General features: G+C 36.8%; 1 non-coding gene and 1 pseudogene across 1 annotated transcript; one reads left to right on the forward strand and one right to left on the reverse strand.

Annotated features, from left to right (window-relative positions):
- The first annotated feature begins 30,581 nt into the window (after positions 1-30,581).
- On the forward strand, positions 30,582-30,756 carry LOC114088727 (U2 spliceosomal RNA; annotated as a pseudogene).
- A 15,017-nt stretch (positions 30,757-45,773) lies between these two features.
- Trnam-cau (transfer RNA methionine (anticodon CAU)) lies at positions 45,774-45,847 on the reverse strand. Its single transcript has one exon. It is a non-coding gene; the product is annotated as a tRNA-Met (tRNA).
- Positions 45,848-288,358: the final 242,511 nt, after the last annotated feature.

Below are 288,358 nucleotides of genomic sequence, written 5' to 3' on the forward strand. Positions count from 1 at the left end.
GAAAAAAATTATTTAATCTTTTCCATGTGAATGTAGACAATTGATGCCAAAAGCAATAACCTACGCTTGGCACCACTGAGGTGAAGAATGTTTACCCCGACAATTATTAGCCAATGTATGCTATAGCTTTAGAGTAAAATCAATATGGAATTAAACCCAGCTGGTTTTGATATTTCAGAACTGCTTAACCCTGAGCTATTGACTTCATTTCTTTGAAGCTCAGTTTCCCACATCTGTAAAATGGGCACAGGATTACTGCAGACAAAATGGACAGAGTAATGGGATGATTAAGAGCAGGCATTTTAGAGTGATCATGGCCCTGCCGCTTACTGGATGTGGAACCTTTAGCAAAAATCTAACCCTATGTCTTAGAAGTGCCTAGTCATTAGTTTTAACTCCCAAGACACGTGGTAGGTGTACAGCCCTGACTTCACTGCAGGGAAACTGTCTCTCAAAAGTGTCATTGTTCAAGTCTACAAAGCCCATTCCTGGCTGACACAGACCTTTCACTCTCAGCTCATCTACAGATACAGACCCTCCATAACTGTGATCTCCCTTTCCTACAAAGTAAGGCTGGGCTAAGCTTTTGGCCACTTATTTTTGAGTTAAGTATTTTACTTGACTCTTAATCTGAATGCTGGTAGGTCATATGCTTCATAGGAAGATGACTTAGCTTTGCAGTTCTTTTCATTCTAGCTCAATAGCTATCAATAACACAATGCTTTCCAGACACTGCTTATTTGATAAATATTTGATGGATGAATGAATAAATAAATGGCTGGGGATTTTTAAATCTACTATTTCCTCTTATTCATTGTGAATATGGCTAAGAATGTACAGCAAGCCAGCAGTTCCAAATTTGCAAAGAACAGAACACATTCACAGATCAACATGAGAAGCATCCTTAACGTCCCAAGAAGCAACTGTGGGAGCATTACATGCAGTAGTTGGACTCTGAGTTCTCTACCTCAAAGCCTTCGGGATCACCTAGAGAGCTTGTTAAACACAAATTGCTGGGTTCCATCCCCAACTTTCTAATTCAGTAGATCTTGGTTAGTACCCAAGAATTGGCATTTCTATATGTTTTCAAATGATGCTAATGCTGCTGGTCCAGGAACCACATTTTGAGAAGCACTAATATAAAGGAGAGGCAGTATTGAGGCTGCATAGCATCATGGTCAACAGCACAACCTTTAGACCATCCTATATATTGGAATTATATTTCCTTCAACTGCACTAAATATGTGATACATTACTAATTTCCATTGTCCTTTGAATAACTTTTCTATATATTCAGGATCTCCCATGTAATTAGTCTCCAAAGATGAAGTCAAACTCACACTACAGCCAAATCACAGAACTGCGACCTGTGCTTCATTAATCAGATTCACCCACTGAGCCATCAATTCATAAGTGAGCAATGTGTGGAAACAGGCTCTGTGGGCAGCTTCCATTCTGCTGGCCATGGGAATGGCAGTTATCCAGTCTCCTGGGAACCCAGTGGTTACCAGTTCAAGTTCCTGATGTCCAAGAGGCACTGGTGCAGCAAGGTCAAGGTTCTGGCATTTTTTATTGGTTAGAGCAGGAGCTTCCCCAACAGGCCAGTTAAGCAGCCTGACTTCAGTCACTGTCCGGAGATATTCAGCTATAAATTCTGCCTAAAATCCCCTAATTTCTTCCTGACAGAAGGGATTCCAAGTTCACATGAAAAAACCTGCCTGATAACACCTACATTCTAGTACTGTCAATAAATATTAGAGCTTCAATTTCCTTCTTCATAAAACAAAAATGCTACAAAATGAAGAATGGTTTAAATTTTTTTATTTAGTAGGTATTAACACATGTATAGGTGTTGATTTTCTCAAAATATTTTTAACCTCAAACCCCAATTTCATAATACTTAACCTTAAAAATATAGGTAATTTTTCACAGATTATTTTATATATATATATATATATATATTTTTTTTTTTCTTTGAAATGACATGAACTAGCAAAAAGCAAAACAAACAAAATTATATTGGAGTACGTTATCCCTGTTCTCTCCTCTTCAAATTTTGGGCATTTTCAGATAAAATATTCACTATTTCAAAATGAAAAATGGCTATTAGTAAACTGCCTAGAAAAATCAGAACGCAGCATAGGAGGTGATGTTTCTAACAGAGGCTTCCCCCAGGCCATGCTGAGAGAAAGGGAGAGAAACCAAAATGTGTTTTTCCACTTCTACTTTCTTAACAGCCCCAAGACCACCTCCTGGCCAAGCTGTCACATCGAATCCTATCTTACATTCCTCGATGCAGTTTACTAACCTCTTATTTGTTTTGCAGCTGACAAGCTAAAGAACACACTGTGTTTTCCAGTTTTGATTGCAATTTTTTTTTAGCCTCCAGTCCTCAGTACATAGTCTATTGTCAGACAATCTCCCTACTTGAACTCATTTGCCTCCTGCAGAGAGCAAAGTAACAAGCTGGACTACACACTCACCATTTAACTCCAAACCCTTCTTCTCTCCTTTCATTAGCTTGCTAGGTTTCTGGAGGCCATTACAGTTTTAATCAAGAACCAGTGATGCAGTCACATTGTCATAGGCCTGAATTTTAAGAAAATTCAAGCAGGGAGACATATGTCCTTTTGCTCACAATCACACACCTAGCAATTATTGTAAAGGGAATTTGATCTCAGTTCTACCTGATTCCAACAGTCTCCACCTTAAGTGCTTTGTTGTACTGCCTCTATCTTTAAATATGTGTGGCACTGGAGTTAGATTTATTCTGTATACCTCTTGAGAGCCTGACTTCTTACTAATTAAAACTGCTTTTTAGAACAGAGTAGGTATTTGCTCAAGTGGAAGTCGCCTGAATCAACTATTAGAATTCCTATCTTGGTAAGAGAATGATATCTTAATCTTCATTTCTTAAGAATCTGAGTCTGAAGCAAATCTTACATGCTAAGACTTTAATGAGATGTGCAATTCCAAGGCAGTCACAGTGAAAAGGAAAAGGGGAATAGAAACAAAAGTGGGGAAATACAAAGTGGGAGCATTTTGAAGCTACCAAGAAAAAGCAGTGGCCCAGGTATTTGACATGTCTTCAGAGAGGGCCTTTGTGGAACCATGCAACCACAGAATAATCCAAGAGAGATTTATGACCAGGCATGATGGTGCATGCCTATAATCCCAGTGGCTCAGTATGCTGAGGCAAGAGGATCAAGAGTTCAAAGTCAGCCTCAGCATAAGTGAGGTGTTAAGCAACTCAGTGAGACCCTGTCTCTAAATAAAATACAAAAAAAAAAAAAAAAGGGCTAGGGATGTGGCTCAGTGGTCAAGTGCCCCTGAGTTCAATCCCCAGTATTCTGCCCCACAAAAAAAGAGATATTTATCTAACTACTTATTCCACTCTTCTCTCCCTCATTGGTCATGCCATGGCAAGGGTACTAACATTTCCTATTTGCATTACACTGTCCTTGGGGTAAGTGCTGGGTCAGAAGCCAAACCCTCCTTCCAAGCTAGGAGTAGTAAGATGACCCTCTGTGGGACTTGTCAGTTGGAACTAGTGGTTGGACGTGGGTATAAGAGCCATTGTGCAGAGGATGAATTAGGAGTTGAAGTGGTAGCAATGGTAGTGAAAACTTTCATTGTACAACCTGTTACAGAATGGAGGGGCACAGATCTGGATACAGCATAGGTACATATGGGATCTAGAGTTTCGTTAGGCGACATGGCTGGCAGAGTTGGGATGCATCCCATTGTGGGGAGTTGTGTAGTGCTGAGTAGAGCATGCTGGGGACAACATGCAGCTGTGTGCAGCTGGATGTAGGAGAAACATTCCTCTAGTTTTTATCCCAATATTAACAAACCTTAGCCTAAAGAGATTCTCCCATGCCTTCCAATTTTAATAGCCAATGCTTGAAAAGAATTCCAGTGGCTTAAAACCCTATTGAAGTTCAGACTGCAAGTAAGCAGCAAAGAACTCAAAACTCTGAGAATGTTTCTGATATTTTTCCTACTATTGCACAGCTTCCCTAAGATTGCCCCAAATCCTCATGTCAATAGAGTCCTTTAAGCCACAGGTAGTAAATACTCCAAGTCCAGATAAGTATCACAAGCTAGTAAATTGTGGGAACTAGTCACATATCAGACCACAACAAAATATCCTCCCAGTTTTCTTAAAACATATGCTCTTTTGCTTTATCTTCCATGTTTTGAATTTTAATAAAGATGAAATTTTAAATATTTCTTAATATCACAAAAAATTAGAATGACAGCTGTGACATGCTAGAACCAATTCATACCAGATTACTTGAATGCCTTCTCTTCTCCTTGTTCAATGATATCACCTTGGTAACTGTAATAGACCATGATGAGAAATCACCAGATTATGAATTAAAGTTTTTATTTTTTAGAGAGCCACGTAGGAAATATCAACCAGCACATCACTGTACATGGCCTCAGAAAATTATGAGGTGTACAGCAAACCAGAGAGGAAGTGCTCTCTTTAAACATGATACTAAGGTGGAGCTTTAGAAAAATATTTGCTATGTAAAAATACAGGCTCATCATAGCCAAGATTTCCAAGTCTTCCAGGGTGTCAGAAATGCAAGTATGTATATTAAAACCTCAAATTTTTAAGATCTATTTAATTTTTTTTCTAAACATTAGAAGACTTGGCCTCAAGTTTGCAAATATCAGTTTACACCAAGCATGATCCCAAAGGATGATATCCTACACATATTCAAATACAAATCAATATGAATGATATGAAGTGTTTTTTGTTTTGTCTTGAGGAATAGATAACAAAATATGCTCCTTGGACTTAATCCCATAAGAGATAGCTTTTAAAAAAATAACATAGTAACATCCTTCAGTATTCATCTAGCTATTAAAAATGCACTGACTCATCTGGGTGGCTTTGGGATATAAAGCTTTATATCTTGTATTCTCTCCAAATTCCTTTGTTGGACATATTCTATTCATATACTAGACAAAGATCTAAATGACTGTTTCAAGGCTGATGATTTTAACATTAACCTGTACCTGAGTGGGGTCTGAGTGGGTTAATTAGCATCACACAAAAATATTTTATCCTACTTGAGTAAATATATTCATTATTTAAAACTTACAATAGAAGGAAAATACAGGGGGGAAAAAGCCTCCATTCTGAGTTTTAAGCTATGTTCTATTGAAAATCATATTACTACTTGCAAGACTATAACTAAGTCCAGAAATCTCTTATGCTATCAACAGGTAATATCCACAAGACAGACGCTGGAGGACAGCCACTTGCCTGTGGCTAGAGCTATGATTTTTATAGCTTGCCATTATTTGCAACTTTGCTTCATTGATGCCTGGTGAACTTGAAGCTTTGACACACAAAAAGCCACACTATCCATTGAATCGATGTTTATTCATCCTGTTCCTTTAATTTCTGAGTATATTCTTTCTGACCTTGATGGCTATCTTGCTGTCAGGTTTCCAGGTACACAGGGGATCTCGAGTTTTGTTAGGAGGCATGGTTGGCAGAGTTCGTAAGCATCCCACTGTGGGGAGTTCTGTACAGCAGGCTGGGGACAACGTGCAGCTGTGTGCAGCTGGACGCAGGAGAAACATTCCTCTCATTTTTATCCCAAATTTAATCAAACCTGAGCCTAAATCTTACTCCCTTCCACACTCTATTCTCTCTGCCAGTCTAGATCATCTTTGGAGCCAATTTCTAAAATGTGAATTTTACCATTCACAAGTTGTTACCTAAATAGAACTTGGTAGGTTCTTTCAACATTGCAGTGTCAGCCAACATAGTTCTGTGTTCGTACAGTGTCTGAAGTCATGAAACACAGGTGACACTTATTTTTTAAAATTTTGTTGCATTTTTAAATACATGTACTCAATGCATTTTCCTTAACTCCCTAGAACCATTGTTACCTCTAAAGTTAAAGCAATGGGTACATCTGTTATAAAATCTGAAAGCAGAGGGAAATATGAATTTATTCTGTTTTCTGGCGAACAGTTGTTCAAACCTAACAACTGATCAGACCTTGAGTACAGTCTATGTGTATTTCTCTTTTTCAGTGGAACATTATACAAGTGATCACCCGCATTTTTTCTCAATTAGAAGAAAAATGGTGTTATCCAAATTCTAAATTGTCAGTCATTTCTCTGTTAGAGAGAAAAACAAAAAGGAAGAAAACAGCTGAAGTGTTCCAAAATGGACACAAACCAATTCACTTGAGCAGACTACATTCAAAGACCTTAACACTATTATTCCCCCCCCCCAAGCTTGTAAGTAACCAGACACAGCCAGGAAGAAATAGGAGTCAATAAATAAAACAAATGGGCTATTTCTCAAATGCAAATATTTTGGCTCAAGTTGAAAGATTATACTGTTTATAGACACACAATATTTCAAAACAGCAAAACCAATATTCTCTTAAAAGCTACCACATGCTCAGTAGAAAATGTGTAATCTATTGCAGTATTGAGCAGAAAACCTTTCCCCATAACACAGTCATGTGTATGAGGAAGATTAATAAATATTGCTTTGACAAGGTTACTGGAGAGACAAGTTTCAACTGATAAACTTGATTATCCAAAATAGGATACACTGATTATCAGCTTTCACTAATCTTATTTGTTAAGGATACTTTATATTCTACTCAGGTTCCATTTACCAAGTAAAAAGGAAGGGAAGGAATTCTTATGACATTGACTAATTCAGTATCTTAGACTTTAAGAAGAGCACATTTAAGTTTTGCATTTTAGAATTTAAATCCCCATTTAAAGAGCATGCATATTATCTGGAGAATCATATTTTGTTACCTGAAGGGATAAATATCTTTTTTGATGATAGGTCAGAGATAAGACATTTCTTTGTACCAAAAGCCACAAACTTTTTTTTTTCCTTTTGTTATTAACAGAAAGTTTGTTATAACATTTTTAAAATTTATAGACTTCATCTGGTCTGTTTCCTTTCTTGCAAGACCAGTTGGGAGCTAAAAATAAAACCCTGCTCTGTCTCTGTGTATATTCAGCCAAATATATGAGTGCAAATATATAAATCTCAGTGTTTGAACATGTGGGTAAGATAAAAGACAATATCCACATAATATTAAGTAATTCAACAAGCTTCCATCTTCTAAAATATGCTAAGAATCTACATCCCAGGAGATCTGAAGTTAGAATAAATATTACACAGCATTTACTGATATAATGCTATCAAATTCGATGGATACAAGTGTCTCTAGCCACTTCTGGATATGAAGAAGTTGGGACAATCATAGTAAAGAGACTTGTAGCAGATTATTCACATTTTCTGTCTCACACAATTCTACTATTGTGAGCTTCAGAAAAATTTCATAGTGGAGAGGGAGAAGTTAACCAAGGTTCTATTGAGACACTCAGAACAGAGCTGCAAAACAATCATTTACAACCCTGAGAGAGTCTTGCATTAACATGAAGCCACCTAGTGTTTGAGGGGTAAAGAAAAGACTGGCCCAAAGATGACAGAGTTATTGACAGCGGCTCTCCCTTCTGCCTGTGTGAAGCAGGAAGCACCAATTTCTGATTATTCCTGAAGGAATTACTTAAATTCAGACATCTCTGGCTGTAATTCTAATAGGTCAATATTTGCTTTTAAAAATATTAGTGTCTGAGCTATTAAATCCCTCCTAATAAATCAGTATGCCGGCAGACTGTCCATCTAAGTGGTGGCTTATTTCACAAGAAGCTCCACATTCTCCTTTACAAGCTCATTATTTACACACCCACACAGGAAGGGGCAGCCGGGGACACTGTAAGGGTGTCAATGATGTTTAAATGATCAACCAAACCCACCTTCTTGTTAATAATTATGACCATCTCAAAGCTCAATTCCTAGCCATAGTCCACATTCTATAAGCCACATGTTACAGGAAAGGCTCCTGGACTCTGTCACCCTCTCTCAGATGCAGTAGTGCTAAGGGGTCGTTCCTTTCAAATCCATTTAATCCCATAAAATCTCAGCGCTGTGCATGTAAGCATAAGTGTATCTACGTTTTTGACATGGTTTTCAAAGTGAACCTCTCAAGTAGAATAATACAGGATAAAAATTGCAAATACTTCCTCAAATCCATTTGTCATCTCAACTGTGACTTCGGTCTCTGTCCCTTAGAGAAAGTCTGAAGACACAAGCCACTTGAAGAGAGCTCCTTTGAAGGTTTGTGACAGAATTTTGCTTCAGGAAAGCCTTTGCCTGGCTGTGGTATTTCGGTCAGATTGCTGGAATTTTCTCTTGTTATTCTATGCAATGCCCCGCCTTCCTTCTATGGACAAGTGTCTTTATTCTAATCCTTTCTGAATCCTTTTGTATTAGACTTGACTTCTCACCAATACCACCCCATCCCATTTCCACTGACTGGGGTTGTGCTCTCCCCCGTCTCCTCTGTGACCTCTTCATACAACCTGGCCCTTTGTCTCCCAGCGCCACCCACCCCATGCTCATTTTACCAGACTTTTCTGCTTTGTTTTTGTCTCTTCCACATCGTATTATCTACTTTTGGTCTTTCTAAAACCTTTATAGTATTGTATTTTATAGAGAAAACATCACCTCTAGTCTTCTACTCAGCCCTTCACATAATTTACATTTTTCTCTCCTGATTAGTTTATGTTAATGTTGGGATTGATCACACTGATCTCCAGCCAAGTCCCTGGGGATTTTGTATAATATAATCAATTAATAATCAAGAATTGTTAAAAAATCTTTCATAGTCTCTGCAACTTAAACGCATTTATAAATGGAGACTAATTTAGAAAAGGGGAATAAGCCTTCAAATACCTCATATTTCTTGTACACTAAATAATAGAAAGTAGACTCATTACATCAAAATACATACAAGTGGGACAATATTGTGATTCTCATCTATTTAAACAGAGGAAAGATCTTTCTGAAAATAAAAACATGGATTGTGGATAGCACAGTTCTTGAACTAGAGCATCTCTTTCCCCCCTCCTCAGGGAAAATTAAATTGAAAAATACATAACGTACACTATGCCAGGAAGGAAGAATCCAATGTGAATTAATGAATTTTTAATCATAAATAATTTGTCTTGCAGGAAATGTCATTAAAAAGCAAAACTGGAGCTCCCAGACAATTCAGTTCTCAGTTTTTTTAAGTATCTCAAAAAAACATAGGATTAAACAATTATATTTCCATGACAAACACATCAAGTCCCATAATTTAGTTCATTTTGTGCAGACACACGCTCTTATATATTATCTATAACATATTTAGGTTATCATAAAAAGCTTTCTCGACAAATTAAACCACAATTCTGATTTTCATTTCACTAATTTTAATGTTTGGGATCTTTACATAAAGGGGAAAAAACATTGGTGAAAGTTTTCACCTTGTGAGAGGCAGGGAGAAGGAGATGATATTCTCCATAGAGTTTTTCACTTTCTTCTCAGAAAGCATGGAAGAACTTGTGTGTGTACATCATGCAAACGCCCAAACAGGATTTCACCTATGGTTTCAGAGACTTCCCAGATCTCCTAATTACTCAGGACTGAAGTTAGAACTCAAGAACTACAATGTGTCCTTAACAACACTGAGCCTACCTTATAGAAACTTCTAACCATCCTTGCTACAGTTAGAATCTTAAGTGTTCCCCTAAGGCTCCTGTGTTAAAGGCTCAGTCACTAGCCTATGACACTATTGGGACCTGGTGGAACCTTTAGGACATAGGGTCCATTGGAAGGATGTTAGGTCATTAGGCATGTCCTCCAAAGGGAATATTGGGACCTTAGGGCCTACCCTCTCTCTGCTTCCCACATGCCGTTAGGTTTCCTCTGCTAAGCTCCTGCCATAGTGTTCTGCCTCACAATAGGCCAAAAAGTAACAAAGCCACTGAACATTAGACTGAAACCTCTAAACCTATGAGCCAACATAAACATTTTCTACTTTTAAGTTTATTATCTCAGTTTTCTATCACTGTGAAAAAATACATATCATTTAACATTGTACATGAAGGACTCCTTGTAAGAATATGAAGAGCAACACACAAATATGAAAAACACTCAGAATTTGTGTGCACTCCATTTTTAGTAGAAAATAATATTTTTTTAAAAAAAATCGAATTGCACTGTCCAATATGGTTGCTATTATCTACATGGAGATATGTACTGAGTACTTCAAAGTTTACTATTTTTAATTCAGATACATATTGTTAACTGGATTTCTAAAACTTATTAAAAAACTACAAGTAGCCATGGTGACACATGCCTATAAACTAGGAGCTTGGGAAGCTGAGACCAGAGGATTGGGATATCAAAGCTAGCCTCAACAACTTAGTGAGGCCCTAAGCAACTTAGCAAGATCCTATCTCTAAATAAAATATAAAAAGGGATGGGGATGTGGCTCAGTGGTTAAATGCCCCTGGGTTCAAACTCCAGTACCAAAGAAAAAAAGGGGGGGGGGGGGGATGTACAAAGTATCTCATTAAAAATTTTAATCTCATTATATGTTGAAATATTTTGGAACTTTTGCATAAATCATATGACCAAAACTAATTTTGTGTTTCTTTGTCCTTTTTAGATGTAGCTATTAGAAAATTTAAAATTGCATGTGTAGCTTGTCATATTTCTATTTCATAGTGCAGACCTTAACAATGCAAATCAATAGTTATTTAATATATGGTTTCCAGAACCTGGGAGGGAAGGAGGAGAGATGGAGGGAAGGATTGGGGAAAGACCATTAATGGGTATAAGAATTTGGCTGGATAGAAGAATAACCTCTAACGGTCTATATATTACAGCAGAATAACTAAAGTTGACAAAAAATTACTGCTTCAAAATAGGTAGTAGAGAAGATTTTGAATGTTTCCAACACAAAGTGATATGTCTTCAAAAAAATCATTCACTATATAACTAATGCTGCAGTAGTGTTCGACGATCTCTCACCTAAAGAAATTTTATATGAAATTTGGAATGCATTTCTCATGTATGGACTTGAAAAGGTGCTACCATCTCTATTTTGTCTGACCCTCCTCCTCTATTACTACCATGAACAGAACCTTTCTGCTTCTCTTCTCTGTCACTGTTGTACCTTCCACCACTATCTGCCCCTAACCGTATTTCCCACATTCTTGGCCACTACTTTCTAGCACTCAAAGGCTGGAACATCCCTGACTTCAAGGCCACTTCACACAGGATATCCGGACATTGTTGGACTTAGTATTTGTCATAATTTGTATATGAATTGTCCCCCAAGACTCATGAGTTGAAATCTAGCTACCTAATATGACCAAGTTCAAAGGTGGGTCTTATGGGAAATGATTCAGTTGTGGGGTTCTGACCCCAACAGCGGACTAATCCACTGACAGCTGAATGGACAAGTGGGAGGTGGTAGAAACGGTAGGAAGTAGACTTGTGAAAATAAGTATGTCACTGGAGGAGTGCCCTGGACAGTTGTGTGTTTTCTGTCTTCCAACAAGAAGAATTAAAGGAAAAATGCTACCAAGTGTTTAATTGGGAGAAATGGACCATAAACAAGAGCTCATAAAGATTTTTTAAGGCCCAAGTTACTGCCTACCATGTTTTCTATCTTAAATGTCACGGAGACAGACTCTACATGTTTCCAAAGCAATTGACTGAAATATTGAAATTTGAGAAAATGTTGCTTTCTAAGAAAATCATTTCCGTTCAACATTTGGGTAACTGCAAGCAATGACTTCTAGGTCAAACTCATATACAAACTCAATTGTTTTTGTATTTCTTGTAAACAAATAGAGTGTTCACATATGAAGAATTCAGGTCCTTAAGAATAGAAAGAAAATTCTGAGGAAACCTCAAAGCAAGGAACTAGAGAAATTTAATCTGAAATTTAGAAGCATGTGAGCCGGAGTCACAACTGCTATTGATCTAGTGGGTGTCTTACTCGGTCAACATATATAGGTTCAAGGTATGTACTTGCCAATGATGTGTACTCATTACCAACTTTGTGAATTTTTGCATAATGAGTTTTCAGCCACCTTGTTTACATTTCAAAGGACATTATTAAACCAGAATGTATGTTTGCCTGTTAGAACACATTTTTAATCTTGGTCAGACAAATGTTTGTCACATAACAGGGCAAAGTTCAAAATATCCCCAAGTCATCAATTTCCACCCTTTCTGGAAAATCTATAGTATTCTGAATGCAATTCACCTTCCAGCTTAACCTTGGCCTTTGTTCATGATTATCAAAGGCCTGGATAACAACAGTAATCTGGTTTGCCTCTGTTCACAGGGCAGGCAATCGATACTGCAGCAGCATATTTCACATCATCTACTGTTCTCACTATATTCATTTTGAAGTGTTTCCAAGACTCTGCATAGTCTTTGTCTATGTGCTCAGTAGTTGTCGACAGATAAAGATGTCATACAAAAGGAATTATATGACAGAAAAATAAAGGTGCAAATTATTTCCACTTTTTGAAATCATTAAATCTTTTTTTATGCAGTCACAATTTCCTTTATGTACATACAAGAAAATTCTTCAACAAGAAAGTATACTATATAAATTAAAATACTTTCTTAATTTTCTATTTTTCTACATAAAAATGTGCCTGGATATATGTTTATTATATTGTATATAAATTCAATCTAGAATGGATATACTAAATGACTTTTGAGCAAACTGTTAAGTAGCCATAATGTGATTTTTACCATATGCGATGCCTGGACATTTGAGTACTTAAATAACTGTTTGTTGGATGAATGTACAAATGATGAATAAATATCAAAGTACAGAATTCTGGGGATTTTTCTCCAAATAGTGTTTATTAAAAACTAAGAATCAATTCAGGTACAAAGTAGATTCTCATGTATTCCTGTACCTCTAGAAAATGAGGTGCAAAAAATTTCCCAAGATATACTCTTTTTAAAATATATATATATATAGTTTTTTTTATATATATATATAGTTATAGATGGACACAGTATATTTATTTATTTTTATTTGGTGCTGAGGATTGAACCCAGGGACTCATACATGAAAGGCAAGCACTCTATCACTGAGCCTCAGCCCCAGCTTCCCAACACATACTCTTAATTGAAAATCAATAAATGTGAAGAGGGGTATAAGCCTGGAGAATAGAGGATTCATCAAGTAAATTTTATAACATCTATTCTCTGTAGCAATGATTAGCTAGCTAGCACATCAGCTTTAGGTCTTTTGTTTTATATTTTTAATGATTTGGAAGGGAAACAAATTTAGTTTATGACATTTTCTAGAAATACTAGAGCGATCACAAAAATGAACAGAGTCTAATATCACTGAATTGTGGTGAGGAGAGAAATCTAATCCAAGATGATGGTGATAAAACTAGAAATAAATATGGATACAGTCAGGTCATAAATCCTTTTTCTAACCATGGGTATTGATAATTGAGGTGTGCTCCACCATTTCTTTCAGTCCAGTGTGATATTGCAAGATTAAAGAAAACATATCTAGAACCAAAAAAAAAATCTGAGTTTATATATTTCATCAAGTTCAATTTTTAATTCTTCAGATGGCCAAAATAAACTCAGTTATTTCACAAAGTTTTGTAGCTCCTTTGAAACAGTGAAAAACTAGACTATTACTGCTTTTAACACAGTGACTTCAAACGGATTTTATTGCTTATCTATTCAAGAAAGATATTCTCATGACCCTTGCTTTAAAAACTAAAATGAACAAATGAAGGATTTATAATTGAAAATCTTAGCATACATGTTGGCAACTTAATGCCAGATAATTGCACTTTTTTCTATTCTCTCCTACTAAATTTTTTAATTAATTTTTATTTATATATGACAGCAGAATGCATTACAATTCTTATTACACATATAGAGCACAATTTTTCATATCTCTGGTTATATACAAAGTGTATTCATACCAATTCATACATGTATTTTGGATAATAACGTCCATCATGTTCCACCATCATTTCTAACCCAATGCCCCCAGATAATTATACTTTTCATTAACACCTCCCAAACTCTCTACTGAGCCATCAGATTAATCAAATAATAATGGTACAGGTTTCATAACATGTTCAATAGTGCCACTTATTACGGTTTGGATCTAGGATGTTGCCCACGGGCTCAAGTGTTGGGGCCTTGGTCCCCCATACAGCAATGTTCAGAGGTGGGACTTTGGGAAATGACTGGATCATGAGGGCTCTGACCTCATCAGCAGACTAATACATGACAGCAGAATGGACTACTGGGTGGAAACTGTAGGAGCCAGGACCTTGTTAGAGGAAATAGATCACTGAAGGTATATCCTGGAAGGATACTTTTGTTTTATTTTTATTAATTATATTGTATTATAATTATACACAATAGTACAATTCATTATGTCATATTCATACATGCACATAATTTGCTCAACCTATTATGTTCTCCCCCTCCCTTCCCAATCCACTTGCTCTACTCCACTAATCTCCCTTGTGTTAATATCAGTGCATCATTTACATATATGTGTATGTATGTGTGTATATATATGTATATATATATATATATATATATATATATACACACACACATACATACATACATATATATATGTATGCATGCACACACACATATATATGGGGATTCATTGTGCTATATTTGTATATGGATGGGTATTTCTTTCCATGACCTCTTCCCCTCTCTTTCTGCTTCCCAACTGCCATGAGTTGAGCAACTTTCTTCCTCCACACCCTTCCTCCATGATGTTCTGCCTCACCTAATATCCAGCAGACCATGGACTGAAACCTCTGCAACCATAAGTCAAAATAACTCTTCCCTTCCCTCAAGTTGTTTTTCTCACGTATTTATCACAATGGCAAGAATCTAACATGGTCACCAAGGAGTTACCAGCATAGGAAACAAAATTCACAAAGGAATGATTTGATTACAATGAATTAATGGCTGAATGTCTAGTTTTGCACCACCTGTTTTAGAAAATGTCACACAGAAATTCGGCTTTAATTTCTTCCCCTTTATTTAGTCATCAGCAGGTGAAATGGGCAAAAGAATGATGTGAAATTTTCTTTCCTGGGCAGTTTTGGTCCTTATTTTGCATTAGTCATGAGTAGGGTCCCTAAGAGTCTACTATTTCACTCTTTTTGTTATGGAACAAATAGATTTCTGGCAACTATGTATCACAACTTCATTTACAATTACTCTTAACATTGCTCTTGCTTCGGTAATTTCATATTGAAATATGTCCTTTTTGGAAGAAATTGAAGATTGAGTACTGATTCACCCAAACCAATGTTTATTCAGGAAAACTACTTGGAAAGATTAGCAAATTCATATTCATAATCAAGCAGAAATAAAAAGATTAAAATAGCTGGTAGTCACAGGGAGGTATCAGGCCAGGAGGAACAATTTGGTGACGTTGTGGCCCACAGGATTGGTGCAACACCCACTCAGTCTGGCTCTAGCCTAAATACATTTCCCACAGGTGTCTCTAATGCCTTTTTCACTAAATGCTAAAACCAGAAGTAGGGATATAACCTAAAGGCTTATCAGGACACTGCCAAGAATCTACTACAAAGGTATTTTCCAGTTGATAAGACAGAGACAACTTACTAGTATCAAACAACAGACCAGGTCATATTCATTGAATCAATAAATCCTAACTACAATCATATTACTTTTATCCTTTTCTTTTTTATAGATCGACTTGGGTTAAGTAATTCGATTAAAATGACCCAACTTGTATTATAAGCAACCAAGGAGATATATCACCTATTCTTTCAATACATGAACGACCATCAAAAACTAAAATCATACAGTAAAATCATAGCTGAGAAGATTTAGAAAGGCAGCCTTAGTTGTGAAAGTCTGTGACCAAATTATTCTTTCTACATACTTCTAATGCTTGTGGTAAGCATCAGCCCTAGAGGTAGATCTTGTTATTGCTCAGTCAAGGGCTGTCTTTTCATTCAACCAGTGAAGACAATGCATGCTCTGGCACTGTCCACATCCACCCTTAAGGATTTGGTGGAAAGCAGTTAGAAAGCCAAAATGAAATTTCCCAGGAATGAAAGAACGTGGGCACAGCATGGAATTTCAGCAGGAATGCACAAGAAAGGACAGAAATTCAGAGCACATGAATAACAACAGGAGCTGTGTCAGTAAGGACCCACAGCCTGCTTAGAAAAGGCCTTCTTGGAAACTGGATATCAAGATTTTGCAAGTATTGGGGCTGGGGTCATGGCTCAGTGGTAGAGCACTTGCCTAGCATGTGCAAGGCACTGGGTTCAATTCTCAGCACCACATAAAAATGAAATAAATAAAACAACGGTATAAAAACAAACAAAAAACAGTTCTATTAAAAAAGGGGGGGGGGGCTGGAGTTGTGGCTCAGCGGTAGAGTGCTTGCCTCGTACGTGTGAGGCACTGCGTTCAATTCCCAGCACCACATATAAACAAGCAAATAAAATAAAGGCCCAACAACAACTAAAAAAGTATTTTAAAAAAGACTTTGCAAGTAAAATCCATTATTAATGTTCATATGTACAAGGGGCTTACTATGTCCAAGTACTGATTGCTCCAAGAGATTCTAAATGATTCATCCTCCCAATGCTAGAGGTAGGTATTAATATTAGACCCATTTTTTAAATGGGAAAACCAAGACACAAAGTCATGTAGCCTGCCCATTGGGGAAGGAAGAACTAAAACTCGGCAGCCTGGTCTAAGTGTGTACTACAAATTCCACAGACATGCCCAGAGAATAGCTCCTTTAGTCAAATGAGATGTTTTTAGGCAAAGGGCAGAGGCCTAATCCTTAAGAGTCTATTCTTTTCATCAGTCACTGAAAGCTGTTTGGAGAATCCATACAAATCTTTCAGACTCTAGTTGGGAGAATTTCTATGTATTACTGAATATTATGATGATGGCCATTTGAGAATTATTAAGAAGTACAGCATACACAAGTGTACAAACCAAGAAGCAGGGGCATATTTCAAAAGGAAGGAGATACTAAAATTACTAATAACAGGCATCCTTTATGCCTTTGAAAGAAAGGGAAATTACTAATATTTCTACTGTTTGGCTTGTGTTTCAAGAAGCCCTTCCTGACAAGTAATTCTAAAAGCACATTTTTGTATATGAATTAATTTACATATTCAAAATTTTAAAACCAAAAATAAAAGTATACACTCGGCTACAAAATTAACCTTAAAGATATAGGAGCATTACAAATGTTTAATTTGAACCCAATTTTAGAGAACAGTAAATGGGTTGAATGCTGTTTGAATATTATGAACTGTGTCCATAACCCCATATTTTAAGTTTTTAGAAAACTAAAATGATAGCTACACATAAGATTCACTAACTCTAAGGAAAATAGGTGAAAACCACTAAAATCCGAAGGACAGAATTTAGAACTCTTATCACACAAAACCACCATCTGAAAAGCATTATGAAGCATTCACATTCTCCCAAAAAGATTTAATTGCTCCAACTTCATTATGTTTAACGTTTTTCTAACTCAGATCACAGCTATGAATCTCACCACTGATCCTGGCTCAATATCCTCACAGATCATTGCTAGTCAGGTTGCACCTGCTTTCTGATTGCCTGCACCCATTTCCAATTTGAAATCAATGAAACCTATTAGCATGTTCTCTACTCCACACTTTAATTTTGGACAGCAATGTATTATTAATGTAATCATCCTGTCAAGCCTGGTTCAGCATCAGAAGTAAAATTGAAGCTTCACGACAGAGAAGTTTAATAAGAATACCTATTAAATTGTATTGAAATCTAAATAATTGAGTGCATATTTGATATAAATTTTAAATTGAAATGGATTATATCCAAGTAGAGGGACATCAATGGAGAACAGACATCCTTTATACCTTTGAAAGACAAAACATGATTCTGCCCATGTATCACTGCATCTTGACATACAACCAAGATCATTTATTTCTACATATAAAGAGGATTCCTTTAAAAAAAAGTTTTATGCTATGCTAGGCTCCAATAAAGAAACAGCCTCCATTTCCAAATAAAATAAATATGATGTATTATCCTCAGTCTGTCCACCTTAAAGTTTGAATCTCTAGATGACAAGATACTGATTTTGATAAAATGTAGACCCTCAAGAGAAAAATTAATGAAGGTGTTGATGAACTCATGCATTACCAAAGAAGGAATTTTAATGTAGCAAAATTAACATTAATAGACAACATTTGGTTAATTTCTTATTTGTCCCAACAAGAATATTCAACTACTTCCAAGATAAATATTCACTTTCCTTAGTGCTTGCCCTAATATTAATGAGAAGATGATCATAATTAAAAATAAACTAATTTTCAACATACACTAGAATGTTTAAGCAAATTCACTTTCACTATGCCAGATACTAACAATCTAAAATAGTCACCCAAACAAATAACATCTGAGAGTGGCAACAAATGTTGTTTACTATACAGAAACAGCTGCCTATGGGAGCATGTTAAAGAGCAAAGAAAGTAGAAAACTAAAGCAAGGTGTAAGATTGTTGTGACTTCACCTAATTCTCAGACAGAATTTATAGTTGTTTTACTGGGCTATGGAATTTGAGTAACCCTGTTATCTTCTGATGGGGCTAGGAAATTTGTATTACAACACAGCAACTCACACCACATACACGAGACATTTGCTTTAGACTAGAATTGTGCACTTCTCCACTTAAGTTACAGCAACATCTCCAGATGAATCTTTTTGTTTTTGAAGAGTCTGCCTATATTTCCTATCCTATCTAAACCATCAGAGAATATATTTGAGGGACAGCAGATAGAAAAAAATACTTCAAAGTTTCTGACCATAGTTTAGGGGAAGAATTATGAGAACTCAAACCAGATGAGATGCAGGAAAGATACAAAGAGTATCAAGCAGCCCTCCCTTATCTGCAATGGATGCATTCTAAGATGGCCAGTGGATGTCTGAAACTATGGATACTACCAGATCTTATACATGATAGGTTTTTTTTCTATACATATATATCTATAATAAAGTTTAATCTATACATTAGGCACAGTAAGAGATTAATAATAAAAGAACAATTATAAAAGTTATGTGAAGTAGGCCCCCTATATCTAATTGTACACCATCTTTTCCCTTGAAGGAAGCATCTAAGGTGGCTCCTGATTGACACATCCAAGTGGCCAGCATCACCACTCTTTTACTTATCAATGGCTTCAAAGTACAAGTCACCTGAATACAAGCACTGTGGCACTGAAGCAGCTATTCTGAGGCAGCTACTCTAATAATCAGGGAGTGTATACAGTGCAACATACTGGACAAAGCATTCATGTCCCCAGCAGGTTGGAGTAGGATGACACAAGATTTTATCACACTACTCAGAAGGCAGGTCCATTGAAAACTTACAAATTCTTATTGGAATGATTGATTATTGAAATTTTGGCTTAATATTTATGGACCACAATTGACAGCAGATAACAAACTATGGAAAGTGAGAGAGCAGACCATGGAGTATTACTATTCTTGAAATATAATTACGAAGTCAAAATGACTAGGGTTTGTGATTGTTCAAATAAACAAGGGGACAGAATCAAGGATAATATGGAGGACTCGAGCCTGAGTGAATTACAAGTCAGTGGATTCCCCCAACTCAGATCAAGAAAGCAGGAGAAGTAATTGACTAACGAAGTGATGGATTCAGTCCAAGACCCTAAGAGATGCCCAGGTGGAGATATTCAACAAAATTTTCATGCTCAAATTTTCACTGAGGAGTCTGGACTGGAAACAAAGATGTGGCAGCTATTAGCATCTTTTAGTGCTGTAAAATGGAAATATAATGTAATTCACTTAAGAAATCTTACAGCTGATAGTAGCCATATTTTAAAAATAAGAAGGAACACATGGAGTTATATTTAATTTTGCTTAATGCATCCAAAATGTTTTTCAGCACATGACAATAGTCACATTTTAAGTACTAAGTAGCCATGTGCAGCTCATGGCCACCATATTGTACAATGCAGACCTGGGGGCAGTTGAAGGCTTGAGAATGAATATGTCATATAGAAATAATTATATTTCAACATCTTATTAATTATTTTTTAACTATTTATTGATTTTTATTTTATAAAAATAAATTTTTATTTTATAATTATTTAAACTATTTATTAATTATTTACTTTAATTAGTTTTAGCAGAATAAGGGAGGATTTAGTATGGAGACCTGTTTAATGCCAAGAGAAATTTAAGGGAAAACAGATTATAAATGAGATAAGGAAAAACTTTTCAAAGCAAGAAGCACAGAAGTGGGAAAAACAGATGAATCGAACCTTTCATGGAAAAGTGATTAACAATTAGTATCATGTATCGGGAAGGCCAATTGGGCAGAACTTAAGATTCTCCATGTACTATCAATAATTTTAACCTTAACAACATTTCAGTAGTGTATAGTAATACAAGTCGGGGCAGATAAAGATTTTGTGGAACCTAAAAATTAGCCAATTTTAGAATTTTCATTAAAAGAACAAAACTATGAATATGACATTGTATAAAATTGAGGGGCACTGAAATTTAAGGTTCAATAACTTCTTGAAAATCCTACATCCAAACTGGTTCAAGAATTCAATAGAAGATATGAATGGAAAATTTTTATGATAAGTTAAATGGGAAGGAAGAAAAGAATTCTAACATGTCCTCAGCCCCTCTTTCCAAGTAACTCAGATTCTGCAAAAAATATATTCAAGAGATGTTTTCAATCACACATTAAACCACAGGTACATAAGCTTTTATCAGCCTTTTCCCCATGTTCCTCCTCAACACATCTTGCCCATGTAACATTTTTTATTATCCTTTTCCTTTAATTTTCAGAATTCCTAAAAGTTTAAACTGGTGGGGGGAGACTTCAGTGCTCCCCAAATAGTAAATGCAGGCTGACATCATTGAACTCGTTTGTCATATTTCTTCTCAGAATGAAGTTGCATATTATAATTCTGTATAATTAAGAAATCCAGCCAAGCATAGGCTTCTACAAATTTTTGAGTAATGCTTTTGGGAACTCACATGAGAAAGTGAATGAAAGATGAAGATTCTTTACAGTTTTAAAAATACAGATTTCACTTAGAGTGGTCCTCTGCCATATGGGACCACCTGGCTGCTTAGAGCAAAATCCTATCACCATGACAACTGAGCTCAAACTTTCCATAATATCTTTAGGATTCTTATGATATATTCTTCCTTCAGCCTATTTTCTCTTCCCAAAGATAAATTGTTAGAGCTGCATTTCACAATAAGCTATTTTTAACAAAACAGAGCAATTTCAGACTGTCCTTTGATGAACTATGAGAGTAACCAATACCCAGGGAAAAAAAAAAAAGTCTACAAAACTCCCTCAGTGGGATCAGAATGCCTGTGAACTCTGGGAAATTGCAATCAAACTCAAACAATCCAAACGGCAAGGTATAATTCCAATATTTCAGAGCCCTTCATCATGTATACAATAATCTTTTATAAATCAACATATTTGGACCTACAACAATCACTTGGAGTTAGGAATTCTTTCGTGAATTTATAAATGAAGAAATGATAGTTCAGAGAAGAAAATGCCTTGCTCTAGTTTTAGAATAAGAAAAATTCAAAGATTTGTGATATCACAGTTCATGATCTTTCTTAAAATCATAGGTTTTAGTCAATCAAAATGTAAAACCAACAGAATGAAAAAGAACCTACTGGCTCATTCATTCATCTGCCAGCTACCATAAACCAAACCCTAATAAGCCTAGGTATGTTTTTACAGGAAAGCTTTGCGCACATGACTCATTAGCTACAAACATACAACATAATACAGATTCATAACAAGAGTATTCTTTATCCCCCAAAAGTGAGCAATTGCCTCGCTGGTGGAGGGGAAATCAAATGAACTGCATCTCATTTATTTTTCCCTATTATCCTTCATATTGCATTTTCAAATTTGCTGGGTTCTTCAGCTATCCCACTCCTTGTCTATACCCAAAAGACTTAAAATCAGCATACTGTAGTGACATATCTACATCGATGTTCATAGCAGCTCAATTCACAATAGCTAAACTGTGGAACCAACCTAGATGCCCTTCAACAGATGAATGGATAAAGAAACTGTGTTTGTATACACAATCGAATATTACTCAACATTAAAAGAGAATAAAATCATGGCATTTGCAGGTAAATGGATGGAACTGGAGAATATCATGCTAAGTGAAGTAAGCTAATCCCAAAAAACCAAAGGGTGAATGTTCTCTCTGATAAGTAGATGCTTGACCATAATGGGGGTAGGGGACATGGGGAGAATGGAGGAACTTTGGATAGGGCAAAGAGGAGGGAGGGAAGGGGAAGGGCCATGGGGGTAGGAAAGATGGTGGAATAAGATGAACAACATAACCCAAGTCCATGTATATGACTGTATATGTGGTACAACTCTAGATAATGCACAACCAGAGAAATGAAAAGTTGTGCTCCATTTGTATACAATGAATTGGAATACATTCTGCTATTATGTATAACTAATCAGAACAAATTTTAAAAGTTTGCTGGATTTCTTATTTTCCCTTTTAAAATATTTAGGCATTTGGTCTTCAGAATGTTTCAGATCATTACCACACAATTTCAGAAATTCCCACTGAATAATTAACCAGGATAGGATCCTTAACTATCTCATATACATTTTTAATTTGACATTCCGTGAACAGTAAAATTATTGTAGCCCCTCCAGTTTTGACAAGCAATACCTATGTAAGCTTAATCAAGAAAAACATATCAAAGTCAGTGTATTGGGTAAACTATAGTATTCAGTCATCAGAGAAGGCCCCAAATCAAAGCAAAATTAATTCCATTATCATGTGCTTTTCAAAGTGAAATTAGAAATAATGTTTAAATAACAGTTGATCCAAAGCAAAAGAACTGCCACAAGTGAACAATCTGAACACTACTTATTCTTATCCAAGTGCCAAACACATCTGAGAACATTCAGTGCCAACAAGAAGGGGGAAAGACATTTCTCCAATGAAGTGAGCAGGAACATGAAAAGAAAGCCTTCTTTCTGGTTTCACTTTACATTTGTCTATAGACAACTGGGGTTTGTGATATTACAGTGGTCAAATATCCATAAGCCTTGCCTTTTTTTTTTTTTTTTTTTTTTTTTTTTGTGGTGCTGCTGATTGAACCCAGGGCCTTGTGCATGTGTGGCAAGTACTCTACTAACTGAGCTATATTCCCAGCCCAAGTCTTGCCTTTTGATACTTCCTAGTAGAAGAAATTGCTCCTGGGAGACCAGAATGGGTGCTGTGGGGCTCTCTTCCTCCTACTCCACCAACTGTTTCATGTAGAGTGAGTGCCAGTACTGGTGAGGGATTCCTTAATTGTCTGCTTATTCAAGGAAAGGAAAATTGGCCATAATAGTTTGGGAGCCATGAAAAACTCCTTAGTAAATGCTCTTACTTTGGGGACTTTCTTTACTTACTTTTTAGTACTGCCTAATATTTTTTAAGTGTTCCCATGATGAGAACAGGACTTTGATGACATCAGCTTTCTTCAAGACTCTCTTAAACCCTTCTACCAATGACTTTGAACAAACATTTAGTAAAACCAACTTAGACATCACCTCAGTTCCCATCACCTGAGACACAGATTTATCTTCAAATGACTGTTTAGTTATATAAAATAAGTGGACATAAAAAGTTGCTACAAACAATCCTTTCCTATAAAGTATTCATTTTACAGGGACAGACTAATCTGTTGAAATATCCAATTGTTTATCTTCTTGTGTTCATTGTCGTGTCATTTCTTATTTTGGAGATTTGGCCTGTTGACAGTAATTTTGAAGAATCCAAAGGTGGGGAAGCAGTATTTTCTCATGAGGAAGGAGACAGGTCAGAGGACTGGTACCCTATTCTGAAGTAGAGGCAGGACCTAGTAGGGGAACTGCTTCATGAGACAAAGTGAGAGGTGGTCTAGCTACCATGGCTCCTAGAGCCTCCACTTTGCTTAGGATTCCTTTAACCCAAATTAAAGCCCAGAATTAATGAGGTCAGGAACCAAGAGAAACATTTGGTTCTGAAATGATGGTGCCTCTCAACAATGACCTCCAAATACTGATGACCAATGGGGGGAAAAAAAAAAGCCTGCACCATTATCTTACTGTGTATGCATAACCCTGAGACCTCTGCACAACTCTAGAGGAAAGAGGGCACTAAAAATTAGCTTAAATTTCCCACCAATTTGAAGATCTACTGGGATTAATTACAAAATATAATGAAGAAATGAAATATTTTCAGTGCACTTAAGTTTATGGATGATGGTTTAGACTAGTTACCTGTGATATTTTTCTACGAGTTTGTCAAAATCAAGTATTTCCCATGTTAAAGCGTCTCACCATTCCCGTTTCACAGAGGATTAGAGCATTAGATGATTTTGTGAGTCAGTGAAAGGTGTGCTTTCCAGTTTACATTTTTACTTGAGAATAATGTGACCACTTTAGGCCACTAATGCTTGCATCTTACACAAACATGGAAAATGTATCAACAAAGAGAGCTGAGGAAATTCCAACAGAACATATTATCTTTCATTTAGTTATATGCGTAAATCATGGGTAAACCCTTGGCTGAAACTGTTGATTGAACCACAATTGACAGTTAAAAAACAACCAAAAAGAAGCTTCTCGTCAATTTAATACCACTCCATGTCTCAATAAAGGAACAGCTAACTGTAGAAATAATTGATATATGTAAGCAGAAAAATTTTTGTTAGACAACTGAATACAAAACAACATTTGTTTCATAATATGTCTGAGACAATAACAATTACCATTTGCACAGTCTGCAAAACAGACTAAGAATATGGAACAGAGAGTCTGTTTGGAGAGAGAGAGAGAGAGAGAGAGAGAGAGAGAGAGAGAGAGAGAGAGCCATCTTTAGAGATTTAGAGATTCTGTCATTCAATATTACTCAAAATGGAATTCTAAAACTATCATAGCAGGTCATACCACCAGCCATCAAGTATTCTTAATTATTCATGTGAAAGCAAAGCTTGAAAATTGTGTCATGTTCAAGAGAAAAATGTCTTGGGACCTGAAATACATAGTTAAATGCAAAGACTAATATCGAATTGTCTGTATTTTAATCCCAACTTTGCCAGTTACCAGCTTTGTGAACTTTGCCAAGTGGTAGGAAAGTTTCTGCATCCATAATATGGCATAATGATAGTGTCTAAATTAGATTGTTTTGAGACTGGCATCAGAAAACTGATGCCTGCCACACAGCCCTCAAAATACTTTAGAGAATGTTACTGTTATTACTATCAATATCACTCATAAACAGCTGTTAAAAGAAAATCTTGAGATACCTGTATTTTCTGGTATCAACAAGTTTCTTCAAAAATTATTTGTTAAGCAATAGGGCACAAAGTAAAAAGACAAGGTCCCTCCTTTGCCCTGGATCTTTCATTTCAGTAGTGGGATGAGAAAAGATACACAGCAAGTCAATAAATAAGTAGAGTCATAGGTGATATGACCCGAAGAACTGAGAGACAGTTTATGGCAGCAGTGCTGCCTTAGTTTGGGGTCAGGAAAGGCAGACTCTGAAAAGCAGACATCAGAGCTGAACTCCAAACAATGGAAAGGCACCTGCCTAGGAAAGATGTAGGTCAAGAGGTTCTGGGGAAGAGAATATTAAATTCCAAGGCCCTACGGCATAAAGGAGCCTCAGAGGCCTTTGCAAGAGTTTGTCTCCCAGAATTATCCCAACAGGACAGCATGTACCAGCTGAAACTGGTTTGTTAATATGCAGCAGGATTCTTCAGGGAGTGGTCTCTGCTTCCTGTTGCTGTTTGTAGAGCTAAGGCCTCCATCCACAACCTAGATCAATTAGCTCCATCATTCTTTATTGCAGGGGAGTGTACAACATAGGCCAATGTGTTTATTCTATCTCAAATCTCTATAGCAATCTCACCTCACCAAGTCAGATGCCGATTCTGTTCATCGTGGGTATGTACCTACCACAGTTAAGTTTAGGAAATGGGTGGACTGGGACTTTATTCAACCAAGTAACAGTGTAGAGACTATTAAGCTTTCCCCAAAGTTCATTGTTAAGAGATGGTTGTCAAGAAGATGTCTGAGGTCAACAACTGAAGTCAATCTTGTTATTTGTAGGGCAATTCTCTACCTGGTCATCATCCTTTTAGGAGAGAAAAAAAAAAAAGGCAGGACAAAAAATGGATTCTGTTCTATCAACCCCTTGGTTGCTTTCCACCACACGGATAACACCAAAGCATTCACATCATTAAGAGGTTCACAATAAACCACTGTTAAAGATGTTTCTTCCACAATGGCTGCCACAAAATACAACCACTAGAGGCATCATCCCAAGAGACATCAAACATTGCCTATGCACCTCACCAGGGTTTCAAAACTAAAAAGGCAATATTCTAATCTGCAAACTGCAAAGCAAAATCAACTGGGATTCCTTACAAATAAATTTTTATAACAAATCACAATAAGGTACAATATTGTTTGTAAGAGAAAGAAAGCAGGCATTATACATACTTTTGTAAGTATCAGTGTTTTCTTTTTGTCCTTTCTTGTAACTGCTTATGAGAAGAATATTTAAGGAAGATAAGCCAGATTCATTTTGCATAAAATAGGGACTGAGGATTGCAGGATTACTGCTTCTTTGTTTTGAGATTTTTCAAGGTTTTATTTGGTTCTGCATTTTTATTTCCACCTGCTTCTCTGTTCATATTCTTTCTATTCTGGCCACCCCAATGCATGATAATGACAAGCCCACCTATTGTTATTCTTAATAGACAAGTTGAATTTGCTAGATGGAGTCAGCAATCTCAGTATTAGCAGAGATTTAAAGGCCCAAGAACAGCTGGGGAGAATAATAGTTATCATCTGAGAAATTTAGTAAAAAAGCCACTTCAGCAGTGAAAATGTGCTACTAAGCAACAAAGTTAAAGCGAATATTTGGAAGTCTTCATTTTTGCAAACAAGTTGTGGGGGGCGAGGTGGGGATGCAGATACAGGAAATGATTAATTATCGGATTTCTTCTGATTAAATGGTGTTTTGTTTCCGATTACTCCAAATGCATACGAAGATACATGCTACAAGGTGATTGTGGTGGATTGGACAAAACATTGATTTCATTATGGTTGCTGCACATTTGTACACAAAAACAATTAAATTATCTCTTCCAGAGTCCATTTCCAGACCTTGAAGTAACTAGACATTATTATAAACACAAGAGCATCCCAAAACATGAGTTTTCCAAAAAACAAGTCTCATTTCCTCTCTTAAAAAAAAAAAAAAACTAAAATAAAGGAATATAATACTATGGATGTAGATTTTGAATGCAGTCTTCCAAATATTAAATATACTTTCCATGATGAATGCTCTATTGGGTCTCAGCCTTAGAATAAACATCATGCCAAGAGCATTTAGGCACAGCCTCATCTGACAGCAATCACGCCTGGGGCAGAATGACATCTCTCAGCATCCCTCATGGATACATAAATTCCCAGGAATCAGGAGTCAGAATGACCCTCCTTCTCCCCAAAAAGCACAGAAAGTAATGTCCTTGTCCACATGGATGAAATAGATGGTTTTAGATTAAAAACAAAATACAAACATTTTTATGATATTATCTCAAGTGTTGATATAAAGCCCTACAATATCACTTCAAAATCAATTATTTATAGTCACACATGAAATTTATATATGTATATAGACATATTTAATAGGAAATATATATATCTACCACATTAATTATACCAGATACAACTGTAATAATAAAAGCTAATATTTGTTAAGCTTATATTTATAAAAGGTTCTGTTATATACAAAAAAAAAATCTCATTTAACCCTTACCACCTTTCTGTTAATTCAGCACTGTTATTATTCTCATTTTGTAGCTGAAGACTCTGAGCATCAGAGTGTCAAAAATTTTTCTTGGTCTCATCATCTATAAAATGGAAACGATAATGCATGCAGTAGTAGTTTTACATGCAATAGTAGTTTGTTCTTATAAGTAACAGCAGCACTGGTTACAGTAAATTGACCAACATCCCAGAACTACCATGAATGTTGCAGTCTCAGAAAGCCCAGGTCCTAACCACTACCCACACCACCTCTCATTACCAACTAGGGGTCAAGGTTTTAGGAACAGCCCCTTAAATGATGTATTTGTAGACATTCCCATATATAATACAAGAAAGATGGACCATGATTAATTGTAGTAGTGGTATAAGGAAGAGCTAATTTCTGAGGTGAGTAAGCCTGGATTATTTAGAACTTAGTAGACCATGACCAGCCTCCTGAATTGCACTGGAAAGCAAATCACAGCAGAGCTGAGGGACCAAATAGCCTCCTGTAATGTGCTCCCTGCGGCTTGCTCACTTAGCGCTTTGCACAACCAGAGTTTGTTCTATTTGCTTAGTTTAGAAGTCAATAAAGCTGTGCACAAAGCTGCTAAGCACACATAAAATACAAAAATTCAACACATCAAGAGAAAATAAAGCCAATAAAACAACAATGCCATTTTTAATGAACCCTTGGGTTCCCGTCATGGTCCAAGATGGTCTTAGTGACACAAATATGTCCTTGACATCTTACTAGATAGAAGTTTTATGATGATAAATAATTCACTTTAAGACTACCTTAGTCCCATGTGATAGGCTTCACTGGCTCCTTGATGTGGTCACTAAACACAGGTGAATAAAGAGAGACCTGGAAACAATGGCCAGGAAAGCTACAATCCTTGAGCATCAACTTTAGCCCTTTTTTGAGAAGACACTCTTGATTTTATACCACATCCAAAAATGAACCCCAAAATCAACCCAAATGAAGACCTGAACCTAGAAGAAAACATAGGGAAAAGCTCAACCTTGAACTTGGCAATGATTTTTTGGGTATCACAGCAAAAGCTCAGACTACAAAGCTCAAATAAATAGAACTATAAACATAAAAGCTTCTGCACAACAAAGGAAACAATCCAAAACAACAAAGACAATCTACGAATTGGGAGAAAAATAGTTGCAAACCATACATCTGATAAGGAGTTAATATTCAAAAATATAAAGAACTCACACAATTCAACAGCCAGAAAACGAACCCAAGTTCAACAAATGGCAAAATGTCTGACGAGACCTTTCTCCAAGGACAACATACACATGGACAAAAGGTATATGATAAGGTACTCAACATCACAAACCAGGGACATGTACATCAAAACCACAACCAAGTCATCACCTCATACCCTGTTCAGATGACTATCATCAAAAATACAAAAGATCACAAGAGTTGGCACATGTGTGGAGAAGAGGGAACCCTTGTACACTATCAGTGGGAATGTAGATTGGTGTAGCTGTTTTGGAAAACAGTGTGTGGATGGTCCTAAAGAAATTAAAAACAGAACTACCATGACCCAGAAATCCTCCTTCTGAGAATATGCTCAAAGGCAGTGAAAACACCACATTATAAAGTTATATGCATCCCAAGTTCATTGCAGCATGATCTCTAACAGCCAGGACAAGGAAATAAGTGGGGTGGGGCTTAGTTCAGTGGCAGAGTGCTTGTCTAACATGTGTAAGACCTAGGTTTGATCCCCAGCACAACAAGAGGAAAAGAAAAAAACAGAACATACAGAAACTACTCAAGTGTCCATTGGTGGGTAAAGTGGTAAAAAAAATTATAATATAAATTTATGGTAGAATATTTTTCATTTGTACACCATTGATGAACCTGAAGGATTTAATGCTAAGTGAAATAAGCCAGACACTAAAAAATATTGTTATGCACTCACATGTTGACTGTAAAAAGGAAAAAAGTCAAATACACAGAGAAGATAAAATGGGCTACCAAGGTCATGAAGGGAGAAGAGTAGGAAATAAGATGTAAGCCAAAGGGAAAAGAGGATTTTGGAGGACAGATAATATGAACGAATATGACTTAGAGAAAAGCTATATTCAATAATGAGACTTTAACCCCAATATCATGCACCCTAATGTAGAAGCCAGACAATTTTTACTATCTAGATTTAAAGTTATCTAAAATCAAGAAGGATAAACCTTAAGACTTACACTAAGCTCTTCTCTCTTCTGCCCCCAGAGCAGGAGTCCCCACAACCAGGGATAGTATTAACTGAAGTGTATGACCCTAACCAGGGCTGTATTAACAATCTTATAAACCAGAACTCACTCTCCCACACACTACTCTAACCACCCACACATCAGGCACTTTTGATTATATGCAAGAAAAACACCTGAGCATGCTCAAAAGTCAACGAGCCAATAACACACGAAGAGTTTCTCAGAGTCTTAAATGACTGCAAAGGTGAGGAGAGTGAAGCAGAGTTTTAATTCCATTGAGTCAATACAATGCTGCTGCTTCTCCATGTTTAGAAAGGAAATGTCCTACTTGTTTTAAATGTTCTTATGACTGGGATGTGCAAGTTATTAAACTGCCTTGGGCTTAACTGAGCTGTAATGCATCTGATTATCTCTGAGGTTTAAAAGCAACACAGAGGACACTTACCCACTTTTTTTTTTTTATTATTTTTCGTAGCTTAGGGAATCAAAAATGCTCTTGTTAAATGAATTAAAACTATAATCACTTCTCGGCCTTTTGGCTAAGATCAACTGTAGTATCTGTTCTTAACAGTTTAATATCTGATACATCCTCTATCTGAGGATATTTGGAGCAGGGAGTTGGAATAGGAGCTTGCTCCGTCTACTCCACGCATCAACCTGGTATTGCAGTACTTCCAGGAACAGTGCACCCCTCATCCGTTAAAAAAAAAACTACTGATAACTAAAAATAATGCCAGAGAACCAGTGGATGCCTGACACTGTGAGAATGGTCGATTGCCCCATTGTAAGAAAAAAGCACCTCTTCTCGGCAAAAGAGATAATTCCTGCTCCTAACCTATGGAACAGGAATCTTGAGAAACAACTGTATTATAAGCTTTTTAGCAGTTAACAAATGAGATGGAATATATATTTATATTTAATCTCCTATTAGAAAAAGCTTTAGTTTAACTATAATTTCAAAGTCAAATATGAAGCTACTGGAGTTTATTAATGCTGAAAATGTGATCTATTTAAACCCATAATTAAATCAAAGGGGAGTTTAATGAGAAATCAATAGATATCACAAAGAAGTATCTCTGTGGTTCTTGCAGTTTCCAAGACATGAAACAGCTTCACGATTTCGTAGCGTGTGTTTGGAGGCCTGTCCCTTGTTTGTGCCATCTTCCCCACTGGTCTTCCAGCTGTCAGATTAAATATAGCCATAGGTTGGATACAGCCACAAGAGGCAATTTGTAAAAACAAACAATGAAAATAACAATACAGATGTTAATAAAACTAAATTAACTGCAATGAACATGATATTCATGCTGGCCATGAGTGATAGTTGGCTATTATTAATGAAATCTATTTCATTAGAAACATTACAACAAGGAAGTCCTGCCCATTTGGAGGGACACTGGAATCTAATTCTCCAGTCGTCTTCTATCTTCCTGGGGCTATGTGACTGGATTCTAATAGAACATGGGTAGCAGAGAATTAAATCAGTGCTAGACTTGGCCCTTACAAGGGCCAGTTTGATCCTCCATACCCTCTTTCCACTCACTGGCCATCTGTATGGAAGATACAGTTAAAAATTCCAAGGAGGCTCTGGGGCACATACAGAACCAGGAGAGAGGAGGATGCTGGAACCCCAGGTCACCACTGGATGGAGAAAAGGCCAGGTGCGCCTCCCAACTTTCAATTACACATACCTATTAATGTTCTGATTTTAAGATTTCCACACCCTTACTTACCAAAACTTAGAAAGGGTGGGCTTTCCTATTGCCTTGCCCTGACCCTTGGTACAGGGGATTGAACCCACGGGCACTAAACCACTGAACCACATTCTCAGCCCTTTTTGTTTTTTTAAATACAGGGCCTTGAACATACAATCCCCCGGCCTCAGCAACCCAAGTTGCTGTGTGCCACCATGCCTGGCCTTATCAAATCCCTAACAATGAAATCTAACATTCACTGGGCACTATACATTCTTCCTAGAAAATTATTTCATACAGTTGTCACAAGAATCTTCAGAGCCTTGATAGCCCCATGGCAAAGGTGAAGCAAGGAAAAAGCCAGTAAACTGAGATTATATACCAAGATAAGTCAGAGCTTGGTGGAAACTACAAGACCAGGCACCATGCCATGTAATTGAGATACAGAGAATAAGGAGAGTGCCTGACTTTGAGGGGCTTACACAATCAAGTGGAGAAAAAATTTATACTTCCAGGACTCAATGAACTACCCTGACCAAAAAAAAAAAAAAAAAACTAAAAGTGCAGATGAAACTAAAGAACTTCCAGGCAACTATGGAATAGTAGCTTCATGAGAATCCTATTATTCATTTGAGTGAGAGGATTCAACCCAGGCACCGCCCTGAGGGTTTCCCCACCCTGAACCCTTTGAGGAACTGAGGAATCAAATCACCAAATATCATTTTGGTACCTTGGCTCTCTGATGGATTATTAAGCCTTCCAAGCAGCCTGGGGTTTAGTTATAACTTATGTCACCTCTTGATTAATTGCTGCCTGCCCATTTGGTAGGCTGCTGCTGATTTCCAGTAAGAAAATGCTGTACCCTTTAGCCTCCAGGTGTGTTTTTCCCAATGCTTTAAACATTCTTTTCTTGGTCTGCCTTACTTGTTTGCTTCCTTTTCTGAGCTTGCACACCACCCTGTATTTTCACTTAGTGTCTGGTCACTGGATCTTCCTTCCTGGTCTGTCAAACTACAGTCAATTATGAGCCACCTGTGATAAATGAGGGCTCACTCATCACAGGCTTGACACTAATCTTTTTCAAACAGTTTTAAATATCTTTTAAAATTCATTTAATAAGTGTTTACTTTCTACTGATTGTGTGCAATAGATACATGAATACAATGATGAGCAAAACCAAATGTAATTCCGATCCATCACAGAGCATACAGTATGGCAATGGACAGACATTAATGAAATAACTAATGTCAATTAAAATTGGGATAAGTGCTATGGAGCAGCACATCAATATAAGACACAGTATAAGGTAGTGGAAACAGCACAGTACACCAAAGGGTGAATGGAAGTTAATTAGGCTGATGTTGATAAGAATGTCATTTTACATGGAGGGCCCAGCTTGGGCAAAGGCTAAGTGTTATAGGGAACATTGCAAACACAGGGACTTAAAAAAATGCAAAGTGATGGGAAGTTAGGAGCTAGGTAAGATGAAAAGAGGGAGAAAAGCCAGATTCTGTTAAATACAGTGATGTTTAAGACCCCCATAAGTAGAAAACATTGTATTGGGGAGTTTCCTGGAGACATCACTGACTTGTTACTTATGCCCACCCTATGGGCAGTCTTCACTACAGTAACATGGCCATATAATGAGAAAGGTCAGTTGGAATCTGTCTCAAACTTTAGCTACAGTGATAAATGGCCTCATCTTGGCCCTGGAAGATATTCCAGTCCATCTCAGATCACTGCCCTGGACCTACTTACCTGCCTTATCTGCCATGGTCCAAGGCAAAGGACAAATGATCACTAGCACATCCTGCTATGCCTGTATTGATGCCATAAGCCACATGGAAACTTGAGAAAGTCACCAGGTTTTCTAAGACCAGTGTTTTGCAGGATTTGTTCTGTTAGCTAGGGTTGAAATCCTGGACAGCATGGTTGGAACCCTGGGGGATGAAGTTAGCCTCATCATGCCACTTGGAATCCTATTGATAAAAGCCTTAATTAAATACAGTATGAGACAAATTAAACAGATTTGGTCCAGCTTCTGCCAGCCAGATTAATTAGAGTGCCCAATGGAATGACATACTCATGGGAAAATTCTCCAGAAGCCAAGATGGTATAAAAACAAAGTGTGGATATTATTAGGAGACCATTTTCCATGAGTTCTCAGCATTTATGCATTCCTTATAAGTGGAGGTACCAAACAGCCTTTGTTCTGAACTATCTTTTCAAGAATATTCTTGGAGAAAATAGCTTGGGAAGATAAAAACAGTGCCTCTCTCTGCAATAAAGGGCAAGTTTGTTTACTGTCCAGTATAATAAAGATAATGCTTATATCCAAGCCAAAGATCAGGCAGGTATGCTGAAAGCATATTATAAGAGACTCGACTTCCCTAGCTTTGGTCATGGTTCCTTTTCTAGAATGCAAGCCGCTGCATGTGCAAGCATCACTCACCTCTCGCCCATCTCTCCATTGCCCTCTGGGGACAGGAGCTCAGAGACTTAGTCCAAATGTTAATGCTCTGGCTACTACTATTGCTCTGAGCAATGAAATCCTTTGCATCTGATCAGAAGTCTGTCTCTTGCCAGCAAACATAAATTCTGGTAGGCTAACTTATTAAGCTAATAAATAGGGTAAAATTGCAGACTTGTCACATTTCCTGATACTTATAACCCTCAATGGTAGATAATATGATGTTCATTTTTAAGATGAGGAAACTAGGGTTCTGCCATATAATGTGTGGTGCCTTAAACTATTTATTTATTTATTCATTCATTCATTCATCCATTCCTTTATAATCATTCAAGCTTTAGTTAAATGTTCCAGGTCCAGATGTGGTATATGGAGAATCTGTGCCCTTGGGCTTGATCTTACTTTTTTTTATCCAGATGCCCATTATTAAATTTGCTACATTTATATAATAGATGACCAGTGACCCTGTGATAAACCACCTTAATACTTGAGGTTCCCCTCACCACAGGATTGGCATGTGGTCTAAACTGTTCCAAACAAAGTCAATTCTAAGACTCCTGTTCTAGCATTGCGAAAGGGCATTCAATGCACTTTTAGATACTGTAGTATGAAGTATGTGGCCTAGAACCTGGTAGCTATTTTTCTGTCAGAAAATACTCAAGAAAAGGCAACTCAAAAATGATATGGCCAAGGCAGTCACAGAAAAAGGGTGCTGGAGCTTAGGTCAGGTTATAACTGATAAGAACATAATGGTGTACTTTGGTTACATTAATCTAATATCCTTTGCTATGTGTCCCACAAAAGTTTGGGTGTTGAAACCATAATTCCCATGCAGCAGTGTTGGAAGGTGGAACCTAATGGGAGATATATAGGCCATGAGGGCTACACCACATGAAGGAAGTAATATTGCCCTCATGAAAGCAAGTTAATTCTCATGGGTGAGTAGGTTCATCTTCCTTGGCTCTCTCTTGCTAGGCGCAATGTCACAAAGCAACAAGAAGGCCTTAACAGAAGCTGAACAGATGCCAATACCATGCTCTTGGATTTCTTAGCCCCTAGATCCATAAACTAATCTTTTCTTAACAAATCATCCAGTCCATAATATTCTGTGATAGCAACCCAAAATGGACTAAAACATCTTCATTAAAATAAACTTCAATGCATTTTGTCCAACTTGCAACTGTGAAGTTGCTGATTATCTTATCTGCATTTAGAACCCATCTTCATTGTAACTACACTGGCTCTCACTTTTCCCTCCTAAAAAGAGGTAACTTGTAGAACATTTCAAGGCATCAAGAAACAGGATTTTTAAGACAGCCAAGTAATGATACCAGGTTTTGTTTGTTTGTTTGTTTGTTTGTTTTGTTTTGTTCTGAGTGTGTATGTGTGTGTGTGTTTTTACATGCTGAAGAATTAATAGTCTTTCATTGTCCAGGGTTGCTGACATGATCAATCTATTCTAAGCTGATAAAAGGAGAAAATAAAATTATTGAAAGCTATATAAAGCATCTGGCAAAGGCATGGACAGTATTCTATATATTAAAATGCTTATCAGATAGAGAAATAGATGTAAGATTCCTGCTGCCAGAATCTGTGTTAACTTGAACTGTTAAGGGCACAGCATATTTGAAGAATTTCAAGTAGTAGAATCTTTACGAGGGATATAGTAGTGGGAGATTAATCTGGCAAGGAGTCAGATCATAAAGAGCACCACAGTTTGATTTGTAAATTAATCAGGTTCATCTTTATTCTGCAACTCCTATGTTTTAATTTGGAAGACAGACTATATGTGGCATGTTCACACTCTAGAGGTATGATTATATTGTATGTGTTTGGGAGAAATATACATACACATGGTGAAAGGAAACATAACCATCTTTAAATTCTAAAAGGTCCATGGATTAAAAAAAGGTTATGAAATCTGTTAGAAGCATCTGTAGGAATATTTTCCTCAAGGAATTCTGGAGAGAGATCTGTCTGGCTTCTGGGCTGCATATGAATTAGGCAGATGGTATATGATACTAAAAGAAGGGAAATCAGGTGAGAGACTATGATATTGGGGACTGAATTAGAACAAGATATATTCTATGCTTTTATAACTATGTCAAAATGAATTATACCATCTTGTATGACTAAAAAGAACCAAATTTGAAAAAAAAAGAGAGAGATTATGAGAACTGCCATAGAAATGATGCAGATGGTACTTATGTTCTTGGGGCGATCATGAATAAGCACAATGGTTTTAAATATGTTCATATTTTTAATTGCCAAGGATATACTCATGAAGAACAGTATTAGATACATAAGTAGTTTGCTGGTAATGTCTCTGGATAAACTTCAATTAATATTAAGCCTGATATTGGTTTTACTTTACATTTTGATAACTGTCAGTTTGTAGGTAATGCAGTAAGTGTTTCTGTCTAGTAAAATATAATTCCCAGAAATGACCTGCAAGAAAATCTCACAAAGCTGTGTGAGAGGGAATATGAGCAAATAGTCTTAATTAAAACAATCCAACTATGTTTGCATAATGGTAATATACAACATAAGAAAATTTATGCAAAAGAGCAAATACACACACACACAACAACAACGAAAAGACGCTCATCATTATTAATAAGCAAAACCTTTTATTTCTCAAAGGGGAAACATACTGAAGTCTGAAAATACCAAATGTTGATAAGGAAGTTGACCAATTCTTGTACTGCTAGTGGAAGCAAAACTTGGTAAAACCACTTTGGAAAGTCATGTGTGGACATCTAGTAAAGCCAAAGATATTCATACTCATGGTTTCATAATACCCAAAATCTACAAACAAATCACATTACATAATAAAATCTGCAAAGTCCCTTTTTGTTAAGTTATGGATTTGAGGTGGGAAGATTATTCAGGTGGGCCCAATGTAATCACAAAGGTCCTTGTAAGAGCAAAGAGGTAGGAAGGTCAGGCCAAAGGGAGATTTGAAATGCTACACTTCTGGATTTAATAATGAAGAAGTCATCACAAGCCAAGGCATGCAGATGACCTTTAGAAGCCTTTTCTGCTCAAGTCAAAAACAATATTTTCCTTTCCAGAATTGAAAAGGAATATAGCCCTGTCCATACACTTATTTTAGCCCAATGAAACCAGACTTCTGATCTTTAGAATTGAGAGAACAATCTGATTTTTTTAAACAAGTGTGTGAAAAATTTTTATAGCTATCATAGGAAACTAATCAATATCCTTTATCTACAAATTCCACCCTTAAGAGGGTCTAGAGGAAATCTCATGTATACAAGATAACTTTTTCAAAAATTGTTGCAGCCAATGGTGCACACCTGAAATCCCAGAAGTTTGGGAGGCTGAGGCAGGAGAATCTCAAGTTCAAAGCCAATTTCGGCAAAAGCAAAGCACTAAGCAACTTGGTGAAACCCTGTCTCTAAATAAAATACAAAATAGGACTGGGGATGTGGCTCATGAGTGCCCCTGAGTTCAATTCCTGGTATCCCCTCCCCACCAAAATATTGTTGCAGCACTTTTATAAAGGTATAGCACTACTTTGGTCTACCATTAGGTCAAAGAATCCACCAATATATGATTGTACAAAAGGGCATCATGCGCCAGTAAAAATAAAGTTACATGTGGTAACAGGGATATATCCCCGAAACTCCACAATGAATGGAAAGAACTTAGTCTAGCTTTTAACTTCAAAACATTCCAAAACACTTTATGATGTTATAATCCATGTCTACATAAAGAGAATAAAATATATATAAGAATGATAAACATTTTATGATGTTATAATCCATGTCTACATAAAGAGAATAAAATACATATAAGAATGATAAACATTAAACTCAGAACATAATTCCCCTTGAGAATAAGATAGCATTCTGGTTTGAAGAAAATGTGGAGCAAATAAAATATTGAGATTTGGTGAAGTCTGGTGGCAAGCTGCCGTTGTTCATTCTCTTTCTGTACTCAATGATGACTTAATTTCAGACAAAACACTCTGCAACAACCTCCCCACCCACAATCACCACCACTTATGCCAATGTTGTTTTTTCACTTATATCACATATTAAAATGAAAACCCTAACAAAGCCCCTTTACTTTAAAGAAAAGCACGCAGGGAACTGTAAGTTTAGGAGGTCATAGAAAAGGCAGGTCTCAATTTTTCATCTCAGAATTCCTGTAAACCTCAAAACATACTGAGGATGTCAGTGATCACTGGGTTATGTGGGTTATGTTTATCCATATCTACTCACAAAGAATTAAAATTGCAGCCCATTTTTAAATATCATCATTCATTTAAGCTAGATTTTAACATGTACAGGCTGCAGCAATGCTAAGTATGTAACAGTAAAAATTTTTCAAAGATTAATAGAGTGACGATGTTCTACATTTTTTTTTAATTTACTTTTTAGGTGTAGATGGACACAACACAATGCCTTTATTTATTTATTTTTTATGTGGTGCTGAGGATCGAACCCGGGCCCTGCCCGTGCTAGGCGAGCGCTCCACTGCTGAGCCATAATCCCAGCCCTTGTTCTACATTTTTATAAATCTTTTTCTGTATGGGTTTTTAACATTTAGTTAGATTCTGTTGTGATGCACCGTTTTCACTGAAATATACAGATTCATAGAATTTATAGACACCAGAAAGATTTGGGGGGTATCCAAGAGTCCCCCAGCCAAACCTTGAGAACTTTCATTCTAAAGAACTGAAGAATATAGTCAAAAGTGTAATAACATTAGTCTTAAAAATAGGCTAAAAAGCAACAGGCCATCTGAAGACTAATGAAATTATAGAAAACCAGAAGTGTATTTCTCACCCCCCCCTACTTATCTTCAAGTTTAAAAGATAAAAATTTTGAAAAAGGAACTGATAAGCTTACTATTATTAAACAGAAGGTGAAAAAAATAAACATTTAAAGAGGAGATAATTTTGATTCAAGACTTGGAAATATTATTAGGTAACGAACTCATGAAATTTCCATTCCCATGAGTGTTCCCCACCCAAAAAGAAGATAATACTACACAAATAAGAAATGTTTATTTCTATTTGTAAATATAATTTGCTTCCTATGAAAGAGAAAAAAATAGCTGAGAAGAGAAAAATCAGAATACTAAACCATTTGAACTTCTGTTACAGAACTTTATAAGAAAATCAAATCGGATAAATTTTTAGGCAATAATCATTTACCACACGGTATGAATATTTTAATTTAAATGTGAACTTGGTATCTAAATAAGGTTATTTCTGCCAGGAGATCAATGAGAGTACATTAAAAAAGGATAGTGACAATGGGAACACCACCATCCGCCCCCATCCCTTGGTACTTTGGGGAATATAGGGATAAGCATAAATAATACACAGCCACAGGTTCAGGGCCTATGTTCATCCGCAGCACACACTTCAGAGTACCCAAGCAGTCTTCTTGGGCCAGATCCAAATAACTCCTGATAGAAATGTAAGTGCCTCAGGCTTGTTGCTAACATAACTACCTGGGGCTTATCTGATCAAAATCCAGGAGGATTAAGGTTGGGGGCAGGGAATTTTCACACATCAAAGGCCCCTTATTCTGGGAGGCATTTAACTCTATGACCATATACTCAAGCTCCTCCAACACAGGAGATTCTTGGTTTAAATATTAATTAGATAACACTGCCAGAAAATAAGTACCATTATTTCTCTTCAAATTACCCATTTATGAGTCAGCCATGAGCTTATTTTTGAGTAAGTTTTCTTGAGCCTTTTAAAAATCAAGTGAAGAGATTAACTAGGTAAGGCAAGGAGCAGCTACATTAAGATAAAAGAAAGCTGAAGAAAAGCATTGTTTTTAGTATCAATTAAGCAAATTAGTAAATTAACTAGGGCACTGAATATACACTATAAATTTTCCCCTCACAATTTTTTGTCTGGCATACGAGAGGTCCAGTGCATCTTAAGGGAATCCAACACGGTTAACGTAGTCTTCCAACTTTCAGATTCATGTGTTGCTATCAACACTGTAAATTTAAATTCTGGAACAATGCCCAGAATTTCTTGTTAACTGAAAACCAAGCATATCCCTGAAAAAAAAGGATGCCTCCTCCCTCCATGAATAATGCACATTTTGCCTCCTAATACTTTTGGCAATACATTCTTGGAGTATTTTTCTGGCCCAGTTCCATGATATCTGTTCTCAAAATGATGTGTGCCATTGGCAGAATAGGTAGGCAGCTTTAAAAACAACTCTGTACAAAATACAATCAAGTATGATTCATTTTTATTTTACACAAGTAGTTGATACCTAGTACACCTTAGAGAGGGAAAGAAGCTCATAAAAACTATGTGGCATATCACAGGGATGTAGGACTATGGAACCCAGGAAGTTGTCACTACCAAAAATATTTGAGGTCAGACTGTTTCAGAACTCAGAATTTTTCAGATTTTAGAAAGGAGATGTGGTACACACCTTCTTTGTCATGTAGGTCAGCACCTTATACCATAATCAAACACATTCATATCCCTGAAATGAAACATACTTTAGGAATTACAAATCAAATGAAATGTGAAAAAAAAATTATGTTACCTGCCAAAGGCCACTTGAGTTACATGGGAACTAGGGACAAAAAACACAAATGAGATAGATATATAATAGACTAAATGAAAAGCTTTGAACAAAAATGAAATAACTTGAAAGAAAGAAGGAAAAGAGAAGGAAGGCAGAGGTAGGTTCAAACACTCATGGTGTCAACAACGGCCTGAAAAGTCTTGATTTCATGGCCCAACACAGCCCCTGAGTGAGAGGAAGGATCAAAGTCACAAACCTGAAGAGAAGATGGAGTAGTTTTTTAGTTGCCTTTATTGTTGTCGTAAGAGGCAGAACTACAACTGAAAGATGGCCATCCCCTCATCTCTCTGAATTGTTACATGGCAAAGACGACTTAGAAGATGTGGTTAAGGTTGAAAGTCCTATAACTGGGACATTTTCCTGGATTTTCCAGGTGGATCAAATCTAACTATAGAAGACCTAAAAATAGAAAACTTTCTCTGGCTGGAATCAGAGATGTGGAAGGAAAAAAAAGTGGGGGAGGTGGGTTGAAAGACTTAAGTGTGAGAGTGATTTGACCCACTGCTATTGAGGGTAGATGGGGAAAGACTCTTGAGAAGGAAATGAAGGAATGTAAACAGATGCGCCAGGGTTTGCAAAGACTGTCCAGGACTGACAGCCAGCAAAGGAACAGAGACCTCTGTCCCACAACTGCAAAGAACAGCATGAGCTTGAAATGGTTTCATCCTCAGAATCTCTAGAAAAGACTTAGAACCTTAAATGGTTAAGTAGAGAACCCACCTGAGCCATTATAACCTGCATTTCTGCCTTCAGAACCATGAGATAAGAAATGGGTGTTAAGTCAAGAAATTTGTGATGATTTTTAATGGCAGTAGTAGAAAACTAATACACCAATCTATGTGTAAAGTGATGGGGGCTGGCTGCAGGGGAAATGGCATTACAAGTATGAGCTCAGAGCAAAATTAAAGTATCTACTATGTGCTGGCACAGTGTTGGAATTTATATAAATGATTATATTCATTAGTCATGGTCAAAGCTCCACTTTTCTGATGCCTGTGATATTGCCATCAATAGGATTTATAACTTCACAATTCCTTTACACAAACTGAATACATGGGGGAAAGACTGCCTTCCCTCAGTGGAAAACACTGAGTATGTGTCAAAAGTAAATCAAGCAGTCTAAGGACAAAGATCTTCAAACTGACTTGTGTTTTACTGAACATTCAAACATCACTTAGCAAGTGATCAGACAGAGGAGTTTATAATTTATTGAAGATAGAATGTTATAAATATGAGATGTTGACAATTTAGAGCCTTGTAACAGTTATGTCTCAACAGACACAAATTGCTTAAAATTTTGTTTTTGTTTAATGTCTCTTACAAGACACATTGAGGACTGCTTAGATAACCACATTCTCTAAAAGCCCTGGCTCATCCTACTATAGTTTAAACAACACAGGCTAACACTGTTGAAGTATATTGATGTCTCGTAGGATTCTGGATCTTAGAACTCACAGTCTAGAGTCAAAAGGAAAACACACAATGCACACTTTTTGAACTAGTCACTTTTCTAAAGAAGGCCCTGTAAGCAAATATCAAGCACAACAAATATTATTTTATAACAGGAGACAATATTCAAGTAAAAGGGTCAAAGCCTAACTTTTTCTAGACATTATCATAGAGACTATTTTTAACTATTTTCTATGCTATATTGCATAAAAATTTCCAAAGTTGACTGGAATTAAGAAATTCAAACCAGGCACGGTGACTCACACCTGCAATCCCGGTGGCGCAAGAGGATCGAGGTTCAAAGCCAGCCTCAGAAACTTAGTGAGGCCCTAAGTAACCTAATGAGACCCTGTCTCTAAATAAAATATTTAAAAAATGGTTGGGGATGTGGATTAGTGGTAAAAAGCCCCTGGATTCAACCCCTGGTACCAAAAAAAGAAAAAAGCAAATTTCAGTAACCAAGCACATTAAACATTATTTAATAGGACCTCAGTACCGTGCGAAATTCTACTCATTTTCTCATCATGCCTAGTGCCACAATATTCAGAAATGACTCTTCAACAATATTTTTACAAATATCATCCAAATGATTTCAGGCCTCTTCAAAATTTCTACGACTTTTCCTAGGCCCATTTCACTTTATTTTTTAGATTAGGTTTGCTATTAGAAAACTTCACTTTTCAAATCAAGTTGTAACCTTTCCAAGCATATTCAAAGTAGGAATCATCTTCTCAAAACTGGCTGTGAAATATACATATCTTCCTTCTTAAGTCTGCCAGGTAATTATAGGCCTATAAATCTCTGAATGGCTACAATTGCTTTTTATCTAAACCATTAACTTAAATTTATTGAACTAGAAAATTAGAAAATAAAAATAGACAGCAGACAAAATAAAACTTAAACCTAACCATAAAACCCTGGGTATGTATATTAAAATGTATATCGTACATCAAGAAAAGGAGGAACATGTAATGGCCATATTGTCAAGAAAAGCATTCAATCACCAGTATATATTGGTAGTTAAAGCATATTGAGAAACTATGCCTATGTATTTAATAAGAAAAAATAATAAAATTCAGGAAGCATCCTCTTTCAAACAACTAAAATGAGATTTAACTGCACATTATCTCATTTAATATTTGGCATTTAGAATATATTTCTTCTCAGTTGGTAGAGGAAAAAAAAAAAAAAAAACAACCCACCAAATCCCACCATAGTTCATGATTTTCTAAGTTATCTTTCACAACTGCTTTTGTGCTTTTTTCGAATGAAGCTCCAAATGAAAAAGTTTAAATGTCTTCCTGAATTATGGTCATATTCTTTTCTTTTAAAGACTTTAGGGGTGAATAGAGAAAACTAAAAATAGGTTTACATGTCCCTGAAAATTGGTATTGGTCCAGAGGATGAATCTGGCCAAGCTTAAAAGAGAGCCACAGAAAACCAAGAATATTAATAAAAGATGATGAGCTCCCTAGCCCTGGAGCTAATGAATATGCCTCAGGATATAGAATGCCATATGATTTTGAAAAATAATAAGTTTTGTAGACTGACCTTTTTCCAGGATTGGATTAGTTTGAAGCAATCTATAAGGTCTGATATTTTCTTGGCCCTGAAGATAGTTTACAGCTATAGAAAATGTGCACTTTTGCCTAGAGTAAACAGTAGCCTGTCTCAGATAACTGAAAACCTACAGGTCTTGGATTGAGAGAGGTTTTCATCATGTTAATCATACTCCTCCCAAAGAGTACACAATAAGACATCCATTAATCCTGGTAGCGAACACACCATTGAATACTAGCCTGGAATCACCTGGCATTTATCTTTCATTTCTCACTACACTCCATTAAAACAAATGGCACTCGTGTTGCTAATGCATAATTTTTCTCACATGAGAATATCTTCTGGGGAAATACCTGTGACAGCACAAAAGAGAGGAACCAGCTTTATAATGCATGGAGCTCAAAGGGAGAAGGGAAATAAGCATTATGTAAGTGAGAAGAAGCTGGAAAAGCAATTTGAAGGAGATGATTACCAAAGTAGCAGATGCTGGCTTCTAAATTTTATCCTGTATCTCATGCAGCTGAAAGTTAAAAATGGGGCTGGGTGTGTGAAAACTCACTGGTTGAAGCTGTTCAAAATTGAGAGTAGTCAGATAAATCCAAGATTCGCATGACCCCTGGCAGCATTCACATCTCATCACCGTGATGAATGTCCCATTGATGCTTTGGGGAGCATCGATCACTTCAGCACCGAGTGCCCTTGCTGGAAACCTTCTTGGTGATTTATAGGCATGGGCAGCCTGATTGTGGCCTTTCAAGCTCTACTGAGCTCAACAGGAGGCCTCCCAAGTCATTTAGTGAAAGAAAGTTTCATCTACTGTACAATTCCACCTTTCTGGCAGCTGAATTTTCATTATCTCACACATCTACAAAGGATCTGCCTATAAAGGTTTCAGTCCCTTTCAAGATCCACCTCCTTCCTATGAGATGCTCAAAAACAAAACAAAACAAAACTAACCACTCCGTGATTTTGTGGTTTCCTACATAGATAAGGTAACAGTTTGGATATTTATGTTCAAAGAATTTGTAAAACTAGATCCAGTTCACAGATAACCATCTCTGACCTACTTCCAGTAGGCACAGACACTTCCTCCTTAAAACAAAATGCTCAGTGGCTCCCTGAAGCCAACTTGCCCTGGGGACAAGTACTAACTCCAGATAATCTTTTATTGTCCAGGATAATCCTGTGCATGGTACAACATATAGTCAATATCAACTAGATACCAGGAGCAGCAACCTACAGGCCCCCGTTATAACAAAAAGATCAGTAGACATTGCCAAATGTCTCCCAGGCAGGGGGATCTTCACAGACCCTAGATTAAAAATCACTGATCTACCCCCAACCAACCTGTCTAGGAACCTTCTAGCTACAAACCTCACACACAAACCTTCTCATCCAGTGAAGTTTGAATGCTCCTTAGAGCCTAAAATATTGCTTGCATTTTGTTCTCATGTTATTCCAGAATGCCCTATTCACATCTTAAGATTCCACCTTATATTTTATATTCTAAATCCTAATTGTTTTTCTGGACATGTCAGTTAAAAAAATAAACTATGTTATTTAAAGTTTATGATTTTACCCCTGGTACTATAGTTAGTAATTATGAACTCACTCAGATCTCCTAATCAACAGCCTAATTTTTTCATTGTTTAATAAGAATAATAATGTCTAGTCTGTGAGAGGCAAAATGATACAGTATCCGTGGACTGCTTTGGCAACTGTAGAATACAAATCTAAGGTATTATCAATAAACCATGAAGCACCTTCTGATATTTCGGTCAGTCATCATTTAGCTCTTGTACTGTGATTTACATGTTCACTCCTCCTTCAACTCTTCAGGTTCATTCCATGCAGACAAAAGTTATTCCATGACACTTTGGCATTTAATAAATATTGGTTTAAATCTTTGTGTGTGTGTGTGTGTGTGTGTGTGTGTGTGTGTGTGGTACTGGGGATTGAACCCAGGGCCTTGTGCATATGAGGCAAGCACTCTACCAACTGAGCTATATCCCCAGCCCCTAATTCTTTGTTTAATCGTGCAACCATTGCAAAACAAAAGCCTATCTTCCTACAGTCATCAATTCTTCACACCTTGGCCGTTCAAATTATTTTGACTATTCCTATCACCACCTCAAAGTTTGGATTTTTTTGGGGGGGTGGCAGGTAGGAAACCTCAGACTAATTCTAAAAACTTAGGAAATAGTAATAAGACATAGTTGAAGGAAGTAATGTGAAAACCAAAAAGGATTGGGTATGAGAGTTAGAACCAACTCAGCCTGCTCCTTTTCCATCTTACCCCACAAACAGCACATTTCTATCCTTCCATTTTTTCCCCTCCTTTGGCAGTGGCAAACCTGTTTATATTTATAAAAGCCCCCAAGTCAGCAATAACAATGGTTTCCATGCAGAATCATTTATACAATCTATATTACTGGTGTATCTTTATTATTTGGAGATGGACTTAATATTTGTTTAAAGCCAGGTCATTCAAAGACCAATGAATAAGGCTGGTAATCAATTTTTGTAGACTATACCTTAGTCAAAACAATCCCATGACATTAACCTCTTTTACTCAAAATCTATACGCAATTCCAAATTAGCAGTGACAAAAATATTTGTGATAACATTTATTGAAAACGTTTGTAAACTCTTGCAAAGTGATTAAATATTCATCTGTATAACACAGATGATAGTTCAATATAAAAACAGTCACATATGTAAAGCCAGAATGTACCTATAAAGAAGCAACTGGTTAAGTGTATTTGAAATAGAAATAAAATGATATAGAATCTAAGCCAATGGTGTTCTGCATTTTATGCAGTAAGTATTTACATTTAACTATTTAAATTTTTACAAATCTGATTGAATTGTTAATACTTTTGAAGGAATTTTTTGAAAATTGAGCAAAGATTCTTTTTTCTAATTTTAATTATATGTAAGCTAAAATTCTCATTGAGTTGATTTACTCAAAATAGACAATAACCAAGAGAGAGTATTGTAAGTGAGGCAGATTTGTTTAAAAAACTTTTGCAGTCTCTAATGTTGAAGTGAATCTTTCAAAAAAGAAAACACACACGCTAAATATGGAACCTGCATTTCCTGCTTGCATTAAGCAATGAATACTCATGGGTAGGGCATTTAAAAAACAGACCATAGTTCATTGCATATTGTACTCTGGCACTGCACAGGCAAGGGCTGGGGAGGGACCATCTAAGCTACTAGTCAAGTGTGTACATAAATATAGAGAGATACTCTTGTGGTTTATAAGTTCTATCTAGGATGAGAGCCTTTTAAAAAAAATCAATACATTCCCTAATTGATCCACTAGAACTTTCATTTTGACAGTGAGGAGTCGAGTCAGAAATAGTATCTGGTTGATTTAATTCAGCACTTTACAACAGTGAACCATGATTCAGATGTGGTTAGAATGATGTCTATGGAGATTTACAGTTGGATTTCAGAGGCTATTTCATTTCAAAAGCAGCCATCTTGACAGCTAATTGATAACTTGGAATTGTAGATGAGTTGTGAAGTTAGGCCAATTTCCCTAGAGTTAAAGAGAAAGAACTGATAAACTCCAGTTCTCATAATGGATCTGAATAAATACATCCCCAAAATACCAGAACTATGTCATTTGTTTAGATCCAAGGAAGAATAAAAGTAAATTTTTTTTTGAGAGAGAGAGAGAAAGAGAATTTTAATATTTATTTTTCAGTTTTCGGCTGACACAACATCTTTGTTTGTATGTGGTGCTGAGGATCGAACCCGGGCCGCACGCATGCCAGGCCAGTGCGCTACCGCTTGATCCACATCCCCAGCCCCAAAAAGTAAATTTTTTTTAACCCAACAGATAAGTTTTATGAAAATTTAGTTATTTGCAGACTCTTAGAAGGTAATGACTCATGACTGTTCTGTAGTGCTTGCTTCAATGTTTTCATGTTTGGTAAAGCCAGAACTTTTCTAAAATTCCTCAATATCCAAAATTGAACAGACATCTAATAGTCTAGAAGTGCTTAACAAAGAGCAAGTTAGAGTTCTCTTAAACAGTTTTAGCCACAAAGAAAAAACCCCAAAGTCTCTTCTCATCAGAAAAATACATAATCTTGAAGTCTAAATTGGCCACACATTAGTATTATCAAGGGTCATATCAATCCATTAGAGACTATGTATTTTCAATATAGTGCTAAGAAAAATCTGATGAAAATCACGAGTATTTTGTCTGTAATTCAGCCTGTCTCCTCTAGACATAAAGATTATTGTCTTTTCTGAGAGTAGAATAAGGAAAATGGCTCTGATGAAGAAATGAGTCCAAGGTCAAGGGAAATAAACCCAGTGCAAAAGGCTCCAAACTAGTCTAAATAAAATAAGCAGCTGCATTTCCAGACAGCTTATCAAATTCCAAATAGTTCCACAGTTCTGAAAGTGAAGGTCCATCACAAACTCAGTCAAAAAGCTATTAATAAAAGCTCACACTGATACAGTCCCTATGTGTTAGGCTCCTTTCTAAGATATTTACATCCATTTAACTGTCAATAACAGGTAAGCACTGCTACAATCTCCAAGGCCACACAGCTGTCACCATGGCAGAAGCAGAACAAGCAGGTACTCTTAGATACCACCTTACACTGAAACCATCTGCTGAAAAAAACCTCTGCTGAAACCATCTACCACCAAACTACACCTGAAGAACATGATCCAAGCCTTTCTAAAATAGAAAGGGCCAATAATTCCAAGGAAAGGGTTATACCCAAATGACAGATACAGATACACCCCCCATTTACTATGGGGTACATTAGGAAATAATCAGTTCTCTAGCAATTAACTAAAAAGTAAGAGTAATTTCCATTTTCCTGTGGATAATGGATAAATCAGCAAGTATTTACTAAACACCTGCTAAGGGCCCAGTTCCGCTCTGAATTGCAGGTAATGTAAAAAAAAAAAAAAAAGTCAAAGAACATTATTTGCCCTATGGGACATCAACAAGATTTCTTCCAAATACCTTGCTGGATATGAGAAGAAATAAGAGTATAAAAGATTAAGGTGTAAGTTCATAGGTAATTAAGTACAAATAATTGTAACACAAACACTAAGTAAAACCGCCACCTTTTACCTTGAGAGAGCATTCCAAAGTTGTCAAAGTTTACACAATTAACAACCTCCCACAAAAACTTAAAAGAGATTTAAAAAAAAAATTCACTTGAGGGGCTGGGGGTGTGGCTCAGTAGTAGCATGCTTGCCTAGCATATGCAAGGCCCTGTGTTTGATCCCCAGCATTGCAAAAAGAAAAAGAATATTACTTGAAAGAAATGTGCACAGCCCATTATAAATTTACAGGATTTATAAATGCTAACTAAAAGAATAAATTTCAAAAGAAGATTCTAAGTTTAAGTGTATTACACTTAAAATAAGATTTGAGCTAATAGTGGTTATTTTCATGGTTTTCTTGGCTTTTCTTACCTCCTCCACCCAAAAGGAGCAGATGGGATGTGCAGAAAATAATATATGTAATTTTAATGAGCTCCTGGTTTCTATAAGGAGTCTACAAGGAGCTGGAGGAGGTGATGAAATTGGAGCTCCTAGCTTTTTCACAGTCCTCTTAGACTTTGATACCTATGAAAGAATCAGGGAAAAATAACTTCTGCCTGAAATGCTTTACTTCCCCCATTAAATACACAAGTCAGAAAACTTCTTATTCTTTATTTCTATCTGATTTAATAGCATCTCACCTCTTGCCTCCTGAAACAAGAAAAAAAAAACAGATTTATAGTTATAGCACATAGCCTGAGGACCATTACAGTGATACAGGAGGCTGTGGAGTTTACACGTATTTGCAAGAACTATTGCCCATCTTCAGAGCTGACTGTATACTCCTTCCTTTTACTTAACATCCAAATCTAAAAGTCTGTAAGAAAATGCAATCAACTCCAGATATAGTGATTGCAGTAAGAGACCTGTTGTAAAATTTAGACAATGCTTACCACTAAAAAGGTAGCACTTGCAGAAATTTTATAATGGTTCTCTTTTCAGATGACCTCTCTTTTTCTTAGTAATGACACAAACCCTGTCAATGTGGAACAACTATTGAAGCCTCAGGTTATGTGTGCGAGGTAAAGCCCTTTACACTCATTTTTCATTCATTTATCTCAATGACTATAGAGTATTTTGCCACTGAATGGTTTTGTTGTTGTTGTTTGGTGTTTATGTTGATTTTTTAATTTGGTACCAGGGATTGAACTCAAGGTTGTTTAACCACTGAGCCATATTGCCAGCGCCGCCCCCACAAACACCTTTTTTTTTTTTTTTTTTTTGACAGGGTCTTACTAAGTTGCTGAGGCTGGTTTTGAACCTGCAATCCTCCTCCTCAGCCTCCTAAGCTGCTGGGATTATTGTCATGTGCTACCACACCCAGCTGGATATTACTTCTGAAAAGCTAATTATAACACAACAAAATAATGAGGACTCAACCCATTTGTAAGCATTCGGATTACTTCCACAGGTGAATGCTTCCACAGATAGTCTTGACCTCAGTGGGGAAAGGAGCTCATCAAGAACAACAAGGATTTGTTAAAGGCAAGCCCCTTCTCAAGCATTGCAGAGATAGTATTTCTCAAAATATCCTTCAGTATGAGAAGTTTAAAACTTATTTTTCTATTGTATGGCCGCTTACAATTTTATATTTTATTTTCTGATATTGAAGAATCAAGGGTGTCAGCAATGAGAATAATGTTCACGATAAAGGCTAATACTCAGTTCTGCTTAATATGAGTGACCTTGGCATAGTTCTAAGCAAGGCCCATACATTAGTTCATGCTAACTTCACCACAGCTGTATGAGGAAAGGTGATGTTATTATACCAATTTTATAGTTGAAGAAACGGACCCAAAGACTAGCATTACTGCAGTTGTGAAACAGGATTCAGTCTCAGGCAATGCAGTCCAGTCTGTGCCCTCAAGTCCACACTATCAACTACACCCTAAGTGTCATCCCTGTACCACCTGCCATGACTCAATTGTAGGATCATATTGGAACATGCTATGGGCCCAATGTAATCTCTGTTGTAGCTACATTCATTCAATTATCAATCTCTTTCCAGAAAATGTATCTTCCAAAAGCCCATTTAGTAACATTTCTATAATAAGGCAAAGCTTACACCAGATGCCACCTGAAGCTCTTATTATTTTATGGCAAAAATCAAAGAATTTTTAAGCAACTTCTTTATGTACCAGACATGTGACAGTGAAACATGTTAACATCTATAGTTTTACCTCTTTCTAGTAAGAGATAACAAGTGCATTGGGCAACAATATTCAAATGCTTGGTGATGAAAGCAATAAACCCTGTCAAAGTCTCTTGCCTTATTCATAAAAATCAAAGCACATATCAAGAACAGTGCAATGGTAAACATTTCATTTGTGTTTATGAATTTTAATACTGTATTTACATTCTACTAAAATACTTTGGTGTTGAACAAAGTCCAGCAGGAGCATTTCCTTCAAAGAATTAAGAATTAGTTATCCACTTTCCACTATTAAAATTCTAGTCTCCTTTTGTAGGGTGCCTTTTTACATAACCCAAGCTCAACCACTAGTGAATGGATTAACTGGTGATGACAATAACTGGCTCCTCACATCAAATGCAAAAGAGACACAGTGAATACAACATCCTAACCCCTCAAGTACCAGATATTCACTTACATTACTTAAAGCTATGTTGTCTTAAAATGCATCACAGTGACTCAGGAGGCTGAGGCAGGAGGATCACAAGTTCAAGGTGGCCTCAACAACTCAGTGAGGCACTGTATCAAAATTTTAAAAAGCTGAGACATCGTGGCTCATTAGTTAAGTGTCCCTTCAGTTCCTAGTACGAAACACACACATACACACACACACACACACAATGAGTACAGAAAGTAGGACAAAGAAATGTTGGATTTTAAATGAGATACTAACAGAATCAGACTTGAACCTAACTCAGAGCCTGCAGCTAGCCCAGAAGCCACATGCTTAATGCAGAGGAAATAACACAAGATGGAACCAAGATACCAAACTTTCAAGTTGCTTATTTAAAAAAAAATTCACAATGTTTAAGGATTAGATTAATTCTAGATAGGGAAGAGAGGTGGGAGGGAAAAGGAGGGGGAAGGGGATTAGCAAGGATGGTGGAATGTGATGGTCATCATTATACAAAGTACATGTATGAAGACTTGAATTGGGTGTCAACATACCTTATATACAGAGATATGAAAAATTGTGGTATATATGTGTATTATTATTGCTGTATGTATATAGGTGACTGTATGACCAATGTGATTCTGCAACCTGTACAATCAGAAAAATGAGAAATTATACCCCATAAAAAAAGAATTGTAATGCAAAAAAAGAGCACATGTATAATGGCATTAAAAAAAAAAACACTTCCATAAACCAAATTCAGTCTTAACTCCTGCTTTAAACATTGGTCTCATCTCACAGTTACCCACAAAAGTCCACAAGTTTGTTACTTTTTCCCTCAAACTCTGCATTGCAAAAGACTGTTGTAATTTCAACCCAAACAAAATAATATATTTTAATAATATATGCATCAACAATAAATTTGTTACTTTTCTTAGGGTTTCTGAAGGATCAAAAATAACTCTCATGCTCCATTAGAAGGATTAAACACAGGCTCTGGAGTCAGTACAATCATAGCATGAATCTCATTTCAGTTACAATCACATACCAGATCTAGATACGTTCTAGAACAGGTTTCTTACCCTCTCTCCATGTCTCAGTTTCTTTTCTATAAACAGCCCTTCAGGATTGTTGGGCTAAATGAGTAAAAACGTGATAAACCTGACACTTAGAAGATCCTCTTCAAAGGTAAGCCACCATAATGACTATTCTGAAGCCAAGAGGTTCCTAGAGGTCTCATCATAGATAAAGAAGACACCAATGCAGTGGTTTTTAAAAACTAAGAAAATGTTCCCCAATGAGACCACATTAAAATACCCTCCTATTGGTTTACTGTGAAACAATGAGCTTCAGAGAGTAATATCTTAACAATCAGCAGTCCCTTGCAGATGAGCTTTGACATCAGAAAAACAGGGTCAGCTGTGCCACAATCTTGACAGGTATCTTACGCTGACAATGAGTGTTCATCCTTCTTTTGTAGTTTTCACTGTCTTCTTCATCACACCATTATGGAAACAAGTTTTCAAAGTGTTATACTACACCTTAAACCACTTGTATTACTTTATGCCTTCATGTGGAAGAACTGTGAGCATCAGTGACTAGCCATAGCATGAGCACCTTCTACTCTCAAATTTCACACCTGCAGCCATACCACCAGGCCTAAATCATTATTACTGTTTCATTTCTCAAGACCGATATAAGCCACCAGGTGGAAGGAATTGGCATGTTTGGGTTTAAATGATAGTTAACCTCTAGTATGTTGAATAGTTCCCATGCACCACACTTCACATGCATTAATTCTCACAAAACCTCTAAGGTAGATATTATTACATGCATTACACCAAGAAGAAAACTGACACAGAAAGTTATGTCACCTGACCAAGGCCACATGAAAAGAAAGTGGCAAGGCTCAGATTCAATGACATCCAGCTTAGTCCCAAGCCAGAGTCCTTCCCTAGTGCACACAGTACCTCTAAAGTGTGACGTGATTGGTAGGTAGTACCTGATTTACCTTACCTCATATGAATATATTAATATCATAGTCTGTTACAAAACCTGAATGAACTCTAGTATAACAGCTAATATAGAATTACCTATAGAAGATAACTGCTAAATGCATATTTGTGCATGTGGGAATGTGGAATTTCAACACACATACCCATATACTATGTACACAAAAACACACTTTTGACTAATACAGCAAAATGGAAAAATGCAGGTCTATGTGCATCTGACTCTAGGAAACAAGATTAGAAAGTGGTTTTGCTGTGTTGGATTGTTGTTCATCCATTCTCTGTGGAACACTCTATGACAGCTCATGCTCTGCAGGATGATTATACATCCCAGCCAGTTTGACATAGCCATAGCTTTGTAGTTGGATTTGGCCAATGAAAAGTGGGCAGAAGTGATATATGACACCTCTGGTTTTAAGAGCCAACACATTGTCTCTTCTCTCTCTGCCACAAAACTAGCAATATCTAACCACTTGTCAGTGTGGGAATCAATTGAAGAAGATGTGGCAGAATTGAATCCAAATTTTAATAGAAATGTCCTAGTAGCGAAAAAATAAACTTTTATTTTTTTAAGCTTATAACATTTGCAGGTGGTTATTGAAGCTTGCCGAAGACTATATTGACTGACAGTCTCAAATATGATAAGGTGCCTTCACCAGAGCTTTAAAGCCTAGAGGTTAGTAGATATATGATCACCTTCACACTTGCTTCACAGCCAGACACAATCATGGCAGAAAAAAAAAGTATGACTTATTCTCTTCTTTGTCCTGGGGAATCTTTTTTTAATTTAACCTTCCCACCAGGTTTTTAATGGGTGTTATTTATAGGAAGAGAGAAGGTCAAAGAACAAAAATCAACCATATTCAAACTTTCACACCTAAAATATTAATTCAAGTATTTAGAACTTCTATTTTCTTTAGAGGGGTGATCAAAATTTAAAATTCTATAACATATGGAATTATTTCAAATATCCAAAATGAGTAAGCAATCGCTTAAATTTTAACATATGTACAGTGGAAGGAGGCTTTGATTTGGAATTAGAAGACCTGGATATGGATTCTGGTCCTGCTCTGTAGCAACTATATTTTGAGATGCCAGTCCTATCCACACTCCTTTATATGGAAGTGACCTCATCTTCATTCCCCTCCTAAAGCGCAGCCATGTTTCTGACAAATGAATGGTTAATCTTTATGCCAAGTAAATAACTTCCAACAACCAGCCCCCAGTCTGCAAGGCCAGGCACCATATGGTACAAATGTACTTCATTTCCAAGCCTTCAGTGTCTACGAGACTGCATTATAATATCTTTTACTTATGCTAGATTGGACAGCTTTTTTAACTTGCAGTTTAAAAAAATGCATTGATTAAAACATGTGAACTCTAAGTGAATTACTCTCCAAGCTTTAATTTCCTAAGATGCAGAATAGATTAAAATATCATCACTTGGTTGTTGTGAGATTCCAGTAATGTGAACATGGGCAAATATGTGGAAATGATCAATTTTAAAAGAAATTTCAGAGAAGCAATTCCAATCATTCCTGAATTAAATGTTTTTAGGAAATCATTAGTAACCAAATGCTTAGTATTACAACCACACTTCCCATATTAAAACTGTCAGATTTTATCAGAATAGAATATTTAAGTTTAACTTACAATATATGAAAACACCATATATAATTGAATGATAGTATTTTCATTCCATATCCAAATTTAATTTTTTTAGATAGTGAATTTTAGCTGGTCCATTTAATGTTACACTTTCCTGTTCATTGCAGCTATCCTGTTCTTGTTTAACAATATATCATCCTTTGAAAGCATCATTTCTTTTGCAGTATATAATGAGTTTCAAGATAGTATCCTGGAATGACTTGTAGGAAAATCTAGAACTGATAGCAACTCACATTTTTGGAAAGAAAAGATACCCTGGGTTTATGCACACCTTTTTGGTGCCTAGGAGATTTTTGTTTTCCTTTCTTTCCCTTCACAGTCTAGAAAACAATGTTTACTCAAGAAGCTATTATCCTGGTTACTGACTTAACCTTGTCAATGTGGTGTTTAATAAGTACTCTCCCTATGCAAGTGGTATTTTCTTTGTAGCGAAACATTGACATTTTCATCCAAAATGACTTAAAGGAACTTAGGGAATATGGCTGGGAAATATATTTTAATATAGTTGATACATTCTAAGTAACTTATAGTACTATTTCTAAAAGTAAGAGGAAACTTAACTGCCTGATAAACTATGAACCTGATTTTAAATGCAAGCCTGTTATTTTATTCCCTATCACTGTTTTCTGGACCCCAAAGTTGTACTCATTTTTTGTCTTCATTTTACAACAATCTGAGACCAGGTACTTTGCAAAGTAAAGACATTTGTTTGGCTCATCATTCTGGTAGCTAGAAGATCCAAAAGAATGATACCAGCATCCCCATAAGAGTCCCCTGGCTGTGTCACAACAAGGCAGAGAAGTGGAAAGGGAACCAGTCCCATGCAGAAGGGACCAAGGCATGGGTGGCACTGCTGTAGAATAACCCACTCTCCTAAAAGTAATCCAGTCACAAGAGATCTGATCCGCTCCCACAAAATAGCCATTCATCTCTTCATGAAAATAGAATGTCCATGACCTAATTATCTTTCAGTGGGACCCACCTGCTACAGTTTCTACCACACCTCAACACTGCCACACTAGGGACCAAGTGCAACCATGGATTTTTGTAGAACAAATCATATCTAAACTATAGCACCTAAAATGTTGCTTTTTCAAGGATAGTTTTCAAAGAGGATAACATTTTAACTCTCCTATCATCTTTCTGTGATGGTCATTTTTAATAAAATACTTTAATCTTAATATTTTCAAGTAATCTTCCTTCTATGTGCCTGTAAATTGCTTGAGAGTCTATAAATTGCTAAAACGTCTCCTTTCAAAGGACACTAAACGTAGCAGCAATAGCATATTGAGGTTTAATGAATAAAGTAGCAGACTCCAGCTTGAAGAGCTAGATCTAGTTCAATCCCAGCTACACAGCGACAAATAAATAAAAATCTGTACAGCCCTTCTCAGAGATATTCTGTCTTAGTGCTATGTATTCCATAGTATCCTCAGTTTCTTCTTCATGAAAAAATCCTTCTGAGCTAAGCATTTTCACAAGAGACAACTCAAGAAAACTTAACCTACATGGTGTTGACTGATGGAAGAAAGTAGATGGGATCATTCAGAAGAAACGAGAAAAATCTTTAGACTCATAGTCCAAAAGCAAATGTATCATAAAGGCAAAATTCAGCACTAAATATATTATATGAACTGTTCATTTCTATAAATACTTCAGAAAATAATTCTCCTTGTGAAGAGAGCCGGCAGTTAGCTATACAACTCATTAGAATACTTTTAAACCAAAATAAAATTATTCTCATTTCTGAAGCATTCAACATTCTATCTAACACAGTGATTATCAAAAATCAGTCCTTGGATCAGATCATAGGTGGTATGTGGTCACCCACCAGGTTCATATTTCATGTATGCTGTTGAGTATATTAAGTAATTTATTAGGACTGCGGCTGATGAAGAATTAAGATAAAATATTGTCCTTAACACCATTCTAATAGTAAACTTCATTTCTCCCATCTTTGTCTTGTCTCAATTATAAATATAGAAATATGAGATGCCTAGGTTTTTTTGTCTGACTGCTACAGATTCAAAATATTAAGTTAAAAAAAATAATATTAAGTGTCCTTCAGTGGAAAGTTGATCTGTCTTAGGAGAGAGTGAATTAATGAAGATTTGATCCTTCTGGCCAGTGGGGAGACTCATTTTCTTGACAGATCCACTGCAAGTTCTATGGCAGCAAAGACATTACATGGAGGGCAGAGGTAAAACAATAAAACAGTTATTGAAGACCAGTATCTAAACTTGAGCAACATCAGGAAAAGAGACTACTCTGCAGTCCAAGTTCTAACAAAGATACAACATGCTAGAGCAGCCTGTACAACAAAAATTCCCATTATGAAAAGGTTGTGTTTTGTTTTGTCCAATAGGCAGTCATCGGTCCCACACAGCTGAGGAATTTAAATGTGGCTAGTATGACCAAGAATATAAAAGTATAGTTTTATTTCATTTTATTTAATTCAAATAATCACATGGGGCTAGAGGTTACCATATTGCAAAGTGAAAGTATAGGAACCTCATCCTAGAACAAGGGAGAGCATGACACATCGAAGACAGTAAGCACAAAGCAGGCAGATCAGATGAACATACAGGAGGCTGGGGCCACCAAAGTCTTACAGGGAGCTGATTCTGAATCAGTCACACTGTATTTTCATTTTAATCTTCTCAGAATGTTTGCACATTTGAGCCAAAGTATGTAACATACATCCTTACTACTTTATACCAAGTGTAGGTTCAATGATTTTAGCCATTTTTATGAAAGAAAAGAGAAAATACCACATTCCATCCATCGTATATCGTGAGTTGTGATTAAATATTGGCCCTATTCTTTTCAATAATAAAGCAACTTTAGGTTTTGTTAAGGAAAGCCACCCAACCCAGAAGGAAATTACCATTCACATTCTCTGCCCTAAGGTAAGGTAAGCAACAACTGCACACTCTTTTTCAGGTGGTAACAGCGCAATGTTTGCTCCTGCTTGAGGGGAACACATGTTGCCTTCATTAATTTTAATACTTATGACATGCATATATGTTAAATTCATACAAACTGAAAATCATTTTTTTACCACATAAAGTGGCTTAGCTGCAAAGATATCTTTCATGGTATTTTAAATGGCAGATCTGAGAACTAATTAAATGACTTATAATATTTAATAAAAGGCAATAATTCTGGACAAGGGGGATTCTTAATATTATTACCATGGATGAATCTGTACTTAAGTTCAGAAATCTAGATGTGTAATTAGGAAAGGAAATACATATTGAAGGGAGATTAGAATTTTAAAGATGAGAACTCATGAAGTAGTCATTATCTTACAGTTTTCTATACTTGCAGTAAAAAAATTAACACAAAGACCAACCTTTAAAGCAGCTATTAATGAGAAATTACTAGCTTTCATAATGAATGATACATAGAAATCAAAAAAAATTATTCACTTTAGGTCTAAATACCTAATGGTATTTCAACTTCGACTATTGCAGTGTAATACAATTTTAACTTGATTTTATGTTGAAAATGCAAGATCTTAGCACCTCTCAATAATAAATTTAGAGTTTCATGTGTAGTGTTTACAATGCTGCATACTAACCATCAAAAATGAAGCATTATTTCCAGGAAAGCAAAAAACCCAAGTCTTGGTTCTTCTGCCACTGAATGTTTTCTGAGTTCTTAGGTGGAAAAAGAATGACAAATATTGGAAGATCCCAGAATATAGCACAGCTTTTACCACTCACATCTGAGCACTCAAATGAAAATGTACAGGCCATATTCATGCCAGAGACTTTGTTTCCATGTGAACTTCTTAAATTCCATTTTTAAGTATAGGAAATGTGTACCTGATGAAACCTATGAATTATTTGAAACTTTAGTGCAAAGTTAACATTTTTCCCAAATTGGAGTTTCATTGTACTGCTAAGCTTATTTGTTCCAGCCTTAATATGATGACTGTTCCTTCTTTGCATTTCTGTATGTACCAGTCCTCTGAGCCATTAAGAATCTACATAATAACATGGACTATAATAACAATAGCAGCAATCTCTTCTAAAGCACCTACCACATTTAAAGCACAATGTTAGGTAATTCATGTATATTTTCTCTGCTTCCTAGAACAATCCAGTATAGGTAAGTATCAATATCCCATTTTACAGGCAATGAAATTGCAGGCCTACGGAGACTGAATAGCCTGTCCAAGGTCATCATCTAGTAACAAGAAGAGATGGAAATCAAATCAAAGTTAGCTTACAGCCCTCTACCACAGACCAAGGAATCAAACGAGTTGTAATACAGACATAATCAAAGGAATGAGGGAAAAGCTGCCCTGGGAAGACATTCTCTTTTCTCTGTGCCACCCTCATCCTCATGCTAATATCTCTGTCAGCAGCATTCTCCACAGCATCTCTCTGGCATGACAGTCACAGACATTAGCCAACACTGGTATTAATACCCGGGTGCCTGTTAGCAAAAGAAACAACGTGCAGGATAGTGCAACCTTGTGTAAGACACACACAAGATGTAGTTAAATCAAATTATATGAGATCCAATTTTTGAAAAGGATGCTTCAAGAATTATTATTATTATTATTATTATGGTAATTAGGTAAACAGTATATAGCCTAAAGACTTCTTGCGAATACGTTTTTATCAAAATAATCTATGCAAGGTGTAAACTTAGTATTTTGCTCTTTATAAGTTGATATGTATAACTAGAATATATAAATGTCAATGCTACAAGTAAACATGCAGTGCATTTTTCTCCCACAGAGGTTTAATTATTTTTCACAGGAAAACCAATGGGAATACAAGGACCTAGTCATTCCAAGAAGCCACTGTGGTACTTAGTCTCTTGGAACCATGAACAGTGGTGGTGCCTATTAGTCCTAGGTGATCACAACCATTCACCCTCATTACCAGTTCTGGTTTCTTTCCCTTAATATTTTCTATTTAAAAAGTGTTTCCTTGGGTATCTTTTATACCCCATTTTATTAAGTGTCATTTTTTAGTTATCTAGACAAATTAGTAGAATTCTGAACTCAAGAATTATAGGAACATTATCACTCGGGGCCTTGGAACCAAAATCCAATGCCACAAAATAAAAAAACTTGAGAAACTGAAATTAAAAGCTAAAAAGCTTCAACGTTCAAATAATTTCAATCATAAAATGAAAAGATAAACAACACACTGTAATTATTTTATATATCATCCTTGACAAAATATTTATATCTGAAATATGCAAAAAAACCTAATACAAACCAATTTTAAAATGAACATTCTAATAAATAATTTTATCAAATAAGTCATAACAATAGTTAATAAGCATGTGAAATCAGTATTCATTGTGAACATAAATTAAAGCCACAATGAGATAACACTACACACGTACCAGAACAGCTGAGAGAGACAACATCAAATGTTGGTAAGGATGTGCAGAAGCTGAATTACCCAGGTATGTCTGATGAGAATTGGTAGGGTCATTCTGGAAAATGGATAGTCAGTTTCTTACAAATTAAATATAAACATGCCACGTGACCCAGCAATTACTCACCTAGGAATCTTGTTTTTGTCTTAAGAGAACTGGAAACATAGTTGCAGAAACTGTCACAAAAGCATTGTTCAAGGTAGCCTGAAAATAGAAACCACTGAAGTGTCTGCTCAAAGGTGAATATGGTAAGACATAACAATAGAGCACTATTCATCAGTAAAAATAATTAATAAGAGGTAGTAAAACATGGATGAACCTCTAACACATGCTAAGTGAAAGAATCCAGACATAAAAGACTTTCTTCTTCTTCTTGCTGGGGATTGAGCACAGGGCCTTGCACCTGCTAGGAAAGCACTCTACCAATTAAGCTATATCCCCAGCCCACACGAAGACTGCATTTCATGTGATTATGTTGCATAAAATATCTAGGAAATACAAATTTATAGGAACAGAAAATAGCAGTGATTGGCAGGATTGAGATTGACTGCAAAATACTGGTAGGGATTTGGGACTAGGTGAAAATTTTCTAAAACCTTACTGTAGTGATCATGGTACACTATGGATTAATTATAAATCATTGAATTTTATCTTACAATGGGTAAAATTTAGAGTATGTATAAATATACTTAAAGCAATATTGTATTAACATTTTAATTTATGTGGCTATATTTCTTATGTTCCACCTGGAAGAGAATGCTTATATCCAAAAGTACAAAGCCTATTAAAAGTGACATCACTGTACCAACCACCCAGGAATTTTCCAACTATTTTCATATGCTTTGTAGCTCATCTGCTTAAGTTCTGCAAGGGAAATAGAGCTGTTCCAATAGTTCATAAGTAGAAGTAGACTGAATAGGGGAATTAACTAAAATGTAAATACAATTAAAAGCCAATTTATTAAAATCAGAAAATTTTACTTTATGAAACAAATTTGATGCCTTTCTACTTTGCCAAAGCCAAATGGAATTCACTTTTTCCTATAATTAACAGGCAATTCTAAACAATAGAAGGGAGTTGGAAAGCTTATTCTTTTGACAACACGTGTGATGTCAGTGAGAGTCTTAGATTCTTCCTTCTTGTAGGTAAATCTTAATGGCAGCTGTAAGAATACGATGTACCTTTTGTTCCTCTTTAAAAACAGTGGAAAAGTTGTCTTTTCTCCTTCACAGGGTTGTGACAGGCATCACAGCCAAATTATACTCATATCCCATAAATCTGTAACTAAGCTTTCAAAGTTGTAATAAGTCATTATGTAAAGTTTCACCAGTTATTGAAAAAGCCCCTCAATATTACTGAGAACATTGCTCAAGTTGAACAACAACAGTCAGATAGTGGGTTAGGATCAGACACCAGCTGATAACAGGCATCCCTGATCTCAAGGAACTTATGGCCCTGAGGTGAACGATCTTTTGAATGGAATATGGTCAGCTCCTTCTTCCTAAGTGCTTAATACACTTATTGGTCACATCAGAGTACATTTTTTTTCTGGCAGAAGTTTCTGTACATGTAAACAGTTTCAGTCCTTCCAAATAAAAGTACTGTACTTTTGGTATGACTTAGTTTGTTATTCTCCCCCACAAAAACAAATTTAGAAAGCTACAAGACTCTAGATGAGGCAGAAGACACATCAGTTGCCCCCAACAAGCACCCTAATTGGTCACCTGATGACAGCTGCTCTGGTAACAATGAGATCCATCTATAAAATGGAATATCTACCACTTTGAAAATGGCAGTTTAATTTGTATTTAAATTTAGAAGCCCCAATTCAAGGGAAATGCAACAATTCTAGTCCTCAATGGCATCTCTAATGAAAAAATTTGTTCTAAGCTCAGATGAGTGAACCAAAGGCATTTCCCCAACTGCTCCAATTAAATGAGGATAACTTAATAAAAGCCTTTGTATAGGATCTCAAAAACAACAGCAGTTTGTGGATTCATACTTGGGACTGAATCAACTACACAGTCATTTCTTCTAGAAACAGGACACATACCAATATAGGCTTCCTTAACATACCCTCAACTCTGCCTTCTTTTCAACTTCCAGAATGTCACGAAATGCCTATACTCTGTAAAAATGCTCCACCCAGACACAACTGCTTGAATGCTGGTCAATGAGGAGCAATTTTTAACTGATGAGTTGCATTTGTATTTATCAGCCAAATATTAAGAACATCTGCTGGTTAAGCTCAGTGGAGGGGAAATGCTGGTTGGCCATTGCAGAGGGGAGTTTGTATCTCTCCTAGAGATCCCTCTGCTGCAGCCCAACATCCTGGTTATTCTTAGTAAGCTTATATGACTAGAAAGTTCTTGGCTTCCTCTCTTTACAAGGTATAGCCTCAAGTAAAATGATCAACAATACAGTACAATGTACTATATTTCTGTGCTGCCGTTAATCTGGAACCTGAAAAATCTTTGAAAAATATAGTAATCTCGACATCCATTTCTGAAATGGAGCCATTACTGAGACAGAATGAAACAACTCTTCAACGCTCCATATTTATTCTGCTAACAAAAAATATCACAGGCTGGACGACTTGAAGGAGGTCCCAAAAAGGTAACTGAAAACCATCGATCGTCTAGTGTTGTGTTTTTCAATTTCTAAAGACTTTATAACCTTTCAAACTGTCTTCTGGCTCCAGAAAGCCCCACTAAGCTTTCCTCTGACTCTAGAATCAAGAACATCTTCTTTCAATCAATGCTGTGCCAGGCACGTAGAATGTGTTGGGCATTTGTGGTGCAAACTGCAAAACAAACGTCAATGAGAGCTGATTTCTATTTAATAGCAACAACACTTGCAAAACTCAAACACATATTTGAGTCTGGGAGTTTGGAAAAGCCTTATTATGGGACTCAGAAGTCAAAAAGCATTCATTTTTAGTCCTGCAATCTGATTTGACCTGTGTCACCTCCTCTTTTTTTGAAGTCGCTGAAGTACAGAGGTATCACTGAGTTTTGTCTTTTAGTATGGAACACTGAAGATAAAGAATTAAGAGGAGGGCCAGGTAATTCAGATTAAGAACTTGCTTGCAGGGTAATGTAGCAATGCTTGGGGGATTCTGTCACTGGAAAACTAAGAAAATTTGACTTCATTCATCCCCTTATTTTGGACAGCTTATAGGTATAATAGCCTCTGCAATTGCCCAGATTGGTCATAACTTCGTGACTCCAAAAGACTGGGCAAATTATGATAAGAAGGTGATTCCTCCCTGCAGGAATCTAGAACCTTCCCAGACCTATATCACATCCAAGCCAGTTGAGACTAGGCTACTTACCTGAGTACCTTCCCGCTTTGCTGTGGCTTTTACAGCTGTGAAGACTACCTCTCAACCTCATTTCCAGAATTCTCTGTCAAGAAGACAGGTTCAGACATTGATTGCTCCAGGGCTAAACTGCTAATACAAGCATTCTATTCACTGTAAAAATTTCCAGATATAATTTGGTACATGGCTTCAATTTCCTCAAGTTGCTATATAATCATTAATGTGGTATTGTCTCAAAAGTATACAGGATGTGCATGCTTTCAAGGCCCAGAATAACATCTGTGTTATCATACTCTCTGACCACAGCAGGATGGGGTATAAAAATTCCCCAGGAGATTTCAGCAGAGTTTAACATTGGTGGTTAGAATGCTTACTGTGTCTTATATTAACACAGTATTTATTGCTGTATTTAAGTGAAGCAATGCTACACCTTGCTTTGTTTCTAGAGCAAGTGGCTCACTTTGAACTAGATTTCGAAGTCACTAAATTTACTGGATAAAATAATTTAATCCAAACAGTATTTTTCTTACAACCATTGTGAGAGAAGTCTGTGCATATTTCTACATAGGTGGTCCATAAATTTCTGAAAACCTCGAGTCCCATTGTAAAATCTAAATAATCTTAGCAACCAGTAGATCACTATAAATGTGTGGCAACTTAAAATAAGATTGTATGGTTTGACACTCAATTAGTTTAAAGTGTTTTAAAAGGAACATGATTCCTTGAGATCATTCATAAAGAAGAGTCATGTCGTCAAGAAAATTTAGGAAACACTGCAGACTCTTACTCTGTATTTATAGAGCACAGCAGCATATTCAAGACTCTGAGAAGTCTTGCAGTAAAGTACCCCGTTTAATTATTTAACTCAGCATATTGTATATTCAGTAGCCAAAGAAACTGTTGATCACCGGATACTTTCCTCATGTGGTTACAGTCTGTGGCAGTGTGCACCTAAAATACATATTTCCTCTTAACCTTGCTACTGCTTGAATCCATGAGATTTCCACATATTCTTTAAACAACTGAATAGATTAGTAACAACAGAGTTCATCCAGGGGTCTGTTGGCAAATACCTGGCACATTTGTCTCCCATGACTTGACTTCTTGCCCACTGTGGGGGAAGGACCGTGTGATCCTCACTGCTGCCTTCCCAGTGGTAGTACCAGGAAACCTTTGCTAAATCAATGAATAAATTCCCTTCACATTTCCAACATTGGGATGTTATGTGTTGAACAGCATTCCCAAAAATCTTGACTTGAGGTCTTAACTGCTAGTACCTTGGAATGTGATCTTTTTCTCAAGTCGTTAAAATTCAGTCACTAGGATATATAGTAATCCAGTATGATCGGTTTACTTGTGAAAACAGGAAATCTGTACATAGAAAATACACAGAGGGAAGATGATGTAAAGACACATAGGAAAAAGATGGCCATATGACTGAAAGCCAAAAAACAAACAAACTAAGGACTGCAGCAAATGTCAACAGCTAGAAAAGGCATGGAAGAATTCTCTCCTAAATCTATCAGGGAGAACAGACTGGCCAACACTCTGATTGCAGAATTCAGGCCTGCAGAACTGTGACATGGTTAGCTTCTATTGTTTTAAGCCACCAAGTTTTTGCCACCAGGTTACAGTAGTCCTTGTGTATATGGATAGCCTATCTGCACTTAATTTTTTTTTTATGGTGGCTTAATAAGATGAACTGGATTAGCAAACTATTTCCTTCTATAGCATCTTTCATAATAAGCTCATTTATGTATTGTTTTACAAGTTAAATCTGTGGTTTCATTCAGCAAATCCATCTTTTGGAGGAAATCTAGACTCAAGCAAAATGATAATCAAAGACATACTGTGTATGAGCACTACTTAAATGGAAGAGCTCTACAGAGATGATGACATAGCACTGTGAATATACAATTTTTGATACGCTTCACATCTGGAAAATTTATGTACTCGAATTATTTTTCTTCCCATTATCTTCTAGTAGACACTAAAACATAACCATGCAGAATACTGGTATACCTGTCTTTCTGAAGTTCTTTGTCAAGATCAGCTCAATTTGAACCAAGTAGATTTGGTATTGGGAGCAATACAATTATGTTTGCAATTTAAATAGTCCATATTTTTAAAGAGATTACCTCACATGAATTATGTTCTTTTTACTGTCTTAAAACACACAGTGAAATTCCTTACAGGAGGAACTGAGAGCTATTTGCTATACAATGAAGTTACTGTAGCTATTCTAAGAAGTAGACTAAGAAAAAGTACTTCTTGAATCTGCTGCTTTTTCATGTATACAGGCTTGTTCTACAAGGGCCATATTTGTCATGCTTATCTCACCTCAGAAATGGGGATCTCAAATCTTCGGAAGACATCAGTAACGAGGGGTCTTGCTGGTTATAGCTACTTAGAGTTCATAACCATAGTGGCCAGAAAGAAGCCAGAGGCCATTGATAAGGCACATATGTGTTTGAAAAATTTGGAGGGCAGTTTTCTCTCCTATTCTCAAAGACATATTGTACACATATTTAATGTACACATTGATATTCATGTTCACAGTTAGACAATTTTTTTTCCTCCTAGTAATTCAATAAAATAAGTTTTTAATTAATACCAATATCCAAACATGTTTAAACTATCATATCTATTACACTAATAATACTTATTGTGTGCAGGTACTGCAAACACAAGTAGCATCTCATTATGACACAATGTCTCATTAAAAATCTAATAACCGATGTAATTCTTGTTGAATGTCTAAACTTCTGTGGTAGTAAAAGAGTAAAAATTAAGTAAACAGGGTCTGGGGTTGTGACTCAATAGTAGAATGCTAGCCTTCCACATGCAGTACTCTGGGTTTGATCCTCAGCACCACGTAAAAATAAATAAACAAAATAGAGATATTGTGTCCAACTACAACTAAAAAATAAATAAATATTTTTTTAAAAATTAAGTAAACATAACCAAAGGGGGAGGGTGACACAGATACCTAGGAATACTTCTGTGCGGTTTAACCTGATAAATCAAGTGTTTATCAACAAGAAACAACACTAAAGTGTTAATGTTAATGGCTCTTTGGTTAAGACTGTCTTAATATTTACAGTGTATCTTCATACTAAATGACTAGAGGAGGGTCTTTGTTCTAGAGTATGTTCCAAGAATAATATGCACTTAGGGTCCATATTTGGATTGATATTTACATATCAAAGAACTCCCTTCTTCTCAGGGGGCTGATCAGTATAAACCCATAGGCACTATTTAACCCTGTTATGATAGCAACTGCTTACTCTGGCAGGATTGAAAAGTCATCCACTTTTGCTGCGGACAGCTACTTCCTGATGCACTATGGCAGACATAACCTGTGTGTACTAAAAACGCTGCACAATGAAGAATACAATCCCAATACTCTAGGTTCAATATCTCAGTATCACTTAGCTTCAAAGTGATGGGTATTTACAACTTAGCTCTGAAAAGTAATCCAGTCCCCAGCATTGCAATGACCTTATAACCTGAGGCTTACAAACCAGATTTTGAAATAATTTGCTTTGTTTAAAAGCCAAGAAAGCCAAATCTACTTCTCTAACATCACTGCATTTGAAAAATAATAGGAAGTGCCAAAACACTTTACATTTCATGCTGCTATTGACTCTTCAGGATATTACCACTTCAGACAAAATGAGGAATGTCTGAGAATAGAGAAATCCTAGCCATCTTTGATGTTCCATATCAGACAGGGAAATGCTACAGACTGTCTCCTCTGCAAACATCAAGTTGCACACCCTGGAATAATGCCAAAGAGAAACAGACATTAATGAGTTATTTTCTATTGTTATTCATTCTGTGGCAGTGCCTTATAATTATGCAAACTACTGAAGGGACAATTCAAAATCTAATCAGGATTAGGAAAAATCCTTACATTATCGCATTTTTTATAAGCCCCTTTGTTTTAGTATCTACTTAGCTAAGCTCTTTGGAATATGTCCCTCCTATAATAAATCAATTTGAATCTATTTTGTCTTCCATGTTTCTTTACACAATGCAAATAAGATGAGCTAAAAACTGACCTCCCCCAAAAGATTACGTCAGACCTAATTAATTTATATTAAATTGGTGGGTGGGGAGAAACTGATTCCATTTGACTTTCGTAAGTCTGCATTTTTCATATTCACTTTAATCATCTGAATCCTTACAAAATACCAAATTACACTGTAATAAAAATGCTCAATCCCAACATAGAATATTAGATTATTTCACTTAAAAAAAAGTGCCAGAAAAATCACTTCTAGACCAAATTTGACACACTGAATCAAATTCAACCTAGTATACAGACTTTTGAATTGATTTTGTAGTATGTAGCCTGGCAAAATTCCAAAATTATTATCCTAAAAGAAAGTAATTTTGAACCCCTTCTTCAAAATTGGTTTTTCCATCCAAGTATTAGAATATTTAGCTACAAGGCAATACATTCCCCATCATAAATATTGATATAAATGCTTTGGAAAAGCAATTGTTGCTGATAATAAAAATTTCAGATTTCATAAAAAGGTTAAAAAAATGGAAGTTCTTTTATCTTCTAAATCCCATTGCTATTTCAGGGGTGACCCACTTAATGAGTTACTGCATGTGCTTTTATACATTTTACAAAGATGAGCATACTGCATTTTTTTTCTACATAATACATCTTGGACATCTTCCCAATGATATCTATGCTATTTTTTGAAAAGTGCATATTTCACTGTATGGATTTACCATAATTTAATCAATTCCTAATTTATGAGCATTTCAGTCGTCTGCACTTTGGGATTTTACAAAACAATGTCAACATGAGAACCCTTGTTCAGACATCTCAGGAATTTACCTTTGGCTACAGAAGTACATGAACAGCAAAAGCGCCAAGCCAAGATTGCCAGAGTGCCTTCCATAAATCAGGTCCTGGTTCTTGCTCTAACCACCACCAATAGGTGAAATTCCCATTTCCAGACCTTCACCTCTCAGGAAAAATGGTAGATAACTAGTCTCTGTTGGGCCCACTTCATGTAAACATTTTAAATCATGCTTCACTTATTCCTGTCAACATGATCCTATAATCCACCTAACACCTTCATTTTAACAGATGAAGAAGCAAGTTTAAAAAAGGTGAAATAGAGGAATAGCAGATTAAAACCTGGGCTTCCCATTCCCACATTCCTTCTTTCCCAGATCACTAGTTCTTGCATGAGAGAACATACTGTGGGTTCTTGTCCCACCAGCCATTATGGGAGGCCTCACTGAACAACCCAAGCAGCAGATACATTCTGAAACTGATATTTCTCAGCTCTGTTTAGAAGGTATCAATGTTTTGTTTTTGTTAGCCTTTAAAATGGGAGTAGAGGCAGTAAGGGATACATGAGGAAACAGAAAATAAAAATATAGCTTTTTATTGTCTTGGTTCTTTCATAAAACAAATCACCACACTTGGGAGGCAATGAGCTCTAAGCACCTGCCTGTGGCATGTGCTCAAGAGCTTCACAGCCACAGCCCTCTGCAACCCATGTTGAGGAAACCTGTGGGTGTGGCATCATCTTGGCATTCTGGGGTCGTTTTGCTGTCCAAGAATGAAGGACATCTGGATGTCCTAGATGCCAGAAGTCAACAGGATTGTAAATCAAATCAACCCCAAATTACATAAGTGCTACAACTTGTAATTTGTCAATTTGGCCAATTATTTTCAATCTCCCAATCCTCTCACCAAATCAGAAAAATTTAAAAATTGCTGAGAAGTGTCCATTCAGCTCCTTGGCCCATTTATTGATTGGGTTGTTTGTTTTTATGGTGTTAAATATTTTGAGTTCTTTATATATTCTGGAAATTAGTACTCTCACGTGCATGTCTCAAAAATTTGCTCTCAAAAATAAAGGCTCTCTCTTCACCTCATTATTTCTTTAGCAGAGAAGAAGCTTTTTAGTTTGAATCCATATCATTATTAATTCTTGATTTTATTTATTGCGCTTTAGGAGTCTTGTTAAGGAAGCCAGGGCCTAACCTGACATGATGAAGATTTGGGCTTACTTTTTCCTCTATTAGGTGCAGGGTCTCTGGACTAATTCCTAGGTCCTTGATCCACTTTGAGTTGAGTTTTGTGCATGGTGAGAGAGAGAGATTTAATTTCATTTTGCTGCATATAGATTTCCAGTTTTCCCAGCACCATTTGTTGAAGAGGCTATCTTTTCTCCAACATATGTTTTTGGCGCCTTTGTCTAGTATGAGATAACTTTTATGTGAGTTTGTCTCTGACTTCTATTCTGTACTCAGAAGAAGATATACAATCAATCAACAAATATATGAAAAAATGTTCAACATCTCTAGTAATTAGAGAAATGCAAATCAAAACTACTCTAAGATTTCACCTCACTCCAGTCAGAATAGCAGTTATCAAGAATACAAGTAACAATAAGTATTGGTGAGGATTTGGGGAAAAGGGTTTACTCATACATTGCCAGTGAGACTGCAAATTGGTGCAACCACTCTGGAAGGCAATATGGAGATTCCTTAGAAAACTTGGAATGGAACCACCATTTGACCCAGCTGTCCCACTCCTCGGTTTATACCCAAAGGACTTAAAAACAGCATACTACAGGGACACAGTCATATCAATGTTTATAACAGCTCAATTCACAATAGCTCAACTGTGGAAGCAACCTAGATGCCCTTCAACAAATGAATGGATAAAGAAACTGTGATATATATACACAATTGAATATTACTCAGCATTAAAAGAATAAAATTATGGCATTTGCAGATAAATGGATAGAGTTGAAGAATCTCATGCTAAACCAAGTAAGCCAATCCTAAAAAAACAAAGGCCGAATGTTCTCTCTGATAAGTGAGAAAATAAAGGGGGGTGTGGGTAATGGGAAAAATGGAGGAACTTTGGGCAAAGGGGAGGGAGGTGAGAAGAGGGGATGTAGGGGTAGGAAAAATAGTGGAATGAGATGGACATCATTACCCAAGGTACATGTATGACTAGACATATGGTGTGTCTAACCAGAGAAAAAGTTGTGCTGCAATTGTATACAAGGAATCAAAATGTATTCTGCTATCATATATACCTAATTAGAATGAATGAATTAATTAAAAAAGGAAAAGTAATTACATAGACAAACAATTACTAAAATGTTCTAATAAATTTTTGAACAATTTTCTTAAAATTTAAGTTACAAATTAAATCGGGTAAAAAAGAAATAAGTGATCAGGTAATTACTGGAAGGACAAACAAACAACAGACACTTGGTCTTATTTATCAAGTTAGAGTTGAACACTTTCCAGAAAAAGTGAGACAGATAACATGAGTACATATGAGAGTATTTTTTTGAGAGAGAGAGAGAATTTTAATATTTATTTTTTAGTTTTAGGTGGACACAACATCTTTGTTTGTATGTGGTGCTGAGGATCGAACCCTGGCCGCACGCATGCCAGGCGAGCGTGCTACCGCTTGAGCCACATCCCCAGCCCCAACATATGAGAGTATTTTTAAGGAGTTAATTTTTAAAAAATCTTAAGTTCTTAAAAAGATTCACAAACAACAATAAAGAGGTCAAAAGAATATGGACCAAGGAGTCAGAGAACTGGTTTTAAATGTTGTTCCACCAAAATATTTACAAGTTTTAAGGAAGCAATGTAGCTGGAACATAGCTGGCCTTCAACAGATGCTTTTCTTCTGCTAGTTTTACTCTGTACATATTTGCTATGCATCTACTTTGTGCCAAATGATAACCTAAGTTCTGAGCTGTCCAATATAATAGCCACTGGCCACGTGACCATTAAACACAGGAAATGTAGTCAGTATGAACTGAGCTGTTTTGTACTTGTAAAAACATCCCAAAATTTTACAGATGTAAGTTTAAAACACATTTAAAGTATAATAATTTTAAGCAAATCATGTTGAAATGACAGTTATCTGGACCTATTGAGTTAAATATCCTTTAAAAAGATGAAACGAATGTATTTAACATGTCTTCTAGACAATTTTAAATTATATTGTGGCTACATTCTGTTTCGGCTGGACAGCAGATTCAAGCTTTCCAAATTTTAATGTGCACAAGACTCATCTGGGGTCTTAGTAAAATCAGGTACATGATTTAGCATGGGTGGGGGAGCACAAGATACTGCATTTCCAACAAGCTCTCGGTGATTCTGAGGTAGCTTGGTCTTTAGGCCTCACTTTGAGTAAATAAGGCTCTAGACACATTCTTGCAGTCCTGAGGGTCTGTTTTCAGCCCATGAGGAGAGAAGAACAGAAATTGAGGAAACAGTAAACATTTAGATTCCAAGAGAGCAAATTAACATTATTTCAACATCCAACTGTGTGACCCCTAGACTGATCCTGAACAGGACACAGACGAGCTCGAATGTTGGACTTACATGACGGACCTCAGCTATTGCTAGTGACCTATCACAGAGTACTGAAGTTTTTACAAGTGTACTGTATAAATACAGTAGTATCAGAAGCACTGCTCCAAAGTATAGACCATCCTGACCAAACGGGGCTCACGGAATATCAGAGTATGGTCCATTAGGAAATATAAAATCTTCCTGGTTGAATTAATTTTATAAAAACAGTAAACAAAATTAAACTGATATCTTTACTGCAGAACTTATCAGAACGTTCAATATGCCCAGGAGCCTTTGTATCTCCAAGAGAAGATGTTTCCCTAGTGTTCTGGCTACCAAAATACCTCTACCCTGTACCATCCTCACCATATCTCAGGAAGTGGTGCTTTGTGGGATTACGGTGTATGAAATCACTTTCTTAAATGATTTGAAGTATCTTGGCTTTTTCAGCCATTTCAGAATCACTAATTAAGTACTAATTAAAATTAACCTATAGTACAGTTATTACCATGCCTAAGAACAGTCCAATAAAATTTTAATTTGTAAAAGGTAATTTATGCCCTAAACTGACACTTAGTCTAGTAACATTAGAATGGTTGTTTCACCATTTACATATATCACCATGAAATATAATTTAAAAACACACAGTGACATAATACCACAGTATTATTCTGTCTTGAACACATTACCTTTTACAATTCTATCATAAGGCTAATTTGGAGTTTAATTTAGATAACCTATTTGCTATCCTAGAATCTTTCTCCAATGACATCCGTAATGAACTATCACCACCCTACTGAGTATAAAAATTTACTAGTCAGGCTGAGTTCTATCTTTACAAAATCATACTTCCTAAGAAATTAGAGACTAATGTATAAGGTGTGACATATCTGTTTAATTTCTTGAAAAAAATTTTCATCTCCATGCCTCAAGGAGTCTCAGAGCAAAGTGAAATGAGGCTGATGTCTACAACTTAAACATTGAAAAATAAAGATGGTCCTCAACTACCACCAGCAGCAGGAATACCTCTGGCCAGAAAACTGCAACTCCCCATTACTTTTGTAAAATTAGCATGTTAAATTAAAGGATCTAATTTTAATAAGTCAATAAAATAGTCTTTTTTGTTTTTATTCATTATTGAACGATGAGTAGCTGTAGCAAGTATATTATAGCTGTGATATTTACAAGAATATAAAATGAATAGAATGAATTAGACATAAACGTCTATGCTTTTATGTAAAAATCCACTGTCATGTACATCTAAAAAGAATAAAAAATATGTATAAAATGTTGTTTCACTAACACATCCTTAGCACCTAGAAAAGGGCTTGGCACATGGTACACATTTAACAAAGATGTTTTAGTAAATATTCAGGTCTCTTTTTTTATAAGGAAACATAGGAATTGAGCATGTGTTTGTTGTAGAAAGACTAGAAAAGATATAGAATTTAATGTTGAAAACAAAAAAACACTCATGTTACCTTTCCTGTCCATTTGCACTTTGACGCCTACATTTTAAGACACTTATTTTCTCTCAATCAACATGAAATCACACTCCATAATTCATTTTCTCAAACATTGCTTCATTACAAATAACTACAGAAGCACTCATTATGAATACACAAAATTTAAGAAAGGCTCAACTATTGAAGTGTCTTAAATTATTCTACCTCCTCTGGCTCATCTTCCCCTCTGTCTGCAAAGAAATATTCTTTAGACAAATCATTGTGCATATCCCTCACAGTATTAAGAAGTACATGTTATTACAAAAACATGCACATTTTAAAACCTTTGATATGCATTTCTAAACTATCCTTCAAAAGTCTGTAACCTCTTCCACCCCATGGAAGACTATTCTTCAGAGTTTTAACTCAAAGTCAGAGGCTGTGACTCAAAAACTCCACTTTCATTGCCTTCTACTTCAACACCAACAAATGGCATCTATTAAGTAACAACGTGGCTGTGGTTGCCACTATATGAGACTTTTAAAATCAAACACTTCCCCCAGGAAATCAGCCATATAAAACTACTATAAAATATGGGCTTGCTCTCAAGCACACAGGAGGTGAAAAATTCTAGAGTTCAAAACAGAAGAAATGACAGTGTGAAAAAAATAAGAGTGGCACATTCCATCAGGTAAAATGAGGAATTTTTAATTTTATGCCAATTAGAGTATTATGATAAAAGTGAAACTATCTGAGAAGTCAGGTACTATCTGATGTTTGAAGGAGTAAAGGCGAGATGCCCTATTTTCTGAAATGGGGTGAGTCCATGTGACCTTACAGGGTTATATTCTCAGTAAAGTCCAATAGAGGATATTCTCCTTAAAATTCTAAATTAGAATGTGGGTAAGCTGAAAAAGTATCAAATTAATGGACAACATCAATCCTAGCACTTTTAAACACAAGGATCAAGGCATCTGAAAAATTCAGGAAGAGGAAGGTCATCATGATTTTAAAGCATAAACTTATGCAATAGATGAGGTGCTAATTCATGTCAGGGGGCATGACAGCTCTTTAGGGTGTGATACACAAATTTCCATCCATACCCAAGTCTATTTATTGGCATCCATTGTACTTAACAGCAGTCATCTGCAAACAACATTAACTTTACCTTCTGCCCCACCCCCCATGGCCTGCTCCAACTAAATTACTGACATTTTAATTTATATGGTATTTCTAACAAACCCAAGACTAGATTTCTGGTTAGAAATTCAAGCATTAGCTATTTAGGAAGCTGCCAAGGTCTTAAAGATCTAAGAGAATATGATGAGTTTAGGGACCCGGATTCAATGACAAGCTGATGAAATTACACTGCTTGAGCCCAGCTGAAAAGCAGGAAGAGGAGGGAAATCAGCACTGTTCTCTTGTTATTGTTTTTTTAAGCCAAATTATCTTTTCTGCATGAACCATGGCCTTTGCCCATGAGATGTACAGACCCTAATAGAATACTGCCTAGGGATCCACAAGGCCCAGTCTCTGAAATACCTATTTATATGAGGACTCATGTAATGGACATCTGCAGGGGTACAAGTGGTCCTTTTCCAACCATCGGGGAACACTGTGGAAGAGTACTACATCGAGAAACTCATCTGTCATACTTTCTCAAAACACCACTACAGATTCATTTAAGTGGTGTACAAAACTTCCATGATGACAAATTCTTCAAGTATTTTTCAAAACATATAACATATGTTTATTTTCCTTTCACTATAATCTGGCTGTTATAAAAAAAAAAAAAAGGAAAAATATTGGATTGCTTCTCTACCTTGGTTGGTGAAAATTCCCAGCCATATGGTTACAATCAAGGGTCAAATTGCTAATGACACTAAAATCAACGAGAGCCCTAAAATTAGAGGGTGGGGTTCACTTGATGCCCCACCCACCTTAACTCCTTTTTTAGGATTAAGAAACAAAAAAGCTTTAAGCATTTGTGCTTCTTGGTTGGTGTATTCAAAACTGCCATGCCATGAGACATATATTTCATGCTCCATGTTTGCCTCTTCCTTCACCCTTCCACCCCCAACCCCCACCACCACACCCAGAATAGAAGGGAAAGACCAGCCACTTCTGGCCCTATGATCTGAAAGGAGGTAAATAGTTCAGTCTGACCTAAAAACATTTCAATTCCATAGAGACCAAACTAATTGTATAACTTTAAGGACTCTTTTACTGCTTTCTAAAATATTTTTTAAGGAATCAAAACAATTAAATGAATCAGATATAATTTTCCTATGTACTTACATGAATACATCATAGTGAACTCCACCATCATGAATATCCATAAGAATGGGTCCCTAACTAGAATAAGATATATTCTATGCTTGTATAATTATATCAAAATGAATTCTACTGTCATGTATAACTAAAATAAAAATAAGTAAAAAAAAATTACCAAGAAAATAAAGTGCATGAAGCAATAAAAAAGGAAGATATGTTGTATTGTCTTTCATTAAGATTAAATAACTATTTTGATTTTGATGAAATTTTTTAAATACTTGATTTTATGAAAATTTTTAAACACTTCAACTGTCCATACTCCAACTTTTATGAGGAAAATGTAGAGTTCTATCTAGTGACATCTGATTATAGAGACTACAAAATCCGTTGGTTAAATTTGAAGACTTGCTCTGAAGATAGAGCTTCATCCTGGATACATGTCCCCCCCCCCATTTTTCCCAATAATAAAAGTCTATTTTGTCTGGTTACTCTGCGGCAGGGTCCTTTTCTGTCTTCTGCCATAGAACTGTGTATCCCAGCCAGAACCCAGGTGACAAACCCTTGCTTTAAAAGCAATCTTTTCTAAGCTGAATTAAATGAATTCAATAAATATTCATTGAGGATATCTTCTGTACCAGGCACCTTTCTAGGCACTGGAAGAACAACAGTAACCAAAATTAACAAGTTATCTCTGCCCATGGTTGTTTCCGCCACTCCCTTTGGACTAAATGTGGATTGAAAACTCACAGGGTTCCAGACATTTGGCACCAAATATTTCAATGAATTACACACACACACACACACACACACACACACACACGCAATCCCACCCTCAAGAAGTTGCAATTTACCTGTTCTTTCCTGCACAATTTTTGTTGTTCTCTTGTTTACTTTGTTGAAAGTGAATCCTAAAATCTTTGGACTCCACTCAGCCTACACAAAATATTATAATAATAATTTAAGTACTGAACATAGAGAATTTACACACATTTGTTATTTTTAAGTGTTCCTGAACTATTGGGGGGGGGGGGAACCTCCCAAGATACCTACAAAGCAAGTGACATTGTTGAAAAATTTGACTCAATTTAGAGCTGATACTTTGTTAGGTACTCACCAGAATCTCAATCTGTTTGTCAATACCTCCCCTCCTATCTAACCTTCCCTCCGCTCATTCTCTATAGACTCAACCTTTCTTTTTTTTCTCCCCACATTTCTGTATTTCAATTAAGTGATACCTTCAGTCGAACTGCCTTCCTTACTAAGACCCAAAGTATATTTTCTTTGATTCCTACTTAGAAGGCACATTAAAAGATAAGCCTCAATTAGATTACAGATTCAAAAATTATTCAAAAAGGGATTTCATTTAATTAGATTTTTTTTGAGTGTAAAAAAGGGTGTATTTAGCATGATGAGATGAAAGGGCTCTGAGCAAAGTTACACACAATAATGTCAGAAAGGTTTTCCATGCAAGTAATAATTAAGTCATCTCTGCTTGTACTATCACAGAATTTGAATACGGAAAAGTATCACATACACAAAGCACAATAATGAAATCTGAGAAAATTTGAATGCATTATATAGGTAACAAAAGAATAAACAAGATGAAAACACAATGGTATTAATCTGAAATCATTCTGTTATTAATATCTTAACACTTAGATATCTGAAAAATGTAGGTATGTTTTTCTTTGAAATTTTAACAGTGTATGGTAATACATAAGTCTACTATATTTTATCCTGGTACATGAGGCAGAATATATACTTGAAGTTATATGTAACATTGTAACTTCATAATACATAACTATTTTATTATAAAAGTAAATTACATGTGCACATATGCATGTATGTTTTTAATTATAAGTACCTGCCCTTATATATTGTGCAACTGTGAAATTTAAGATGCTGGATCTGAATGCACCCAAACAAAACAAAACAGAACTGACTGCAAATAACTATCCTAGAAGCCTGAACAATGCGCAATCATGGCACAATGATCTTAGCTTGCAGATGTGAACGTGTCTTTATTAAAAGGGTTATTCCTCAAGATGGGTGCAACAACACCAATTACTCTCTATTCCTGAACCTCCATATGCACAATGAGGGGATCAGGACTTGAAACAGTGCCATGGTGTAAAAGGGAAATGACGGAGGAGAAGAAATGCGCTTTGGATTAATGAGCTGGCATATACACCACGGCCTTAATGGGCAACGCTGACAGGGTTCAATTACAGCAGAGTGTGCAGCCTCATTACTGCCAGTGGCTGTCACTTAGGGCTCTGGTGCAGAGGAGACTCCACTGACTGCAGACAAAGGGAAAGGGAAACATGAAAACAAAAGACATTAACAGAGCATCTTTAGGAGCAAAGACCCCACCCTACACCACACACACACACACACACACACACACACACACACACGGGTACACACACAGGCTCTTTATATTTACAATTGGTGAACTTTCCTTGGCTTATCTTACTAATTGCTTATTACACCCAAGGCTTTTAGGCAGAAATATAATTTAATTAAGAACTAGTGTCAGGCCAATATTTTAAAATAGGACCCTTAATTACTATTCCTCCTTAAAAAAAAAAACCCACATTAAAATTATTCCCCTTTTTACTAAGCACTATGAACCTTAAAGGTTCTTAGTCTGCATTGTCTGCATAACTACTATCATCATTTACCATATAATTTTTATTATGTAGTCAAAATTAAAAGTTTAAAAAGTTATTTTGATTCTATCACTGGCTGTATGTAAATTTTCTAGGCTACTTAAATTATCTTTATGTCCTGGTGTTTAGGTGCTAAATGAAAATTTGATAAGGCCTAATAAAGGTTTCAACAATGTGTGAGACAGTCTTGCCACAGAAAACTCTTTCCTAAAATGCCTTCCATGAATTCACTTATAAAATACAAAAGACTACCTCTGTTTCATGAAAAAAATAACTCTTTTCTTCTATAAAAACAAAGAGATTCAAAAGCAGTGACTTGATGTGAACAAAATAATCAGTTATTAATATTAAATGATTATCTATTTCTATGCATTTATATAAATTTACTCTAAATTTTTATACAAGATATATAGTATTATCTGATATGAATTATAATCTTAGAATAATTACTTGAATAGTAAATTATAATGCTGACTTTTTATCTCTTACGAAAACATCTCTAGTTGACTCTTGGCAACCCTTCTTTAAATAATTGGATTACTATTCAATAATAGATGACCATTAGAAACAAAATCAATCTTAGTGGAGATAATTCAGGAAATGTTATAGCTGTCTTAAAAAAAACAAACAATAATAAAAATTCTGATTGCTCAAAGATCATTTTCAACCCTCCTTCCTGAAACCATAATCAATGTATAGTGTTGAGATTGATTTAAGCCCCCAAATCCAGAGGAATAACCCATAAATGCATGGTACACATATTGCTGGGTTAAATGAAGCCAAGATTAAAAGAAACATGAAAGGAGGAAACTAATCACAAACAAGTGGACATTTTCCATACCAACTGGACCATCCTTTGAAAAAGGCCAATGTATGTCCACATAGAAAAGAGGTGAAAAGCAGCCATTTTCTACAAGGGATTCAAATTAAGAATGTTTCTAATACAGGCAGATGACAGAAACAAAGCATAATTATGACTCTGAAGAGAAAACGTAACAGAACCAAAATACAAATATTTCCATTCATTATTATAACATCACATGTATTCTTATCCTAACACTTAATGGATAATTAGAATACAAACAAAATTAACTTATTTCAACAAAGCACCCTTTCACACTCAGGTGGTCATTTCCAACTTCAAGTACCAGTTTAGACAGCAGATCTCCTACTCATCCTATTTGCCCAAAGTCCAGGAGCTTCTGCTGCCCGGTTTCACACCCTGCATCCACTGGTATCAAAAAGTAGAGAGAACCAGGGAGGTCCGTCAACTGCCTGGTCCCAAATGGCTGCGAGCTAACCTCCCATGTTTGGCTGAGGTTTACTCACACCACCTCCCTCCACCTAGGGCACCTGCGTCCAGACTCATCTCTACAGTCAATTGCACAACCTTGATAGTCAAACTGAAGGATGAAGTCCTTCCCCAGGAAGCCAACAATATATCAATTAGCATAAGAATTCATCCTGTAACACTCACTGTGCATGGAGAGGACCATTGCTTTGCAGGGTATTTTAGATGGCACTGAATAGCCCTGTGAATACGAATGAAAGTGAATCACTTAGGCCTGTACATTTCAAAGTGGAGACATTAAGGCAATCTTTACCCAGTTTTACTAGGCTACAGAAAGAGTAAGATATATATGAAGCATCTTAGTGTAAAAAGCTTGGCTATTGGAAAATGTTGACTTCCCCTTTCCCCACCCTTTACTGTAATGCATGACTTCATTATACCCTCAGACCCATGGCACTTTGTGGCTTGTGTCCCCTCTCAGATCTGCCAAGTTAAGCCACAAGAGTGTAGGATGAAGACTGCCACAGCTTAAGTGCTGTGCAACCACTAAAAATATATTTTATATATTCCTCTGATCTCACGGATATAATTGGCAGGGACAAAAATATACTGCAACCCATCTCATCATTTCCTGCCGACAGTGCTCATAAGTTCAAGGAGAGTGCTTGTCTTTTGGTCCTTAGTGTAGTCTTTTAAAAGCCTTTACAATTTTTATTTGGGATATTTGTTATTGCTGAAACACACTTTGCTCTCTTTGAAGATTTCAGTTGCTGTCTTGAGTAACATTCTTTTTTACTCCCAACATATGGAAAACTATATACCGAGCCATAGGTATAGTCAAGGAGAAGGAAAAGGAGATGACATTAGAAGGGAATATGCAGAAAGACACAACCTACTAAATATGTTTACACCCTAGTATAGATTGATTTTAATTTTACTTTATATTCTTTTGTCTTTTTACATTATGAGTTAATTTCTATTTTTAAAGAAAAATTAACATTAAATTTAAAATTTTTAGTTGTAATACAGATTAAATTTAAATTTAAAAAATAATTACTAGCATTTCTCCAACTGTAAGATGTGTGGCCTCCAGCAGAACATGTCTAATTGCTTCTTGAATCTTAAGATCTTTCTTTGGACTGGTATCCCCAGCTTCAGGCCTGCCCACACTCCCTGGCCACTGGCATATGGAGAGAACATTAGCACACAAGAGTTACTCACCTCAACTGGTAGATAGACATAGCTAAGCCAGACTCAGCAACACCCCACCAATAAACTGTCTTTTCTCCTGGGAATATTTGGTTAGTTCTCCACTCCCAAGACAATGACTTGAAGGTGATTCAGCCAACAACATTCACTTCCCCAGACTTAAATCAGCTCAAGCCTTCTTCCCTCTACTGACTTCCAAGCCTATGATCAATTCCAACATTTAATAGCTGCGAGGTTCCAAAATTAGCTAGGGTCTGTTCCACCTATAACCATAAATAAGGTCATCCCACGAACACTCCAAGCAACAGCGGTGGTTCTAATTACTGCAATCACTCAGGCTGCCAACCACTCTTCCTCTCACCTCCTACCTTCCCATCACTCAGACAAACCAAAATTCTCACACCTTCCTTTAATCTACCTGTATCCTCCCAGGTTCAAGATCCCTCACTTTATATACCCTAATTCCTTTTACAATCCTAATTACTGGTCCCTGTCCTTTTTGTAGACTTCATACATCAGTGTCCCTCAAATTTCAATGAGCTTACCAATTTCAAAAGGCTTAAATGAAAATAATTTGTGTTAGACACACAAATCTCAGGAGATAGCTGAAATGTATATTTTTTAAAAAATAGGACTTAGATTTAAAAAAAAAAAAAAAGCCACACCCTGTATTTCTAAAAAGCTCCAAGGTGAGGCCTATACTAAACATCTTGCTAAGTTGAATACCACATCTGTGTCCTTCTTAGTCTCCTGGACCTTAGTATTCCCAGTTGTTAAGCCTCACTTGCCCTTCTAGCTTGGACATTGCACAGACAACATCTTGTTGCAAACATGATGCTAGGATTGTATAATACCAAGACAACTATTCTCTACAGAAAAAGTCAATTCAGTTATCTTGGATCCTAAAAATGCCCCCAAGATACTATATTCTTCACCATATACAGTTGGACTATTAAAAAATACTAAATTTTCCAGTCACTTAAATGAAAATAATTTGTGTTAGATACACAAACCAAGAGATACAGTCTAGGTCTGATTCTCATAAATGATCATTTATGCTACAAACTGCTCATACACTATATTACTGAAATATATAGGCCTAACCATGGTTTCTCTTTAAATTACCTAGACTATAGAACACATGACTTCATTCTGCAGAAAACAGATCCATATTGCTTTACCCTACAACTGCTTCTTTCTCAAAAAAGTACACAGGTTATATAATAAGATAATCCCAAGTATGAGCAAACCACATTCCTCTCACTATCCTCTGAGGACTCTTTTGCATGAACATTAAAAAAAAAAAAATCAGCTGTTTTCAAAGGATTTAAGTGAGGGGAGTGTCAAGCAATGTTTAACATCAGGAGTTACCAGCTCAGACTGCTCTGAACCCTCTAAGCTCACATAAATAAAGCTAGATTTCATTATGGGCCTGACAGCATTGTATAGCTCTTATTTTTTTATTTTATTTCAATCCTAGACAAAAGCATAGAGGAAGAACAGAAATGTTTATGCATCATAAAATAACACTGGAAGAAATAAACTAAGAACACCATTGAATCAAGAAATAACCTACATCTTAATTTAAGCCTATAATTTAAACCATCTTCTTAGCATTAAAAATTTGATTAAAAAAATTTTCCAATGATAACAACGTTTTACAATAAGTTATCTTTGCATGACTCTTCCTCAAATTATGATTCCCTTGTAATATTTTTTCCATGTTTCATGACTTTGGTGACTTTTTCTAGTTTTAACAGCTTATTATGTTGTGGTTTACTTTCAGCTAGAATACCTCTTTGTACTCGGTAAATAATCCAGAAGCATCCCTGATTCCTGAAATTTTATTTTAAAACAGAAAATTCTGCCAGGAGCCATAGTACTCACTGTAATCCAAGCAACTGTTGGGGGTGGGGGCGGGTGTTAAGGCAGGAAAGTAGTGGGTTCAAACACAGCCTTAGTACCTTAGCAAGACCCTAAGCAACTCGGCAAAACCCTGTCTTTAAATATAAAAAAGGACTGGGGATGTGGCTCAGTGTTAAGTGCACCTGGGTTCAGTTCCAGGTACCAAAAATAAATAAATAAATAAACAAACAAATAAATAAATAAAACCAGCAAATTCTTTGTGTCTCAGATTTGATCCCAAGAAAGCCTGATCCTCACACCTTTGTAGAATAAGGGTTATGAGTAGCACAAATTTTAAGAAAATAGATGCATACTGACTGCTTCATTGATAAGTGAAAAGAATTTGCAGCAGACATTGGGAATAATTTTGTCCAGGATTCAAAATCCTAATACAGCATATACATTTAATTACACTTTTTCTATTGCCTACAGAATTCACATTTTTTCTGGGCCACTCCTACAACCTTCTTTATTCCTAGTACAAATTTCTCCTGCTTTTCTTCATCTTCAGTATTTAAAAGAATGGATGGGATTTACTATCTTTCTTCCAACTGTTCCTTATGAACTTATAGTCTGTATTTAAAACCATTATTTACCCTTATATGAAATAATTCCTGTTAACTTGTACTCATAGATCCTATTCCCCAAACAATTAGTCATGTTCCAGATGTTTCTAGTAAAGAAGACTGGAAGACTACCTCAAAATCACCACATGCTATATTTCCTGTTCAGATATCCCTATTTTTACTTTAGTAATCTAAGGTGGAAGTCACACCAAGGGTAATTTTATTCAATAAGTCTAAGGAAGGTAGAAGTAACACTGAGTTTAATCAGGGGATAAGAGATGTTATGGTTTGTATATGAAGTGTTCCCCAAAGTCTCTCCTGTGTTAATATAGTAATGTTCATAGGTGAAATGATCAGATTGAGAGAGCTGTAACCTAATCAGTCCATCCTAGTTTGAAGGCAGTAAGTGGTAGTAACTACAGGCAACTGGGGCATGGCTGGAGGAGGTGGATCACCGTGGCATTCTGCCTCCCACCAAGAGATGAGTGGCTTCCCTCTAGCACACCCTTCTGCCATGATGTTCTTCCTCACCTTGGGCCCAGAGCAATGGAGTCAGCCAACCATGGACTAAACCTCTAGAACTTTGGTCAAAATAAAATTTTCTTCCTCTAAGCTGTTCTTGCAGGATATTTGGGTCTCAGTGATGAAAAGCTAACTAACAGATATGTTTCTCAAAAATGAAATCCATGCACTGAGTCAGAAGTAACTGCTGTTTTTAAATACCAGTAAGGTTTAGGAATTCTGATAACAAGTAATAAAAAGAAAAAGAAATCAAAATTCCAAAGTTTAAACTGTCATGAAGACAGGAGAATAAATGCAAATGATCTAATTTTAATGGGTCTTTATGAGTTATAAAACTTTTTAAAGAATGTTTCACCCAAAATGAAATTCTCATATTTCTAAATGTGGAATTTTCACTATTCTAGACACTCTCGTATTTAGTGTAAATAGATTCTTCATGACTCTCTAAATACAATAAACTCTGGAGCTTTCTAAAAATGTTAGCATGTGAGTTTATTTTTTCTAAATAGAAGGAGAAAAGACTTTGCTGAAAGACATGAAATTGGATGTATCTTGACAAAATGACAGATTAGGTGGGACAGTACCAACACTCCCTTCATAATTTTGCTCTTGCTTTGTAAATCAAAATCAGGCAAGTCAGTGCCAGTCAGAAATACTCCACCTGGGATCTGAAAATTCTCCTATAATATTTTTGCTTATAATATTGCCACAATAAAAAGTAGTTCTGCAATCATAATTTATATCCCTGACAGATTTGGAGATAATATTTTTAAAATTCTAGCACTTTCTTTAGCATTGGATTGCCTCTTTGATGCTAGCAGCAATGTGTACTTATCTTCTATTTTTCTTGTAAAAGAGAGGTCTGAATCAAACACTGGCTGATGACAAATTCAGTCAGAATATATCATTTATACACAATCGTCTTTCTGGACAGTATACTTCAATCTCAAACCAGTCTTGCATTCTACACAGATACTGTCTCTCAGTTTCACCCTTTCATTTGTACCTACAAATGATACCTGCTCAAAGCTACCCATTTATTTCTCACTTGGGAATATGTCTCTTCTCATGCCTGTATTTTCCTTAAGGTTACAGTGAGAATGACAAGAAAATATACAGCAGCCAGCAACTGAGACCTTATACCTGTATCAGCTCAAACAGTAAGAGTAATAAATTAATCAACTCTCTCCCATTTGATTGCTACTGTTTTTCTGTGATGCTATAGGTAAACTGACTAGTCCATCTTGATCTTTGCAGTAGGACTAATTATGTATCTCATTCTTGAAAACCTTTCCATCTTGTTCTTCCCTCTTCAATACAAAGAAATAAGGTTTTCACACATAGATTTAAGTTCACTGGGATATTACGAGATGACTTTAAAAATCATTTCTATTTTTTTTAAAAGATAAATAACATGACAACATAACTTTTAAAACTATCTTCTTTGATTAGACTAGGAACTTGTATCAACTTTGATTGACTTAGAACTTGAGAAATTATCTAGCTCAGTTTCCTCTATGTAAGAATGTGAATCCCATAAAAGAAAGGTGACATGCCCAAAGTCACAGACAGAGATCCAAGTTAGAGGTACAACTGAATCTCTTTACCTGTTAGGCATCTTACTATTAGGATAAGGATTTTGTTAAATTGTCATTAACAACCTACCTCTAGCCCTCCTGCCCTGCACTTCTCCCCAACCTTGTGCCACTTATGGTCCCCCGAATGTCTCTGGAGGAGACTGAGGAGGGTGGAGTTCACCATCGACAATCACCAAAAGCAAAAGCATGCGGGTAAATTAGTTTTAGGTAGGAGAGCCCTACATGAAAACAGAGGCTGTACCCTCCCCCAGAGAGTTTCAATGTGGTTTGCGTTGAATCTCAACTTACATAAAAAAATCCAAGAATGGCATAACCTCCAGTGGAGTTTTCCCCATTTCCTCAATATATCCTGAATCCAGAACTAATCTTCTAGAAAATTTTTAATGTGGCAGGGTGTTCCCAGAATCTAGAAAATGAATCCAGAGACATATTGGATCCCTCCTCTATGTGGAGGTACCATTTTCCAAAAGTGCAGGATGTCTATTTCTTGCAGCAGCCCATCCTCCTCCCCCAGTCTGTTCCTCTGCAGCTGACCACATGTGGAAAGATGTCCAGAGCAAAGGGCCCTCACATGTCATTTGTATTCCAAGTGAGTGGGCCTCTAGTATTGTGTGTTGGCTCTATTCTAAATCACCATGCTTTTGTAAACTGAGAAGACAAACTATAATTTGGAAATGACTGCTGTTGTTTTTGATAGTATGTTTCCCTTGTTTTATCAGGCCCAGCACATAAAGAGATGCTTTGCATATGATAGCCACTTCATAAAGGCTTGTTGAAGATTTGCTTTTTAAAATGTTACATTCTATTTGTGATTGGAAGGTCTGTTTTGACTGTCTGTGTTGGTTCTGTTGACGAGTTCCTAAAGATTATCCCCTACAAATATTGGAAATATTTAAAATGAATATTGATACCCTGAATTCATCAGAAGCTGAAAAGTAGCCAGGGGTGGTGGTGTATGCTTCTAATCCCAGCACCCTGGGAGGCTGAGGCAGGAAGACTGCAAGTTTAAAGTCAGGCTCAGCAACTAAACCAGGCCCTAAGCAACTTAGTGAGACCCTGTCTCAAAAGCAAGGGGGTAGGGGGAGGCTGGGGATGTGGCTCAGAGTTAAACACCCCTGGGGCTCAACAACAACAACAAAAAAAAAGAAAGAAAGAAAGAAAGCTAAGAAGCTATGTTTGTTATTTAACACTAAAATGGGAATTAGAGGATTCTCTCCCTGTACCTCAAGGCAGTGAACACCATGGGACAAAGAAATGACTGTAAAGAGTGAGAGTTACTTTAGGCAAAGATTTGGGTGTATTTCTACCTCCTCTTTAATGCTCTAGTGTATTTTATATACATATGACTTACTTTGAGTTAGATTCAAAAGTACATTTGTTATTTAGAATACTCTCATGGAATTCAATTTGGATCTGGAATGTCCTCCAAAAGCTCATATGCTGAAAGTTGGCTCCCCAGCTGGTGGTGTTGTTGGGAAGCAACAGAAACCTTAGAAGGTGGAACACAGTTGGAAGGACATAAGGTACTGAGGCATGTCCTTGAAGATTATATCTTATCCTCAGATCCTTCCCCTTTCTTTTTTTCACTTCCTGACTGCTGTGAGCTAAGCAACTTGGCTCCACTACATCTTCCTTGTCACAATGTTCTATCTCATCATGTGCCCAGAATCAACAGGGCCAAGTGACATGGACTAAAACCATGAGTCAAAATATATCTTTCCTTTTTCAAGTTGATTTTCTCAGGTGTTTTGTCACAGTGATAGAAAGCTGACTAACACAATAAGATTAATTGGAATTAGATTGGGGGGGGGGTTGGAGGATTTTATATAAAGAAATATTTTTAAGAATGTCGTATAGTAATAACAGATTCTTAGACCTGGAAAGGAGTGAACCAATACTCTCATTTTATAGATCATAATAAATCCTCAAAGCTCTCCTTAAATTCAGGGCTTCAAATGTTTTCCTACAGCCTTCCTAACCTTTCCCCACATCTTCCTCTTTATAATGTTCTGGTCTCTGCCATGTTATTTTTCCAGCCTTCTCTTGATACCAGATAATTTACTGGTATCAATTTGAATGCTATTTCTATATTCAGAATGAATTAACTCTCTCCCACAACCAAAACTATACCCTACCCTCTACAGGGGCTCTCATATCACACACACAATTCTGAAACTTAAGATTCTACCTCCAGCTGCTTAAGTCCATGCATGTCTTGTCCTTGTACTCCACTTCTTTATCTACTCAAGTACCACTAATATGGGGTGGAGGTGGGGGGGAATCTCACTGGCACCGACAACAAAATCAGTACAATTAGAAAAGATGATTAGACCCACTGGGAAAGGCATCAAGGAACTACAAGGATGCCAAGAATACAGGGTGACCTCTTTTTCTAAACACTTGAAATGTATGTTGTTGGCACTCTATATATGGTTGTCTGGGACACGTGACTTATGAAGTATAAAGAAGACTCGTGTCTAAAACCATCTTGCCCATCTGCTAAAAATTCTTCATTTCACTTTAGTGCAACCCATGATGCTTACCCCTATAAGTTATTAGGCTTTGTTTTCACAAAACACAAATGGTAAGAGAAAACAGTAAATACTATGAAATATTTCCAGTTGCAAGTAAGATTGATTTCTTGGCCCAAACAATATTAGCTGAGATCTAATACATAAGGGACTCCTTACATAAGAAGTTCTGAAGAGGAAATGTTTTGTATTATAGAATAAATAAAGAAACAAATTGAAGTTTTTGAAAGGGAGCATCAGGGAACATGAGGAATTAAAGGGAGAAAGAGTAAAAAAAAATTAAAAAGTAAGACAAATGTCACTGGCCTCACAATTTTGACAAAACCCAATCTTTCCTTCAACAATTTGAAGAAGAGCAAAAAAAAAATACTTACTACTTTGACTTTCGGAGGATTGTTATGGCCCTTGAGACTGTTATAATCACTGAGCACTTTTAAAATAACTTTGATTCTAAACCTTTGCACTCACACAGAGCACTTTAGTAATTACTTCAACCTGAGAAAATGGGTGTTGTCAGTACAAGAGAGAAAAGAACTGAGCCAAGAGAATGAATGACAGTGAGAAAGGAAGAAATAAATGAGAAAAGTCAATCATTAGTTGAGAGGAGGCAGTATCCAGCAGAGAAATAACATAGTAAGATTTACACCAGGTTTTACACCAGTGACTCTTAACTAGGGGTAATTTTGTCCACCAGGAAACATTTTGCACAACTTGGGATATTTTGGTTGTCCGAACTGGCAGGGGGAAAATGTTCCTGACATATAGCAGATAGAGCCCAGGATGCTACCAAACATCCTATAAAACATAGGGCAGCCTCCCATGATAAAGAATTACTAATCCACGTGACAATAGTGCCAAAGTTGAGAAACTATGACTTACATTAAGGATGAACAGTGACTAGAGGAAAAAAATCAAGCAAGGGTCTTTTACCAAGTACAAAATGTTCTCCAAAGAGCTCATCTGCTTGAGATGAGCTACCCAGTGCAGAATCAAAACTAGGTTTTTTCCAAAAAAAAAAAAAAAAAATTAAGATAAACATAGATACCAGGGGGAAGAGTCTAATTGATATCCAAGGCTTTAGCCCAAACTGACCATATGATGAGTCAAAGTCAGAGCAAATTTGCAAAGCAATTTGATGAGTTCTGGGTTGGAGAGGCACCAAACTATTAAAGACTGCATCCTGGAGACTGGGATTGTGGCTCAGGGGTAGAGTACCTGCCTCAGCACCACATAAGAAGTAAATAAATCAAATAAGACATTGGGTCCATCTACACTAAACAAATATTAAAAAGACTGCATCCTGATTTAGAGATGAAACAGAAGCAAACATTATCAGGTTTTTACAACCACTTATGGAAAATGTAGATGTCCAAAGAAACCCTAAAGATGGTGATGACACAGCTTGTACTGATGTCACACTTCCTATGTCAAAAACCATGATAAATTATCTGCAGAATATCACATGATTGTAAACTATTATGTAAATAAAAACAGAGGAAGAGAAAGTAATAGAGTAAGAGAAAGTAATCACGTGTAGATATATGTGACTCCCAAATCTTGTTTTGACCACTAGACCATACTAACCTAATGGCCAAGTATGGATCCAACAGAAAAAATAAAGCCAACATTAATTCACTTACCTGTCAATTATCTGAAGGCTTTCTATGAGCTGAGGACACAGCAATGAAGACAGGTGCCTTGAGCTCAGAAAAGAAACTACTAAGGACTGAGCATCTCCACTATGAGAATCCATCATTCTACAACCAAACCCCAAATTCCATATGGCAGAAGCAGAAAAGGAGCTTCCTATTCACTCAAGAAGACTTGGATTCTCTTTAGGCACAACACAATTCATAGTTTGATCCTGTGTCCAGTCCTCTCTGTTAAAAGCCAAACTCATACCTCTCACCCGCTTTCACACAGACAAGGGCTCAGTCCCTCTCTCTTGAAGACGTTCAATGGGAAATTCTACACAAAGACTGTGTATAAGGACTTGCCAGTTTCTGTCCACACACCTCCAAAGAAAACATACTTTCTTGACATGATTTTAAAGTCCTCAGATCTCAGACCTCCAGTCACACAGAGAATAATGAGAGGTAGTTATCAAAATACTACCAAGAAGAGAGGCTGTAGAAGCAAAGGTCTGATGAAACAGCTACTGCCTGTCATGAAACAGTCTCATACATTAAGAAGAACATAGCGGAGCAGGAAAATCCCCTGGATTAGGACACACAAGTTTGCATTTCAAGTCACAGCTTTATCATTTACTGTTTATGACCCTGGGCAAGTCAATTACCTCTTTCAGAATCTCCATTTTCTCGCCTATTAAATGAGAGTAAGTATCCTGGACTACCTTGCAGAATTGCAATAAATAAAATAATACACTGGAAGGACATTAAACCATCAAGATTACCAATTATGCTTGGTATCTAATCTTATCCATCAACAATTGTTTAAGGTCAAACATCTGGTCAGAAACACAGGGGCTTAATAGAAAGAAGATTGCAATGCTCCCACTGATGTTATGATGCCCTGTCACCAAGTGCTACCAGCAGAGGCACAGACACTGAAGGGGAAAAACCTGATGACTGCGACCTTTCCAGAAGATGGGGCTGGCACTTCCTCAATTTCTGTTTCCATCCTTATTATTGTGCTCATAGCCACAGAACCAAATAGCTGACTTATGTACAGTCATTCCTGTCATGTGTTATATTTGAGCACATTCTCATAGTCATATGGTGCACATGCCCCTGTTCCCATCCCAGCATGAATATTGGTGTTTGGGACTTTTTCTTACAATATATGCAAAAGCTCTCTGACCTATAACAGGGAAAAGGTTAGGCTTCTCCCCTCCCCATCTATGCTTCCTACCACTACAAGATGTACTAAAGCATGGGTGGAAAATTTACTGGTATCAATTTGAATGCTACTGAAATATTCTGAATGAATATGCAAATAATGTAATGTGATGCATGACACGTTCATGCAGCTAAGAACAAAGAGGTGTAGATCTAATTTGAAAACTACTCAAATATCATGGCCCTTCACACTGATATATGGCCACTTTCCAAAATATCCTCAAGATGCCTATAATAAAGTGTGAAATAAACTATTTCAATTATGCAACAATGGTTAAAAATGGAGCCTCTGGATCAAACCACCTGGGTTCTTCTAAGGATGCTACATTGTATGAGCCTGAACTCATTTGACTTTAGACAAACCATTTAACTTTTTCACTTTCAGTTTCTCTATGAAGGTAATATTAGCACCTACTTCCTAGGACCATTATCGAGACAAAATGAGATAAATCAGATACTAAGAATGTAACACTATACCTGACATTGTACAACATGTTAATACTCACAGCTATTGAATGACCATCAATTGAGAGAGATGTAAGGCCTGATTTTCCTAAATAGATAAGCAATCTAGAAGAACTCCTCATTCCCCTCAGTCTTTTTTTTTAGGGGGGGTCGGGGGCAGGGGTACTGAAGATTTAACCCATGGACAATTTTCCACTGAGCCACATCCCCAGTCCTTTTTATTTATTTATTTTTATTTGAGACAGGGTCTCACTAAGTTACTGAAGCTGGCCTTGAAAGCGCAAACCTTCTGTCTCAGCCTCCTGAGCCACCGGGATGACAGGCATGCACCACCATGCCCTGCTTATCCACTGAATTTTAATTGCTAAGCACAAATTTGAACACTGCAGGATACACTTTCGAAAAGCCTGATTCTTACACCTAAACATGCCAGCAGCTACATATAAAACATAAGAGGAGCTATTTGTTTAGAAACCAAAGGACAGAAAGGTAGCCATGAGAGATAAGGCAGGGTTTACAAAGCAATCGTAGCACAAAACTGGGTTCTTAGTAGCCTCTACATTAATGAAGAAAGAGCTTCAAAGATGATGGGAAGGCAAAGGAAAAAGACTACAAGTTACAGACAACAGAGAGGGCAGCTCTGAAGATCAACAAGGGTCAGAAACAGATGCTAGGAGCATGGTAAAAATTCCCACTGGGGTGCCAGGGGGAATGCTGAAAAGAACAGAATTGACAAATCCAGTATGGTTCTGAAGGATCAAATGGACTTCCTAGAGGTTTAACAAAGCATAGTGACATTTTGACACGGCTAAGTACGAAAAAGATGCTGAAGATAGGAATGGAATCCTCATCCTGGTACCCCACCCCAACTCATTTCCTGCCAACCCCCCACCTCCTTTATCACCTTGCAACAATACATCAGTCAAGTGTATTATGACACTTGTTTTGAAAACACATTTATTCCAACAAAATGATTCGGAAACACTTTAAGCACAAATTTCTTACTTGCTTATAAGCAATTTCATCTTTGGGAAACACATGGACAAAGAATTGCACCTAACTGAACCAAACCACATATAAATGCAAAAAAAAAAAAAAAAAAAAAAAAAAACTAAGCACATGCGCATCAACATCTACCAGCTACCTTAGCTGTTGTGTTGTGAGCCACACCCATCCAAAACTGGAATTACAATTTTCACTCCTATTTCATATAACCTCCTTCTTCCACTTCAAAATTCCTAAACTACAGCCCCTGACACTGATTTCCGCAAACTTCAGACATTTTTCAAGATGATGTTCCATATTCATTGTTGTATTTACCCATTTCTTAATCTTTCAATGTATAACTACGCTGTTGTGTTTATTAGGTTCCTAACTCCTTCACCCACCAGGGGTCACTGCCATTTTTTTTTTGGTATTATTTTGCCCTGAACTTTTTCCCCCCTATAAGCCCAGGATTTTCGCCCCCCACCCCACACACACACTTTTCATTAGGGATTATTTTAAGATTGTTATTGGAAAAATGATCATCTCCTTTGGTGACACTACACACACACACACACACATAGAGCCGTTTTAGGTAATCATGTAAAATTGTTCCCATTGGCTGGAGTTCTGCCTTCAATCTTAAATTCACCCAGTGCCTTCTTCTAGCTAAATTCTACTCTTAGATGAAGCTCATTCAGGAAGCCTCTCCTGACTGACCAGCCTGGCTACCTGCAAACTCTTTTCTGTGAGTTCTCACAGCACACCCTACCCATGTTCTCACCATGACACTTAACCCATGAACAGAAATGCTCCCTTTACAAACATGTCTAACTCAAAAGCAGGGACCCACTGCATATTTTGGAGTATCCTACATCATAGCACAGAACAGGCACTTAAATATTTTTTCAAGAAAAATAAAATAGCAAAATAAACACTTAAGTTAACTGCCCTTTTAGAATTTTACAACTCAGCAACAGTATCTACACTGGGGAGGGAAGGGGAGAAAAGGGAAATCTGGAAGAACCAAAGAATCCTTCAAAGCAAGTATGTTCAAAGCTGCCAAATCTAGTGAAGAGGTACAAAATTAAGGGGCTTGATAGAAAGGCATTACCAAAGGTACCACAGCAGAGTATCATATTTATATTTAGGAGGAAAATATCTGAAAACATTCAGAAAATATATTTATAGATAGTAAATTTCATATACAAGTAAGCTTGATAAACTGCATGACATCTATTCAACAACCCCTTGCTAAAAAGTGTCCTGATTGACTGCTACATGATGCTTTCACCTTAGTAAACATCTTTTTTCTCTTTGAAGTGAAATTTCCCACATGTTCTAGAAAGGCTACTAACACTGACATGAGATGCTTTTAAGCCAATCAAAGGACACATTTCCTGGCTTCTCTGAATGGGGTATTTTAGCCAGGCATAGCGGCACACACCTGTAATCCCAGCTACTCAGGAGGCTGAAGTAGGAGGATACCAAGTTTTACTCCTGTCTTAGCAATTTAGCAATATTCCATCTCAAAATAAAGTTAAAAAAGGAGCTGGAGTATAGCTCAGTGGTAATGTACCTGCCAAGCACATATGAGACCTTGGGTTTAATCCCCAGTATACTGTATTAAAAAAAAAAAAACACTTTTAATTTGTACAACATAGGAGACATTAAAATTTTATCATACATTTAGAACAAAACACATGGCATACAGGTTTAAAAAAAAAAAAAAAAAGCCAAGCACTCAGAAAAGGACCTAATATAGTGAACTTAAAGGCCCTTTGTAGAAACTGGACAAATTTCAACAAGGCCCTGGATTCAAATACCAGCATTGCCAAAAGAAAAAAAAAATTGCCAAATGAGAATTATCCCCTTTATATTGTTTTAAAACTGCACACTGTATGCAACAATTGTCCTTGACCCTTCAAATCACTCACTGCTGGTATGTGAACATAAGGATTCGAAAATATAGAAACCAAATTAAATTTACTTAAAATCTTTCATTTCATTAGCAAGAAAAATTATCCTTCAGTTGGTAAAACGTGTATGGAGAGGGGGAGACAAAGCACATCACAAAGCAATGACATAAACAAAGGAAGAGCCTTACAAAATAGTTCGAGCAAACAGCAAAAAGCACTCCCAAGAAATCAAACCACATAAAGGATTGTACAAAACAACCAAGACTTTGCTGAACAAGTTGTATCTATAAAAATCATTTGAGACTCAAAAATACTCCCAAAAGGCAAACTCTGGACTACAAAATCTCAAGTATGATTTTAATTAACTTATATAATCATTAACTGATGGACAAATAAGATATTTCAGAGGAGGAATAGCGTGATCCCTTAGATATAGGGCAGGAAAAGTGTAGAAGAAAAACTAGACGAGAGTAGTGGACAAAAACTGCTGTCAGAATCAAATTTTCTTTTCAGTTATACAAACAACGCCCCCAACCAACCACTCCTTAATAGCTATGCAGGCCTTAATCAAAAAGCCCTGCTCGTGCCTATGTCTATCTACTATTCTCTTTGATGCCCTGTAACTCAGGGTTGATTAATTTTTAATGATTTCTAGTAGTCCTTGAGCCTTTTCTCATGCCAGGTGCTGTTTAATATGCTTCATGTATACAGACATCCCCTACTTGATGTTGATTCAACTTAAGTCTCTTTTTTTACCTTACAATGATGAGAAAGCAGTTGGCATTCAATAGAAACTATTTCAAATTTTGAATTTTCATCTTTTCCTGGATTAGCGATGTGTGGTACGAAACTTCTGTGGTGCTGGGCAGCTCTCCGTTAGTCACAATTCTGAGAGCCAACAACCCATACTCTAGTGTACTGTGTTGCTAAACTATGATGTATATTAAATCCATCTTTATCTTATATTTTCAATTTACAACGCGTTTATTGGGACATAACCCACTGTAAGTCAAAAAGCACGTATATTAACTTATTTCTTATAATAATTAATTAATTCTGTTCCCACCTTACACATTGGGAACCTGAGTCACAGAGTTGAGTCACTTTCCAAGGTTACACAGACCCTTAATAGGAACCCAACGTTCTGGATCTAAAACCTAGAGTACCTCTGACTACATCATGAATTAAACAGCACAATTGTTTAAGTGTATTCTCCAAAAAAATAATATTTTAATAAATTATTTTATAAGCAATGCTCAAAACCAATATTCTCTTGCTTGTGATGTGATTCCTACAGTACTTGTAAGGTTCAAGGGCAGAATGTGTAGCCAACATGGCATTTGTAATTAATTGGAAATAACCAAGGGACTAGATCCAAGAGACTCACCCCAATTTGCTGAAGTGCTACAGAGTGTCATTCACCCAGCTAGAAGAGAAACAGAATGTGCACAACTACTAGGACCAGCTCCAAAATGAGAAAGCAGCACGATTTAACAAATCATTACTCTAGAGACAACACTTCCTCTTTTCAAAACTGCTGACCAAAGTTCCTTCTTCTGCCCCTGAGTAATTTGAACTACAATTTGTCAATTGCCAGAGTTACCTTGGCGGCATGTAACCTCATCTTAACACACCTCCTATAATACTCCTGGCAGCTGCTTTTGGCAAATATTGAAGGCAATACTATGCCCACTTAGTGTAAGGATGCAAAGAGGAAGGGGATAAAGCTAGGTGCCCACATGAACACACCTTAGGGTTTTCATCACAGATTTAAAAAAATTATTTGGATGCTCCATGCTGCTGAATTTCAATGCAAGAAAGAAAAAGGACAGATTTTTAGAGTATAAAAGTATACAGTAGTAAGTACATACTTGGAAATCCAACACCAAGAGCTAAATATCCATTACCTTAAAGCACAAAAGACTTTTTACTACCCAACATTTATTTCAGCCACATAAACATCTGAAATCCTCCCTGCCTCCAAGAAAGAATCCCTGATGCCCTAAGATTACTGTAGGTGCCCTCAAACAGCCTTTCATTCACCCTTACCGTGGCACAATTTTACATTACAGTGTCATTTGCAACTGTGTGTTAATTTGGTCACTTTATAGGTGGGCTCTCTCATGTAAAGAGGTGATGCTGTCTTGTCACCATGTATCTTTCATGCCTGTGGAATACCTAGCACATAATACATACTTTATTTCTGATTTATTTGACAGCAGTTTATTTCATGGCCTACTTACCCTAAACTGAGTACCTACTTGGAGAAACTAAAGACTGTTTTTTACTGAGTGTGGATATGGTTTATTTTTCCCCTAGTGGATTAGGCGTACAGAAAAAAAGCACAAGCAACATGTTTATAGTGAACAATTTCATTGTCTTCAAAGCCTTTTCCTCAAATAGTAATTTGTATATTTTACATTTTTATCTGTGTTTGTCTTACAAGATTGAAGCCAAATGATCCTCAGTTCAACTGCCTGACTGTAATTTTGATCAGACATAGTGAAGTTTTCAAAGGCACAAAAATATAAAGCTTGAAAGAGTATAAAACTGAAAACAAGGCAGAAAAAGGAGAAAGAGCTCTACTGATTCCATGATATATAACATAAGCTAATAAAAATATGAAAAGATTCAAGTTCTTCCATCATATTCCAAAGCCATTAATAAGTACTTGAACTACACATATCTGTATCCATTTTAACCCTGTGGATCAAGACTCATGGTTCATAGCGTCAGCAGTGATGAAAAAACTGGCTGGCTGCACATCTATGACCATCATCTGCAATAACAGAAACCAGCACTCTGCAAACAAAATGAAATCAGTGCTTCTAGGGCCCTAGATCATGACAAGAACAAGCAGAGGCAAGGGCATCTCACAGGTACAGTCATGCAGAATGCATGCATTCGTTCAGCTATCCAAAATTTCTTAAATGCATAGCATGTACCCAACGTTGTGTTGGGATCTTTAGCTCTAAAATGTTTTTAGTTTGCAAAGCTCATAATTTATTGAAGGGGGATGAAAAATCCACAGACAGATCATTTGAATGCAGCTCTAACAAATATGAGTGTGGTGAGGGGAATGGTGCAAGGGATTCTTTCAGGTAAGCACATCCTGAAACTTCATAAAGTGACACTTAGGAGCTCACAAGCCTGTGTCTGCCTCTGTGTAGGAAGGCAGACAGAGGGAGATGGGAAGACCTAAGAAGCAAAGGCTTGAAGAAAGATATGAAGGAGAATGATGGTATGAACCAACAGCTTAGCATGACCAAAACAGAAACTGTAAGGCAAGAAGAGTAAGAGATCAGAAATGAACAGGACCGATGGTGAAAGGCATTCATGGAATGTTAAGAAAGTCAGAGTGTTGATAGGATCAGGTTTTTGTTAAAAACCTAACTGTGCTTCCCAAATGATTGGCTCAAGCAGTTTCTCTTACACTAATGTCTTTATTGTACCAGTTCAACAAGTGATCTAATCTCAGAGACAAGGTAAGGAAAAGCATGGAGTTTATAAAGTATAGCCAGAGGGAATTCAGAATTTGAGCATGGGGTTCATGGGAGTGTACAGAGAGCCCTGATTAGAACATGGGTCCCTAAGAGTTGTGTGGCAGGAATTAGGTACTTTTAACCAATGTCATTTGGTTAGTATGTTGGTACTCTGATGGTCTTGTACAATTTAGAATAATACAACAAATCCTTAAAAATATTTATATCTTTTGGCATAGTAATTATAAATCTATAAAAATAGCCCAAAGAATAATCTAAATCCATAGAAATGTTTATACACAAATACATTAATCATGACAATGCTATGGTTGAAATTTTTTAAATATCCAACAATAAGCAAATAATTGAATGAACAATGGATTTATTCAATGAACTACCACACACACTAAAATCATGCTTATGAGTTTATAATGTAACACCAAAAATCTGCCTTTGTAATGAACGTATAAAAAAAAATCATACATTATACAATCACCATTATAAAAGAGTTATGTGGTGTATGCCTATAATCCCAGCAGTTTGGGAGGCAGAAACAGGAAGATCACGAGTTCAAAGCTAGCCTGAGCAACTTAAGAAGATACTAAGCAACTTACTGAGACTCTGTCCCAAAAGGAAAGAAAAACCGGGACAGGGGATGTGACCCAGTGGTTAAGCACCCCTGGGTTCAATCCCTAGTACCAAAAAAATAAATAAAAGTTACATGTACATTAAAGTGAGTGAACTATTATTTATACATAAAATTACTAGGAGTATTTTAATTCTGATTTCTGGAATATATGGTTTGTTTGGGGTTTATTTATTTTTTACTTTTAACTTTGCTATTTCCCTAATCTTCCTTAATGTATATTTTGTTGTTGGCAAATAAAATAATCCTTAATTTTAAGAACATTATTTTGGACCTCTGATGCTGGCCACCATGAAATCAGCCTACAATTCCCTGACCCTCTTCTCCCACTGACTATTATTAAAAATTCTGGGGGTTGGGGGATCATAACAATGAAACTACTTGAGAACTCTAAAAAGAAGAACAGTGAAAGAACAAGAAAAGCCCAAGTTTATTGACAGGTATGGGGTAGTTCCCTGGATCTTTCTTCCTTCCTGTCCCACTTTGGGTTGGGCCTCAGTCCTGGAAGACGACAGTAAGAAATGCCCTTCAGCCCAGAAGATGTGGGGAATGAGCCTTTGCAGAGAAAATTAAGGAGAGAACCTCTCCCTTCTTTCATTTCCCCCTCTTAGGTTTTGCCCCAGTCCTGCTCAGAGGCCACAAGCAGTCACAGAGTTCCATTGTGGTAGAGGCATTAAAATCTGAAAGCATATCTTCATTCAAAGATATGAGGGAAATGCTCAATTGGTCTCCTGCTCTGGTTGTTTTATGCCAAAGGGGATCCTCTAATGCTGTGCATAAAGTAACCCAAGTCCCAGGCTCACACCCACCTGCACTTTATGACAGACACTGAAACCCAGCAAAGACTTAAAGAATGAAGCTTTGATCAAAAACCCCATCCAAGACCTGAGCAAACCCCAGAGTGGTCAATGTCTAAAGTAGACCCAAAATAGCAGAGTAAAGTCTTTCAAAACCGAACTGACACTGTGTAAACCACCCACTAATTGAAGTGCTGTGAACCTAAATGGGTTGGTAACTTGATGATAATTTTTTAAGAAAACATTCTCCAGAGAGTTTTCACCAGAATCTTGAGTCTCATATCCTAATATTCAAAAAATCCAGGACATAATCTGAATAATCAAAGAACAAGAAAAATCTGACCAACAATAGGGTCCCAAGATGACCCTCATGTTAAAATTAACAAGGATTTTAAAATAGCAATTATAACAATGGTAAACATGTATATGCTCTTGTAATGAATTGGTAAAGAAGCTTTTCAACAGATGCAAAGAAACCACAAAGAAGTGTACTAGTTCTACTTTTCCTCTTTTATTTCCTTGTTTTGACCCAACCCCAAAACACCAGGGGAAAAATATCAATATTAGAGCTTTAAAATTCTATGAATCAATAGCTGATTAAAATAAAAAATTGAAAGTAATAAAACTTATCCAGCCTGAAGAAAAGAGAGAACAGTGATTTTTTAAAAAAAAATACATGTATAGAATATCAGACAGGTGGGACAATATCAGAAGGTCAAACTTGTGTAATTAAATTCCCAGATGAGGAAAATGATACTGGTGTGGGAAAAAAATATGTGAAGGAATAATGGCTGAAAGTCTCCCAAATCAGTTGAAACACATTAGTTTACAAGATTGAATGAGCCCAATAAACCTAAGAAGATAAACTCAAAACCATACATACCCAGACATATCTCAATCAAATTGCTGAAAGCAGAGAATCTCAATTTTTATTGATTTCTCATAAGAAATCATGGAAGGCAGAAGAAAATAAAACATCTTTAAAGTTACTGAAGCAGCTCTAATGCCATCCATTTCCCTGCAAATTCTATGATTTTGTCGTTTTTTAATGAGGAGTAATACTCCATTGTGTATAAATGCCACATTTTTTTTTTATCCATTCGTCTATTGAAGGGCATCTAGGTTGGTTCCACAGTCTTGCTATTGTGAATTGTGCTGCTATGAACATCGATGTAGCAGTGTCCCTGTAGTATGCTCTTTTTAGGTCTTTAGGGAATAGACTGAGAAGGGGAATAGCTGGGTCAAATGGTGGTTCCATTCCCAGCTTTCCAAGAAATCTCCATACTGCTTTCCAAATTGGCTGCACCAATTTGCAGTCCCCCAGCAATGTACAAGTGTACCCTTTTCCCCACATCCTCGCCAGCACTTGTTATTGTTTGACTTCATAATGGCTGCCAATCTTACTGGAGTGAGAGAGCAGATTATGCTAAGTGAAGCTAGCCAATCCCTAAAAAACAAATGCCAAATGTTTTCTTTGATATAAGGAGAGTAACTAAGAACAGAGTTGGGAGGAAGAGCATGAGAAGAAGATTAACATTAAACAGGGACGAGAGGTGGGAGGGAAAAGGAGAAAGAAGGGAAATTGCATGGAAATGGAAGGAGACCCTCAGGGTTATACAAAATTACATACAAGAGGAAGTGAGGGGAAAGGGGAAAAAAAACCAAGGGGGAGAAATGAATTACAGTAGAGGGGGTAGAGAGAGAAGAGGGGAGGGGAGGGGATGGGGGATAGTAGAGGATAGGAAAGGCAGCAGAATACAACAGACACTAGTATAGCAATATGTAAAACAGTGGATGTGTAACCGATGTGATGCTGCAATCTGTATACGGGGTAAAAATGGGAGTTCATAACCCACTTGAATCAAAGTGTGAAATATGATATGTCAAGAACTATGTAATGTTTTGAACAACCAACAATAAAAATTAAAGAAAAAAATAAATAAATAAAATAAAGTTACTGAAGCAATTCTCAACTCTCAACCCAAGACTATACTTAGCAAAAATGTACTTTAGAAACAAAGTAAAAACAAAGATATTGTTAGCCAAAGGAAAGTAAATAGAATTTGTCATCAGCAAACCTGAGATAAGACAAATACTTAAAGAATAGCTTCACAATAAAGCAAAATATCAGAAATAAAGGAAAAGCAAGAGAAATATTTTTCTGAATGCTTTCAAATATCATAGATATTTTTTAAAACTAAGATTCTAACACTGTTTGGCTAAAGAAGAGTAAGCATATCATATTTCTGAGTATCTCTCAGAAAATCCAAAATTTGAAATGTTCCTTTGGAGATGTTCAACCAATAGTCTAGGTAAATATTCCAAAATCCATAAAATTCAAAATATGAAATGGTCCTGGTCCCAAACATTTTGAAAATGGATACACAACCTATATGACTTATATAGGTTCTAAGTAGACTGCCCAAATCAGCCAGATGCATTGTAATCTAAAACAGACTCCTCCAAAAATTGTAATATTAAGAGATAGAGTGAAAAAAAAGTCAGTGGTAAATTAAAATACTGAAAGATTTGAATAATCCCAAAGTCTGCAAGAAGGAACAAAGTATAAATTGGAATAAAATGATAAACCTAAATCCAACTGTATCAGTAATTACAATTAACATGAATTATCTAAATACACAAACTATGAGTACAAACTGAATAATAAAGATAACTACAAGCTCTCTAAAACTACCCACATTTAATATGAGTGATCTAAAAGTAAAAAAAAAAAAAAAGCCAGGCACAGTGTAGCACACTTGGAATCCCAGCAATTTGTGAGGCTGAGGCAGGAGGATGGCAAGTTCAAAGCCAGCCTCAGCAATTTGGCGAAACCCTGTCTCAAAATAAATAAATAAGTAAATAAATAAGACATTTTTTAAAGGGTTCGGGAAGGCTTAGTGGTTAAGGGCCCTTTGGTTCAATCCCCAGTACTTAATAATAATAGTTATAATAACAGTAACAGGAAAAGGAAAAATACACATCATGCAAACTTTAATCAAAAGAAAGCTGGAACCCAGTATAGTGGTACATTCCTGTAATCCCAGCAGCACGGGAGGCTGAGGCCGGAGATCAAAAGTCTAAAGCTAAACTCAGCAGTTTAGTGAGGTCCTAAGCAACTTGGCAAGACACTGTCTCAAAAATTTAAATAAATAATAAATAAAAGGCTGGGGATGTGACTCAGTGGGTAAGTGCCCCTTGGTCAATTCCTGGTACCAAAAAAAAACAAAAAAAACAAAAAAAAGGAAGAAAGTAAGCTGGAGTAGATATACATAATGTCAGACCAATTTGGTATCTGGAAAAATAAATAAAACTGAAGATGAAGAGCATTTCCTGATACTTGAAGTATCAATTCAATGACAGTTAAAAAAAAAAAAAAAACAAACTTAATTGTGTATGTATCAATGTGACACCAAAATAAAGCAAAAACTGATATAACATAAAATGCAAATAGATGTGTTCCTACTTATACTTGGAGACTTCAACACTCCTTTCAGACAGTAACAGGAAAAAAACAGTATCAGCAAAGATGTAGAAAATCTAAACACCAACCAATTTGAGCTGATGGATAGTACACCACACCCCCAACAGCCAAATGACTATTTCTTTCAAATGAAGATGGACCATTCAACAGGATACATCACATCCTAGGCCACAAAACAAATTTAAAAGAAATTAAACCCTATCAAGCATATTTTCTAACCATAACCAAATTAAATTGAAAATCAAACGACAGAACAGATATCTGGAAAACCTCCAAATATTTAGAATCTAAACAACATATCTCAATCCAACAGGCAGTGTCAAAGGAAATTAGAATATATTTTGAATTAAATGAAATTACAACATGTAAATACTTGTGAAATTCAGCTAAAGAAGAATACCGGGTAAAATTAATATCATTAAATGCTTATGTAATAAAAAAGATCACAAATCATTAATAGCTTCTGCCTTAAGTATTTGATCATCTAATTCCCGAGTTCATCATGTGGCATTTTTCTATTTTAACATTTTAGAAAGCAGTGAAACCAAATATCTGTACTGGTATGACTAACATCAAGACGCCTAAATATAAAGCCCTACTGTAATCTTAAGTCTGGTTCTGCAAATAGTAAGCTTATTTGTTTACCTTTAGAAAGGCAAAGCCAAGATACATAAAACATTTGAGTCAAAGAGTGAGTTTTCATCTTACAGGAACAGAATTTCAAGCCACTGCCTGTTGTTCAGAATTGAATACGGATGATAAAGGAAAAGTCAATGTCATCAGAATTTCGACCAAAACATGCCTTACCACGGCGATTCTACTTCAAGCATTATCTGAGATAACAAAACCTACAAATTTTTATCTGTTCTCTACATACATCCATAAGCCTTTGAAATAAAAGGTAGACGCACGCGCACACGCACACACACAAAGCATAGGCAATCACAGCCAATTGAATGCATTGCACAAATAAGTTTTTATAAAATTAAAACCTCTTTTAATGTTTCTTTAAAAAAACAGCTCTTTATTATAAAAAGGATCTATCAGTTAATCAAATAATTACTTTCATTTCAAAAGATGTTAATCACTCTGGCAATAACAGGAAGTCATCATTGAGACACCTCAGCATGGTGGCCCTCCACAGCATGCTGCTGGCCTCTTGCGCACCAGGGCAAGCTGAGTCTTTATTTACACTCAGCTAAGAGTTTTCCAGGGGTAAGCTGCAGAATCAGGAGCCTACCATTGAAAAGCCCAACAGAACAAACCAAGTGAAATGAGACAACTGTCTACCCTTGGGTAGCCACATTTACATTCAACTGTTATAAGAGGTGCAAGGGATGAATCCTAGGACGTTTCTAAGGGTGGAAGTGACAGGAAAACAAAGGCAGGCAAACCAACAGAAGCAGACAGGGAGGTGTGCAAAACTCCAAGAAAAATGTTGGGGAGCAGCACCTTAGCATGTGCTTTCCTGCTTCATCAACACGATTCTCTTCTGCAGACTCCAGAATCATAGACAGAGGGGTGGAGGGTGCTGGGGACCTTCCAGGCTTGATTACAGATTTAGGCATGAGGGGAATACTACTTCCCATTTTCTCTTCCACATTTGCCTCCAGTGGTCAAGATAAAAGGTTCATTTCCAATGTGCAAGCTAAGAGAAGCTAATCTCTAATAAGAAATAAGGAGATAATACTATTAGTATGAATGTCACATAGGCTATCAACCACTATATTATATACAGTGCAACTGCAAGAAAATGAATACTGATCATGACCTAAAAGTTTTTGACTTATTCTAACCTAAACCTTTAACTATTTTATAATTGGAACTGTCATCAAGAATAGATATGAGTGGTACTCAGTCCACACCAGGTCCCTAGCCTCTTTTACCTCATTCAATCGTAAGACCATTGATCCTCTGTGGATGAGGGAACTGGGCCAAACAGGTAAAGTTGTCTGCCCAAAACTAAAAAGTTAATATAGGATGGAGCCTGAAACCAAACCTCAAATATGACGCCAGTTTGTTTATCTTAACCTAGTCCATTCTCATCATAGCCAAAGATTTGTTTCTATCTTTAGTTACTTAACAGTGATACCAAACGAAATTCTGTAGGCCTGAATTTGGATAGATTTTTCAAGCACCAGGCAGAGTATCTGGCACATAGTTCACAATGAAGTAGTATTCACTAAGTTAAATGCTGCTAAGTACTAGTGAACTATCCACTAGAAACATCCAAATACACACAAATGGAATTGGAAGAAGCCTTCTTGTACACTCAGGCAAACAAAGAAAAAAAGATGTAAGGAGCACAAACTTTGGTGTCAGAGGAAGTTGGGAGGAAAACCCAGCTTAGCCACTTTCTAAATGCTTCAATCTTAGACTCAGCCTCCTTATCCGTAAAATGGGAAAGATAACAGTTCCTGAGAATGCTCTCAGGATTCAATAAAGAATGTACACAAACAGCTACCAGATTATGTAGCACACAGCAAAAGGATCATGAGTATCTGTCCTTTCAAACATATTGTATACAGGTTTCCTGAAATTTAATGTAAATGCTAGATTAAATGCCTCTGAATAAGAAACTAAAATAAATAATATAACAAGCAGCACATAACTCCTACCCTTATAAACACCCGTTCAGACAGGACCTCAGAACTAGCCAACTGGCTCCCAAGTTCTTCCTCTGCAGCCAGTGGCTTTTATTCTAGCCTGTAAATGGTGCAAAATAGTTCAATATCTGGCCACTGCTCAACAACCCACATGAAACAGCAGCACTCACAGCCCAGTTCAGACTCTGCTGTGCAGCCGTATCACCAATATCCATTACATTTCTAGCAACAGACCCCTGCTGCAGGCTACCATTCAAATAAGAGGGATGTACAGAGAGACTCCCCCCCCCCCAAACTGTCATACATTCACTATCCATCTTCCTCTCCTAGTAACTAAATATATTAAACCTGAAACTCCAGTAGCATGCATGAAAGGAAGAAAATGCTAAGAGCTCACCCTTCCTTCCCTCTGTCCTTACCAATTCCTGCTTCCTATGCTGCTTTGTAATGCAAGAGAGCAAGCCTTACAGTGGATTATTCTTACCCATACTCAAGATAGGACATTTTTAAGAATGTAATGACAGATGTATATGCACACTAATTTAAGGTTGGATCATTCCTTCAAAGGAAGGAGAAGGAAATTCAAATCCTTTTGAGGACTGTGTAGAAGTGACTGCTCTATTATGACCTTAATGAGTTTTTATCTCTTTTACAAGTAGATCACCATAGTTACTGCCATTAACATTTAGTAATGCCCTTTCAGCTAGTTGGAAGAAAAAATGTTAAAATTCAATAATTAAGAAAATACTATCAAGTTTATTACAATAATGTGGAAGCTTTCTACCTGTTAATTACTTCTGAATATCTGATATGATTAAATGCTAAACAACTGTATATTAAAAGTGTTTGGGGGAACAATCTTTTATTGTGAGAATGTAGAGCTAAGAGTGCTCTGTGCTTTCATACAAAATGTTCTGGACATATGAACATCACTTTTAAATAATATTTTACTCACCTGGAGTTGTAATTATAATTCTGAGAATGCACATTTAATTCTTATAATCAAAACTATTACCTTTAGCAATCTTGGCCTTAAATTCTTATTGTTTCACAATAAATTCATCAGCACTTATACCAAGATGCTCCATATATCTAAACTTTAACATCATATAACATTTCAAAATACAAGTATGCACATGTATTTAAGAATAAGAGGCAGAAAGCATTATACCATGATCCCACATTTCTAATTCTGAAAATTATGCATAAAGAAATTGTGTCAAATATAACTGTCAAATGTTAAGTGTTGTTAATAGTTAAAATATAACTAAGGGATTTTAATCAATATGAATACTAATTATATGTATCTACAAGAACAGCTCAGCATGAAGTGCTTTACTGGAACAAATGTTCAGCACTGGGTATGCTGGCACACACCTATAATCCTAGAGACTCAGGAGGCTGAGGCAGGAGGATTCCAAGGTCAGCCTCAGCAACTAAATGAAATCTTGTCTCAAAAATTAAAAAAAAAAAACTGGACATGTAGCTCAGTGGTAAAAATACCCCTGGGGTTTAATCCTAAGTACCCCCTACCACCACCAAAAAACAAATGGTTTATTTGAACAATGTTAAAACACTAGGTTCTACCTTTGAAAAGAAAAGAAACTATACCTTTAGTATTATGCATGTTGACATTGACAACAAGTTCAAATCTTCAATAATGAAATGTTCCCTAAAATATGACATTGTTTTTCCCTAAAATGGGGTCTGATAATAGCTCCTTTCAATTCTCAAAGACAATAATACTACCATATCAAATCCATAGTGTCAACAGGTTTACGATCACAAACACTTGATGAGCTGCACATTGTACCTACCCTTCAATAATGCTTGCAGTGTGACAGGGTCTGACGGTTACCATAGTGATCCTGTGGCAGCTTCTGATTTATTACTGTGTTCCCCAGGACTGTGATGGCTTTTCGGCTATACCTTCAGCAGCTATTTCAGATTTGAGAGCTACACTATGATAAATGTCCACTATCTAACAGATATACTCAACAGAAATGTAACCTTGGAGAGCAGTGCTTTAAATGCAAATTGCCAGCTTTGCCTTCCTCTTAGAATATGAAAGAATGATTCCCATGCCATGAAGAAGGGAGACCTCTGCCCTCCAACACAGGGATTCTTCTCCTTGGGGACTGTCATTTTCAGGAACACCACCCAGTGAATATTTAAGCAGTCTGAAATAGACAATGAGGCAATAAATTCTGCTGAGGCTAGCCCAGCAGCACATTGATCACAAAAGCTGGCATGCGTCTGAGCAATTAGTGAGGCATTCAGTTATATGGCGCCAAATGTTCACTGTATTCAGAAAGTTATCAGCATCAGTCAATAAATTATGTCATTTCACCTCAACTAATTGACACAGTGAACGCTTCCACACACCAACCTGAAAAGACCATTGCGGGGAATAAATCTCACAGTCGGGTGTCCATTTCCCAGTGCTTCCTAGTCAGACATGCCAAAGCATGATGAGCTCTTATTAAAAAGGGGAAGAAAAAAAAAAAACTCTCCTGTTTTATCTGATTTTTGCCTCTAGGAAGCACAGCACATATGGTACCAGTGATTTGTCACCAAAGTTTGTCACACAGATGTCAGCTGTCGCCACTGCATGTATGTATTAACACCCTAGAAAGATCATGATATACATCATTTTACTCTATTACATTGTTTCCGACTAGTCTTTCATTTGACTGCCTGGCAATGGAACACTGAGAGAACAGGCCTTTCAAGCTGATCAAGCTCATAAGCACCATACACTAATTTGTGTATGAGCAAGTCCCACATGGCCACCAAGTTATTGATTCTGCCATCTAATTCCCTTGCTTTGACAGGAAGGATATTGCTTTTAGGATAAATAAAACAATCTCCACAATCATTCATGTTCAGTTCTTAGAAAAGGTTTCTGCAAACACAGCTAAGGAAGAAAACACTATTTCCCAAGCACAAAGGATCAGCACAAACGAAGACCCACTTGCTCCTTTTTGCAGGACTGGTATTAAAACACTATCATAGCCACACGTGTGTTCTTCCTGACTCATAAAACCCAGAAGTAGTAATGTATTTTCCATTTTCTACTTTGTTGATTCATCAGATCTGTACAATTCCTGTTTGTATAGTAACATATGACTCCCCCTAAAATTATTGCTGATCTAACCAAAAACTTACATGACATGATGTCTTATTTTGTTTTACTGGTAGGTGGGCAAGGGGGCATTGATCAAATAAGCCAAAAGACCCCCCTTTATCAAAAAACTGGAATACCAGCATATATTTGCAAAACAGATTCAGATACTACTTTCAAACTACAAATCATATATCCCAGTCAAGTATTAGGGGTTTGGACTGTTGCGGAAGAAGGAAGAATTTGATTGCTTTGAGTTAGCTATTTGATTCTCTACTAGGAAAAGAAAATCCAATAGAATACCAACAACTCTCTACCCCACACATAGCAAATGGTTCACATCAGTAAGCACTTCAAGCTGCTTAACTGGCTGTGCTCTGTCTGTTCCCACAACTTGGAATTCACAGGTTCCTCATATGAGCCCAGTTTTGGATTAATATGTTTTCATTTCAAATGAGATAACCAAAAAGAAGAATTCATATTCTCAAAGTAGGTACTAAGAAGAGAGCCAAGTAAGATGGTAACATGTAATCCCAACTACTTAGGAGGCTGAAGCAAGGGGACCACAAGTTTGAGGTCCAACTGGGAAGCTCAATGAGACCTGTCTCTAAGCAGAGAGTGAGATGAAGGGAGGGAAGAGGGAGGTTGAGAAGGAGGAAGGAGTAGAGCGAGGAAGGGAGAGAAATAATTGCTGAAGATATAGCACAGTGGCAAAGCACATGTCTAGCATCCATGAGGCCCCAAGTCTGATCCCCAATACCACACACATGAAAAAAAATTTAAATCATAAATTATGAGCATCTAGAACAAAATATTTTATCATTAAAAACCTGGATCCATGTGTTTGGTATTTAAAAATCCCAAAGTTAGAGAAGAATTTTTATATGTCTTCTAGTAATTCTATTTGCACAGAAACAAATTAGGCAAATATATAACTTGCAAAAACTAGTTTGGTTTTAATTGTGCAAATGATGACAAGCATTTTCACATACGTCTCCATTCCACTAATTTACCTGAAACTATGGCTGCAGCGCCAACATTCCCAGAATCTAGACTTCCAAACTCATTTCACACATCCCAGTTCTCATCACTAAAGGCAGCAACTACATACCCACATCCTAAGCAGAACCCTTTCTTCTAGGAAAGAACAAGGGTTGTTACAGCACTTCTTTATCTGGCTTCCTTCCTAGTCCCACTAAGTCACCAACATAGTAAGGAAAGTGATTAACCCCCAAATGTCAAAAATCCAAAATAGTCAACACAATACAGAAGGAGAAGTTGGATGATGTTGGGAGCTGCCACGTAGGAACCAAGCTCCCCTTAGCCTTGAGCGATGAGAATGTGGAGATGTGGCAAGCCAGCCATGGGCTGTGTGTGTGTGAACTATGAGCACTGGGCGCACAGGGTGGACTGAACCAATGTTACCTGTTTGGGTGGTCATTCTATGCATCTCTCGGCTTGCTCTACCCCACGCAGCACATGAAAGGGGCGTGGCCTTTCTAGATGTCAGTCAACCTGCTGACAGCAAGACATCTCCAAGCTAGACTCAACCCCCTGAAACCTGACCCCTTGCCTCATTTCAATGGCTTCTCCCCAATAAAAGGATTCAGCACATGTTCCTCACTCTCTTTCTTGCCTGCCTTGTCCTCCTTGTGGGAGCTGCAGCTGAAGAGAGGTCACTGAACCCAAAGAAAAGGTACTTTCTGTGTCTGTCTTTATTTATTCCCCAAATTCACTTGAAGTGACCCTGATTGGTTTAGTCGTGTGACGCAACAGGATGACTGATACTAACCAACTTCAAGATGTACTAGACACCTACAGTAATCAAGACAGTAGAGTATTAGTACAAAAACAGACAAATGAATCAATGAGACAGAGCCCATAAACAGACTCACATAATTATAATAAACTGATCTTTGACAAAGAAGCAAAAACTATACAATGGAGCACAGATCTTTACAACAAATGGATGAAAACTGGATATCTACATTCAAAAGAAAAAAATACATATCTGGGCATAAACCTTACAAAAATTTTAGTTAAAATGGATCCACATACCTAAGTGTAAAATACAAAAGCATAAAAATCTAGATGACTTAGGGGTAGGCAATAACTTCATATGCATCACTAAAGGCATGACCCATGAAAAACATTATGGAGTACTTTAAAACCTAAAATTTCTGCTCCAAAGAAGACAGTGTAAAGCCACAGAATGGTAAAAAAAATATTTTTAAATGATATACCTATCAAAGGATTGCTATCCAAAATATATGAAGAGTTCTCTAAAGCTCAACAGTAAAGAGCTCAATTGAAAAATGTGTGCCAAAGACCCAAAAGACAACTCACCAAAGAAAATGGTAAATAAACATATGAACATAGGCTCCACATCATATGTAGTCAGGGAAATGCAACTAGAAAAAAACGCCAGTGAGATGCCAGTTACACACCTATTAGATTGACCAAAATCCAGAGCACTGGCAACACCAAATGCTGTTAGGGATCTGGAAGGACAGGAATTCTTTGCATTGCCAATAGGGAAGTAAAATTGTACATCCACTCTGAAAGACAGCTTGAAAGTCTCCTACAAAACTAAATGTAGTCTTATCATACAATCCAGCAATCATACCCAAATGAACTGAAAACTCATACCTATATAAAAACCTGCACACAGGTGTTTAAAGAAGATTAATAATTTCCAAAAACTTGGGAACAACCAAGATGTCTTTTAGCAGGTAAATGAATAAACTGTGGGACACTCCTCAACAATGGAATGTTATCCAATATAACAAAGAAATGAGCTATCAAGCCATGAAGGGGAAAACAAACACCCACCACTAAGTGAAAGCATCCAATTCTAAAAGGCTATGTACTGTATGATTCCCACTACAGGCATTCTGGAAAAGGTTTGAAAGCATGGAGACAGTAAAAGCATCAGCAGATGTCAGGGTTGGACTGGAGAAAGAAATAAACAGGCAGAGCACAAAGGACTGGGGCAGTGAAACTCTTCTGCGTTATGCAACAAAGTGGATACACATCATCACACATCTATCCAAACCCCAGGAGGTATACCATCCTATACCACTCTGATGAGGATGTCGGTAATGGGGCATGTGTGTGGGCAGAGGGGTAATCTCTCTACTTTCCCTTCAATTATTCCTAAAATTACTCTAAAAATTATCTTTAAAAAATAAAATAGCAAAATAAAATCTAGCGATCCCATCCTGTCCTCTAACTCTGAACCCACTGCATGTCCACCCATCCAGACCCAGAGCTAGGAAAGCAAAAGTGTTGACAGAGAGGTCCCCAGTCTTCAACACCTTCCGTTTCGGCAGCCCCTGTAAATTCTGTGCCTTTGCTCTTCTTACCTACGTAGCCCACTAGGAGTTAACAACTGTCAGGCAGTCAAGAGTCACTGTGGCCCAGAGGTCAGCAATCTTATTAAAGCCCTATGCTACCACTGGGACTCAATAATGCCCACACTGCTCAGTGCAAGGCAGTGGGGAAAATGATTGAAGAGAAAGACTCAGAAGAGCCATGAGGAAATGAAATAAGAATAGGAACTGGATGAGAGCAAGTACTAAAGAGATAACCAAATAATTCCACATAGAAGAAAGGTAGGGACCCTCTCTGAGAACACAACAATCAAGAAAGCATCTTGGGTAATCAAATAATCATGGCAACCAGGATACTCCTGTAAGACAAAACACAATCTTACATTTTTGTAATAGATGTCATTCTACTGTGAATACACTGCCCACACCCAGAAGTACTGGTGTAGTCATCCTTTGGCATTTTGTAGACAAGTGCTAAAATTCTGCAAGTATGAAACATATTGACGTTTATTTTTATAATGGCAATGTTCCAAGATAGAATGCACTGTCGTTTTAATGAACATGAATTGAGCTGGAGCAAATATACATGATATAACTTCTCATTTTTAATCTCATTTATATATGCTAAATACCTTATTAAGCAATCTTTCTAGCATTAATTCTCAGCTGTGCAATTACAGGTTTATGTTCCTTCTGTTTATAAATGTTTACATTTGAAGGAGAACCAATAATCATTGAGTTTGTGTTAAAGATCATTTTAGGTGTAGAGACCTAGGCACTAGTTTCAGTATGTACTATAAATCAGAGAAAAGTATTGTTGGCTTTATTTGCTAAGAAAACCTTTTGCTTCAATATGCACAAAACTGCACTAATCTCAAGAAAAAGCTTCTATGATTACGTCCAAGAACAGTCATATGATATTCTGTATTCGTGTTGGCAGAATTTTTAAAATACATGTAACAAAACAGACATGGTTAATCTAAAAAATATCAGGATATTAAGGCTATGGCATTTAAAAAGCAGTTCAAAGTCTACCATTATCAAATCCAGAGAGGTCAACTCAATTCGACAAGCTCTTGATGACACCAGATATCAAAGTAGTAACAATGGGTAGGTTTTGCCAAGAGATGCCAATTTAAAATGAAAATTTTCATTTAGAAATTTTATCTTTAAAGATGGAAAGATCTTTTTAAATTAGTAGGATTATCTAGAAAGAACACCCATAAGGAAATTCAAGCTTAAGAAAAACAATTGCATAACATTTCAAGACCTTTTGGACCAACTGGAGTAAGATATTAGATTGCTAGAAATCTTAAACACATATAGAGTAATAATATACTCTACTCTGAGATACTAGAAGAACTAATTAACACTCCATTTACTTGCTGCTAATATCAACTGTTAATGACAAAACTGAAGTTAGTAGCATCAATTTCTCTTTTTTTTTTTCAAAAAAATATGGTTTTAATCCTAATAGAGCTAAGAAAATGAACCAAGAAAATACTCTGAACTGTCAATATGGCACCAAACACAGCTTAAATACTTCATTTCCCTTCGCTTCTACTAATCTCTAGGCCATTTTCCACTGGCAAATAAGATGAAACAGAAACAGACTGAATAAACACAATAGAAGAATTGGTTCTGATCCCTCAAATCAACAAGCCACTTTTGTGCCCTTTCATTTGACATCACAAATCACTTTAATATGATTTTCTGCAGTTTCTTTATAAATAATGCTTTAAGTGGTAGGCTAAGGGGGGGAAGCACTTCAGGAACAGGTCTTTTCTACTGGTTTACTGTCACATGGTTCCTATGACAACTTCTAATTACTATTTTGCTTACTGAAATGTATGTGATACTTAGTCATTGCCTATTCTGTGGAAGAGAAGCTGAACTAGATAGCTGACGTTCCCTTTAAAACCTAAGAGTCAGGGGCTGGGATTGTGGCTAACTGGTGAAGTGCTTGCCTAGTATGTGTGAGACACTGGGTTCAATTCTCAGACCACACAAAAAATAAATAAATAAAGATAGTATGTCCATTTACAGCTAAAAATATTCTTTTTTAAAAAAACTTAAGAGTCTATACGCTCATGCAACTTAGAAGTTAGTTGAATCAAACTGCACACAATGTACCAAATGTGAAGAATTGTGAAATACTGATTTTCCCCTCCTCAGGAAGGTAGCATGTTTTAAAATTGCTGATTCATTCAATATATATTAAACACCTACTATGTGTCACACACTGTTCTAGGAACTGGACAATAGCAATAAACTAAAGAAAACCATTGTCCTCATGAGCTCATATTCTAGTGACACATTCACACAATTCTAAAATACTTGGATTATGAAAAACAAACCATTATAGACATTTACTTATATGTAAAAACTACAGAACATACATGTATATATACTTGTTGCATAAGTCATATGTAAAATATGATCCCAGAAGTTGAGAGGACACTTAAATTCTATGGAAATTTAACAGATCAGTCACTACATGGATCAGAAACGTATTTTTAAAAATATCCAAAAGCTAAAGAGTATTGTTCCAAACATGTGTTCCAGACACGTGGACCTATCGGGCGTAAGTCATCAAATCAGAGATCCTTTTGGTAAGTGGTTTGCAGTATTAGACAACAAATAAAGAAATCATAATATAGTTTTTAAATTACTGTAAAACAAATTTTGAAGATAATGGGCAGTGTTGTACTTCATCAATATTCAATGCCAACTATAAAATGTGCTATTATGTTATAATAGGAAATATAATTTAAGAAATAATCGATAGAATAACATGCTATAAAGGAAGGAAAAAACACTGTCAAATAACTAAGATTCATTGCTGATTGTAAAAATACATCCTGGGGGCTGTGGTTGTGGCTCAGCGGTAGAGCACTCACCTAGCATGTGCAAGGCCCTGGGTTCAATCCTCAGCACCACATAAAAATAATAAAAATACAAAGATATTTAAAGAAAATACATCCTGACATCAGAAATTTTAGAATGTGGGCCAATTTGTATATTGTCACTAAAGAAAATGATACTTGAAAGTCATTCAGTTAACAGCTTCCTATAAATCCAGGACCATACCTGAAAAGAAATTATCCATGCTTGCAGTGAAGATCAACCTAATCATTAACTCAGTCACAAGACAGAAATACACCAGGATGCAAGGTCAACATCAACAGCACACAAAGTACCATGCTGACCTTGAAAGGGACCTTGGAAAGCATCCTTCTTACCCAGGTCCTCATTTTATACTATCCCCGACTTTGCCATCTTCTCAGAGACAAATTATTCCCATTAAAAAAATCTGTAAGTTGTTTATTTTTTCTCCAAGTTTGGCAACTTCATTTGTGCTTAATAAGCTTTTAAAGGCAAAGCCTATTGACTTTTGAATCCTAGCTCAGTGCTTCTCTGATGAATCCGTTAACCAATGACTCTTCAACACATCCAAAACAGCAGGACCAACTTAAAACAGTCAAGATTGGTTTGTGAAGCCAAGAATGTAAAGGCATGACAAAAAGCAGCCAATACACACACATTTCTCAGCCCACCTACCCTAACTATATCCTCTCAAAGAATTGTTTGCTAGTGTCACCAAAGGGAAATATAAATATGGTCACTGCCTAATTTGCTAAATAGAATAAACATTTGTATCTGAAGCAAGGATTAAATATAACTCTAAAGATACAGAGTAAAAGTAAATACTGTACTTGTAAAATATAATCCTAGACAACTTGTCAAATGTGAACTGGGGGATGGGACTTTCTCCCTTAATAATAGCATAATGGTAAACACAGGAAGTCCACATGGAGTTTATATAAAACATATGGCAGGTCACTGGGTGAGGGTATGTAAAAATTAAGACACTGAAACAACTAGAAATTATTTCAGTATTACTGTCAGACCATCATGTAAGGAGAATGCAAGATGGCTACAGTCTCCCTAACAAGCAAAATCTCCAAGGACGAGATCTTCCAGGGCCTGTGTAGTAGGGAGTGGGCTACACAGAGTCAAGTCATTAGTAACTGTGGTCACAAATGGGAGTCTCTATGATGTTTCTTTCTTTTTTCTTGGAGATTGAACTCAGGGGCACTCGACCACCAAGCCACATCCCCAGCCCTATTTTGTATTTTAGATCTTGTCTCACTGAGTTGCTTAGAGCCTCACTTTTGCTGAGGCTGGCTTTGAATTCACAATCCTCCTGCCTCAGACTCCCAAGCCACTGGAATTACAGGCGTGAGCCACTGCACCCAGATTCTATGATGTCTCCTAAAAAGAACTAACTCCCTTTTTCCTACATTCTTACTCTGTGCCAGATACTATATACTGCGTTCAACACATTTTTAAAATATATTATCTCATTTAATTCTTGTTACCATCCTCTGCTCCCCATTTCTAATTTACCAAGTCTTGGGGATAGCAGCACCTACATTTCTCTGTCGCCACTTCCTTCTGTCCATTTCACCACTGCTACATTAACGTAGCCCCTCATCACCTTTAACAAAACTGCTGAATCTATTTGCTTACTAAATTTCCACTCTCAAGACTCAGCAGTTTACCAAAACCTGCCCCATACTGCTGCAGTCTCCATCTTTATAAAATGCAAGCCTAGAGATTCTAAACCTTAGCAGATCATGGAGTGGCTGCATAACCTAGGCCCTATCTCTTCCCTTTTCCAACTATACACTATTTAGATTCTCCATGCAACTTCTAACTTCTTGGGTATCCTGTATCAGCCAAGGTGCTTCACCTTATCGTGCCTGCTGCAAACTCCTACAGTTCCTACAAGGCTCAAGTCCAAACATCCTCTCCTCTGTGCAGACTTGTATGACACCCCTAGCTACCAACACCCCTCAAAAATGACTATGAAAATGTAGACACTTCTTCACATGCCCATGGATCAATCCCCACTCTGTGGAATCCAGTTGGTTAAAGCAGGGGTGCTGATCATCAAAGACTGGATGTCCACACCAAAGGCACGCTTTAAACTCGGCTTCACCACAATCCGGGGGTGAGCCCCATTTACCTCAAGTCCCTCAGTGCTAAGACGATCAGACAGGCACAGTTTAACTCATACTCAAAGACTAAATGACAGGAACAGAAAGTCCTTTGTCCGGCAGCTCATCAGGGCAGCAAAAAGCCTGTGAAATGACAGTGTCAACAAATTTCTTGTCTTTATTGTATCTGATGCTCATTAGGTTCTGATTCTATCTGTGCCCACAGCATGTCTTATTTTTATAGCTTCACTGAAGCAACATAGATGATTTCTTTGTCTGCCTTGTCTCGGGAGATATTTGCAAAGGGGCAAGTCCTCATACTTCTTTTCATTTTAATTTGTCATAAAGATACACCCTCATCACATTATGCCAAGAAATGAGTAACTGCGCTGATGGCACCTAAGAAAATATGTGAACTACTAACATTTCTGAAGCCAAGAAGGATTTTTAACACATTGTATTTACCTGATTTCCCTCTTAAAAATAAAAATTTAGTGACTGTGTACCATGAAGTATATTTTCAGTGGGTAAATATGTATTATATATGTTCTATTTTGCTTAGCTCTTCCTGTTTCTTCCTAGAAATTATGTACTCATATGAAACTAGTTATTACATTTATTGAAAATAAACATCAAGTCAGCATTTCAGCAGTCATGATCATGAGCAGTTATTTCTTTTCCCTGTGCTGTGCATAATACCCAAATATTTTAAAACACGTTATACCACTTTGGGTCATTATCCGTTGATTGCCACTAGCTTTAATTTTGGATCAGCAAGGGAGAAAATTACTTGGAAATATTAAGTGAAAGTTTACATTTAAGTGTTCCATTATCAAGTTACCCTGGCATATGGTTCTTTTGGCTAACAATATAGACAGGGCTGGATGAATCCAATCCCTTTGTTTAGGACTATATCCGTTTGGCTAAAGAATGTAAATGAAAAAAAAAATCACACTTTTACAAAATTCTAGATGATGTTATTGTACAAAGAAAGAGGGAGAAAAGGAAAGTAAGGCATAAAATCCTAAAAAATGGGATATGCAGAAGGTTCATCAGACAGATTAGCAATGGCCTACAAGTCGCCAAGTGGCATTGTTATTTGGATATAATTAACCATGGTAGGCAATACAGCACACAAGGACTGTTCTGAATTAGAAAAGCTACTGACTCAGCTAAATCACAGGCAATACACTGACCACTAGCACTCACGGGATTGTGGTCAAAGACCCAGCAAACCAGCTGAGTCAGGAAAGGATCTCAAAATGTCTAGGAAGTAAACAGCAGTCAGTGGCTTGGTTTCTGCCTACCCAGTTACTCAAATGTGTTTTCTCCAGCTTTTTTGGGTGGAAAGAAAATAATACTGGATAACAGCTCGGATATGGATGTATGCAGGAAATCATCCTGAAAATTCCATTCCTAATCAGTTATCTTAAAAAGCAGGCAATGCATGAGAGAGCCAGCAACAATGAGGACAGAATGTTCCACCCTGCTCCTTAGGAGGCACCATTGGGAAGGCTTCATCACCCTCCTCTATGTATCACTGCTTACCTCAGTTTTTTAGAATTGGCCAAAATGAAGCAAAAGGAGAGCATTTTTAGGGAGGCCTGGGACTATTTCTACAGACAGTTTTCTCACTCAGTGACATCACATAACTAGTTTGTTTTTTCATCCTTGAGAGGAATAACCCACTTATGCTAAGATTCTGACAGACACAAAGAGCTTAGAGTACCTTAATTATACAAACTATACCTCCACACATTTAAATGGAATATGAAATATGTACCTCAGGGGCTGGGGTTGTGGCTCAGTGGTAGACTGCTCACCTAGCATGTATGAGGCACTGGGTTCAATCCTCAGCACCACATTAAAATAAATAAAGTCCGTCAACAACTAAAATTTTTTTTTTAAAAAGACGTTATATCAGTGTTTGTATTACTTATCTCCCTTCAAAAGACCAAACTCTAGCTGTCCTATAAAAATAGAGACCACTCCTTGTCTTTAGGCTCCCCCAGAGACAATTCCATTTTCTCTCTCAACAATACATTCCCACATTGAGAGAAGGAGAGGCTCAAGAAAATGTGCTAATTGCTCAAATCAATAGAGGGCATCCTGGATGGCATGTACCACCGGAAATGGCCTTTATAATATTTGGGGAGGTAAATGGAGATGATAAGGTCTTAATATGAATAAAAGTGTAGCATCTGTCCCACAGCTGAATCTCTGCAGGCCATGTTAGGAATAGAAGGTGAAATTCCGACCTTGGTTTCCTCTTTGTTAGCACTACTCTGAAGCACCATTTTCCAAACAGTTTCCAATGAGATGTTCACAGCTGCTTCCCTGGACAGGAGATCCCATGGCCCAAAGCAGAGAGAAATTGGTTTCTCTAATGCTGGTCTCTGCAGACCCTTGGAGGATGAATATAAATCTGTATTTTACAAAGAAGAATAAAGAATACATCCTGACCCTACCTCAGGCTTTTTCCCCCTCAAAGATTCCTAGCAATCCCTCCCAAGACAGGAGGGAATTCTTCTGCCTATTAGAATATAAAACAAAAATCCAGTTGTAGGATTTCCCTCAAATCCCCACCAGCTCAACTCACTATTTCCCATAAAATTTAAATCCTCCTATAGATTACTTATCATTAAGGAGACAATACTCATCATGGTTTAGTGAATGCCAAATGAAGATAAAGCATTCATAAAATGCTTGAATAAAAGAATTCCCTCTCCAGTTGTATTAACCACACCTTTTTCCAGAGTATATCTAACTCACTGCATAAAAATGGAATTAAATTAACATTATTTCAAGGTTTGGATGTTTTGTTTTTTGGTTTTCAATTTTGGAGGATAACTTCAGTACACTATTATACTATGATATTCTGCTCCAAGAATATGGATTCAATCATTACCTGTATCTCCTCACATACACCCACCCCCCCAGCACATACAGACATATAATATCATGAAAAAATATTGCAGCCAACAGAAAACAGCACAATGATAGCATTACTTCAGCAGCTCCTCTTTATACAACCTATAGCTTAAGGGAAGGTCATCGACATAAAAGTGATGACTTTGAAATGTGTGTTGTGAAACAGCTATGTATCAATATGCCTGACAAGAATAAGGTGAGAGCCCATTTCAGCTGGCCAGAATGACTGCTGTACATCACACTTGGAGGCAGTAAGCCAAGACAGAATGAGTATTACCAAGTTGTTATGGTAACTAAATTGTAGCTGGTTCCATAAAATATTAGCTTTCCATCCCATGGACTGTGTTTAAAATTCAATGTGAGTCAGGGCCTCTACTCCAAATGAGGCTGCCAATGGTCAATTCCAGGTACCATGAGCCACACCAAGAAGTAAACTGTGCTCAAGCAATAGCAGTCACAAACCAGGAGAGCTCAGCAGCTCCAGGACAAAGGCTTTCATACATTAACCCTCACCCCTATGAAATCAGGGCCAAAGCACCAGCCTTTGCCAGCTGACTTCAATAAAAAAGCACTATCCAAAAAGGGAAACAAGGAAAACAAAGGTCACAACCCATGGCCAACAGCAAACTTGCAGGTAGAAAAGGAATCTGACCATCAGCACATACAGAACACTGTTCAAGTCTGATGTTTTGGAGTACGAGACACTGAGTTTGAATGCCAACTACTCCCTACTGACCACCTGAAAGCACTCTTTTTTCACTTGAGTCTGTCTATGCTACAGTGGGATTGTGTAGGGGCGACCAGGATGAGCTTGGCATAAAAAACCTGGATTTGAATTCTTTTTCCTGCAGCTGACTAGCTACGTGATTTTAGGCAAGTTACTTAACCTCTTTAAGCCTCAGTGTCTTCAACTGTAAAACAGATAAATCACCAACCCAACATAAACCAGTGCTTTATGTGCAATACAACAAGAACTTCAAACAAGTTGGCTATGGCCATCATTCTGGTGGTGGTAGTTACCACTACCTGGAGCAGACAAAATAATGGGCCCCCAAAGATGTCCATATTCTAATGCCTGGAGCCCATCCTATGATGCCTTGCATGTCAAAAGACTTTGCAGATACAGTTAAGTAAAGTATCTTGGGAGACAGTGATTATGCTGATTATCCAGGTGGATGTGATGTAATCACAAGGGTCCTCATAAAGTAAGGAGAGACAAAGAAGGGAATATAACCACAGGTGCTGAGGAAAAGACAAACAGCTTCTCTCTCCTAAGGTTTCCAGAAGGAGAGCTGTCCTGACCCCTTGATTTTAGGTCTTGACCTCCAAAACTGAAATAAATCTGTGTTAAGCTACTACATCAGTAGCAATTCATTATAGGAGCAATAGTATATTAATAATCACCTTACTGTTAAATGGGAAAGTACTGTAAAACACAGGGCACACAGTAGGCCCTAGTGAATGACAGTTGGTCAATTATAACTGGGGGATGGCAGAAAGGAAGATGCCACTGCAGCTAATATGTATTAGCTGTAGCACTTGTGTACCTCCTACTGCCTATGAGCCACAGAGAGACGCCGTCCTCTAACCAGTCATTCTCAGACAACTGCACCTGAAATAGTCCAGATAAACCAGAAAGGGAGCTGCATCAACCCAGAAGCACTGAATTCTGCAGATGATTAAATCTAGACAGGAAAGTCATTATCCCAATGCTGACTTGTAACTCCAAGCAGAGGGGAAAAAGAAAAGTACTTTGAAAGGATAATATGAAGCAGGTCTGCTTGACTTGGGCCAGGTCTAAAACCACTGAGCCTTCAAGCCAATGGCTTCCCATGAGGAGATTCCAGATGTTCCGCATGAGGACTGAGTCACAAAGGTTCAAGTGGCTGCCCCAGTCAATATTGAAGCACCAACACAGGAGGGACCTAAAGGATGGTTTCCCCTCCCTCCTGTTCCACTTAACATCCAGTATGGGAGGAGCATTATGCTCTGATGGCAGCATGTCTGCCAGTGCCTCTGTGACCAGAGTCCTGAGTTCATTCTACTCCTTCTGCAAGGAGCTTGGCTTCTGCTGTCCACATGCTACACAGGCAGAGGAAAGGGCAGTTGAATTTCAACCACTAAATAGACACAGCAGTTAGGATGATGTTAGGAGCAACACTCCCAAATCATGTGCAGGAAGATGGATGAGACACCTGCAATAAAAAGACCAAGAAGAGGGAAATGGCTTATTGGCACCCTGAGTATGACATGAGGTTTCAGCACTGGATATTCACCTTGATGACTGTGGAGGGTCAGGGAACAAACCCTCACTCTTCTGAGCACACAGAAGACTTTCAGTTTGATGCTGGGTTTGTAAAGCCTGAATCTGTGGATAGGTAGATCCAAAATTCTTCAGGTTCAGGTCTTATCAAATGAGTCAGTAAAAGGAAAAGGTAAAGAAATAAAGGACAACCTAATCTCATCCTCCAAATAACAAGACAAAATATAAGATAAAGAAAGGATCAAGCAAGAAGACTGAGCATAAAAGGAATACCCTGTTACTTTAGATTTCATCTTTTCTTCTACTAGGATTTACATTTACCCAACATTTTCTGGATATAAAGATGTGGTGTCCAATTCCAGCTCAGGGCAAATGATGGGTGGAACCTCCTTGAATGTCGTTACTTCAAACTGTTAACCAGGGATTCCTCAGCATCTATGGGTGGAGTATTCCATGGAAAAGAACAGGAATTGGAATCCTGCCCCATCCAGGCTTCAAACTAAACTTTTTTTTTTTTTTTTTTGGCAGGGGTGAGGCCTGTTGAAGAATTCAAGAAAGCATCTATTCTAACCTTTTCATTTCACCAACTAACAGATAAGTGAAGATTGGCAACCAGTTGGCCCAGGAGAGTCTGGGTTTATGCCTGATGAGCCACTGTTATTTTGAATAGCATATCCACAAAAAGACATAGTCACCCAAGCTTGAGAGGCTACAAATCTGCCTACGATCCCACATTAATATGCAGTTCAGCTAGTACTAAAAAATGTTTCCCAAGATGCTTCCTACTACACAGTTCTCCTCAGACAGAACATTATTACCCTGATTTCCTTATTTTGGTATTTATTTGCTTCACCAACAGGGGCTGGAATTTCATTAAGACCAAATAACAGGCTTGTTAAAAATTTTTTTAAAAAGTAAACTGTCATTGGATACTTTTCCCTATTTTATTCCATACTGATTGTTTGTCTCACATATTAAACTATGAATCCTTTGAAAAGTTTAGACTGCTGGATCATTTTTTTTCATTCTTAGTAGAATTATGATTCTCAAACTAAGGAGTAAAACACTGGAAATTATCCAGAAAAAGCCAGAGAACCCAAGAATCCCCCATATAAATAGGGTGCCTATTTCTGGATTTTCAATTTTATTTTAAGTAATATAAGTAACACAAAAATTATGAAGGTGAATGTAAAATCAGCAATAATTTTTAATATGAAACAAGCCATTTTCTACTTGTTTCTATAACCAACCCTAAGAGCCTTAGGGCATGCATTTATAGTCCTCTTCCACTTTTAGGAGTATTATGAGTTGATAAGCATTACTGCAGGGGTTCCAAGACATCTCTTCAAGGCTGACATCCTGACCTACCACTGCAGTCACTTTCATTGCTTCCAGAATGACCTCATCTGGGTCTAACCCTTAGGGCCAAGTCCCACTTGGGATATTAACATCTAAACAGAATTTCATGCCAGTAAATGGAAAAATAGACTTCTGAGACATACTACTCAAGATGAGACTATGTACTGTCCCACACATGCTGACAAGGCCACATTATCTCAGCATAGCCATGATGTCCCCACCCCAGAGGCCTGCCCAGAAGATACAGGCAGAAAATAAGCATACCAAGCCCTTTTTCAGTATACTCCCAATATTGTATACTTCCAAGTTCCTGGATATATACTAAGTTGCTGGCATGAGAAAATATTGTGGACCTCTGCTATTTTCCTGATATTCAATTGAAACCTACAGGTGACAGAAGGAAAACTAAGTAGAAATCAGCAATAAGCAATGGAAAGCTATGGAAAAAGCTGTATCGTATCTTCCTATAATGCCTAGATGGGAACACTATGCTATTATCTTAACTCCAGCATTTTTTTAAAAATGCATTTTTGCTTGTGTTCAGTGTAACAGATGCCTGAGGTATGACTCCCTACTGTAATTACTTATGTTGTACTATGAGTAGAAGATGAATAATCATTTAACTTTGGAAACTGCATTACTTTTTAATTTTCTAGTTCAAATCCAAATAACTGAAAGGAAAAATACATGCATGCATTCCTGTCTCTGTTCCAATTCTAACCTGCTCTGCCAATCTCTTAGCCTTCTTTGGCCTCAGTGAGGTAAATATATTAATTTTTTCAGATCAAATATGTAAGATCTTATAAAATTTCTGAAGTCATATACAAATACATAGCTTTAAAGAAGGACCACAGGAAAGCCGAAACTCTACAAGAGTCAGGAAAAGCCCTTGTGGTCAACTGATGCTCAAAAAGACTGCCTTCATCTTTGAGGCCTCAAGACCCTTGGAAGATGGAAAGAAAAAGTTAACGCAGTAAGACTATAAATACAGAGATCAGTGAATTTGTTGGCAGGGAGAAGAAAGGGAGATAATCCTAAACTAATTCTTTCCTAAACACACTCAAATGTTCCCATATTCTTCCTAAAGAAATGAGAAACTATTTCAAAATTGGAAACAAAAACTACAAACATGTACCCCATGCAGATGTGATTTCCAGCCAAAGTGTAGGAGCCAACGTAGCACCAAGCCAAGGCATATTCAACTTCAACCTTTTTAGAATGCTTTCCTCAGAGTACTATTTTTTTTTTTTTTTTGGAGGAGGGGACATTCAGAGATGTGCACTTGCAGAATTATTCCTCTCCAGTCATTTGTTTGGCAGGAAAACCTGATCTGCTTTATGTAATTAGCTGATTAAAAGTAGTATTTGACTGAACTCTAGCTATACAAAATGATCTCAAACTGATTGAAGGACACATTCAAATCCCAAGGTTAACAGTATTTATTTGGAATGATATGTCTTCACCAAGGAAAGGATAATAACATTGCTATTTACACAATTTCAATACTATAAAAATGCATGTATTCATTCCAGAGACAAGTTTCATTAGTTCATTTTGAGAAAAGACATGACACTTTAAATCACATACCCCTAAGAAAAATGAGCAAATTATCTACAATGTTCATTTATAGTGAGGATGAAAAACACATTATCATACTTGATCCATTCATGACACATAGAAGACACTGCCTCATGTAACTATAATTCACCATTACCATCAACTCTGCAAAAAACCTATTTCAAAGATGAGACACATCAACCCAAGAAACAAAGGGGAAAGAAGTCCTCTTTCATTCATTCCTCCCCTTCCAACTGCTGTGACTGATTTTAAAGTGTGCTTAGCTCCCCCAATGTTATAGGACTTTCATACCTCTACAATGGTTGAAAATGCCCAGAAGTAACAGGTAATCCCTACATGCCTTTTTTAATTGTAAATGTCAGTTCAGAAGTCTAGAAACTAGTGACTCTGGGCTAATTCTACTTTACCACTAGTTACTTTTGTGAAGTCAAATAAACCACTGAACTTTACTTCAAGTCTATTTGATTACCTATAAATTGGTGACAAACATATGTAAATATACCTTCCAAACTTGAAGCTGCCAGATGCTAAAAAACTTCAGAAAATATCAAAAGAATACATATAAATACAACTATCAAGTAAGTATTCCTATTAACAAACTGTCATAGTATTGTGGTGCTACTAGAGATTTTCCCTAAACCAAACTGTAGAAAGAGGAAATGATTTATTACATCTCATGTACTTTCAATGCTACCTTTTTAAGGATTGATTTTAACTAGAGTACAAAAATAGATTTGGGGGCATTTCATTCACCAGGCCTTAGGGATTCTTCTATTACCTCTTAGAGATGATCCGACCCAACCATAGGCTATTTTATTTTAGCCCCATTGTCACAGATGGCTATCATGGTACCTTAGTTCAATCAGGCCCTTGTGCAGAATAAAACACTTTGAATGGTAGTGAATGAATCTGGTTTAAAACTCACATTAACTTTTTTAAAAAGACAGATGTCAGGAATAGGGAATAGCATGTAATTGTACTTCCTTATACATAAAGCTAATCAATTAGCACTAAATTGTTACAACTTTACCATCTGACTTGATTATTTTGAGGCTTCCAAAGTCTTTCTCTAACAGGCAGCAGTGGACTGTATTCTCCAAGACACAGAAACAGACAGTTAAATTCTTTTACCCCCTCTATTTTATAGTCTCTCAATCTAACAAAGCTTTAATACCTATGTACAATACCAGAATTTCATATCAATATGGCTATGCATGCAAGAAATTTTTAAAAACTGCATAAATAGGATTCTAACCATAAAACCATTTTTCCCACATAGTATTCCTATCATGCTCAAATAAAGACATAAGAATGTTCAGAGGATGAAATGTAAATAGGATTATTTATTTGCTGGGCATTACAGGAGGGAAATAAAATGTAGTACCATACTCCTCACAATTAGAACTCAGCCAATTTATTGTCCACTGCCTGGATGCTGAATTTCAATCTATTCTTTCACTATAACCCAAGCAAAAATAAATAAATAAAGGTCTGAACATCAGGTATACAACACAAATTCTATTACACTGAAAGCAGGGAAGACATAATGAAATCTTTTCCTGTCTACAAGGTCATCCTTCTAATTCATGGAATTCATTTAATCCTTAGGTCCAATTCAATGTGTACTCTTCTTCAAATAAATCCATACAGGTCCCTAACAAGAACTCCAAGAGGGGGTACAGAATGCAAATGAGAAAGCCAACCACAAAGTGGCCACTCCTCAAAATATCCTTTTGGGTAAGCAATACAAAAAGAAGCATTTTTCTAATTGAAATATCTTTTAGAAAGCAATAAACTTCTGCATCAAAAAATTAAACTAAATCTAAGCAAAAAATGAAATAAAAATAATCACATGTGCTAGAGGTTAATGTTCCAAGGGATTGGATATATAATTTACCACCCACTTCTTTTTCATTAACAGCACCAACTCATCATTAAAAACTTCTCTTCGCTGCACCTTCCTTTGGTACCAGCGATTCACATGACTGGAAGTGTAACAATTATTCATTATTCAACCTTCAAGCAAATGCTCAGCAAAAGGGCCAAGGTCTGACTTCTTCATTGTACTACACTTGAGAGATTATATGAAAAACCACAAACATTTATAAGTCCTGCTGCTTGGATTTATCTGATAAAACAGAATGATTGAACATTAATTGGTAAGTCAGTGAAATAAAAACATTCTTCTACCAAAAAATTATCATGGTTATGATCTTAAAGTTTGCTGAGGTAATAGGCAGATGATTCACAACATTTTTAAAGTTGCAAAACAATTATTAATTAACAAAACTATAGATATGTTATGATGTATCAGATTACATTTCCATTTTATAAAATACTGATTTTACTAACAGAAAGACCCTGTGGTATATATAATATATCTTGGTAAATAAAGAATTGTATATTTATAATATGCACAATTTTGCTTATGAAATACAATGATCTTACTAAATACATACATTTTTACCAATTAAAGCATTCCATCTCAGTCGTCTTCTTTACTGATTTTTTTTTTTTTAATAAATGGGTCATGGCTCATGGTAGAGCACTTACCTAGCATGTGTAAGGCACTGGGCTTGATTCTCAGCACTGCATATAAATAAATGAAGTCCATTGACAACTAAAATATATATATATAATATATAATATATATATTATATATATTATATATATATATTATATTATATATATATATATATATATATATATATATATATATATATATACACATTTTTAAAAAAGAATATTTAAATGGTTACTACCTAGGTACAACAGAAATGTTCAAGTGAATATCCAAACAGTTTTATCCATACCTTACTGATAACTATTTAGCTTTAAAAGGCCAGCAGAATTCATAGCAAACTTTTACACCATTTGGATGCCTCCGACTTCAGCTGAGTTGCTCTGGACCAACTGAGACAGGGCAATGAAACTCTTACAACGTGAAATGTGTTTTGTTTTGTTTTTGTAGACTGCCTTGTAATGATTCTATATTTGTTAAAATATGCAGATATCAATGCTACCAGTGAGGTGGAGTTTCAACAACCTCACCCATTTGGGTGATTCTAGTCAGGGTGTCCCATGCTATTTGTTTGCCAGACTAGCAATTCGTTTTTAATTTCTATCATTTCTCATTTTATAATTATCCTTCTTCAAGCAGAAAACAAGACAACCTCAACTTTAAGAAAGCTGTAGAATTCAGCTTGTGATTTGGGGCCTTTATTATGAGATTAAAATAATACACATTGCATGTGACTTTTAAGGCCCTTTTCAGTTTCTATACTGCCAACTTCTTTTTGGAAATACGGCTGCTATTCTTAATAAATTAAGATGCACACTGTGTACACAATTACTGGATACTTGCTATAATAGGTTCTTTATCAACAATGGTCCATGTAATTCTCCCACCCATTCTGAGACAGCTGATACTATCACCCCCACTTTACAGATGAAAAAGTTGAAACATGAAGAAATTAATTTGACCCCATTCACACCACATATAGGATGTGTTATATTGTGAAGACTCTGCTCTTAGCCAACACATGGTAATGCTTCTGAAATGAACAATTTTACATTGAAATATTACAGTACTTATCTTGCTCTCCAACATGCCTGTTTAATATTCTTCAATGATCACTGCTGCTTCAAAAAAAAATGTGAACTCCATTCTTTAAAATTTAGGTACCCTTCTGGCTGCAGTATGCTGCACCTGTCCCTTGTACACATTTTTTGCTCCTAGGGACTCACTGTCCCTAAACTTTTCATATTTCCTTATGTCTTTCCATACTTTCAGAGTCACATCCTGAAACAGCCCCCTCCATTGTGGCCATCTGGCAGGTTCCCACTCATCTTCTATGACTCAGTCAAGCAACTCTCTGGGCACTCTTCCCTGATGCCTAGCCACTATGCACAATTATTACACCCACCTCTGTTTCCCTATGAACCTTCAAACATTTAGAGCAATAGTGAAAGTTTTGTTTCAAAAAAATTAAGTAAAAAGTATTGTCACCTGCTATAATTTTAAAAACAACTATTTTATATTTCATCCTTGTCTATTCTGCACTGAACAGAATAGATGTGTGTCAGAAAAAGCACAGGAATGAGAGTATGAGTGGTGTGGAGTCCAGCAACAAACATCTCCTAATATAATCTCTACAATTCTAGAACTTTGTGACTGGCAAGACTGACCAACTATGAAGATGTGATAAAGAATGTCTAAATCTTAAAACAGGCTTTTTTTTTCAAACCAGCTCAACCTGGAAATCTCATTGTACAGAAGCCATACCTATTAGCACAGGTGCAACACAGAAAGAGGTTGACATCTGTAGGACACTACCAGTAGCCTCGTCATATTCAAATGCAACTTTCTCCAGTAAGCATTCTGCACTTTTCCTATCCAAAAGATGACTCCTTTATTCAGATACCAACACTTATCACCTTTGTATAAACTTTACCTCACCTGCTAGAAAACTTCATTAAGGACAAGGTCTGCCTCCTCCACCCACCCCACCCCTGCCCCAACTTTCCCCCAGCACCTAGCCCATCACCTAATACACTGTGCTATAAAGAGGGCACTCTCTAGGTCTTTGCAACTATTTTAAATACATACTTCAACTAACAGAATTAATAAATATTAACACAAATTCATGATTATATATCATAAAAATTCCTGGCCAAGTCTCGGGCAAGAAAATATTCTCTCCAAAATTCCCACTAAGCTAGATTTGTTTTCCCACTTGGGTTCACAATCTAGATAAGATCATTTAAAACTCTGCATAAATAGCCCTGTTGTTATTGATTACATAGACAGGAGGTCTCAACAGTTGCTTGTCTAAAGCAAGTTGTCAAGTTGTATTTGAATCACAGTCACTCTTGTCAAAAGCTAAGATTTCAGATTCACCACCCCCTGGAAATGTTGGTGAAGAAGTGCTGTGTCAAGGGTAGGGAACACATGGGTATCAGGGCAAAGAGAAGACAGATGTCTTTAGTGAGAGGGGAAAAAATGGGACTCACATTTGATTGTAAACTACAGCTTGAAAACTACCAATTTTCTAGAAAATGAAGGGAAAACAATAACCATATACATACACAGATGCCAGGAAAGTAACATTCATTCTCCTAGCACTTGGCCGTCAAGAAAAATCAATAGGACAATTGATGTTCCTGGAGATTCAGCCACAGATCAAGGACAGTGCAAGGTGTAAGTCTGCATTTATTTTAATATGAAACAGGTAGTATCATCGTTCTACACTATTTCATTGAAAATATACCCTTTGAATATCAATCAGACAACTCTGGACCACTACATAACAGAATATACCATACAACAATACACCATCGCAGGAAAAATAATACTGTTGCTCTATATGTTAAAATGTTATTGTACTGTATGGAGTGTTTTCTCAGAAAATTTCTGTGTGTAGACATTGTCCTGGATTCTGCCACAAGAAGGATGAAAGTGTGGATGATACTTCTTCCTCACTTAAAATCTTGGTGTAATTAAGTAGTGAGCAGTGAGGTACATGGGTGAGCCCAAGGGTATCCAGTCTTTCTGGAATAAGGCATTCATTCCAGCAGCCACCCATCTGGGAGCCACATACATCAGAGAGACCTGGAGAACAGGAGGTTTTCTGGCAGTCAGAAGCAGCAGTACTGCTACCACATTCCCACAATTACTTTGCAGTATTTCCTCCCCACCAACCCCAACCATCCTAGAAGAGGGACAGTAAGAAAACTAAAATACAATTAACAAGGACCTATGTACATTTGTGCAGTAGAGTTAGAGTCCCTTCATATATAATATCTTAATTTTGTTCCCAGTGAGCCAAGGCCTATGGCGAGCTAAACTGGCCTGAACCATCATGGACCAGTGCAAGATCCATAATAGCAGGGAAACTGAATATAAAGAAATCACGAAAGCCTCAGACTGAGAATGGTAGAATACAAAAGCTCTGTTCTCCAGAACTCCTCCTACCATAATTAAAAATCCAAACATGGTAAGGTCATTTAGTTAAAATGACAAGATTTCTAATTCTTTCTACAGATCTACAATCTCTACATGCAATTCATAATCCCAAAGCTCTGAAAATCCACCGACTTTTCAAACCCATCCTGAAATAAAATATGGCTACAGGCTTTCTTCCAAAGCATTCATTTTCTAGTGCTGCTGAAATAAATTATCACAAACTTGGTGGCTCAAAACAAATGGGATTTTGTAGTCCTAGAAGTCAGGAGTCTGAGAGGGTTTCATTGGGCTAAAGTCCAGATGTAAGCACATAATTACTGCTTTTCTTTCTGAAGGCTGCAGGTAAGAACCTGTTTCTTTGCCTTCATCTAGCTTTTAGAGGCCACTTGCATTTCTTCACCAATGGCTTCTTTCTTTTTTTTTTTTTTTAAGGCAGCAAGGAAGCATCCCTGACCCTATTTCCTTCATCTCATCTATGCCTCAAACCATAACTGGAAATGATTCTTTGCTTTGAAGGACTCAAGGGATTATATTATTAACCTGGATTATCTGGCAGGGACCAATGTCCCCTCTCAAAGGCCTTAAACTTTATTCACATTTGCAAAGTCCCTTTTGCCATGAAAAACAATATATTCAGATTCTAGACATTGCAACATGGACATTGGAAGGGGAGTATTTTTCTGTCTACTGAATCCATTTGTTGATATTTTTCATGTGTTTTCTTACCATACAATTCTCTTACCATGCAAGTACTAATATCAGTTTACTTAAAAGTTCATGAGATGCTTTTCTCCTCTGGTAAGAAAAAGAATTTCAAAGTATAATATAGACATATGCCCCATGGGAAATACCCTGAACAGAAAAAAAGAAAGGAAAAAGCTATAGGTAATGGCATCATTTCTAATGCAACTTCCTGTGACATTGAGAGTTAATCTGTTGTGGGCAGAAAAGCCTTTGCGGTTATTGAGGTCATATATAGGAGACCTTCAAGAGAGCATCAGCATTCATTAATGTAGAACTCAGGATAACTCTCAATTATGGTAACATAATCCAACCCAGTCTTAGATTGAACTCAGCCTGACCATAATAAATTGCCAAGTCTAACTATGAATAAGCAACAATCCAAAAAATAATAAAATTTTTAAAATTATAAATTAAATACATTACAACTTCCTCAAGGGCAAGGACCTTGTTTTATTCATCTCCATACTCACCATCCTTATCATAGTATAAAAGACACTTATATATATATATCTACAAACTTTATTTTTATTTCAACATGTTCATTTCATGGGACAAAGTAATGTAATGTTTGATGTGCCAAGCACACAAGATAGGATACATTATCCAATGACAAAAACCTGCTTATCAAGACATACACCCAGACGCTGTACAAATCTGCTATCTATCCTTTCTTCCAGTAACCAGCAGTCATTTAATTTCTACATATTTCATGAGGAATAAAATAATCAGATCTGTATTTATCAATTCTAAAGAGTTCTTACTGTTTATTGTGCTTGAACATAAAAATATCAGGAAGAACTAGTGACTTTATTAACTCTATCCCGAGGCTTGTGATGCAACTAATTTGTGATGTCCTGAAAACTAATATTTGAAGGGTTGCTTATTGGTTTTCCCAAGTTCTCCCAGGTTATGCTTGTTCAAAGAGTAAATGTATATGTCAAAGACCAAAAAAAAAGAAAAAAAATCAATTTCAATTCTCAGAGAGCAGGATATTAGTGAGGGTCAGAGAACACCATCACTGTTTCATTTTATACCAAGATAACCTTCAATCTGAAAAACTTTTCACAGACAAGAATCCTATTAGTTACCCTAACAAATAACAAATGTACAAAAAAATCACAAGCCCCAAACCAAAAGAAGATTGGTGGCTCATTTATGTAAACAACCTAATATTCACATCAATCTAAAGGTTAAAAAAAAAAAACCTTTATTTCTAGTCTTAAAAGTTCTAAACACTCAGATATAGATACATTGAAGATTTACTTTTTGAATTTTTAGGGGATGGTAATTTAGATTTAATTAGACAGACTCACAAAGTAAAAACTGAGTCTATCTTTTTTCTTTATTCTCTAACCCCTACCATATTTTATCTGTGAGGATACAGCAAAATTTTGTTCACACACAATCCATTCTAGCTATGATAGTATAAATTTTTAGATTTCATTACCTTTGTAATAGAACAGCGAGAAAAACTAATAGACTGCACATAATCCAGAACCGTGCTTAAGAAATATAACTAGCATTACACACGAAAAGTTAAAACACAAATTCCTGAAGAATGGCTGCAATGGGTAACATGTTCCTAGAGCCTTATGTAGGTCATGTTTGGGGCATATTTGTCTTACATAATTCAGTAGATAACAGAACAACAGCTTCTGCAACAATAAGAGCGTAAGCTACAAAGACCTGTATATGTTGGAGGAAAAGTAACTTCTGGAGTAACACAAGAGTCGACTCTAACATTTTCTCAGAGTTTGAGTTTCTCAGAGTTTGCCCCAAGTACCAGGATAAACATGTCCCAGTCTTGACCTCCTTTAAAAATTCTGAAAACAGCTGAATTTTTAACAGAAATATGTACCAAAAGAAGGGACAAGACAGTTCCAGGTTAGCAACAACAACAACAAAAAAAATTGTTGTTCTTTCCTCATAGATATGTTAACAGAAGATTGTTCTCTACAAAAAGGTGCCTAGGATGTTGGTTATTCACTGTGGTAAATGCAATTTAAAAAGCTTTCTGTTGGATCTGGGGTTGTAGCTCAGTGGTAGAATGCTTGCCTCACATACGTGAGGCACTGTTCGATCCTCAGCACCACATAAAAATAAAGATATTGTATCCCAAAAAAAATTTAAGAAAAAAAAAGCATTCCGTCAACTAGAACTCTATGAACTGTAATTTCTTCCTATCTATAAAACTGTTAATCTTTACAATGACCATGCTGAGGCAATTTAAATTTTTTTGTATTAAATATTGCTGCTGTGTAACAAATTGCTCAAAAATTTAGCAGTTTCAAACAATAATCATTAACTCACAAAATTTCCATGGTTCAGGATATCAGAGGTAGCTTGCCTGTGTGGTTTTGGTTTGGGGTCTCTTAAGAAGATGCAGAGTATTACCCAGACTGTAGCCATGTAAAGACTTGTTTAGGGCTAAAGCATCCTCTCTGATTTTGGAGCCTCCATGTGACTGGTATATGGTACTGGCTGTTAGGCCTCCCTCTTGCTCCAACAGAGGAGAGCAAAAGTGGCAATGTGTTTATGAGAACCTCAGAATTCACATGTCCTTCCTCCTGCATATTCAATTGATCACACAACATATAACATGGGCGGGGAACTACCAAGGGCTCTGTTATGGTTTGGATATGGGGTGTCCCCCCAAAAGCTCATGTGACAATGCAGGAATGTTCACAGGTAAAATGATTGGAGAGCCATAACCTAATCAGTGGACTGATCCATTTGGTGGATTAATTTAAACGGATTACTGGGTAATAACTATATGTAGGTGAGTGTGGCTGGAGGGAATAGATCACTTGGGGGTGTATCCTTGGGAATTATATTTATTATATTATTATATTATATTTTGTCCCTAGCTCTTTTCTCTGCCCCAAATTCCTGGATGCCATGACCTGCACAACCTTCTTCCACCATGCCCTTCTGCCATGACCTTCCGCCTCTCTGGGGCCCAAAATGATGGAGTTGGCTGATGATGAACTGAGACCTCTGAAACCATGAGCCCAAATAAAGCTTCCTTCCTCCAAGTTGTTCTTGTCATGTATTTTGGAGAAAGCAAAGCAAAGTGACTTATACCTGGGGACCATCTTGGGGGTTGGTCATTATACTCTTGAGGTATGCTTCCAAATGAAAGACTAATATCATACAGTTTAATAATTATTATAGTTCAATTTACTGAAACTTATTCTTATGTATAATGACACTGTAATAATCAGGCTACTAGAGGACATCTTATAATCTTGGGGGGGGGGAGTTAAATGTCTGTTGAATCAAACTAATTCCAGTATTTAGCCCTGACTTACTACATTTGCTCAGTTCTAATACATTTGTCATGTTTCATTTTGTGTATATTCTTCTGACTTGCCATTAAATGCTTGGTGCTATAATTATCATTTTATTTTCAATTTCACTAATAGCAGAATCAGTATTACTTAAAAAGAAGATATTCCAGATCCTTACAATCAAAGTTAATTATAATTTGCATGGTCAGAAAATCATAAAATCACTAAATTGAGATGGATTATAAAAGGTTACCTTATCCATTGAAAGTGATAAGTCCATCAGAGCCCATTACACCATACTTCTATTTCTATTCAAAACTTTACATAATAAAAATTTTTAAAGAGGTAAGCCAATCCAATAATTTATTTTTCAGATGAGGGTATACCATCACTATGTAGAGACAACTACTTGTACAATGAAGCTCTGAATTTTGAAACTCAAACCAAAAAAAAAATAATAATAAATGGATGAAACATCACATCTTTAACCAAAATACATCTTCTCAATGAGACTTCAAGGGGCTTCACCAAAAATTTATTCAGCAACATTCTATAGCAGAAACCAGAAACTTAAAATTTTAGGACTACAACAGCATTGTAGTAAGCAATTATAGCTTATAAGTAAATAACACCATTTTACTAAAGCTAGAAATTTTGTTTGTTATGTTTTTGTCATTTTTAAACTAATGTTTTACTACTTTAGCGACTCCAGATTTAGAGCTTCAATTTTTACATGAAAATCCATGGATAACTTTGGTACTGTATATTTTAAAAAAGGTTATAATGAACTTTTATGGAAACTAAAAAGACTGGCATTTCCACCCTCAAAAAAATAATAATAAAGTTTACTCTTATTTCCAAGTACCTGGACATTGACTTTCCCTATAGTCTGAAGCTGAAAGTAAAGTAGAGGGAAGAAAGGAGAGGAGAGGCCCAGTTCCCACAGAAGAAGGACAACCAGATCTAAACAGAAACATAAGTGGCCTTGCCATACAGTTCAACAACAGCAGCACCAACTGCAATTATTATGTTAATATATTCTCTCACTCAATCATTACCAAAATCCTTCTGAACAACTACTTCACAGATGGGGACACAGACTCAGATTAAGAAATGCACCCGATATCACCTCCATCCTAAGTGGCAGAGTTGGGATCAATCTCAGGAAGTCCAGAAGCCATGTTTGCAATTGCTGCCATGTTTGCAATTGCTGGGCAATACTGCCTGAGGATGAATCAATGCCATGCGGCAACCACAGGTCTGATTCTATCTTCATCAGGAAACATAAGAGGGCATTCAATAAAAAGTGCTTCTTTTCATTGGGAAAAAAAATTCCAAAAGGGTATGACTTCCTGGTCATACTTGTATTCACAACATTAGTTTAGCAAATCAAATGTACCACTTGTTTCCCATAGATATGCTAAAAACCTACCAAAAGCCATCAAGTAAGGATAGGGACTTAGGTTGTCTTTCCCATTAGAAAAAAAGGCAAAGTGGAATATAAGGCTCATGGCTCTACACATAGATGGACCACATATAAGCACATGCACAGCAAGATAAAATGATACTTAAGTTGCAAGCATATGGCTATATCTGAACTTGTCAAAACAATGACTTTGCTTTCTAGTCTCAAGAAAACTTTGGCTGTGTCACCAGCCAAACTTCCTGACCTTGAAATCTCTACCTCTCCATTATCCCAAATAGTTAAAATGAGCCAACTCTTGTGAAAATGATTAGCAGAACATATCATTGTACAAACCTTGCATAATCCAGGGACATAAACCAGCAGCTCTTACATCTTTACTGGGATCAGTTTTTTTTCCTTTGAACACTTTAGAATCATCCAAAACTATAATAGTAAATACATACAATTTTAGAGAGTTGGAGCTTTCTTTTACAAGACCACCGAGTTATGTAACCAACTTGAATGCTGCATTAAATCAGAATCAGTGCTACCACAATGCTTGTCCCAAGACTTGAACTGGGTCAGAGAAGGATAGAAGGATGATGACCTATGGAAACATCAGGACCACAGACTCACATCAGATATTATTGTTGACAATCAGAATTGGGAGGAAAAATGAAGTCTGAACAGAAAGATTGCTCTAGGGTCTTTTCGTACCCTGAGGTCCACAGAAGCTTCCTTTCCTGTGTGGGAGGGAGAGGAGCTCTTAAATGGTTAAAAATAAAAGTGAAGCAAAGATATTCCCAACTCACATCCTGTGAATAAAAGGGTGATACCTGCTGGGAGTGTTCAGCACTTGCACATTATGTTATGTGATTAGTCATTGAGCTCTGTCCATGGAACAGAGTGATATATTCACCTTCTCCTGAACAGAAGGAAAAATACATACCATTACCCATCCATCAACAGTCCAAGGAGATCTCCATTCTCTATTCAGAAGTCTCTTCTGTTGCCTCAGAGGGACAGTGTGTCTTAATATCTACCATATGTACACTCACATATATAGGATGTCATGCATGTTTGAGAACTCAAAAATAGGAACGAGACTATGCTTATTTTCCTTCTTAAAAAAATGACATCAGGAAAAAAGGACTCTAAAAGAATAACTGTGTGCAAAAGTAGGAACATAATCTTGGCTTTTTGGCTCCTACTTCTCTCTACAACTTTCTGACTCCCACCATTTGTGAAGGTGAGACCATCTCTCATTTTAGTTGGATGATGCTCTCAATGTAATTATCCCAGCTATGCACAAAGTCAGACACTCAAACACACTTCTCTAAGTTACTTACTATTAAAAAACATTAAACTTATGTTTTCTGAGAATTGTATAATACCTCTCAAGTAAATGAACAATTAAGGGACACTGCAAAACAGGACCTGGGAATCATTCTCATTAAAAGGCAAAAGGTTAATATCTAACTAGCTGTAGGAAAAACCAGCACACTAATACTTTTCCTATCAAGTCTCTGAATGACCACAAAGTGTAGGTTTTTGACCATACTTCAGCTTCCACCTAAGACAACCATTTCCTGTTGCTATGAGTTCCAAAGATGAGTCACTTGGAGCCTTCCAGACAACTTGAGATCTAGCAATTTTCACAATTAACAAAATATATTCCTGGTAATTAGGAGTGTTTGGCAATTCGGTCTATTAAAATATCAGATCAAAACCGTTTGCAAATCCTTCCCCATGAAAATAAGGTTTTGGGGTAAGTGAATTTGAGGAACTTTTTTCTTTCCTAATATAAAATAGATGGATCACTTAATGAAAGGATAACAATGATGAGCTATCTATAAACACAATCACTAAGGGTGGAGGGGGACAGTTTCAGAATCAATGTACTATAAATAGGGTAATTTATGACTTGTCACTAACACGCCTTTTAACCTCAAATCACATGACACTTAGAACAGTCTTTATGTTACATCCTTCAAGTACACATACATAAAGAAGAGCAGTCACAACAAAATATTAAGTGACCAGAAGGGCATGACATGTCTTAAACCAAGAGCAAGAAAAATGAACATTTTATTGCATCTACAATTAACTGTGCATTCAAGTTCTACTCAGCCTGCTGGGAGCACCTTGTTAATGTGTCAAAAGACACCTACCCACCTAGGAAACATCAAAAATTTCAAAGTGGTAAAAACAACAATGAAGGACCATTACTATTATCACTGTTCATTAGAAAGAAACCACAACAAAAATAGCTTACATTTTGGATTTTCCCTGTGCAGAAATTAAGTCTTTGTAAATATCAATCTGAATCAGATAAATATGACCTCTGGTATAAACAGTATTGGGTGTATGAATAAGAATGAAATACGTTTAAAATGTGCAGCTTCTTCAATGATTAAAAACAAAGAAAACAGTGTAAAGTAACATAAGTATTTCTCTCTTGGTTTAGGTGTATTTTCCATTTTATCAGTAGTTTCTCTTCTTCCTGATCTGTTCCCGGGCTTCAAGAGCCTTTATCTTATATTAATAGTTGAATTTAAAGACAAATGTGCAGACAAAGGAAAGGAGACAAATGGAGCTCTCTAAAACTGAGATCTGTTTTGTTATATACACTATACATGACTAAAAGAGTGGAGAAAAATCCTTGATCAGTGTCATTTTCACATGGGAAATATTTTGACCTCAGGAAAACTTGAGAGCTTAACAACTAGGTTTTCTTGAGAAATTTTAGAAATTCACATAAATCCTGTTCTGGTCAAATACAAGTCATCCTGTTTTTCCGCTTTGTTTTCTCATGATACAGACATCTTATGTTTCAAAGAATAAACCATGGTGAGGAAATGTCTTCAACATAAACAATGAAGAATGGATTTTAAATTAAAGTGGATCATTTTTAAATAGCAAAGTGCTAACTTACACCTACATACTTAGTGTAGTCGCACACATGCTCAAAACCAAAAAATTAAAAAAAAATAAAATCTGGCTTTACTGTATTTTCACATTTTAGGTACCAAAGTCTGAATCTAGTAATTTCACACAGGAGTTGCTAAGCCTTTTGTATTCTTTGGCAGCATCTGTCTGGCCCCGCTGGTTCTTTTCACACTTTGTACCAGAGGTTACACTTCAGCTAGCTTGGACTTCAGGAAGCAAGTATCTGAACCTTAATTATGACCCACTCATTTCAGTGACTGGTTAGTGCAAACTGAATGAAGTTCAAAGCAAAGATAATTAAGAAAATAGAAGTTGCATGTTTCTCATAAACTGGAGAGAGAAAAAAAAAACTGTCTCCCAAGTTCTCTCAAATTAAATGTCAAAGAGGGGGAAGAGTATAGCAATAATTAAAGATGGAAGTTACTTTAGAATAAGACTTGATTTTTTTCAAAGATATATTTATTTATACCCATGGCTTATTTGAATTTAAAACATATGCAACCCTTACAATACATGTCATACTTGGAACTGAAGTACTCTGATTCTGACATACAGACGCCCAGCTTAGAATGCATTTCTGCAGAATCCGGGGAGATCAATAGAGTCAGGAAACAAATATGTTGATGGATGAGGATGGGTCTGAAAACGACCAGGTTGAGGTGGCCACGCTGCAGGTTTCACAGCTATTCCCATGTTGGCAGAACGAAAAGGGTTACAAATGATTTCCTCCCCCCCCCCCTCGTTTTTTAAAGGGGAGAGGAAGGGAAATAAGAGGAGGGAGGTAAAAAGAAGAAAGGGAGGGGAGAGAATGGAGGGATGGTGAGGAAAGGAAGAAAGAAAGGAGGATGGGGAAAGAGAAACCCGAAGAGGGGCGGGGGAGTGGGAAGGAAAGCTATGATGTATGGACGCTCGCCAGCCACCCAGCTAAGCGCTCCATCACCCCCAAGCCTGCATCCCTCCCTCCCAGGTCTAGAGACGCGGGGCTCCCCGTCGCTGACAGCCCTCCCGGTGACCCCAGCGCGGGCAACCCCGTGATGTCCAAAGTAGCCCACTGCAGCCAGCCCATCCGAGCCCGCCACTCCCTGGACCGCGCTCGCCTCCCCGCCCCCGACTTCTCCCGGCGCCCCCATCTCTAGTCTCCGGGAAAAAGCCGAGAAGAGCGCAGCAAAGGGGAGGGGGGAATCAAAAAGGGGAGGGAGCGGGGGAGGCAACAAAAAAAAATTTTATTAATCATCCGATAATGGATCCTGGGGAAGCACCAGGGGAGGGGACCCGTGGTAAGCACCTGGGAAGGAACACGCTGTTGCAAATACCCCGGGCTCCGCGGGGCTGGGCGATTTTCCACAAAAGGAACTTTGGAAGGAGCGCAGCGGTTTGCAATGGAAGAGAAATAGATGGCAGCGTTACCTGGCCGAGGTCATGCCCGCGGGCCGCCGAAATCCTCAGGTTTGCGATATTGAGCCACTTGGTCAGGTTACTATGGAAATCGTCTTAAGGAGATGCGGGGGGGAAACCGACACAGGCACATCCTTGTCACCGCGAGGGAAACTGCTCCGGCCGCCGAGAGCGGGCGCGGGACCCGGCGCGGCGCCTCTCCCGGCCCGGCTCGCTCTTTCTTCCCTCCTCCGCCGGGCCGCGCCTCCCCGCCCCGCGCCGCCGCCGCCGAGCCGCCCGCGGGCCAAGCCGAGCTCTCCGCGGCGCGCAGCCGGGAGCGAAAGCGCGAGCTCGCTTGCAGCCAGTCGGCCTGGGCGGCGAGTGGCGCTGTTTCCCAGCCGCGCAGCTGGAATTTAAAGAGACAGACGCGTCGCGGGGTCTGGGCCCTTGCCTGGGAGGGGAGTCGCGGGACGCCCACTGTCTCCGCCGGAGCGGAATGGACCGAACGCGCCCTGCGAGAAAAGTTTCCTGCGGGAGACCACGGAAGGAGCGCAAGTGGACCAGCCTCAGCCTCCTCTCCAGAGTGCCGAACACAGGCTGCTGCACGGAGAGAGTATGAGGGATTTTTTTTTTTCCCTCCCTTGGAGACTAAAAGGGAAATGATTTGTATGCTCAACAAGTCATGCACCTATTTTCAGCCGCTCTCGTTTCCGTCCTTGTGCACCGACTTTTTTCATTGAAAGCACATAGGCAAATGGGGGGTTCACTTTTCGTTTTATATCAGACTCTAAGCAGAGATGCGTGGGTTTGTGGAGAAGGTGGCGGCGGAAAGATATAGCTGTCAAATATCTTGGAAAAATTTTTTTTTTCCTTCTTCCTCTCAGCCAACGAAACATCTCCTTTTCTTTTCCCTCCCAGCCCTGGAGAACAGGCTTGAAGGTACATTCCACCCGCAAAGCCAGCATCATCCAAAGGCTCACCTTTCCCCAGGAACCTTTCCTTGCATCAAGGAACATAGGTCGGCTTCTGTTTTGAAAATAAGCAAGACTTAGCAGAAGGAATCTAGTCTGGCCCATTTCTTATCCCTAAGCTTTCAGTGAGTAGTTCTTGCACTGTTACCAATAAGACTCCAATCTTATTCCAACAAGCAACCCAAACAGAATGTGTTGAATAATTTATGTGATTTAATGCCGCCACGTATTTGTTCCTAGAACCAGAGATTTTGCTATCCAATCAGTTTATTTGGCCATACTAACCATTACCTTTCACTATTTTATACATTACACAGTCTCTTTGCAGTACCAGTTTAACCCACATATTCCCCCTATAGGCGAGGCAGTACAGGAGGCTCTTCTGGAGTTGGCTATCAACCAAACTGACTCCATAGAAGTGCTTCTGGGGAAAGGTATTAGATGCTCCTGGGTAGAGAGTGATGGTACTCCACTGTGTTGACGAAAGGTGTTTTAACAAGGAGAGAATATCAGGATGCACATATTATCCCTCTTAAACTATAGATTTTGTGAGCCCTGGCACACAGTAATGAAGCTATGTTTCACTCTAACATCTTGGGTTTCTTTCCTGCATCTCCTTGTCCACTTTCCTCCTGTACTCACACCTCCTCCATGTAGTCTTCACATTCCTCTTCTACCTTGCTTCCAGAGTAAGACTTTGAAGCAAATACATACTACTAGCTAAATAAAAAATCTTTTCCCATAGCTCCCCATGTCCTTTAAGAAAATGGCCATGTTTCTTGTTGTGGCATATAACAATGTTTTAACAGAACAGCGTAATAACATCATTTAAGCAAAAAACAGTACAATAACAAAACACGGGAGAATAGGTAATTTATAAAGAAATGTAGCTCTCACAGTTCCAGAGTCTAGGAGGTCCCAGATCAAGGTGCCAGCAGGTCTGGCTTCTGGTAAGGGCCTGTCTCTGGATCTAAGATGATATTTTGAAAGTTATGACTTCACACTGGCAAGAGAGTGGATGCTGGGGGAAGCCTCTTTTATAAGGGGCTTACTCCAGTTCATAAGGAAAGAACCCTCATAACCTAATCGTCTCCTAAGGGCCCCACCTGTTAATAGTATTGCCTTGAAGATTGTTTCAACATGAATTGTAGAGGGACGCCAATATTCAAAGCACAGAAAATAGTGTTTCTCAAACTTTAGCATGCATCACAAACATCTGCAGGACTTGTTTAAACAAAGATGTGTAGGCTTCATGCCCAACCTTTATCATTCAGTGGATCTAGAGTAGCACATAATAATTTGTAGTTCTAGCAAGATCCTAGGTGATACTCATGCTGCTGGTAGGAGAACCACACTTCGCAAAACATGGGCATAGATGTTCTGAGATCTACCTACTCTTCCTGCTTCATCCTTCACACCTGTCCAGCAGTTCCCAGGCAGGTCAAACTTACTAACCTGTGCTGTGCTTTTTTCATATAGCATATGCTTCCCCTTTCTTTCACTTGTTCTGTTCTCTGCCAGCAATTCTCCCTACTTCCAACTCTTCCCCATGATCCCACCACTATTAGCTAAGTCTTACCCAATGCCAAAGACATAACTTCCTTCTAAATACTCCCAAATCTCATAGCGAGTTGAGAAGCCATTCTCTGTGCTGCCTGTGTACCAACTTTTCACTTTTCATACTTTTGGTAAAATAATTGCATGTTTATTTGTCTCACTAGACTAAGACCTTGTAGCAGTGCAATAAAAGTTGAAATGGGTAGGAAAGAGGAAAGGGAGGAAAGAGATGATGTTTTGTCTCCTTTGTTGATGATCAAAGACAAATTTTGTAATATTAGAAAGGACAGAAGGGGAAGAATAATTCTGATCTCCTTGTATGTAGCAGGTACTGGGCTAAATGCTTGCAAATTACCTCATATATTCCTCCTTGCAAGATAAAGTTTAAAATAAAGGAAAATTCCAAGGCCTGGAATAATTAAGCAGCTTTCTCAGTGTCATATGGATGTAGATTGTTGTAGAGTTAAGGGGGGACAATTAGCACCACAAAGGATGTCTTCCACAGGTGTAAAGACCTTTAATGTGAATCCTGTTAGTATTCACAAGTGTTTTGGTACTTTGATAAATATCATTTGAACTCCACTACCACTATCTGCCTCAGCCTAGGTTAGGGCCTCTGAAGCTTAGCTGATGCTTCCCTGACTCAACAGCCTCCTGATGTGCAGTCAGGCTACCATTTTTTAGGAGCTTCTCAGGCTCCTGAATGTCACTTCTGAGGAGTCTCGCTCTGCCTGTGTACCAGATCCTTGATATTGTGTAAATTTGTAACCAACCAAACCAGACAGGTAAACATCTTCTCTCATGATGGGGTCAGTGTTCTTTCCATGTCTACATTTCCACTATGCTATATTTTACTATACCAGAGATTACCTTTAACTGAGAAGAAAATGGGCAAGTAAATTCAATGTATGATAAATGAAATTATTTTCCCCCTTTGGGTATTTATCTAAACAAACAGCACACACATGGTAAACAAAAGTGAGTCTGCTTCAAAGTAAATGAATTTTATGGCAATTTAGGATGAAGTTTTAATTCGAAATTTAGATGATTTACTATAAATATACCAATTCATAGCTTTGGAAATTCATTCAATATAATTTTGGAAACTGTATAATGACCATAGAATAAATCAGTATAGGAATTTTATTTTCCTTCAATGTTATATCCTTTGTACAAGATTACAATGAAAAGTCTCTCAGCTGCAAGGTGTATCTAAGGAAGTGGTTCTTAACTTTGGCTGCACATCAGAATCAGTTGTGTGGGAGGCTCTCAAAAAGTCTCAATACCCAGGTGGACCCTCAAACTAGGTGTCTCAGAACTTCTAGGATATAAATCTAGGCATCAAGATTTTAAAGCTTGCTAAGTGATTCTAGTGGAAAACCAAGCTTGAGGACCACTCTTTTGAGATGATTTTCAGTGTAATTCACAGCTGGGTGCTCAATAGAATAACCTGGGAAATTTTAAAGGCTCTCATGCATACACCCACCTACATAGATTCTGATATATTTGGTCTGGGGTCGTACCCAGTCCTCTGTATATTTAAAATCAGCCCCAAGGTCAAGCCAAGGTTGAAAATCACTGTATCAGACCAATGCTTCTCAATATGGAGTCCTCAGCAACATAAGCATCACCTGGGGACTTGTTGGAGATGCATGGTCTCAGTTCCACTTCAGATCTACTGAATGAGAGACACTGGGAATGGGGTTCAGCAATCTATGTTTCAACAAATCCTCCTGATGATTCTTAGGCAGAGTAAAGTTTGGGAACCACAGCCTTAAAATGTAGTATTAGTGACATTATTCTCCTTCAGAATTGAAAAACAAGCATTATCTTCAGCAAACATCTGTGAAGCCCATATTGAGCTTCAAAAGATCTTTTCTAATATGTTTTTAGATGCTGATGGTGCTGCAGGTCCAAGGACCACAGTTTGAGAAACACTGTCCCATTATGTACCAGGCCCTTCAATTAAACATTGAGAATCTGTTTTGTTTTCAAAAGGAACCTATCCCAACAGAAAACCAAATGTTGTAATTCTATCAATAAAACAACTTAAAAGAAGAAAATCTTGTACTTGATTCCTGAAAGTAGAAAGTATGGACAGTCAAAGCCAGCCTCAGCAAAAGCAAGAAACTAAGCAACTCAGTGAGACCCTGTCTCTAAATAAAATACAAAATAGGGCTGGGGATGTGGATCAGTGGCTGAGTGCCCCTGAGTTCAATCCTCAATACCAAAAAAAAAAAAAAAAAAAAGTTATGGATGGATTCTGGGTGTGTTCCATATATCTGATGGCCAGTGGCTTACTCCATTGCTGAAAAAATTGGTATTCAGAACAAAAAGCTCAGGGCACTTTAGTTATGGATATGGCTGAGAAGAGCTCCTTAGCTGTGGTAGATTGCAAGAAAACTTAGGAAAACGATGATCCCTCCATCCTCACATCAAACCAAGGCATAAGGAAAGAGCTAATCAAATTTGCCTTTCTGGCTATACAAGAGCCCAATCTGCCCTCCAGAAAGGTTGATCTGCTTCCTGTAGTCACTTTAAGAAAAACCTGGGTATTCTCAAAATACCAATGCAATTCTTCTTGATGACTTGGTGTGAATGTAGCTATATAAACCCTGTACATCCTAACCTACAAATATTAAAAGGACCTCTGGTTCCCACAGCCTGGGCTTCATTCCAGGGGAACAAGCACAGAAGCCCAGATCACTGAAAGCAAGCACTGTGTCACTAATCTTTGCCTCTAGTCAGGCAGCCAAAGAAAACCCCTAACCAGAACACTGAAAAGAAGATACCCCAGACCATGAAATCTCCTTTCATCCTTTTAGCTGCTTGAATGGATTTCAGGCTACTAACCTGGATCCTTGAAGGAGGATCTTTCAGGGATAAACTCTTTTTTTTTAAACAGAGACCCTGCCTCTCTACTTGGCAATTGCTTTTGAAAAGTTCTGAAATAGACTACTAAACTACATTTTCTTCCTGAGACTTCTTTGGGATCAATGGAATTTCTCTGCTTTAATAGATGAGAGCTTCTGGGAGAAAAGTCCTAAAAGAGCTCTTAGTTGCCAGACAAAACATCAGGTGCTAAGTTGCTGACAAGAAAAAAGGCTTCCAAGGGTGATCTACCTGCAAGTTTGCCTCTGCTTCTTCAAATACCCATGATCTTAATTACTGCCCCAGCTACTGAACTACTTACTCTAGAATGTCTTACAGTTTGAATGAAGTCTCCTTCTAACAGGCTGCAGGAAATAACAGTCATCAAGCTGCAAAATATCACCTAGATTTCTTTTTTTAGGCAGATACATTTAGATAAGCAATGCAGCTCCCAGAAATGTAATTAAGTTACTTAGGTGAACAGAGAGCAGTAGAAGGAGGCCTTTAAAAATATCAATTGCAAAGGGAAAATGAAAAGGGAACAAAAAAGTAGATAAAAATGATGAAAAGAAAGGGCATGTAAGAATAATTGGGAAGGAGGTTGCTGAGAGTGGCCAGGGGCCTTCATTTGGAGGATACCAGTTATAGACAGGCATCTGGGACTGTATCATTATAGACTTGTTCTCCTTGGGGAAAATAATGGAAAGTTAAAAGTTCCAATCAGAGAACACTTAAGAATAGATAACCACCTGAATTTGAAAGTAGCAGTGAGGTTACAAAAGAAAATATCCACAATTCTTAGGAGATTTCAGGTGAGCTTATACTGAAATGGCTGCAGAAAATGAATATATTTTTATACAAGAGGAAGAATGTGTTTACATATATATGTACATGTACCCATTTATACATGCATTTGGAAAGAGGATGCAAATGTGACAAAATAGAGGTACATATAGATGAATGCAGACAAATTGCAATCGAATTCCAACTTTTGGGCAGGTTAGAATTTTTTTTTTCAAAAGAAAAAGTTTAATTAAAGAAGAACAGGTTAATAAAATTACTACAAAGTAAGCTACCAAGAGGCACAATATCAGATAGCCTAAAACAAGGGTCCTAGAAAATGATTTCAGTTTATTTTAAACCATCAGCAGGGGTCCAGCAACCCATTCCTCTCTCGTTTCACAATTGTTGTCATTAGATGTGGCATACACGTTTGAGCAGATGATACATTCCAAATAATGCAGCACACTACATTGGACCATGGTGACCTTTTTACTATTCTGCAAATTGATTTCTTGGCCATTCCAGCTTCCCGTATTTGATAGCCTTGGCAACCTAGAAGACAACCAGCAAGACTGGCCAGCTGTGCTTCCTGAGGGTCTGTGCTCATCAATGCTCACAATCACATTTCTCTCCCGCAGCTTCATGACATCACCTATTATTTGTTTAGAGAGCAGCAGCACCAAGAATCTTCTCTAAGGATAGGTTTACGCAGTTGATAAACCTCTCATAGGTACTCAGGTGGATGAATACCTCTAGCAGCAGACGTGTACTTTTCTGTACTTTGAACTATGACAGTCATGCAGCATTATAAACTTATAGAAAATGTAGTATGTATACAACCTTTGTGAACACACTGTGCAGATTAATAATGTGTTTTTCTATCATTGAATCTACTTTACTTGTTGTTTGCATGATTTTTTCATCCATAAAAAATTTCCTTCTTTGCTATGTTACACTCAAAAACAAAAAAACAAAAGACAAAACCCTGCAATAAGCTCACACTTCCCCCCAGCATTGGTCTCAAATCATGAAATGAGGAAGTTGGTGCTTGCTAAAGTTTACAATTTAGAATCTCCCTGCAGTCACATATTTCTACAAATAACCAACAAAAATGGTATTAAAATAAATTGAGTATATTCAATCCCTTCAAGGAAATTGCCCTGTTTCCATTGAAACTATCTTAATTTTCTAGTGGCAGGGAAAAAAATAAAAAATATTTTCATTTTTCTAGCTGATCAACCATTATTTGCATATATTTCTTATTTGGGGGGAAAAACAACAAAAATAGAAGACTTAGCATGAAAATAAAATGGATTTTTCACATGCCCAAGAATATAGAGAAAAAATAGAGTTCATCATCATTTCTTGCTACACATTCACAGCACAAATGAAAATCAAGAGGTGCTTCCCAGGTAGAGAAACCAAGAAAAGAATGTTCCCCTTTCTTTTCAGGACTAATCAGGTGGGGTAATTTCTGTTTGGGTAGCTCTATAGACAAGGAGAGGAATTGCACTGAATTGTCGTTATCAGTGAATACAAGCCACATTCTCAAGGGATACTCAGTAAGTATAAAATGTCACTAATGGAAAGCTAGTGTCATCCCTTAGTGATTCAGCCCTGAAGAGTCTCCTTGAATATATGAAGAGTTCAGAAATATGAGAGTTTTGCTCCTTAAGTCAATAGATCTTTGTAAAACTTATCTCCCTTAAAGAAAATCCTGTTTATTTCTATGTATTCAAAGTTCCAGATCCTAAACTGGAAGTTATATGGAAAAGGAATGAGAAAGTGAACAGCTCTGGGCTCTTCTAGTAACCAAGAATGGGTAGAAACCAGTGGAATTTTTTTTTTTTTTTTTTTTTTTGTAGATGGACACAAACATTCATTCATTCATTCATTCATTTATTTTTATGTGGTGCTGAGAATCGAACGCAGTACCTCACACATACCAGATGAGTGTACTACCACTGAGCCACAACCCCAGCCCCACCAGTGGAATTTTACTCATTTTTATTCCATCAGGCATGATGGCAGCGGTGTGCTTTTTTTCTCATACTAAAGGATTGGTTAGGGTCAATTTGGGAAGGAGCTTCTTTGACTTCCCTCTCTGGGTTCTAACTTCCTTCTACTGCTTTTGGCAAGGTGCCTATGGGAACTAAAACACAGTACCGACCAGCATATTGATTTGCTTACTCACATGGCTGTTGGGAATTCAAACATAGCAAAGTCAACATAGTATGTAGAAAATGGGCAAATAGCAGGCACAGCCCTCAGGAAAAATTACTAGTTTCAAAAGAGCATGAAGGGATAGGAATAGGGCTCAGTGGTGGAGCACCTGCCTCGCACATGTGAGGTACTAGGTTCGAGTTTCTGCACCACATAAAAATAAAGATATTGTGTTCATATACATCTAAAAAAGTTTTTTAAAAAATAGCATGAAAACAACTTTCTTCTGTAATCTCATATGATCCAAAATTATTCATTACTATATGCAATCCCATAATATTCAAACTACCCATTACATTGTATGTAATAAATGCGTGTTCTTTATTTTAGTATATACTGTCTCAGCTATTGCATGAAAGACTTTAAAACCTCAGCATTCCTAATATATTAAAATGTACATATAAATGTTTGTTCTATGTATTTGACCAAATGTTTGCTCTATCATATTTCTGATCTATATGTTACATTAAGGTTCTTATTTAATTCTTCATTATTAAAATTTTTCCTTATTGCTATCTAAATAGTATCAAAAGCATATTCAGGTAGGGGTATGTGTGTGTGTGTGTAGATTTTAATTTGATTTTCTACTCAAGATATTCTTATTTTGTTTATTAAAGAGAATATATGATTTAGCTTAATTAGGACCCCAACTCTTTATGTGGCAAATTGTGATACTTCATTTTGAAACCCCTGACATTTTATTCACTGTATAAGTCTTCTGCCTAAACATTGATTCAAGTTACAATTTGTAATCTGACATTCTGCAAGGATGGATAAGGACCGCCGAATCACGTGATGTGAAATGCAGAGTCATATCTCAGTCCTGTAATAACTGTCATAGGAGAGCAGATGTGAAATGTTAATGTCCGCCTCCTTGATGTTTTGCAGACGAGGAGGTTTTCCTAGTAATTTATAAACTTGTCGAAGTCATAAGCACTTATGAAGGCATCTTTGTTCCCAGCTTTATTGGGAGTCTTATTAGAAAGGGACACTCACTACTTCTGTCAAACATTTATGTTTGTTCTCTGTTCATATGTTTTCATTAATCAATCTGAGAATCAAAGCTAACTTAAGTTCCCAATCTTTAGTTGTATACAGTAACTAGTTAAAATCTCAGCTGCTAGTGCTGATGAAGAAAAATGATTATATCCTTTACAAGAAAATCGTACAAATATCTCTAGAAACATCTATACAAGAACCATTTCTTTTTCACTATTGCTACCAAATAGGAATGTGTGGAAAATGCCCAAAGAATATTTCATTAATTTAAAATGAAGTAAAATTGAATAAAAATCTTGTAGAGAATAAAGTTGAGAAAATATATGGTCCTTCCAATTTCTTTCCTGAACCATTAGACCTTTCAGCAGTGATGAGGTTTTTATGAGAAAAAGGTTAAACTTATTTCAGACACATATTTGTTCCACCAAAGGCAAATGCAAACCCTTGGCAAAGCACATATTTTGAAACATATATCCATAAAATTTATCCAGGAGTATATGACTTCCTCTGAGAGTTTTAAGAGATGCTTCAATCAATATATTTATTTGAAAATTGAGACCCGAAGTCTATGGTCAAGATTTATAACCATTTTATTCCATTTTTCCTTAAAATGCTTACCAGCCTTGTACAGACTGTTACATCCCAATGTCTATGGGAGCTTTCCAACTCTGCTTCAAAGTTCTGAAAAGCATTTACTGCATGTTATTTCTGTAAACCATCTATCTATCTTTTGAAATCCTTCAAAACTCTTTAATAGGAACTCTCCAAGAGGATGTATTTCACCATTCCAGTTGATTGCATTTGTGTCCAATAAATCAATTTTATATAAATAAGTTTGGAAATAATTGTCAGGTTTATAATCAATAATTCTGTGATTGGTGAATTTCAAGAACACATAATCACAGCAATAATATATATTTACCTTACCATGATTCATAAAGTTTAGTTAGATGAATTATAACATTAACATAGCAAAGACCCTTACTCCTTTTTAGCATTATAATTTAATAATACAAAAAGCATTTTCTCTAATATATTTTATAGTCTGCTTATAATATTTGCTTGTTGTGAAATGTAAATTTAGATGTATCTCAAGGGTTCTCATTGATAGATTAGTATGAAGGCACTTTTCAAGAATAATTAATCAACATATTTATTATAAATCTACAATATACAAGGCAGTGAGACCCTACTATAACAAATTGCAAGAGTTAAAGTGAACTATGCCTGCACTAAATATATTTTCTGTCTACCTGTGATAAAAGCAGATAAGAATAAAACTACAAAAGAATACAGCTTTCAGAATGAGTAGTCTGTCATTAAGAACAGCCAAAGACAATTTTGCAACCCTTATTTTGGCTATATTAAGGCAGTGGGTTAAACCGAGAGAATTTTCACTAGGCCTTAAAAAACCTTGTTCCTCAAAATCTGGTCCAGAGGACAAGCAGCAAGTGCATCACCTGGAAAAGCTGATTAGAAATGCAGATACTCAGGTGCCAAAAAAGACCTATGAATTAGAATCTTCAATTTATGAATGACCAGGTCACAAGATCATTCATGTACCTATTTCATTTGAGACTATACTGTATGGAGGAAGTAATACTTGGTTTGGTGTTGAAAGAACAAAAAAGGTGAAAGTAAAGCCATAGCAGAGTTCAGGAGAGTAAGGGCTTTGAAAGTTCAACTGAATTCATTTTTGTGTTGCAATGATCAGGTGTGACATGGATTAGAGAAGAGATATGTGGGGAACAAAGGCACCAATCAGGATACCATACTCTAAGAAGTCACACCATGTATTTGGGGAGGCATTCATACAAATTCCAATCTCTTAAAAGGAAAAGGAGCTAAAGGCAACATTCTTGCATGTAACGAAAGGAGAAAAAAAACGGGGGGGGGGGGGGGGAGCTAATCCAGTTGGTCAGAGTCTTACATTCATGGACATTCATATCTTACAAATGGACCTTAATTCTGTTTCTCAAAAGCATGGTTAGCCTGGCTGCTTCTTCATTAGAGAACTATCCTGTTCTTGTTTCTGTGAAATAAACACACGAGAGTAGACATTACATATCTCACTTATTGGGGGAAAGAGAAGAGGGTATAGGAAACCTACATACCCCTTTTTAACTTTGCATAAAAAAGGGACATATGATGCACCGTCCCTCCTTGCTGGGAAGGTAGTTGGTCAATTACATTAAAATAAGCAGTTATTGGCTTCTCTGTTTTGTTTTTTGTCTGAAGACCTAAGTCCCAAGATTTGCTTTTTTATGGAAGATAACAAACCCCTACTCTATCCAAGACCCCAGAACTGAGGGTTTTTAAAGAGGATAACCATACAATATATCATCTAAACTGGGACACCTTTGAGAGTAAAAGAAAACTATTCCAAATTACAATGGGATAGCAGGTATAATCTGAAACTATCCTGAGCAAACAAGTGTTATTCTTTAAATTATAGTGTTCTTAAATATAAAACCAATATAAAATGCCCTAAAAGCTCAAAATGTAATTACAATCAGATTTTTATTTTCCCCAGTAATATCTTGAGCCCTTAATTTCCTTATTAGTAGGCAGTCAGGTACTTTCTTTGGAACTCTCCTCCCATTGGCCCAAACCTCAGTGTTCACACAGCCCAACCAGCACAGCCCGTGATAGCATTGGATTCTTATGTATTGCTTGCTGTGGCCATGTGGTCCTCACTGTTGAAGCTGGGTTGCACAGAATCGAGGAGTTATTGTCTATCTGCTGCTGAAATAATAACTTGATAATCCAGATCTAGACACAGGTCCCTGTAGCAGCAAAGAAATAGGAACCCATCCCTCAGAGCCCTCCCAAGGCTATAGCTCTTGGCGCTGAGTTCTTTGGAGTCTTGATTGTTTTAATATCAGCCACCCAGAGACTACTTTTCCTTTCTTTCCCCAGAGAGATAAGCAGTTTTTAATCTTATGTTCTACAAATACAAAGTTGTTACTAGAGTAACCCTCTGTTAATCAAAGAGATTTATCCTGTTATGGAAAAACTCCTACATCTTTGAGAGACGATGAAGGTTGATAATACCTTTCTGATTACAAGAAAAGTTTTTGACACCTCTCTCAAGAGAGGTGAACTCTGATGGGATATTCTGCTATGTACAGATTTATAAAATTGAAGGTGTCTCCAAGTGGGTTTCACTGTGATCTAACAAAGTTTTTAAAAAAAGATAGCAATATTGGCATTGGTCAAAGAAACGATAAAAATAATGGAATATTAACTATAGCCATATCCCAAGAAAAACTTTCCTGAATCTAGAAATAGATTAGGCTTCTCAATCAATAAAATAAAATGAGAGAAGGAAAAAAAGAAAAATGTAGTGAATAAACAAGTTTGAACCTAAGCTATAATACTAATACTGGTACCATAAGCAAGTCAGAGTTAAAGTAATGTAGCTGGGCTAAAAGATGATTAATTCAATTTGATAAATATCAGTTTTTATCTAATAGCATGACATCCAGGTAGAAATATCTAATAGGTAATATATTTGAATTATTTTTTAAATGGAACATAGTTAGGAGATCAGTGAACTACAATGTAGAGTTGGAATTTTTTCACGTCTTAAGAGGACTGATTGGAGCTTATCAAGGGGAAAGCATGGGATGAAAAGGATAAGCCATCAAAGAAGTCAAGAAAAGTATGGTCAAAGGAATAGTGTAGAGTACAACTTAGAGATAGAAATAAATGTCAATGTTAGACATAAATATGAAAAAAGGAAACATGGACAACCTGAAGAGAGAAATTCTACTGGATAGAAGTCAAAAACATGAAATATCATGGAAAGATGAGAGAGAATAAGGACCCTGAAAATAAATGCTTGCAATTTAAACAAAGGAAAAAAAGTACAAATATTTGAAATATTAACTATATGCTAGGTACTTTTACTTACATTAAATATTTTAAGAAGGAAGAGTTCAGTAGTGACCTTGGAAAGAGAATGTTAGCAAAGGAATAAAAAATACAAAGTGATACATTGGGGGAATAATGGGGTTAAGTTAGACAAAAAATTTTCTTTATTCTTTTATATCAAGAAAGAGCAAACTGCTTATTTGAAGGCAGAGAGGAAGAAACCTACCAGGAGAGAGACTGGGTGGGTTATGACAGAAGCTAAGTCATTGCAAGGTAAATGTTGAAAAGTTGAAGTTTTAGCATTAAGTAGCACTTTTGTATTCTCCATGAAAGAGTTGGTTTAGTTTAATTATGCATGGAATGAGTCTATTTTTCTGTATCAGCTCTCCTTGCCTCTCTGACCTTTGTTTTTATGGTTTTGCATTCTTAAAAGTAAAGTCTTTTTTATTCCATTATACCCTCTTGAACAATTAACTAATTTTGAGGAATCAGCTTAATTATTGACCCAATCCTAAATTTATAAATTAGTTTTTTCTAAAAAGTCACCAGGGAATTTTTAATCTAAAAGACAACTGGATGTTATTCACCTAATTTATTTTAATAAAATTTTTAAAAGTTTTGTCTCATAAAAGTGATATTTCTGTACCCTCCAAATCTTTTTGCTTGCTTGCTTCATATAAATGTATCTGTGAAGTGGAAAAACTACCCAAAAACAATTTCTTCTTTTTACAGTACCAAGTTCTTCCAAATACCCTGTATTACAATGCAGTATTCTAAACTGGCAGTTTACTTCCTGTGTTCAGAGTAATATGCTGTCTTATCAAAACCAAAAGACAAGCAGCCTCTATCTTCTCCATCCCCCTAAACATAGGGAACACAATTGTCTGGGATTGAGATCTAGTCTCAGCTGTATCCGCTGCTCTCTTGACATCTCTTGGCTAACCTCCCATGCCTAAATGTCCCTCGGGCAAGATCAAATTTCAGGGTGATAGGATATCAATTTCCCCTCACAATTAAATCCTATCCTAGACATGCAGATACAGTAGCAACTTCATCTCTGCCCAACAGCTAGCCACTTTTGGTTGATGATTACTGAGTAGAGTTATTTCCTCAGAAACAAGAAGCAGAGACTATCAAATGAATTACCCATGGAGCTTTCCCTGCTACACTCAAGAGAGGAGGCAAGTGGGCTGGGAAGGAAAGAAGTACTTGATGTCTTTGCCACATAAAATATATACCAGAGGAGAATTCAGTCAACCACTACCACAACTACCAAATCACCAGTCTACTCTGGCTTGAGAAATAGGAGTGGTTGAAAGTAATAAAATCATTCAGCCAATGTTTATAAATCTTTATTAAATTTAAATTCAAACTGACTTTTCTAACTAAAGAAGGTAAAAATCTAAATGATAAATAAAGTAGTAAAAGTATTCAGAAGAAATACTCTATAGCTATTTTATAAGCTTATTGCATCTTATGAGCTACTGATATGTGTTAATCTACTTTGCAAACAAGGGAGTGCTTTATAAATCTTATTCTTAACATTGTTAAACGGTTGTTGCTATTAGCTACAGTATGTCATATATTCTAAGTCAATGTTAGAATGTTTGGAGGAGTTAACACTGATATTCACAAGATTTATTTGTACCATAAAGTACAGAAATCTTATTGCTATTGCAAAAGGAGTAGATGTCAAATTGTGGTTTGTTATTATCTAGAAATTAGTAAATCTTAAAATTTTCTAGGAATATAAATTTTATAGATATTTTTTCTTTTTGTCATTTTAAAATTATTTGCCAAATGTTATGCAAAATTCTTTGGAAAAAAAACTTCTCTTTATTATCTCCCTATTGTATTTCTCCTGAAGTATTAATGTCAAATAATTATAAGGCTCTTTTGTACTCTAGTAACACAAATTATAGGCAAAGACTTCAAAATACTCTAAAGAAGTACTTCAAATGTAATGTGCATACGAATCACCTGCGGATCTTGTCAAAATGTAGATTCTGATTCAGTAGATCTGAGGTGGGGCCTGAGAGCCTGAAATTCTGTGTTTTAAATAAGCTCCCAGGTGATTTGTTGCTGGTCCAAGACCACACTTTGAGTAGCAAGAGTCTAAAAATAATTACAAGGTTGGGTACAGAGTCCTCCAGAAAAATGGAACCAACAGGGTCTGATTATATAAACATTATATAGAAAATAAATAGGTAGACAAGTAAACATAGATAATGGCTTATGGGACTACAGAGGCTGAGAAGTCCTGAGATCTGAAGTCAACAAGCTATAGTTCCATTTCAAAAGCAAGCAGGATGGAAACCAAAGAAGAGGATATTTAGGTTGAATTGCAAAGGTAAAAACCCAAGTCCCAGCTCAAGCAGCCATGCAAGAGGAACTAACCTTTACTCACAAGAAGGTCAGCCCTTTTGTTCTATTGGGGTCTTTTACTGATTGCATGAGGATCACACACATTAGGGAGGAAAATCTGCTTTATTCAGTCTACCAATTCAAATGGTAGTTTAAAAACTTCCTATATTTAAGGAGAATTGATGTTTGACCAAATATCTGGGTACCCCATGACCCAGTCAAGATGGCACATAAAACCAAGTGCTATTGCTACTCAAACACATGTTTGTTTTTTTTTAATTCTGCCAAGCATGAATAACCTAATTAAAATAATTCCAAATAATTTCTTTCAAACCCCTAATGTATTATGAGCCTGACCTATAATATGTTAAGGAGACAAGTAGTGTTAATTCATTACAGTACTTGTCATTGGAGGTAATAGAAATAATTCTTTTATTTAAAGAAGGCAACTATTCATCTCAGAAATAGTTTTAAAGTTAAGATAGGTCTACACTGCCTGTATTTATCAAAATTATGTTATGAATTGCATTAGATATAAAAAATTAAGGCATCGAAAACAAGTTTTACAGGAAAAGGACTATTAGGATAAAATGGATGTAAAAAATTAAATCTGTCTCTCTACCTTAACTCTTAAAGTCTCTAATATGTGCATAGATAATATCTCTAGAGAGGACTATGTAGAGATATATATCCTATGTATTGTAAGAGGGAAATACATCGGTTTTAATTGAATCTAAAATGTCATATGTTAAGTCACATTTTACGTACTTCTAAACGGGAAATAGTGATGCCATTGAAATATGGCAGTCATTTATTTAAATTTTTTAAATATTGATTGTATTGTTGTAGAATTTAATCTTATATCACCCACATACTTCTATGAAATGGAAACTATGTTAAAGGTAATTGATTATGGTATTAACAAAATGTCTTCACATTCTAAGTCTAACTCTTCTGAATTGAGAAGTTGAGACTCAATGTCATTTTTCCATATGCTATTTCCCTCTGTGCATTGATGACATGGTATTTCTTAAGTGTTTCATTATTCTCTCTAGAATATTCTCCCAAGGCATTTACACCTATCGTGGAAATTTTGATGTTGGCACTTTTGTGCTCAGATAATGTTGAAGATATTTCCAGGTAGTCAAGATTCTCATGGTCAATAAGTTGAATGAAATGGTCAGTGGTTGCCATTCAGCCAGGATACCAGGAATAATGACTACGTCCATATCCACCCATATGTGGGCAGGGATAGCTATGGTACACCTGCTGTTTGGCCAATAACATATATAAAATTCATATTGAGTACAGTCTCTTTCATAGAGGAACCCCTTACCTTTTAAAGAACTATCTTAAGAATCTAATTTTGGGGAAATATCTCTTAAATGTATTTATTATCTATGCTATACTACACTTTGGCATTAATCCATTTAAATGATTTATTTCTTTCTCAATATATGATCCTTTTGAAATAGAGATCGTGCTTATTTTTTCTCACCTCTGTACTCCCTACAGTATTTAGGACACCATTCATCACAGTTTAGGTGTTTCAATAAAAGTTATTAGATGAAGGTCTAGGATTAAGCATCATAGAAACTTACCCAGCCTGCTTCCAAAACAAGCATAATCTTATGTTTTGTCTCATGACTACAATTTTCTTCCTAGAAATGTCTATCAAAGAATTTCTTGTCTTTGAATCTTTATATGAATACCCACTTTTCCTGCTGTGCTGCAGTGATCATTATTATAACCTTATTCTAAAGCACTGGTGTGCAAGATACTTCATAGTGAAATAAGTATGAGAAAATCTTAGTTCTAATCATAGCTCCTCCAATTGCTGACTAAGCTCATTTGCTCCTCTGAGCCTCAGTATTCTCCTAAGTCAAATAAGGATAACACTTGTCCAATTTAGCTTCATGGGGATGCTGTAATAATCATTAGAGGGAAAAAATACATATATATATATAAAGTTACTTCAAAGCCTGCATACTGATATCTCTGCTTTTATTATGCACATTGCTTTAAAATTCCAACAGTTCATTTGGCTTTGGTATTGTTATTTATCTGACATAAACTACAAGTTCCCCAGAGAAACTTTATGAACGCTTCCAGGGTATCCTTGTCACTGAAAAACACCATTAAATAGTAATAGTCATGAAATTTCTGAGAACTGTTTTATTTGAGATAATAACCATACAAGTATAAAAGTGAGTCCCTTGTGGCTCAGTGAATGCATTCATTGTGGACTTCCTACAATATTAATTAAAAATCAAAGGGTTGCTTTTGTTTGCATTAAAGAAATAGAAGAAAAATAATCACGAAAGCCTCTTTGTTACTATCAAAGAATTCTTAAAATATATGGTTATTTGATCAGAATATCTTATTGGAACTTTATAAAACCCTGGCAGGTATTAGTATCATTGTGCTTCACAAGTGAGAAAACTAAACCTTCAAGAGGTTTAGAGCCCAGGATAAATTAATTGTCTTTCTCACAAATTCATGATAGAGCTAAGGTTTTAATCTCACAATGCTGGGCTGTCTCATACACTAGGATTTGATAATTCTTTAGCTGGGGTGGGGACTTCCCTGTGCATTCAGGGATGTGTAATAGCATCCCTGGCCCAACTACTGAGATTCCAGGTCCACCCCTCCCTGACTCAAAAAGTGTCAGCAAAAGGGTCTCTAGACATTACCAAATATTTCTTAACTGGAAGCAAAATTTTGCCCCTAGTGAAATTCTGTCACAGATCATCCCACTCTTATACTAGTACCTATATAAATTTTTCAAATAATTTTCACAGGCTTGATCATATTATTTAATGCCAGATGACAACGATTACTTAAATCAGAGTACATCCGTTTCTGGGGCAGCGGTAACAAATTCCCACAAACTTGGTGGCTTAAAACAAAAGAGACATTCTCTCACAGTTCTGGAGGTCAGCATCTGAAATCAAGGGGTCAGTGGGGCCCTTTCTCCCCTGAAGGCTGTAGTTGAGAATCCCCCTTTGCCTCTTGTAGTTTCTGGTAGAGACAGATGTTCCTGGCTTGTGGCTGTGTAAATCTAGTCTCAGCCTCTGTCTCCACATGGCCTTCTTTTCTGTGTCCTCTCCTCTTCTATATTAATGTCATTGGACTTAGAGTCCTCCAAAGAATCCAGGATGACCTCATCTTACAGATAAGGTCTCATTCACCAGTTCTGAATGGAGGAACGGCAGTGGGGGCATCATCCAACCCACTACACAAATCAGAATGTTTCCCTAAGAGTTCTAAACACTTTCTGGCTCACCTACATTCATTAACTTCATAAATACTCAAGAAATTAGGGAAGAACAAGGAAGAAAAATGAAGCACAAGTAAATTAAAGGCAAATTTGCTAAAATCCCTGAGTTACAGATTTATTAAAACAATTTTCTAGTCCAGGTCTAGGGCTTTTCCCACTGGGTCTGTCACATGATGGTGGAAAGAACCACTTGAATTGCTCCCTGCTTTATGAACTGTAAAATTTACAGTGAGCTGTGGTGGGAAATTGAAAAGCTAAGTATAATGTAGCAGGATTTTCAGATTTTGTGCTAATTTTTTTTTCATTTTTTAGTTTATCTGTAGGCTTCTAAAATCAAGACTTTCTAGAACCTAATGAAAGAACACAAATGTTGAATAATTCTGTAAGGCCATTTAGTAAAAGTCCCTTCCTAATACATAGATATCCTTTAAATTCATTCCTCTGTGTGTCACATGTTATTAAAAAATATGGTTATAAAGCCTTGAACAGAAATACAGAACATTAGCTTTTGTAGTGTATAATATTAATCACACTCTCATATACAAGAGCTGATCCACAAAAAAACTATGAGATCATGCTCACTTAACAGAGCCTGGTCACAGAGAAATGATCTCCTATTTCCCCCCAAATATTGCATTTATTTATTTTTTGATACCTCTGCATTTCATTCTAAGTGATGTTGAAGTTTTAACCAGAGTATCCAGTAAGTTATGAATCACCAGCAGACAACAAATGACTCAGTTATAGAATTACAACCATCATTTGTATAAAAAAACCTTTTAAAATATAATGTATCATGACTGAACAATCCCCTCTTGATTTCTCGTCTAGTAGTCATACTCTGTCTTCTAAAGTTTAGCATGAACATGTCCAGGCACTTACTCATTTTTCTTATCTCCATTTATAACTTTAAAAACTGTACTCACCAAACTATATCCCTATTATGCCTTTTATTGCATGTCTTAGATTTTATTGGGTATTTTATTTGTCCTAGATTTATTTTTTATTTATTAAAAAATAATACATTCACATGGTTTTAAATATCAAACAAGGATATAAGATGCGAAGAGCAATTTTCCTAGCAAGCTCTGTTCTATCCCAGTCCTGAGAGGCAATGGCTTGAAGTGTATCTTCACAAAGATATTTTATGTATACCCACATAACCTTTTTAAAAAAAGCCCTTCTTCCCAAAGCATCAGTCATTCTTACTTAATCATGGAGTTCTCACATTTTTGTTTTAGGCCATGGTCTTTGACAATTTTAACCCTCAACGGCCCCAAATCTTCTGAATAGATTTTATCAAGTCTTTATATTCAGGGAGCATCACCTCACAACATGAAAACAGAACCATATTTTAAAAAGATACATTGTTAGTAAATAATCCTTGCACACATTACCTTTAATATTCTATGAATCATAATTGGCTCAGATCTTATCCTATGAATCTTTTAAATTTTATTCTGAGAGAAAAAAGTTATCTCCTTAAAATCAGATTTTAGATGACAAATCTTTTACTTCAGAAACAAAATGTCCCAGGGGTGTTCTCTATTATATATTCTTGGGAAGCACTCAACCCTTATCTTTACTTTGATTTGTTTCTAAGGGGGTTAATGAACTTATCTATTAAAGAAAAAAGAAAACCAAAAGTACATGTTAGCTAGATTCAGATTGACTATAAATCCTAACAAAACCATGCATAGGGCCTGAAAGACATCATGCAAGATTTAAAGCAGTGAATATTTAGTTCTAACAGTACTGTGATAATCCTGGGGTACCAGAAGCATCATATATGGCCTTAGAACTGTTCTTTGGCTGCAGCCGCTCCATGCCTCTGCTACAGATTTACTAGAAAGAGGTGTGTGAGAGGGTTCTATAATCTTTCCAGGGTGTCTGAATACTGACAATGCTGTACACCTGTGAGAATCCAGCAGCAAAGGGCACCGGGTGGGTATGGTTTGATATTGCTTGATTCTGATTACTTCCCTCCACTCAAACATGCATATCACTTGCGTTTTCAGTCAGGTCCTTCAAGAAGCAGACACCACGACAGAATGATAAATTCAAGAAAGACATTAGGGATCCACCTGTAGGAGAAGAGGGGGAAAGGCCGGGAAAGTGGTAGGACCTTGATGTGAAAGAGAAGAGAGAGAAAGAGGAGAAAGAAGTTGACTGGTCATGTCTTACTCTGATACATCCTAACGCACATTTGGCCAGGCCTTGGAGAGTAAGTGGCAGGGGAGGGGTCCTCCAGCCAAAGTTGCCTCTGGGAGGAATCCCCCATCTCCCCAGGGCAAGTCTACCTTGGCATTCCAGCTGTGCTAGGTCATTGGAGGGAGCAGCCCATGGGAAACATGGCCTCAGCACAACCAGGTAATGAATCTCAGAGCAAAGCATCTCAGGCCTTCGGTCAGTCATATTCCTTGCATTAGGTGACCTGAAAAGCTCATTATCTTAGGAACACAAACACCAACTTAGATGAAGCCCTCTACTCCAAATACATCTTAGCTGACATATATGATTTTATACATTTCTAGGGACATATATGTATAAGATTGATATTTTTTTCCTTCAGAGTCTCATCATAATTCCCCAAGATTATCATCAATAGAAATCTTCCAACAAAGCAACTAATTAAGTTAATTCACAAGAAGAAAAGACCAATCACTATGCTTCCTGCTTCTAAGAGCTTTAACTGGTCAAGTTGAATGAAGCTTTAATTGGTAGACACATTTTTATGAGGTAGACTTTACATATATTAAAAGGCACATATCCAAAGCATAAAATGTGTTCAGTTTTGATATTTACTCATGTAACCAGTGTTCCATGAAAGGTTTAGACCACCTCAGAAAGTTGTTTCCTACTTCCTCTCTATCAATTCTAACCTTCCGATAAGTAACCACTATTCTATCAGCAGAAGCATTGCCTGCTCTTGAAGTTCATATAAATGGTATTATATTAAAAATGGTTTGGATTTTTTCACCTAGCATCATATTTTGAGATTCATCCAAATTGTTGTGCATCTAGGCAATATTTATTTCCCTTTTTTTGGCTGAGTAATATTCCATCACAGGGATGTTCTGCAATTTGTTAATCCATTGCAATTTCTTAATTCTATTGGTAGCTATTTGGATTTTTGCCAGATTGAGGCTTTTGGGACTATTGCAAATAAAGATGCTTCAAACATTTATATAGAAGTTTTCATGTGGCTCTTTCTTCATTTTCTTGGGTCAATTTTCCTGAGCCATAGGATAGATGGTATATATTTATTTTAAAAAATAGATATTTATAATGTTTGTATAATTTTATACTCCAAAGCTAAAGTACTAAGAAGTATAAGATGATACTTTAGGCCTTGTCTCCAATCACACCACTCAGTCAGCTCCTGCTACACACAAGATCAACCCTGGCAGGTGTAAGAGAAAAAAAATATCCATAGATCTCTTTCTGCTAGGCAAAGCCTACAGATGTTCTAATACCCTATTCTTCAACTAGAAAAACAGAGTTCAGAAAATATTTGAAATTTCCCAAAGTTGAACAGTCAACAAGTGCAATCAGGATTCAAACTCAATTCCAGCACTTCTGTTGTGAAACCAAAGGTCCTTCCCTTAAAGGAACTTCCAAAACACAGCACCAGAGGAACCCCAGCTTTACCAGAAGCTAAGCCAGGAGAGACCCACAGCACAGTGGCAATGCCCTCACTGCCCACTCCAGGCAGGGAGGAGGGAGACCACCAGCTTTCTCTTACAGGCCTGCCCAGGGCTGTTCTTCAGTCCCACCTCCCTCTTAGAAACACATGGGCTTTGTTAACAGAAGCTTCTTAGTTACCTGGTTACCTACCAGGGACCCAAGAGGAGTTTACTGTCTACTGTTTGTGTCTCCAACCTCCCCCATCTGATCCCAAGAGATAGTTATTGTTATATTACTGTTATTGCCAACTAAGAGGAAGAAATAGAGTCTCTCTGTTTATGTAACGTGTTTAGGGTCACACAGATTAGTGTCTTTCTCACCTTTATATTTTTGGCTTCTTGAAAACAGAGATAACTACTCTCTTACTTTAATGCTCTCACTGCCGAGAATCCTGCAGACTACAGGCCAGAGAGAGTGGATGCTGAGCGAAAGGATGGATGGATCCCAACCAAACCTCTAATTTCAAGTTCAGAGTGTTTTTCACTAGGCAGTATGTGTTAAACTTTATTTTCTTCATTTTTAAGACCAAAAAAACTGGACAAGATGACCTCTAAGATTTTCTTCAATTCAGAAAGGCTAAGATTCCACGTGACTGCACTCAATAGAAGACTTTAAAGGAAAAAAAAAAATAGGATTTTCTCCGACAGCACCTTATATTACCAAAGAGAGAGATCCGAATCCTTGAACGCAGGAGGGAAACCTACTGTGACTAATGAGCAAAAGGTCCCAGGGGATAAAGTCTGTCAAGAAACTAAGAGCTAATCCAAAGGTGACTTTGAACACATCCCTCTTCCCAAATAGCACACAGACTTGGAAATCAGATTTCTAGTCTTAGGGAATTAACAGGAGTTCTGAGAAGGCATTTTCATAAAACATATAAGCCCTTTATTTGAACGTATGATAAACACATTCTAGGAAAACAGAACACAGAAATAGAAATTAGTTTAGGGAACAAGAAAAATAGAAAAAACTGTGAGGTGTACATATAAATCAATGCTCAAAAAATTAGTAGAGACAGGTCAATTGTCTCTTAGTCACATGCACAACTCCAGTCTGCCCTTCGATTCTCTGCCAGTCTCACTGCTGTGGTGTTCCTGAGCATCACCCCATCCCACCCCCATATCAGATTGGACATTAGTTTTGCCATGTTACTGTCCCTGTGATCAGCCAAGGGACATTTTCTAAGACAGAAACTCTCAAGGAAATGAAACCCTACTTTCCTTCTGAAGTAGAAGTTATACCAATCCCAAGATTCCAATCCATGTTTACATTTTCAGTCTACTCGGGCAACTGATAAAGCCCCTTTTTTTGAATGTGAAATAACAAGAAGTAGTTCACTACTCAATCCCTGTTTTCTATTGCACATGTATCAATGAGAGCTAATCTATGGGTATAGATCACCCGGAACAATAGGCTTCTCTAATATGCCATTTTACTTAACTTTTAAAAATATGTTTTGGTTTTTATGTTGGCACATAATAATTGCCCATATTTATGGATCATAATGTGACATTTCAATATATGTATACAGTATGTAATGATCAGATCAGAGTAATGGGCATATCTATCATCTCAGACACTTATCATATTTTATGTAATCTAATGGAAACGGAAGCTTTTGATCCACTGAGAATACAATATTACCATTTTCAAAGTGTTTTCTTAGACACAGCAGTCTCCCATCAAGCTGAGTGATCTTATCCAGAATAATAATGAAAAGACCTCAAAGGTCCTTCAGGTAAGCAATTAATACCTCTAGAATAAGCTGACTTATCTCCGTTTGGGGGAAGGATTCAGTATGTAAAAATTGTGCATTCATTCCTCAATTCAGAATCCTGTTGTTTCTGAAAAGAGAACACTCTTGCTCCCATGGAGAGAAAGATTGACCCTATTTTATGTCTGAAGTAGCTCCTATTTGGGTACTCTAGTGTGTTTCACTGTATGTAATGACAGGAAACAGTATAATTGATTTTCCAACAAGTATTAACTTGAACTGAGAAAATAAGCCAAAGACAAATTATGTCCTTTCAAATGGACCCTCCATCTCCAATTCCCTTCTTAATTAAGTCGATAGATTTTCATTATTGTGGGGTGGGGGGATAAGCCTGTGTCTCCATCCCCGGGTATGGCATGATCTCACCAGCCTCCTCCAGGGCTTTCCACTTTTCCCTCCCCAGCTCTCTGGGATCCACTATGCCCCCTACCAGCCTTCCCCCCATTTCTCCAACAGTTCTTGCTGCTAAAAATCTACCCCCACCTCTTACTCCTAGGTGTACACTACCCTTCAACCAGTTCTAGAATAGCCTACTCTTCCTTCAGATTTCAGCTCCATGGTCAAGTTCTTCAGGAAAGCTTATAATTCACTTAGCAGATCTCATTTGTCATGTTTCTCTTTCATTGTACTTATCAAAGTAGGCATTTTAATATATGTGTGTAATATTTAAATAAATGTCTTCTTCCCCCTTCCATGAAGTAAAAATCATACATTTTCTTGTGTTTATTAACACATGTCCTGGCACATGATGTTTAATTCATGTATTTGAGAAACTGAAAGTTTTAAAATTTAGTCTACATAAAGAATACAAAACAAACTTTAGTGAGGAAGACCCTAAGCAAGGATAATTACAACAAATAAATAGCTGCTTCTTTTCAGAAAAGATACAGGAGGAGAACATTAATAGAAGTCAAAGGAAAACCTAATTAATATTGACTTTAAAGAGGAAAACTTACACAGGTTTGTTGCAGAGTGAAGGATTCACATAAAAATTGATTTGGTGATTCTTCATCAAGACCCCTGCTGTTTTTCAGGGTCATTTGTTAGTGACTCATTCTTCCCTTCAATCAACAAAAGTTTAATCTCACATTCAGAAAGGTCTACAGGACAATGGTTCTACCAGTGCCTGGACTTGAAAGAAAATATTTATAAATCTCTGTATGAAAAGGTATTTTCTTCAAACTTGCCTTTTTAACAAATATCCTGTTTGATTCTCCAAATCTGAAAGGCATGGATAATTGGGCTAAGCCATTTTACCAAAGAAGACATAATAATCTAAATAGACTGATAATATGTGAAAACCCAAAATTTATGATGAAAACTAGGGTTACTATCTTTTGCTTTGCTGTTCACTGAAATCTTTTTTTTTCTGGATTTATATTTTCAGTTTTCCATGAAATCACAGAATGTCTAACATGGTCATCTAAGAATAAGGGAAGAAAAGTTATAGGAACTGACTCAGAAGCAGCCATCTGAGACACTGCACTGACTGGAAAAGGAGTCAGAACATTGGAATATGGAGCTCACATGGAGAACCTAAGATACTACCCAGGGAGGAAAACACAAATTCCTGTTCCCCATGTTCCCAGCCACTATGCCTGCTACATATGTTGCTCATTTTGCTGTTTATTGATTGAATGAATGGATAAGTTGATAGCATTATAACATGCATTCTTAATGCATAGTAGACCCAAATGAAATGTTGTCTTATGCCAACTGGCTATAAGAGAAGATGCTCACTAGATATTATCTCCGCGGGGCCCTCAGAACCTTACCTCAGGGAATTTTCACTGATGGTGTATGATTTCATCATTTAAGCTGGGTGTGAGGTATTAACTTGGAACACATTTAGGAAAGATGAAAAAGCAAGTAAGAACAAGTAAACATAAAAATGTGACTGAGATTTTTAGAATAAATTGTGTAGTTAATAATTTGTGTTAGTCATCTACCATGGTTGAGATGGGTACCCCTCAAAGACCCAAGTGTAAAAAAGCCTGGTTCCCTCGTAGCAAGATTGGGAAGTGCTATGGACTTTCAAGAGGTAGGCCCTGGTGGGAAGTCCTCAGGCCACTGGGAGTGTGCACTTGAAGGAGATTATGAGAACCTGGTCTCGTTTCCTTTTTGCTGCCTGTTTCGACCTGTGAGTACTTGCTCTGATGTGTGGGTTCCTGAAACAAAGTGCTGCCCTTGCCAGAAGCCCAAAGCAATGGGGCTACCTGATCTTGGACTTGGACTTCCAAAACTGTGAGCTAAATAAACTTTTACTTTTTTACTAAACACCACTACTATGATTATGACTACTGGTACTTCTTTTTTTTTTTTTTTCCTCCAGTAATGGGGATTGAACAAAGGACCTCATGCATGCCAGGCAAGTACTCTACCACTGAGCTATTATACATGCAGCCCAGCCTTTTCTGTTTATGCTTTAATGGTCTCAAATATTTTCTTATAGTAACACGAAGCTAATACAATATTTAAGAATTTCTTCTAGAAAATTCTTATGGGCTATCCTCCTTTGTTTTGGTTTGAGCATCTCTATTTGCATTTTCCAAGTTCTGCTGTTCCTTTTCTATGATTTATTAGAGTAGGCTGACTATTGCATTCAACAACCCAGAGATCACAATGGCTTAATGAGTGTTCAAGTCACTGTTAGATTGATTGAGATGGAAAGCTGCTCTGCCCACAAAGTCATTGAAGATCCAAGGTTTCTAAATAGTGGCCTTGCTGGGATTTATGTGGCCAACAGTTCAGTCTTTCACTGGATCTCCTAGATTTGGACTAAGAGTAAAATCAGACAGGGACCTGTAAGCTCTTAATGAGCATTGTATAGGCGAGCCAGAAAGTGCTCTTTTGCTCACATTCCATTAGCCAGAACTCAGTCACAAACAAAAGTGTTGGGAAATTTAGAAGAGCCAAATACTACCAAAGAAAATTAGAACACCTATTCACCTGCTACCACGGCATCCATATCTCTTGGCCTCACATCGCCCCATTCAGGGCACTTATTTTTACATCAAAGGTATCATTTTTTATCTGCATTGATGGACTTGCCAAAAGTTTATTTAACTTATAATATTTTACCCATTTTTTTATCACTAAAATTATTTTCTTCAACCAATGTGTTCTGTAAAATGCTTGACAAAAACTAGTGATTCACCAAGATTGGTTTTTTTCTCTACCTAACTCTGACAACCTCTGCTGTGATTATACCAAACCTGTTTCCTTGTCCTGAGAGGAGGAGAGTTTAAAGTATTCTCTTAGGAGAGAAAGAGAACAATATGGCCTTTAGTCCCCAGAGGGTAGAAAACCCCATTAAAAATGCCCCCAGTTGGAACAACCAAAGGTAAATGTCTGAAAGCCTCTCACCCCTTGTTTTTAGAAAACTACCAGTATTTATATCTTTGTTTTTATGTGAGATACCTGGGGACCTTTACTCCTAAAGCATGATTCTTCCTTCCTTACTTTACTGTCCTGAGGCTCAAAAAATGCCAATAAGGAACAATCCCAAACAAATCTGTATTTCCTAGATAAGTAGCCCTGGATTCTTGAAAAGCTTCCCTTGCATTCCTGTATATTCAGTTCAGTGGGGGTGATTAACCCAAACCTATGCACTTTTCCAACCAGAAAATGAAAAAAGAGCTGCACTTTAATTTTATTTCCATGATAAGAAAATTAAAGTTATTATATATTAAAAACCTTAATATGTCCCGAAAATCTCAACTTTTTTTTATCATCTGAAATGACTTTAATGGATTTTCGCTAGTATGCCATTATTACAAATCCATTTTGTTTTATTGAGGTCAAACTCCATTCCCTTGTCTTGTTCCCTAGGAGAAAGAAATTAGGTAAAAATTAGCTCACTGTGGTTGTATTCACTTTATATTGCTGCATAAAGGAGAGGGCTAACTAGAGGGCAAGCTGGTATTACACTAAGATCAAGCACTTTATATTAGACTAGAGTTCCTCTGATGTAAGGGAGAAAATAAGAAAGTGCAAAAGAATCCATAAATAAGAGCCAAAGAACCATGGAAGGCAGAAGTTATTGACTTTTGGAAAAAAATTTCAAAAATTAGTATGTTTTATCTATGAATGCATTAGTTATTAATCTACACAGAAAGTGTACTTTGATTGCATTTCTCTATATCTTTTTCAGCTACAAATAGAGCTAACTATATTCATATAAGTACACATGTGTGTCTATACACACACATATGAATATTTCCTGTAGGTGTTATTTCCCTTGGCCTACTTTATCTTTTCAGTTACAAGTTAATCAATTAATGTTATATGTGCATAAACATATATACAAACACACAAAGTACAAATATGTAAGACAGTTAAGCTTCATACAGTACAAATATATAAATGATGTACATATATGGTACAAATAAGTATATATCAACCCGCATGAATAAACATCATTTTTTGGTGGATATTGGAGATTAGCATTCTCAAGCTCCATTCGACCTTCCTATACTTGGATGGGCTAGAAAGCTTAAATTAAATATTTAGATATCCTTGCATCTCAGATTCTTGATGCAAATTATATTGTGTCAATTGGATACACCTTTGTAAAATTTGGGATACAAAAGTAAGATGAAAGAACTGTCATGTTCCTTTCAGTTCTTTCTTTTTATGTACAAGGCTCTGGAAATGGGTATTGCCTTGTACAATGATTTGAGGTCGATTTTTCAACAGTCCAGGTGTTAAGAGATGTTTCTTCCTTCTGGATTTCTGACCTTTGACAGCTAGGTGCCCACTCTCCAGAATCCTGGGTAATGAGGTGAAGTTGTCTGCTTAGCAATTTTGTTCCAGGTCTGATTTGCTACAGATCACTAATCTTGAGATCATAGTAATGTGATGTGTTCTTGAACTCATAGTACCACTTGTAATATTATAGATGGCAGATCCCCGTAGTCAAGTATGAAGTCTTCTGGAAGTCATTCCTGGTGGCTTATCTTAGTCTCACTTCTTTCTTTCTAATAATTGAAAAACATCAAATTTCATATACTAGATCCTTCCTAAACTGAAAAGCATGGAGTGTTTCTTTTTTTTCTTGCATTGAATACCAATGATGCAATGTATGACATTTTGTGTCATTTTTTTCAGTGTATTCAACTCTTCTCTGTTGATTCCCATTGGTGTTTCTGTGCTAGCCATTTCAGGTGAGTTCTTACAGGTAAAGGACTTAGTACAGCTTCCTAAGAATTTGCTTACATTTTCCCTTCAATGTTTCTACAACCACTGTTCTGTCATTGTCTAAGATACTCTAAGGACATGTTTGTCCAAGGGCTTTTTCTCCCAAATCATTTTAATTTAAGTTTAGTCTCTCATGCTTTTTGCTAGTTTCTTGCTTATTCCCCTTCTCTGTCACAACCCTGACCACTTGAAATATTTAATCATACATATTTTGACTACTTTGATGAGGCTGTATTTTCCCCATTTTGTCTTGAGTAAATATAAATTTTCTAATAAGTCCTTCTGCTTTGGGTTAACAGAAGAGCAATAATAAAACTATGTAGCAATAAGTCATATTGAATGAGCTCCATTTCCTTTGTGGGAGAAATTAACCAATCAAAAATGAGAATCAGTGATTGAGTTAGATCCAGGAAAAAGCATTACTCATCTTTACTTGCACAGGGATTTTTCTATATCCTTATCTTTCCCTTCTATTCCTAGCAAGACCCACAGGGACAGAGCCTAGGCTCCCAGGATGGACTATGGAGAACAAAGCCTCTCTCCTGAGGCCTGCACCATGACCAGGTGATCATAGAGCAGAAGTTCAACACTCAGTTGTTACCTCCACAGTCCAGAAAGAGCATCATCTCCAAGGATCAGTGGGGTGCCAGAAATACAGACAGCTGCCCCAAACCTTTGGGATAGGCATCCGTTTTTTATTGTGGAGAAAAGTATCCTTTTCTTTGGTGAACTGCCTCTCACTCACTCCATGCTACCGTGTTGGAGATATCACAAACAATATTCAACCAAATTGTACCCTCAATGTGGTCTGTGGGCTATGATTCAAATCAGGATGGTCACCTTCTCTCTAGCAGGAATTCTAAACTGGACAGACACAGGAGCTGAACACATGAGAACTGGGGCATGCATTGTGAGTGCTCTACTGGATCTTCTCTGTTCTGGGGCTTCCTTTTCATCCCCAGGTGTTGTGAACATTTCTTTGATTTTGATTTTTCCACTCTATGTTTAATAAATCGCCTTTTGTTTAGTTTTGGTTTTTTTTTGAGATGTAAGAGTTTTGTTTCCTTTCAACCAAAGAACCCTAACCAATCTTCACTTCCCCTAACCTTTAACTCCCTGCCTGCCTCTTTTCATTTCAGAATCTGACTGACCCTTGACAAGCAGTAAAATCCAGCTAGCTAATGCTGAGTTAGAGCATCCTGTCATTTATTCATTCAACAAACATAGATTGAGATTTTTTACTTCTGCTCACCAGCAACTCATGTTCTAGCAAAGGATAATGCAATACAAAGTGAAATTTTTGAGAAGGAATTATGAGAAGAAGCAACATCAGGACTCTCTTGGAAAGAACATAGGCATTTCACCAAGTGGAAATAAGGCTAGATGTGCACTCCAAGCAAGGAAAAAAATTTTGGCAAATGCAGGAAGTGGCCTGGCCTTTGGGGACCACTAGATATGTGTTGAACCAGATTCCAGATTCAAATTAAGAAGTGATGGAAGAGTGGCCTTGAATGGGAAAAGAAGCCAGATTATTCTCTTAGAATGCTAAGGAAGGTTAAGGACAGATATTGCTACTAGATGACCCCTCCTTCATGTTCCTTCTTCCTTCTCAAAGCATTGGCATTTGTAGTTTTAAAATGAACATATCAATGTTCCAAAGAGCTTTCACATACAGCATGGACTGCTTATACTTATCTGTCAACTCAAAGATAAAGATTAAGGGTAGGATGTGACTCAGTGGAAGAGTGCTTGCCTAACATGCATGAGGCTCTGGGCTTAATCCCCAGAACCAAACACACAAAAACTTTTACCAGCTTGTGTCTATTTGAGCCATTGTGTAGCAGTCACCTGTCATAGCAGGTGAAGGTATAACCCCAGTGTAACAAGAGAGAGTTGTAGTCACATTATGCTAAAACACTGGGTAGTGAACTGAACCAACAAGCCAAAGTCAGCCCAACTCCTCTTTCTATATGATCCATAAGCAGGATATTTTTTTCTTTTGTAAACAGCTGTGAAAAAATAAAAAGAAGAATGATATTTCATGATATGAAAATACTATGAAATTCAGTGCCCATAAAAATATTTTATTGGAACACTGCCATGTTCATTCATTTATGTATTGTCTGTAGCTACTTAGACACCACAACAGCCTAGTTGGAGAGCTATAATATCATGTGGCCCGCATGTCTAAAATATTTGCTGTCTCTCCCTTTATAGAAACAGCTTGCCAGTTCTGTTTCAGTTGATGACTTCCATAGATGCAGCAAATTTACTAAGAATGAAAAGACTTGAGTCAAACAAGAACCAATCAAAGGGCTACTCAGGAAATTGTGGAAAAATGATAGAAGAGAACAAACCAGATTAGTAGTGATAGGGAGCTACAAAGGTGGGGGTATATTAAAGAGCTACATAGATAGTGGAATTAGTACAACTGAGAAATTTCAACTCAACAGAAGCATTGAAAATTAAATAGTGAATGCAAAAATGGTCCTTTCTTCAAAATTTTATGTGTATGAAAAACTTCTGGGCTGGGGTTATGGCTCTGTGGTAGAGCGCTCGCCAAGCATGTGAGGGGCCCTGGGTTTGATCCTCAGCACCACATAAAAATAAATAATTAAAGATACTCTGTCCAACTAAAAAAATAAATATTTAGGGGGAAAAAAACCCTTCTGCTCCATTCAAAATTGGTACTGTCAAACCTTTGCTAGGAATCTACTATGGAAGCTCAAATCAATTACAATAAGCCCCTGTGAACTCTGTCAACATTTATTTTTACCCATCATATATTTAAGTCCAAAGTTGGTCCTCAGTAGAAATCTCCTCTGCTTAGTCTTAAGTGATAACTCTTCTAGAAATTATCTTTCCACCCCTTCTCACACATAAGCTATAAGATAGGCACTATGGCTTCTTCAAATGTCTTTGTGGATGCCCTATTTATTTTATCCTGAATACAAATTGTTGTTGTCAGTTTCAAATGGTATACTGATTGCCATAGTATTTGATATTTGTGGAAAGCTGTAACTTCCTAAAGGCATGTACCTTCTACTCTTACAAGTAATAAATAAGTCACTGCATAGATATTGATGTTTTTAATCAATCCACTAAGATCAATCTTTAAAATCTCGTTTTAAGGCCTCCTAATCAATGGGTAGACCAAAATGAAACTCATATACTTACCTTGGCTATCACAGCTGATATACATATGTGTATATGTCATAGCTGTATATACAGCATCTTATGTAGATGTGACCCAAGTATACAGTAGAACTGTACTTCATATCATGTGTATAGGTTGTTGAATTCATTCACTTAACAAGCATTTACTACATCCCTGTTATGTTCCAGGACTGGGAACACCAGACAAGGGCTTCTTGCCTTAGAGACCACATGGTTTAGTGGGGGATGGATCCAGTCAATAGATTGGTGTACCATGGTGTGATGAAGAGGGTAATGAAAACGGAAAACAAGCACCTAGCCTAGTCTGGGGGCAATGGGATAAGTTAATTCCTATTGAAAGTAATGTGTAAGTTGAGAGTAGTCTGAGTAGGAGTTAACCAAGCGAAAATGCAAGATTAGGGAAAAGGAACAAGAATATTAGGAAGAGTGTCAGTTGGAGGACGAACAGCCTCTGAATTGTGTGTGTAGTCAGGATCTGCCATTAGGTAATGAGGGGCTACTCTTCAGCCTCCTCTGGAAAAGGCACTGGTTTGGGTGCATTAGCCCAGGAAGAGCAGATGCTCTCCTTGACCTCCAGCTCTTTCTCAGCTGCCAGATACACAACTGTTCTAGCAAATGAAAGGAACACAATGTGGCTGACAATCGAAGTGTGAGGAGGGTGTGGCAAGATGAGCAATGACAAGAACTGCAGAGTGCCTGATATTATTTGGGATTTGTTTGTTGGCCTTGACACCAGTACATTTGCCTGGAGAGCCCCTGCAGCATCCATTCCAGTTCATTGCCTGGTCAATCGTACCCGCCTGTCACTGACACTGAAGAACAACATGCTGGCACACCCACGCTGGTGCTATGCAGGGGTAGACAGGAAATGAGTTTCCCGGCCTCTGTAACCATGCATGCTCCATAACAAGTAGAGGAAAAAACACAGAGGTTTGGGAGTTATTTTATGATCATCGATCATTTTTAACATGAGAAGTTTGTCCCCATTTCATAATACAAATTAAGTTCTGACTTTTCCTTTGGAAGGAAGGGGAGTATGTGCAGATAGAATGGTTTCTCTATGAGCTTCACAGCCAGAGTCTAGCTTCTAGAATCTTCCAGAAGAAGATGAAAAAACATAATTTTTTTTTTGTGGAATCAGGAGGCAGCATTAATAGGGAACTAACCTAGTTTACTTAATTATATTTTCTACTTTGCATTTGATTTGAAGGGAAAAAACCTTGCATCATTGTTACAAATATTGCATTTGATTTGTTTTTCCTCTTATTATTACAACATTTAAATATTCTACTTCCCTTACCCCTACCTATGGTACAATGATTTGTATTGTTCCTGAGTGATGTTTTCCATAATAAGTAGAGGAAAAAACATAAATTAAGAATTTCCTTACCAAGAGTTTTAAAATAATAGAATATTTACTGAAAACTGGGTCATGTTTGCTGATAGTGTAGCAGGTTTAATTAAAAAACCATCAAGACATGGGAGAGAGTATGGGTGATTTTTCATTGAATTTTCTCAGCAGCCCCAAACAGAATGCCATTTTCACTTGATAGATAAGTGAGCCCAGACTTTAGTGAGTTGATGTGGAAAAGAACAGAGCTTCCTTCTCTTAATAGTTTGAGACAAGCTAGATGTAAGTAATCAAAACAAATATTCATAGAACTTTCAAGTGGCATCTTTGTTTGACAGTGCCTAGATAACACATGCTGGAGAGTGGAGTAGATACAGAGGAATCTTTTCATACATGGGAGTAATTAGACCCTTGCTAAGCCACCAACCTACTATTTGTACTATTGTAAAAATGAAAGGTTTTTCCTCATTTATTGATAAACACTAATAAATTATCTCTTCCATTTTCTCTTTCTGATGACAATACCAAATACCAGGTTTGAGTCACTGTGTGTCTCCTAAAAAGAAGGAAGGATGGAAGGAAGGAGAAAAAAGAGAGAGAGAAACTACTACAAAAACACAATAAAATATTTTATGTAAATTGGTAGACAAATTGTATTGATCAGTCTACTTACTGACATTGATGCTTTCACAATGGAATCAGACTAGATACAGAGGAAAATGATAATCATGGATATCTACTATAAAAAGAATAAAGTTGCAGAAGTCACAGATATGCTGTACTTTGACACAGAGCCATGGTTCTAGAATTGCTATATTTGAAATAAGACATAAATTTATATTCTGGAAAATGTATACTCTTGGAAAAAAAGACTCTAATATAAAGAAAATCAGGATTATGAACTATTTTATTTTTTTACATTTATTTATATTTATATTTTTGGTATTGGGTATTGGACCCAGGGGCACTTTACTACTGAGCTGAATCCCCAGCCCTTTTTTGGGGGGTGTGTGTGACAGGGTCTCACCAAATTGCTCAGGCCTTACAAAGTTGCCAAAGCTGGCTTTGAACCTTCAATCCTCTTGTCTCAGCCTCCTGAGCTGCTGGGATTACAGGCATGTGTCACCGTGCCCAGCTAAACTATGTTTAATAAATAGTTTAATTTTTAATTTCAAGTACAGTTGACAAATGGAGCATTTTTGTTTACTTTAAAATGTAATTAAGAATGATAATAATTTGTTGTATTTTTGTAAAAAGTGCTACTAAGATGCTTTAAATTTTCTAAAATAAGCCTTTGGTCTACTGCTTGTTTATATTATTATAATATTCATTTCCTTAACATATTTATTTTTTTAGGTTATAAGTTCTTCTATTTTTATGGGGGATTATTTATAGTTTCACATCCCTTTTACCTACATGTTCTCATTTCACTCTCATGATAATATTGTGTGATATTTTTCTTTCCTTTTTACAGATGCAAAAACAGAGACTCAATATGAGTTAAGAGGCTAGCCCAAGGTCGGAGAACAGAGAAAACAGACAGAATCAATATACAAATCCACTTCTTCTGTCTCTCATTAAAGAAGCAAAGTATTAGCTCAGCTGGTAACCAAATTATCACCAATTCTTAATTAGTGGAATGAGGTAATAAGGCTTTACTGTATTGTTCATAATTCAGAGATATAAGTCCTGTAAGAAAAAAAAAGGCTGTTTTTTCTGTTTACACATACCAATTACACTCATGGTTTGGGATTTAGAAGGTAATCATTATTTGTTCTTTTTGTTGTTGTTGTTAAGTATTATGACTTGAAATATCCAGTTGGATTATAAAACATTTCAGGACCTCAAAACCACTTTAAAAGTGAAAAACCTAATTCAGGATCTTGTTTTATAGGACTTCTTCCATCTCCACCTCAGCTACACATTCCTCCTGTCATCCTGGAAGCTGGGACTCATGGGGCATCTCTAGTTCATTCCTCCCACTCCCTGGTCACAACATTCCAACCCTTAACATTCCTTGTTCCACTATCTGCACTATGATGCTTTAACCTTGGCAGACCCTGAACACTAGGACACATTGTACTAGGCTGGCTAGCACGCTAAGATCTCCTGAGTCTTGGAATTTCTGTTGTACCATCTAGAAAACCACTAATCCCAATGCCTGGACTAGTTGAAACCTTCTCCAATGCAACACGAACTCTCCAACATTCCCAATGTCTCCAGCCTTTGGTTTGAAAAGACAATATCCCTTTTCTCCTTAGAGAGAAAAACAACCTAGCAGAAGGAAGCCATTCTACCTCCCTCCACTGAATGAACAAAAGCTATCTGCAGCCATTCTTGCACTTCTTTCAACAAACAATTACATATTGTCTGCCACATTCCAGGTACTGTGCTAAAAACTACAGCTATAGCTGTGAACAGGACAAAGTCTTTCCTCCTATGGAGATATCTACCAGTGAACATGTAAGATAATTCCAGAGTAGGAAAGGTGCTGAGAGGAATAAGAGAGAAGACCATGGATTAGGCAGTGACAGAGGATGATAATATTAGATGGCAACATAAGATACAGTGCCCATGGAAGAGTGTCTAAGGAGGTGGCATTTGAACTAATGACTCCAAAGACTAGACTCAGACATGGGAAGATTAAAAAAGGAAAGTAAAAACCTAGTTCTTGAAGAAAGGCAAATTTGTTCCATGCTTAAGAAACTAAGTTTAAAAACCAAGAAAACAAAAAACAATGCCCTGTCAGGCTGGAGCACAGTGAGCAAAGGGAGAATGGTATGAGACAGGGTCCCCCCTCATGCCAGAAGCGACAGCAGAGAAGTTGATCTGAATGCTGTTTTCCATTGAGGCTTTGTAACTCATGTTCTTTTACCTTCCCAAGAAACCTCACTACTGATTCATCACATCTGTCTCTATGTTGGTCTCCCTCTGATCTTGTCAAGCAGCACTTAAACAGGCCTATAACATCAATATGTTAAAACACAATACTTCTTTCTCTTCCAGATTCAGTTTATTCAAACTCCAAAAAATATTTGTTTATATTTATTCCTTTTCTTCTCTCTCCAGTCACTCCTCGATATGTATGCTCCAGTCTGTTTTCATTACAATCCTTGACTTGAAAGGGCTTTCTCCACAGTCAAAACTCATCTCCATATCACTTCTATTCCCACCAACATTTGACCTTGATGTTCTTCTTGAACTATTCTCGCAGCTTGCTCTAAGGGATCCCACATGCTCCTGCTTTTCTTGTCATGGTCTGGCAGGTAGCTCTATCTCAATGATCTTTAAAAAACAAAAATTCTTTTTGTAGTTGTAGATGGACAGAATGCCTTTATTTTATTTATTTTTATATGGTGCTGACGATCAAACCCAGTGCCTCACTACGCTAGGCAAGCACTTCACCACTGAGCTACAGTCCCAGCCTTTTCAATAATCTTTACAGACATGTCCTCCCCATCTCTCCTATTATCAGTGGTTCTCAAATGGTAGTGTGCATCAGGAACATCTGAAGACTTCTCGCTGGGCATGGTGCTGAGCCCTGTCCCCAATTTTGGATATAGTAGGTCTATTTGACACTTCCAATAGATTCCCAGGTGAGTCTCATGCCATTGGACTAGGGACTACACTTTAAGAACTACTGTATTAAATGTTCCAGCTCTTTTTGACTCAGTATTAGCTACCTCCTATTTTAATTTTCTGCTCTTTAAATTTCATGCATACCTCTAATTTCATTTATCAGCATTATTTTAATGACACCCAAGTTTGCATGTCTATCTCAAACCTCTTGTCTTAGATCCAGAGCCAAATGGAGAAAAATCTCCACTTGCATGCCTCACAAGCTAGTCCCAACTCAATGTATGCCCCAAACAAATCGGTAACTATTACTTTTCCAGGGAACTCAACCAAGGAAATTATGCCTTACCCATCCCATTATGGAAGTCACAATCTAGAAATCATCCTCAACATCTCCCTCTCACTTATCCCCCCATATCTGAAACTTTATTAATTCCTGCATATTTGACTTCCTATATCTCCTTCCATGAATTGTTCATGACTCTCCATGTACTTCATTACTATCCTGGTTTGAACTGCCATCCTCTTTCTTATGCCATAGACTATAGCAATCTTCTTGCCTTCTCCTAATCCATTCTTTATACTTTACCCTGAGGAATTACTTCACAAGGCTTATGATACCCCTGTGTCTGAATGTTAGTGGTTTCCCATTGTTTATGGGATAAAAAATTCTTGTGGCCTGCATGGTCTGGTGTCTGTCTTTGTGTCTCCATCTCATTTCACATCTTACCCCTTGCTTTCTGCCCTCCAAACTTCTTGCTGCGTAAGTTTCTTAAAACATTATGCCCCTTTGGGTCAAGACTCTTGGCACGTGCTTTCCTTACTAACAGGAGTTCTTGTGCATTCTTCTCCTAGAATTCCTAGCCCTTCCTCATATTCACTGATTACCCTTCCTGGTCAAGGTCATGTTCTGATATATGCTTTTTATAGTACCAGGGTCCTTTTCTTCAAAGCTGTATTCACAGTTTTCAAATATACATTTATATGAATGCTTCATTAAAATATGTCTCCCTTTAGTCTTTAAACTACATGAAGGAAGGGAAAGAGTTTGTATTATATTATCTCACTAGGACATCTCCAGGGCCTACCCAACATTGACATAAAGAAGGCCTTCAATAAATATATGTTGAATGAATAAATAAGTGAGATTGACTGTTTACTTTTTAAACAAGGAGTGTATCCCTGTTTTCCTAGAAAGCTTTGTTCTGAGCCTTGGGGGCCCTTCTTCACCATCAGAATTTCATTAGCCGATATCAGCATCTTGGTTATTGTTATGCAAAAGCTACTAAGTGTGTATCCCTGAAGGCTGTATTTTGCTTAGATTCTCCTAGGAACCATGAGTGTGTGCGCACAGGCTGTGGGTATTTAATATTAACTGACCTCCTACTGTGTTGCTCAGAAAGCAAGTTGTGATTTGCCACCACTTTAATTTTCTTAGTAATATTGTATCATGACTTTTGAATCCTCAATGGGTTCAAAGCAGCTTTTAGGGAATATAAGAAGTAAAATTTGATTGTGCATGGAAAATTGGCTTGCATATGAGACAAATAGCTTTAGTTTCTTTTCCCCATTTACTGTACTACAATTATCTGAAATCTGAATCTCATTGGATTGCAAGAAACTGCAGCAGCTTTAATTAATGCTTTTGCCACTGTTCCTATTGATTATTGCAAATGTCTGTATGTCTCTCCAAATGTTGCTTCCGAGGGTTCTGGAACTTCAAAGGACTCCACTGTTGGTGCTGCAAGAGAGCTCATTAAAGCTTGTATAATATACGACCCCTCTGCTCTTCCTTCTCCAGATTTAACATCAGCAGGTCCCATGCTGGTTTCAGATTCCATCCCTGCTCCCTGTTTGGAGAGTCTGTGCTTTTCTATGATTTACCTTTGTGTTTCTAGGGATCAACTCAAATTTCTTTCACAACCACATTGTTTAGGTGACACATGTTACAAACTTCCTGCATGTACTATACTCATAATACTGTTTTAAAATTAGCTAAGCCACATCATCAATTCCAAATAAAACTTCAGTGGGATTTTGACCCTTATGTTTTGAAAAAGCAAAATCTGATACTGTTTTGAGAAATCTCTGCCTTTTTTTTTTTTTCTAGTTTATGCTGACTTGTTTAGGAAGAAATATATGAGAACTAGAAAATGCATTATTTAAATTTCCAGGTCATCTGTGGCAAGCATTTTTCAGTCTAATTAGGACCAATAGGTTGTGAAATGCCTAAAGCAAATCCATTAACATTTAACTGCTTCTCTTCTGGATCTTTGCTGCACTGACTGACAGAAGATACAATCAGCACACATTTGAGGGGGGGTAATGACTTGATAATGCATTCGTTGTGTCAAATGTCAGATGTACCCTATGATTGTGAGAACTGCAAAGAAGAAGAAACAACAATTACAAATATGTTCCTCCCTTCTCTCACCATGGTAGTGTCACTAGCAAAGCAACCTGCAGTTCACATAGGTGGTGACAGAAGAGGGACCCTGCAGTACTGAGGACTCCTTTGCTGTCTGGGTAGCAGTCATGCAGGGTGTTGTTCACCTGCTTTGTGAGTGGGGATGCATGCCAGCACAAACTCTGTGTTGATCAGCAACATCCTCATCTTTGTCTGGCTAGGTGATCTCCATCACTGGGAAAGGAAAGGAAATGACTGCATTTATTCTCAGTGTTCCCAAGGGTCAGGTAAGGTGCTTTCATGCTGTGGTATATGGCAAGGTGGATGGCATTCAGTGAATGAATAGGCAACCTTTTAGAGGATTGGTGCTGCCTCTCACATGAATCAATGAGAGAGTCAATTGTTATAAGAACCAAGATAGATTACAGCAGAATAGAAGGTAAGAGGTAGAACCGCCTAGCTGCTCAGAGGCAGAGCTTCTCCCCCATCCCCTCTCCTTTTTATCTCGGAATTATTAGAACTTATTCTACTTAATCTTGGGTCATTTTTAAATTAGAAATTATGAAGCAATAACAATTATAAGCTCTAACCACAAAGTAATATGGCCAAATTTTTAACAAACACAATGTAGTTTTCTATTATATAAACATGTCTGTCCTCTTTAAGAAATGAAAGCTACTTGTTTATTTCAAGGATTCTATTGACTTATTTTGCAAAATTCTCACTTTCAAATAGCCTTCACAGCCTGTGACATCATCTTTTGAATATTGTCCAGAGTGGCAAACCCTCATTTCTTTGGAGATGTCTAATTTGGGAAAATAGACAAAAGTAATTCCGAGCTAAGTACAATGATTAAAAAAAGTAGATGATCAACTGGATGATAAGATCTGAGCTCCGAAATGATGTGCAGTTATACAGTAGTGAACCTGATTTTCCCATGCCAGCTTCTTTATCTACCCACCCATCTTAGGAAGCAATAGGAATCCCAAAGTTCACAGCTCTTACCTAGTAATATACCCCTACCTGCCTTCAGTTCCTTTGAGTTCAGCAATATTTACCCATTCTATCTCACCTTTACCCTATTCCAAACTTAGACATCTTGGATCTGGAATTTAATTCTACCTCTGGTTCTTGGAACTGGGCAATGGGGTCCCCAGTGTTTGAACTACTATTTTTCCAAAGTGACTCTGACATAAAAATGTCCTCACTTTTGGAGGAACTGTGTTTCCTGACAAAGGACCTCCTAACCTACCTCGCTCCCTCTGAAAAATGAACTCTGACATGGCCCTGTGGCCCACATCCTGAGATTTCCATTATCGTGAAAACAATTCCAGAAGATGTGTTTCAGAGCCTTTTAAACCAATGGTATTACTACTGAAATAACTGTATAATAAGCATAAACCTTCCAATATGACTACTCATAAGCAGAATACTCCCTTGAATGAAAATATTCTGATATGAGTGCTTTGTTTTTGTTCTGACTTTTATTATAGAATTTTGTAAACATTTTCCCAGTTTTAATAACATCAACTTTCTATTATTCTCATTTCATCAATCCCCATTCCAATTTTTTTCTGTAATATTTTAAAGTCAATTCTATACACCAATTCTAGAGATACATACTTCATTATTTTTCTCTAACTGATAAGAAATTTATTAAAACTATAATCAATATTCTGTAATTATGCCCATGTAATTTTTAAAATCTTCTTAATATTGTCTACATTCTAATCCATATTTAATTTTCCTAGTTTTCTCAGGTATAAAAAATCCTTTTTATACATGATTGAATTAGGATCAAAATTCTACACTTAATCTTGAACTATAAACATTTTTGCTTTAAATAATAAAATACATAAAATTGCATACATATCAGAAATTAACTTTTATAGCTAAAGTATAAAGAGAGAGTTTTTGTTTATATTTATGTAAGAATTTCATGGTTGAATTGAGCATCAAATTCCATATGAAGTACTAAATTTTCTTCATCAGAAACTAAAGAAAGGAATCAAGTTTTCCAGCCTCTCTTTCTCTCTCTCTCTCTCTCTCTCTCATATATATATATGAGAGAGATAATAATATAAATTAGTGTATATATTATATAATATATACACTAATATATATATAATATATACACTAATTTTTTTTAGTTGTCAATGGACCTTTATTTTATTTATATGTGGTGCTGAGAATTGAACCCAGTGCCTCACACATGCTAGGCAAGTGTTCTACCACTGAGCCACAACCCCAGCCCCATCTCCAGACTTTTAAATGGAATGGACTTATGAGCTAATAGCCTTGACTTTGATGACCTCAAACTTCCCTTCTTTGACTTTTAACTTTAATTCCATAACAACAATAATTTATTATTTCTTTAATCAATTGATATAAAAAGTCTTTATCACTCTGTCTCATATTTTCAAAATGAGCTCTCAAAAGGAAAGTCTATTTTAATGATATATGGCTCTTCATTACATCATTTTTTCTATTCCTTTATTGCTACATAAATCTATAAATTCAATATACAACATATTTTTAAAAACTGAACATTTCAAATAAAATTGGTAAGCATGTTCCAAAGCAATATCCTAATGATAAAAATGTTCTTTAATTTATAAAAGTAAAATAAAATACAATTTATTGCTGTTAACTTTATTTTTAAAAGGTACACATTTATGCTGTCTTCTTAAATCTCCAATTTGTGTAGCCCTACTCCTGGGTTTTTATGTTAAATCCATTCTTTTTTTCTATTTAATGTGCTTTCTTTTTAATAGCACAAATAAATATGAAAATAGATTCAGAAAAAATGTGCAATAAAAATTTATAGCTGGGAAATTTTTAATTTTAAACCTTTAAAAATGGTTCTGGTTTAAAAACTAGCGCTTATTTATCCACATAGTTCAGTATATTAAAAATCATAGCTGCAATTTGCAAATTCATTATTGAATCATTTTAAAGCTTGTATATAAAATACATAAGCAGAGCCCAAAAGTAACAGGCTAATAGCTTTGCTTCAGATGGAATTGATTCTATGTTCAAGCTAGTCTCCATAGGGGGAAAATTGAAGAATTTAATCGAGCATTTGGAATAGCAAAAGAGAAATTTAATGTATTTAGGAGTAAACTGACGCAAATAACATTCCAAACATTAGCATCTATTTGTGCAATAAGCAGTCTCTTATTGAGCTCCCATGCCTTACTGTCTTAAGGTAAACATCTTTGGCTTTAAGAGACACTTGAACTTGGTTTAGAAGGTATTCCAATCTGGTAACTGCTCATGCAAGACCCAATTCTTTAGCTCACTTTCCCCTTTGTATACCCCACTGACATAAATATTAAAGTTTTAGATATAAAAATCCCCTATCCCCATTGTTTTTGAAACTTAGGAAATAAAGCATGATCATCATCACTCTAATAATTATACAGAGTGTGTGTGTGTGTGTGTGTGTGTGTGAGAGAGAGAGAGAGAGAGAGAGAAGGTTGTACACTTGAGCCCATTACACACACACACACACACACACACACAAAGCAGTTACAACTGAGATTGCAAAATATTATAGTAGTAAGAAACCTTTATAAGACTATCCACCAATTATTCTACTGATTTCTTCTTTTCATATTATAAACCACTAAATCATTCTGCTAAGAAGCTGTAATAATCACTTTCCTAGGGAAAAAAATCCATCCTTTGGTGGTAATGGAAGCAATTCAATAAATGAATGTATATTAATTAATATTTAATAGCTGGCATTAAAATTTCTGCTTAAGATCTGAGTGAAAAAACTGTAAGGAAAAACCATTGAGAATTTCTTCAATTACAATCAAAACTACCTCCTAAATATGCCTAGCAAGAATTCAATTTCCTTCCTTTCTCCTGAAAATTCTGTCAAAAAAAAAATGTGGTATTCAATTTGTGTTTTAGTGCATGTGGGAGATTGATTCTCACAGAAATCTCAGGGTAATTCCCTTTGTAAACCAAAAAAGAAAAAAAAGTCCTCTGTAGTGTGAATAATGATCTGTGAGATTGCCTTGTGAGCTGCAGGCTTGGTAGCACAGGTTCTCCTAAAAGAAGGCTATACTTTGAGTCCTCTACATTGTCTGCAGATAAATAATGAATTCTGCAGATTATTTAGAACAGCTGGCCAACTGTGACTTCCCACCTGAGGCCTCAGTGGGTTCCCGGATGAGAACAGCCTGGAAAAGCAGCAACTGAGACAGGAATTGAAGAATCAGAGAAATGAATGGCCTCGATTTTCTAAGCATATACCTTAAGCCTTCCCAAAGGTAAACATGATTTACTCTTACAGTGTCTGTTGTTTTGAAAAATCTGGGCTAATCTGCCCCTTTCCACAACTCTTTCAATTAATGTTGACAAAAGAGAGTAAAGCACTGTGTCCCATGACACAGTTTTTTCATTAGTTCAGTTATTTATTAGGCACTAAGCATTCAAAGTGTAATATTGAACTTTAACTTCTTAATATCCTAGAAGTTACAGAAGTTAAAAGATGTTTATGGATGATTATGTATAATTGCTTGTAGAATACAATAAAGATAAAAACTAATTGATTTTTAACACTAGAAATCAGGTTTTTGGGGGGGAAAGGAGTACCAGGGATTGAACTAGGGGCACTCAACCACGGAGCCACATCCCCGGCCCTATTTTTTTGTATTTTATTCAGAGACAGAGTCTCACTGATTAGTTTATCACCTCACTTTTGTTAAGGCTGGCTTTGAACTCATGATCCTCCTGCCTCCACCTCCCAAACCAGTGGGATTACAGGCGTGTACAACCATGTCCAGCAGTTTGTTTTTGTTTTTTAAATAAAATCAATCATATTCTTCAGAAAATCTATAAAATAGTCCACCCTACAAAATAAAATAATCTCTAGCAAAGAGACAAAATAACAATATAAATTTATTCTCTTTGTTTAATACCGAGATTTGGATAGAACATGTCATTTTCCCAAGTGTATTAAAGATTGTTTCATTGTTTTTATTTCTTAAAATACATAGAAAAGGGACCTAAACATAGAAGGGACTTAGATATTACATTTGTACTTATAATATTTCTCAACCAAGAATATAGTTTTACAGAATGGCCTAAAACCTTCACCACTCATCCAACTTCTTCACCACATATTCCTTTCTAAGAACAAAAATATTAAAATAACTAGTTACTATCACCCAGGGATGGTGACACATGCCTTTAGTTCCAGCTACCCAGGAGATTGAGACAGGAAGATCAAAAGTTTGGGACCAGCTTGGGAAACATAGCAAGGCCCTGTCTCAAAATGAAAATATAAAAATAAATAAAAAGAGCTAGGGATGTAGCTCAGTGGTAGAGTGCCCCTGGGTTCAATCCCCAGAGCTAGCTAGCTGAATGAATGGTTATTGTCCTTTGACACTTTCTCAACTCCTATTGTTATACTCTGAATGAGGGCTATTTACAGTTAACAGACTGTTATGTCCATAAGACATTAAAATATTTTTTGAAGTTGTATATTTTAAGGATAACATAGGAATAACCATGCTACATGTATTTATACAAATTTCCTAACCCTACTAAATTTAAATTACATTAAATATCATCAGTAGAATACTGAAAACCAATTACCACCTAGAAAAGAAAATCTTAACTGTGGAATCATGAAGCTATGATTAAGTAGGGCATAATAGACAAAATGGCTTTTGTTTTTATTGTTCAATGAAGCAAAACTCACAAATGATGATGAGAATATCCTAAGGAAAACTCCCCTCAGTGAAAGGCCATTTTTCTTTTAGCTGGTCTCACTTCTCTCCCTCTGCTGACAGATGGCCAGGCTGCAGGCCTTCCTGGTGGGCTGGCACCAGTCTTCACCAACATTTAAAAAGAGACAATATTATTTTGACTATAAAAACACCAGAATACTTACTTTTTCCTATATATAAAAATATGAGAATAAAAAAATACATGCAGAAATACATAGGAGCTGACTGTTCCTATATATACCATAAAAGCTATATTCTTAGAGGTGCTATTCTAGGCAGTCCACCAAGCCCGTGCCACTTGCTGTTCCACTGAAGTGTGTAGGAATCAGATACAGGCTGTTTCCACAAATGGACCTCAACGTGACAAGGCTCAAAGCCACCAAGTTAGAGCAGGGCATTACCCACAAACCCCAGGATCATGCAGCTCGAATGTTACATCCTAAACTTACGAATAAGCTTTTTAACTTTCTAGGACTCCATGAAAGCAATATTCTTCCATGAGGTCTCAAGATGTGGTCTTGCGTATATGGGAGTGACTTGGCTCTCAAATTCGGCTCAAGAAAAACATAAATTGAATGCCTACTTAGGAGAAAGGAGAAGGGTATAATCTATGATGTCATACAAACCATCTTTTCCTGCAAATGTTCCATGTGATAATTGTATGTGAAGGTGCCATTTTAAAATGTTTTTATAAGTCAGAACTCTGCTGCATCCAATGGGTACGTTCTCTTTACAAGTTAATTTATTCCCGGCTGGTGCCTTTTCCAACTAAGACAGCTCTTTACAGTAATGTGAAACTTAGTGGTGCTATAGGCAAGGTCAATGGAACCAGACTGAAAAACCCAATTAGTGGCCTGCCCTTGCTACACCAATAGAAAAAGGCAGGTCAGCCATCCTGCAAGTAGTTACATGACACTCTCCACCTTCTGTCTTTCCTCTGGTTCAGAAACACAAAGTTTATACCCAGAAGAAAACTTAATGGCTATCTTTCTATCATATAGGTAAATAAAGGAAACCAAAGTGTTTTTGTTCTTCCTCTTGGATATCTTATCTCATATCCGAAAGGAAATTGCAAATACCAAAATACAGAAAGCTGTGGGTGGGTAGGGATCAGATATGGATATAATCTTGGTAATCAAAAGATTGCTCAAAATTGAGAAGCCAAGAATGTTAATAAAACAAAGGAGTACTAAAACTAGTTTACTAGTTTAACTTCATAGGTAAATATCATAAAAAATGTGGTTACAAAACAGTCTGAGTATCAATAATAGTACTTTAAAGAAGATCTATACCATGAAAAAAATTGTATAAGGATAATTTGTATCTAAAACCCTAAACATATACAAAAATATAAGAGTGAGAGTCACTACTCGGGTCCCAAAACCTGGAGACATCCTTGGAGCCTCTTTTATTTCTTCACTCCCAATATGTAACTCATCAGCAAATCCTGCTTCTTACACACCTTCAAAATATACCCAGCCAAGCACGGTGCCACATGCCTGTAATCCCAGCAGCTCAGGAGGCTGAGGCAGGAGGATCGCCAGTTCAAAGCCAACCTTAGCAAAAGCGAGATGCTAAGCAACTCAGTGAGACCCTGTCTCTAAATAAAATACAAAATAGGGCTGGGGATGTGGCTCAGTGATCGAGTGACCCCCTGATTCAATCCCTGGTACCCCCTCATATCATGTATGTATGTGTGTGTGTATGTGTGTATATATATGTGTGTGTGTGTGTGTGTGTGTGTATCACTCAGACCCTGCTCACTCCTTACCCTCCCCGCCTAGAAACTTGCTCTCACTTGGGTTACTGCAGGAAACCTGCTCCATCTCCCCACCTCCTACCTGCCTGCTTTTTACTGTCTCTTTTCAATACAGCAGTCAGTGTGATTCTTTTGGAAACCTTAGTTAGATGTGGACAGCTTTTTCCACATCTTCAGATTGTTTTCCATGCTAGAGTAAAAGTTGAAGCCCTACAGTGGCCACAGGACCCTGTAAAAGTTGACTCCTACTCACATCTTCAGCCTTGGTCACTACACTCCACGCATTCACTGTGTGCCTTGACCATGCCAGGGCCACTACAGATGAATGTCCTTGTACAAAATGGACCTCTGCCCGGAACACCCTTCCTAGGTAGCCATACAGCTCTCTCCCAAAGCCACTAAGTCCTGTTTGAGGGGCTCATCACATGATCCCTACGAAATCTTCAAAGATAAGCAGAATACAACTCGCCCAAGAACACAGTGTTCCTAATCACCCTCTCAACTCCTTCAGGTCTCTGCTTAAAAGTCACCTCCTTGTGAAAGCATCCTATCCGAGCACCATCCCATTTAAAACTGTAACCCTTCTCCAGAAATCCCCATTGCCTTCTCTACCTTATTTTTCTCCATAGTGATTATCATTAATTGACATCATGCAATATTTTATTTAACATAAAACATCATTAATTATAATGCTCACCATTTAAAAAACAATCCTCTGAAAAAGACAGCCTGTTAAACTATGGTGTATCCTCAGTTGTGAGAGGGATCTTGATTTCAAAGGTGTTAAATTATGGGGAAAAAAAAACAAGTATTTCTTTGAATCAATGACATGTCATCATTTATTTATTTATTGTTCATTACCTCTTTTTTTCATAAGTTCCAAGAAGGCAAAGGTTTTGTCTTTATTTTTTATAACTTTAATAATGTGTAGAGAAACATAATAGGTGTTCAACAAATATTTTTTTATTAAATGCACAACAACAAGTAAAAGCAAGAATTTAAATTCTTCATTTTATGTGGGGAAATTTTTAAAGATATATTACTTTTTTTTGGGGGGGGGGTACTGGGGATTGAACTCAGGGGCACTTGACCACTAAGCCACATCTCCAGCCCTATTTTGTATTTTATTTAGAGACAGGATCTGAATTGCTTAGCACCTCACTTTGGCTGAGGCTGGCTTTGAACTTACAATCCTCCTATCTCAGCCTCCCAAGCTGCTGGAATTACAGGCCTGCAGATATATTACTTTTGAAATTTATAATTGGTCAAAGATATGTTAATTTTTAGGTAAAATACCATGTAATTTGAACTCTAAGGATTAAAAGGTATAGCACTCAATAAAGACATGAAAATCATGAATCATTTTTTCCACATTTTATTGGTACATTAAAATTATACATAATAGTGGGATTTGCTCTTATATATTCATACAGACATACAATATGACAGTATAATTTGGTCAATAATGTTCTCTAGTATTTCTCTTTTCCCTTCCCTCCTCCCTCCCCCAGTCCCTTTCCTCTATTCTACTGGTCTTCCTTCAATTTTCCTGAAAGCTCCCTGCACCTCCTGCATATGTTTCTTTTCCTTCTTTCTCTCTACCTTCAACTTATGAGAGAAAACAGAGGACACTTGACTTTCTGAGTTTGGCTTATTTTGGTTAAAAATGCTCTCAAGGTCCATTCACTTTCCTGCAAAATGGCACAATGTCATTCTCCTTTATGACTGAGAAAAACTCCATTGTGTATATATGTCACATTTTCTTTATCCTTTCATCCATTGACAGATGCCTAGGCTGGTCTCATAAGTTGGCTATTGTGAACTGTGTCCCCAAAAACATAGGCATACATGTATCACTTTAGTATAATGACTTTAATTTCTTTTCAGGTGATTTTTACTTTTCCCTTTAATATTATATACTGATCAAATTTTCTACAATGAACATATATACTGTGACACATCTGAAAATATTTTTTAAAAACTGTATTCCCTTCTTTCCAAAGAATCATTTTGGGGAGAGGAGTATTTTTATTTTTTTATTTGTTCTTTTTTAGAAATACATGACAACATATTTTGACACTTATACAAACATGGAATATATCTTAATTTAAATAGAATTCCAATCTTATGGTTGTACTTGATGTTGAGATTCAAGAAAGCCTACAGAATGGGAGAAAAAAAAATTGCCACCTGCAGCCCAGATAGAGCAACAATCTCCAGAATATATAATGTACTCAAAAAACTTAACACCAAAAAAACAAATAACCCAATAAATAAATGGGCAAAGGAACTGAAGAGACACTTCACAGAAGAAATATGAATGGTCAACAAATATATGAAAAATGTTCAACATCCCTAGCAATTAGAGAAATACAAATTAAAACTACATAGAGACTTCATCTCACTCCAGTGAGAATGGCGATTATCAATAATACAAGTAGCAATAAATGTTGGTGAGGATGTGGGGAAAAGGTACATGCATACATTATTAGGGCTGCAAATTGGTGGAATTACTCTGAAAAGCAGTATGGAGATTCCTCAAAAAACTAGCAATGGAACTACCATTTGACCTGGTTATACCATTCCTTGGTATATATCCAAAATCAGCATACTACAGTGATGCAGCCATGTCAATGTTTATAGAAGCTCAGTTCACAATAACTATGCTATGGAACAAAACCAAGGTGCCCTTCAACACATGAACAGATAAAGAAAATATAATGTATATAAACAATGGAATATTACTTGGTCTTAAAAAATAATGACTTTATGACATTTGCCAGTAAATGGATGGCTCTGGAGACTATCATGCTAAGTGAAGCAAGCCAATCCCCAAAAACCAAAGATTGAATATTCTCTTTGATATATGAATGCTAACACAAAACAAGGAAAGGGGAGAATAAAGTTCAGTGGATTAGACAAAGGAGAATGAAGGGAAGGTAGGGAGTATAGGAATAGAAAAGAGTAGAATGAATCTGACACAATTTTAAAATTCTTTAGGATAAATACTGAGGAGTAGTTTAACTGGGTCTTATGGTAGTTTCATTTCTAGTCTTTTGAGGAACCTCCATAGTGATTTCCGTAGTGGTTGTACTAATTTACAATTCCACCAACAGTGTAAAAGTGTTTCTCTTTTTCCCTCTTGCTCTCCAGCATTTATTACTGTTTATAGACTTAATGGCTAACTTTCTGACTGGAGTGAGATGAAATCTGTTTTGGAAAATCACAAATCTTAAAAGGCTGCATGCTTTGGTTACACACACACACACACACACACAGGTTGAAATTAAAGGAGAAAAAGACAAAAAAATACAATCAGTGAGGATGATTTTAGTAAACCTTTTTCTGCCTTTGACAAATTTAAAAAGACAGATAATAACATGTGGAAAATAAATATTACAATTAACTAGACTGAACAAAAGACACATGTAAATTAGTCATAAAAATTTTTATTTTCGAACATCAAGAGAGTGTTTATGAAGAATGCTCAGATTCGGATTCCCAAAATAGGATCAAATAGTCAAACTGTAGTTTAAATACAAAAGTCAGAAAACAAATGATAGGCAATAATAACAACAAAGAGAAATTGCGAACGATGTCAGGTATGCTATGGTTTAGACGTGAGGAGTCCCCCAAAAGCTCAGGTGGGAAATAATGCAAGGATTTTCAGAAATAAAATGATTAGATTATGATGTCTGATCTAATTAGTGGATTAATCACTGATATGGATTCACTGGGTGGTAACTGTAGGTAGGTCAGGTATGGCTGGAGAAGGTAGGTCCCTGGGGGCATGCCTTTGAGATTTATACTTTGCTCCTGGTGAGTGGAGCTCTCTCTGCTTCCTCATTGCCAGGTTCTCAGCTGCTTTCCCCTACCATGCCCTTCTGCCATAAGGCTCTGCCTCACCTTGGGCCTAAAGCTGTGGTCAGCCAACCATGGACTGAACCTCTGTAACATGAGCCAAAATACTCTTTCTTCCTCAAATTATTCTTGTGAGACATATTAGAGAAGCACAAAGCTGACTAAAATAAGGTAATACTACATATAAATAGTGTAAACTTCTATAATAAAAAAATTTTAAGTCTTTCCCAATTCCATAATTGGTAGGTAACTTGTCCCTTTTTTCATTTTCCGTAAGAATAAGTTTTATGATTCCTTGTTGTTATTTTTTTTTAATCTTTTGTGACACAAACTGTGTTCCAATTAATTTGGAGAGGAAGTTATTAACTAAAAAGGCAGACATCACATTTGAATTACATGCTGACTAAAAAGAGCCAATTTATGTTGACAAAATGACATCCAAAACAGAAAGACATACACAGTTTACAAATAAAAATATAGGCTTAAAAAAATAACCACATAAACAAAAAGACATAGTAACAAGAATCACAATGAAACAAAACCATGGAAATCATAACTTAAAAATAAAAGCAGAATTAAATATTCAAATACAGCCAAACAATGGAATAAAAATTGCTCTAAGAATTAATTTTTGGATCAAAAGAAGGAAGCAGATAAATTTCTGTTAAATATAAAGTAAAAAAGAGAAAATAAAGGATCAGATATAGACGGGAAATAGAAGTCTAAAAAGACTAGGCAGCCGAAAGGCCGGTAGCAAACTGAACTCATGTTGTCACTATGGCTGACCTTGCATCTTCTCTTGACCTTGAACCTGGTGGATGAAGGTTTCAGCAGCCACCAGAGCAACTACAGGAAATAATCAAGGCCTTGCAGTCTGTCTGCAAGGGAGTTGCCCCTGGGGTCATATCACAAATCTGGGAAGACTGATTTTGCATAGATGTGTAATCTCAGAAAACTCAAAGCAACCAAATAACAAAAATGACCCCAAAATGATAAAAGGCTGAGCTACCTAACAGAGGTAAATTCTAATCCCATGTGGAAGATGGCTTGCTCACAGAAATCCCACACAGGAAGTCCCTGTAATGGTGACCTCACAGTCTATACTTGCATAATGTGAAAACAAGACTCTGCTGAATAAGGGTCAACAGCACAGCACAGAATTAGACTGTCAAGAATTTCAGAATTACTGGGTGTAAAATATAAAATACTTGTTTAAAATAGGTGAGAAATAAAATATGGTAGTAAAAACACAAAGAATAAAAGATCACTTTATTTTCTAACATCATAATAGTTTAGACACTGAATGATTCACTGATTGAAACAACTAAAATCTGGATATAATATAAAGAAAATATTTTAGTAGATTAGCACAACAGTACAAAAGCAAAATCTCTGGGTCCTTGAAACTCATTGAACATTGTAATCCTAAAAGTGAGACCAAAGCTATCTATATAACCCTTAGTATTTCAGCATTTTCTCTGGAGATCTTGCAATTTCACTGCAGTTCAACATAAGACTCTCAGAGAAGAGAAAGTGGAGTCTTGGACCTACCTGAGTCAGGAAACGAATAAGGGATCCTTAGGTGAACTTTGACCCCATAAGCTATCCCTCAGTATAGTAATGAATTAAAAACAAGCCCAAATAGCGTGTATTATTTTTATATCTTTCTTTATAGATTTTTCTTATTTTTTAAAATATTTTTTAATTGGTGTCAATGGAGGTTTATTTTATTTGTTTATTTATATGCTGTGCTGAGAATTGAATCCAGTGCCTCACACATGCAAGGCAAGTGCTCCACCACTGAGCTACAACCCCAGTCACAGATTTTTCTTACATTTTAGCTTTCAAATTTTCTAAGTGAAATGCATTCTTTTATAATTTAGAAAAATATCGAAAGTAATAAAGTTGTCAGAGTTTAGAGGAAGGAGAAATAAAGTAGACATTGATAGTTAGTCACTGGATGTCACTTTTCTCCCTTCTGTTGGCTTCGGGCCCTCAGGTGTGTTGTTCCTCCACTCTTAATCAAATGGTTTGGATGGAGCTGACTTCTGTCCCAAGTGTTCAGGGTATCACATTCCCTTGGCCACAGAGACGAGCACCAATCAGAACCAATTCAAGGTGTATCTCAAGACTTTGTCTGGGGTAACAGATAGATACTAACATTTGCTGAGAGAATAGGGTACAACCCTGGGGTCACTAAAATAAAAGTCATCTTGCATGACAAGGAGAAGGGCCTCCCGAAAATGGAGCCAATAAAAAGTAAAGAAGAACTAAGATGGAGAAAGAGAAGATTCAGCATCATTTGAGCTGCTAGATCCAGTTCTGTCTAAACAAGGACATATCTGGACAGCAATGATGTGTGTGTCAAAAATTTCTCCTGAATTCCTTAAAACAGGGTGAGCTGTATTTCCTGTCACAGGGCAGATAAACAGCTGATACACACGAAGATGGCCATGCCGTCTGTTTCTGGGATATCCTCACGGTGCCCATCCTGGCAATCATTCCATTTGGTTGCTGCCACATCATTCTGATTGCTAAATTTTTATAGTATTATATTTGCTTTTAATCAAGAGTTGAAATAATAAAGTATAATTTATAAATATAAATATATCAAAAATAAGTGTGATGTTTTATTGACAAAAAGAGACTGAGCAGGGCATAAGTCATTCACAAAAATATAGTTCGACCAAAGGTCTTTTACTTTCAGGATATAAAAAACATAAGCCACCTTCTCAGCCTGAGAAAAACATTTTCCTTCGTAGAATATGTTTCCTCTTATGTTAAATGGATATTAAAAATGACTTAATTGGTATGGGGATATAGTTGAGTGGTAGAGCACTCACCTTGCATGTGTGAGGCCCTGGGTCCAATTCCCAGCATCGAGATAAATAAAAACTTTGCCTATCTTATATCATCATGATTATTAAATGGGATACTACTACAAAACAATTTCATATAAACCATTCTAGCACTAAAGATACATGAATTCTTCATAAATTTAAAGTATAATTACTCCATATAATTCTTATATCTGATGTTTAGATTATTTGGATTGACTGTGTATTAAATGTATACTATCAACTCTATTTTCGTTTTAAACACATAGTACTTTGTAATTATAAATCATAATATAGCATTTCAATGCTTACATTGTACTTAAAATTATTTTTATTGTACTTTCCATTATACATTTTCTTAGTTTTCTATTATCTTGTCATTTCTCCCTGTAATGAGCAGAAAATTATAAAGTTTACTTCTACCACCATCTCCTATTTAAAAACATCCAAATCCTCTGAGCCACAATATGTTTTAATGTTGTCACACTAGACAATCTTGATACCCAGAAATAATAACAACTTTTCAAATTTTAATTAAAAGGTATTGCAGGAGCTATCCATCTATAAAATATTTTTCACTTTATAACATGGACATCCCTCCATGTTATTGTTACTACAAGGGCATCTCCAAGTCCTATAATAGCCTAGATTACTTACTGCTTTGGAAGTAATATGTCCCCCCAAATCTCATATGTTAATGCAGGAATGTTAAGGGGTAACCTACTCAAAGGATTAATTCATTTGATAAATTAATAATAATTTGAATGGACTAACTGGGTAAAAACTGTAGACAGGCAGGATGTGGGAACAGGAAGTAAGAGTCATTTGGGGCATACCTTTGGGGTCTATATTTCATCCCTGGTACCTCTCTTGGTTTCTCTCTCTCTCTCTCTCTCTCTCTCTCTCTCTCTCTCTCTCTCTCTCTCTCTCTCCCTCCCTCCCTCCCTCCCTCCCTCCCTCCCCTGGTCACCATGAGTTGAACAGCTTTCCTCCCCCATGTCCCTTCTGCCATGATGTTCTGCCTCACTTCAGAATATAGTTGGCAGACCATGGAATAAACTTCTGAAACCATAGCCTGAAACAATATTTTTCTCCTCTAAGTCATTTTTTGTCAGGTATTGTTGTCACATCAATGAAAAACAGACTAATAAATTACCATCACTGTTCTCCATGTAACTCAGAGCCTATCACCTTTTAAGAAATGGATGAGGTTTCATGTCCAAGTTTCAATCCCACTAGACTGAGAATGAAGAGACCAATAATTCTTTAGCCTACCTTATCTATGAAGGCACTTATGATTCCTTTTCCTTTACCTAGTATTAAAATGAAATAGAATCTAAACACCTGTAACTGTCATGTTTTATTTTGAATAAGTAGGTTAAGTATAGTAGCAATGAAATTTGCTGGTAGAAAAAGTTTCAGTTCTGCAGGACTAGATTTTTCAATCATAGTTGAATGAATTACCATGTCTTTCAAATGTAATGTTAATTTGAGCTTCATTTGTCCATTTGGGCATTATTGGAAAGCATTCTACTAATGCAGCAAAATTTAGTTATGCTTTGAGCCAGAAACCATTAATGACTATTTTAGGAGGCTCCCAGGGACATCTAGATATAAGTTGATACCTATCTTATTCAATGTTTCTGTTGACTCATTTTCCTGAACAATTTGGTGAAATAAATGACTTGTCAATTCTATTTCAAATTGAATATGTCTCTAGGGAAGTTCCTGGATGGTAAGGACTGCTGGCCAACTACATGAAAGACTTTTATATGGGCCATAATTTGTTAATGAAAGCTTTCTTAGGCAAATTGATCTTGAATCCTTTTCATATTTTTGAAGTATCATTGACATTAGTGTTAATGTTTCTTTAAAGTTTCTACGTCAAATATAAAATCTACTTAGGGCATAGGAGTAAAAAACTAGATTATGTAAGGAGGAACTTGGCTCAGTGACTGATTAGCTATTAGTCGGAGAGGTGTACTGGCACTACTAACTCCTCATTTCATTTCTTGAAGTATTCTTGGAAAACTGGTGATATATTTTTAAAAATTTATAGACAGCTGAACCTAAAACAGAAAAATTAATCTATGGATTGATCAACCAATACAAATACTAAAATATAATAAATCATCAACTAATTATATATATTTGATCAAGTGGATCAGTTGGAAGTAAGTTTTCACATTTTCCCTTTTCTTTTGCTTCTAGCAAGATTTGACTCAGTAGTTCAAGAAATGGTACCACAAGTTAAATATATATATATTTTAAACAAACTCTGGGATATTCTCTGACAGGACAAATGGGGGTGGGCAGAAGGAGAGAGAGAGGAAGTCTGAATTTTAATGACGTTAAAGTTTATTGTACTTTAAAATCCTTAAGAAATATTTGGCTTTATAAATATTATTCCTACATCTGGTCTAGAAGTTAGAATCACTCTGTCATTCACTGTATAGACTTGGATAACTCATTTAACTTATTTGAGCTCCCATTTTCTCATCTGTCATTTGAGGAATTTGAATAAGATATTCCCTTCACACTGCTGTGGTGCACACCTGTAATCCCAGGAATTCGGGAGGTTTGAGACAGAAGGATTGCAAGTTCAAGGCCAGCCCAGACAATTTAAAGAGACTCTTTTTCAAAAAAAAAAAAAAAAAAAAAAAGGTCTTGGGGTATGGCTTCGTGGTAGTGTGCACCTGGATTCAATCTCCAGTACTGCAAATACATACATATATAAATAGAAAAAAAAGATATTACGATACATACATATATAAATAGAAAAAAAAGATGTTCCCTTTCAGCTGTAAATAGAGGTAGCTGATGCTACTAAGTATTGATTACTATCCAAGTTCAAATGAGCCCTCAATGCTACTCAATAATCCTGTTTGCATCTCTTGGTACATTCTTTAGAAAAGTTGTCCCAGGACTTCACCTGGGTTTTCAGTCCTCATTCTACCCTACCATCCACATTCAACAAATGCAGATCCAAACAAATGAATTCTTCAAGTAGATATAGGACTGCTACTAGCTGGTTTGTAGGAAACAAGCAGTGTGATATGTTACCTTTCAAGATACTTTTGGGAGAGCCACCTCACACACACTGGTGATGAGCAATGACATTTGGAATACAATGCTTTTTCTACATTTTGATTAATCTATCATTTTTTTACATGCTTCAGTTTGAAGATCAAAAGTTGGAAAACTGCATAAATGCTACAAAAAAACACCCCACCACTCTTTTATTGTACCCATTATGTTAAATAAATTCTGCCCCTTTATTTTGCTTTAGTAAGAAACTGCTAAATGATCTAACTGTTAACATTAAATGGTCGGTCCTGACTGTAGGGCCATTTCACAGTAACAGTGAAATAGAATATGTTAAAATTAGAATAAGCTTAAAAAAGAATTATACACTCTGACCAAGGTGGGAAAATTAGCTGAAATATCTGCCAAGGGAAAGTGGAAAGTTCTAAGATACCAGATGTCTCTGTTGGTTCCAAATTTGGAATTCTCTGTCGCCTTTTAAATCTTCCTTCAGAAGTATCAAACCTTACAATGCATGTGGTTTGGCATATGGGCTGTTATTTTGCATTTCTAGACTCTGAGTCTGCCTTTTCAATCAGTATCTAAGCTATTTTATTCAGTTCTGTGCTACCTTGGGATAGATGGCTTTCAAGAAAATGAAGCAAAGATAACGACTTCTTATCTCCACCTTAATTTCACTGTAAAGATTTGCCAGGCAAGACTGAGAGCACAGGAAAGCACTAATGCTATCATTCTTGTCCTTTAGGAGGTCTTACCCAGTGTTTCTCCTTTGTGCAGGAATAGAGAATACAGGTGCCACCCGCCATATTAAAAGAGCCTTCATTTTTTTATATTAATTTTTCATCAAGGGCAATTTGGACTCCTCCTCTATACTCATATTTTTCTCTTCAACCCCAGCCACTTCCTGAACCTCCCTTATGAGATCCAAGAAAGACATCTGCATTTGACTTGAGGTGATAAAGATAATGGGACAATGCATTACGAAAGATAATTATTTTTTAGCAATGATAGTTAAATTGAAGATGACTAAATGATGATAAAAGAACAATTAAAATCCAAATAAGAAAGACCTCTAACATTTAAAAAAAAAGGTGAAAGGAGCACTCAATTTCAAAAGTGAAACTCTCATTTTAATTTAGATCCCATTTTTCTTCAACTTGGGTTGCAGGAATATTCAAGATTGTGCACTAGATGGAATACATTTTGTTGGTGGCAAATTACTGATTTGTAAACATCACAGAGCACCCTTGAACATGAATATTGTACTAGTTTATTATTTTCAGTTGCTTTTAAATCAATTGTTAAAATGTACATAAAATCTAAATGGACAGTTTTATACCTTCCAATCTACAAACAATGTGAAATATCTAAAATATACCCCTTTCTTGTTTGTGAAGAAACTATTACACACAATTGAGCTCAAAATTGCTTTTTTAAAAATAAACAGGTTAAAATAGTACTTCAAAAATAATGACAAACTTCTTTGAAAAACTGACTTTTATAATGAAAAATCAATTTGGGCAGAACCATTTCGCATATTATCAAACATTTATGGGAAAGGTGGAAAAGCCAGGAGAGTGTTAAACAGTAGAAACAAGAGAACTTAGATGCCCTGCATCACAGACCATGACCTGACAGAGGCTTCTAGACTGGAAACAAGAGAAGAAAACCAACAGCCTTCTCTCCTTTACAGTCTGTGCCCCGAGAGAAACAGCCAGAGGGGTGGGAGAAAAGCAAAATCAAAGTCTGAAGCTGGGACCTCTTTGGCTTAAAATAAAAAGCAGCTGAGAAAGCACAGAAATATGAAGTTGTGAATCATATGTGAGAGGTTATGAAAGGTAAATTAGACCTCGTCCTGAGAAGCAACGTGCCTTTCTCTAGGAATCAATAGTCAGGAGGATTCCTGACTAAGAACTAGAACCCAAGGTGAGGTGAGATCTGAAGTGTCCTACTACTGAGTCACAGAAAAATGAGGGAGACAAGATGTCCCAATCCTGGACAAGAGGCACAATTTAATGGCACAACAGCATTGTGCCTTTCTTCCTTGACAAGGGAAACACAACGTTACCGAGGGTAGTGGGGGGTGGGTATCCAAGTGCCCAGCCCTGGAGATGACTTCCAGTTTGTCCAATCCAATCACAGCACTCCCATTCTCCTTTGCCAATATTCCTTGTAGCTGTGGGGGTTGGTGACCTGTTCTTTTCAAGGAGTCAGAAACACATATTTTATCAGAATCTTCTGGGAGAGACTTACCCTCCTGACAACAGAAAAGTTCTTTTCCTCCAACCCGTTCTCTGAATCCATGCTTTCTCAGCATCTGTCTTGTGGCTGAAGGAGCCAATCACCACCAAGCTGAAGATGACAGAGCAGAGAGAAAAGTTCTGGTTCCTTGATGTGGACTCTTCCACAGCAAATCTGGAACCACCTACGCCTAGATCTCACTGTGAGCAAACTGAAGACCTTTATGTTTAAAGTTTCTGTGAATCAAGAACTGTGCTACTTGCTGATGAATGAATCCTAAATGATACAGAGGATTTGATGATAAAATTAAGAGGACCCTTCCCTTGATTCACAGAGCTCTACGGCCCACTTTTCAATGGCTGCCATTGAGAAGGGAGAGGAGAACAAGAGGCAAAGTTCTGAATCCACATTCAGAAGCCCATCTCTGTGCTATTTCTACCTCTGGTATTGAAGTTCCCCACAATCAAGTGTGACAGGGCACATGTTCTTCATTAATAGAAGCAATACCATAATTTTTTTTCTTTTTTAAAAAAACCCAATGGTAAAACTGTCAACTCACTCTTCAATCAGTTCTGTGTCTTGCCTGTGACATTTTGTTTCATTTGGCCTTTCTATAAATAAATTTATGAGAAACAGACATTTTTGTTTCTGAGAGACATCAGGGAATTTAGTAACGCCTAGAAATTTCTCAAATAATGGTTTATATGTGCTGAAACTCACATATGTTTTATGGTTTCATTTAAAAATGTGTCCCTGCATACACACAAACACACACAGAGAGATTACATTTAGAGATAGGAGTTAAATTTTAAATTCCCCTTAGATTCCAAGTTTCTCAAACTCAGCAGAATCCACAGTGCAACACACTTACTGGTGAACTAGTATTAACTGACAAAAAGGAAACTTTATAAATTCAGCATACTATAGACACATGCATTATTTGATCTTATAAAACTTCTGTTATAACTTCTATACTTAGTAAAACTTTTTGTGTTCCCTTAAATGTCCAAGGAGGCAAAGAAAATGATGATACTAATAAGAATGTAAATATAAATGTAATAAAATGTAGTTCTCTAACTCAAAGATCTGATTTGCCATTCCTTGCTGTGGTTGGTTGTGTGATTGATTTGAGATATAAGTTTTCCTGGTGTTATTTTATCTTCAAAGTGTACACCAATGCCTAACTTTGTTCTTTATCCTTTGCCTGTATTATCAGTACAAAAAAAAATAGGCTGGAGCATCTTTTTTTAGAGTCGGGGAAAAAAAGTTTTCACACTCGCATAACTCATGCAGTTGAAATGGCTGGAAATCAACAGTCCCCAGAAAAGCATCTTTGAAAAGAGACAGAGCCTAAAAATCTGTAAATGCATAGAAGTCCTTTGAAAAGAAGAGTAAGGAAGGCTCCGGTGAAATTACATTGAGGGTAAAAATATCTAGAATGAGTAGACAGTCACAGTGGAAACTTTCTTTAGGGTTTTGAAAATTTTACATGTCTGAGGTTTTTTTTTAATTCTGAAAAATTTCCTAGCATTACAGATGTTTGAAGTTCCAAAATTGGCTATGTAACTCTTGGTATGAAAACAAGATTTTCAGAATAGCTTTTTCACTGAATAAAATATTAGGATAACTAGTTTGCAGAAGAAAGCAGTAAAGATTGAATATGCTGAAGTCCTTCAAAGAGGGTATATGAATCATTGAGACAGGACCAAATGAACAGCTGAAGAAGAGGTCAATACACTGGATTTGGAGGAGCAGGGAGGATAAATAGTAGGAGGAGTCAAGGGAAAGGGGATGCTTTGAGGAGACTGAATAAGAAACTGCAGAAGGGGTTTCTCTCAGAAAAAGAGGAAGTCTTGAAGAAGTTAGAACTCAGTTCTCTCTCTCTTAGACAGACAGACAGAAACACACATGGAATGGAATGACCTTGCCCAATAATCCCCGTAGGATCTGGCCTAGAACAAGGAAGGCTTTTCAGTGTCTGTGTGTGGGCAGATAAAGGGAGCCAGGATTTCTGGAAGTGAACGTTCCCAGGAAAATATGATTAGGCTCATAGGCTCATGGGTTCCCCTGGGAGAAGGCTTTGGGCATGTCACTGAATGCTGGAAGTTATCTCCTTTATATTCCCACACAACCTTCTCAAGACTTGTGGGGACTTCATTTTGCCTTTTTTTTTTTTCCTTTCTCATCTCTAAGATACTGGGATGTCTATGTCCATTTCCTACTGTCTGCCTTACCCTGGGGCTGGGTGAGGGTTTGCTGCCCCTTTCTTGGATGTGGGCCTAAAAGGGTTATCTGTATCTCTTCTTCTTCTGACAGTTGGGATGCACAGCCCTTCTATTTCTTTTTCTTTTCTTTTTTTTTTTTTTTTAGTATATTCCAATATGTTGTTTTACTGTGCTAAAATCTCAGCTAATAAGAATTAATATTTCATAATTAAAGCATCAATTTATAATTAGATAATTAGCTAGGAAACTGACAATAGACCAAGCTTAATAAAATGTTACATTGTTGTTTTTATGTTCATTTCTTTTTTCTTTTTTCTTTTAATTTGTTCTAATTAGTTATACATGACAGTAGAATGCATTTTGACAAATTGTACACAAATGGAGCACAACTTCTCACTCTTATGGCTGTACAGGGTGCAGAGTCACACTGGTAGCATAATCATACACATATAGGGTGAGAATATCTGTCTCATTCCACCATCCTTCCCACCCCCACACTCCATCTTCTTCCCTCCCCTCCCTCTGTCAAATCCAAAGTTCTTACATTCTTCCATACTCCACCCCCACCTCAGCATTATGAATCAACATCCACTTATCAGAGAAAACATTTGACCTTTGGTTTTTTGGGGGGTTGGCTTATTTCACTTAGCATATTCTTCAGCTCCATCCATTTACCTGAAAATGCCATAATTTCATTCTTCTTTAAGACTGAGTAATATTCCATTGTGTATAAATACCACGATTTCTTTATCCATTCATCGGTTGAAGGGCACCTAGGTTGGTTTCATAATTTAGCTATTGTGAATTGAGATGTTATAAACATTGATATGGCTGCATCACTGTAGTATGCTGATTTTAAGTCCTTTAGGTATAAACCTAGGAATGGTATAGCTGGGTCAAATGGTAGAATGACACAGACATTATTACTCTATATACACGAGAATGATTACACTGCCAGTGTAACTCTGTACATGTATAGCCAAAGGAATGAGAAGTTGTGCTCCATTTGTGTACAATGTGTCAAAATGCATTCTACTGTTACATATAAATGTGCCAAGGAACTGAACAGACATTTCACAGAAGAAGAAATACAATCAATAAATATATGAAAAAAAATGTTTAACATCTCTAGAAATTAGAGAAATGCAAATCAAAACTACTCTGTGATTTCATCTCACTCCAATCAGAATGGCAATTATCAAGAATACAAACAATAATAAGTGTTGGTGGGGATGTGGGGGAAAGGTAGACTTATACATTGCTGGTGGGACTGCAAATTGGTGCAGCATGGAGATTCCTCACAAAACTTGGAATGAAAACTTGCCTGAGTCCATATGACGTCATATGAACAACCATAACTAGGTGTGCACAGGTGTGTATGCACCAGGTAATCAGCAATTGTTTGAATCAGTCTAAACCATGCTTAGTCCTTGAAGTCATCACTAGCTATGGGCTGGGTGTACATGAGTAAGGGCCACAGGCTGAAAAAAAAATTCTTCCTAACTTAAACATGAGGAAACTTGGTACAAGAATATGGGAGTAGAAATAATATATTCACTGGGTACAGGCTCTGCTCTGGGTGGGAAAGAGATGTAGAAGGCTAAGAAAGAGAAATCTTAGCAGTAACCTCATGTCAGGAATATTCATGTCATCATATGTCTATTGCAGAGAGTGCCAAAGATGTTTGATTCAACTGCTCAAGCCAGTGAAGACCTTCATACCAGCAGCATATAGAAAGTAGATCACGAGGAGGGAAAGGGGAGGTACCAGGGAATGAAATGGAGCGCATTATGATATTTGCATTTATTAATGTATTATAATGAATATCACTATCATATATAACTACAAAGCAGCACCAATAAAAACATTTTTAAGGGGGTGGGGCTGTAGCTTAGTGGTAGAGCTTTTGCCTAGCATGTGTGAGACACCAGGTTTGATACTCAGCACTACATAAAAATAAATAAGATAAAGGTATCATGTCTATCTACAACTAAAAAATACATTTAAAAAATTTAAAAAGAACTTCTAATTGCTTCTAGAAAGTGTACACCTTCTCTGGACCCTCTAGACTCATGGAACTAAGAGGTGAAGAGCTGGATTTTCTTGCCCTACCAATCTATACTCATATGAGAGAAATAATTCCACAAAACAAAATTTTGATGTTATTGAGAGCTAGAAATAGAATACTGGTTCCCATTTCTTAACGTTGCACAGTGTCTGGTACATGCTGAGCAAATATATATTGAGTTATTAAATGAGTGAAATACCCCTACCTCTCAGGGGTCCTGATGAAAGGTGATCCTGAAGAAGATTATCTAGACAATTATTAATTTTCAAGATCAAATCTGCTACAGTTGCAGTCTGGAGTTAATGTCAAACCAATTGTTAAAGGCAGGAAGAGATGGGAGTCAAGAAAACAAATCAGTCCACCTCCCTTTGTCTTTTGTTTACTGTCTCTGCCTGTGTTTCTTTCCCCAACTATATGTTATATCCCACTTGTATTACCTGTTTTAAAATCAGAAAAGAGTCTGTTGTCTACTGTGGACTATTGTAATATCTCAGGTATATTTAAAAATATAGTTCAATTAGCACTGAAGAGTTGAAAAGAATCACATGCCCAAAACATCTATTTTGAGTATGAACTCCTTTGACCTTACAGTAGGTTTTCTTTGGTATTCTTCAAAAAATAATTTCTATTCTTTTTGTTCATTGGAACAAAGAGTTATCACAGGAAAATGAAGATGTTTTATAGTAAGTTCCCATAGGTCTAGCATCTGAGGAAGAATATATATCCCTTATCACTTCTATGACATCCTTCCATTATTTAGTGGGCATCTCTTTCTTTTCTCATGGAAACAGATTATAACCATTACCAAGTGTCATTTTCACATTGACTTTTTCTACTGCTATTTCTATAAATATCAAAGCAAATGGCTATAGAAATTTTGTCAATAAGGATCAAGATTCACCATCTTTGATTTCTAAGATAATCCCTAATGATTCTTTAATGAAGACTGAAGAAAGCAAATGTGAAAAATGCAAACATTATTCTGCACTTTAATTTTCAACATTAATACATGCTTAATTCTAACACAATTTGAATAATTAGTTTGACTTTGAATATGATAAAAATTGATTCATGTATGCTAAAACCGACTGATAAAAATAAAGAATATACATATTGGCAATCTGAATCCAAATTTTTTACAACTCTAGAAAGTATAATGTCCCCCACAGATGTCTATATCTTCTCTGTCCTTTCAGAACCACACTCATCTGTCCACTGAGCTCTTAGTCCTTGTTTCAATTCAGTTCAACAAGATTCGCTGAGTGAAAGTTTGGAATAGAGTGCTGTGTTAGGTAGGAAAAGACAAACAAGAGTAGATGAATTCCTTGCCCTCCCATGGCTTATGTCTGATTGGGTAGGAGAGCCAGGTATAACAATACAAGAAAAAAAAAAAAGGAAAACTGATGTACAAAGTTCAGTCTCCAAATACATAAAGGGAAATTCTGTTTTTAAGGATAGAATATGTTTTGAAAATTGGCCAGTCTGCTACAAACTACAATAACCCCAACCACTGGCCAGTTGGGTGGAAACTAACCAGTGCAAAGAAGCCATTTGATAATTGCCTCTGGAAAAACTCTGGTTTCACGTCTCTGCAAAGTGAAGAAGGCAATACCCACAAACTTCTCTGTTTTAGAAGCTTCTTCTATGGACTGGATTGATGATGTTTTTAAAGGCCCAACTCTCAGAAGGTAGTGATATTTGATTTGTTAATCTAACCCTTTAGAGTAAATAAAAATGTTACAGGGCTTCCACACATTTCCTTGCATAAAAAAAAAATCACCATAGGATTGAGAACACCATGTTATATTCTCAATAAACTCTATAAAGAATGTGGTAACCTTAAATAAAAAAAAAGAGCTCTTTTTCAGGCATAGCATCAAAATAGGTAGAATTGGCGATACAAATAAAGAAAAGCCCATTCCCTGATTTACCTATGGTCCCCTCCACATGTAGAAAGGGAAGAGTAGCCTGAAAAATCACAAGATATCCTAGAAATAAAGACTCTTCCATCTTTGCATATAAATGATGATTGAAAAGAGTTGGTATGGAATTGATGTCCTGAGTACAAAGTTAATTAAAAGTTGATTGAAAAAATTTGGAGGGAAAAAAATCAAAGAAAAAAATCAAACAGATTATGAGGAGAGTAGGGGGTTTTGGGGATGTGATAGACATCTTCAAATTGATAAAGGGCAGTTTTCCTAGAATAGAGAACTTGAACAGAAGGATGTGTGGAGATAAAAAGATGTAATTTTTGTTGACTAGCAGGAAAAACTTCTAACCCTCAGAACTTTGAAAAAATCTGGGTGGACTCTCTTAGGCAACAATAGTTTGCCACCACCAGCCATGCTCAAGTTGAGGCTAAACATCATCATCATCATCATCATCATTATCATCATCACCATCATTTCTTGGGTTCATATGTGACAGGCTTCATTAGCTCATGCAATCCTCACCAGAACCTTATATTATTATTCCATTTTAAAGAGAAGAACCTGGATCATGGAGTTATTAACAATCCTTTCAAAGTCACCCAGGTAGCTAAGCAAGGATTTAAATTCAGTTCGGATCCCAAGTCTATCATATCACATTTAATTTCACTGGAGTTGCTATGTAAAAGATTTAAGTAGGTTTTTATTTTTCCAAGGGCAGTTAGGCAGGTAAAAGCAATGATCTTATCTTGTTGTTGTTGTTTATCTTTTCAAACCTGGAGACTTTACAATTCCACAAATATGAGGCACAGATATATGGTGTATAAATGCTACTGAGCTAGCTACTGAAAAAATTGTTGTCTTGAGTCTACTGGATCTCAACCAGTCCAGTGCTCTTTCCACAGTATCATTCTGCCTTCCAAGTGTAGGTGTATGTGTGGCATGAAAAGAAGAGTAAACACAACATGAAAACGCTCTCCAACAAATGCTGAGAACAAGCAGCTGACAATAAGAAAGGGAATTTGCTCCTCAAATGATAGAAAATGGTAGCAGGAAGAGAATGCAGCCAAGAGGTTTATGGTTCATAAGCCTTTGAGAAAAACCTTAAAACTTGAGCTTGAAATGCTGAAAGTAGAAGATATGTATGCCAGCTCCAACACATGTTCAACTTCTTTTTGAACAATGGAAAAGCTTATATGGAAGGGTAATATAATTCTTCTTCTCTGAATTTACTTAAACTCTTCATTATATCATGTGGCATATGCCCAACATTTCTTGTTTCTTTCAATTTTCTTTTTGAGACTAATGCCATTATCCACGTTTTTTCTCATCAAATCTTTAGAGTAACCCTTTAAGTAAATATGAAATATGTTATTAGCCAATGCCTTTTTGGTAAACAAGAAACTGAGACCCATGAAGTTGATCAAAATATCACCTAGCTGAGATGGCCCACTTGAAATAATAGAGATGTGCTGACTCATGGAACAGTGTCCCCTCTCTGACACCACATGAACCCCCGAGGACAAGATAATACAGAGGACTTCAAGAGTAAGTATATAGTTGGCCACATGTACGCCAGCATTACATGTCTTTCGTTTACTACTTAATTAAAAAAAAAAATCTGATTTAGAGTATTATAAGTACCATATTTCTTAGTCCATCCAAGCAGCAGTTTTATGTCTCAAATTTACATCTATTTAAGGTAACTAAATGGTAAAAAGCAAAAAGACATATTTGGAGACTATTATTTATGTAGTTTAATTTACATGCTTCTTTGATAAAAGTAAAGTTTGATAGGAAGAAAGCACTGACTAAACTAGATATTAATTTACCATGATTCAAAGGTATTCCCAATGAAGCTTTATTTTTAATTTGGTATTATAATTAGTTTACCTATATCCAACTTTTCATAAAGTAATAATTAAGAGTGAAAATATTTTTTCAAGGGCAATAAGAGATCACGTGTATGAGATTGCCCTACATTTGTTGAGTTTATGGCCAGAGGAAACAAACAGACTTAATAATAACAACAGGAAAGCTAATACAGAGGGTTTGAAAGGCTATCATCAACTTTTTTACTGAGGTCAAAGAGCCCAGACTCCCAAAGTAGGCAGAATGGTAAGGAAAGGAAAAACCCAACTTAACAACAATTGGAATTGGCAGGTTAAAACTCTCTGTTTTCAACCTATTTCATTGTTTGAGCATAGTGTCCACTCCAAAGAGACATTCTTCCCACTCACTGTGAACTGCTGAACTAAATATGATGGAAAAAGGGAGCATTTTTAGATTTCTTTCTTTTATCAACAGAAAACACACGTCTTGGTCTTAAAAACTAGACAACACAAAGATTTAGTGTTTAGAACAAAATTGTAGTGCAAAAATCTGCTTCCATGGCTTTCCCCACCCCCAAAAAAGTCTACAAAACAATGCAGGTATTTTTGGAAAATACACACACACACAATTTTAAAACATAGACAAGAGGTGGCTAAGGGTTAAATACTGTTTCTAATATGTTGGGCACTTGTTTTCTTGAAGGTAAGAGAGTGCTGGAATATAATGGACAACCTTGGGACATTCTAACCAATGGAATAAAGGCTGGGTTACCAAGGTAACAGTACAATACATGCTCTACAAAGCTGGATTAAACCAGTAGGGAAGAGGTAATTTAAAATGAAATATTGCCGAGGAAAGATACCACTCAACATCATAATTGTATATATGGAGTCCTCTTTAAAATAAAATACTCCAAAAAGAAAATTTATGAAATCTAACAAAGAACACATGTACATTCTGGAATCATGCATCGGGCTAAGAGACAGGATGTTTAAAAAGCCTATGCCTTATTCCTGTGTTAAAGATGAGGAAAGAAGCCTCTTTGGAGTTCAGTAACTTTCCCAAGGTTATGCAACTGACAAATGGTAGAACTCATTTGACCCAGCTCTCAGTTCTAGCGTCTATATTCTTCCCATCAAGATGGCTCTACCTAGATTTGGGGCTGGACCTTCCTAAGGTCAAGTGGACACTCCTGTAAGTGGAAACAGCTACATTGTTTTTGATGGCTGTAGCTTAGTCCCAACAATTCTGTTTTTAAGGCTTCTTTCTGCCAAAGTTAGATGTATAGACCAAGAAGCTCCAGAGAAGTTGCTAGAAATAGGCTTGCAGGTCATTTTTCTATAAATGGAACATTAAGTTACCCATTAAGTGGGTTTGGGATGTATTAAAGATGGATATCATGTGAGGAGACCAAAGCACTAAAGTATCTCAGGAAATATGAATAGTTAACAGGTTTGAAGAAAAGCAAATCGTAAGGGGGGAAAAATTAAGTTTCCAATAAGAAAACCAAGAAGGAAAGATCTGATTGGTAGAGGAAAAACCAGAAGAAACTGGATTTATAGAAGTAAGGGGAGGAGACACTTTCAAGAAAGGGGGAATAATCAATTTTGAAAAATGTTCCAGAAAGGCTAAGTATGGTTGTACAGTACTTATAAAGTCTGATCCCACCAGCAGTTCCTAATCCCATATAAATATAGACGCTGGATTTTAAGACTCTACCCTAATAATTCCAGAGGCAGACTAGAATCCAGTGAAGAATATTTTATCCTGATGTTTCTAAAGAAACTACCATTCTCTTGAGTCTGCCACAATTTCTATAGACAGGAAATGAGATTACATAGATCTCTCTGTACATCAGATAATGCAAAAATCCCAACCCTTTCAAACCTCTTGTATTTAAGTAATTTCTGAATACCTAAAAGGTGTTTTACCTGAGCCTTCCTGTCACCTCCTATGTGGCATGCCATTTTCCTCTTCCATTGCTCTACATCTATATGGTGATGTCTGATGATAATAATAGGAATACTGACTCCCACATATTGATCACTTGCTACGTGCCAAGTACTTCATTCACATGCCTTGTTTTTAATGCTCTGAACGAATGAAACACAAAGAGGTGAAGGAACTTGTCCAAGGCCATTCATCAGGATAGAGCAGAACCAGGATTCTGGTCCAGGTTTGTCTGGCACTCCAACTGAGCTCCTTACCACTGCACCATATTTAGAAGTCTCTGCAAATGCACTCCGCTGCCAACTCTTCCCAGCGAGGCAGACGACACAGCTGGTACAAACACGGTATGCATGGTCTCTCTACTTTAATGCCAGGAGACACTGCTAGATTCTTCTCGTGTCTACAAGTAGGCTAACAAGCATCACTGTAAGGGCATTGTTTCACTCATGAATAATAACTGTAAATGGCACTCTCATGGTCCATCAGGGGTGTTCACCCAGGCACAGATCTTCTTAAAGACTCCTCCATCAACTATGAAATATGGCCCCGGTGAGTTAGCCCCAGTGGGCCTGTGGATTTGTTTAGGCACGTCTGAATCCTAAAGAGAACACAGCTTATTTCCCAAACTAAAATCCCTGCTTGAAATCTAGTTCAGTGTTTTCAAGATGCTGAGTTGTAGAGAAACCTGAGCTTTAAGAAAGAGACAAGGTTGAAAAAACAACTGTAAGACAAGCAGGATAACTCGGGGCCGCTGCAGAGAACACAGATTCTAAGTGTCCAACAGTCAGACTGGCGAAAATTGAGAAGGATCTTTCTTCTACAAAAGATATTTGATAGTATTGAGTGCTCAAAGATTTACCAGGTTAAAAGAGCCAATTTAAGGTGATCTGTAAGTTGAAGAGTAAGATAACATGGCTTTGTCAATACAAAGCTTCAGCTAATCAGAGTTTACAACTTAAATTGTGAAGAGTCCTCTTTTCTTTGAGAAGAATTAGGTAAGGGACCTATTCTCACTTGAGATGCCAAAAAAGTTTGGTACTAAATTTGAAGCTTAATTAAAGCAATAATAATTAACACTTTGTATCTTTACAAGGACATATTTTTCTTTCTCTTTTTTTTTTTTTTTTTTGCCTTTCAAGAAAGTGTATATTTACCCAGCCATAAATTTTTATTTAAATTGACATTTAACCATTTCACTCTATGTAAACTTTGGGGGACAAATTTCCATTATAGACAAATAATGGTGGATGACTAAAAAGTGATAGACAGATAGGGAGATGAATGACATCACCGACAGATGGATCTAGAACAGGAAGAAACTTGACAGGCTTTGGTGACTCATTATTTAACGGGAGATAAAAGAATTAAAAGAACCAAAGATGACTCCCAAGTTCTCTAGCTCTGGGCCTAGATAGAGATTGAAAATACTTCAAGGGAAAATTAATGACTTCAGTTTAGACATGTTGAGGTTTGAAAGGTCTGGAAATAGTTGAGATATTTGAATGATGGAGTCTAAAGTTTGGAGAAAAGTTCTGAGCTGGAAATACATATTTTAAAAAATTGAGTACTGGGGATTAAACCCAGGGTACAAGCCCCTTTTTAATTTTGTTTCTAAATTTTGAGACAAGGTCTCACTAAATTGCTTGAGGATCTCACAAAGTTGCTGAGACTGGCCTCAAACTTGAGATCCTCCTGCCTCAGCCTCCTGAGTTGCTTTGATTGCAAGCATGTGCTACCACCCCTGCCCAGATTATTTTTTTTAAATCAACATAAAGAAATTAATATGATATGGGAATGAAAGCAATGAACCAGGGAAAATGTCTGCTCTTCATGGACTTAGCAATATAAAAAAAAATCAATTCAAGTACAGAATTCCCATAAACACCAGCATTGAAGGAGAAAAAAACAGAGGAAAATAAGAAATAGGTCCTGCGTGGAGCCAGGTAATCATAGTGTTTAGAAAATAAAAGCACCAGAATGTCCAAGGAAGCAGAGGTCCAGTAAGGAAATACAAAAATACCAAAGAGTTTGGGCAGTTGGCAGGCTACCCACGGACTAATGGAGGGGGCAGTCTTAGTAACATGGTAGGAGTAGAAGCCACTTTAACAAGTATGGTGGAGAAGAAATGAAGATGTAGAAGGCAGAAACCCCACAGACATGGTAGGAGATTTGAGAGGAAAGCTAAAATGAGAAGGGGCTTATGATTCACTTTGTGGCTGGAAGGCTCAGTGGAGGACCTATGGACAGGGCATTGAAGGGGCTGAGGAAGGGAACTAGCCATTCAGCCAAAGAGCAACCCAAACAGACCCCCACACTCCTCAGCATGGTGCGAGTTTCTTCTTCCCACCTCCTCAAATGGTACACAGAGGTGCTAAGAGAAACAGTGAACTAGAAGTAGGGATGAGAAAGCCACAGAATGCAAGTCCATAGGAATGGAATCAGTGCTACTGGTTTATATAAGACCAAAGTACTCTCCTCAAAGAACCAGGCAGGAATAGCTACTCCCCGGCCAGATAATTTCAAGGGTACGATCAGCATAGCCACACTGTATTTAGAACCAGCAATGACCCAGGAAAAGTTCAGACCAAGAGTCCTTACGTTGGTGCCAGAGGGTCCATCAGCATCTCCCTGTTCTGATTCTCTTGAAGGGGAGGAGTAGCTGAAGACCTCTAAAGAAAGGAGAGAAATTGCCCTTTTAAGAAGTATAACTTTGACTTGAATGATCATTTATGCAAATGATGACCCTGAAACAGTTTCAAAGATAATTTTCAAAGTTTGAAAAGACTCCATATTTCACAAAGATAAACTTGAGGTTTGAGGGCATTTGAGTTTTTTTTTTATTTTGTTTCATTTGGTATTATCTGACCCACTATAAAGGAAATGGTAGCTAATGTGAAAGATTTTTTATTTTATAAAAAATAAAATGCATTCTATTTTTTGCATATATTAAACATAGCACCTAGCACATTTCACCCTTCTGTAATTGTAAACAAAATGTTCTAGCTCATATACTCGGGAGAATGGTAGGATTATGTCAGGGAGATTGATGGTTAATAGTTACCCCCATTTTATTTTTAACATGAAAAACTGACCAATGGGAAAGTAAGTAAAAGTGAGAAGAAAGGAAAGAGGACCTCATCCCAGATGGCAGAGTTCAGAGTGGCAGAATCTTTTCACAAAGCGGGAAGAACAAAGGGATTAGATGCCATTTTTCTATAGGAGGCGGAAAACTGATACCATATTTCAATTAATGGTTCCCTGAATTTGAGAACTAGTGAAAATCATACATCACTCACAGGAAAGCCATATTCCAATTCTGGTGAGGAAATAACAAAAGCATTCTTTAAAGAAAATGAGGATAGGGCTAGGGATATAGCTCAGTTGGCAAAGTGCTTGCCTTGCATGCATAAGGCCCTGGGTTCAATCCCCAGCACACACATACACACACGTGCGTGCGCACATACACACACACACACACACACACAAATAATAATGATAATAATAATATGAGGATAAAGATCTGGTTTGTCATGGAATGCAATTTGGATAGGGGGAGCAGTAAAGACTTTCCTTCATAACTGGTCATACAAATCATGACACAAGACAAGAGAAAACCACAGAAAGGCATATGTCTGGGCTACAATGGATGGGCCAACTTGGGTGTTTCAAAGAGAATGCTGGGGTAAGTGGCTTTAGTACAGATTTTAGTGGAGGACCCAGCCACAGTCCTGGTCTGGTCTATGGGCTTGGAGGTTAGTTCTGGGAAAGGTTCTGGTTAGGCACTGATACAGACTCTGAGCAGAAATTTAAGACCAGGAAACAGTCTTTGCTCCCCTGAGCAGTGAGCCCAAGCTACCTTCAACTCTCTGTACATGGTGATCCACTAATGACCAAGGTACAGATCTTTCCTAAATCACCAAATGTTTCATCACCCAAGTCTCTTTTATTCTCCCCCCCACCACCATCGGATCCTCTTTTATATGATAAGAATTACTATTGAGAGACAAATATAAACCAGTAGATAAAATCAAGTAGTTGAGAGGTGGAAAAGACATCAAAGTAGTAAGTAATAAATTCTGAAGAAATTTTGTAGATTATCCAGAACTTCTAGAGAGAGAGAGCCAGACCTTGCAGAAATAGAACAAAGCAAGGAGAGTAAATTGACAGAAATATGAAGTGGTTTGCATCCTTTTAACCTCAAAAGTGAGAGCAATCAACAACAGTTTTACCAAACTAGAGTTAAAGGTCTTGGCCAAACTGAGTTACACATATTCCACTCCTGATTGCCTCTACCTGATCATAATGATGTCACACTAGGAAAACTGCAAATTAAGAATTCAATGATAATGATAGACAGAGCTACTCTTCATCTTGTTAGCTTGAACTTGGGAGGTCTGTGGCAGCTGTGGGCATCCATGGCTACTGTTTAGCTATTAAGCTGCTGCAACTAAAAGACTCAACCAGAACAACTGTAGAGGAGGGAAAATTTTTTTGAGGGCTCATGGTTTTAGAGATCTTAGTCTATAGAAGATCGACTCCATTCATTGGGGCTGGAGGTGAGGCAGAATACCATGGTGGAAGAGGGTGCCAGAGGGAGGTAGCTCACATGTGGATCAGGAAGCAGAGAGAGGTCTCCACTTGCCAGATACAAATATATACCCCAAATCCACGTCCCCAATGCCCACCTCCTCCAGCCACACCCTAGTACTTCAATTACCACTCAGTTAATCCCTATCAAGGGATTAATTCACTGATTGGATTAAGATTCTCACAATCCAATCATTTCTCCTCTGAACCTTCTTGGATTGTCTCACATGTGAGTTTTTTGGGGGCATCTCACATCCAAATTATAACAGCTACCCACTGGAATAACCTAGGGAGCTTAAAAAATTGCCACATCTTGCAAGTAATACTAATGAGTATCCACATTTTCAACTACTGGTCTTAAGGGTCTTTTTTTTTTTTTTTTTCTTAGGGATTTTTAAAATTTTTTTATTGGTGCATTACAATTATATATAATGGTGGGAATTTACACATTCATGCATGTACACTATAATTTGGCCAATTATCATTCCCCAGTATTTCCCTTTTCCTTTTTCTTTTTTTTTTTTTTATTTTTATTTTTTTTTATTTTTATTTTTTTTAAATTTTTATTGTGGGTTGTTCAAAACATTACAAATTTCTTGACATATCATATTCCACACTTTGATTCAAGTGGGTTATGAACTCCCACCTTCACCCCATACACAGATTGCAGAATCACATCAGTTACACATCCATTGATTTACAAATTGCCATACTAGTGTCTGTTGTGCTCCGCTGCCTTTCCCATCCTCCACCCTCCCCCCTCCCCGCCTCTCCCCTCCCCTCCCCTCCTCTCTCTCTACCTCCTCCACTGTATAACCCTGAGGGTCTCCTTCCATTACCATGCAATTTCCCTTCTCTCTCCCTTTCCCTCCCACCTCTCATCCCTGTTAAATGTTAATCTTCTTCTCCTGTTCTTCGTCCCTACACTGTTCTTAGTTACTCTCCTTATATCAAAGAAGACATTTGGCATTTGTTTTTTAGGGATTGGCTAGCTTCACTTAGAATAATCTGCTCTAATGCCATCCATTTCCCTGTAAATTCTATGATTTTGTCATTTTTTAATGCAGAGTAATACTCCATTGTGTATAAATGCCACATTTTTTTTATCCATTCGTCTATTGAAGGGCATCTAGGTTGGTTCCACAGTCTTGCTATTGTGAACTGTGCTGCTATGAACATCGATGTAGCAGTGTCCCTGTAGCATGCTCTTTTTAGGTCTTTAGGGAATAGACCAAGAAGGGGAATAGCTGGGTCAAATGGTGGCTCCATTCCCAGCTTTCCAAGAAATCTCCATACTGCTTTCCAAATTGGCTGCACCAATCTGCAGTCCCACCAGCAATGTACAAGTGTACCCTTTTCCCCACATCCTCGCCAGCACTTGTTGTTGTTTGACTTCCTAATGGCTGCCAATCTTACTGGAGTGAGATGGTATCTTAGGGTGGTTTTGATTTGCATTTCTCTGACAGCTAGAGATGTTGAGCATTTTTTCATGTACTTGTTGATTGACTGTATGTCCTCCTCTGAGAAGTGTCTGTTCAGGTCCTTGGCCCATTTGTTGATTGGGTTGTTTGTTTTCTTATTGTCTAATTTTTTGAGTTCTTTGTATACTCTGGATATTAGGGCTCTATCTGAAGTGTGAGGAGTAAAGATTTGTTCCCAGGGTGTAGGCTCCCTATTTACCTCTCTTATTGTTTCTTTTGCTGAGAAAAAACTTTTTAGTTTGAGTAAGTCCCATTTGTTGATTCTAGTTATTAACTTTTGTGCTATGGGTGTCCTATTGAGGAATTTGGAGCCCGACCCCACAGTATGTAGATCATAGCCAACTTTTTCTTCTATCAGACGGCGTGTCTCTGATTTGATATCAAGCTCCTTGATCCATTTTGAATTAACTTTTGTGCATGGCGAGAGAAAGGGATTCAGTTTCATTTTGTTGCATATGGATTTCCAGTTTTCCCAGCACCATTTGTTGAAGATGCTATCCTTCCTCCATTGCATGCTTTTAGCCCCTTTATCAAATATAAGATAGTTGTAGTTTTGTGGATTGGTTTCTGTGTCCTCTATTCTGTACCATTGGTCCACCCGCCTGTTTTGGTACCAGTACCATGCTGTTTTTGTTACTATTGCTCTGTAGTATAGTTTGAAGTCTGGTATCGCTATACCGCCTGATTCACACTTCCTGCTTAGCATTGTTTTTGCTATTCTGGGTCTTTTATTTTTCCATATGAATTTCATGATTGCTTTCTCTATTTCTACAAGAAATGCCATTGGGATTTTGATTGGCATTGCATTAAACCTATAGAGAACTTTTGGTAATATCGCCATTTTGATGATGTTAGTTCTGCCTATCCATGAACAGGGTATATTTTTCCATCTTCTAAGATCTTCTTCTATTTCTCTCTTTAGGGTTCTGTAGTTTTCATTGTATAAGTCTTTCACCTCTTTTGTTAGGTTGATTCCCAAGTATTTTATTTTTTTTGAAGATATTTTGAATGGAGTGGTTGTCCTCATTTCCATTTCAGAGGATTTGTCGCTGATATACAGGAATGCCTTTGATTTATGCGTGTTGATTTTATATCCTGCCACTTTGCTGAATTCATTTATTAGCTCTAATAGTTTCTTTGTAGACCCTTTTGGGTCTGCTAGGTATAGAATCATATCATCTGCAAATAGTGATAATTTAAGTTCTTCTTTTCCTATTTTGATGCCTTTAATTTCTTTCGTCTGTCTAATTGCTCTGGCCAGTGTTTCGAGAACTATGTTGAACAGAAGTGGAGAGAGAGGGCATCCCTGTCTAGTTCCAGATTTTAGAGGGAATGCCTTCAGTTTTTCTCCATTCAGAGTGATGCTAGCCTGAGGCTTAGCATAGATTGCTTTTACAATATTGAGGTATGTTCCTGTTATCCCTAGTTTTTCTAGAGTTTTGAACATAAAGGGATGCTGTACTTTGTCAAATGCTTTTTCCGCATCTATCGAGATGATCATATGGTTCTTATTTTTAAGTCTATTGATGTGGTGAATAACATTTATTGATTTCCGTATATTGAACCAGCCTTGCATCCCTGGGATGAATCCTACTTGATCATGGTGTACAATTTTTTTGATATGTTTTTGTATCCGATTCGCCAGAATTTTATTGAGGATTTTTGCATCTAGGTTCATTAGAGATATTGGTCTGTAGTTTTCTTTCTTTGAAGTGTCTTTGTCTGGTTTAGGTATCAGGGTGATGTTGGCCTCATAGAATGAATTTGGAAGTTCTCCCTCCTTTTCTATTTCCTGAAGTAGCTTGAAAAGTATTGGTATTAGTTCTTCTTTAAAGGTTTTGTAAAATTCTGCTGTATACCCATCTGGGCCTGGGCTTTTCTTAGTTGGAAGTCTTTTTATGGTTTCTTCTATTTCCTCAATTGATATTGGTCTGTTTAGGTTTTCTATATCCTCCTGACTCAATCTGGGCAGATCATATGACTTAAGAAATTTATCTATGCCTTCACTATCTTCTAATTTGTTGGAGTATAAGGATTCAAAATAGTTTTTGATGTCTTAAGGGTCTTTTGAGGGAGGTTTTTACCAGAGGCAAGGAACATTATCCTTAAGGGCAAGTATATGTATATTTATGAGTTAACTTTAGCTTGCTTACATCAGAGTTTCTGAGTTCCATGGACCTTTTCTCTTCCTACTGGTCCTGACCAAGTAATAAACCATGCAGTTGCCTGTAGCATTGATTCATTTTATGTGCACAGCAGCATTAGTCAGGGAGGGAACTGGAGAACACATTTCCCAGTGGATGCTCACTCTCCTGGCATCTGGGGACAGGGAAGTTTGGCTGCTCTGCCTGCCCATCTCATCTCTCCAGAAGACGAGGCCCACTCCAAGTGAAGAATATGACAGGGAGCCCACATCATGGAATGGGGGACCATGAATTTATTCATGTTTTCGTTTGAAGACATAATATATATTCATGATAAAAATAACCAGCATCCTATTGGAAAGATGATGCAGAACTGAGACTAGATAAACACATTCAAGTTTCAGCATCAGATAAAACAGTCAAAAATGATATCTTGGTACCACTGGAAAATGAAGTTAAAAGCAAAGATACCAAGTTTTATTTACCTTGGCAGTTTTGTCCCAGATGAGTGAGTGTAAGATGTTCCACGGTTATTAAATTTCTGAAAATAATTCTCTAACCGCATTTATTCATTTAAGGCCCCAAATAACCCAGAAAGGAAGCACACAATCTCAGTGGAGACAATCACCTGGATAACACTGGCAAAGACCCACTTGGCCTAATCATCTAATGCCAGACTCAGGCCTCTTCACAACGTTTGGCCACATTTCTAAAACTCTTCCATTTTATGACCTGGTTTCTTGTTTGTTTGCTTACAGCTTGTTATTTATTCTTACCCTAGCAATGCAACTTGTTATATTACATCAGATGTGTCCTCTCTGCATGGAGGGAGAAAATTAACTGTGAAGACTTCCCTTGACACCACATCTAAATCATACAGGACTAAATTTTCAAATATTCCAGATGAGACAAACTATTAAGCAAATATTGCACACATGAGGATTTGGGAAATTTACACATGGCTTCTAAACCATGGCAGTGTAAGCTAATTCTACGAACTTCTGCCTTTTTTGAGATGACAGTTTAATCCCTAAAAAAGCTGATGTATATGCAGTTGACTAGCCTGTGTCTGGTGGAGAGTCGATAGTCATATTAATTAAATCTGACTCTTAGAAGGAAGCAGTGGACATGATTTTAACCAACAGAACTGAAAGTGAGAACATTCTAGCTGCATGTTAGAATTAGAAATGTAAAGAAAAAAAAATATAGTTTTGTCTGATGTGGTTTGACTGTTTCACACACAGCTTTAAAAGGAATACTTCAGACATTGTTCAGGAAATTGGTCCTGGAGAAGGCATCAACCTATCTGCCAGATAGTCTTATTCTGATCCTATGGAGGCGACCTTCTTGCATTGTTTACGTTTCACTTCTGTGAGATTCTCAGCTCCAGACACTCCTGTCTCATTCCCAAACTTCATTTAACATTCTCTCCCTAACAAGTACTGACTCCTTTGAACTTTTGGTTATTTGATAATGTGCCATAATCAACCCATTGGAAAGCCCCATTACCTAAGAAGTGGCCTCAAAACTCACACTGATACAATCACCTTTGCAGCACTGGGCCAAATAACTCCAATTAGACACTTATCTAGACTTCAGACAGCAAATTTTTAGAAGCACTGGAAAGTGATAACCAGGTCCCATGTCAATTCCAAAATAAATAACAGGTCAACAGAAATGGATGACTCTTTAAAATAAAATTGTATTAACACATTTAAATATTTTTCCTTTCTATTCCTGACCTTTAAATGTTAGAGTTCCTGAGTTTGGTCCTTAGCCATTTCTCTTCTTTACCTGCACTTATTCCTTAAACACTTTTATTAAATCTCGTGGTTATTCATTCATTGTTGACTTTCAAATTTATAGCTACAGCTACAGACACATTCATTCATTGTTGACTTTCAAATTTATAGCTACAGCCTAATCTCCCCTTCTGAGCTTGTAGGTCACATATCCTACACACCTTGACATCTTTACTTGTAAGTCTATAATCATTTCAGATGTGACTTTTATGTCTACATTTAAACTCTTGATTTTTCCCTTCAAAAAACTTGTTTTTTTCTCTTGCCAATCTTGGTGGACAACTAGCCTGAGATTGCAGTGCAATTGAGTAGCTTAGTTCCTAGGGAGTACTTGATACTTGGCCATGATAAGTGAATTTTAATTTGAGTCTTACTCTCAGAAAAAGATAGTAAACATGTTTTTAACTAACTAAATTGAAAGTGAAGAGAACATTTGGGAGAAAACAACTGCATTTAGAATTAGGAATGCCAAAGGGGGAAAAGAAAAGGTAAAAGAAGAATTTGTCTGATGGCACCACCATCTACCATGTTAAAGGAAAAAAAGAAAGAAGGAAGGGAATAAAGGAATAAAGTTGGAGAAACAACTGGTTAATAGGAAGATAAAGTGGTATTGGGAAGTGTAAGCAGAAAAATACTTTTTCTCAGTTTTGAAAAATGCAAATTCAATATTTTTAATTAGATTTTTAAAATGTTTCAATGTTTTTATTAGTGCATTATAGTTTCATTTGGACAGGATCATCAAGCATGGAATATAATTTGCTCTATTTCAGTTCCTAATATTTTCTCTTTCCCTCTACTCCTCCCTTCCCCTATTTCTCTTCCTCTACTGCTCTTCCTTCTATTTATTTATAACTTTTTAAAATTGGTGCTTTATACATATATAAAGGTGAAATTCACTGTGTTATATTCATATATGTATATTTATCAGCTGGTCAATTTCATTCCATCATTCCTGTCTTTTCCCATCCCTTGTCCCTCCCACACAATCCCCTTCCTCTACTCTACTGAGCTCCCTTCTGTTTTCATGGGATTCCCCCACCTTTTTCTTTTCTTTATTTTGGTCTACCTTCCAAATATGAGAGAAAACATTCAACCCTTGACTTTCTGAATCTGTCTTATTTCACTTAGCAAGTTTCCTAGTTTAATCCATTTATGGGCAAATCTTAATTTTATTGTTTTTTATGTATGAATAAAACTCCATTGTGTGTGTGTGTGTGTGTGTGTATGTGTGTGTGTATCTCACATTTTCTTTATCCATTCATCTGTTGATGGGCACCAGAGCTAGTTCTATGGCTTGGCTATTGTGAATTGCACTGCTATAAACATTGATGTGGCTGTATCACTATTGTATACTGATTTTAGTTCTTTGGAAAATACGAGTGGGGTAGATGGGTCATATGGTAGTTCCATTCCTAGTCTTTTGAGTAATCTCCATACCACTTTCTATAGTGACAATATAAATTTGCAGTCCAACCAATAATGTATCCTTTCCCCCTACATCCTCACCAGCATTTATTATTTATATTCTTGATGTTAATATTCTGACTGGAATGAGATTAAATTTTAGTGTAGTTTTGATTTACATTTCCCTGATTGCTAGGGATATTGAACTTTTTTCCATATATTTGTTGCATTTTTAATGTTCTTTTGAGAAATATTTGTTTAGTTCTTTTTGTCCATTTCTTAACTGGGTTTTTTTTATGTCTGTTAAATTTATTTTTCTTTATTCTGGATATCAATCCCTTGTTGGAGAATCAGCTGGTGTTATAGTTTAAATGTGAGGAGTCCCCAAAAAGCTCATGTGTGAGCCAATGCAAGAAGGTTTAGAGGTGAAATGATTGGGTTATGAGAGCCTTAACCCAATCAGTGAATTAATCCCCTAATAGGGATTAACTGAGTGGTAACTGAAGGCAGGTAGGGTGTGGCTGGAGGAAGTGGGTCAATGGGAGTGTACCTTTGGGTGTATATTTTGCCCTAGCTAGTGGAGTCTCTTTCTCTGCTTCCTTGTGGGGATTCCTTGGGGTACTTTCCTCCACCACACCCTTCTGCCATGGTCTGCCTCATCTTGAGCCTTAAGGAATGGAGCCAGCCTTCTACGGACAGAAACCTCTGAAACTGTGAGCCCCCAAATAATTTTTTCCTCTACTAAAATTGTTTTTGGCAGGTCGTTTAGTCAGAGCAGCAAAACAGCTTACCAAAACAGCTGGCAAAGGTTTCTCATTCTGTGGGCTTTCTCTTCACACTCTTGTTTCCTTTGCTCTGCAGAATCTTTTTAATTTGATGCCATTCCACTTACTGATTCTTGGTTTTATTTCTTGCACTTTAGGAGTCTTGTTAAGAAAGTTGGTGCCTGTTGAAGTGTTTTGTTCTAGCAGTTCCAAAGTTCCTGGTCTAATTCCTAGATCTTTGATGTACTCTGAGTTGAACTGTGTGCAGAATGAAAGATAGAAAATGAGTTTCATTCTTCTACGTGTGAATATCCAGTTTTTCCACCACCATTTGTTTAAAAGGCTCCCTTTTCTCTAATGTGTTTTTGGCACCTTTTTCAAGTATCATATTATTTTATCTATTTGGCTTTGTCTCTGTATCTTCCATTCTATTCCATTGGTCTTTATGTCTGTTTTGATGCAAATACCATGCTGTTTTTGCTACTGTAGCTATGGAGTATAATTCAAAATCCAGCATTATGATGCCTCCAGCAATTCTTGCTCAGGATTGCTTTAACTATTCTGGGTCTCTTATTCTTCCAAATGAATTTGATGATTGTTTTTTTCTGGTTCTGTGAAGAATGTATTTTGGTATTTTGATGAGGATTGCACTGAATCTATATAATGCTTTTGATAGTGTGGCCATTTTGATAATATTAATTCTGCCTATTCCAGAACATAGGAGATCTCTCCTTCTTCTAAGTTTTTTTTTTTTCAATTCATTTCTTCAGTGTTCTATAATTGTCATTATAGAGGTCTTTTACCTCCTTGGTTAGATTTATTCTCAAGAATTTTATATTTTTTGAAGTTATTGTGAATAGGATTTCTTTCTCAGCAGATTCATTATTGAAGTACAGGAAAGTGATTAATGTATGTGTGTTGATCTTGTATTCTGCTACTTTGCTCAATATTTTTTTTATCAGCTCTAGAAGTCTCCTGGTGGAGCTTTTTGGGTCTCCTGAGTGGGTCAATGGGAGTGTAGCTTTGAGGTATATTTTTTGCCCTAGCTAAGTGGAGTCTCTTTTTCTGCTTCCTCATGGGATTCCTTGAGGTACTTTTCTTCCACCACACCCTTCTGCCATGTTCTGCCTTACCTTGAGCCCTAAAGAATGGAGCCAGCGGGCTGGGGATGTGGCTCAAGGGGTAGCGTGCTTGCCTGGCATGCGTGTGGCCCGGGTTCGATCCTCAGCACCACATACAAACAAAGATGTTGTGTCCGCCGATAACTAAAAAATAAATATTAAAAATTCTCTCTCTCTCTCTCTCTCTCTCTCTCAAAAAGAAAAAAAAAAAAAAGAATGGAGCCAGCATTCTACGGTCAGAGACCTTTGAAACTGTGAGCTCCCAAATAAATTATGTCATCTACAAAAATGTCACCTGCAAACAGAGATAATTTAACTTTTTCTTTTCCCATTTGTATCCCTTTAATTTTTTTGCCTGATTGCTCTGACTAGAGTTTCAAAAATTATGTTAAATAAGAGTGGAGATATATATATATATATATATATATATATATATATATATATATATATATATGTGTGTGTGTATAAAAGAAGTCCTACCAGTTCACTCATTAATCTCTTAGAAATATCACAGATATTCTCAGAATTGATGCTCAAAAAATTACCTGGGAATGTGTAGAAATTTGCCTTATTATTTTAATGGAACATAAATATCACATATTAAATTAAAAAAAAAAGAGTGGTATGAATGGGCATCCTTGTCTTGTTCCTGATTTTAGATTAAATGCTTTTTTTCTCTGTTCAGTATGATGTTAGTCTCAGGTTTGTCATATAGTCTTTATAGTGATGAGGTAAGTTCCTTCTACCCCTAGTTTTTCCAGTGTTTTTTAAAATGAATGGTTTCTGGATTTTGTTGCATGCTTTTTCTGCATTTATCAAGATGATCATGTGATTCTTGTCCTTAACTCTATTTATATGGTAAATTACATTGATTAATTTGTGTATGTTGAACCAATCTTGCATCCCTGAGATTAAACCCACTTGATTATGCTGTACCATCTTCTTAACATGTTTGAATGTGATTCTCCAATATTTTATTACAAATTTTTGCATCTATGTTCATCAAGGATATTGGTCTGAAGTTTATTTTCCTTGATGTGTCTTTGTCTGGTTTAAATATAAGGGTGATAGTGGCTTCATAGAATGAATTTGGCAATATTTCCTATTTCATAGAATTATTTCATAGAATAATTTGAGGAGGAGAAACAAATATTCTTAAAAAGAATTTCAGTGGATAAAATATTTTTAAAAGTACCCTTAGGAATTGCTTATGCATTATTTGTTGATACAGATTTCAAATTGAATTTAAAGAATGAAAGGCATTATAGAGGGTCAAAACTTTTAAAAGAATGGTAATAGAGGCACCTAAAGCCGTTTAAAATATCTCTAGTCTTAGACATGTAATGAAGCTTATCAATATTTTACTGAGATCAAAAAATTCTACTGAAAATAGTGCTCTCTATTTCTGAAACATTATTATTGAGATATGGGGACTGAGTGAAGTCCAGAATAATGGTGTGTGTTAAATAAAGTCAGTTTAGGGAGCAGCCCTTTGTGAAATGGTATGTAGTGCATGTTGAGTGATGTTGCTTATTCTGAAGCAGGTTTACATACCTAACATGATGAGCCAAAGCTTCAAATGTGGATAAAAAGATGTACTAAAAAGAAGAGACTGTGAAGAGTTTCCAATACCTTTTCTTATCTCTCTCTTCATATGTGTACAATCATCACCAAGTGCATATTCCCACCCATGAATTTAGCCCCTTGGATGATCACCAACATCTGGTTGTGATTAGCATTTTTACTCCTGGTGTATCAACACAACAATGGGAACTCCTCACTTCCCCTCATGCACCATCAAAAAAGTCCACAAACATGTACTGGGTACACCTCTGGTGCAAAAGCTTATGCTATGCCCTGCAAAACACTTTTATGAAAGTTGGCACTCTTAAGTTGCTTCTTATTACCTTTTGATATTAAATTTTAACTAAAAATCTACACAGGCTGAGCTTTAGAAAAACATACACTTTTAAGGAGAAAATAAACTATTTGAGAGCATAATTAAGGCTCAAAACTGGTGTATCATTCACCTCCTGTAATTCCAGAGATTTATTTTTTCCTTCTTTTTTGCTCTGTCATAAAGTCAGAGTGCAAGCTGATTCCAGCAATTTCACCAGATACCACAAACTAATGGCTGTGGGATGGTTGCCAACTGCCCTGTAGACCCTTCCCGTTGGCTTATCTTTACTCATTATCCTGTTCCTTAATATCATTGTGCAAAGAATCTGAAGATTACGAAATAACAAGGTTTTCCAATATGTTGCTGTGTTTAAACATGTGATAAATTAACCAGGGGATCGTGCAATGAAAGCATTTGCATTTAATTTCCATTTAAGGCACAAAGCTAACACAGCACTAGAAAGAAAAAGCACTTTGGTTTATTCTCAAGAGTTTGGGTGAGCACAAAACCAAATAAAATTGAACCACCACATGGCAGGATTTATTAAATCTGGACAGCAGAACAAAGTAACACCCTGAATAGTGAACCAGAGAGCCTTTTCTCCCCCTTTCAAATTGTCAGAGCATACATGTGAGATTTCCATAAATCTAGCAAAATAGCACACTAGAAAAGCATTTTTTATGCCAGCATCAAATTTTCAGGTACAAATACAAATTATGAAATATAGATACAATTTTTATTTTATGAATATTTCCAATAAAAAAAGAAAAACCTAATGAGAGTTACACAGGGAAAGGAAATGAGAAATTTTGGTCTGACACCAGTTTTTTCACTCAATTATGTTGGTCAACTCATGTATTTTGCAGAGCTTTATTTGTCATTTGTAAATGGATTACAATAAAATAAAACCATCTTTCTACTTATCTCATGATGAAAATGAATTTTCTGAGGTGACATTTAATGAAGCACATTTAACATTTTAAAGAGATTTTGAAAAGAAATATCAGAAGAATAAAGTAGTTTTTTTCAATAATTCCATTGGAAAAATCAGCATTTCTGTAGCTATTCGCTATAGGATAGTTTGTATGGGATTTGTTGGATGGATATCACTGTTTTAATAGAACCAGGCACAGGTCCAAGAACAGAGATTTAAATCTTAAATATAAAACAGTCCTTTGTTTTGCTTTTCTCATTCTTTGCAAAGCTCATTTTGTGGCTTTAAAAATATTTACTCAAGAGATACTATCCTCAGAAACTATAACCAAGAAGTTGCCAACTTGATATTATTTGAGAGGTTGCCAAAAGGTCTTTGCAAAACCCACCTCCCCACTCCCTCCTCGATGCCTGAAATTTCAACAGTTGTAATTCCCTCAGTTGTGCTGATGGCTGACATCTCCCTGTGGTAACCTTTTGAGGTGGGGAGGGCAGGGAGGAGAGAGGACTGCTCCAAGAACCTCAACAAGGTTACTTGCCCTGTTATCGCTCAACCTACGTTTCTCCATGTTATTCACAAAGAGACCCTAGTGCCTTCAAAGGATTTACTGAAATCTAGCTACATCATCACTGTAGCAGGTATTCCCAACTCATTGAGAAAAGGAAAGGTCCCCGGAGAAGTCCTTGGGTGAAGCCAAAGGGATATTAGCTGCTGAGGTTTGGGGCAGAGAAAAGGAAGCCCCCCTCTCCCCCGCCACACACACACACACACACACACACACACACTGGACATCCTGGGAACCAGAGGGAGGAAAATCAGAGTGGCTTTCAATAACCATTTATTTCTAGATACTTGGGAATCACTTTTTGAAAAACCCCTTTAAAAAGGAGTTTGAGCAGACATTTCCCTTTAAAAAAATTAGGACATTCATCCATCTTAGATACTCTATCATCCTGGAGCTTTCCAGTGATTGCTTAGAGTTTCAAAGAGTTCTAAAATAAACCTTAAAAAGTTACTTCAGCATCTTTAGATATAAATTGTTAAAGCTTGAGCATGTGAATTCATCTAAAGTAGGTCGTTGCTTCCTCTTTACATCTTAACCTACAATAAACTATAATTTCTCCTTCATGTTGCTTAATAAAGGCTTTCCTGTTTTAAGACAATTGCTTACAGTAGAGAAAATAGAAGCAAAACAGGAGTTAATCGACTTTGATTCTTTTGTTATGTTTGCATCTATTAACATAAATAGCTTCCCTTAAATCTAGGGGGAGAACTGGGATCTTTGTTTGTCTTAATATACCTTACAGGATTCATTGACTATTTCAAATATACGTGCATAGACATTTAATTTTTAAATGCTATTCCATGAGGAAATCAGAAAGGCTTAGTGGCCCCCATTTTATATTATTCTGAAGCATACATACTATTTTTTTTTAAAAAAAGAAATACTTTTTTGAAATTAATAATATTTTTTCAAATTTGGATTAATGTGGTCTTTTTATTATTCACTAGGTCTTTGGCACCTACAAATAATGGGAGTTCTCTAAAACTGTCGTGATGTCTGTAAATTCCCAGGTGTGGTTATCAAAAGTTCTCATGAAATCATCTTATGCACAAGAGCACAAAGGTGTGATTTCTTGCTGTCCCTATTATTTTCCTCAAAAAAAAAAAAAGAAAGAAAGAAAGATGGAAACTTAAAATGCTGGTTAATGCTGGCCAGAAGGAATAAGTTCTGGTGTTCCACAACACAGTAGGATGATGATAGTGTAAATAACCTATTATATATTTTATGAAGATATGGAAGAGAAGAAGTCAAAGTCTCTGAACATGAAGAAGTGATAAGAGGGAAGTATTAATTATTCTGTTTTCATCAGTACATGCCATATGTGTGTATTGAAATATCATACTGCATCCCATTATATGTACAATCAATGCATATTAATCAAAAAATAAAAGATGGGTTAAATGATGAAATCAATGGGTGATAAGAAGAAATTCACTTATTCTTGGGATAAATGCAAATCACACAGCATACTTCCCCTTTGAGACATTAGTTACTTACAAATTAAGTATCTTTTGTAATCAATAGAAAAAGAAAAAAAATGCTAGTGGTGATGGCTCTTTTCCCTCACCAAAGGGGACTTTTCATTTATCCCTCTCTCTCCATGTTCATTGTTCTCTGCAGCATAACATCTGATATGGTTCACAAGGGATGAGAAAACTGAACTTCAATATGTTCCTGCAGAGCTTGAGAGTGTTTTGCAGACCCTAGCAAGATGAAACTCTCAGCTACAGCATCAGAAAGTGAATACCTTTCTGTACCCAAATTCCTACTTCTGTCTGGGGAGAAATTCTAGAGAAGATGCCAAAAAGAAATGCAAAGTAGGTTTTCCTTCTTCCTTAGATTATCTTAAAAATATAACATCACTTTTTAAAATATTTATGTTTTAGTTGGACATAATATCTTTATTTTTATGTGGTGCTGAGGATCGAACCCAGGGCCTCACAGGTGCTAGGTGAGCACTCTACCACTGAGCCACAACCCCAGCCCCTCTACATCACTTTTTAAAATAAATAACAGACTCTTGTTAAAACTAGATTTTTCTTTAGTGCTCTTCCATTGAAGATCCTGATGAATTTAATTCATTGACAACTTACTAGAAACATGGACCAAAAAAGAATATTACTATTTATTGCATATGAAATAGGTAAGCTCTGAGCAATTGTCATATAACTGGAGTTTCAGAGCAAGGTTTGCTTTTTACACCTCTTCCTCAGCCTGGGAGACAGGAAAGCAGAGAGGCAATACAAAGGTCTTAGATCTTCCACAGATGGTTGTTCATTATCCAACTGCTGGTGGGTTATCTATCTAACTGTAAGAGAATTTACTTCTCTGGGACTCAGTTTTCTCAAAAGTGCTTTATACTATAAATCCCATAGATTGTTGAGATGAATTAAGTAACATAGGAAGAGCTTCTGCCATATACTATATATTTATCAGAAATAACTATAGTTATTATAATAAAAATAAGAACTTTATTATTATTCTGCCCCTAATATTTGCTATGTGGTTCCATCTACCCTATCTCCTTTTACATATCTATGTCAACCTAAGGGTCCCCTGAAAGAATCCCCTAGGAATAACAAAGGGCTCAAGATGAGAGTAGAGCAAAACCTCTAGAACATCCTGAGCTGAAACAAGTCTATGACTACATTAGTCCATTTTCATTTTGCTTTAACAAAATACCTGAGACTGGTACTTTATAAATAAAACATTGTTTATATAGCTTTTTGGAGGCTGAAAGTCCAAATCAGGTGGTCCCATCTGCTTAGTCTCTGTGGAGTGCCCCCCTGGCTACATCATGAAGTGGCATGGAATCAGAAAACATAATTAATAAATGCAGAAGAACCCAAGTACATGGGGTGGCCTTATTTATAACAAGCCACTTTCACAAGAAAGGACTGGTATCCACAAGAACTACATTTCTCCCTTTGAATGGCAGAGCCCCAGTGACCTAATCACTTTCCATTAATTAGCCTTACCTCTTAGAGGTCCCACAACCCTTAACATTGCCATATTGAAGACTAAGTTTCCAGCACCTGAATCCTTGGAGGACACACATAAAGCACCTCCAAACTGTAACATTCTCTGAGAAGTGGGAGCAACTGAAAGGAATCTCCTGACCATATGAAGGCAGCTATTGAAATGTCTACAGAGATGCTTATTACTGGGTGACAAAAAGCCTCTGGAGATGCTATCAGAGGAAGGGCTGTAACAAAACTGTCAGAGGGAGGCCACCGTTCTTGGGAACCTGGATAAAGAACTAATGAAAGGGGAGTCCTGCACAAGGACAGCAAGGTACCAGTGTGAGGTCATACCAGGGATGGGAGAAAATCTGGCTTTCAGGGCTCAGGGGGACCCATAAGGGGGTAAGGCTGTAGTAATGAGCTTACAAGAAGAGGGAAGGGCATGGGGGGGTGTGGTGGTTAATTTTGTGTGCCGACCTGACTGGGCCACAGGGCACAGATATATGAACGAACATTATTCCAGATATTTCTGTGAAGGTGATATTGGATGAGATAACATCTAAATCAATAAATATTGAGTAAAACAGATTTCTTTCCGTAATATGAGTGAGCCTCATCCAATCAATTGAAAATCTGAATAGAGTAATACTAATAATAGTATACTCGGATACCCTTCAATGGCTGACTGTTCATATCCCAGCTGTTCCCTTAGATTAGCCGTTTGCCTCTCTCCTCCATAAAGGATGGAATTCTGCCAGAAGATAGTCTTTGGACTTGACCTGCAATATCTGCTCTTCCCTAGACCTTGTCCCAGGCTCTTCCTGACTACCTTCAGACTTGAACTACAGATTTGAGACTTGACTAATCTTGTGAGGCAATTCCTTAAAATAAATCTCACTGTATATACAAAATTTATTGATCTGCTTTACTGGGGAACCTTAATACAGTGGGGGAAAGTCTAGGAAGAGCAGACCTCTGCCCAGTGGAGAACTGTGTTTTGATCCATACCTTTTGATTAGCCCCCACTCAATCCCCTGAAATGGACTGAATAAACAGTGGCTACAGTGGTGAAGCAAACACCTGTATATTTATTTTTTTCCTATTTATTTCCATTAATTGGTTCATGTACTGTTTTTCCTTCTTTTTGTTCTCCTATGAATCACAGGCAGCTTACTGTAAAAAGTGTACAAACAATAGGGCCATTAAAATAAGAAAGGACGTGACCTAATGTGAGATGGAAGAAGAAAAAATATCTGGAAGACATTTAGGAAAAAAAAAAATATCTGAGAGTAGCTCCGAGATCCTATAGCTTTAAAGGCAAAAAGGTAACTATCATAGTTTTCATAGTATTTCAGGTAATGTACTCAAGATGCACATAGAGGATGTAGCTAGTGCTCACCAGTCCTGATCTGCCCTCCCTCCTGAGCATATGGAAGACTGCAGCTCTCAATCCTCTTATGTTTGGACAGGGGTATGAGACATGTTCTGGCCAATGAACTTTGAGCAGAAACAGCATGTGTCACTTCTGGACCAGGTCACAGAAGCCCTGCACCACTGCATGTAACACTCATGTTAATTTTATGGAGCTTCCACATCCAGGAGCTTGGATCACAAAGCAGGCAGCTGCTCTGGAGAGTGACTTGATATGCAGAAGACTTTAGGTGTTTAGCCAATGAGATCTCAGAGCCACCTACTGTCACAGCACAAACCCAGCCTATTCTAAATGAAACACCATGTATGATGGCTGACAGGAGCCACTGTTGTTTGTTCTTTTAAACAGGAGAACTGTATATGCTTTTCAAGAACAGTACAGACTTTTTTTCTGAAGTTAAATTCTTTGAGTGCTTAAGGAAAAAAACAACATCTAGTGAAAAATGTCTTCAAAAGTGGGTTATACAAATGACAAGGATATTTCCTTTTGTGTCTACCTTTAATTTATTAGAAGCCTAGGCACATTGTTACACTGCAGTTCCTCTGGAGGGTAATGAAGTCTAGGTAGTTCCTGGCAATCTAGGAGGATGCAAAGATAGAACTGAGACAGACATCACAAATTTGTGATCCTGTGGCCAACACCTAGACTGCAGAACTATTTTTCTTGGCCTGCTATGTTTTCTTTTTTTAAAAAACTAGTTGCCAACATCAGAAACAAAGTGCATGTGCAACAAGGACATAGGATGCATTTGCTAAAAGCAGGGGTTCTTAGGCCTGCATATGCCTATGGGTAACTAAAAACAGGATGAAGCCTGTCATCTCTGCCTTCCTTTTGTATCTTTCTCTTTTATTACCTTAAACTTTGGGTCAAGTCACTTTTCAGCTCTGCAAGTAGGCATGCTAATCATTAAAAGAATGTTCATTTAAGAACTAGTAATACAAGTTTTTTTAGTCCTAAATTTACGTAGCCTATCACTTCCCTCTTAAAGAATGAGGCAAGGTTTGCAGCATCCTGTTTCAGACCCCTGGAGAGTGGTGCCTAGAAGTCTCCAGCCATCATCCCTTCCAGGGTCACAGTCTATTTAATAGACAAATATCCTGAGCAGCAAGTGGAAACTGATCTTCCAAATGATAAAGACTTCTCAGGAGCTACCTTGCAGAACCAGAACTGAGAGCATGATCAACCTGATAATAGTGTGGTCAAGGCTGCTTAATTACATACCTCTTGCCCCTGCCTCCATTCTTCCACTTTTTAAACCTAATCTAGGAAGATCAAAGATAAATAACCCAAAGACAGGGCTGAGATGCCAGATCTCATCTTCACCATATGGGCATATTGTTTAAAGTTCTTTTTCCTGTTTTTCACCATAACCTCTTTTATTTGCTGTTTGGACAAGGGGCTGACTTGATTAGGTAGGATGTCCCTCACCTGAGGTCAGGCCTCTGTGTTAGGACTCCAGGAACAAATCCATATAAAATCTTGATGACGTCAGGCTTCTCCTTTGTAAAAAAGTTAATCTTGTCAACACTGAGTCCATAGTCCCAAGTGGTAGTGAGTCACCTGAAGCAGAGTCCTTACTGCCCTGTTAGCTGTGGTGTGCCCTCCATGTCCCCCACACAAGTCCTCTACCAACCCACTCCAGTCATTTTCATTACCTAACCGGCCCTTTTGGGCATTTACACTTATGACTCTAGAACACTGGAACCACCAAGAGGCCTCAAGGGCATTTGTTTAGAAAACTAAGGAACTTACTTAAACCAATCAGCTCCTGTTTTATATGCTTTGCATAATGGGCTTTGGCATCCATCCAGCTTCCCAGCAAGAAGCTCACCGCAGGTGGAACAATTCAAGAATGGTTTAACCTATAGGAACCCGCATGGGAAACCACCTGGTTTAGGGCAGCATCCTGGGCTGGAAGGGGCCCAGGAGGGAGTGGTCACACAGAGAGTTGCCTTATGTGGCATCACCTGTGGGACCCACAGGTGATCTTCAGGCTCTGTGGTCTTCAGAAAGCAGACTCTGCAGGGGAAAGAATGCCTCACCCTCACTATCCTTTCTGCCTCTGGATCTTTCACTGCTGCTTCCCCGGGTGTGAAGTTGGGTGAAAGATGACAGATAAAGAGGTCAATTGTTATTGTTCATAGGGGTACCCCCTGAAGTATAGGGTAGGAGGAAGGGGATATCAGGAGCACCAGGAGAAGATAACCAACACAGCTTTCATGTAGAAATGTGAGGAAAAATAATCTGTTTTTGCTTAATAGATTAGAAATATGATGGGAGTCTCCACTAATGTAGAAAACCAGATGACCAGCTGTAATGGTTTGCTAGGGCTGTATTGGTTTGCTAGTATATAACACAGCACCAAGAACTGGGTGGTGGAGATGATAGAAACCAGTTGACTCACAGTTTTGGAGGCTAGAAATTCAAGATCAAGGTGTTGGCAGGGTTGTTTCCTCTGAGGACTTTGAGGGAGAATCTGATCCAGGTGTCACTCCTGGCTTCTGGTGGTTTGTGGCCACCTTTGCTGTTCCCTGGCTTGGTGCGACATCACTTCAGTCTCTGCCTCCTACTTCAGATGGCATTCTCCCCTCCTGTGTCTGATTCTGGGTCCAAATTTCCTTTTTATAAGGATACCAGTCATATTGGATGAGGGCCTATCCTAATGATCTCATCTTAATTTGATCTTCTGCCAAGATCCTATTTCCAAATGAGGTCACCATTCAAAGGTACTAGGGGCTAGGATTTTAACATATTTTAGAGGAACATAATTCATCCTCTAACACTAGTTTGATCCTTTGACCAATGGTTCTCAGCCAATAGCACACTATCATTTGTAGAATATGAAGTTTACTAGATGCAATGAAATATTTTCATAAAATTTATTTTTATTTCCATTTGTGTTTTCTCATATTTTCACCTTGACCAAAAAAAAATTATCCTTAACAATGGCACTGAAATGTATTATTTTTGTGTTTCTCAGGGCTCGATGGCATTTAATTACACACTCAAATGTATTATTTTGATTTAAAAAAACTAATGTAATTACGATTTGGGTTGGTTTGTGCATTGAGGCTTAACAATAATTCCCAACAAGATAACTGCAATGTTTATTTGCTTTAAAAGGCACAAATTACATCTCCAATAAAGAATGCCTCCAAACATATAAATACCCTTTTGGAAAAAAAAAAAAAAAGAGATTTGCTATCTCTCATGGTGGAATCTAGGTTTTCTGGTAGAATCAGTGGTGAGCTTTAGTATTTGAGAGGTTATAAATCATTGCCTATGATCTCTCCCTACTCCATCTGATTTCTGTTATAATACTAAAAATAAAAAGTGGTGACTTCAAATAAACTCTAAATGAACTCACACTTAAGAAAGAAGCATTCGTCTTTAAAATCACATACTTGGAAACAGGTATTCAGGAGATGCCTTGAAATGACCAGGTTTAAGTACTAGAAGTGCTTTTATGAACAACATCCAGAATCCTGTTGAGATGTTACTGCCAAATTTCTATCTTCGTCAGAAAATATCCTGCCAATACTATTCCCCAAACCACATAGGCAACTGGGCAAGGCCTTCCTTGGAAAAAAAAAAAAAGCTGGAAAATTGTCATCAACTTGGTCTGGAGTGCTAAAAGAACTTACTTCAAATACCTCAGTCATTTTAATTGTCTGTACCTGCTATTATTCTAAGACATAACTATATCTGAGTATGGGCTTTATCCAAAAAATCTACTTATTCCCTAGAAAGTATATTCTTTTGTTATTCTCCATGCTTGGTTCACTTAGGGAGATTTTCAGGGCTAGCACCTGATCTGCCATTCATTCATTCATTTCTTCAGACTATGGAGTACTCACTATGTGCCAGGTCTCTTTTCCTCAGAAGTAAGGAGTAACTCGAGATGGCATTATCTTTAGCTTTATTCTTTTGACCAATATAAAGCTAAAAGTGACCTTTTTAGGACATTAAAAGCCATGCTAAATTCTTTCCTCAATTCTTGTTTTCCTATTTTAAAGAAGCTAAAAGTATTTGGGGACCATGCAAATACTGACCACCACGGGGATTTTGTTGTAATTGTTTTTTAATTGCTTGTGAGAGATTTCACAAGATTTATGTATAAATAGCTTTGGGTGTTTTCTAAAGGCTTAGCTCCAATATTATGGTTGTTCTTTTATCCATACATGAAAGATATGGTACTACTGGGTCTCGACTAGGATGCTAAGCCAGTTTTAGAGTCACCTGTGGTAATGTCTGATATGGTGAACATTTGATATAGAAGGTCAACTCAAGCAGACCATGTAGACAAAGAGCACAGGTGGGTCTTGTCCTTGGGAGAACTGGAGAGAACTGAAGCAGAAAGGAGAAGGCAGGGTCAAGATAAGGATTGAGGCTTAGAAATTCAAGTGTGAGGGCACAAATTTAGGGTTGGGTTGGTTTAAAGGAAATATCATGATGAGTCACTTGAGTGAAGTTGAGTACAGATGGCAAACAGGTTCCAAAATCTCATAGGAACCTCCACCTAAGGATTTGAGTTCTGCTTTGCACCAAAGCTAGAAGAGAGCGTCTTCTTAGGCTTGGGAAAATATATTATTTGTTCACAAACTTGACAAAAGTATTGAGTGATTACTCTTTTGCTCAATATTCTGCTGTTGATAAACTAAACAAATCAGAAAGTACTTGAGCCAGTGAGAAAACAGGAGGAGAAAGCGCTGGAGAGAAAAAGCGAGGACAGAGCATGCAAGATGCAAGATGCACAGGGTAGGCTAAGGAAGATGTATTTAAATGCAGAGGGTTTTAGATGGGACAATGATTTGTTATGAGTTTGTTTTAATATATATAACTTGACAATTGATTGTAAACATTACATTGTAGACAGGCAAAAATAATACTAAGGGGCTCACTTTGGAGTTAATACAATGACCCTAGTGAGAGATGTTGGTGCCTCAGTCTAGGTTGGTTGCACTGGAATAGTGGGAAATAATTTGCAGATAGAACCAGCAAGACTTGCTAAAGGATTGATGGCTAAAGGCAGTAGAACACAAAATTAACTAAAGTCTTTGGCCTGAGCAATTGGATAGATGGTGATACCATTGTCCAAGATGGAGACAAATAATGAAGGAGCAGGTCTAGGAAAAAATAATGATTGATTCTACTTGGAACATATTTATATTGAAATCTAAGAGGTCTGAATGAAGTTTGTGCACAGGCCTGGAGCAAGAACAAAGTTGGAGCTAAAGAAAACCTAAAAGTATTCCCCAATTTTCTTCCTAGTTTTACTTTTGCCTTTGAAATGTCACTTTAAATGTCTATTCATTCATCAGTAAAATAGGTATTTTAAAAAATATGTAAAATAGAACTTGTTACATATTTACCAATGCTTTAAACTACTTTTTAAAATTTCTTCCCACAGACATCTGAAAATGTGACATGGAAAATCTTTGTTTTTATAAAAGTAAACAATTATCAGACAGTACTGTGAAGATGAGAGCCTAAGTGTCTCATCTTGACAGGGTTCTAGTTTAAAAATAAGAAAATTATGATAAATAATTATATAACCTAATGAAACATGTTTCTTATTATAAAATTAACAATGTTATTGCACATAGTAATTTTCACTTGGAGTCATATTTCCCCTTTAAGATAAAAATAGTTACTGCCAAAATTAGACAATTATGGGTAGATAGCAGAAAATAAACATTCTGAAAACAATTTGGCATACGCCTATGTCCTAAATTTATGGGTTCTGAATATTTCAAACCTCCTTAAGATAAAAATATAGCTCACATTGAATTATTCCTTCTTCACAAAGGTGCCTCTATATTTAAGTGTAGAACTGATAAAATATATATGTCCCATGTGAAATAATGAATATTCATACAAATCGTGCCAAGGAGGCTATAAGAGAAATTACCTCATTCTTTTTCTTTCCTTCCCCCCACCCCTTTTCTTTCCTCCTGAGCTCTTTCTCTAATTGACCACATAGAGATAAGAGTGGCCTGGACGAGGCATGTTACCTACTGGCCAAGATTGATTTCACTGCTCTGGCTGAGAGGCTGAGGCCCTCTTCCTCCCTCCTGCTTGTTCATCGACCCCTCGTCGAAAATGAGTCTGGTGCCCTAGATAACTAAGAACCAGGTTTCACAACCTGGATGTGGAAAATGGCACTGTTTTCCTGGCCAATGCTTAGTGAAATTCAGTACTCCAGAAGACTGAAAAGCCCCCTTGTGCTGGTAAGGAACATTTCTGCAGTGTTTGAATAAGTCTAAGAGAACATGAAAAATGTTGGCTCTAAGAAATGCCCGCACTGAATCACATTTCAGCCATCATAGGTAACTTGAATTATTTAACCTACCACACACTTGACTTCAAGGGAATTCTCTATTCCCATCATCTAACACAAGATGAAACCACTTCATCCTCACATTATGATCACACATTTACTATTCTCTCTCTTCCTGTGGTTAGAAAATGTTTTTTCTTCTTAGTAAAGAAAAAATAATAATTTTGGGAATAATATGTCCACACTTTTCTTTTGCTGTAAAATATTTTAAGTGTTTTGTTCACATATTAATTTGGAAAAACATATATTCTGGTGAAAATATATTGTTATACCTAAAAATAATATTCAGAGAAATCCTGCTTCAATAATTTCTAACTTGCTTAAGGAGGTACTTTTTAATAACCAGGAAAATCCCCCAAACTCAAGACTCAAAGCCCTATTTTAATAACGCTTTTTTTCCTTTGCATTTTCTAAAATATCTAATCAGAACTGTGCTGGTATTTTATGAAAAAGAGGTTAGAGACATTTCCCCCATTGCAGTAGTCGGGATAGATTATGAGACAGTTCCTAAAATCTTTCATCTCATTGAAACTTAGAATGGCCTAGGGCCCTAAATAGCTTCTTTGTTTACAAAGCTTTTGTCAAGTTGTGCTATTTGCTCTGTGCTTTCAAGGGTCAAAATGATAGAGAAAACGGAACCAGGATGGTTTCTGAGGTCTATTTTCCACCCCAATTTCTTCTTCAACGATCCCATCCACAGCTCTCTGATCCACTCACATTAGACTCAACTTGGATGATATCATTCATAACTAAAGATTTTCCTACTACCCATTGATTCCCAAATGTATACCTCCAGATCTTCTTCCTGTGTTCTGGCCTCTGACAATCTAATCTCCTAATCTCCACAGGCAATCCAAATTCAACTTCATCAAGGGGAACTCATTATCTTTTCCTGTCCAATCTCTTCTGCTTGTATATTCTCTATGACAATTCAAATACAATCCAGAGAGAAACCTGAGAGTCACCCCAGACACCTTCAAATCCTTCTCTTATCCAAATGCACAAGCTGACTAAATCTTGTTTGACTTTCTCCTATCTGTCCCCACACAGAGCTAAAATAATAGGATTGGTACTCATGCTATTAGGCATTAAAAAAAAAAAAAAAGTATGGCCAGATCCACTCGGGGCCAAAAGAAGTTAGGAGAGTCCTCTTGGAGAAGGTGGACTTTGAACTAAGACTTTAAAGCAAATTTGGTAAAGAGGCCCTTCCAGGCAGTGACAGCAACATTACCATTATGGTTGAGATATGTGGTATCCCCCTAAAGCGCATGTGTGACACAGTGCAGAAGGTTTAAAGGTGAAATGATTGGATTACGAGAGCCTTAACCTAATCTGTGTGTTAATCCCCTGATAGGAATTAATTGAGTGGTGACTGTAGGCAGGTAGGGTGTGGTGAGGAGGAGGGCCCATGGGAACATGCCCTTGGGGCTTATATATTTCCAGGTGGGGGGAGCATGCACTATTTTCTGCACCTTCTCTCTCTCTCTCCCCCTCCCTATCTCTTTCTCTCTCTCCCACTCCTTCTCTCCCTCCCTCCATCCCTCTCTCCTTCCTGGTGCCATGTTCCTTGATGAATTATCCACCATGCCCTTCCACCATGATGTTCTGCCTTACCTTGAGCCCTGAGGGCTGGAGTTGGCTGTCTATGGACTGAAACCTCTGAAACTGTGAGCTCCAAAATAACATTTTCCTCCTCTAATTGTTCTGTTCAGGACTTTTGGTCACAGCAGTAAAAAATCTGCCTAAAGCAATAACTGCAGGCTGAACAAGACAAATGGCAAGCCTTTCAGTATGGGTGGGTCCTAAACTGAATAAGGATATGAGTGGGGAGAATGGAAACTTGAAGAGAATAGAAAGGGAGTTCAGGTTTGTTCTCATAGGCAGTTGGAAGCCACTGCCGGGATTTAAACAGAGGAACAACAAAATCAGAACTGCCTTTAGGAATCTTTCTGTGTGTTAGGAAAGGTAGATGAAAGAGGGGGCAAGAATGGACGTTGGATGCTATTGCTATCATCCAGATAACAGAGAAAGCCAGTCGGAACCACAGAAGGATGGCAACACAGAGTTGTGATCTCAGTGAGGTAAGACTCCAGCCCCCACTCTGGACCTAATTTGAGCAGCTTTGCCCTCATGTGACATATATGTTAAGCTTGCACATAATTCTTCAGTTGAAGAAAAGGTGCTGCAGTTTGAGAAGCTCTGGTCAACAGGAGCCCTCAGTGACAGGAACGCTGACTGGCTACCCCATCGCTTGCCTCTCAATCTGGTACCTGCCCTCCACCTCCAACAATCACCATTTGTGCTCCTCAAACACACACACACACACACACACACACACACACACATTGTGTGCCCTCTCTTGCCATTGTACCTCTCTGCTTGGTTTGCCCATTCCTGCATCCCATTTTTTTCCTCCCTCCCTTCTAAGCCATCACCTCTTCCAAGAAGCCTCCTCTAATCTCCTCAAATTTTAAACTTCCATTACTGCCCAGCTCATCCTACATCCTTTAAGTGCATAATCTTCCCTGATTTTCTCACCCAATAATGATACTCAACATTAACTGCATTTCTTGCCTAATCCAATACTCAAGGCTTAACACACTGGATTCTCTCTTTAGTGCACTTTTCACTTGTAGGGTTTTACATTTTTATATCCCCCAGATATTAATTCCAAACTCTTAAGGGCAAAATCAATATCTCATTGTAGGAAAAGGAAGATGTACTTTTCATCATACCTGGTTTTACATTTCAATTAGTAATTATCTGAAAATTGTTGTTGATTTAACTCAATCTATAAAGCAGTGTGCACACGCGCGCGTGCACATACACACACACACACACACACATTTAACTGCCTTATTTATATTGAAAGTTTGATGTCTTCATAGTCCATGTCACAAAAGCATATCCCAGGTGAGATCATATCATAATGAAATTCTTTCCCATTCTTTCATTACCCACCTCCTAAATTCATGTGGTTGATGTACTAATCTCCAATGGAATTCTATTTGGAAATAGGGCTTTTCGGAGTTAATTAATGTTAAGAGAAGTAATAAAGATGGGCTCCTAATCCAATAGGATTGGTGGACTCATAGGTAGAAAGCAGTCTCTGTCTACCTAAGCATACACCTAAGGAAGGCCATGTAAGCACACAACATATAGGTGGTCATCTGCAAATCAGGGAGTGATCTGCAAAGAAGAGTAGAAACATGGACCCCCTGAAAGACAAACACATGAATTTACTTTCCTACCACATTCTCAAAGGAGAATCAGAAAAAAACTAAAAGTCACTGAGGGAAAGAGCCTTCTATAAACCTGAGAATCAAGAAGCAAAAGGGTTAAATGTGTTCACAGCTATAAAGCTGCTTTAGAGATAGCAATAAGGAAGTTTCATTGGACTTTCAGCCTCTGTAGACAATGGAAGGTGTTTGTTCAGCTAACTTTTCCAAAAAAGACTTCCTGCCAAGCTGTAGGCAGCAACACTCACACACAATAGCCTGCACTTCCCACACAAGCCACTGAGAAATCCTGATTTCCCCTGGACTGTTTCAGAAGAGCGCCATTACATTACAGTCAAGAGAAGGAGTGGGAGGAAGGAGGGAAATGCTGCATTCAGTTCTCTTACAATCTATTTTTAACATGCCTGAGAAGGTTTGAGCTATTAATGAAATGAGGCTAGATTGAAAAACAAAACAAAAGGGAGCCATGGGGCAGCAGAGGCCTGCTGTGGAGGCAGGGAGGGTTGATTCCTCAAGGATGCTAACAACCACCATTTCAGTATCACATGAGATGTTTACGTTACTCATTAACATACACTGAATTTGAGAGAATCCTGATAAAAAGTAAATGTGTAATGAAAATAAATTAGCTTTCCCCTGATACTGGTTTTCACAATCTATGGTATGTTCCACACTCTTTTGTCCACCCACTGAGTCTGATGTCCCACATGCTTAGGGGGAAATATTTGTAAATCTCTACCCTGGTGGTGCTCTAGGTTCTTTTATTTATTTTCTTTAATCAAAAAACAGATTTGACAACATGACTATGATTCAGGACAGGTATTGATAGCCAGAACACTCAAGGAACAGTTTGAGCTGGTATAGTATCATTCAAGGTCACAATCTACCAAATTTTATGGTGCTGTAGAAGCTATACAGTAATGCTCTGCCACTGAATGCCTAAAAGACAACACAATCAACAGCCATCACTAAACTCAAAGCACATTTTAAAAAATTTTTTTCATAAGTTCACAAGGTTAGTTTCTCATCTTATCTACAGGTAGGCTAAGCAGGTGTTAGTTAAGAAAATCTTAGGAGTAGTGAAAGGAGCAGTAATAGTAGCAACAGCTAGAATTTAGTAAGTGCTTGCTAGTAATCAAACACAATAGTGAATACAAAGTGGATTCTTGTTCAGACCTTAATTAGAGATGATAAAAGTAAGTTAACAATTTGTCACTTGCTAAGACAGTACTGCTACTAAGTGGTAGAGTTAAGTTTCAAATCAAATTTCATCTGACTTCAAATCCCCATATTCTTAGCCCCTAAGCTATCCTACTTCCATCTGTGGTCCATGGTACACCCTAGGCATCACAAGAAACTTTTATCAAGCAATAGAGAACACATTCTTCTAAGAAAAATTTACCTGGAACTGGGTCTCTCAGAATTTACTGCTCAACCTCTCCTGTCTTTCCATTGCCATGAATTAAAAAAAAAAAAAAAAAAAAGGTCGGTGGGGGGAGTGATGAACAGAGAGAATATGCCTTCCAATAGCTCTCATCCTGCATAAGAGAGCATCTTCTTTTTGCATGGTTATCTCGGGTTTGAATCTATCATTCAGTCTAGGAGAAACATCTACTGCAACTCCTCTACATGGAGCTTAACTGTTTGCCAAATACCAGACTAACAGCATTGCCACAGCTATAAATACATCGGTGTATGAGTACCTTACAGAATTGGATAATGACATTCCTTAATCAGGAAGTTATTTATTATATTTTTGATGTACTTTTATCATAAATGTACAGGTGCAATAAAGAAATCCATCAAAATATCTAAAAAGTAGCATAGATTGAAATTCTTTTATAGCTCAAGAATAATGAGAAATGGAATACTTGGCAAAAATAATTTAGCTTGAAACAGAGGAGGATAAAAAAAAAATGAAGTTGCCCAGATTTATGGAGAGGTATGGAACTGATTTCTAAGACGTGATTCTCTTAGCCAAACTCAATTCTCAACCCTCTCAATTTCTCATATTTCTTTCCTTGGCCCACTTGCCTTCTGTTTTGAGCCTCCTTCTGCCCACAGATCCTTATGCCACAATATATGCTAGGACAAAAATTATTCTTATTGATAAATGGATAATTTCAATAATATTAAATAAGGAAGAGGCTGAAGTTTCTAATTCAAGTTAAGGCAATTTTAAGAAGTTGAGTTTTTTCCATGAAGTAAATTATATATATTTACTGTGGAAATTTAGAAAACAGAAAAAAATAAAGAAAATGAAAATCACCTGAATTTTTAGAAACTGGAGATAACCACTACTAACATTTTCTGCACTTCTTTTTTTTTTAATATTTATTTTTTAGGTGTAGATGGACACAACACAATGCTTTTATTTTTATGTGGTGCTGAGGATCGAACCCGGGTCCCACCCGTGCTAGGCGAGCGCTCTACCCCTGAGCCACAATCCCAGCCCTGCACTTCTTTTTTATATTCTTTGTATGTATTGATTTGACCAATTATTTAGCAAAAATAATTGAGTGCCAACTGTGTCCCAAACATTGCTTAATGTGTTGAAGATATAGCAAGAAAGAAAATGGACACAAATTTCTAACCTGATAGAAGTTGTATTCTATTTGGAGAAGTCAAGCTATAAAACCCAAAAGTGAAGTTAAATGGTTTATTGAAAGATGAAAAGTGCTATGGAAGAAAATACAGTGGAAAGGGGATAGAATGTATGGGGGCAGAAATGAAGTGGTCATTTTAATATGATGTCTGTTATCAAGAATGTGGCATTTTATCAAAAACGTGAAAAGAGTGAGGGACAAATCTACACAGGTATTTCACAGAGAAAGTTCAAACTTACATGAAATACAAAAGTAAACATTCATTTCCTTCTCACAGTGTTGTGAGCAATCGGGTATTGGTGGCAGTCGCTATGGTGGTTTTTCTCTATGCATCTCTTATCCTTCTCGGGAGACCAGTGGATTATCTGGGGTTTGTTCCTCTTATGATAAATGCAGACGCACGAAAAGGAAAGAGCTACAACTCAAGCACAGTTTGAGCATTTGCTTGCTCCATGGCTACTAAACCAACTCTTTACCAAAACCAGCCACAGGGCCAGATTAAAATGCAGAGAACTACAGACAGTCCCTGATTTATCAGCTTTCCACCTTGTGATGATACAAAAGGTAATACAAATTCAGTAGAAACTATACTTTGAATTTTGATCTTTCCCAGACTAGTGGCAGGAGTAAGATCCTCCTCTCTGTGGCCAGGGTGGTGAGCCACAGCTCCCAGTCAGTAAAGTGATCCCAGGATAAACAACAGACATTTCAGAGCACTATGTGGCCAGTGTTTTGTGTTTCCATATCCTATCATGTCTACACAATGCCCATCAGTGTCTACCTGTATAACCATTTGTTTCTCACTTTCAGTATGCCGTTCAATAAATTATAGAAGCTATTCAACATTTTATTTTCAAATAGGCTTTGTGTTAGATAATTTGCTCAACTGAGGGCTAATGTAAGTGTTCTGAACATGTTAAAGACAACAAGGCTAAGCTATTATGTTTAGCAGTTTAGATGTATTAAATGAATTTTAAATGATATTTTCAAGTTATAATGGATTTGTCATAAATTAAGGATCATCTGCACACTTCTTGTGTGGCAGTGTGGGTTTCAGGAAAGAAAGCAAACTTTTCTTCTTAGGGAAAAATTTCTTTATTTGGCTCAAGATCTGATCCCTGGAAGTCTCTACCTACCCAATTGTTTTCCAGAGCTGTTGACAAAGCACTCCATGGGGACAGGTGGAGATCTTTCTTTAACATCCTCTTCCTTGGCCATTCCTGAAAGGGCTTTGGAGAATACACAATTGTTGAATTCTAAATAGCTCTCTTATCCTATTTCCTGCCTAAAGAATTCTAAGGGATCATTTTTCTGTTTTATATACTCGTTATCCCTTCTGGTCTAGGCTGTAGTTATTTTGTCAGTACAATCTTCTCAAAAACTTTAGAGATTTCCTATGTATTAGATTCTAATAAAGACCATTTGTCAAAACACACACACACACACACACACTTTTTTGCTATATATTTAAAGTACACATAGGATTTTTTTAAATTTATAAATGACTGCGGAATGCATTACAATTCTTATTACACATTTAGAACACAATTTTTCATATCTCTGGTTGTATACATAGTATATTCACACCGATTCGTGTCTCCATACCTGTACTTTGGATATAATGATCATCACATTCCACCATCATTAATTACCCCATGCCCCCTCTCTTCCCCTTCAACCCCTCTGCCCTATCTAGAGTTCATCTATTCCTCCCATGCTCCCGCTCCCTATTCCACTATGAATCAGCCTCCTTATACCAAAGAAAAAAATTCAGCATTTGGTTTTTTGGAATTGGCTAACTTCACTTAGCATTATCTTCTCTAACTCCATCCATTTACCTGCAAATGCCATGATTTTATTCTCCGTTTTTGCTGAGTAATATTCTATTGTGTATATATGCCACATTATTTTAATCCATTCATCTATTGAAGGGCGTCTAGGTTGGCTCCACAGTTTAGCTATTGTGAAGTGTGCTGCTATAAACATTGATGTGGCTGTATCCCCGTAGTATGCTGTTTTTAAGTCCTTTGGGTATAGATCAAGGAGAGGGACAGCTGGGTCAAATGGTGGGTCCATTCCCAATTTTCCAAGAAATCTCCATACTGCTTTCCATATTGGCTGCACTAATTTGCAGTCCCACCAGCAGTGTATGAGAGTACCTTTTTCCCCACATCCTCGTCAACACTTATTGTTGTTTATATGCATAATAGCTGCTATTCTGACTGCAATGAGATGAAATCTTAGAGTGGTTTTGATTTGCATTTCTCTAATTGCTAGTGATGATGAACATTTTTTATGTATTTATTGATTGATTGCACATCATCTTCTGAGAAGTGTCTCTTCAGGTTCTTGGCCCACTTATTGATTGGGTTATTTGGTTTTTGGTGCTTAGCTTTTTGAGTTCTTTATATATCCTAGTGATTAGTGCTGTATCTGATGTGTGAGGGGTAAAGATTTGCTCCCAAGATGTAGGCTCTCTATTTACCCCACAGATTGTTTCTTTTGCTGAGAAGAAACTTTTTAGTTTGAGTCCATCCCATTTACTGATTCCTGATTTTAATTCTTGTGCCACAGGAGTCTTATTAAGGAAGTTGGGGCCTAATCCCACATGATGGAGATTAAGGCTTACTTTTTCTTCTATTAGATGCAGGGTCTCTGATAGTATTCCTAAGTCCTTGATCCATTTTGAGTTGAGTTTTGTGCATGGTGAGAGATAGAGGTTTAATTTCATTTTATTGCATATGGATTTCCAGTTTTCCCAGCACCATTTGTTGAAGATGCTATATTTTCTCCAATGCATGTTCTTGGCACCCTTGTCTAATATAAGATAATTGTAGTTTTGTGGGTTAGTCTCGCACACAGGATATTTTGATATATCTGAAATGGTTACTACAGTCAAGCAAATTAGCCTATCCACCATTTCATATTGTTAACTTTCTGCTTTTTCTATTTCCTTTTTAAAAAAATTTTTAACATTTATTGGTTCTAGTTAAGTTATATATGACAATAGAATGCATTTTGACACATCATATATAAACAGAGTATAACATCTCATTTTTCTGGTTGTACATGATAAGTACACAAGTTGTATAATCATATATGCACAAAGGGTAATAATATCCAATTCATTCTACCATAATTCCTACCATAATTCACTACCCTCTTTCTAATCCAAAGTACCCCTATTCTCTGCCACCCCATTGTGAATTAGCATCTGTATATAAGAGAAAACTTTCAGGCCTTTGGTTCTTGGGATTGGCTAAGATAATATTCTCCAGTTCCATCCATTTACCTGAAAATCCATAATTTCATTCTTCTTTAAGACTGAGTAATATTCCATTGTGTATATATACCACATTTTTTTAACCATTCAGCTGTTGAAGGGTGCCTAGGATGGTTCCACAGTTTAGCTATTGTGAATTGAGCTACTATAAACATTGATTTGGCTGTGACACTATAGTATGCTGATTTTAAATCCTTTGGATATAAACCTAGGAGTAGGATAACTGGCTCAAATGGTGGTTCCATTCCAACTTTTTTGAGGAATCTCCACACTGCTTTCCAGAATGGTTGCACCCATTTGCAGTCCCACCAGCAATGTATGAGTTTACCTCTCCCCCCATATACTCACCAACATTTATTATTCCTTTTATTCTTGATAATTGCCATTTTGACTGGAGTGAGATGAAATCTCAGTGTAATTTTGATTTGCATTTCTCTAATTGCTAGAGATGTTGAATATTTTTTCATATATTTTGTTGATTGATTGTATTTCTTCTTCTGTGAAGTGTCTGTTCTGTTCCTTAGCCCATTTATTGATTGGGTTATTGGTTTTGTTGGTGTTAAGTTTTTTGAGTTCTTTATAACCTGGAGTTAGTGCTCTGTCTGATGTGCAGGTGGTAAAGATTTTCTCCCATTCTGTAGATTCTCTCTTCATGTTCTTGATTATTTCCTTTGCTGTGAAGAAGCTTTCTAGTTTGATTCCATCCCATTTATTGATTCTCGATTTTACTTCTTGCACTTTAGAAGTCTTGTTAAGAAAGTCAGTTCTTAAGCCTAAGTCCTTGAGCCACTTTGAGTTGATTTTTGTGAAGGTTGAAAGATAGGGGTTTAATTTCATTTTGCTACTTATGAATTTCCAGTTCTCCCAGTACCATTTGTTGAAAAGGCTATCTTTTCTCCAATGTATGTTTTTGGTACCTTTGTCTAATATGAGATAATTGTATTTATGTGGGTTTGTCTCTGTGTCTTCTATTCTGTACCATTGGTCTATGTGTCTGTTTTGGTGCCAATCCCATGCCATTTTTGTTACTATTACTCTGAAGTATAATTTAAGGTCTGGTGTTGTGATGACTCCTGCTTTACTTTTTTTGCTTTGGCTATTCTGGGAATCTTATTTTTCCAAATGAATTTCATGATTGCTTTTTCTATTACTATGAAGAATGTCATTGGGATTTTAATAGGAATTTCATTAAATCTGTATAATATTTTTTTGTAGTATGGCCATTTGGACAATGTTAATTCTGACTATCCAGGAGCAGGAAGATCTTTCCATCTTTTAAATTAAATTAAATTTAAATTTAAATTTCTTTCTTTAAGTATCCTGTAGTTTTCATTGTGGAGGTCTTTCACCTCTTTTGTTAGATTGATTTTCAAGTTTTTTTTTCTTTGAGGCTATTGTGAATGGGGTAGTTTTCCTAATTGCTCTTTCAGTGCTTCATCACTGATATATAGGAACCTGTCTGACTTATGGGTATTGATTTTATATCCTGCTATGTTGCTGAATTTATTTATTAGTTTTAGAATTTTTCTGGCGGATTTTTTTGGTTCTTGTAAATATAAAATTATGTCCACAAATAATGATAGTTTGAGTTATTTTCCTATTCATATCCTTTTAATTTCTTTTGTCTGTCTAATTCCTCTGGATAGAGTTTCAAGGAATATGTTGAATAAAAGTGGTGAAAGAGGGCATCCTTGTCTTGTTCCAGTTCCTACATGAAATGTTTTCAATGTTCCTACCTTTAGCATGATGTTGGCCTTGGGCTTAGCATAGATAGCTTTTACAATGTTGAGGTATGCTCCTGCTATCCCTAGTTTTTCTAGTGTTTTGAACAGGAAGGGGTGCTGTATTTTGTCATATGCTTTTTTGCGTCTATTGAGATGATCATATGATTCTTGTCTTTTAAGTCTATTGATGTAAAAAAAAGGCTGGTTTTTTTTTTTGGTGGTCTGAATACTTAAAAGTCTACTCTCTTGGCAAATTTCCAGCATACGATATAATATTATCAATGTAGTTCTCCTGTTATACATTAAATCTCTAAACTTTTTCAACCTGCATAACTGTAACATTGTATCCTTTAATTCACATCTTCCCATTTCCCCATCCTCCTGTCTCAGATAACTACTATTCTACCCCCTGTTTCTATGTATTCAAATTTTTCCTTTTTAAAATTTCACATGTAAGTGAGATCAGTACTACTTTTTTCTGTGCTGGATAGGTCCTCAAATGAAATGAAAGCAACAACTTGTAAAGATACTTGTACTTCAATGTTCCTTGCAGCACAGTTCACAACAGCCAAGGATGGAAAAACCCAAATGTTTATTGATAGATGAATAGAGAAAGAAATTATAGTGTAAATACAATGGAATATCATTTAGCCTATCATTCAGAAGGAAATCTTGCCATTTATGACAATGTGGATGCACCTAGAAGAGATTATGCTAAGAGAAATAAGGCAGACACAATTCTTTTTGAAGAATCTCTCTTTCTAGGCTCCATTACATGTACTATGGGCATATTGGCTTCTGCAAAGCACAGTAAATGCAATGCACTAGCATAATTTCTTTCTCAATTGCAAGTTTACAAGTTATTTGAGGTACCTCTGCTTCAGTGTGCAGCTGCACATGAGCAGGGAAGATGGAGTGGCTGTCTTCTTTCTGTCTTTTATTATCCGGGAACCCGTTGGTTTCCTAGAGGCCATGTTTTACTCAGGCAGTGGGGAAATCAAGAGTAGCCTTGAGTTCACTCTGAAAGTGAATAAAAGCATGGGTTAGTATGCAGATACTCCATCTCCTTGGCCCAGAAGTGGCACATCCCTTCACTTTCTGATACACTTCACCAAAAGCATTAGTGGGTTCCCACAAAGCTACAGGGGGGCTGGGCAGTGCAGTTGCTAGCTGAACAAGGGCCTCCCAACAACTCTATGCTGTGAAAGGGGGCTCAAATCTTTTTAGTCCACTAGTCATTTCTGCCACAATGAGAAAAGCTTTACTATATAGTCCATGGAAAAACAAAAATCTTACACACACGCACACACACAGTATGATGTCCCCTGTGTGATTTATAGAGAGAGCTAGATGTGTAAAGATCTAGATATAATATAGATCTAGAGATAGATGAATAGAAAAAAATCTGAAATTATACATATATAATTATTGTTACATAACTATAATTAACTAGTGAGACTGTGGTGGGTTTTGCTCATATATAAACATGAAAAATTTTATACTTTTCAAAAATAAACTATAATTTTATAATGAGAAAATAATAAGGTATTACAAAAAACTCAAACGTGTACTTTGTTTTTTTAACATACTTTATAAAAAAGATATGAAAAAATATGCTCTATATGTGTAATAAGAATTAAATGCATTCTGCTGTCATGTATTTAAAAAATAAAACCAACAAAAAATTAAGCTCTATCAAGAAAGTCTTCTTAAAAAAAAAAGCTCAAACAAATTTCTCTCTTCAACATAATGACATTTTCTGTTTTCTCTAAGAATCTATAATGAGACAATATCATTCTTCTTAAACTTTCTCCTTTAAAAAGTTTAATTCTGAAAAAAATACCCACTTATAATTTGTTATTTCTTGCAGAAGATAATCATGCATTAAATTTTGGTTTGCCACTGATCTTATCTTTTGAAAAATATAAACACCACATTACTCTGGATATATTGATAGTTCAAGGGCATTACCATTCAGAATAGAGCAAAAGCAAGGATAATAGGTTTTTTCCCCTAAAATTTTAGAAGGAACTATTTCAGATGGCCTGATGTCAAGTTTTATGTCAACTGGTATATTTCTAAGCGACTGAAGAGTTCAAGGGGGCATGGAAATAGTTTGATATTTCATTTGTGGTTCCCTCTTCTGAATAGATTCACATCAACAAATAGTCATTGATATCTTATATTTGGTCACCTTTACCCACAGAAGGAGATTGAATGTCTATTACTAAACCATTTACTTATGTTGCTTCTCGTGAGGATAACTTGAGTATCCCTCTGAATTATTCAAAATTCTGCGAATAGTGCAAAAGGGAACTACCTTCTCTCCACTACTGGAAATATCATTTATTTCCACAACTGTATGTTGAATATGTTCTCCAGAGAGAAAATGACTGGGTTTGATTTCTGGTTCTTTCACTTTCTAGATTGGGTATTCACTACCTCTCTTGACTTCAGTACCTTCGTCTATTAAATACATAGTGAGAATTAAATGAGTCAAGAGCTGAGAACAGTGCAGCATACAGTAAGTATACAGCAAATGTCAGGTATTAATGTGTTGCTTCTAGCTACCGTGTGGTGTTATTGAAGACTTATCCTCCCAAGTCTGACGTATGAAGCTGCCCACTCTACAATGGCACACCACTGACTATTACCATGCAGGACACCTGAGTTATCTGGTATAGAACCATCCTATTTCTTCCCGGAAACGCTTGGCAGTAGATGGTCTAAACTCAGGCTCACAGTGTTGCAGCTTTACCTTATCAGCTCTTTAGGGCCAAGTCCCAGTCATCGCAGTGCTTGATTAGGAACTAATAGATATCAGCCCTTCAAAGACTCCAACTACTGCCTCTCTCCTACAGGAGATCCGTGTAGTGGTCTAAACAATTTTGTTAAATCACTAATTGTGACACATGAAGGGAGAGACTTATATATTTTTTAATTGATTTGATCTTTTTACATATAAAAACATTATACTGTGAACATGTTTCCAAAGCACTGATTACATAGGCTTCATATGTGTAATCAGTTCCCAATTATTTTCTTTTTAACATTCAAATAATAAAGTTCTCCTATTTGAAACACTATATCTTCCATATTTAAGACATTTAAACTTATTAAATTATTAGATATTTTAATGTGCAATTTTCTCATGTATATGGGCATGATTCTTAGTAAATACGTCTCTCACTATCATTTTTTTTTTGACTCAGGTTATAAATTTGCTTATTTATAAAACTTTATTTCAGTCACTTTGCCATACTACCAGTCAATTCTTTTTGTTATTTAAGACATATAAAGCAAGGCTGGGGACATAGCTCAGTTGTAGATCAATTGCCAAGCATGTGCAAGGCCCTGGTTTCAGTACCAGTACACCACACATCATACACACATGTGGGCATGCATGTGCACAAGACACATCATAGTTGAAATAGATATAAGATTAAAATTATTTCATCAGAAATTTAACTTTAGTTTTTCCATTTAAGAGGAAACAGAAAGGTAGAATCAACATAGTCAGTCCTCACTCCATGAGTGTGGGTGTGGGATGCTTGCAAGACAGATTTAGGGAAGACTTCTTTAGGGAGTAATTGCTGTTAAGTCACAGAAAATAGCCTTATGCTGACATCTTTCCTAGCTGGAATGGGGTAGTGATGATCTGTAGGATTTTTATGTAATTGCATTTTCAAGGGAAAGGTCTATACTGTTCTAAAGATATCCCTAATGTGTAGGGATTGGCTCTTCCATTTTATAGATGAGGAAATTTGAGATTCAGAGAGAAAAAATATTTCCAAAATAACAGCAAGAATATGGCAGACTTAGGATTCAAACCCAGGTCTGATTCCAAAATCAATAATCTTATTAATTATATAACAATGCTTATGTACTTATTATGTATGATAGTACATACATAATATGTATATATTATATTTATTTATTATAATATATTATGTCACCTATTATGTAAAAGAAAACAATGTTTAAATCAATGCTGGCATGACTTAACAAATGAAACCTCTCTAAAGCTGTAGTAATCTATCAAGATCTTTCTTATATAATAATAATTCAAAATGAATTGAATTCAGTCTTCTATTTTGAATTCTTAAATCTGGAAAGTATGCTGCTCCCTCAGTCAAAAAAAAAAAAAAAAAAAACCCCAGTGAAATTATCTGAAAATCACAACCTACATCAGATATTTGAAAACTCAGGGAAACAAATGAATAAAGAAATCTAAAGAAAGGAAGGAGATAAGTACAAGTCCTTGCTCAGCTGGTGAAGACACTGGGCAACATGTATGATTACAAGAAATCCACCAAAATTATTAACAAATTGCTCAAAGTCAAGAGTTACCTAATGTAAGAAAATAGAAGCCCTGGGAGTACAAACGAAAAGAGAATTTATACCCACTCACAAGCTCTTCTGCATGGACCTTAGAGGGATACATAAGAATAATTTGAGGCAAGTAAAGAGTTAGTAGAGGGGCTGGAGTAGTGGCTCAGTGGTAGAGCGCTTGTTTGGCATGTGTGAGCCCCTGAGTTCGATCCCCAGCACCGCATATAAATAAAATAAAAGATGCATTGACAATTAAAATATTTTACAAACCTGATACTCAGGTAAGTTATCTTAAAAAAAAAATAGTAGAAAGGCTTTCTTGTAAAGAAGCTTGAGGGAGGGTGCTGTCATCCACTGGAGCAAAAATCACAAAGCTCCACCTGCATGCTTCTCTCAATTTTCCCTAAGCAACAAAACCCTTAAACTGCCAAGGGAAGACACAGCCAACCCTTTTGCTTTTGGGTGAAAAGTAAGAGCTATTGCAGCTGAAGAAAGGAAATAGAAAAACTAAAGACTTTCTTCTCTGGGAAGGGCAGGAAGCTGTCCTGAGATTAGATGATTAATGGTCTCCCAAAGCAGAGGAAGTACAAGAATCACGAAAATGGTCCATCCCAATGCTTAAGGACATAGTATTCACCTATGATTAAGGCTGCACTAGTACAATAGAGAATGTCCCATGCCCTGCCATCCAATATAAGCTAGCAAGCATTGATTGACAAGTCATGGTAGTATACATCTATACTTTGGGGAGAGGGACAAAAGCTTAGAAAAAGGCCCTGTCTGAGACAGCAGCACAAAAGGAAAACCTAAAGCTGAACGTGGATCTGATATTAATAAAAATTCTCCAACAAACCAGCTGTCACTCTAAGGACAAGGAATTTAAAACCTGTGATGTGAGCTGGGATGTAGAGACTGCTCCTATGTGTGAGGCCCTGGGTTCCATCCCCCACACTGTGAACAAAGAAAGGCAGAGAGGTATGAAATCTGTGATGAGCTAGGGACATAGTTACAACAAAACCACACCCAGCTCAACTCCTGATTAGACTGACTCAATATTTCCACTTCCATTTTAAAACCTAGGCCTTTAAAGAAAAGTTGGGCATTTCCAAGTAAAATGATATTAATTTCAGTCTTTACTGTTCTACATTAAATGTCCAACATTCAAACCAAATACACAATATACAAACAAAAGAAAAATATAACAAGTTGTCAAAGGACAAAGCAATTAATATAACCAAATTCAAACACGATCCTGATGTTGCCATTATCAAGAGTTGAAAATATGAATGTTAAGAGGCTGTAGGAAAAGAGAGGATAATATAAACAATTGAGAAATTTGAGCAGAGAGATGAAAAATCATAAAACAGTGAAATGTAAATGCTGGAAATGAAAAATATGGTAGCGGAGATGAATATGGCTTTAGTGGGTAATGAGTATTCTTGAAGCAGCCGAGGAAACTATCAGTGAACTTTGAGATAAATCAATAGAAATTATCCAAACAAGAACACAAAGAGGGAAAAAACACCCACAGAATCCAAGAATTGTAGTATAATATAAAACAGTCTAAAATTCATGAAATTATAATCTCTGAAGAAGGGATAGAAGAAAGCAGAAAAAAATACTAGAAGAAATAATGGTTAAGAATTTTTCCAAATTAATGAAAGACATGAAACATAAGATTCATGAAGCTCAGAGAACTCTAAGCAGAATAAGTACATTTAAAATGACTAGAGATATTATCCTCAAACCACTGAAAACCAAATTCCTAAAGGTGATCAGAGAAAAGCAAACAATCGTGCACACAGGAACAAAGGTAAGAATTATAGCAGACTGTATCAGAAATTAAGTCAAAAACAAACAAACAAACAGTACAACAATTTTAAGGTGCTAACCACAAAAATAATACCAATCCAGAATCAAAACCCAAAAACCTCTGAAAGTAATTGCAGGAGAAGAAATTTTAAGACAAAGAAAAACGAAAAAAATACACATTCAATAGAAAAAAAAATTCAAGGAATTTCTTCTAGAAGAAAATAAAAGGAGGGCTGGGGATATAGCTCAGCTGGTAGAGTGCTTGCCTTGCATGCACAAGGCTCTGGGTTCAATCCCCAGCACCACACAAAAAAAACAAAGAAATAAAAGGAATGACACTGGAGTCATGTCTACACAATGAAATTCAGAGTATAGAATTCAAACAAGTGCAGGCAAATATGTAATTATTTTGTTCATTTTAATGAACTCTGGATAATGACTGACTAAAGCAGTAATAAACCAATGTTTTATGTGTGTTTATTAATAATATGTAAAAGTAAAATTTGTGATAATAGATCCATGTACTGAAACCAGCAAGGCACTGAGAGTATATTGCCCTAAGACCCTTATACTCTATAGGAAATAATAAAATATTATTTGAAGGTAAGCTGTGATTAATTAAAGAGGTATATTTTAAAACAAAAATCTTTGAAAGGGGTATTAAAATAAATCCAATATTGAAGATAAAATGGAAACATAAAAACTAACTTTTAAAGGGGCAAAAATAGAACAAATAGAAAGCCACTAGCAATGTAATAGATTTTTACCTAACTATATTAATAAAAAAATAGACATAAATGACCTGAACACATCAATTAAAATAACCTGTCAGATTGGTTTAAAAAACAAGAACTTATTGGAAGACTAATCTTAAATAGGGATGGATATATAAGTAAAAAGATATTAAAAGTAGGAAGGCACTCAAAATAAACCTGGAGAAGGCTCTATATAAGGTAAAACAGATTTTAAAATGAGGATATTACCAGGGATGAAGATAAAGGGGTTATGATAAAGAGATCAATTCACAAGAAGACATAACTACCCTAAATGGGAAAGTACCTAACAAGAATGTCTCAACATGTATGCAGGAAAAAACCAATGGAGGTGCAAGGAAAAATAGATAAATCTACAATTATAGCTAAAGATTTCAACAATGCCCTCTCAATAAGTGATAGAACCAAGTAGGCAGAAAGTGAGCAACGGTATGGCTGGCATCATATTTAATGGTGAAAGAATGCTTTTCCTCTTAGCCTGGGAACCAGACGAGCACATTCACTTCCAATTCTCCTATAGAGCATCATATTGGAAGTTCTAGGCAATGCAGTGTGTCAAGGAAAAGAGAAAAAGGGCATGCAGATTGGAAAAGAAGCAATAAAGCTGTCTCTATGTGCAAAAAAACAGATTGTGTTATGGTTTAGATAGGAGGTATCCCCCTAAAAGCTCTTGTGTTCAACAAGGCAAGAATTCTCAGAAGTAAAATGATTGGGCTATAAGAGTCTTTAGCTAGTCAGTGGATTAATCCATTAATATGGATTAACAGGGTGGTAACTCTAGGCAGATAGGATGTAACCCGAGGAGGCACGTCACTGGGGCATGCCTTTGGGGTTTATATTTTGTCCTTGGAGAGCAGAACTCTCTCTGCTTCCTGGCAGCCATGTCCTGAGCTGCTGTCTTCCTCTGCTCTTCTGTCATAATGTTCTGCCTCACTCTGGGCCCAGAGTTATGGAGTCAGCCATCTATGGACCGAACCTCTGAAATTGTCAGGCCTGATAAACTTTCCCTCCTCCATGTGGTTCTTGCCAGATATTTTGGTTACGACAACAAAAAAAGTTGACTAAAACAGTCTGTGTGGAAAATTCCAAAGGATTAAAGAAAGTAGACTCTCAAGAAAGCTTAGCAAGGATACAGAATACAAGTTCAATTTAGAAAAATCAAATTTCTACCTATCACCAATGAACAGTTAGACATTACAATAAATACATTGTTAGGGAAAAGGAAAAATAACTTTTCACAAATGATCACTCTACTAATTAAATAAGCTGAAACAGCACTTAATATTTTTAAATTATAGATGCAAAAATATTAGTGTTAATAAAGTTTAGGGAAAAAAAATCCCTTCTTCCTGCATGATGAAAGTAAAAAGTAATCTAATTTAAACTATCTCCCAGGAAGAAAAAAACTATTTCCTAGGGGAAAAATAATTATTGTTTTAAAATGAATTTTCCTATATTTAGTGAAGAAATAGCAATCTTGATCTTCATGTGTCATTTCAACAGTGTTTTCATCAATGAATGCCCATGTATTCATTTTTTGCATTTTAAATACTATAGAAATAAAATAATTGTGAATTTATACTGTTGTACATATTTCAAGGTGACCTGGTTCTAAACAAAACAAGATAAAACAAATGTCCACTGCTGAGTTGTCTACCAGATCCTGGACAGTGACGTAGCATTTATGTCAACCTGTCCTTCCGTGTCCATGGCAGACATCACTACTCACAGCATCTGAGAAGAATCTTTCTCAGCATAGTTAACATGCAGGATGAAACTTAACATCCTAGAGTCATAAAACCAAGGTCAAATTCCTTTGGAAATTAAGTTTTCCATAATCTAACACTGTTCTGCCCATTTGTCCAGTAAAATTATCTTTGCTTTTCTCTCTGCCTTGTCCAAATCTTCCCTTTCTTCCAGGCCCAGCTTAGTCTCTACCTTAACCATAAACCTGCCCTTAATATCTGGATCCATAGTGAATATTTACTTTAGTGATATCCTATTCCACATATCATAAATACCACATTTTAATGCTTCATCTATTCTCCTTTTGGGTCATGAGTCATGGCTTTAATTCCTCAAGCTGATAGATGTTCCATCCTATGATTATTATATAGTCTTCCTATCCCAAAGATAAAAACAGTATGGAACTTAACAGCTGCTGTGGGTGATTTTTCTGGTTAGTTATCAGCATCCACACTCCAAAGGAAAACTAAACTGAAAGGGTACTGCATCACCTTGGCCAGACAACTGCATCCATTTCCACTCAACTCTTTTAAAGCACCCCAGGAAGAAGTTCATAGGCTGTGCTGTGATGAGACTTCTCTGGCCATTGTATAATAATAATAATAATAATAACAACAACAACAACAATAGTAATAAAATAGCCAGGTGTGATGGCACATGCCTGTAAGCTCAGCAGCTCAGGAGGCTGAGGCAGGAGGATCGAAAATTCAAGGCTAGCCTCAGCAATTTAGTGAGGCCCTAAACAGCTTAATGAGACCCTGCCTCAAAATAAAAAGGTCTGGAAATGTGACTCAGTGGTTGATCACCCCTGGGTTTAATTCCTGATACAAAAAAATAAATTAATAATAATATCCCTAAGTCATGGTGATTTTTCACCTAAAGATAAAAAAAAAAAAAAAAAACATAAATACTAATTGTACATGATGCCAGTCCGGGACTATAATTTTTTTTTTTTTTTTTTTTAGTTCAGAGTGAAGAATTACCCATGAAATTACCTACCTTGAGATAACCATTTTGGTAAGATCAATGTCAGGGTAAGATAAGAAGACTGAAAAAGAGATTATCTCCACATAGTACCTACATTCTAAGGCCAGATCTATGAGGAATTTTCACTCTGTAGCTGTTACCAGATGTCTACCTGACCACCAAATAAGGATGACTGGAATTGTGATAGTTCTGCATCTCGCAAATCTGCAGAGGTAGAGCTTGGTTTAGAACATCTTCTACCACGAAATGAACACACATAATTACAAAATCTGTGCTGAGATGCTGCTGTTTGATTCAGGCTATGTGAATTCAAAACTCACTTTGAACACCTGCCATCTCTACTCTGGACACATTATGAACTCCTCCTTAGGCATTCCAGGCTTTTGAAGTATAGAAATGCCATGACATCAGCTGATTTCCTGTATTTATCTAATAATTTTGAGGTGAGCTCCTTGTTTTCTAAATACAGGACATGTTCTATTCCAAATCTAACGAATTTTAAAAGACAAATCTAGACATTGGGGCCCATAAAGAATTATCCAGTGTGTATATTCAAACAAATAAATAAGAGAGGAATGCCTAATGAAAAGGTCACTGCCAATTATGTGTAAATAAAGAGCTGCTGCTCATTAATGATCACTAAACATTACAAGTAATTTGGAATAATTTGTACATAAAGTTCTCTATAACACATTTTTCTTTTCTGAGTAATATTTCACATCTTCTGAGTTTTTTCATGGACATCATCGTACTGGGTGTTCTGCACCATTATATATACACAAAGGAGGGAAAAGAGATTGAAATGCAATGAACTAAAATATGAACAGCGTAATTAACTCTGAGTGACAAATGTACTGAGACATTTATTTCCCTCCTTACTTTTTGGGTTTTGCAAATTAAAATGTACTATTTATCATTTTGAATGACTACACTATACTATTTTTATATTTGGAAAAAGAAAATAATTTGAAAAATACGCTGTCTCATGCTGAGCTCCTCATAGGAACACTGTCCTACCAGGGATCCTTTCAACATTATTTAGAATTTGAAAAAATTCTATTACTCTTTGTGGTGAGAATAAGGAGGAAGATGAAATTCTGGTTACTTCACTAAAAGTAACAGAGCACTTTGTGCTTTAACAGCACACATAGGAGCATACACACATGCACACACGCATACACACTCCCATACACACATACGCAATAACTCCTTTAAATCCAAAGTTAGAGTTTGGGTATAATTATAAATCAAGTATTTTTTCTAAATCTTTTTGAAACAAGTAATATAGGTTAACTTTCTTCATTTTATGATTACCGCTTTTCTTTCATTTTACAAATTTCTCATCATTTTTTTTCTGCTTACTCTTTGATGACAGAGAAAAGGTATCTATTTTAGGTTTACTTGGCTAAAATATGGCATTACAATACATTTATAAATCTCAGAAACTTAACAAAAGCAGACTTTCTTTCCAATCTTTTAGTAACATCATTCAGAACTTGGGAAGAGAGAAAAACAAACAGGCCAGGAAATGGGTACCCTCCCCCCATCAGTTTGTGAGTCTTATTTTTTAATGAATCTAAAGAAAATGAAATTAATTTTACCTTGGAAACATAAAAGGAAAAATCATAAAGCTTATACTTGTTTATAAAGCTCAGAAATGATTATTCAAATATTAGGGTGCAAATTCTAGTTCTAAAACTCTTTTTGAATTTTTAACTAATTCTCGTAATTTAGGTCATTCGTGTTAATTTTACTAATATAGAAGTTTTAACAAATGATCATCTCGCTTTCGAATACTAATAAGAAGTAAAAAAAGCTAATTTTTATTTCACCACCTTGACTCTACCCCTTTTATGTTTTATTATGACACAAAATATATGTAAGTCCAAGTCCCATAAGAACTAAGGCTATGGAAAAGGACATTGATCTTATTTGTCCCAAGAACACCTTCCAGTTCTGTCTTTCTCTGGTTGCCTGTTCCACCAATGAATATATAATTTAGTTTAGAATTTCTCTGTTAACAGCAGAACTTGCAGCTTTTTGAATGATCAGAGTAATCCCCTAGAGCCATTGTTTACAGTGATTTTTTTTTTTTAATTCAATGCTGTCACTGCAGGGAGTTTTCTTCTCCAGTACACCAAACTTTTGACAGTCCATATGGTCTTAACGAATTTCCCAGGTGTTAAACACCATCCAACCTGTATTTCTGGCAGCTTACAGAGGGATTTAAGTCTGTCTTTGTCATTTTTCCTAATGCCGCCTAAGATTTTTTTTAGAGAGATGAAAGTTTAAAGTGGTTGGTGGAAATAATAGTTTTGAAGGCTTGTATATTCAGGGGAAATGTACTGACAGAGAATTCAAGTCAGAGAGGGAAACAAAAGCTATTCAGTTAATAAAATCTTTGGAAGACTATTATAGGACTGTGTTTGAGCTTTTAGTCCTTGTACTTATAGATTGCAGGGACAAAATTCTGTCTGAAGAATTCATAGTAAAAAAATGGTACACAGTCTTTACACCCAGTTGATACAGGGTGAGCAACGAATTTGTCCCATTGTCAATCTTGCATATTACAAGATTACAAATTAATTATAGAATGTCAACATGCATTGATTGACCACCTAAATTAAAATAATGACTAACAGTCTAATTATATGGATGGATAGACAATATTAAGGCTGACTAGATAGGAAGAAAGTATATTAAATTTAAGCTATACTTAAAAGTTATAGCATATATCTTTCCCTTTACCTCAATTTATTAAGCACCAATTTTATATGTATTGACCACAAAACCCTGAGAAGTAAACATTATTGACATCCCCATTTTATAAAGCAATAGTTAGAACCCAAGATTTTCTAAGTCCAAAATCACACATTTAAGGACCCAGGCTATTTTTTTCCAACTTAAAAAGTACACTGATCATTATAATGCACAATCTGGCATTTTTTTAAGTAGCTGCTCAGAAAATGATCCTGTCCCCATGTTTTTGGTCCACCACTGTGTAAGTCAGACTTTGGGAGACAAAGTACCACCTCCCCTTGCCAAAGCCTTAATATATTGTGCTCCCAGCCTCCAATCCCCACCTCACAACTCAATAACTATGGTGTACCTACATAGAATTTTGAGTCTACCATGAGAATTCAAGGAAGTAGAGACAGTTTATAATTTCTCCCCAGTTTTGGCAGTATCCAGAACCTAGTATCCCGTGATAATGTTGGCAATTGAATCAAGAATCTGAGAGCCTAGTGCTGGTATTGCCAGTGGCATTATTATAAACAAACCATTCCTCAGTGTGATTTTGATATGTACCTGCCTCTCCTCTCTTTTCATTAATTCCATAGTCTACCTGATGTCCAGCTAACAAATATTTCTCCAACTTTAGCTAATCATAGTTGGTCTCGTATCTTATATAGTTACAGGTTGCTAGGGATAAAGGGTAATCATCTACTTATCTCTGTCACCTTATTTCTCTATTTCCTCAATTTTTACCAGCAGTGATGATAGCATTATCAGTTGTCTCCAAAAATCCATACTTTCATTTTTTTTCCTTCAATTGCAAAATCCCTGATTCTAGTAAGGCACATGGCCAATGAACCAAATACTACTATATCCCCAAATTTCCTTGCCATTAGATTTGTTTATATAACCAAGTTCTGGTCTGTGGAATATGAGTGAAAATGGCAGGTAGAACATCCCTGTCATGAAAGAATGGAAAGAAACATTCTTCCCAGTTGACCTGCTCTCCTTCCTGCTAGCTAGAAGGCAGGCATGTCCATGGGAGTAGCAGCCACTGTTTTAGAGATGGAAGCTACAAGTTGGGAATGGCAGAGCAACAATGTGGAAGGAGTGTGGGTCCTGGAGGAAGTGCAACCTATCACCCTGGTCTGCTTACCTTGGAACTATCTTTTATAAAATAAACACACTTCTGACTTTTAAAAAGCCATTGTAATTTGGGGATTTGTTGCAGAGCCAAACTCTCATTCTAACTGATGTGGCCATAGGCATTTTCAACTACATTATACAGTTACTCATCAGTCATCCTCTATTTGAGGTTCTGTTAGAGCCTCCTCCTGAGAAAAGGAGTACTGCTTCATGTGCCTGCCACTTGGAGATTTTTGAAATTTGGTCACTTTGTTCACCAAATATAACAGCATAGCAGTAACAGAAGTGAGAAGAAACTACAGGGGGATTGCTTGGCCATTTGGCCCACAATGGCAGAAATAGAAGTCCCAGCATTGCATAAAGAGATATAGCAAATTCTAATAAGTATGGAAAGGTCAGGCCTTAGTTTTACATGCTGCTTGAAAAGTGGCATGAGGTCTTTCAATAGTACTTAAATAATATTGTCACGCTGGTTTCTTTCTGAGGTTCATGCCACACTGCCTAAATAGAGGAATAAATCAAGGAAAACAACTGTGTTGCAGTTTTTGATACTCACTTTTGTTACTGACAAAACTGCATGGAGTCAACTTTTTATTTATTGCACTGAACTACTATTCCAAAAGTAAGTCTCTCTCTTTTTCCAATTAAACATAATCTCTTTTTCATAAATTAAAGTTAACAAAATCGAATGCAGTTTTAAAAAAATCTTCTTTCTTTTCTCAGCTCACAGTTGACCACTCCTACCTGCATAAGATAAAAGGGTAGGGAAGCAAGTGGCTTTGCTGAACATACTGGTATGTGGACAAACCATTACTGATGTCATGGGACTGCAAGCACATTGGCATCAGAATGAAACTCTCTAACTACTGTAAATTACTGTGCATGTTACAGCCTTGACTTGACCCAAAGTACATCACAATGGGTGTTTTCTGCACCTAAATCTTTTTTCCCCCTCTGGGGTAAAAAGAAAACTCTGGGATCTCTTCCCATCTGTGGCTCTTGTTCTATCACTGGGGGGATGGTGGGAGGGAAGTCTATTTCTGCATTGCTGCAAGTATGTAAAAGTTTATAATTTCCAGGAAGTAATATTAAATCATTAATCATTACAAGCATGCTGGGGCTGTGGCTCAGTAACAGAGTACTTGCTAGCATGTGTGAGGCACTGGGTTTGATCCTTAGAACCACATAAAAATAAACAAATAAAATAAAGGCATACTGTCTGTCTACAACTAAAGAAGAAGGAGGAAGAGGAGGAGGAGGAGGAGGAGGAGGAGGAGGAGGAAAAAAATAATTACAAGCATTAAAATTCCTATCACTATTAATTTTCTCAATCTATCTGGAAGACTAGAAAATTTTACGTACAGCTGAAATTCTAATAACAAACAAAAAAATGTATGACATAGAATGATCTTTTTGAAACATCAATTTCCTTTCATATATATTAGAAAGCAAAGAAATGTGATAACTTCTTCCCTCTGTTCTGAGATTTATCATGACAGGTATCTCTTATAGTAGGAAGATGACCAGCTAAGAACTCCTCTGCCAAAGATGATTGTTTTAAAGTCCTTGTAACATTAGCTTAAGGCCGCCTGAGAGATGAGCAAAGAGATTAATCACAGACTTCTGAACACAATCAAGCAAACAAAGCCAAATGGATAATGTTTCACATGGAACTGTAATCTTTGGATGCTGGGGTTTCTTCTATCACATATATTCCATAATAACTATAAATTCCATTAGCACTAAATACCCACTGAACTCTAAGCCAAAAAGAGAAATGGGATCCTGTCTCTACAATATCAAGATGGCCAAATCAGTTTGTTTCAACAACTATTTACAGAGTGCTTCTACTTGCCAGGTATTATGGTAGATGATAAGAATACAGTAGTAAATAAGACACAGTTCCTACATGTTTCTGCATGTATCCAGTCTAATGGTGATTACAGACCCTGCAATGTATCATGTCAGAGCATAGTAGTTAGCACACACACAAGTAGTAAAAGAATCTATGTTCAAATTCTAACTCCACCATGTACTTACATGTTACTTAAATTCCTGATGCCCTGATTTCCTCATAAGGAATAATAACTGTACCTGATTTATAGAGCTGTTGTGAGGATTAAGTACTTAATCAGTTAGAATGAACCTCAATATAAAGTATCCAATAACTGTAAGAGATGTTGATTTAAAAAAAAATTGCAGAGTTATTTGAAAGCAAACTGTCAGAAACTTTTCCACATGTTATAGAACACTTCCTGGGGGAAAGATGCCAAGCAAAGAAGAGGGAGGATCTGGCAGAAGAAATAATAATGAAAGGCATGAGACCACATGGCAAAGACTCATTGGCATTGCCAAAATGAGATTTCAAAGAAAGTTCCTCCAAAGTTCAATCTAACCATTTGCTGGTTTTGTGTATTAAAAACTTGATAAGAAGATTTAGCTTTTACCTGGATATTTTGGCACCAAAGAAAGATCAAGACTAGGAGCACACCCAGACAGTGTAAGCAACAGGAGTGCAATGAAGCACTTCCTCTGTGAGGACAATGGATTTCACTGGGGCAAGAGTAGGTGGAGTCACAGCTCAGCAGACTATTGTGGAAGTTCAGCAGAAAAACAAGCTAAAGGTAGAGTCTACAGAAGTAGGAAGTAGAGGGTAGGTTCAAAATATATTTGAGACCCAAAATCCTTAAGACTTGATATTTGATTTTTATGGAATAAGGAAGAAAGAAATATTGAGAGTGAATCCCAGAATTTACATTTGAGAAAATGAAAGTATGGCACATTTATTTAATCAAAAATCCTGTAGAAAGAAAAGATTTCAAGAAGGAGCACATGAATTCAGTTTTAAATAGTTTGAGGTTCTTATAGGACATTCAAATGGGACATCAAATGAGTACTTGGACTCATTTGTGACCCTTATGTGAGGGCCTAGGGAGAGAAGTCTGGGATATAGTCTTAAACATACACATGATATGACAGGGTAGAATGAAATTGCCCGTGAAGATGAAAAAAGAGGGTCCCCATGTGTAGTCAAAGGAGTTTCAGCATTTAAAGATGAGAGATAAAGAGAAAACTCTGAAGGAAAATTAGAAATAACAAAAGATGATAGGAAAACCAGGAAATTTTAGTTTTATAGAGGACAAGGCAAAAAGCACATTAACCAAGAAGGAAGAGGTGATAAAACACCAAAAACTAAAGAAAGTTAGAGTGGCTAGGAACTGAATATTGTCCTTTGAAGACTCTTGGTCCTTGATGGTCTTACCAACAACCAATCAGAGAAGTGAGATAGATGCAAGCAGATTGTGCGAAATGAAAAGTCAATGGGAGATGAGGGAGTCTGGCTTTGAAGTGGAGGAGCCTGCTGGGGCAACAGCTGCCAGGTCTTGAAGAGGCCTGCAGGACTTGGGTGATTGCTCCTAAGACAGGAAACACTAGAGGATATTCACTGCCTGCGGCATAAAAGTGAGTGGCAACTGTGGGAATCTTCAGCAAGCTTTCCTGACTTTGAGTATATAGCTCAACTATTCCTACATCTGAGAAACCTTCCCAAATAATCTAAACTAAGTCAAGTGACCTGCCCATAGAGAAATATTTGTAGACCTGTACTAAACTAATTATCATACTACAATTATGGATTTACTTGTTGTTTTCACTCACTGAAATAGAATCTACTTCAGAATTGGAATTATTTATCTAGTACCATCATCAATTCACTACTGAAATAATAAGGTCTAGGTCATAAGTAAAATCAGTTGTATTTATTTGTTAAACTCAAATGTCCAATTCTTTCTATTTTTTTTAAGTCTATCCAGACACAAAGGCTAGAGACTTTTTAAAAGGCCTAGATAATGAGAATTCCAACATAGCTGAATTTAATGTATTAAAATGTGTTGAAACAAATAAAATTACTCAGACTAAATTATTTCTTCTCTAACTTTCCTGTAAATACCATATTTTATTAATTTCTGTATCATCTGGAGTCCAGCAAGGCACTGAACATAAATCAGGGGTTCAACAAATATTTATTAATTGGTCTTTGTTTTACTGCATGAAATTTTGTGTATATAAAGCACAAAGGTTGCCACTAAATATTGTGATACAACAACCATAAATCTTCAGTGTCAGTGGAAGAGCTTGTGTCACCCATCAATTTGACAAAGATCGTTCATACAAAACAGCAGGTAAGTGAATCATTGTGACTAAGACCACCGTTTGCCACATAAAATAGATATATTGGTCTCCCTGCAATATGCAATCTTCTTTAGCTGTCAAGTGATTAAATTGCCAAGCTTAAATTCTAATTATTTAAATGTGTTGGTGTTGGAACCTGATAATAAAATTAACCTGCTTTCAGGAAACCCTCTGATGGGCAAAGCAATTGTCTACATCATAAAAAACAAAACCTTTTCTAAGTAGAAAAAAAATTATAAGTTGACCAATCCATTGTTCTCTATGATGAAGTCACATAGAACATTTTCCCTCTATGCAAAACACAGTCATTTTGTTTGCTGATACTCCTCCTACTGCCTCAGGCACAGATGCACTGGGACCAAAAAGTCAGAAAAACAGCTAGAACTCCAACTTGCTGACATTCAATATTTCTTGACTAAAGGAACCTTGCAAAGGATGGGATTTCCTCTCCCAACAGGTCACACAAGTGTCACTAAGTTTACATCTCTGTGGCAGAGGTCATTGATTCACCCACATCTGTGTTTTCAGAAATAAAATAATAGTTTGTAAAAAAAAAAAAACAAAAACCTGTTGGTAGGAGACATTTCAAGGTATGAAGCCAGGATAATACTCGGTTAAAAACATGGAACCAACCATTAGGGAAATGGTACTTTTTAGATCTGGAGCAAAGGTAAACTCTTCTCTCAGTCATTCTGGAATAACAGGAGGCCCAAAGGAAGCTGAAAATTGAGGCATCATTTCAAGGTATTAAATGATAATTATGCTGGACTAGGTAATTTAGAACCTAGGTTACTTTGGGCGGAAATGGTTACCATGAGCACATTAGTCTAGCTTTCCTTCCAAATTCCCACTGAAGTCACGAATGGAATATCCAAATGAGAAATGCTGCCCCAGCACCCCTGAACAGAGGAAAAGAGCTCCATCTCTCTATACAAGAAATGTAAAAAAGAGAGAGAGAGAGAAAATGGAAAGGTTCAGTGGGAATCAAAGTCCTAGGCAATACGTAAGAGGATACTCCAACCAACACTTATTAACCAGAGAAAACAATCAGAGGCAAGGGCAGGAAACATGGCCATGGGTAAAGACTTCCTCTTTCCTGCTGTTCCAGACTGAGTGCAGGACCAACACTGAAAGGCTCCATGGTTTCCTTCTAGCACAAGCAGAATCAAAGCAGGCAAGAACTGGGCTCTTATAATTTGGGAACAATTAATCCATAACATAGTGCAAAGACATGTCTCCCTGCCATGGTGACACACAGCACCAGCTTCCTTCCAAATCCAGTCACAATGGTGGTTTACTGTGAGATTTTTGTTGATTTGGAGTTTGGTTCTCTCCTACTTCCTTCTGTCTCAACTTAAAGGACCTTTGCAAAACATTTGGGGAGAACAGGACGTATATCGATTTCTAACAGAACCCACTCAACTCCTACAAATGTTGGCAAGCACAGGCAACCTTCTGGAAGCAAAAGAAGATGGAAAACCACGAGACCTTAAAATATGAGGAGTATAAATGAAGTCAAGTACTTAGAAAATTCACACTTAACCATCAACTCAACAGGTATTTCTTGAGCACTTACCATGTGCTGTGTACTGTGCCCGGTTTAAAAGACAAATCAAGAGAGCTCTAACACCTTCTTTGTTTTCCAGGAGAACTTGGATGCCTCAAATGAATATTGATTTGTCACTAGAATCAAATCAACCTTAAGAAAATATCTAATCCATGCATCCACAAGATTTAAGGGAACATTGAGTTGATACTACAGTAAAAGGGACACATCTACATATTAAAAATTAGTTGGAAATGAAAACATAATCATCAAATTTAAAGCTACAACAAAGTCAGTTAAAAACATAGAAAATCAGTAAACTACAAGATAAATTTGAGAAATTCACCTATAACTCTTATGAAATCCCTAAAAACTCAAACTATGAGAGAAGACAGCAAGAGGAGGAGGGTGGGACAGAAGAGGGGAGAAAGGGGAGGGGAGGGTGGGTGGGAGAGAGGTAGCTTTAAGATGTGACTAACAGGAATCCCAAAGAGAAAAAAAATAGTCAAAGTCATGACAGAGGAAAATTTGCTCACCTAGAAAGGGCCAGACTTCTTCGTGGCAATATGTATTTCTAATGTGTATATGAAAATTCTAGGGACCTAAATATAGCTAAAACAATGTTTAAAAAGAACAAAGTTTGGTGCTAACACTATTCAATTACAAGACTTTCTACAAAGCCACAATATTCAAGATAGCATAGTATTGGCGTAAAGGTAGAGAAATAATGCACTGAGATAGAATGATCCGTCCAGAATGGACTCATCCTTCTCTGTCCAGTAAACTTTTTTTCTAAGGTATTTTTAACTGGCAAAACTATATATCTCATATGCAACATGACATTTTAATGTATGTACACATTGTGGAATGGCTAAATCAAGCTAATTAACATAGCCATCACCTCACATATTTTATCTTTGTGATGAGAACATTTGAAATTTATTCTCTTGCCAGCTTTCAAGTATACATTTGATTAACTAGGGTTGCCAAGTTGTACCATACATCTTAGTTTCTTCCTGTGAACTGAAATCTTGTGTCCTTTAACCAACATCTTCCCAGTCCCCTTCCCTGCCAGCCTCTGGTAAACACCATTCTCTGCTTTTATGAGTTTGAATTTGTTAGATTCTGGATACAATTGCAATCACACAGTATTGGCATTTCTGTGCCTGGCTTATTTCACTTCGCATAATGTCCTCCAGGTCCATCCCTGTTGTTCCATTCTTTTTAAAGGCTGAACAGTATTCCACTATGTATATAAACTACATTTTCTTTATCCATTTGCACTGATGGACACTTAGGCTGATTTCCATTTGTGGCCACTATAAATGATGCTGTAATTAGCACAAGAACACAGATATCTCCTCATACTGATTTCCTTTCTTTTGTACATTTGTCCAGAAGTGAAATTGGCTGGTTATATGGTAGTTCTATTGCTTTTTTTTTTTTTTTTTTTTTTTGGATTTACAACATCAGGTTAGCATTGAAAGTTACACTGTATTTAGAAAAAGATTGTGTTCATTTGTTCAACGTCCAAAATCCTGAAGGTTATTTAAATAAGGCTTAGTGAGTCTGCAGGGAGCAAAGCATTGCAAACCAGTCATTTGCCTTTGATTGTAGTAAAAATTTTCCCTCCCCTTGTATGCTTTTCAAAATCCAGTGCAATTCATGCCACTTGCAGGATGTGTGATCCACTGAAAAACAATCTCACTCATTTTTTTTTAGAGAGAGAGAGAATTTTAATATTTATTTTTCAGTTTTCGGCCGACACAACATCTTTGTTTGTATGTGGTGCTGAGGATCGAACCCAGGCCGCACGCATGCCAGGCGAGCGCGCTACCGCTTGAGCCACATCTCCAGCCCAATCTCACTCATCTTAATTTGCTCCAATGTAAAAAAGAGAATGATAATACTGTAACTGTGTTACTTCCCTCCTTGGGTTACTTGGGAGCATTGTAAGGAGGCTATATGAGAGCATTTGATAGCCTGTAATGTGCTACTGTAAACAGCAAATACGGCCTCAATTTTTTCCTTTTGTATATCTATGTTTTTTTTTTCCAATTGGAATTAACAGCTGCTTCTGTCAAGAACTCATTTCTTTACTTCTAGAATCAGAGCTGATTATGTGAGTTGCTCTGAACAACAGAATGTGTCAGAAGTAATGTTGTAAGAGTTTTGACCTAGGCTTCAGTTTGTCTCTTGGGAACCACAAGTTCATGGTACAAGGCAGAGCCATCCCAGTTAAGGACATCCTGGACCAAGCAGTCGCTGGGCAATTGTCACCATATCATGAGGAGAAGAGCTGAGCCTGGCCTAACCTGCAGAGCCCCCCAGTCACGAGCTGAGTAAATGGTTATTGTCTTTTATGAATACATTTTGGGGTAGTGTTTGAAATAGTTATAGATAACTATTATACAGGTCACAGATGGTAGTTACAATAAGAAAATGTCAGGAAAAAAAAAGTTGTCATTTTCTTTCAGAACAGAAAGATTCACTTCACAGTCATGAAGGTAAGTTAACCCAAAATTCAAAGTTAGACAAGACACTCTAATGAACAATAAAATTTTGTAGATTGTGAAAATCCTGAATAGTATGATTTTGTAATCATTTTCTTATATGACACATACCCATGTTTCTGGGAAAAATTAACATTTACAATGATAAGCAAAATTTACAAGCAAAATTTTCGAATTGGCTATTGCTAATTCATTAGAGACATCTCTTGAGAAATGTATCTATTAGTCTTGAAAAGTAGTTATTTCTTTCACTTGGAATATGTATCAAATAATCTGAAATTTTAAAAAAACCTTTAGAGATCATCTTATTTAGTGTCTTACTTAATTGGAAAACCCATTCTCTATACTGACTCTTATGCACTCCTTGTAGTAGTCAGACATCCTTCCTTTTAATCACTTCTGTGATAAGGAAAGGAAATTTGTCAGACTTCCACTTCTGGAATATGAAGTAATTACAAGCTTAGATCTTGTTTATGATTAAATGATTAATTAGAGCTGGGCACTGGAACACTGATGCAGGTATCACACACCCAAAATTAGGATTTATCCAGGTCTCTACATTTCTTCTCTAGTATAAAATAAAACAAAATTCAAAAATAGAAGGACTCACTGTGTTTGAGGCTGCCCTTTTTCATACCAGAACAGACCTAATCATCAGAACCTCTTTCATCCACCCACGGACACTAACTTTGCTGTTTGGCTTAAAGAATTAACCTTCAACACACCTTTCCTAAGCCACACTACCTTGTCTCCAAGTCAGTACTCTTTCTACTCCTGCTGCATCTTGCAGGGACCCCCAAACCTTCAAATTCCTCCCAGGTGGTCCTGGGAATCCCTGGGCAAATACAACACTGGTTCCATGGACCAGTCCTCTTGGCTACCAAGTAGTATATGACAATTTCTCCTTTTCATGCTTCAGGAGATTATATGTAATTAGGTTCCTGATTACTGCTGCAAAGCAGCAGCCATGTTTAGGGTGCCCACTAAAGGGGACTTTGTTGCTGGGAAGCCTACTTCTGCAAACACCTCCTGGTGTTGTGACATGTTGTCCACAGCTGTGCCCACCAGCTTGGTGTCTGCTCTGAGGGTCGGCTGCTCACCTCTGTCAAAGCTCCTGCAACCTTCTCCCTTTGTATTGAATCCTCTGGTGTGAAAGATGCTGATACCTCTTGCTTTCCATGGACTACAGAGGTGATGATGGGATAGCTCCTATATTTTCTGTTGATGATTTGTGTGTGTGTATGTGTGTGTGTGTGTGTGTGTGGTGTGTGGGTGGCAGGGGTGGGGGGTGGGGTGTGTTCTCTCTCCAAGGGGTTGAGTATGAGTCTGTAGAGGTTCAGTCACAAAACAATCCAGGAGACAGAATCTGAGCTAATACATTAAATTACAGAGACCTTAGAAGTCATCTTGTTAAGCCTCCCAGGTAATTCTCCCTAGCCCTATCCTTCTGTCCTTAAGAAAATGTCAATAACTCAATTATCTTCTCTGGGGGTGAGTTCTTCCCCAAGGCACCTGAATGGCTCATATAGTCAGAGCTAGAGTTCCAGATAAATACTTAACTTGTATTTTGTTTTACCTTTTTAGTAATAAAGTATCAGAAATTCCTTGTAACTATGAGAAATATGTATATCCCCCCAAAGGGGGCCAAATATATAAGTCTTTGTGAGGTTTCTTGCATCTGTACTTTTTCTGATAAACAGATCTATTGGGATGAGCATTGCTTATGATCATGGTGTATCAGAAGTGGCAGGGTGGTGCCCAGAGAGGACGATGAGAAGGAGAGAGGCAGGTTGTTATGGTTTAGATGTGGTGTCCACCAAAAGCTCATGTTTTAGATAATGCAAGAAGGTTTAGAGGAGAAATGATTGGGTTATAGCCTTAGCCTCATCAGTGAATAATCCCTGATGGGATTAACTAAAGTGATAGGGTTGGCTGGAGGTGATGGGAATTGATTGGGGCTTGGCTTTGAGTATATATTTGTATCTGGCAAGTGGAGAACTCTCTCTCTCTCTCTGCTTCCTGTTCGTCATGTGAGCCGCTTCCCTGTGCCACACTCTCCTACCCTGTTTAGCCTTGCCCCCAGCCCTAAGAAATGGAGCCGGCCTTCTATGGACTAAGACCTCTGAAGCCATGAGCACTCAAATAAACTCTTCTTCTTCTATAGTTGTTCTGGTCAGTTCCTTTAGTCACAGCAGCAAAACATCTGACTAAAACACTGGTGCTTTGGGTTTGAGAGTCAGCAGACAATCTGAGCCTGATTCTAGAATCTGCCTGGGGTGTAGGAGGTATCCAGAGCATGAACAACAGGAAGGACTGCTAAGAACAAGATGCAGCATCAGTGACCTCAGCTGAGGCCAGCCCGAGGACCCATCCCTGCACCCTAGTTTTAGAAAGGCAACCTCCCCAACAATCTACCCTTCCCTTCACACTGGTTCTCTGTTGCCTCCTCCAGCAGGTCCACTCAACATCTTTCTGTCCTAGAGAATATACTGCTGTCCAATAACTCCCTTGGACACCTAACAGGAAGGCAGGGAGGTGTACATCAGAGCAGATGTGCTACCTTTCAGAGGGTGAGAAAGTTCAGGCCTTTGGAACCAGACTCAAGACATTGGTCTAATCTAAATCAAGGGCAGAAAGGAATAAGAGCAAGGATTATCCTCTTATAAGTGGGCGCTGTACAGTATTCTTCCTATTGGCCCTTCATAACATCCTTCAGGCCATGCTGGACAATGCAAATCCTACTATAAACACCTCACAGTCATTTTGGTATTCCTATATCAATGCATGATAGGTTTTAAAATATTCGATGGCAGCTATGATGCCCCCTCTGTCTTCCTTCCTTTGGGCTAAGTTTCCCTTGATCCTTCAATTAGAAAATAAGTATGCCTGAATAGAGTCATTTGAACAAAATTCCCAGCAGCCTCATTGAAGCAAGGAACCCCATCTGCAGCCATCAGTGTAAACATTAAATAGGGAAATCCCTTTGATACTGTCTACAAGACAGCCATCAACACAGTGGGCCCTGATAAACAAAGTCATCAGCATTGGTGTGATGAGAATTACACAAATTAAAAAGTTGTACCCAAGTGAAAAAAAGATTGCTTTGTTTTGCAAGTAAGCTGTCTGGCATTGTTCATTGGTATTGGTCTCACCAGCCAAGAGATTTGTAAGTTCTCTGAGGACAGAGCCAGCATTTCATATCCCTTCCCACTGAATTTCTGCGCAGATGTGGGCGCACAGTTTGTGCTTAGAACTTCCTTAATGGTGTGTGAGTAGATGGACTGTATGCTTGGTCTTTCTTCTCTCATTTTTAAAACCAAAGGATAGAGCTGTCTTCCAAAGCCAGCCCTGGACTGTACAGTGTGTGCTAAGACACTGACATGCTGAATGGAAGAGTTCCAAGAGGGAAAAGTTTAAACATAAAACAATCCAATTCACAGACTTCCACACACCCCTAGTGAAGCTACATCCCTTATTTGATGGACACTGACATGGAGACCTGAAAATGTCAACTTTAGTTTAAAAGAGTTTAGAACCCCATTTTACAAAAGGATCAATATGATGAAGAGGATAACATTTTTAGAGAAATGTGACATGGTCTAGTTCAAGAGCAAATAGGAAGAAACAGTTCAAATAAATTCCAACATAATTGCCTATCACAAAATTGATTTCACTGTATATAGCTTTATGTATTCAATCAATATTTATTTAATACCTGCTGTGTGCCAGAGTACTATCCTGAAGCCCTGAATAAGATTAGTCAATTATTGCTAATCATCATTAACTATAATTAGACAATTTATTGCTGCAATAGTTCTGCATAAGGAAAAAACACAAACTCAAAAACCGCAAATATTTTTCTTGCTTACAGGTCTTCAGATTACTAGGGATTCATCTGGGGCACAATTGGGTTTCAGTCCAGGTTGTAGTGACTCTGATTTATACCGCATGCTTTCCTTCTGAGACCAGAAGCTCTCCGTAGCACTATCTTCACAGGGAGGACTCTGACAAGAGCCCATTTGGAAACAATCACCTCTACCCATGTTCCAATGGCCGAAGGAAGGCATAAGGCCAAGACCAACTTCAGCACAATCGAGAAATAAAATCTGCCTACTTCAATGGAAGGAGCCAAAAGGTCACATGACAAAAGACATGGATATATAATACTTAAAGAGGGAACAAGGGAAGAATTTGGTTTCAAAAACAATCCAATCTATCATAAAGACATAAACTCTGTGCTTAGGGAGTTTAAGTGAGGAGGGGGAGTAAATACATAATCATTAAGTTCAAAGAGATTCACTAAATCATTTTAATGTAGTTATATATACTGAATGTATTGTAATATCGTGTTTGCAGCTGTTGGGAGAATAAGGGGGAAAGCTAGAAGTAGGGAGACTACTTCTATAACAATTATGTGAGAAATGATGGTGGCCTGGACTGTGGTAATGACCAAGGTGTTCAGAGAGATAGAGAAGGTTAAGGTATATTGCAGCAGACTTGGTCACTCTCAGATGTTTCATGTGGGAAAGAAGCATGAATCCAGGATGCTACTTGAGTTTCTGGTTTGAATTACAAAGAAAATGGTGTCAAAGTGGGGAAACGAAGGGGAGAATGCCATAGCCTTTGCTGTCAATTCCCCCAATTAATCCCCTTAAAATGACTAAAGCCCAGAATACCAAACAGCACATGCTCCTCCCTCCCCCACCCCAGGCACAGGAAGGGGGGTTCTTAGGATATGTAGGGTGGTAGAGTTTTAGGTTTTCTTAAAATGGAGAGGTGTTACTGGTATTTTTCATTCAGGGGCCCAGAATGATAAAGATCCTGAGGTGCCTGGAACAGTCTCACAAAGTAATATTTGAATTCTTCCACCTGAAGCACCAATACATCCCTGTTGAGAACCACTCGCCTAGCCCCATTCAGATGATCATACCCCATTCTCCAGTGACTGGCGTAAAAACACAACCTGTGATTCCACCCTGAGCAGTAAGACCTGAGACAGGAATTATTAGAGAGCTTCCATGAGGGGTTTCTTACCTATAGACAAAGACCCAGAAAGAAACAGCTCCCTTTTCTTCTGAACACTAGATGCAATGGCTGGGGCTTCTGCAGACATCTTATGCCAGCAGGAGGGCAAAGCCCATGAAGATAAAATAGAGTGAAAAGAAATGGGGCCTTGACAACATCACAGAGATGCCTAGTCTAACAACCTTGGATTCCCCCACACCATCACCAATCAGGATGTCAGATAGCAAATTGCCTTATAGTTTAACCCACTTCAATCGGGTTCTTTTGTTATCTGAGTAAGAAGACATTCTAAATAATAAAAAAGAAAACAAATTTGACTCCCATTTGCTGAGAAAGCTGTATATGAGTCTATACCTCTCTATACATGCGTTTATAGCATATAAGCAAGAAAGGACCTCCCCTTAATATCTATATCAAGGGAAGTGTGTGTGTGTGTGTGTGTGTGTGTGTGTGTGTGTAAATAAATTTTCTGGAGGAAAGTGCAATGAACCAGACCTTCACAGGTTACACCATTAAAGATGACATACATAAAATCACTGAGCATTTGATAAATTATTCTGGCCTTTTGCTAAAGTGTAGGCAAGATGTCTGCTCATCTCAAAGTCATGAAGAACATGCTGAGCTGTGGCTTCTTGTTGTTTCATGGATGCTTTGTTTCTTCTCCATAATTAAATGACAGACTCTCAGAAAACATAACCGGAATACTTCATTCCATAGCCACCATAACATCAAATAAAATGCAAGACACTCTGCAGGTATTCATTGAATTATAATCTTTTTAAAACCTTGTATCCTTATAGTTGTTGGTTAAAGAATAGTTTTGTGGGCCACATCACATGCCTTATCCCAAAAGTTACAAACTAGAGAGCCACAGACACGCACTGCATGGCTTAACATTTAAAATTTTTTGAATTATGTCATTACCAATATTGGGAAATTGGGAGAGTTCATATTAAAATTTGGGGTTATGGCTTCATGTGAAGGCTGGTAGCACTGTTGCCATTTTCCTGCCTGTCAGCAAAGAGCTGAAGCTAAGATAACCCTGCCCTGCAACCCCTAGGCTCCAATAGCTACTTCACTCACATTTCAGTAGTGCCCCTTCCTCTCTCTGGGATCAGGGTTACTTCAATGCAATTACTACATTGCAACAAGTGACCCGGTTATAACACTGCATGATCCAGAAGCCTACCTTTTAAGATAACATTATAAATCAGTAAATTCCTAGATTGTTCTTCCCTTCCTACCCACACCCTCTGTAGTACTTAGTCACAGTATTGGCTGTCTGTAGTTTTAACCTACATGTATTACCTGCTAAAAATGGAAGAGTCAACCTTGTATGATGGCTTAGTTAAAGATAAACCTACAGTTTTCCTCTTTTTTTTGGGGGGGGGTCTACTTTTTGGTATACTTTACCCTGTTTACCAGAGAGAACCTTCTATTAGGAAGATGCAGGGTAAGAACCAAAGTGGAGCTGGAGCTAAGACAACCCTGCCCTGCAGCTCCTAGCCTCCAATAGCAAAAGGGAGAGGCAGCCCATCTCTTCATCTTAGTCATAAATAAAAGGGAAAAGACTTTTTAAAAGTTTTCACCTGCTTGGTGATCCACTTCAAACAAGAATTGAATTATTTACATTTGAAGACTATAGGGAATAATAGATTTCTCAAAGTGTGTATCATAAGCTTTATTTATGACACCCTGATTTCTTTTTCGAGCATTACCTATTCTCATAGGTCCCCCCGCAACATGATGAGAACACATTTTTCAGTGCATGAGTTGTCGTGCTGTTCTGTTCATTCAGTGCACCAGCCAACAGACTCGCTCATTTAATCCATTTAAAAAACACAAAGAAGTTAGACATTGGGGAACCAGCTTATTTTCCCTTCTCATCTAAGGTTTACTAAAATAAAACAAAGCTATTATCAGCAGCTGCATTAAATTATAATTGTGAATTTTTGTTCATGGGTACACAGAGCTACTCTCTTCTAAACTCTATGAACCACATATCCAAAATGTTCTACAGAGCACTATATTTAAAGGCTCTGCATTGACAGCTGGCAGATGATATTAATGTAAGAAAGCAAGATTTGGTATTTCTAACTGCAGAGAAAATAGAAAGCTGACTCTCCTGAGAGCGATGAATTGGACAAATACCCTTTATGTCATTCAACCAAGGAAAGAAGTGTAGTAAAGGAGAAATGTAAATCAGTTGCTCAGACGGTCATGGAAATGCTGTGACTATATGGTCAGCCTATAATAAGGATGAAAAATGAGATCACCACTGCATTTGTCTTCAAATTTTTCTTTTTCTTCCTTGAACATAAAATATTCTGATGCCTTTACTGCACAAATATAATACTCTCTCTCTCTTTTTTTAAAATCCTCAATGATGTACTTAAAGAGAGTGTGCAATTAGAGACAGACAATAAGTAGTAATAGGGAAAATGAGCCTCCATTCATTCAAGATGTTAAAGAAAAGACTAAGTTTTAAGATTATTTTGACTTGAGAATATTTTTTCAGCGACAGAGGAATATATTTAAAGTAGTAAAGCACACTATAAAATTTTCAAATATAATTGTACCAGGGAGTGATTATGCAAATCAAGTGTCCGCATCTGTACATAGGAAGAGGCACCTTTTACTGAAGAATTTTGACAAGATGCTTTTAGGTCCCACACTGCATAAAGAGTGCACCTACTATGTGACATGAATGACATGTAACATCTGGAATGAAGCTTCACTGCGGCATTTCTCTTACATCCTTCCTACAAGAGACAATGGAATGCCCAATAAAGCTCGAATCATTAGAGTAAAACAAATTAGCACTGGCAAAATGCCTGCTTGTCCTTGTTTCAGAAGATTTAAAGCTTCAGGATGCTGAGCCTATGATAAATTCCACTCACAACGACATGCTTTCCTAGTATTGGCCAGCTTCAATGTTATCTTTAAGCTTCAAAAGTAGAATTCCAATTCCATCATTCAAAGTAAGAATATAAGTATTTAAGAATATAAGTATCTGCTCTGAGTATGGATAAAGTATATTGTTATATATCACTGATGTAATCTAGAATACAGGAATGGAGTCCATGCTTATAACTTTATTCAGGAAGGAAATGCTATGACAAGCATAAAATTAAAATATTGTCCTGTTAATTCTTTGCTTTAAAAATTTTCTAAATGTGAAATTGAGTGATTTTGTAACAGTGAATACAGATCAGAGGCACTAAAAATTCTCAGGGAGCAGTTCAAAACTAAGATTATATAATTTTAAGAAGATAGAAAATAAACCCCTAACTGCTTAGTCATTTGGTTGGATTTTTCAAATACATGATGTGTCAACGACTTGGCTTTCAACCATATATATTTTTTAATGTTTTAGTTGTAGATGGACATAATATCTTTATTTTTATTTATTTTTTTTATGTGGTGCTGAGGATTGAACCCAGTTCCTCACACTTTCGAGGCAAGTACTCTACCACTGAGCTACAACCCCAGCCCTCAACCTTATTTTTAAAATAAAATGTGGTGAAATATTAAAGTTGTTTAGAGAATTCCCTGTGTTGGCTACTTAATACTTTTATCTCTTTGCATAATCATTTATCCATCAAATATTTATTGAACCCTTACTGCATGCTAATAAGTTCTAAAAATACTACATGACATTTTCCATAATCATAATATATACTGTATTGTGTATATAATACTGTTTTTATATTCCTCTGTCTACTCATCAAAATATAAAACATATAATGGATCTTTAGGTGACTAAAGAAGAATCATGTTAATAGTCTGGCACACCTAGAAGAGAGAGCTTTGGAGCTGTTCCCTGGGGAAGATGCTGTCACAGGCCTTTCTAGGCAGGATTAAGAAAGCCAGAGCAGCTGGGACCTGTTTTCAATATGAAACCAGCATGAAGGGCTTTACACGAATGATGGAAACTCTAAGTTCAGATAAGCTGGAAGGTTCTAAGAAGGGGATGCATTCGTCTTGGTGTTAAACCAAAGAAAATTGATTAGATCACAAAATGGGTAGGTTTGACTTCTGATTCCCTAAGCCCAGGAAAATGAAAAAGAGCAGCACATTGTTTATCAGTCCTCCACCCATCCTAGTTAGAAGAAGATAAAGATTAAAGGTTATACATAAGAAAGGCCACAGGCTTAAGTCAGATAAGACGATGATTTGTGTGACAATCTTTGACTCTCCAAAATTTTAGGCTTTTGGTAAGTTTAATTCTTGAAATTTAAGAGTTCAAGAAAAATATTACCTTATCTTTTTATTCTAAGACAGGACAATATTGGCCATGTTCTACTCCTTGGGCTGGGAATGCCCCTTTATTGGTTAAGTGGTACTTTTCCTTGATCATATTTATTTACAACAGCTTATTGTTAATTTATAGCAGCTTCTTAGATGTCAAAGTCTATTGACCCATTGAAATTGAATTTCAGTCAAATGTGATGCTAAGAGTCCTAGGAACTTAGAATGGGGTCAAATTAAAATGAAAATAAACAGCTCTATTTTACTCTCCATTTGCCTTTGAAGAATATAAAATGGTTATATTGGCGATTATATTTGTAGACATAGGGAACATAGCACCTAAAACATAGCAGTTGGATGGCTAGGAAATGAATTTCTAAACAAATATAAAAACCCAGCAATGATCACAACCATTGTTCACCATTTCATTGTAGAAGAATGCAGAATTAGTAAAAATACAGAAACCATATATTACTTAGTGACTGACAGCCAGACTTACTTGCTGATTCTAGTCCAAAGCAGCCTGTTACTGAGCCTGGCTCCAGATTCACAGGGTAGAAATACCATAGAGCTATATGAATCCTTTAAATGTCATAACTTCATGTCCTTAACACAAGTCATTTCTAAATTCTACTGTACTTCCTTTACTTAAGGAATTTATTATTCTAATGTTGCTCTTTGATGATAATAACATGTAATTCTCATATTTGCTAAATTTTTCTGCATCTAAGAAACCAAAGAAACTTTCTCATTTATGAAATGAAGTGGAATTAGTGACATTAAAGGTTCTGAAAAGCCTACCCTTTCGTTTTGACCCCCATAGGTTTCAGTGAATTTGAAAACCAGACAAAGAGGCTATAGAGATGAAAATAAACTGTCAAATATATTTAGCACTCTCTGGCATTGGGTATTGGGTGTACTTGAACAGTATAGAGCTCCCTAATGCTCTCAACCACTGTTTCCCCAAATCTAGACCTTGGGGTTCATCTTGGGGAAGTCTGGGTCCACGAAGGTCTCTTATCCAAACACATGCAGGGACCATTATAGGGTATACAACATACTGCCTTCCTTTTGGGGTCTAGGGAATAATTCCTCTCAAGAAACTCAAAGAAAAGATGACTATTTCCCTTGAAATTTTTTTTGTGAAAATGTAATGCTTTCATATTACTCTTATGTTCATTAAGAAAAAAGAAACTATTGTTTTTCCACAATACTTTCCAAAATTGGTAAATGACACAACATCATTTGGCCAGTTCCTCTCTTACCCAGTGAGTGATAATTATTATGATAAAATCAGCCATCTCTTCTACAGACTTGATGTGAAATCTTCATAGGATGTGTCAATTTCATCAAGTATAGCACCTCACAAGTGCGTCTGAATATGCGTCTAGTGAGAAACTGTGTTTGCTTCACAACTGGGATGGTCTTGAGGGATACTGGCCCATGCTGTCAGGCTGGAAAGAAGCTCTCCTACAAGGTCACTTTGTGCATGAATTGAACAGCTCCATGCCAGGTAGTATTCAAAGCATGAGACAACAGGAAAGGCCCTGCTCTCACACTTTTTTTCTGAAAGATAGCTATAGTCAATCAGTAAAAGAAACACATAAATGAGATCAATTTATGCAGTGATTATAATGGAAGACCCTAAACTTTTCAATGGTATAGTTACTGAACTTCACCCACCAAAGACTGCAGAAAGGAAGACTTTGGGTTAAGTGGTTTAGAATGCTCTCTGAAGAGAAACCATTGGACTGAGACCTAAATTATAGTAAGACACCAGCCAGACCCAAAAGGGAGCATGTTAGAGGTCCTGAGATATATGGTTAAATTTTGAAGATGGAAAACTATAGTTTTAGTTTTCATATGACCCAGCCTATTTTAGTCCAGGAAAATTACTGGAATGCAATGTTACTATACAGTTAAACAGCCCACTCCTTTAGAAATAACACATGATAAGCCAGCAGGAAATAGCATATGACCGATGATGAATATTGTGGTGTTGACCCACAATGTTGGATGAATAAGCATATATCCAGTGCCCATTAAATGCCAGGCACTGATAATGGTTCTTTTATATTCTTCTCACTTTGAACAAATATATCCCTTGTTCCTTCAGCAAATCTGGACTGAGCTCGCAGGCACTGTACTTGGCATTAAACTCAAACACGAACCTAACTCTGCACTCCCAGGAGGTCACTTATACTCAATTACTGGAAATACACAATAAAACAAGTCATGTGATAATAGCTTGATCAACACCATCAAATGAGTAAAACTTGGACACCACAGGTGCAAGCAAAGTTGTTACATGGGGAAGGGAGTCAAGAAAGGATGAAGTAACACTTCAACGAGGCTTTTCAGAAATGCTGGAAAGACCCAGGCTGCATGTCTGAAAATGGCCTAGAGAAGGACTGTTCAGGGATCAAATTCTCTCCATGGCTGGATCCGTGAGCTAGGACTGCAAGATTTGCACTTTATTTGAAGGTAATGAAAAACTATTTTAGTAGAGGAAGTGACATGACAGAATTGTGAGTTTTTTAAAAAGCTCTGGGGATTCCATGTGGAGATTCCAGAGCAAGGAGGAAGCAAAACAGGCTGAACACAAAGTGAACATAATCCATCCAAGAAGCTTTCTATGAAAACTTGAAAGCTACCACCCAAAGAGATTTGTGCCCAAATTTCTCACTGCATTAATTAAATGAGCTTAAACCTTCTTAGAAACTTCACTCACATTTTTAATACTCAGTTGGAGAATTTAATCACGTAAGGTTACATTGTAAAATACTTCATTTATTTTGAAATACAAGTTTTTCACTGAGTCAGCACAGTCATATCACTTAGTTCAGGAAAACATGTCAATCTCAGTGACCCTTGAAACTGCCATTAACAAGCATGGCATCCCGTTTTTCTAGGTGATGTGAAATTAAATCATGATTCTTTTGCAATGTATTCTAATCAGCTACTCCATTAACTGTTTTCAAATGGTAATCAACTCAGCTCCAAATGAACAGTTATATATTCAGCTTGCTCCATGAATTCTATGAATGCATTTACCATTACGAGTTATAATTATATTACTTTCAGAAGTCATTTACAGCAATCGAACAAACTAAGAAAAAAGTCTAAGATTCTTGTGTGACAGTGCAATTAAACTATATGAATTGCATGACTCTACTTCCTACTCTAAAATTTAGTTATGATGTTATGTTACTGGAGATATGATAATTTTGGAACAAATATAGACATTGTTCAGGTCGCAGCTTTATGACTTTAAATTATGGACCACTGAGCAAAATGATCAGATAATACATTATGTGTTATGTGCCACATTAAATACATCTCTGACACAGATGAATCCTCTCTCTTTTAATGGAGTGGCAGATGGGAATCTCTTTAGCAAAAAAAAAAAAAAAAAAATGCCTGGAAAAAAGTAATCAATATCTTAGAGCTTCTACTATGTGCCATGCCTTGTGCTAAGAGCTTTACATATTTTGACGGATGTCATTGATTTAATTCTGAATACTGGATTTAAAAAAATCTTCTAATTAGAAATCATTCGTTTGGGGTAGTTATCTCATTTATAAATAGGACTACAGTGTTATTTCAAGTATCCCTTGTTACATAACCCACCATGCCAAATTTTAGAAGCTTAAAATAAAAAGTGTCACTTATCACTGCTCATGATTCTGTGGGTTGGGCAGGTAGTTCTGCTTTTGCAGTGGTAGCAGGGGCCCTGGGTTAGCTGGAAGGTCGACAGTGGCCTTACTTACATGGTAGGCATTTGGTGTGGATTGGTGGTGGAGGGTTTAGTTGGGTTCTGTTTCAAGGAGTCCTTTCTACCTGTTTGCTTAGACTATCTTACAGCAAGCAATTTCTTTTTCTTTCTTTTTTTTTAACAAGCACTCTACTGACTAAGCTATATTCTTAGCCCTGATCTGTAATCTTTTTTAAAAAAATATTTTATTTACATTTTAGTTTTCGGCAGACACAACATCTTTGTTTGTATGTGGTGCTAAGGATCGAACTCCGGCTGCACCCACGCCAGGCGAGTGCGCCACTGCTTGAGCCACATCCCCAGCCCCTACAGCAAGCAATTTCATTCCAAGGAGCATACTTGAAATCAGTGAGTATTCCACATGCAAATGCTTACTATATAGTGGAGAATAATAGCCTCCCAAAGATGTCCATGCTTTAATCCTTGAAACCTGTGAATATGTCACCTTAAATGGTAAAAGGGACTTAGCAGGTATAATTACATTAAGGCAAGATGGGAAGATTATCTAGAATTTTCCAGATAAGCACAATGTAATCACAAGAATCTTGGAGGCAGGAATGAGAGACGTTTGAAAATATTGTGGGTCTGGTTTTGAAAATGAAAATAAAGAAGGGCCACAATTTAAGGAAAGCAGGTATCTCTAGAAGCTAGATAAGGCAAGGAAATAGATTCTTCCCTGCAGTTTCCAGAAATGCATCCCTGCACACACCTTGATGTTACCCAGTGAAACTTTTGCCCTACGTGTGTTAGCTAATAAAATTGTTTTGTTTTAAGGCAGGAAATGTGTGTAATTTGTTAAAACAACAATAGGAAACTAATACATTTGTCAAGGTTCTGTTTTTACCCTGTTTGTTACTATTCCAGGACTAAAGCCTGAGTTAAAAACTGAGCATGGAGACTTGGTCCACCAAAACAGTCTACGACTGAAGTAACAATCCCATGCAAGTACCATTTCCCTCATAACATTTCCTGGGATTTAGTTTTCTGATGCCCAAGGGTTATCGGTAATTTGCCAAATAACTTCAAACTTAGTGACTTAAAACAGTACATATTTATTAGCATAGTTGCTGTGGGACATAAGTCTATCAGGGCAGGGGTCTCTCTCTGTCAGCAGGGCTACCTTCTGACAGAGGCTCTGGGGAGGAAAACAGTTCTAAGCTCATTCACATATCAGCTGAATTCAGTTCCTTGAGGTTAGGACTGAGGTCCCTATTGCAGGCTGTCAACCAGGGGTCATCATTAGCTCTGGAAGCTTCGCTCCAGTCCTTTCATATGATCCCTCAGATCTCACCAGCAGTAATATATTGAAGTCTTCTCACTCTAATTTCCTGACTTATCCTTCTGCTGCATCTTCCTCTAGATGGACAAAGTTCTCTGCTTTTAAGAGGCATGTGATTAAATTGGGTGCACTCATGATAATCTCCCTTGTTTAATATCTGTAATCTTAATTACCTCTGCAATGCTCCTTTCCATCTAATGTAGCACAGACACAGGGTACAGAGATTAGGGCAGACATCTTCAGGGGGCCATTATTCTGACTACCACCATGTTCCCAAACCAGAATCCTTATGCCAAGGAGAATTTTAAAGGGCAGCACCAGTCCACTCTGTGCCCTGTTTATGAGTAAACTCTCAGAGGCACTATTAGCACAGATGAACTCATCATCATGGGTCTGCTGTTCACTGGCTCCAACACCAGGAGACAATTTATCTGAGATGCTACTCCTCCAAAATTAGTCACAGTTGGGTATTTCATAATAAGTTCTGCTTCATCAATAAAAGGCCAGGCTTTTCAAAAGAGCATCAATGCTATTTTGGCAATAACCACATAAACCACCTTCCCTGACAACAAAGAACAACAACTCAAAGATTCACTGAGTCAAAATGATCTCATGATATCATACATTGAGCTACATATCTACATCCTCACACCCGTTTTTACTCTCCAAAGATTTGGGAGTTTTTGTTCAATATTCTTAAAGGACTAGTGGCTTCATTGTCAAATACAATGTCATTAAAGCATTTGGGGGAATTATGATTTTCTATGCGACAAACTTGGGAAGTGTCTTTTACTTAAAGATGCATGGAAATAACATGGATTGGTAGGTAGAGAGAACATCTATTTTTAAATTAAATTCCTTATTGATTTACTTCAAAATATTAATTTAAAAATATTGTATTGGAGATTCAAAGGTAATCTTCAGAAAACAAAGCTATAAAAATTAAGGAATGAGCCAGTCATGGTGGCACATACCTATAGTCCCAGCAGCTCAGGAGGCTGAGGCAGGAGGATCACAAGTTCAAAGTCAGCTTCAGCAATTTAGCGAGGCCCTAAACAACTTAGTGAGACCCTGTCTCAAAATAAAAAATAAAAAGGGATGTGAATGTGGCTCAGTTGTTAAGTGTCCCTTGGTTCAATCTCCAGGAACCAAAGAGAGAGAGAGAGAGAGAGAGAGAGAGAGAGAGAGAGAAATTAAGGAATGATATAATATCCAAAAGTAATAAGGAAATTTTATACCAATATTTCTATTAATTGCTGTTCCATGAACTATTATATGAATGGGTGCTAGAAAGAAGGGTACTTTACACTTACTGAAAGCTTTTTACTGATAATGCAAATATAACTTCTGTTCCTGCCGAGTAAATCCCAAAGCACCACCCCTGCCACCATCAAGGATGGAGACAGCCTAAAGAGTCTTTGCCGCTGGGGAAGACCTAAGTTTGGAGGTTTCTATTCTAACTACACAGTGAGGTGGTAGGGAGCCTCCTTCTGGTCAATTACATAGCAAGGGAATTTGTTATTCACTAAAAGTTCTTCTTTACCTATTTTGCAGCTGAAAAAAAAAAAACTGCTTCTTTTATTGAAAAAGTCTCTGTAGTATTAATACAAAAAAAGAGCAAAGAAAAAAAATTATGCTGAACAACCACAGCAGAAATATCCAAAATACATGCACTTCAAATTAAAGGAAGTTCTGCTCTGTTTGAATTGTTAGATAATCATTTAACACAATGTTCAAGTTTCAAAGAAAACACATCCTACACACTAAATATATTCTCCAATTATTGGTAGATTTAGGGCAAACCATGTAAGCTAAATAACTTTAAAGTGAATTTTAAGTGACCATTTCTTTATTAAAATATTCATTATTTCAATGTAGTCTAGATGTAGACTCCTAATATTTATCTATAATAAATGTACTACAGGAGTGTAAATCCTGACTCATACAGTTTAATTTAAAAATACATCAATTTGATTGATGGAATCATTTTTCTATCCTATCAAGTTAAATTACACTCATAGCCAAATCCCTTAAGTAAATTTCAAGCCCATTCAAGAGATATCCTGCCAAGAGAGTATTTGGCACACAGTAGGCATCCACTAAATACTGAAAATAATAAATGTGTATGTTATCGCGGTCTATGTGGTATACAGATTTTCAGCTGCAGGTAAACTTTTTAATTGAAATATTAACAAGAATCCAGTTTGTCCCTCATCCAACACACCTGAGAGTTCCTTCTTTTAACTGAAATGCATTCTGGAGAGAGAAATTAATTGACATTAATTAAGCTATGAAAGAAAGCAGTGCTATCACTGATGTACTCTGAGACCTTACAATAATGATTTTAGAGTCATTGTACTCCTTATTCCTTCAGTTCATGCTGATAGGTAATTGCATGTCATAGTGTAGAAACAGTCACTTATCAAGAAGAATCACTAAAGAAAGAAGAATCAGCCTGAGTGGGCTCAGGTGCCTTCTTTTACATAGTCTGGGAAAGCTTCCTGAATTTTGATTCACAGATATTGAATCAGGACTAGGGACTCTGTTGCACTAAGCATTTATGAGGCACTGAGTATATACAGAGGTCAAAAGAACCTCAAGAACCTTATAATCTAGTAGACAAAAGTTAAATTCATTAAGTGCAACAAAATATTATAATGCTGAGATAAGAAAGAATAAACACACAAATGAGGATCTTGTCAGGTTAGAGCTAAGTTAGAAAAGCTGGAAAATTTTTGCCCATTGCACCTGAGCACATCAGTTCTCTGCTGTAGAAGATACCTAAGTGCTTCCATCTTACTGCAAAAGATGTAGGAGATGTCAAGGATGATTGCATGTAGGAAAGAAGGCCCCTGGACAACTTGAGACTTACAAGCAGCACTGTTCACAGTGGGCTTTTCCTTAACCACCAGGTGCAGGCTCTGATGCCAGATAGCAAATGTCAGAATGCAACTTCCTACTTGGGCCACACATGGGTGCACCTACAAACACATATGTACGCCTAAGCTGTAGATATTTTTTCACTTTGGCTTTATATACCAGACTTACGAATAATTAAGGACTGGGAGCCCAGACTTACCATGGCCAAAGTAACCCCACTTCTCCACTGAGTTATCCAAAGAGATTTGTGTGTTCTGTGTAAATAGGATTCCTAGAGATAGTTCCAAAATTCCAAATTATCTGAGTTCAAGGAGCCAACCAGCTTTCTCACCATTAACTCTCTGCAAGCTACCCGCAGTCAGCAGAGATCAGGAGGGCTTCTCATTCCCCAGCAAGGATCATGTCTTCTACTTCTTTCTTTGTATCCCCCAAAGCTCCTACCATAGTGCCTCACAAGTAGCTCATTAGATGATTAACAATGGTGATGATAAATGCGAATATTATTCAATGGTGATCAGAATGGAAATCTTAAGATTTTACCAAGTGTTAGAAGCCCTGTGAAAAATCTGCTTAGTGAACAGGATAGTATTAACTTTTTAAAACATGTTCTATGCATTTTACATTCCTGCTCT

This window comes from Marmota flaviventris, chromosome 3, assembly GCF_047511675.1.
Source record: "Marmota flaviventris isolate mMarFla1 chromosome 3, mMarFla1.hap1, whole genome shotgun sequence".
NCBI classification, from domain to species: Eukaryota; Metazoa; Chordata; class Mammalia; order Rodentia; family Sciuridae; genus Marmota; species Marmota flaviventris.